This window comes from Galleria mellonella, unplaced genomic scaffold, assembly GCF_026898425.1.
Source record: "Galleria mellonella isolate WM207_F2 unplaced genomic scaffold, CSIRO_AGI_GalMel_v1 utg515, whole genome shotgun sequence".
Classification (NCBI taxonomy): Eukaryota; Metazoa; Arthropoda; class Insecta; order Lepidoptera; family Pyralidae; genus Galleria; species Galleria mellonella.
The window spans coordinates 1,757,918-2,046,275 of record NW_026442107.1 but is presented as its reverse complement, the minus strand read 5'-3'; the positions used below and the strand labels follow the sequence as shown (position 1 = coordinate 2,046,275).

The 288,358-nt window shown below is 32.7% G+C and overlaps 5 protein-coding genes and 1 long non-coding RNA gene across 10 annotated transcripts in view; 3 read left to right on the top strand and 3 right to left on the bottom strand.

Moving 5' to 3' along the window:
* The window catches only part of LOC113522919 (probable E3 ubiquitin-protein ligase HERC2), a 62,768-nt gene extending 5,303 nt beyond the window's left edge, over positions 1–57,465 (top strand). The window contains exons 7-89 of one of the 2 annotated variants that reach the window (XM_052898639.1): positions 1–18; positions 360–480; positions 1,109–1,277; positions 1,714–1,924; positions 2,446–2,594; positions 2,867–3,026; positions 3,441–3,538; positions 3,626–3,781; positions 3,896–4,001; positions 4,084–4,189; positions 4,843–5,062; positions 5,566–5,710; positions 5,841–5,923; positions 6,111–6,184; positions 6,370–6,512; positions 7,018–7,214; positions 7,545–7,761; positions 8,200–8,437; positions 9,219–9,389; positions 9,861–10,052; positions 10,490–10,652; positions 10,990–11,108; positions 11,732–11,904; positions 12,364–12,950; positions 13,028–13,152; positions 13,231–13,598; positions 13,687–13,853; positions 13,930–14,069; positions 14,810–14,993; positions 15,606–15,833; positions 16,294–16,412; positions 16,768–16,954; positions 17,345–17,496; positions 18,138–18,231; positions 19,071–19,222; positions 19,753–19,894; positions 20,593–20,718; positions 21,723–21,884; positions 22,371–22,472; positions 23,098–23,199; positions 23,939–24,171; positions 24,713–24,781; positions 25,113–25,284; positions 27,464–27,559; positions 28,012–28,166; positions 28,694–28,939; positions 29,425–29,544; positions 29,622–29,723; positions 29,945–30,100; positions 30,510–30,671; positions 30,867–31,097; positions 31,844–31,967; positions 32,053–32,171; positions 32,510–32,665; positions 33,444–33,678; positions 34,641–34,780; positions 35,276–35,428; positions 35,795–35,914; positions 37,322–37,457; positions 38,079–38,231; positions 39,055–39,222; positions 39,763–39,860; positions 40,082–40,238; positions 41,125–41,342; positions 41,912–42,201; positions 42,861–43,081; positions 43,803–43,897; positions 44,078–44,184; positions 44,902–45,079; positions 45,634–45,757; positions 46,118–46,247; positions 46,320–46,426; positions 46,916–47,043; positions 47,421–47,576; positions 47,873–47,995; positions 48,505–48,715; positions 49,395–49,589; positions 50,257–50,429; positions 50,603–50,733; positions 51,296–51,459; positions 51,754–51,908; positions 52,540–52,652; positions 53,882–57,465. The exon at positions 1–18 is cut by the window's left edge and continues 111 nt beyond it. In XM_052898639.1, the coding sequence (XP_052754599.1) occupies positions 1–18; positions 360–480; positions 1,109–1,277; positions 1,714–1,924; positions 2,446–2,594; positions 2,867–3,026; positions 3,441–3,538; positions 3,626–3,781; positions 3,896–4,001; positions 4,084–4,189; positions 4,843–5,062; positions 5,566–5,710; positions 5,841–5,923; positions 6,111–6,184; positions 6,370–6,512; positions 7,018–7,214; positions 7,545–7,761; positions 8,200–8,437; positions 9,219–9,389; positions 9,861–10,052; positions 10,490–10,652; positions 10,990–11,108; positions 11,732–11,904; positions 12,364–12,950; positions 13,028–13,152; positions 13,231–13,598; positions 13,687–13,853; positions 13,930–14,069; positions 14,810–14,993; positions 15,606–15,833; positions 16,294–16,412; positions 16,768–16,954; positions 17,345–17,496; positions 18,138–18,231; positions 19,071–19,222; positions 19,753–19,894; positions 20,593–20,718; positions 21,723–21,884; positions 22,371–22,472; positions 23,098–23,199; positions 23,939–24,171; positions 24,713–24,781; positions 25,113–25,284; positions 27,464–27,559; positions 28,012–28,166; positions 28,694–28,939; positions 29,425–29,544; positions 29,622–29,723; positions 29,945–30,100; positions 30,510–30,671; positions 30,867–31,097; positions 31,844–31,967; positions 32,053–32,171; positions 32,510–32,665; positions 33,444–33,678; positions 34,641–34,780; positions 35,276–35,428; positions 35,795–35,914; positions 37,322–37,457; positions 38,079–38,231; positions 39,055–39,222; positions 39,763–39,860; positions 40,082–40,238; positions 41,125–41,342; positions 41,912–42,201; positions 42,861–43,081; positions 43,803–43,897; positions 44,078–44,184; positions 44,902–45,079; positions 45,634–45,757; positions 46,118–46,247; positions 46,320–46,426; positions 46,916–47,043; positions 47,421–47,576; positions 47,873–47,995; positions 48,505–48,715; positions 49,395–49,589; positions 50,257–50,429; positions 50,603–50,733; positions 51,296–51,459; positions 51,754–51,908; positions 52,540–52,652; positions 53,882–54,092 (13,297 nt within the window). In that variant the 3' untranslated portion in view covers positions 54,093–57,465. Of the gene's footprint in view, positions 19–359; positions 481–1,108; positions 1,278–1,713; positions 1,925–2,445; positions 2,595–2,866; positions 3,027–3,440; positions 3,539–3,625; positions 3,782–3,895; positions 4,002–4,083; positions 4,190–4,842; positions 5,063–5,565; positions 5,711–5,840; positions 5,924–6,110; positions 6,185–6,369; positions 6,513–7,017; positions 7,215–7,544; positions 7,762–8,199; positions 8,438–9,218; positions 9,390–9,860; positions 10,053–10,489; positions 10,653–10,989; positions 11,109–11,731; positions 11,905–12,363; positions 12,951–13,027; positions 13,153–13,230; positions 13,599–13,686; positions 13,854–13,929; positions 14,070–14,809; positions 14,994–15,605; positions 15,834–16,293; positions 16,413–16,767; positions 16,955–17,344; positions 17,497–18,137; positions 18,232–19,070; positions 19,223–19,752; positions 19,895–20,592; positions 20,719–21,722; positions 21,885–22,370; positions 22,473–23,097; positions 23,209–23,938; positions 24,172–24,712; positions 24,782–25,112; positions 25,285–27,463; positions 27,560–28,011; positions 28,167–28,693; positions 28,940–29,424; positions 29,545–29,621; positions 29,724–29,944; positions 30,101–30,509; positions 30,672–30,866; positions 31,098–31,843; positions 31,968–32,052; positions 32,172–32,509; positions 32,666–33,443; positions 33,679–34,640; positions 34,781–35,275; positions 35,429–35,794; positions 35,915–37,321; positions 37,458–38,078; positions 38,232–39,054; positions 39,223–39,762; positions 39,861–40,081; positions 40,239–41,124; positions 41,343–41,911; positions 42,202–42,860; positions 43,082–43,802; positions 43,898–44,077; positions 44,185–44,901; positions 45,080–45,633; positions 45,758–46,117; positions 46,248–46,319; positions 46,427–46,915; positions 47,044–47,420; positions 47,577–47,872; positions 47,996–48,504; positions 48,716–49,394; positions 49,590–50,256; positions 50,430–50,602; positions 50,734–51,295; positions 51,460–51,753; positions 51,909–52,539; positions 52,653–53,881 lie in introns of both variants that reach the window. The other variant, XM_052898638.1, reaches the window with a different exon arrangement.
* Positions 57,466–61,864: 4,399 nt separating this feature from the next.
* Positions 61,865–73,940, bottom strand: LOC113522550 (leucine-rich repeat-containing protein 57). Of its 2 annotated transcripts, none has more exons than XM_026908275.3 (4): positions 73,595–73,940; positions 64,211–64,354; positions 63,519–63,686; positions 61,865–62,879 (listed from the first exon to the last, which is right to left on the bottom strand). In XM_026908275.3, the coding sequence occupies exons 1-4, from the start codon at positions 73,755–73,757 to the stop codon at positions 62,713–62,715; spliced, it is 642 nt and encodes a 213-aa protein (XP_026764076.1). In that variant the 5' UTR covers positions 73,758–73,940; the 3' UTR covers positions 61,865–62,712. The 2 variants fall into 2 exon arrangements, with proteins under 2 accessions (XP_026764076.1, XP_026764077.1); XM_026908276.3 differs by lacking the exon at positions 73,595–73,940 and adding an exon at positions 65,307–65,621.
* Positions 73,941–79,219: 5,279 nt separating this feature from the next.
* LOC113522866 (PDZ domain-containing protein 8) lies at positions 79,220–107,134 on the bottom strand. 3 transcript variants are annotated; one of them, XM_031914093.2, is made up of 15 exons: positions 106,899–107,134; positions 99,789–99,959; positions 97,827–98,009; positions 97,049–97,241; positions 96,278–96,488; positions 95,734–95,899; positions 95,181–95,381; positions 94,727–94,957; positions 93,253–93,890; positions 92,195–92,420; positions 91,626–91,734; positions 85,382–85,489; positions 82,188–82,311; positions 80,898–81,106; positions 79,220–79,401 (listed from the first exon to the last, which is right to left on the bottom strand). In XM_031914093.2, the coding sequence occupies exons 2-14, from the start codon at positions 99,939–99,941 to the stop codon at positions 80,938–80,940; spliced, it is 2,712 nt and encodes a 903-aa protein (XP_031769953.2). In that variant the 5' UTR covers positions 99,942–99,959; positions 106,899–107,134; the 3' UTR covers positions 79,220–79,401; positions 80,898–80,937. The 3 variants fall into 3 exon arrangements, 2 of the variants coding, with proteins under 2 accessions (XP_031769953.2, XP_026764509.2); XM_026908708.3 differs by having other exon boundaries at positions 80,898–81,090; XR_004224215.2 differs by lacking the exons at positions 79,220–79,401; positions 80,898–81,106 and adding an exon at positions 84,870–84,966.
* Positions 107,135–110,832: 3,698 nt separating this feature from the next.
* LOC113523096 (phosphoglycerate kinase) lies at positions 110,833–119,353 on the bottom strand. Its single transcript, XM_026908975.3, has 10 exons — positions 119,193–119,353; positions 118,900–119,103; positions 118,546–118,772; positions 118,184–118,301; positions 117,430–117,568; positions 116,754–116,888; positions 116,189–116,310; positions 114,342–114,442; positions 112,423–112,521; positions 110,833–111,153 (listed from the first exon to the last, which is right to left on the bottom strand). The coding sequence occupies exons 1-10, from the start codon at positions 119,252–119,254 to the stop codon at positions 111,113–111,115; spliced, it is 1,248 nt and encodes a 415-aa protein (XP_026764776.1). The 5' UTR covers positions 119,255–119,353; the 3' UTR covers positions 110,833–111,112.
* A 434-nt stretch (positions 119,354–119,787) lies between these two features.
* On the top strand, positions 119,788–131,285 carry LOC113522917 (WD repeat-containing protein 5). Its single transcript, XM_052898645.1, has 8 exons — positions 119,788–120,157; positions 120,274–120,370; positions 122,678–122,823; positions 126,862–127,006; positions 127,101–127,203; positions 127,668–127,899; positions 129,246–129,446; positions 130,969–131,285. The coding sequence occupies exons 1-7, from the start codon at positions 120,029–120,031 to the stop codon at positions 129,432–129,434; spliced, it is 1,041 nt and encodes a 346-aa protein (XP_052754605.1). The 5' UTR covers positions 119,788–120,028; the 3' UTR covers positions 129,435–129,446; positions 130,969–131,285.
* A 21,764-nt stretch (positions 131,286–153,049) lies between these two features.
* Positions 153,050–286,492, top strand: LOC128201493 (uncharacterized). Its single transcript, XR_008253261.1, has 3 exons — positions 153,050–153,262; positions 201,752–201,930; positions 286,311–286,492. It is a non-coding gene; the product is annotated as an uncharacterized LOC128201493 (long non-coding RNA).
* Positions 286,493–288,358: the final 1,866 nt, after the last annotated feature.

Below are 288,358 nucleotides of genomic sequence, written 5' to 3'. Positions count from 1 at the left end.
CACAGAGATATACCTAAAGTAAGTTATTTTTTTTTTTCTACTGAGATGGGGAATCAAACTAGTTAAAAGTGAAAATAAGCAAAAATACTAACCCTTCGCTACTTTTTATAGTTTTAGATTGAGCCATGCACAGATATACTTGAAAAATTTGCTCTTTAATTTATGTCTCTTGTGTCACCTTTGTAAGGTGTCATATTTGCATTTCGCAATGTCAATTCTAAGTATATATGTATTGTATTTCTTGTATAAGAAATAATATATGTATTTTATACAGGAATAAAACCACTATCTTAAATTTTGACAATAACTAATACTATGTATACCCTTTATATTGTTAATATTTAATAAATATTTTACAGAGAACTAAATCTGCCAAGTGGCGATGGATTGATGGAAGTTAAAAAAGCTGGCATTGCCTTATTATGCCATTTAGATAGGCTAGGAGCTCCGCTGTTGCCACCGTTAAAGGGATTTGTCACTGTAAGTACTTAAGTATATTGCACATATCAATAAACAATATAAAAAAAATATATATATTTTTAAAGTCAGGTATTTAATTTATAATAAAATTATATATGGGATCCTACATATCTCATGAGGTAATAATGAGGGGATAAGATTATTAGAAATGGGGTCTAATTTTCTCATTACTAGCAATACATCCTATTAGGTTGACCTCCAGACGGTTCCCCCTGGAAACTATCGTGGTTAATTCTTGTGGAATTTGTGACAATAGGCCAACTGAACTGCTTCATCCTCACCTAACATCCCTCAATGGTGCCCTGCCAGCATATACCGTTAGCACAGGTGAAGTTACCATTTCATTGTCATCTATTAAAAAAAATAAGATAATAATTAATACAATTAATTTTAAATTTTGTTTGTTGTTATAGATGTATTGAACATGATACTCGATTTCCACAAGCATATTTAAAAATTACTCCCTAATTAGTTTTAAAGTTTCACAGTTATAGTTTATTGTATTTATATTCACTAGTTTTTAGAGTCGGCATAAATAAATCATTTAATTCGGATTATGTGTTCTGGTCTCATGGTTTACCTACCGTTTTTAGCTTATTAGAAATATATTTTTTTTTATATATTTTAGTGCACAGAATCAGCACAAGATGTGGTCTCGGTAGCCTCAGGACCGTTACAATTAGGAACTTTAAGAATTCAGCAGATTGCTTGTGCTGAAAAATTAGCATTATTATTGACACACGATGGTGCGGTGTACACCCTACCGTATGATACCATGACACCACAACTTATTCCAGGTAACAAAGATGAAAGTAATGAATAAAATATTTATTCAAGTAGTATTATTAAATAGGTATATAGGTGTTTATGTTTTGTCATTTGTTCATTTACATGTATAAAATGTACACCAAATGTATAGTTGGCACTTGTGACCTGTTTACACTTTGCTGAGTATTAAGTACAGGTATGAAATGGTTAATTATCAGGTTTTTTATGTTGTAGTTGTAAGTAGAAAATGAGATCTAATCAAAAAAAAAAAAAGATTATAGTTAGTAAAGCTAAGCTGCAGTACTATGAAGAGAGGGTTACTAAACAACCAAAATATACTGGGCTTCTATTCTGTTAACTTCACACTGGTTTTTATAACTTAACAGCGTGACCATTTATATATTGATCTCGTAGCTGCACTCAACTAAATGTAAACAAACTATTTAACAAGTTATTATATGATAGGTTTGGAAAGTAAAACGATAACCCAAGTGTCGTGCCACTCAACGGGGCGGCATTACCTGTGCTGCTCGTCGTGTGGGGCGGCGTGGTCGTGGGGCGCGGGCGAGGACGGCCGCCTCGGGCACGGGGACACCGCGCCCCGCGACGCGCCCGCGCCCCTGCACCACCTCGCGCACCACGAGGTCGTGCGTGTCGCCGCCGGGCCCGCCTGCAGGTCAGTGCTCGCGAATCGTCACTCCGACACACATGTAACGTTTGCCCCTGGTACATTGTTGGTGGTAAGATGGCAATACGAGGCCTTCGTCTTGGATATGGGCACATCGCATCCTAGCTTCTACTGCCATCTTGCGTAGTAAGAAATGGTGCAGATAGTTATAAAAATAAGATACCGCTTATTGATTTTAGAGACACCTTACATCTAATTCATAATGTACCTACATATACTTACACCTATCCAACAGTATGTAGTCGTCAATATAGTTTATATCCCAATATCTAAATAAAAGAGTTTTATCTTATTAATATTACAAACTCAAGACTTTATTAAGATATTTGGGCGTTTGTTATACAGTCATGTTTATACATATGAATGGATTAGCATTACATTTTGTTCACAAATGCGTAAATATCGTCGATTCAAATATAGGATATATTCTATCCTAATACATACACATTTCATCGCACTTAGCGAGTAAAGTATTCAGTGAAAGCTAGTAACAGAATATGCTTTTCCAGCGCCGTACTAACGTCCCGCGGCGCTCTGTACACGTGGGGGCGGGGCGCGCAGGGCCGGCTCGGGCACGGCACGCTCGAGAGCTGCCTCACGCCGCAGCCGGTCTCGTTCAGCGCGCACAACATCGAGCGGGTCGTCGACGTCGCGCTAGGTACTCGACGCTAATAAATTATAATTAATATTAAACTAGAACTTCTAATTATTCTTTTTTAGCATTCTTACCGTGTGGTCCTGACTTAGAATAGCCCATCCCTTTCTTTTCCGTGAATGTCGTAAGAGACGACTAAGGGAAGGCGAGGGATGGGCAGCAGCGTCCCTCTTAAAACATCTCTAAAACCTAACTGCTGTTACCAACTGCCAAGTGTGGCAACTACTGGCAAAACTCTATGTTATATTATATAATTACTATTTGAACTCGTACAGGGTGGGGAGAAGGACAAACGCTTTGTTGCACGTTGGAGGGAGCAGTGCACGTATTCGGGGACAGCGAGGCAGGGGCACCGCGTGCTCTCACCTCCCTCTCTGTACTGAGGGTCACGCGCGTCTACACTGGCGAGCATTGGCACGCTGTACTCACTGATGGGTGAGTTACGTATTATAACATTCAAACAGACAAGGTTCGCAGAACATCCCCTTTATCGAGGTTTGAGTCCAACGTTCATTTTTTAATTGTCTTAGATACACAATGAGACTCCACTTGTGGATGAATTGATGATTTACAATAAATTTTCTTTTCTTGTATCAAAATTTTTATCTTTTAAGGATAAAAATTAATACTTCCAAATATTTATGGGTTATAATTAATGGAATATTAACTTGATAACTGTAAGTACCATGTTAATATGAGAGGCTAAAACCTTGCTGTATAACGACCAAGGTTTCTCTGGTATCAAATAAAAAATGTTCACTTTCACTGTTACAACATTCTCTTATAAAAAATGTTTATAATTTAGATTTCTCTCTGTATAAACGAAATAATATATAATTTCTGTTACAGTGGTCAAGTGTATACATGGGGCAAAGGCGATGGCTATAGACTTGGTCATGGGAATTTAGAAACGATTAAAGTGCCTAAATTGTTGGAGACTCTTCAAGGTAACTATAGTCTTTAACAACTACTAATTTAAGTATTGAAATTTGTGACATAACACAATATTAATAAGATTCAAAATAATATTGTAGATATTCGGATAGTGGATCTATCGCTGGGTGCGTCGCATGGTATAGCGTTGTCGTCAGAGGGAGCGCTATTCGCGTGGGGCACGCACGAACGTGCTCAAATATCCCGTCCAGTGCCACAATTACTACAAGTGCTTAATCCTTCATTTAAAGCGAACGGTAATTTGATTATTTTTTATTACATTTTTTTTGTATTATTATTGAATGAAGAAATCATTATGTGAAGCAATATGTTAGTAAATATATGGTTTAGATAAAAAAAATATGTTCTAGGTGTCTCAAGTGGGCCGACACAAGTCATTGTTTGGAGTCAAGAGAGTCCTAGGGATTTACCATCTTCCATGCCATTTGTTATAGATATATCAGATAGTACTTTTAAGTAAGTGAATCTCGTATTAATACTATGCAGTTATATTTTTTATTTATTAAAATTTGTGACTTATAAAATTTATATTTTTCAGGTTATTAGAAAGACTTTTAAGGATAGTTGTGGAACAAAGCAACTCGGCTTCCATAAAAGAGAATGAATGTCTAGCTATATCAAGTTTAAATTTGCTGAGGCTTCAGGTAAATAAGTTTTTTTGTATTTAATTCATTAAGTTGTTATTTTTTTAACATTGTTGAAGTTCAATATTTACATAGTGAATTAGTGTTATTTAGTTTCGTCACTTTTAGTTAATGTAAATACAATTTTAAAAACTAACCTTTCTAGTTTTCACTGCTATAATAGGAATTTTACTACCTCTCACTATTTTAAAATATGTACAGTAGAAAAATATGTATATGCCCTCGATTGTAATCTGTAATGGGGTATTCAGAGGGTTTTATGGAGAATTTAATCAGTGCAACTTATAGCGGCTTTTCATAATTGAAATAAATACTTATGAAATAAATTTAAATATTTAACATCTCAAAAGTAAATTTCACTTAAGGTAGAAAGTGGTCTCATTAAATCTTACGCGGGTGGAACACTTCACGTACATGAGGATAACGGGCACAAATAAAAAAAACAAGTAATAATGGACGCCATCAAAGGAATAATGAATGTGAAACACGCCGAAGGGCTAGGCGTTTACCGCGTCCCTAGCGAATGTATAATAATTTAAGGCGCACCCTTCTTGTCCCGCGCATCTCGAACCATCATTTGCTACATCTAGCGTCTGGCTTGTTATGCAATTATAGGGCGTTCTTTAGGTGGCACTTATATTATATATCCGTAGGTGCACGCGTGGCAGTGTTCACGCGGGAACGTATCGGTGGACGAGGCGGAGGTGAGCTCGTGGTGCGGGGGCGTGCACGCGGCCCTCGTGTCGCTGGTGGAAGGCCGCGCGGGGCCCGCAGCCGCCGCCGCCGCTCGTCGCGCTCTCGCCGCCGCCTGGCCCATACTGCTGCCCACGCCGCACGTGCGGGCACAACATCTCATAGCTCTGTTGCCGCAGGGTGAGTATATTATAAATTCTACAATCGAAAAAAACAAAAGAAAATTTAAGTTACAGTTATTAATGCTGCTATTAATCACGTGAGGAAGGCGCCCGTTGTTGTCAAGAATTTCTAGATCCAACTTTGTTGCACATTGCCTGTGACATGGCTTCTTGGACAATAACTTAATGTGCATTCCAAAACATGAAGAAACTGATAAGAACTTTTGTATATCCAATTGTAAAATTTTGTACTTTAAACTGGGATTAATTCTTGAGACACTGATCACAGTCAAACATCCCGGCTCCGAGCCAAATAAGCTGTCACCACTATTTAATATTTAAAAACAACACCATTTAAATTTCATAAGATAATAATAAAAATATAAAATTATTATGGAAATTTTACTCATTCTCATACAACAGTGAATGACATCAATAGCTTCATTTATTGACTGTGCAACTCTTGAAATCGTTTAGCGATGCAATCTTCATACATTAACTTCGCGTAACATTTTCTTACAGGTTCATCGCCAGCCAGTGCAGGAGCTAGATTTATGACCGAATTATTAGTGTGGTCGTTACTTGGAGGCGGTGGGCTAAGAGATGCTCTAAAAAATGCTCTGCAAGTTAACTCCTCTGATGCCTACAATCATTTGCAGCTTGACGTGTGAGTTATTACCTTCTTTATTTTTATCAAATTGAAAAGTCATTTAAAATAAAAAACTTTCATTCATGAACTGTCTTTAACTACATTTTTGATGTTTTAAAAATATATTCCTTATTGTTTTTGTTTATAGAAACTATGATCAGGTGGATATAGTAACTGGTCAATGTGTTCCTCAAACAATGTCAACTGGTGAAAACGGGGAGACTGTACCAGGTATGAAAATTACCCAGTTTTTTTTTTCATAATGTTTGTTTGTACCGTTGTCATATTACACAGAGTCATCTAGTCGCAAACTATGCAGAAATTGTATTACGGGCAATAGTATGACTCATACCTATATTTAAATACATGAAAACCCAATATTTGTTTTAAAATAAAAATATAATTCTTTTTATTTCAGGATGCACAGAAGAGTATCAAATTAATAATGCTACAACTTCAGATAAGGGAGCATCTGTTCCTCTTATGCATCTGGTAAGTCATATTATGGGTGATATTAAATCTTTAAAAATAAGGATAGATAAATCAGGTAACTTTTTTTGATAGTATAATATAATTTGAACAGGTAGTGAGTGTTGGAAAATTTAAAAAGAATGTATCTAAAATAGCATAAATAGTATCTCATTGTTAGTGAAATAATTATACTTTTTTTTTCTTAGGTTAAACATTTGATTCGAAATACTAGTTGCCAGACTCAAATGCACATAAGTTGTATAATAAACGGTGATACAAGCAAGACCGACGATCCAAAAGGACACGACACTGTCAGCCCTAGCTGCGATCTTCTTATTCGCTTCCAAAGGTAATCTCTCTCTCTGGGTCTCTTATGAGTTACAGTTGAAATGAATATACTTAAAATGTTACAGCAATTTATTTTTGTAATTTTTTAATTTCTTATTACATGAAACATTTAGTCTTTTTTGATATAATTTGAAACGACAACCTATTTGATGATAAATAATAACTGTCATGAACAGCGCACCATGATCATTACAGCATACTTTATGTTTTCTATGGTGTTCTTTCCGAGTTGCAATTTTCGGGGATTTCATTACCATGTCCCAAGTCCCATGTAGCCACAATTGCTTGGTGGCGAGATGGTGTGTGTCATGTTATAAAATATATATTTATTTCTTATAAATTTGTAATGTATATGAAGTCGTATTCTACCGTGGTTGTGAAATATTCGTGTATTAATAAATTAATTTATTTAAAACTCTTTATAAATTAAAGATATGATAATAGAGATAAAACGTTCATAAGTAATTGATTAATGTTATTTTGAACTTTATTTGCTCTTGTGGTAGGTTGCTTTTTTGTGAGGCGATGTGGTACCGCGGTGGTCGGAGTACTCGCGGAGGCGTGCGGGCACTCATCACTCAGTACACGGCGTTGCTCGCGGATCACGTGCACTCCACCCTTGCGTGCTTCACACGAGCAGTACACAGAGCGAACAATGAGCAGCTAACAGCGCTGTGTGACCTCATAGCTGCTGATATTGTTGGTGAGTATGATCATAAGTTACTTTTTATGAAGAGAAATCATACTACATGGGGACTTCCATCATGTAGCAATTGGCGCTACTCGCCAACTACGTATTGCACAAACGTTTTATTCTCGACAAATAGCAAATCTATCGGTAGAATCTTTTTGATTAGCGCTCGCATAAGAAACAACAAGTCTCTGGACGGCACCATCTTATTCTATTTAATGGACTCACTAATAATAACAAATCAATCAATAGGTTTGTTGGTCATTTATCTAGAAGACTTGGAATTCTAGTTCCAGAACTAAATAATTTATGTTATTATGTGACATCTACATCTTTTTTTAGGGCGAGTAATCAGCGAGTTAAACGCCTGGGTTAATGCTTGTGCTAGTCGTTCGCCCGGCGCGTTGGCAGATTCTACTAGTTCTCTAGTGAAAATGGCCCGTGCTTGTGACGAAGCCGCGCGATGTCTTCCTTCCGCTGCCAAATTAGATGCTGATTTGTTAGGATGGCCTGGGCTGGTATCAAAGAGACATCAGTTGAATAGTAGTGTTATACGCAAGTGAGTATTATTTTATATATTATAAAATATTTTCAAAAGTCAGATTGCTAGTTACATTTATTCCTGTGGGCTCATATATACATATATGCTTTACGACATCATCGTATTAGCCGTTAAATGTTCACAGCTGAACATAGGCTCTGTCTACTGGGGGCAGTTTTGCCAGTAGTTGCTATGCTTGGCATGTGGGTTAGTGACTAGGCATGCTAATGTTTTAAGAGGGATGCTGCTGCTCATCCCTCGACCATTAAGTTCCCTCTTTCTACATCCACGGGAAAAGAAAGGGTGGCCTATTCTACACCGGGACCATAGGACCATTAATACCATGCCTCTTTATAAATAAAATTCTTATAAAAACACAACTTTGTAACTTTCCTGAAATAATTTAGAAAAAATAGACAAAAATCGCTTTTATAATAATAAATGCAATATTTATAGATGCGATCTCCAAAATCACACAAAAGAGGGCGGTTCTTGGATCGTAGTGAGCGGATACGTGTACGACGTGGAGAACTTTGAATGTGAAAGCGCTAGTACCGTGGAAGTGGTACGCAAGATGCGCGGCTGCGACGCGACCGCAGCGCTCAGTGTGGAGCCGCACGCCGCTTACCTCTCGCGGCTCACAGATAAATGCGTCGGCTTGTATGCTGATCAAATCTACACGCATAAATGTCATGTGAGTATATTATAGTAATTGTTTCATCTTAGTTATATATGATTTATTTATAGACTCCTTTACTTACAGTAATGTGTTTGTTATTAATGCATTCAATTAGGTCAATCATACTATGCCATCTTATATGCCAGTGAGTTAATATTAAAAAAAAAACACTTGGTCTAGTATACCGGTTTGAATGGATGATGCTAATAGCCGAATTTTATATAATAGGGCAAGAGGTTGGCGTTGTTTTACGCACTATCTAGATTTACAATCATGTCAGTTCTGACTGTTATTAAAATGTGGGCTAATTATTATTATTTAACACTAGGGAGAGAATTTGTTATTATTATTATATCAGCCAGCCTTTCCACTATCAGTATAGGCCATGGATCAATTTTTTCAATACTGCTGAAGTTTTTAACAAATCTTATTTATTAGACAAACAGTATTTTAACAATTTTCTGCAATATGTTGTACCTATTATATAGAAAAAGTTCCTGAGTGGCGTCCTCGTATTGGCAAACGCAGTGTAGGCAACCACCCCCCACTAGATGAAATGGCGACCTCAAATACTTTGTAGGAAGTCAGTGGTTGTAGATGGCTCAGGACCGTTCCTTATGGCCGTCTATGGGGGAGGCTTATGTCCAGCAGTGGACAGATAACGGCTGATATGATGATGATGATTGTATCTATTTATTCTATTTCCACTTATACTACTACACATAATAATATGTTTACTAAATATTGTGTTTCTAATTGTTCAAATATGTTGTTACGTACATATTTTTTGTTTTAGGAGAGTACATCGAGTCTCCGTGCTTACCACATACTGTCATCGAGTGCATTCAACTTGGCGGTGGGTCTGACTCAGTGCGGATCGAGACTAGCTCGCTCGCTGCCTGTGCAACAAGCGGAGCGAGACGCATCACCTTACGCTGCTGCCGTATTTCTCAGGGGCGGTTTACAAGTAATTATTAATCTATTTCTGCAATACATTCTACAATGTGGTTGGTAGATATTAACACTACTTATGGACCCTATTGGGCACAGCAAGTAGAAGAGAGGACTACCTTTTTGGTTTTAGAAATAGTTAAAGAGATTATATAATATAATTTAATTTTAGTAATAAAATAAAATAATATAATGTAAGGCAGAAGTGCTTGCCGCTCTAAAGTCGTTTAATCACCTTTAATGTTTTATTACATGAGTACTATAGCCTTACAGATTCATTTATTTTAAAATTTTTGTGTCAGGCTTTCTTAAACTCTTCTATTTGTTTGGATACTGATTACTCAATCATGCTAAATAATAAATGACGGACCAGACTATAATGAAATTAAATTTATTTATTTACCCAATGCATATATATACATAATCACAACAAACGAAGGCATTAGTAGATTTAAAAGTATCTATAATTTACAATATTTCACAATAGGTGTCACAACTAGCGAATCCGTTCGAGGAGGAGAAAGCAGAAGCTCGTAGTGGTTCGTCCACGGGTGGGAATAGTCCTGCAAGTGACGCGCCACCCATGCGGAATACGCGTCCGCCGCCTAAATTCAGCGTTACTACTACACATGCACGCGCAGATGCGTTGCTGTACGCGCTCGCGGAACCGAAACTACACGTAAGACGAACGTCATGTGATTTAATTGAAAAAAATATGTTAATATAATGTAAAGAGGTATGATGATTATAACCTGAGTTAATTTAATGTACTCTACATATAAATTAAATGAAAACAAAAATGATTTGGATTCCACAAATCTTATCTCGCGATTACAGATGTTGTTTTTTTTTTTTTTTTTAATACAGTAAAATTATCATTATTACGAAAAACACTATGATTTTTTGCACAGAATTTGAGCTTACATATTTTATCTTAGTAATATCTATTAAGCTACCATGTTTATAAATATTTTGTATTAATCTTTACATATTAAAAAAAATACTTTTATCTAACCACTTAATATAATATTTTAATAGAGGTATCGTTTAATATAATAAAATTATCAATATTTTGTCATATATTGTAAAGTGCGAAATTATTTCTTTTATTTACAGGACCCTTTAGCATTACACCTATGGTGGGCATGTGAGAGACGCGAAGGCTGCGCCCCCCATTTTCCCCCAGAACATCCATTAGAAGAGTTGAGGCGAGCTATGCTTGCTGCTTTATTGTTCCACGCCGGGTTAAAAGAGCACGCTTTGGCCACTGCTACCGCGGGTATGTCTGTCTTTTGTACCTATAAAATTTGATATAGAATTAAAAAATATTTGGCGAAAGTACCATCTGTGCAAAAGTAAAGGGAAAAAGCCTTCCTTGACAAAATAGCAACTGGATATGATATGCACAAGATAAAACGAGACGATAATGTTCGGCGTCTTATTCTTTCTAATACGTCAGTTGTCGAAAATGTATCTACTGATGCAGTCGTTGACTACATCTCTATTGCACCGATATTTATATCAATGTCCATAGTTTTGAGAAATTCAAAGTATAGAATTTAAAGTACTTAAAGCCCAAGTATTATATAAATTTTGTTTTATTTTTATAAATGCAGAAATGGAAAAGGGAGAAGTTAAATTGTCGCCAGCCATGTCGGAGATCGTGAAGGCAGTACAGCAAAGCAAATGGACTCTTATGAGGACAAGGCAACAGTTATCACGTGGATATAAGGAGGTAAGACTTTTGTGTTATTTTCATTAAAATAGTCTTACAAAATGTTTAATATTTATTTATTTAACTTTTTGTAGTCCATTTCCTAAGTAACAAATTTGATAATTTAATTAAATTTATTTTACTTTTAGTAACTTTGTTTTATTCATTTGAAATAAGATGTAAGAAAATGTTTATTCACAATCTCCAATTATTAATTTGTCAATGCATGTATCAAAGCAAAGAATGCTCTTTTTTTTATTTATAAATAACTTTTTGCCAGTTATTTTGTACATATGGTTTTAGAAGATTTCTAATGAGGTACAGTTCCAGTACTAGATGATGTATCAAAATAAATAATACATCAGATTTTAAATTAGCCCTTCAAGAACACAAATGGGGTAACCGCAATTTATAATAGTTGTGTGATTCTGTAACAAACATATAGATAGGCATACAGACGAATATAAAATAATTCATATTTTTGGCCTCTGTTGGTCTTATTAAGAGTCCTCATATTATTTTTCTTAAATATTTTCCATGTACAACCATTTTCTAGTTACAATTTTATTATAATAATAAGATTTATCACTTCAATCGTTAGATTAAATCCGTCTTTAAATGAGTATTTGATATTTGGCTGCTAGGTCTGTGCTGCACCGCTAGAGCGCGCGCGGTTTCTTCTGCATGAAGTTCGCGCAGCTGTTTCACCCGCAGTCGCTGCGCTGAGGAAACGTCCACCTTCGCACAGACCTCCCACTGCTAAAAAAATCTTCCAGAAGGTCATGCGTGCTGCGAAGACACCAAGTTTTAATAAATGGTAAGGTCACTAATGAAATGTTGGAGCATAGACGACCAAGTTGGGTATTGGTTTCCTTTTCAAAGAATTAACTAGGCCATTTTCTAGCCTTTTGGAAGCCTAAGTTTGCTGGTCTAAAGCCACTTCCACGGAAGGGGGGGGGGGCAATGTTAGTAATGGGATTTAAAAGCCCCCATTACTAGCAGTATACTCTATTAGGTGATTTCCTCATGGTTCCCGCTGGAAATAATTTTTGTTAATTCATGATGAATTCATCGCGATGAGCAACTGGCCTGCTTCCATCCTCACTTATCGTCGTACACTGGTGTCATGCTAGCGTATACCAATAACGCAGAGTTGCCATTCCATTTTTGAAAATAAAAAAAAAATATCTACTTCCACAATTGATGTAGTTTATCTATATAGTAGGATCTTATACAAAAATAATGTCTATAAATATAATGTTGAATTTCTTTACAGTTTTGAAACTACCAAAGATTTAAGAAATAGACAAAACAGTTTAAGCAAAAGCATGTTGAAAGCGACAGGTAGTCTATTACAAGGCGATGCTTTGTTGATAAAGTCCTCTATTGCTAATGCATCAACCAAAACTCCAGAGGAGGTCACTCCAAGTATTATAGTCGAAACATCGAAAGGTCACTTGATAGAAAGTACGGGAGATGTTAAGGAATTATCGAATCAACAAACTAAATCAAAATTTAAAATAAAAGACAAACTTCTTGAAAAGGACATGAAAAATGCATCAAATTACGACGACATGCGCAATGAAGGACGCAGCGATTATAAACTTGCTGAGAAAGACGATGTATTAGATAAAGACAATGATGATAAAACGCCCACAAATGAAATGTCAATGAGTTCGATAAATGACATGACTGATAATTCGGTTCTGAAAGAATCTATGGAAAGCGAGAAACAAGTAATGTTGCTCGCTGATGATCTCAAAAATGATCTCATTATGGCTAATGAAGAAAAAGATGATGATAATTCTGAGAGAAATAAGTTTGTTAATGCTTGGGTCTCTAGACTCGCTTGTGAAGAAAAAGGTAAATTTTAACCTTGATGATACAATTCTGATGTTCTTGTTATATTGTGAAACTACTACTCATATGTTGTTTTACAGATTTATATTGGATGCTCGAAGAAGTGACTCCAGAGCAGCAAAGTCTGACTACCGCCGTTATCGACTTTGTTATGACTGAAAACCCGTGCGACATTGATATTCTTAGAAGGGCTTTATATTGTCAGGTAATTTTGTACTGCCGTCAAAATCAGCAGTACATTTTACAATATTATTATTATATTTATATCATTGTTGATTTTCAGGTGCAAAGAGCAGAGATGAGAAGAAATGGATACAATATGATAAATGCTATTTTACATTCATCACAGACCATGTCTGAGAGTGTGAAGTATGCTGCTCTAGCTGGTTTACTCGGAGCATCATTTGCAGATTCAGTTCCTCAAATACCTCTCAAACCTACTATATCGTTGACGCCGCCACTTACAGGCATTGAATCAGTGATACCATATTCTAAGTACATGGTACTTTTGGAAAGATCGAAATTAATGGACTTTATTCTCATAGAATTAAAAGCGAGAGTATTGGAAGGCGAACAGACGCAGCCGCTACCACTAAAGATGAGTGCTAATTATGGGGCACATGCCTTGTTAAATCGACCTTCTAGGGCGCGGTCAGTTGTATATCCATAAATATATTAAATTGTTGATGTAACCGTATTTCTTTGAAGTTCATAGTTATGAGTGTCATTCTTCTTTTAGATTCCTAATAACGCTGTTATCGTTACTCATTGAAGGGTGTCAAGGACCAGAACTGGAACAGCTCATAAACGGCGGAGCCCTAAGCTCATGTTTGACATTATTAAAACAAATTGGTGGTGATACATCACAACATGCATCTTTAATTTGTAATGGGCTTAAATCAAAATGTAAGTAAAATTTACTTAATTAATTTGAATCTTATGTATCAGAATTAGAGGTCAGTTTTAATTATTTATTTTTCAGCGGATTGTATAATTATCTATGAAGATGAACGTTTGGGTGCACGGGCCCGAGGCGCTTCCCTCTCAGGGCCTGAACTTGCATCATTAATGAAAATTGGAACACGTGTGGTTCGTGGCAAAGACTGGAAATGGGGTGATCAAGTAAGTATTTTGTATTTCGGTAAGAAATGTGATGAATAATGAAAAAGACAATTAAGTCTTTTATGATTGTTATGAAATTGTTCTAACTTTACATAAAAGAGAAAATGTATTTACAGGAAATACTTTTCATAATATATATATATATATATATATATATATATATATATATATATATATATATATATATATATATATATATATATATATATATATATATATATATATATATATATATATATATTGTGAAATAATAAATATTATTCTAGTTGCTTTTTAATTATTTTACTTCTATCTGTCTATCTGTCTATCTACCTAAAGACTACCTACTACTGCTAAAGAAGATAAGTGACATTGTACAATAATGACGATTATATCCTTTACGCATATAATCATCATCATCATCATCCTCATCATAATATCAGCCCTTATTTGCCCACTGCTGAACATACGCGTTCCCCTATAAAGAGAGGTTTTCCCAATAGTTGCCACGTGTGTCATGCGGGTGGCACCGGCAGATAGACTTTAGTAATGTCTTAAGAGGGACGCTGCTGCCCATCTCTCGACCATTAAGTTCCCTTAGTCACCTCTTACGACACCCACAGGAAAGGAAGGGATGTTCCATTCTATGCCGGGACCACAAGGCAGGCATATTATGCATATAATAGTTCCCGGTAATTTTCTATACCTTTGGATTAATATTCTCTATCAATGATTAAAAAGTACTTCTTATTATTATAAAGGACGGAGTGCCGGGCGGAGAAGGTCGTGTGATTGGAGAACTCGGCGAAGACGGGTGGGTGCGGGTAGCGTGGGACGCTGGCGGAACGAACTCGTATCGTATGGGCAAGGAGGGCAAGTACGACCTGAAACTCGCTCGTTCACCGTCCCCACCGCCGTCGGTAGACGAGACTGTGCATGGAACTGGTGAGTTTGTTGATGGTAATTTTGTATATTTATTATGTAAAACTACTTTGTACTCATACTATACTGATATCTTCAAAATTACTTATAAAATATAATTCAAAATAACTTTAACTTAATCAAGTCTTAACTAGGGCTTAAATCCTTACTATCGCTGTAAACGCGAAAGTCAGTTTGTTTCTTGTCTTTTGTTGTTTTAAGAACTAATCGTAATGAAAATTGGTATTTGGGATGGAAATTTAGGCTACTTTTTTTTATCTCCGCCATTCATATATAACGTAACAAACTTTTTACTCCATATAAAAATATTTATACATAAAATATTGATACAAAATCGCAATCACAGAAGTCCGTTTTATCGTTAATAGCAATCTCTTACACATCTTAATATAAAGCATTAATTCAATAATAGTAATAGTATAATAATGCCCTGGTCACACGAATTCGCGGGTAAAAACTAAATAAATTTTACCTCTTATGTTTGTAGTTTTCTTTTGTAACGTACTTTTGAGCTAATTTTAATGTATGCATTTATTATAACCGTGTCAAGTACCTAAATGCGATATGGTCACATCACAATAGATATGGCTCCTTACACTCCCAATCGCATTGCAGTGGACAACAGTATCGAGTGGTGGCCAGTGAGCGAAGTGCGCGCGGCATGTACGTGTGCAGTACGCGCGCTGTGCGTGGGCGCGGGCGCGGTGGGAGGCGCGGCTGCGGTGGCGCGTCGCAACGTCGCTGCGCTGCAGCGGCGGCTACTCACGCTTGCGCATGCGCACGCTGCACCCCCGCCGACGGCATTCGCCGCGCAGCACCACACTGCGCTCGCCTTAGTTAGAGGTATCGATATTAACAAAGAACTTGAACATACAAATGTGATATAAAGATTATAAATGCCTAATCTTTACAGCGCAACGCCTTTAGAAAAAAAAATAACAATAATCCGTTGTTATCTTAATATATAAAAATATTCGTTTCCGCGAATATTGGAAACCGCTAAACGGTAGGGGGTAAAACAACCTTTGCCAAGTCAAGTAGTAAATTATAAAGATATAGGCTCTTATGTTTCTGGGTCTACTATGGAATGTCATACGAAACAGATATATTGTAATTTATCTATGATAAAGAAGACGTCGACGTCCACTGGGAATGGTAACACACTCGTTTGACATAAGTTCCCAATTATTAAATATTCATTGCAAATACATCATTTCAGTAATATAAATTTACAAAATCTATTTATTGAAATAAATTATCATCCTATTTGCTTTACTAATTTATCATTATTATTCTATTTCAGCAAGTGCCCAGAGTCCAGAGATGAGAATATCGTTGTGCACTGACTCGTGGTTTGAACTGTGCTACAGTATTATTTCGGCCACAGACAAACCTATTTCACAGGATTTAATATATCTACAAGTGAGTTTAATGGTTTTTAATGAATATCCCAGCCATATTATTTGGATTTGTAGAGATTGAGGTTTTGATATATTCAACACTTGTTACTTTTTGTGGACATTAAGTAAAAGAAATTAGTTTCGATTATCCTGATAGATTCGTATTTTACCTTATCAGAGAATTAATGCTATGATAGCGTATAATTACACTTCTTATGTTGAATTATCTATGCTAACTTGAGTTTGACAGATTGAAAAACCTAATCAAATTGAGTCTTACGCTAATGATATAAGATTTAATTTCATTAGGAGGATGTATTTCTTTGTTCATTATCTACTAATTGTTCTTATTCAAATTCAGGATATAATACTTTCAGATTCAGTCACTATGGTTACTTCGACGAGTATTAGTGGAACATAATGGGCCTAATGAATGGCGGCGCACAGTAGGGGCGCAATTACTAGCATTAATCGGACGACTGTGGTTAGAGACGCACGCATCTGACCCGGCGTTGCGGCCTAATCATAACGCTGTCGCTGCTGGCGCTGATGAGGAAGAAATCGGTATGTTATATTATAATTTTTTTTCAGCTTTTGTTTGCTACTGGACATAGACCTGAATGAAATGAACGTTAGGACGGTGTATTGTTTTGTTTGGTTTATAATATACAGTTTATAATTTTTATTAATATAAGTGAGATGTGCAAGTTGGAGCCACGAAGTATTCTTCTTTGTTTCGAGGACAACTAATGAGGCATTTTTTGACCATATTGACCTAAATTCACTGACTCTTTGCAAAATATTAATTAAGATCATTTGGTCTAATGGAGTTCATCCTACATATACAATATTTAATAATTTATTTTACATAATTTATACTTCAAATTTATTTTGGTCCTACATACCATGATTTTTTTTCATGCGTACTGTACGGTGTATTAATTTTCCTTACAGACAACAGATGGCGTGCGCCCGCGACCGCCAGCTACACGGGCTCGACGTGCGCAGCGCTGGTGCATTTAGTGCGACAGCTGCACGCAGCGCCGCAGTGGCACACTCCGCTTACTGCGCTGCTACTTGACAAACTGCATTTGGCGGCACAAATGGTGTGTGAGGCTAAAGACGTGCCAGTACTAATAATATGTAACAAAACCAAATAGATAATTACTATGAACCTTAAAATAATAATTTGTTATAAAAATAGAATTCACTGTTTGTGTTGTAATAAGCTTATCATTGGACCTTAGGTCATGCTTTCATAGTTCTTCGTAATGATTATACAGGTGAAATCGATGTTGTTGGCTATATTTTTAATTTTACAAAATTAAATATATACCCATACAATAGAGTGTACATGTTAAGACAGACATTTCATGCATCAAATATTATTGACAAATAATTTTGAGTATTTCTTACTAAGTCAGCATCTGAACGCGCCGTGTTGCCGTGTTGATATAGGAACTTTAGGGGTTTTTGGCTTCGTTAGTAGAATATTCCCTTAAAAGGACACCAGTGATTTGAGCCTGTATATATTTTTTGTATATTTTATCACTGTTGATACACTTAAGATATGTGATTTGTATCAAACCTATTTTTGCTGTCAGTATACCTTTTAATAATCAATCAAAAAATATTGAAAATTGTTCCATTGTTTTTAAAAAATAATAAATTATTTCGTATACTTCTGTATAAACCTATGAATAAGGGTATAAATGCTCTTAATTATCAGATTTATTTTGTTTGATAGGTAACAAGTGATTGGCATTGGTGGCCACACGCCAGTCAAGATTTGACATCAACCATCAAACCTGCACCGCCCACGCTCGACACATGTTTGATTGGTATGCCAACTTGAATTTGATTAATATTATAAGATCAAGTATGTTAAGTCTCAGATCTAAACTGATAAATGCCACAATTACCTCAGTTGGAGCTACTTGTGTAGAAAACAGGCACATTACCTACCTACGATGTCCATAAGAGGTGGCTGTTTTCTGCATAAGTAGCTTCAATTAACATTAACATTATAAATTTTTTCACTTATTGTGATATTGAAAAAGCTACCATTTCATAGAAAATCCCCTCTGGTATTAAACTCTTATAAAAATACCAACTGCTATGCTTTTTTTTTATCAATAAGTCATTTTTGACGTAAACAAACGTCAAAAATGACTTATTGATAAAGTAGAAACGTGTAAGAATCTCAAGTTGACATTTTATCGACATGCAAGTAATTTCTCATGGTCTACACACAAAGGACATTTTTCCATAGATAAAATTTGCTTAGTTTGCTTTGTTTTTCTCAGCTTTAAAGTCTTAAGTAGTTCTTTTAAGTTTTAAGTAAGTAAATTTGGGTCTGGTTAAAATAAAACACCAAATTTTACTTCCTTCAGTGCACACGAATTGTTCAATTACACGGCTTATATAAAGGAAAATATTATTTACATATATATTGTCTTCGCAGGCCACCTTTAGGGCGAAAAAATACTCGTAAATGTATTTGCAGCGTCTGTTTCAATTCATTGACTTTATTATCTAACTTTAAATGACAAACATACTGACGGTATACCTTGCAAGTGAAAACAATCGCTTATAAACATGAATATCTCCATAGACATCACCCTTCATGCGGCGCTAAGATGTGATCAAGATGTAGCATGGTAGTTTGATTTATTTTCAGCGGGGGTATTGGGAGTGGTCGGTGGCGTAGAGTGGCGTATAAGGCTCGGTCAGCGAGTGACCGCAGGCTCGCCGCCACGGTGCGCTATCGTCACACAGCTGTCGCCTAGAGCAAAGATCACGCTGGTGCACGACGATAACACCGCTACTAAGGTATTTATTATTGAAATAATAATTGCTCAGAACATAACGTTTTATTATTGTATTATATAAGTCTATGATTATATTTTCCGCCTCATTACTTAAAGTTTGCATTATGTTTATGTACGATCATTTAAATTTTAACACTATGTACACATCACAATATCGCCTCTTCTTTCCCCCATTTATATTACCAATGTGTTTGTATTATTTAATAGGAAAGAAAGGTTCTTGTGTGGCGACCTCGTACAGGCAAGCGCAGTACAGGACAAGCCTTCGACTAGATCAAGTGATTAGCTCAAATACGTTGTATTTAGTCAGGATGCAGATGACTCAGGACTGTTCTTATGGTAGCCTATGTTCGCCAGTGGACGGATAACGTCTGATATGATGATATTTCTTTCCAATTATAATTTGTTTCACTGGAGTTCAGTACAAAGCAAAAACGACAATATCATAGACAGTTTTATAAGTAGTTGGACAGTAGGTTCTTTTTTTTTTTAAAGCTAACAACAGGATATAGTAATGTTTTATATTTGTAGACTGAATTAAGTGGAATACAAAGTGCCGAGCCAGAGCGGTTAAGCCAACCGCTGGGCGGAGGAGAGAGTGCGTTGCGTGTGTGTGCGTCGCTGCTCGGCGCTGGCCCACAGGCTTCGCCAATGCATCCACATCACTTACCTGGTATATTTTAAATCGCAAATGCATAATTTATTATGTATAATTTTTAATCTTTTTGTACGTTAATACCATAGTGACGTGTATATGTTATACTATATTATATGTATGCTTATACAAATAATCTAAGTAAAGATAATAATTCGTTTAATATTTTAAATCTATACTTATAATAAATCTGTAGAGAGGTCAATTCTGCACATGAAATATATTTCCAAAATAATTATCAGGGGATGATTAGTAATCGATATTGATGCCAAAAATGCAATCAGTAAAATTTTTGTCTGTCTGTCTGTATGTTCGTTATAGAATCAAAAACTACTCGACGAATTTTAACTAAACTTGGTACAATTATTTACTTTTCATCACGCTACGATCAATAGGAGCATGAGCAGTGAAGGGAAATGTTGGGAAAACGGGAGAAGTTACTCCATTTTTAAGCTTCCGTCGCGTGTGCAGCCTTAATGGCCACCTTTTAAAATGTAAAAATGCCCACCCGTGCGAAGCCGGGACGGGCCGCTAGTTCTAAAATAAATTAAATGTTTTTTTTTTTATTTTGGTCATTACTTGTATTGTATAGTCACAATTTTAGTATCTTATTTAAAATCTTTTTTCGACCTCGCCTTTTCCTATTACTCGGGATCAGTAAGTTATTTAAAATAGAAATAAATATAAAAAATATTTATTTATTATTTCAATTTTAGCCGAAATAGACGTGTACGGCCTTAGAAAACAGCAAATGGAATTACTGACTCTGTGTGCTGTGCGTGGACTGTTGACTACACGCACACGACTTCGGAAAGTATTGATGCAACCTCCTGATAATGCTAGTAAGTAATTACGACAATTCATAACGTATAAACATTTCTTTTCAAGTCTAAATCAACATTACATTATAAGAAGAAGAAATGTCGTAAAACATGTTTATGTATTAGTGTAGTGTATCATAATTTCGCCACTGTGCCCTAACAGTGGTGAAATTGTGATTATGAAAATATTAGTTGTATCTTTCACATACAGTTTTCAGCATTAAGCAACTTATACCAAAGGGAGAATTTGTACAAAAGTCGTTTGCTTGGGTACCTCTGTACCATTCGTGTTTCAACCGTAAAGCAGTTATGTTTGCATGGCTGTGTTTCGGTTTGAAGGGTGGGATATGACATGAATTTACAGGGTACAGAGGAATGACACCTGAGTCCTCAAGAAGCCATTCTAAGTTATATAAAAAAAAAAAAATACAAAACCACAGGTAATGAAGCCTGCATATTAGATAGGAAATCTTTCGTCTTGTTCTTCTTTTTCGAGTTGTACATCCTAACCATATTTACCATTAACCATATTTTTATTCTTATATTGGTCTTGCACGTTTTTGGACTAAATCCTAACTAATTTAAATATGAAAATATCTTAGTTCCTATCTTCTTTCTTTTAGGTACGAAAACGCCAATCGGTCATTACCATAGACAAGGGTAGAAATCCAAAGAGCGGTGAAAGCTACTTTTTACGTTGTATGAATATATCTTTGAAGATAGTAGTAAATTACTGCGACATTTTAAATAAAATTTGAATAACAAAGTATGAAACTGAAACCCCTAATAGGATAGTTAGGCATTTGTTAAGTCTTACCTTTGTGGCGAACATAATAATTAGCATGCCTACATTTCGCCTAGCATATTTTAGACAGGGCCCATCTTAGTTTAGAGTTTACAGAGTTTTTTAATGTTTTCCACCATTGGGGAGGTAATTGGAAGTATTTAAACTTCACACACACAGACCAGATTCGAACTCGATCCTTTCCGTATGAAAACCTGTATGCTTCAAAATAATATTGCAGGTACCTTAGAAAGAGGCACCAGTCTAGGGACTGAGGGCACTTTATTGAAGCGCTTACTAGCACTAGCGACGCGGCCGAGTCCGTTAGCCGCTTCACACACGCCGCGAGAGCTCACAGCCGCTGCATTAACTATAGTACAACAGCTGGCAGCGCATGTTAATGGTATGTAAGATTTTTTAATAGTATTTTTTTGCTAAAAAAATGTTATATACTATACTAGCTTTTACTCACAAATTCGTCCACGTGACCGGGATACGTTTACTGACCGGGTTAAAAAGTAGCCTATATCCTTCTCCATCAAATATAGTACGTATATACAAAATTTCATAGTAATCGGTTAAGCCGTTAGGGCATTATAAGATAACAAACAAACGAACAAACAAACTCACTGTTACATTTATAATTATGTAAGGATTATTATTACAAGTAACCCGCCCCGGCTTATATTTATACGAGTGAAATTTATAAAAAATTGTTCATACAAGCTTCTGTAAAAATCTTTAAATGACAGTTAAACACGTATCAAGATCTGTTGAATAGTTTAGAGAGAGTTGATAAAGAAATAAGCATGCGTTTTCGGATTAAACTAATCTGTTTAAAGATATTTTTCAAGTTTAGCTAACATTCACACAATACTAAATATTTTAGGTGAGGAGAAAGACCATGAGTCCCCGCCTGATTTGCCCATCATAGATAAGAGTAATGTTATGCAGTTATCAATGGGCCCTTCCACTAGTACTGCGTCGTTGTGTAAGTAGAAAAATTATGCAATTTATATACTTGTCCATGTATGTCCATGGTACTGCTCATGTCTATAGGCGACGGTTACCACTTTCCATCAGGTGGGCTGTCAGCTTGTTTGCCATTCTAAGTTGTATAAAAAAAAAAAAACTTGTATACTCTTTAGTGCCGTGTGGCCCCGATATAGAATAAGCCACCCCTTCCTTTCCCGTAGGTGTCGTAAGTGGCGACTAAGGGAACTTAATAACTGAGGGATGAGAAGCAGCGTCCCTCTTAAAACATCGTCAAAGCCTAACTGCGTTTACCAACTAGCATGCCAAGCGTGGCAACTACTGTCAAAATCTCCCTTACAATAGAGGCCTATGTCCAGCAGTGGACAGTTAATAGCTAATATAATATAGTAAAAAATACTCCTTAATGTTCGTTATAAAAACATGCTTATGTAATTTGCAGTACTTCAGTTTTATTGGATCCATAGTTACAGTATTGCTATACCACTTAATTATCAAAAAAAAAAATATATATATATATATATATATATATATATATATATATATATATATAAGAAAATAATAAATATATTTAAGACAGACAAAATTTTATATCAGTATCATGTTCTTATAACATATTGCAGCTCGTAAAGATCTCAATACCTGGGCGAACTCGTCGCAAGTACAACAAGTTATTGAAATGGGATTCTCCCGACACGCGGTATACGCAGCGATTCAAGCCTTAGGTAACAATTGTTCGTATACAAAATGCATATTAGCATTTTTTTTTTATTCTTATATTGATCTAAATAGTGTTTTCAATTAATAGTTAATATTTTAAATAAGTAATAAAAGTAATGGTTTAGGTTTTTTTTTCAAAGGAAACACTCATTTACATGAGAAAATACATAGTTTACTTATGTAGATATAGCATAGAAGTTAAGACTAAATTTAATCTATATGGGTGATGGATGAGATGGCTTGTTATTTGAGAAGTACCCAAAGTTGAAAGAAAGCAGCAGAAAGCAGGAAGCTTTAGCTTAAGAAGCATTAGCTATTTTCAAATTCCCATATTTTCTATATAAGAGGCTGGCTGTCCGGGAGGGCCTAGATAAGTGATAATTTTTTCCATTTTTAAATACATTCACCCTACTGCAATCAATGGAAAGAATGAGACAGCATTAGGGTCATCATTGTTGACATAACAAAATTTAACTTTTACAAAATAATCTTAATTTTACTTTGCTAGCAAGAAGAATCGTATATAGAAATAAAGTGATTTGCCTTATGTATTTGCCAGTGAATATTATATATCAGATTTTGGAATCACTTCCAATTTATAAAATATTACCTTTTTTGCTTATACCTATATGTAACGAAACAGAATATTCTATATTAGACAGAGATTGAACTCTCCAAAGCATAAACTACGAATATTTTTATTCTATATTAATTTTCGCTAATAAAAATATGTTTTTTTTTTAGGTGGCACTAGTTTGCCTTCAGTAGAATCACTAGTTGCATATTTACTGGAGCTTCCCCAGCAAGGCATGGACGATACAGTATTTGAAGTGAAGCCTCACACGTCCAAAGTCGAGAAGAAGCAAACGCCGTACCGCTGGCGTAGTTGTTTTGCCTCGGAAGATGAGTACGCTCAGTATGTATCGGACGTTATCACGCCAGGGATGACTGTACGATGTTGCAAGGCGTTCGAAAGTGTAAGTCCCTGTTTTTATTCTTATTTATTAACTGAACCATAAGCCAATTTTAAAGCGCAAAAAAGTCAGGATGAATTAAACTTATTGTTTATTTCATTTTATCTTTATTTTGTCTCCCAGCAATTATTACACTGATAAGATTTTTAATTAAGATTACTGTCTATTTATACATAGTGTACAATAATTTTAAGAGGAACACAGCATGCTAATTAACAAATAAACAATAATATAATACTTACTCTTGAGGTATTTAACATAGGTATAGTTTTTAAATTCAATAAATCATTGCTTCACATAAATTTTAGCTATCTAAATAACTGCAATGCTTTCCTATAGAAATTTCTTCCATATCGAAGAGCCTCTACACAATTTGTAAACAAATCTATTAATATAATCGTTATCGCTAACCATATATATATATAACGAGATAAAATGAGATGGCGACATCCAGTGTCTTATTTATTTCCATGTGATCGCTCACAGTCTTGGGGGCCAAATCTTATTAATTTAAATATTATTGATAACTTTTACTAATTTTCAGGTGGCATTAGGTGATGTGGGTCAAGTGCAAAAAGTGGAACGAGATATAAAACAAAACGTCTTTCTTCATGTAAGAAAAAAATATTACATTGATCCATTAATTTACTTGTTTACATATGTATTTTTTTAAATAATACTTGTTTGTTTGTGCAGTAAAGTCATAAATTATAGGATACAGAGTTCTTAAGAATGAGTATAATAGCTGACATACCCCATAAAAGGGATTTCGTCCAGCCAATCTTTGAATGTTTGATAGAAATTGTAAATCATTGGGGATAAAAAATAATAGTTAATTAAAAATAAAAATAATAAAATAGACTCTACAGCATGAGTTCAATAATGGACATTGGACTATAATATATCAAAACGGTACCTAACACTTCGAATGTGTTATTATTTAGGTGGAATGGCGCGGCTTGGGTCGTGTATTCGGTGTGCGCGCAGTACACGCGGAAGTAGTATCGGGCGGGCCGCCATTCGCGCCCGGGGACAGGGTGCGTGTGCGCGCCGCCGTTACACAGCCGCGGTACAAGTGGGGCTGTATCGACCACTCCAGTGTCGGTACTGTTACTGGTATGTTTAGTACACATGCACTTGACATTCTCCTCTGCACATTTATCTTTTACTTTTATCGTTTCTAGTACAGATAAGTAGAACTATCTCATATGAGAGTACAGTAGCGAAAGTACATAGCTATAAGCTGTAAATAATAGTTTTAAGTCTTGGTTAGACCGGCGCTAGATTAGTAGGTGGGTAAATTTTAAAGCAAATAAACACGGAAAGCAAAATCGAACATTCTTACTTTTTATTACTACAATGGTCAATTTTCGTTAAAAATCGAAAGCTGATTAACCGACTTGCAGCCCTTATTAACTTGTAACTGCAAATCCTCTAAAAAGGGACCTACCAGGTCGCATTGCAATGATGGAGGCCTTGGATCTTCATATATTTAGACTTAACAAAAACAAAGCTGCTGAAATCCTAAATTCCTCACTGACGCAATTAGAGTAAGAGATTTTTTTTTTTATATATAAAACAGTAGTTAAAATCAAATGTAGTCTATGCAATAAAACGGGATATTCCGAATCAGAATATTCATTTAAATGTCCATTTATCCAGTATCGTACAAACCGTCTCGAATTTCAAGCTTCGACATCGCAACCACAACAGTTCCCAAACTTATTACAAATATTCGAAAACTAGGGGCATTGTATTTCAGACTGCCGTAAAAGAAAACTCAATAACGAAAGATATAAAATTCATTATAATCAAGCAACGCATCATAATTCATATGAGTCATCGTCGTCTTCGGTACCGTCATTAATTCCCTACTGAGTATTGTGCGAATATAATAACGAGTTTCATAGTAATTTAATAGTAATTTAAACATGGTAGTCGGATTGCGAATCCGTAAAGAATTTCATCTTTTGAGGAAATATTTATATTTGTCTTTAGGCTTCATGCAAGATTTGCTTAGTTCTAAATCAAATAAAAATATTTTTCACCAAAATTAACTTAACCTCATCTCTCAAAGAACTCTTTGGGAGATAAGGTTGAGCACTAAATTACCAGATATAATATAATATAGACATATTTTAACCGCCAAAAGATCTGTAAAAATATTCAGTCATTCAAAAATAAATCAAAACCTTCACGTATCAAGCCTATCACATACAACACTAGCGACATGGTATATGTTCGATGCCATCTTAAGCAAAATAATGCCTTATCGCTAGTGTGGTAAGGTCCATTGAAGGTTATTAAAATAAACGGAAATCATATAGACATGTTACTTGTAGGACGTAAACACGTACGCCATCATTACGATAAAATCAAACTTGCAGCAGACCATACCTTATAGGTTTATAGACATAGGTTCATATTTTATTGCAAATCAGCGTTCTTGCCAAGTAGGTGTTAGTATGTCACACCTGTCGTAGGAATTCTGGGAATATATTTTTATAAAAATAAGCGTTCATGAATAATGATTGGAATGTTATTACTTGCATAGATATAAGTCACATACAATCTAATTTAGATAGGGCAGAATTTTTGTTCGAAAAAATAAACGATATACTGCAATGCATTTGTATCATAAAAATTATAAACAATAGGTTTAAGCTCATTCTCAGTATTATTTAATGAGCATTTGAATAATGTAAATAAATTTTTCTTAGTATTTTCCCTCACTGATAATAAATCTAATAAACGTTTTAAAAGAGGCTCAATATTAAACATATATTTCGACATTTTGGATGAAGAAGACACAGTTAATTTTTTTAATGCTATCAATAATGTACAGTTAAATAAAAAATAATAGGCCCATCTTATCTAACGATAGTTCAAATCATATTTTACTTTTCTTATTTTTCCATTTTTCAGATTTTATTTGTTGTTGTTTTATTGTGAAATGCATTAAGTAATATAAATAATAAAACTACTTACAAGTACACCCTACGTTATGGTCAACACCGTCGACGTCAATACATTTCTTCATTATATAATTAACAGAAAAAAGAATTGAATTACCGACGCGAACAGTCGTGTTTTCTATTTGTAATTATTTTAAATCAATAGAAGGGTTTATTAAAATTTAGTTTTTTTTTTAAATCGAATGTACCAATTTTTATTTGACTACCCTCAATCATTAAAGCGAGATTGCAATTGTCATCACGTCAGTATCATTATTCAATTATCACAATTATAGTAATTCTACAATTATAAATAATTTTGTAACATTTGCTTTTTTTAGGTATATCTGCAAATGGTCGTGATTTAACAGTCGACTTTCCACAACAACCAGGCTGGACTGGACAAGTCAACGAAATGGAGCTAGTGACAGATCAATGTTAGTATTGATTCATTTAAGAAGTGTGTTAATGTAAGTAGCAGTTAAACATATTGGCCTCATATTCTGATTGTTATGAGATCAATCTCCGCACAATAGAAACATTTGTATCAATGAGAATCTATTTATTTGTCCTAATAATTACTATGTATCATAAGGTCGCCTGGAAGAGATCGCTATTTAGCAATAAGGCCGCCTATTGTTACCTCTTTATATTGTTTTTACTTAATTAAGTGTTAATTTTTTTTGTGTACATATTGTTAATCTTTTTAATCTGTATCATTCTTTTAAGGGAACCATACGAGTATAAGATTTTCATTCATTCATTCAATATGTAAAATTACATATTTAACTATATCTACCAATTGTTTATTACTCATAGTACTACCTTTGCTTAGTTTGTGACTAGATGGCGCTGTGTGATATGTCCAATGGTATTTATTATATTGCAGCGGAATGGGGAGAGAGCGCTGGTGGCACGACTGTTGGATGGCGGGGAGCGGTGCGTGCTGTCCGCGTGTCGTCCTGCCGCCCGGGGGCTGGAGCGAGGCGACTATTAGACTCTCAACCACATACCTACTGGCAAAGTTCTAGCGGTAATGGACAGGTGAGTTATATGAAAATTGTTATATTACAAACTTCAATCTGGAGAGAACTTTTATCAAAGTTCAGTTGAAGGTCAAATAGTAAGTTTTATATATGTTGTATGTTGGTCTCGGTTTAGGTAGATAAGTCTATAAAAATGATTAATTCTTACATAGTTCAGAATTAAATATTTTAAAAATATGTTTAGTTATTACATCGAATGCCAAAAGCGTGCAACGTATATTAATTAGGAAATGCTTAGTAGATTTTCTTTATAATAAAGTATTTATGAGACAGGCATTCAAATTGATAAAATTTAAAGGTAAATATAACAGTTAGATCAATACACGCTAACGCACGTAAATTTTAAAACAATTGTCAAACCATACCATTTTTATCATCACTTACTTATCTCAATGTTATTGAATTGAATTTGTAGAGTAACTCCAACTAAATGTTATTGATAAAATTTTAAAGTTGTTATTAACTTTGAAAAATTACTCTATCTAGATGTTGTTGATCTACATAGAGTAAATGTTTATGGTACAGCACTGGATTCGCGTGGAAATGCGGTACGGCGTGCGAATCCGGCGGCTGGGGCTGGGCGTGGCGGGTGGCGGTCACGGCGCGGCTGCGCTGGCGGTGCGGGCGGGCGGCTCGTTCGACGACGCTGCGCTCGCGCCGCTGGCCGCCGTGCCGTGCACGCCGCCGCCGCCGCCGCCGCCCGCGACCACTTCGCGCGACCGCCCCCCCGCACACCTCGCCCAGATACAGCTGCTCGCTGATTGTAAGCAGGTCAGTGACGCTCCAGTGATCGTCTTCCAAAGTGTGAACGCCACCATCGTTATCACATATAACGGTAGGTAGCGTAGGTATAGTTGCTTGCGAATTGTAAGCAAACCAATGGGGTTCACTGCATCCGACGATGCTGCACGCCATCATGCTAACGCAACCTCCTTACCGCAGACTCTCTTATTGTTAGATCAGTTGTATTCAAACTATGAAAACTAATTATACAAGTATGTGAATATTTTAGTTCTTAATAATAAAAACCTCCCCCGCAATCTAGTCAACGTAGGCGTCGACTAGGTTGTAACTCATTCTATATACGACTTACAACGTTATTCATATAACGTTAACTACGTAATACGTATGTCGATGTTTTCGTAAATATATAACGGAAACTATCAACTCACACGTGTATAGGACATAAAATGTACAATATGTGTCATATATATAACAATTTTTTATTTTAATTTTTGTATAATTTTCTCTTACAGTTCTATCCATGCATAGAAATCGGCATTAAGCAGAATCGTAGCGTCAACGCTGATTGTCGCGTGCACGGCCTATACATAACGGGTTTCAGGCCTAACCCTCTATATAATGACGTTTTATTGGTAAGTTCTATTCATTTATATCAAAACATATTTATGATATATATTTTCATGTTATTGAATGAATAATCTTGTTGCAGGGTATGAATTTTGTTGCCGAAGATTGGATGGAAAAGGACAATTCAACAGGCGCCGTATCGGCTGATAACAATCCACCTTCTCTACCGAGCGAATGTCCGAAGGTAAAATAAATAATAATTTGGGGGCAGATATTAAGCTGTTAAAAAAAAAAAAAGAAAAATTTGATAATGTGATGTTCATATTATCGATTTTTTCTGTGTTGATACTGGCTGTTTTCCGCAAAGTACCCATGTAGTAAGATGCGTTTAGCCATTTAAGTATTAACATACAATCAAAATCTTTACTAGTATTGGTAGGATAAATAAAATATATTTTATTGCAGGTATTTGTGTGGGGCTTGAACGATAAAGATCAACTCGGTGGGGTGAAAGGTTCCAAAGTGAAAGTGCCAGTATTTTCACCCAGTCTAAGCGCGTTACGGCCGGTCCACATTGCTGGTGGTTCAAAAACTCTCTTCATTGTATCTCATGATGGAAAGGTAAGATATAATTACTTTAAATACTAAAATATATTTGTATATAAATTATTAAATAGTACATAAAGTTCTATTCCCAGGTATATTTAAAACAAATACGACTGCTGTATAGTCTTATCAAGATTGTATACTTAATAAATAAAAATAATATACATAAATAAGTGAACTAAAGTATGATACACTACGCTAACCCCAATCTATACAATAAAAGCAATACTAGATCAAATTAATGATGATCTAGTAATAGCATCATAGCAGAAAACTAGTGTTTTCTCCAGCAGGGCACTACTATACTGAGTTATGGCCTTTTTGTTTTAATACGGCGACTCACACAGACATATTTTTTTCTGTTTTTATGTTTTCTGTTGTTACATGTGTGTGACTAGAGCTTGTTAATCGCTTGTTTTTATAGTTGTACGCTTGTGGAGAAGGCACGAATGGCCGCCTGGGACTGGGGCACAGTAACAACGTGTCGACACCTCGAGCGAACCCGTACCTGTCGCACGTACTAGTGCGTCGCGTCGCCGTTCACTCGGGGGGGAAACACGCGCTCGCACTCACTGCCGATGGAAAGGTATGAACTATCTATACACTTTATTATCTACCTTTTTAATGCATACTTTATGAATTGCATTTCTTATTTAATAAAATTTTTAACTATGGTTTAAAAAATATCTATTATTCAATGTTACGAAGAAGTTCAATACTATTGTTACTATAAATTGATGAAGTAGCTTTAATGAAATGTGACCTTTTTTTGTTTTAAAAGGTTTATTCCTGGGGTGAAGGTGAAGATGGTAAGTTGGGTCACGGCAACCGTATCACACTGGAAGTGCCGCGGCTCATCGAAACGTTGTCTGGAGAGCGTGTGGTCGGCATCGCCTGTGGCTCCGCTCACAGCGCTTGCGTCACCGCCCGCGGCCACCTGTATACGTGGGGCATGGGCGAGTACGGAAGACTCGGCCATGGTGACGATATGACGCAGCTGGTACCCAAAATGGTAAGGAAAACATTTTCTTGTCATATATTTCTTTTCATCTTTACTTCACTACATTTTTTATATAAATTAAAATAAACGATCAGAAGACCGTAAAATAGTTGTGTTTGCATGGCTCTGTTTCGGTTTGAAGGGTGGGATATGGCGTAAATTTACAGAGTACAGAGGAATAACACCTGAGTCCTCAGGAATGGCAACGCATGGGGTTGAACAGTAAACTTATCATAAGTGAAACAGTATACTCTGGTATGTCCATGGTACTGCTCATGTCTATAGGCGACGGTTACCACTTTCCATCAGGTGGGCCATCAGCTTATGTGCCATTTTAAGTTGTATAAGAAAAAAAAAAGACCCAATGCCATTATAAAGATCTTCATGCGTCCATTCTTCAGAAATAATGTATACCTCTATACTCTATACATACATACATATATATATATATATGTCTATCTATTACGCCTGTTTTCCATTAGGGTAGGCAGGAACAATGAAACAAACTCTTGATATCTATACAGGCAAACAACTTTTATTCAAAATGTACCTCTTATATATAATACAATAATTAATTTATATATCATTCTACATTTAATAGTATATTTTACAAGAAAAATAAAATGAGTCTGCATGCAAAGAGTTACTTTATTCATACCTAATAAACTATGATTAGGTACTACATACTAATGTGGAATATGGTTTTTGAATATAGAGAAAAAATAGCTCACCGACTATAATTTTATATACACTTTTAGGTGGAAGCACTGGCCAGTTTCCGCGTAGTACAAGTGGCGTGCGGGTCGCGCGATGCCCAAACCTTAGCGTTGACTGCCTGTGGCAAGGTCTTCTCATGGGGAGATGGCGATTTTGGTAAATTAGGTAAAACATGCACAAGAGGCATTATTGTATTTTAATATATACAATACGTTGGTCATTACTTAATATGAGTTAATGTGTTATGTAGGTCGCGGTGGTTCAGATGGTTGTGCAGTTCCAATGAACATTGAAAGACTCAATACGCTTGGAGTAGTCCAAGTTGAGTGCGGCGCTCAATTCAGTTTAGCTTTAACTAGGGACGGCGAGGTGAGTATATTTCTGTATAATATTTTTGTTAAATATTTAAGATCGTTATTTTTTAACTTAATTTCTAGATTTATTGAATTTTTGAAGTAGTCGACTTATAGTGTATATTTTATTTAAACTCTTTAATTGACGTGTGAAATATTTTATAAAGTAAGAATATTTTGGTAAAAGTTGAAATATAATTGAAAATACTAATAAATAAATTGTTAGTATTTTCAATGCAATACTTTAATAATATTTATGACGGGTTTTCTCAAATTTAAATATTGTCTGTTTGAAGTTATTTATTTAGAGGAATCTCGGAGCCACTATATTAACTTGTACGTCGCTGATAATAGGTATGGACATGGGGTAAAGGCGATTATTTCCGGTTGGGGCATGGGTGCGATGCCCACGTGCGACGGCCTACTTTGGTGGAGGCATTGCGAGGCCGTCGCGTCGTGCATGTGGCTGTTGGAGCCCTGCACTGCCTTGCCGTTACTGCTGATCACCAGGTACACTGCAACAAGCAAAGCTTTTTTTAAATTTACTGTCCAAAACGTACCCTAAGACTATTAAGACAATTTAACGTGAATTCTCAAAACAGGTTACTGAGCTTTATTTCATATTATGCATTCAAGGTATAGACTCCTTATTAATAATATTATAAATGTGTAGGTGAGTTTGTTTATTACCTTCTAACATCATCATAATTGGTTATGAAACTTGGTATACATGTATTAATTGGGATGAAGAAGTATATTAGGTTAGAAAAAAGTAGCTTACTTTATATCCCGGTTTGTAAATATGTATATCTCGGTCATACGAGCGAAGTCGCGGGTAAAAGCTAGTATATAAATATTTATATAAGTATTTTTTTAAGATAGGTGGTGATTCATAAAAAATGCTAAACTTTACCACCCCTTCCTTTCCATAGGTGTCGTAAGGGTGACTGAGGAAATTTAATGGTCGAAGAATGGGCAGCAGTATCCCTCTTAAAATATCACTAAAGTCTAACTACTATTATCGACTCTCCTTTCAAGTGGCGACTATTTGTAAAATCTCTCAAGGGAGAGGCCTGTGTTCAGCAGTGGACAATTAATGGCTGATATTTGTAGATAGTGCTAAATATAGCTATTAATACTATTGTTAGACTACTATTTAATTAAGACAAAAGGTTTCGTCCTTTTTAATTTTTTTATGTTTATGTTATATATAGATAGACAAATTAAAATATAGAATTAACTGAAATTAATTAATAAAAAATTGGAAAATAAAACGCTTAATTGTTAGGTGTGGGCATGGGGCGACAATGATCACGGGCAGCAAGGCAACGGCACCACGTGTGTGAACCGACGGCCGGCACTCGTAGCCGGTGTGGAAGGCGTACAGCGTGCGGCCGCCGGGTCATCGCATTCAGCCGCCTGGTCGCTGCGGCCCGGTGCCTTACAAGCTGATACACAGGCACCTCACATAGCGCCATTGGCATTCCCCACGCTCAAGGATCCACTAGGAGCTCAAAGTTTAGGTGAGTTAAAACAAGGTAACAACACGACTAGTATATATCTAGCGAGAATTACACTTAGAGTGGAGGATATAACAAACCTCAATAGCGAGCAGCCTGTAAAAGAAGGTAACGGTAACATAACGTCCAAACGTGCAACAGGTGGCGCTTGATAGCTGCGGTTCAGTGCATTGTACACGGATTGCATATGGGTAGTAGGATATGCATTCTTCTCACATTTCTTCATTTGTTTTTCAATCTTAATTTTTAGCTGTCACATGTTCATACTATTGCTAAAAAAATGTTATGTAATGTTACATAACATTTGTTGGTCAATAATTAAGTTAACGTACTGGAAACAATAAATCAAGTTGTTACATATACAGTCTTGCAAAATATTGCTAAAGTAGATTTGACCAAGTTCATTAAATGATTTGTTTTTATATTAATATGTGATCGGTGTTCAAAATGTTGTGATTCACCAAAAATCCGGCAAATTCACCAAAATTTAAAAGGCCGACAGCACACCTGCAATGCCGCTGATGTTGTGGGTGATCATGGGCAGCGGCAGTCACTTACCATCAGCTGAGCCGCATGCTCGTTTGCCCCCTGTGTTGTAAAAAAAATACAACTATTTACTTTTTTCCACTTACATAAAAATGTAGGAGCTTCTCAATTCAATTATATTTTTTATGTTTGTTACATCCGAACTGCGTCGTATATAAATAGATTTCGAATTTTTTTTTGTCTGAATAGAAATACTTTCAGATTGATCAGATAAATCGGACTTCTATTTCCGTACTTAATCCTTCATTTAGGTCGTTGTACGTGTATTAAAATCGATTCAGCAGTTTAGTTTTTAAATCAAAATACTCGTAACTGTATCGCCACGATGGCGGCTGTTTTCAGTTTCAATTCAGTGGCTTTTTTTTGTGCAATTAAATCTATTTGCCAAGTCATTTAACAAACCCACAATTTTTTTATAGGGTTGTATTCTGAAGAAACGGTGGTAGAAGAGCCTCAAGGGCCACGACCATCTTTAGCGGCTGCTGCTCTAGCACTGGAACCTCCGGTGGCTGTGCAGCATGCGTTGTCACTTATATTACTAGCATTACACATCACTCAGGTTAGTGGAAATAATAATAATAAAAAAAATATAAGATTACACTTTGTTTCTTAGTAGTTAATATAATGTTGCTATTCATCGTATCTAATAATTTCAGTGCCATAAATCACTCTTTTCAAATAATCAACGAGACTAGTTTTTAGTCTTCTTTTAATAAGTTTCTAACTTAATTTACATATTACTCATAAGGAGAATATTATGCGAGTTAAAATTGGACTTAGCCAAGAAGGAACATATGTACTTAATTGTTTTTAATTGTACTGGATTATGCGTCTGTATTTTTTATTACAACTTCCGTGTGATATTGAAACAAGGATTCCTTAGTGCTCTTATTAGAGCACTAAGAAATCCTTGCCTATTGCCGATTCGCAATTAAGAGTACACACAAATTGACTAATTAAAAGAATGCTAATGTCATATTACAGAGAATTAACCGTGACCGATAGCAAGACTTAATGTGCTATTATGATTATGATATGTGCGTGCGTCTGACAGGCTCGCAGCCTGCTAGTGGAAGCATTGCGAGCACACGAAGCGTGCTCGAGCACGGCGCCGGTGTCTGTGGGCGTGGACACTGAGGACGAAGACGCCGAGGCCGACGCTCGTACCGGGGGCGGCGAGGCACCCGCTGATAGAGCCACGTTGCCGGTAATCATTCAGAACAAAGCATCTCTTCATAGAGATTAATTAATAGTTTGATTCAAGTGAAAAGTAATGTTGAGATACTAATTTGACGAAAAACGAAATTGAGTCGAACATAAAAATTCACTCAAAAGAGTTTTAATAAAAAATAAATAATTTGTTCAGTCTATTTGTTGATTGAACTACTTGGAATACTGTGTCCACAAGGACAATTAAATATTTCATTTCCATTTTCCATAATGATTTTTTGTTTTATTTATTATTATAATTATGAGCTTTTTGATGCCTTGTTCTACATCAGGATTTTATATTAAGTATAATAAAAAAGACAAGGTAAAAGAGATGGCCAGTCTATTAAAGAAATGTATACAGAGTGGTGCGAGCAGTCCTCTCAGCGGTTCAGTATCGTCGCGGCACTCGGCAGTGATGTCGTCGAGCGCGGTGTCCGTGGCGGCCGCTACCATGACCGTGCAACAAGCGGAGGCACCTAAAGTGAGCCCTCATAAACACGATATTATTTCGGAATAAGGAGGACCCCTTATTCATAAAAACAAAAACATCATAAATCTATTGTAGCTTTTTTTTAAGTGTGTTGTCTTTTTATTTCGCATAAAATTTTGAAATATATGGTAGATAAAATAATAGTTTTCTTTTTTATTATAATTTCTAGCTTCATAGGGAATATCTGAATGTTATTATAGGTTTGTGGTATCAACACGTCAGATGCAGTCTTTACCCACAGATATAGGCGTTGTAACTGCCAGGTTGACTAAATATTATATAAAGGCATACCGCCCAGAATTCGTTGCCTCAGGTTGCAATTCTGACCATATTCCACCAACAAATGTAAAAAGTCTTCTATTTTATTGCAATATATACAATTGGGTAACTACTTAACTTCCCTAAGATGATAAAATTTGTTGAGTGGCCATGGCCAGATCGCCAGATATCCTAAATAAAACTAAAGAGGATCTCGAGAGACATGTTATTTGAAACCAGAGGACTAATAAAGGCTGTGTAGTTTTATACCATATCCCCTTTGTTTTTAAACAGTTTTTAAAATGGTTTCTTCATTTCGTGACACAATAACCTTTAATTTTACAAATAGGTTAATTTACATAAAGTTTACATACCATACCTGTTCCGTCCTTAATTTGACTGTTTTATCTACTGTTTCATTCCTTGATACTCTTATATGTGATAGTATCCATTGAAGTTTTACGGTTATATTTCCTTATAAGATACATACCAGCTTTAGGACCTCATAGGTTATCGGCATAACTCGGGTACCCGAGACACACCAAGCCAAGTTATAGAGATCGCTCCTTGAATCGCTCAGTATTAAATATTTTTTTTTTATATTTTAGATGACAGCATATGAGTGCTATGGAAATTGCTTTAATTTCTTGCTCCTTCTGACATGAAACCATCGGAATCATCTTCCAAATAAGAATCCGTTCTTACTTTCTTTTTCTAGAGACTTTAGTTCTTCTTCTTCTTCATTTATTCTTTTATGAGTAATATTATTACTTTACAAAATATTTCTGGGATAAATAAATATTTTGGAGAATTTCTCTTTCGAAATATTTTTAACCACCACTAACATGGTGCATACCACAACACACTACATAATTATTACTACACTATATTCTCTTAATGTTAAAATAACTTTTATAACTATGTAATTTAACCAACTACAACTAAGCAGGTTACAAAATATTTAATAATTAGCAAAACCAAGTTGCGTCAGTACACTGCAAATTCTTGATAAGTACATATAATAGTTAAAATAGGTTCCTAGATAGATTGTTTTTTTGTAACTTAAATATTTTTTTCGTGAATTTTTGTTACTGTAAAGCAATGCGTAACCTTAGTTCATTTTTTAATTTTTTTCGGCAGATGGCCTTGGATGATTTTACGTCTCAACTAGGCGAGTCAGATGCGAGAGCATTGGTGGATTTACTTAAATTAGCCGCAGCTGGACGGATACCAGATGCAAATAATGCTGTGAAGATTATCACCGACGTGTTGATGGGTATGCCATTAATACTCATTAAGTCAGTATTTTTTTTTCTTCAATAGATAGATAAGAAAACACCTGTTTCCTGTTTGCTTGTTCGCCAAAGGCTATATTTTGCAACTTTGCTCGCGTACATTTGAATATTTATTATTATTATTATGATAAAAACCAGATTATGAACTTTTTCATTTTAAATTTTTCTATTTTCGAACCCTGCGCTGCTTATGAGATTATTCACAAAATCTTGTAATATCAATCAGGGCTATTATTTTAATTCGTAATTGTATAGACTAAATTTTATAACAGTAAAAATAGTATTTTTTATTTGCCGTGTGGTTCTGGCATAGAGTGGGCCACCCCTATTCTTCCCGTGGGTATCGTAAAAGGCGGTTTAGGATACTTAATGGTCAAAGATAGGACAGCAGCATCAATTTTAAAACATCACCAAAGCCTAAATGCGATTGCCAACCCACCTGCCAAGCGTGGCAACTACTGACAAAACCTCCCAGTAGAGGGAGACCTATGTTCATCAGTCGACAGTTAACGGCTGATATAATAATAATAAAAGTTTATTTGTTGCATAATATGTTTGTATAGATAAGAATCCATACTAAGAGCAACTGTATTTTGACCCAGCGTTATGCGCAAGTAAACCAGCCGTGGCGGATATGGTAGTGGAGGTATGCGTCTGTGAGCTGGAGGAGGCCGCGGCGGGGGGAGGTCGCGCTCCCCCACAACCCGTCACTGTGGACAGCCCGCACCCGTATGCTGACGATACTGATATATCAGGTAGGATTTTAAATCGTCTAGAAAAGAGTTTTGTTGATAAAAAATATATTCTATATTTATATTTACATACATATAATATAAATGTATGTATAAACGTAGCTGATGTGAGTATTGTATACATGTTATTTATATATTAATATTGTTTTCTTTCTGTTTGTTTGCTCACCACTTTGCACCGTCAATTACATATTCTGTTAGGCCTGTCTACGGCCGACTGGTAGATAACGTCATATAGTGTCAAGTACACAATTTACATTTACCAGAGAGAGACTTTGTACAAAAGTCGATTGCTTGGGTACCTCTGCCCATTCATGATTCAACCGTGAAGCAGTTGTGTTTGCATGGCTGTGTTTCGGTTTGAAGGGTGGGATATGGCGTGAATTTACTGGGTACAGAGGAATAACACCTGAGTCCTCAGGAATGGCAACGCATGGTGGGTATCACGGGCGAAACAGTATACTCTGTTATGTCCATGGTACTTGCTCATGTCTATAGACGACGGTTACCACTTTCCATCAGGTGGGCCCTCAGCTTGTTTGCCATTCTAAGTTGCATAAAAAAAAATGTATTCTTATATATGTATTCTTTGATATTTTACAATCTGGTTGCAAAAATTCGTAATACAAATTAAATGTAATATTATTCACAATGACAAATAATTTATATGAATTTGAATTGTCTTCTGTAATTTGTAATTGCAATATTTCGACAAAGTACAGTTTGATCACGTGATAAGTTGTGATTTTTTTAAATGTATTTTGTAATTATTGCAATTAGCCTGTAATTATCCTAATTGATATCATAAAATAATTTCACATTGTAGGGGTTGTGAAAATTCCCGGCGCGTCGTCACTTCGTGTGACGTTCGAGCAGGGCTGCTCAACAGAGCGTCGCAACGACCCTCTCACCATATCGGACAGTACGGGCCGCGTGCTAGCCACGCGGTCAGGACGCGAGCCTGCCGATTGGGCGCAGGAAATTATCGTACAAGGTATCATCAATTACTACTCGTTTTTTCAACCGACTTCAAAAAAGGAGGAGTTCTCAATTTGGTTTTGGATTTGTTCTCAATTTGGAGAATTGTTATTTTTTATCCGAGTAGTTTAGTTTAGCAGTATATATATATATATATATATATATATATATATATATATATATATATATATTAGAATTTTATCAAAATAAAAGTAGTAAACTACTGAATAAAAGTATTAAAAAAACAAAGGGAGATTGTGAGTGTCTTTAATGTAATGAGTTTCATTTCATGTACTTTCAATCCAGTTTTTTTCTAGTGTAATTTACTAAGAATATTTTAACAATGTTTATTTCTTCAATTACATGAACAGTTTCGTAGGTACATTATTCGTGTATTATTTTTTTATTTGAATCGGTAATCTGCTATATAATTACTAGTTATTATTCTATGTTTTTCATTATTTTGACCTACTTTAAACCTACAGTTTTCGAATGCTTGTCTAAATATTATTATTGTTGTAAAAGTAATTAATGAATAAACACTCTTATTTTATAGGTGATGAACTACGATGGAGATTTACAAGTGATAGCTCCGTCAACGGCTGGGGTTGGAGATTCACAGCGCATCCTGTTTTACTATCCCATTCTGTAGCTGTGAGTTCTACCTTTTGTATATATGAAGTATACCAAATGCACGAAGCAAATGTCTATAAAAATATATGAATAATTTGAAAAAGGAACTGAAAATATTTTTTTCAATGTATTCCACTCAATCAAATAAATAAAAAAAAAAAATAAGATAGAAAAATTCGAATTAATTAGGAAAGTATTTTTTAGGCTTTCTTTAAATCTTGTAATTGGTCTTTTTTTTACAGGATAGCGGTTCAGATCGCTACGTGCTGTCATGTCCTTCAGTCGAACTAGCGTGGCGTTTGTTGGATGGACCGTTACTGGCAGCTATATCAAACGACCATCAATTAGCGCCGCGACTAGCTCAGGCTCTCGCTATATGTGCCCAGATGCCCACGCTGTGTGAGTGTTAATATTATTTAATTTATCCAACGAGAGTGATAATCGAGCATATAGTCTCCCTTACAGTAAGCAGCTATATACAGCTTTTTTTATATAGAATATTTTTCGCAATAAATAATTCATTTGTATCAAATTCTACCAAACTTCTCTATCCTTTTTGTTTTACTAATGTATATATACTTAAAAAAATAATCATGATTAATGCAATATTTAAGACGAAGGTTGTTAGTGATGACTTGTGGAACCGAAATATGGTCCTACATGATTGCCCATATGCAAAAGTTTCAAATTACGCAGCGAGTAATAGTAACCGACATAGCCCGAAGGATAAGCAAACCGAAATGGCAATAGGCTGGTCACATAGCTCGAAGAAACGACAACCAATGGGCAGGAAAGGTTCTTAAGTGGTGACCCCGTACGGGCAAACGCAGTGTAGGATCCCCCCTCCATTAGATGGAGTGACGACCTCAAATGCATTGCTGGAGTCAGTGGATGCAGGCGTCTCAGGACCGTACCTTATTGCAGTCTATGGGGAGGCCTATGTCCAGCAGTAAAAAAATAATGGCTAAGATGATGATGATGAATGTAAGAGTTAGCCCGTATTGACTTCATGTAAACTTTGGGTTGGATAGGATTCTTAGTAATGTATACGGTCAACCATTGCGCGGTGCGCCCTGGAAACTTTCTTAATTCCTAGTGAATTCAACACGATAAGTTAAGTAATCTGTTGATTGTCATACAATTATCATCTCATAAAAAACTATTAGTATGTTCATTCTATGATGTTCTATTCTATAACTAGGCAACAATTATCACTTTACTTCCAGTGAGCTGTCAGCATGTTAGCTTTTCCAGGTTCTATAAAAAGCTATTGTGTTGCACGCAGCGTGGCGTGGACGCGTGTGGTGCGTGCGACGGCTGCGCGGCGTGGTGTGCGGCGCGGCGGGGGTGGCGGGGGTGGTGGGGGTGGCGGGCGCGGCGGAGGCGGGCACGGCCGCGCCGCCCGCGCTGCAGCAGCTGCCCGCGCTGCTGCACGCGCAGTACGACCACGAGGAGCCCGCCCTGCGCACCGGCACGCATCTCATGCACACGCACTATCTCAAGGTAACGTCGCTGTTCCGACCTCATCTGTTGTTGTAGTTTTGGGGCTTGTATTAGTTCTCTTAAATCTAAGGTACGAATTTATGAATGAGTACAAAGCCCGTTTTTAGGATGGCAGTGGACAAAATTAAGGTCCCCAATCTATCAAATAAGAGGGAGTTTGCCGTTCTCATCAATACTTGTGAAAACTTTTAGCACAAATTGGTATATGTATATATATGAATGAATATAGAGACAGTATGTGTCATGTATACGATTAATTGTATAGAAAACTTATTTTCTACTCTTAACGGTAACATGTATGTGAATGTATATCGACAATAATGCCTTTCTTTTTCGAATGATCGTATATAATTTACAAACAGAAAGAGAGAGAGAAGGAAGAAAGGATGATAATTGACAAGACGTACTGAACATTAAAACTTGTTAATAAAGTGCCAGTCAGATGCAGGTGGACCGTTCCTTAAGGCAGTCTATGGGGGAGGCCTATGTCCAGAAGTGGACGCATAATGCCTAAAATGATGATGATAATGATGAATAAAGTGCCATTGTTTAATAATAATATCGTACAGGAACTGGCGTGGCTCGCATGCGGTCTACGTATAGACACGCGCGTGTGCAACGGCCCGGATGCGGCTCGCTGGGCGTGGTTTAAGCGCTACTGCCTGTGTATGCGGACGGCTGATGCCCTTATACGTCGCGTACCAATGCCTATACCGTTCTTGGCGGATGTACGTAAACGTCTCGCGGACCTCGGCGTCTATAACGTAGAAGAGAACAGCACAGACGCACAGTACCCTTGGGAGGACAATACGAAATTCACTCGGCAGCATGACGAACAGTTGCTACATTGGGTTAATAAGTAAGTATGGTCTAGTGATGTTAATATTTAGTAAAAAAGAAATGATATTTTTGCAGTGTAATTTTATGATGAAAAAAACTAATAGGTAAAGTAGGGTTTGTTGATTAATAAATGGTAATAAATGCTAATAATGCGTCTCTTAAAACGTCTCCAAGGCCTAACTGAAATTGCCAACTCACCTGCCAAGCGACAACTGGCAAAACCTCCCCAATAGAGGGAGGCCTATGTTCAGCAGTGGACAATTAACGGCTGATATGTAGCGATCATAATAATTCAGACACATTTTTGGACAAAAACAACTATTATAATTTTGGGTAAAAAGTATAAATTATTGAAATAAAATGCCATATAATCATTTCTATAAACATTTTACATAGATGAAGAAACATGTATTTATAATAATACTATTAAATGATAATAAGACTATTATTCTCCAGTTGCTGTTGTTATCGTAACACTCAATAAATCTGGGATCATGGAGCTCTGCCGTTTTCCGAGTTAATTTGATTTCTTAACTGTATTTTTCGTCTTCTAATACTGGTTTTAGATATATTCAAATTCTTAAAGAATCTTGTTTCAATTTTAATAATTGTTTGTTATGAAATTCATTTGTAAAGTAGCCGGAGGGTGTGTGTTTTCTAAATAACATCTCTGATCAGGCGTCCAGAAGACTGGTCCGGGTGGTGGAGCGGCGGGTCGCGGGGCTGCGCGGTGTACGGCTGGGGTCACAACCACCGCGGGCAGCTGGGCGGCGTCGAGGGCGCCAAGGTCCGCACGCCCATGCCCTGCCATGCACTCGCCGCGCTTAATCCTGTGCAGCTGGTCGGCGGCGAGCAGACGCTATTTGCCGTCACGCCCGACGGCAAGGTCTATGCCACCGGTGAGTTCCAATTTCTTTTACATAAAGTGGCAAACAAACTGACTGATCACCTGATGAAAAATGGCAACGGTAGCCTATAAATACCTATAAACATAACACAATACACTATAATGTACATTATATTTTTCATGCGTTGCCATTCCTGAGGAATTAAATTACAGAGTACAAAAACGCAACACTATGCGTTTTTGTACTCTGTAATTTCACTGCCATAAGTGGGATATGGCCTAGTCTTTGCCGGGATCCACACGGCGAAATAGTTTTCTTTCTCATGGGTGTCATAAGAGGCGACTAATGATCTTTGGAGGGATGAGTAGCAATGTCTCTCTTAAAACATCACCAAAAGCCCAATTGCGGTTGCCAACCCGCCTGCCAAGTAAGGCAGTATTGGGCATTCCATTATCACCCATTGGAAAAATATGGGATATAGCAGTGAATTATATTAGGAATTGAAACATAGTCATGCAAGCATAACTACTTGATGACAAAAACACGGTAAGTCAGAAGCACCAATGCTCTATTATGGACAGAAATATGCGACTATTGGAATCAGAGTCATCCTCGTAATAGACTTATTGCACTATCGTTTAAATAGTGTGTCACAAAATACGAATTGATCACCGGTAAAGATCTCTATACATTTTTATTTTAGTACTTTTTATCTATAATTTTGTTACTATTTTATCAACTTATTTGCATTGTATTTTACTTTTTTTTACAGGTTATGGAGCAGGTGGTCGTCTAGGCATTGGCGGTATCGATTCTGTCTCTCAGCCTACTTTATTGGCGTCGATTCAGCACGTCTTCATAACTAAGGTACTATAGTAATTGAATAGATATAAAAAAAATAAAGTTTTGTTTTGTAAAGCTACATGTTTATTATTAATAAAATAATTATTTTAAGGCAAATCAGGAATTTTGTGAGAAAAACAGATTGTATTAGGTAATTGAAGTTTTTTCAAATATCAGGGTAATTATATGTAATTCTTTTTCTAGGTTGCTTGTAATTCAGGAGGTAAACATTGCTTAGCGTTGTCGTCCGATGGAGACGTGTACAGTTGGGGTGAAGGCGAAGACGGGAAATTGGGACACGGCAACAGAGTGTAAGTATGCTTTGAAATATATTGTAATTCCTTTTTTTTTTTTTAATTGAAATGTAATTTTTCTTGTATTCATCAATAATAATTTACGCTAAGCAATATTAATTAATCATACTATAGATTGTTTTAATAACTGTTAACAGACAAGAAAAAAGTTTTTTTTTTTTACATCCGGCTCGAAGGATCGGATTTTTTTTCATTTATTTACTGTCTAGATCCCACTATAAAAGTTATCTAGACATTTGTTGTATATAATGAAATTTATTTAAATAGTAAAAATAATATTATTCGTTGGTTGACGGTCCTTCATAATAATTCCTCCATCATTCATAGTGTTTTATTGTTATTCAATTGATGCATTGATTTAGTTAAACCAATAAATTAAACCGTGCACCTGATGCTCTAAATTAAAGTAGCAACTTACACATGAAATGTGTGGTATAAGACCGTGTACACACTCGAAACAAATATTTGGCTAATAATACAAATATTTGTCGCCATATTTCAATCAAAATCGAGGCGCCTTGTGTAACACTCCTCCGTTACAATTTTATATATTTTTTACATCTATCGATAATTTAATCTATTCGCAAAGGATCATGGATCATAAAAATATACTGTGATTGTGTCATGTTGTAAGTAAACTTAGATATAGAGGCAAAACCCTAATTTTAATCAGTAATTAACAAATGAAGCATTAGATCGTTTGTTGTTACACAGGAGTTACGACCGGCCGAAACTCATAACCGCACTGTCTGGCCTGGAGGTAGTAGCCATAGCGTGTGGAGGCGCTCACTCGGCATGTCTAACGGCTCGTGGGCGTATCTACACGTGGGGCAAGGGACGGTATGGGCGTTTAGGTCACGGTGACTCGGAAGACCAACTTGTGCCAAAGCTGGTAAGAAATAGTAAACAGGAAAGAATAAGTTTATTGACTAAAAATATGAGACTGATATAGCAGCCCTATAATAGGCTGTCAATAGTACTTGTTATTAGGGATGGTTAATGTCGGTATTGTTTCGATATCTATGTATTGGGTTTCTCTGGACACTGATGGCGGGAAAAGGGTCGTCATCCACTTCGATATCGCCTATACCGGTCGGATATCTATATTAATTTGCAGTAATTTGCTAAATTTCAATATTAATATTAAATAACCGATTTTTAATACATTCGTTTATTAGACCAATATATAGATATTGTAACTACAAAATATATATATTTTGCTATGTATTTTCTAACTCTATTGTTATGATCACTTTTTCAAATATACTAGAATCTGATATGGTAGAGGGTGAGCCCATCACCATCTCTCAAAGAAAATTAAATAAAACTCAAATAATAAATGAAAATAAACAAGTAAATTTTCAAATATAAATATAATTGGTAAAAACGGTATGTGCATTTTACAGTCCTCGGAACTATATTATATCTATATTTTATAATTTTCAGGTGGAAGCGTTAGCGTTATATCGCGTTATAGATGTCGCGTGTGGCTCTGGCGATGCTCAAACCCTTTGTATCACCGACGATGACAATGTTTGGTCTTGGGGAGACGGTGACTACGGGAAACTTGGTAAAGTTATTCTCATTTCACTAATATAATGAAATTGTAATTAGACAATGTCTTCATGAAACATATTTATTTGAGAAAAAGAATATGTGGGGTCTTAATAAATCTCATAGATGCAAAGAAACAATAGTTTTAAGAAATTACGTTTGCCTGTATGTTTGTTCCAAAATCACGCAAAAACTAATGTACAGTATTGGATGCTGTTTTTACAGTCGCATTTCTGAAGGTGTAACTTGAAGTGATGTGTTTTATTTATAGGTCATCTAGAACTGTTCTACTTTTATTACTTTTCCTACTTTTGAAATCCACGCATGTAAAGGGTAAAAAGATAGTGAATAAAAACATATTTTTATGTTATTTTAGGCCGCGGTGGATCAGAAGGCTGCAAGGTTCCAATGCGCATAGATTGTCTAAAAGGACTAAGAGTCATAAAGGTTGAGTGTGGATCACAATTTTCCGTCGCTTTATGTCAGTGTGGAAGTGTTTACACTTGGTATGTAATTTTTTTTTTTTATTTATTAAAATATAATATGCAAGTACTTATAGACTGTTTGGTTTATTTTAGGGGCAAAGGCGATTATCACAGATTGGGCCATGGTAGCTATGAACACGTTAGACGTCCAATGCGCGTTACCGGAATGCAGGGCAAGATGATTGTATCTATTGCTACAGGTAACAAAATAAATTCAATGTTGCCACTGAACCACTGGATACTCAAAAGAAATTAATTGAATTACCTTACCTAAATATGATAATAATGGTTTCTATAGTACCCGCGTATGGTTTACATTTAGGTTGCCACATAATTTGTCTATTCCATTCATTTCTCTGTACATTACATCCAAGGATTACATATTCATAAAATTATAATAAATATTATGGAGTCCAAAGATTGCTTCTGTTTTTAAAATAACTTCTAAAATGTCAAACCTCTCATAAACCTATTTTAGCTATTGTACCGTTTTTCTGCTAAATTAATAAATCAGTGTAATAGTCAAAATAGTTTAATTTTTTAAAAAATAAAAGGGGGGGTCTTTATGTCATATTTACAGTTATATTCAATAGTGCTATTATTTTTTTTTCTGATAAATTGCTAGGTTCTTCTTAATAAGTGTAATAAAAGCAATAGTAGTTTTACATTTTAGTAAATGTTTCATGTAGGCAGCTTGCACTGCGTGGCATGCACAGACAACGGCGAGGTGTACACGTGGGGCGACAACGACGAGGGGCAGCTCGGGGACGGCACCACGCTCGCCGCGCAGAGGCCCCGCTTGCTTATGGCGTTACAGGTGACCGGACCATCGTTATAGTTGTCAATGACCTGTATTTTTTTTTTACTTGAAATGTGTAATAAACAATTTTAAGATGTATTGTTAGCTCTTAAATATCTCTCAGTTATATGAATTTAGTGCAACATCGAGTTGCCGATCTCCTATCGACGGTAGATCAGCGCCTGATGCCACCTTACAGTCATTACACGCGAGCGTTCCGTGGCATTGCATCGACGTAATAGACGATCTTCCGCGTAGTGTAACCGAGCATAGTAAATTGTATGCAATACATCATTAAGTATTTGTTTCGTTGCGGATGATCGGCAACCAAAAATCGGTCTAATATGGCGCTAGGCTTAACAAACTAATAGGTTTATGTAATGCGTTCGTGTCAGGGCAAACGCGTGACGCGCGTGGCTTGCGGTAGTGCGCACACGGTGGCGCTGTGTGTGGAGGCGCCGCGTGCTCCCCGGCCGCCGCCTGCGCCGCCGCTCGAGTGCCACCTGCTGCGCGATCTGGCTGCGCAGCCGCATCTGCTGTGCAACCGGCTGGTGAGTACAGCACCTGGCTTGACCCAGCAGCCATGCTGTACTGCAGTCTACATTTATACACCTATCTAGTTGTCCTCTCCAAAATATTTATTTTGCATCAACTACTAGTAATTAATTATATTTGATATGTGACGTAACTATTCTAGCTTGTCCTGTCTCTTGAGTTCGTTTTAAAAATCTAATGTGTTCCACCCATATTAAAACTTTAGAACCATTGTCTAAGTCAAAATTTAAAAAACAATGTTCGCTGAAAAGTAACTTTAGTCAATTATTGTATTATTTAAATTTTGTTACAGGTGTTACTCCATCAATTTTCGGAACTAGTTTGTCCCAATCTGCCGCTGTTGATTTTGGATGGCCCATTAGATCAACTGAGAACTTTGCTATTTTATAGCGTCAAAGAAGCAGCGTTTAGGAAGGTGAGAAAGCATTAGATTATAGCAGCTTTTTCGTTTTCTCATTAACATATTCCAATAGTAGGTGCAAAAAAAATAAAATAGAAAGGAAGTGACAAACTATATAACTAAGAAAGTTCAGACTGAAATAACAATGCAAGAATGTAGACATACTGGTTCGAGAATATAATCAGCCAGTCAGAATATAGAAGAAATTATTTATTTAGAACATCCCACTCTTAAGATGTTGACATAACAAGATCCAATTAGTCGATGTAACTCCATTTCAGAAATCATCAACAGGAATTTTTCCTGCGTATGCTCAGGCTGTGGAATGAGTTCCCTGCTGAGGTTTTTCCTACAAACTACAGTATGGGTTTCTTCAAAAAGGGTATATTAAGGTTTCTTCAGAGTCGGCAACGCGCACGTGATACCCCTAGTGTCAATAGGTGACCGTTTACCATCAAACGGGCTGTATGATTGTTTGCCACTTTTATAATATAAAAAAAATTATATTGTTTAATTGTGGGCAGGCAATAATGGCGACGATGGTCCGCGAGCGGCAGCACGGGCCTGTAGTGGAGTTGTCGCGTGTGGCGGCTCGACGGGCGCGGCGGGGAGGCACAGGGCTTGCAGGCCCGGCCGGCATGCGCTCTGTGTTCGGGCAGATGGTCGCAAGACTACCTGCACTCACGCAAGACGCTCTCGCACTGCCGCATCGAGTCTGGAAAGTCAAGTTTGTTGGTGAGTGAGTCAAACTACGATTCGCTGAATCTAAATGACATACAAAAGTCGATTGCTTGGGTACCTCTGTCCCATTCGTGTTTCAAACGTGAAGCAGTTGTGTTTGCATGGCTGTGTTTCGGTTTGAAGGGTGGGATATGCGAAACAACAGAGGAATAACACCTGAGTCCTCAGGAATGGCAACGATCATGGGCGAAACAGTCGTTATGTCCATATATGTCTATAGGCGACGGTTACCACTTTCCATCAGATGGGCCGTCAGCGTGTTTGCCATTCTAAGTTGTATAAAAAAAAAGATGATTGCGTAACTAATTGCTAAGTGTAGGATTCGCATATATCGTGCCGTGTGTGAAAGATACCTTCTGACGATGATGATTCATAAATAAAAAAGAAGCTATTCACGATTATACAGGCCACGCTTATGCTACCCATTCGAACTGGAAGAACAAAGTTGTTAGTGAGCGTCTTACACAGACGACAATGGCGGTGATAGCCCGCTAGCGCGGAACAAGTCTGCTATGTTAGTAATCGTGAATAATGCACAAAACGTGTTCTCGGCAACTAAGGACTTAGCTTTTTTAAAAGTGTTATTTTTTCAAAATAGAATCTTTAGGATACAATGTGTAAGTGGAAGAAAGAAAGTGATTTCTATTGTATTCTTTGTTGTTGACATAAACAGGTGAAAGCGTGGATGACTGCGGTGGTGGATACAGCGAGAGTATAGCGGAGATGTGCGAGGAACTGCAGAATGGGTCCTTACCGCTGCTGATGGCGACACCCAACGGTCGCGGCGACGCGGGCGCATCGCGCGACGCCTTCTTGCTCAATCCCACCGCTAATACACCGTTGCACCTTAATTGCTTCCGTTTCCTCGGTGAGACTGATACTGAACCGTATTTACTATATATGTACTACTACTACTATATATATGTATATGTATATATGTGTACTATATATGTATATATATGTGTGTATATATGTGTACTATATACGGTTAATAATGTTGTGTTATTACATTTTATAACGACTTTGATTAAAAAGGGTAGGTTTTCAATACCGACAGGCATGAAATTTCGAATTGCATATTTAAGATGGATTCTAGGATCCCATTCAAGAATTATCTTATGCCTATTTTTACCTTTGGGCAAAGCCATTTAAGAGTACATTTATCTCTAAGTAAAAATAATAAATCTAAATATGCTATTGTGTCTATTTTATATGTTTGTTACATAATTACCTCGCTTATCCTGTATTGATTTTTGATAATTATTTTTGTTATCAATGGGGTTTGATTCCGTGTTAGTCTCATAGGTCATAGTGTTTTAGATAAATATAAATAGGCTGTTTATTAACTCGTGAGACCCATCACTGATCTGATTATTACCAGATGGGGTCAAAGTAAATCGCGGGACCCTTTAAAGGATACTAATATTGTTCCTTTAAAAAATATTAATTTTATTACATTAAAAGATGTTGGTTTTCTTTTAGTACAGAAATATTACCAGTAAATTTCTAATAATGCAATGGTTATGTTTTGCTAGGCGTACTAATGGGAATTGCAATTCGAACCGGCTCGCCACTATCACTCTCATTGGCCGAAGGAGTGTGGCGGCAGTTGGCGGGGCAACCGCTTCGTCCGCAAGACTTAGCCGAAGTTGACAAGGACTTCTTGCCAGCTCTACTCTGTATTAGAGACATGACGCCTAATAATAAGGTAATTATTTTTTAGAACTTATCACAATACATCAATATATTTTTCTCTCTTGCGAACAAAAATGCAGCAAAACTTGTGTCGACATTAATAATTTGACAATTTTACGTCAAGTCATCACAGGGTAGATCAAGTCACTAAAATAACATATCAAAATTTGTATTACAAATTTACAGGAGCTACAAAATCTGGAATTGCCGTTTTCGATTCCATCGGCAGCGGGCCACGAGGTGCCACTCTCTACGAGGCATAAACGTGTTACGCCTGAAAATAAGGATGAATACGTGCAGTTGGCACTGCATTACAGGTATATTTTTTGCTGTTTTTTACATGTATACTTTATCTAAAAGGGATTTCAATATTACAGTTTCAAGTTAAAACAAATTACATTTTAATTAATTCATCCATAAGTCACTAGTTCAAATCCGGCTCGATGGACCATATGGTAAGGATTTTCAATGAGTAGACTTTTATATGTCAATTACTAGACGTATTATATATAGGTTTAGCCCGACAATGAATACAATAATAAAAATGAACCGCGTGCTCTCTTGATGGCGCTGACGTAAGTAAGCTGTTTAACCCTTCTTTGCATACTGCTGGAAATTTCCATCATAACATTGAATACCTAAAACTTATATAAAAGACCAAGTTCACTTTAAGTTGATTGTGTCTGGATAATTCTTTAATGTCCATTGCAGAAAAAAAAACATAGCTGTAAAATTTATTGTTTTAACTATTTTTCCTTTAATTTTAAACATGAATTATATCACTTTCATTATATGACTTTGATTTCACCAATAAAAAAAATCATGCAAAGAAGGGTTAATAAGTTGACAAGTCATAAATAAAGTACAATATTGCGGCAGACTGCACGAGTTCGACGAGCAGGTGCGGGCGGTACGTGACGGCATGTCGCGCGTGGTGCCGGCGCCGCTGCTGGCGCTGTTCCTGGCGGCCGAGCTCGAGACGCTCGTCTGCGGCTCGCCCGACATACCCGTGCACGCGCTACGCGCCTCCGCCACATATAAAGGTGCCATGTCATTCATCTTTGCCACACTCCAACAACGTCAAATGTTAACGAACTAACCCTCGACACGTGACATTTCAACTGTTGAATGAACGCTATTTAAAATTGTCTATCATCTATTTATCTTATCTATCTTGTAACCAATATAACTGTAAGTTTTATTATGTTGTTACTGTGTGAGAGAAATTACTTTATTTAGTATATAGACAAGTTTTTCTTAGTTTGGTATCGGTCTTCATGAAATTTCCGACAAATGTTGTTCTTTATTGAGTTTTGAAAATATATTCCCTTATTCAGGCATAGAGCCAAACGCGCCATTAGTCCAATGGTTCTGGGAGGTGATGGAAGAGTTGTCGGGCAGCGAGCGAGCACTGTTTCTGCGCTTCGTGTGGGGACGGACGCGGCTCCCGCGAGCGCCGCAGGACCCTAGGCAGAGGGACTTTGTACTGCAGGTCAGTGCCGAAACGGACCCTTAGGTTAAGGTTATACTAAGACGAGACAGACTATTTTCAACCAGCTTCAAAAAGAAGGAGGTTCTCTATTGAGTTGTATATTTGGTTTTTTTTATGTTTGTTATCTCATAACTCTATTACTTCACCGATTTGGAAAATGCTTTTTTATTTGAAAGGATGACAGATTGATTTCAAAGAAATTTCATTAAAAGCGGTTCAGTAGTTTAGTTTTTAAATCAAAGTAACTGGTTTTGCCACAATTGAAATCGGTTTTTTCTTGTGTAATACAATCTTATTATGCTTAACTAATGGAAAATGTTTCTTAAGGAGTTATTACATTAATTTTGAAATTTTACTGCTCGTCTGTAGGTCGATGTTGCAAGGTAACATGTAGACACAATCTCGATTTTACTCATACATCCAAATTTTTGTTCCTATATTATATCTGCTCTACAGACTATATTTTTTTTACAACAATAAAATATAATATAGTCCCTATCTGTGGTTATAGAATTACGCTATTTCACGTTACAGTGTATGCTTATACCAAGGTATCAATAAATAATTGATCCAGTTTCTTGTTAAAAGTGTATTTAAAAGTACTTGAATTATACAGAAATGGCTTTTACAGGTTCTCGACAAATATCACCCTCCAGATCACTTCCTCCCAGAGAGTTACACATGTTTCTTCTTGCTGAAGATGCCGAGATATTCATGCAAAGCTGTTTTACGAGAGAAACTAAGGTAAATAGAACAAAAAATTATAAAAGCGAATAAATTCAATATTTACAATGTCCGTCCAAATTTGAATAATTATAATTATATCTTTATACAACATTTAAGATAAGACAGCATAATACAATTATTTTGAGGCAAACATATCCTTAATAATGGTTTTGAAACTGGCTATCGATGGCATTTTATAATCTGTATGCAAGGTTTACTACTATACTACTGAGTTTCATTCACAAAATGATAATTATATATTAATCCTTTCTAATATTACAAATATGAAAGTATGTTGTTTGTTTGTTACATCTTAGCATTTTAACAGCTAAACCAATTATGAAATTTGGTATAAATGTACTATGTGGGATGGGGAAGGCTACTTTTTATCCCGATCACGCAAACGAAGTCTCGGGTGAAAGCTTGTATATAATAATTCCGTGTCACCATATTAGTAATAAAATAGATTAACCAATTTTGATGAAATTTTCTGTTTATTTTATATTTATAAGTGTTTGCTTGCTCCAAATTAGATATAATAGAATAGGATAGTTTTTAACTCGATAACAGAATATGGATCGGTATGTAACGACGGAGGCAAAACAAGGTCAGCTAGTCTGTTTACAAAAAAATAATAATAAAAATTACAATTGCTGAGGACTTATAATTAACATTATACTGACGCATATAAACACAAACTTGTACCTTCCCATTAATAATTTGCATGCCTCAGATTGTAAAGCGAATATTTGTACCTTATAATTAGAATAAGATTGGTAAAACCAATCTTTTGGCAATTTTTTTTTTTATTTAACTCTTTATTGCACCATAAATAAAAATATATATATGTATCTAAACAAAAATTACCACTGATTATTTAATTAGAATTACGAGTACTTTGTTTAATTCTGCTAGCATTATTATGCGTGTGACAGCCAACATTTTTTTTAAATAAATTTTAAAACATAGAGAATTTTAAAATGTGAAGAAAATCAAAGTCGGAGATTGAGGGCTAATATGGGGGAGGTGTGGAACTTCTAATAGTAATAGTGATGGTCAGTATTCGAGTATTGGCTGTCACACACATACAGAATAGGCAGCAGAATTAAACAAAATGATACTAATCAAATAACCAGTGATATGGACTTTTGCCAGATAACACTAGATGTAAAATATTTAAAAAAAACATTTGTATTTTATAGACTGTTTAAAGATTAATATTTATTTATTTTTATTATCATTGTTAGGTACGCCATACACTTTTGCAAAAGCATAGATACAGATGAGTACGCGCGTGTCGCGCTGAGCGCAGCCGAGCGCGTGTCTTCCGAGGAGTCAGATTCGGAGGGCGACGCCGCCCCCGCTGCCGCTGCCGCGACCGCTTCCGCTTCCGCCCCCGCGACCGCCATACACACACCGCCACTATACTCGCTCACTCGGGCTCCCACATGGTTGTAGACTTACATTATACCTTATATATTATATTACGTATATGTATACACATTTTTATAATGTTTAATGGCGTGTACAGATGAGGGACTTTTGTCCGTGTAGGGCATAATTCTTCTTTGTAATTGGTGGGAACTTCCCCACACGTATGCATTAAGTGATCAGTGCAATTCTGTGTTTAATTTTGACGGATAATAAGTATGACGAGGTTTGTTCCTCAACTTTGTAGGGCTTATGGTAACAGTATTATTGAATTCGTGTTAAAAGGCGAAGATGGTAGGTATAAAAATTACTTTTTTTTTTCGATAATTATACAGTTTCACTGACAATTTGTTAGAATTATTATGTATCCATATCAATAGTTATTTGAATACTCTCTTATTATTGCTATACTCATGATGAATATCTGTTAATTGTAATCACATTTATATTAAAGTTTAAAATTAAATATTGTAGAGATACTGTTGATTCTTTTGTCAAAGTATCTATATAACTTTCTTATATTGTTGCAATATAAGTTGACGTTATATAAAGGCATTTCGCAGCTCGAATTTCAATGTAGCATTCCATCCATAGATAGTTAACTGCGTGAAAGCTTCGCTGGATGTTTTAACTTTTTATACATAATGTTTTTGGACTAATAAGTAAATAATACAACGAGGCACACTGCCAACATTCCATTGATGTTGTGATGTATAATGTTGAATCTGTTGATAACCCCAACATTATTTTATTTACATGTGGTAACATTGTTTCTCTTTTATACTTTCGTGTCAATTATCATCATCGTCATATCAGCCGTTATCTATCCACTGCTGAACATAAGACTCCATAAACTGCCATAAGGTACGGTCCTGCATCTACTGACTCTCTGCAATGCATTTGAGGTTGTCACTCCATCTTATAACATTCTTCCCCATCAGTTGTCGGTTCTTTGAATTTTGTGACCAGCCCATTGCCACTTCGCGTCAATACTATCTGTTAATCTAATCTGTAAACCAGTATTCTTCTATATTATTTTTTCCCCTTTCATTACTCGAAGAACTGAATTTTAGCGTCAACTTCATTTTTTAACATTACTTTCAATTTTCAACAGACTTCAAAAAGAAAATGATTCTCAATTCGTTTGTATTATTTTTTTTTTATATTTGTTACCTAATACCTAATTACTCAGTCAGTTATAAACCAGTTTAAAAAATTCTTTTTATCTGAAAGGATATACTTACAGATTGGTCCCATAAACATTTTATCGAAATAGGTTGAGTAATTTAGTTACGAAATAAAAATAATTGGTGTTGCCATAAATGAAGTAGGTTTTTTTTTGTGCTACACAATCTTAATTATCTGAAGAAAATACGGTTATGTATTTTAAATTGCCTCATTTTTATAGCCACTTTTGTCATTATGTCAGAGTATGTATGTAAAAGAAAGTAGGTTTGTTGGACTGTATTTATGGCGTTGTTGGTAAAAAAAATAGGTCGACATTTATTCAGTATTCACAAGAATCACAAGTACACAAGAGGAGCACAGTGTTGCTACATGTAGAAATAAAATTCACGTAATATTACATTCACATTACGTATATATTGTTGGTGTTACCAGCAGACACTTGATATGTTCCAAAAAAGACTCCGTGTAGTTTATTGCTATACATAATTTAATTCTTTTAGACTTAGATTAATCGTATATCTAGATAGCTGCGGAATTGCTTATGATCACTATTAGTAATTGCAATTATTTCTATGGGGCGACAAAAAATATATAGTGGCTCCATTTTTGACATATTAATATTATGAATAATTTAAACAATTCTGGTCATTTTATTTTTAATTTGATATCGAAATAGATTGGAGCTTGAAACAACTGTGATCTATTGAAATTGATGAACGGAATGGTAAAGATTTAGATAGGTATTATAGTGAAAGGTGCATTTTACAAAACGCATTGAAAAGCTAGTCAAGTTGATGTTGCGATGTCGATAATATAGCTGCTATAGTTGGACTCATATGAAGTCGGTTGTTCTTTATTTGTTTTTAGTAAACAATCCTAATGTTTTTCTAATGAAATAACTAATATAATAAACAAATTATTAGGATAAAAATAAGTCTGTGTTAAATTTTTTATTTATCTATTTGTCATTTATTTAAATTATATCTTCGAGAATACATGCCAAGATTATCTATCAAATAAAGATAAGAACTAGTTTAAAAATTTATGTTTTTATCAATATTTATATATAATTATTTATTTTGTAAATTCTATGCTTGTGTTAAATCCTTGACCATCTCTATAGGATAGAATGTAAACTGAAGGACGGTAAAAGCATTAATTTTTTAACAGTGGTTAAATAGGACGATTATATTATTTTGCCGATATGATAAATGGCAGGTAAAATATGTGAATTTTAATTAAACATTTTTCATTTTTCGTCGGTGATAAACGTTATGCCGTGTACGAAAATGGGTTATTATAGTATAAAGCTCTCAAAATTTATTCTTGAGTATAAAATTGTATTTGGTAAATTCTATAATATCGCGCTTAATTGAGTCAAGTCCAGCTTCATCTGTAGTGGTTTCATTTTATTATTACTATCTCATATGATGGACAGCGAGTAGACCAATGACTCATTTATATTATTATCATCGATATTTACACGTTCGAAATTAAAAGTTTTATTACAGTATTATTTTAATACATATTTGTCATCCGATATGTATATTATTTTTGAATATCACGTGGTAGATCTCGCTTTGCTAATAATTTTATAATTTTTTTGGTGCTAGTGCTTCACTATTAGTAGGTATAAATTTTGTACGAGAAAAATAGTATTAAAGCACGATATAGTAAACATCAACGTATATACTCGTTAATGTGAAGTTCATAAATATCTATTAGACAGGTCAGAGATACTAACTATTCCATGTATACATATTTATGAACTTGGCTTCACTATAATTATAGTAAGAAATTAGCTTCCATTTTTTACGCAAAATTCGATACGTATCCAATGAAAACTATTCTTACACCAAAGAGTAATTTTGTTAAGAAAAGAACAACTATTTTCTTAAGACTCTTGTCTTATCAATCAATGATCTGACTATCTTAGGGTCAGCTTAAACTGGCAGAGTGCCGATGAAGGGTCATGGTTACGACCATTTGAAAGATGACTAGGTTTATGGTATACGACTGAAATTGATAGGATAAAATAGCGACTCCCGAAGGTACGAAATCGCACTCCATGGTACTTAGTGTATCTGACGCTTTGTCCGTGTCAGCTGACTCTTGTAGGTACTATATATACCTATTTAATATATATGATCTGTTTACTGCAGCATTATTTATTTTCTACATGCATAATTGTAATAAATATTTATTTCAATGATATGTTTGTTTTACTTCAATCTTTACCTGTAAGATACGATAGTATTATAAATACTAAATTGCAAGTAGTCGATGTCTGTAAATGCAAAATATTGAAAAAAAATTATATGAGGAATTTTAATAAAACTGTGTTTGTACTGACATCACGCAATTAAATGGGGTGTTTAGTTATATTCTTGAAGATTCTATTATATATTTTATCTTGACACACCATCCATCAAGAAGCGGTGTGTTTCATTAGTTTTCTTTCTTCTAAAATCCACACATAGGAGGCAAAAAGCTAGTGAAATAATAAGGGTGGAAATCATGTAAAAAAATAATTGACTCTACTATAAGAGTCTGCTTATAAGCAATAGTATATAACAAATACAAATTTGATTGTTTTGATTTGTAACCAATTTATTGTTTCTGTGATAATTACCATAAATTGGGTTCCTTTTAAATTTTTTTATTGAATGTATACTACACCGGTAATATTTTACTATTGATATTAAGGACATTTTAATCATCACATTTTAATTGATATTTATGTAAATCATGTGATAGTGGAAATGCAGCTTACTGGCCATGTTCAGTAAAGCTGTAAGGTAACTAACTTGCTGTAGCTAACAATAGTCAGATTACAAAAAAAAAACATTGAAAATAGTGTGAAAAATAAATCATATTGGTAATTTGGTATACAAAAGTTTCACAGAAAATTAAGAACACAGAATAAAAAAAAATATTTATTTTACAATGAAAAAAAAAATACTATAAAATAACTAAATTACTTATTTTGTTGAAAAGATGTCAGGGTCGTTTTATCGACAAATGAAGATAATTTATCAATTCAACTTTAATGGTATTCTGGATTTGCTGTCTAGTTCTTTTTTGTCTTTAGTGTGCATGTGCCATTTATTGACACTATAGTGAATTTTGTAGGTGGAAATAGATCATTAGTAAGTTCTTTATAGTGGTGACCTTTCTAGAAAATGTATTGTTAACAAGTGACACTTTTTGTTTTATAACAAATTATAACTAATATTAAAACATAATAAAACTTTCAAATGATTTTAATATTCACTAAATGTACATTGCATGAAAGGAATTATGGGAATAAAATAAAAATAACACAACAGTTCATATTAACATTATTCAATTTAGTTCTTAGATTTGGGTTTCAATGTTAAGTATAATATCACTACACCAAAGAAAGCATATGTCGCCTTGGCCGTCTGAAAAGAAATAATAATATATTCTTATTTTAAAAAATTACACCTAAGTTTAGAAAACCACAACAAGCTACCAATGCACTATATTGTATTAAACAAAATATCAACTATCATGATCCATTTAAAGTATTAAGTATATTTCCTTTTACTATGATTATTACTATTAAGATTTGATTTTAAAGCTCTCGTGTACACATGGATGTATGTAGCTTTATCATCCATCTAGATAAAATCAGTCAGTGTTAGGCTTTTTTATGTCTTGTTAGGCATACATAGGTTTTATATCTATTATCCCGTATCACACACACCTCACAATTTGCATGTCACATGCAGCATACAGTGTGGCAAGCAGTGGGAAGGCCTTGAGTCTTGGAACTCAAAAATATGGCTTCTAAACATGTGTTTTATTACATAGTTTTGTTAATATTCTTTTTTTCTTAGTGTCCAGTCTTGGGACCCAAAAGTATAGCTTTTTTCAATGGGTAAATCCAAAAACTGTATATCAATAGGGAAATATCTACCTATGTCAAGTATGTTTACATATTGGTTTATGAGTAAGTATACGTATATTTGAATACTGAAAGACCTATAAACCTTAAGAAAGTTATTATTGCACTGTAGAAATACTCAGAACAGTGATGTAATTTTATTTTTCACATAACCTTCTAAGTAAGATAACTTATTAAATATCTATTATAAACATTACTATTTAATGCATATTTTTCTGAACTTACGTTAGCTCTGCCTCTGTTAGTGGCGCTGTTGAAGTACTTGGACAGTCCCTTGAACTGGGATTCATCAACAGAATCTCCTCCGGCCATTCTGAAATTTTTTTAGCAAAGAAATGTAATTTAAGGTAAAATTATTTAAACCATTTAGTACACTTGAAGATGTTATTAAAATTTTGAGGAATATTAAAAAATTTTGTGTCTATTACCTGAAAAATTATTTTATTATGTAATTTATGAAGTACAGCAAAAACCAGAGTAAAGAACAGCAAAGTACTTTTTAAAAGCTATGTTGCCAACTCTATATTTGGTATTTGAGCTACACCAAACAATTAAAAGAGGGGCTAAATTAATTAATAGTTAAGAATTATTTTCAACCAAAGAAAGTAGATATTCTGTTATTTATACGAGAAGTTTTTAGTTTTCATATGTTATACGAGATTTATTCGCAATTCAGTACGTGATTTTTATATTTCATTTAAATCGAATGTATTTGCGTATTTCACTCGTAATAATTCTCTTGTAAAAAACTCGTAGTTTATTATGACGTATTACTGACTAGGATTTATTAATTGATATCCATCCATAATTGATATCATATTTACATGGATAGACATTAATTTATCTACATCTTCATGAATTTAAATGCAAAATTGAATTAACGTTCTTGCCAAAAAAGTGCGAAAAAATCTTTTGAAACATTATTATGGTATGTAACTATTACAGAGTGAGAATATTGCTATTTTTGATGACTATGGTAGCTTTTATTGATTTGTATTGATGACATAATTTTTAAAATAACAAATAGTATACTGAGGATTAAAGGCTGAATCCGTATACGTTGGATAATATAAAATGAAAAAGTGCTAATAAGTTATCAAATGAGTAAGTTGGCAACATAAGGAATACGTAGATAAAAAAAAAAGTAAAAGGACAGCTATCAAGCACAGATTAGATTATACTGTCAAGTAGCGTTTAGTTTCAATAAAAGAGTATGAAAGTAACTACATACATTTATTACAAATTTTGTTACTACATACCATAAAAACATCCGTTTGTATTATTTCGTCTTCTTTTTACCAGATTTGAAAAATTTATAATATACATAATATGTAGCTACCAGAGCCACAGTTACTTTAGCTGTCTACAAAAAAAAATAAAAATAATATTTATAGCTACAATCACGTATACATAATAAACAAGTAGGACTTTGTCGTAGTAACATTGAATTTATTTCTATAAAGGGCAATAGTGTTTAATTATGTTTAAGAGATTGTTAGTACTAGGGATGCTAGTGTTCATCGGGAGTAATATATTCTTTTAGTTAGACCTCTGCGCAGTTTCCCTTAGAAACCCAGTATATATTGATAGCGCAGGCGGGGTTGCCATATCATTTCCCTTAGAAACCATAGTGGTTTATGATGACTTCGTTATGATGAGCCAACTGACTTGACTTCAATTTCATCCATTAGCCCTCATCGATACCCCGCCAGAATTTTTTTTTATACAACTTAGAATGGCAAACAAGCTGACGACCCACCTGATGGAAAATGGTAACCGTCGTCTATAGATATGAACAGTACCATGGACATAACAGAGTATACTGTTTCGCCCATGATACCCCTTATGCGTTACCATTCCTGAGGACTCAGGTGTTATTCCTTTGTACCCTGTAAATTCACGCTATATCCCATCCTTCAAACCGAAACATAGCCATGCAAATACAACTGCTTCACGGTAGAAACACGAATGGGACAGAGGTACCCAAGCAATCGACTTTTGTACAAAGTTTCCCTCTGGTATCGAGAGTGCAGGTTACAGTTCCATTATCATTGTAATAAAACAAATTGTAGTCTGCCATTCTACTTAAGAGATTAAACGTATAATTTCTCGCAATGTTAAAAAAAAATAACTCATTAGAATTAGAATTTTTGTAATTCAATGAAGGTTAGCATTGAAACTTACATTGGCTCGTCCTCTATTTGTTTGACTGTTAAAATATCGGCTAAGACCTTTAAGATTAGGATCATCATCTACTCCGTGACCCGCCATTATATAAATTTCATAGTACCATGTATTTATAAAGATTGAATGGACTATCCAAAAAACATAGTTTCCTTTCAAATTCAACATGACAGTTAAAGGAATTATTATCGTGTTTTTGAAATCGAAGCAGATTTTTACTTGTATATTAAACTATTAAAAAGGTTGGAGTGAAGGTGTAAAGGGCAGACAAGTAAGTATAATATATAGAGAAGTAATTACCATTCTTAATCTATGGTATAATGTATAAGAATGTATACTAATAGTTGTTTTCGCGATTTCGTTCGCGTAGAATCTCATAACATTCGTTATTGATTAATTATAGTTTTATATTCAGAAATTTTGCTTAGATATGTCTTGTTCATAATGATTTATGATTTAAGGAGTGACGGGTTGATGGTTGAGTCAAAATGCAAAGAACTTTTTTGATGTTTTTAATTAGGTACTTAGCTAAAATAAATTTTAGTTTCTAAAACACATCACAAAGACTTATTTTCTAGATACACATTTGAAACATGTTGGTGTAAAAGTGATTTACAGCATCAGTCATTACGTCTTTGGGCAATAGTAGTAATCAGTTCATCACATAGCACCATGTGCTGAATTCTGAAATAGTTAATATAGAAAAAGCTAAAAATATTTTTGCAGAAATGCAATCTCATTATTGCAGATATTGCTAAAACATATTATCTTAGGGTATTGCCCAGATGTTACCTTAATTAAAAATTATACTAACAATATTTTTTTTTTCTATTTGGAATTATTAATAAACATTGCACTTAATTAAATGATGGACTAGTATATAATAGTATTCAAAACAATGAGATACATCAACATAATACCGATCCAAACATTTTATATATCAAAAATATATTCATATTCAAAATGATCATCATAGAATTTTGTCAAATAATTGTTAAATACACAAATAATGCCACAAAATTATATTTCATATTATTTTGATGTGGCATAATGTTTCCCTATCCTAATTAAGTACGCGAAATATTTTGAGCACATTTGTTAATAAATTCATTCTCAAGTCTCCAACCATGACAATAATCATCATAGACTTGTATACACAAAACATCAAATTCACTAAAATATCATGTTGATATTGTCCCCTTTTCACAGAGATAAATCACAGCTGAGTTAGGGCCAGCTTTTCGTAATCAATTAGCTTTGCACCATCCCCTTTTAGCAGTAGGCCTTGCATTTTCCAATTACCAATTCCTGGCCCGAATGCATGAGTCTATAGAGAACAATTATCTAAATTAAGAGGTCTTCTTCCCAGTCCTCTTTCTCTCTCTCTGAGACAGTGACTGAAGGTCGCGTCAGCTGCTTCAGTTCATCGTGTGTCCGTGGAGGGATTGGATTGTCACTGAGATCCACATATTCAAGGGCTCGAGATCTGGCTAATCTGTCGACATCCACTTCTGTAAAAATAATAAAAATTACAATTGTATAAACATGTTTGCTTGAATGTTTACTTTTTTCACAAATATAAAAACCCACTAAAAAATATTAAATATGTTCACAAGTGTGAACTCTTGTGATTCTTATATATCTAGTATTCATATGGAGTACTATCATCAATGAACATAATTTCATAGTATTCATTGATGATAATAATTATATATGTTCAATTTCAATTTGTTCTTATTTCCCCTAGCTAATCCAAATATATATTGACAGCCCTTCTGTTTGTTAACAGAATTAAATAAGATGTCTTATGGCCAATTCTGCACTCATGACTTCATTATCATTATTTTAGCTATTTATTATCTACAGAATTTCGGACTCCTCCATAAAATGTCATAAGAAGTAATCCTGAGCTATTTGATTTCCCAGTAATTTGAGCAATATTTGACGACATAGTCCCAACTTGTGGAAGGTTACCCTACATTGCATTTGATTGTACAGGATTGCCATTAGAAAATTTTCTTCTCAATCTGTTCTTTAGGCTATGTGATTAGACTATTGTCATTTTAATTGTAGATTAACAATAATATTAAAATTTTTATAAGTTAATAAATTACCTTGTAAAAAATATTAAATAACAACAAATTAAGTACCAATAATTTGATTGTGATGAGCAAGAAGTGTATGCAGACTGGGGCACTGGGATGCAATGCTTGGTAGAGCCACAAAGGTGTTGTGTGAGATATCCAGCCGTTGTAAGCAAGCCAGGGTACACAGCTCGTCAGGTAGCTTGGCCATTTGATTGTTTGACAGGTTTAATTCTGAAATTAGTGGAGTATTTATATATAAAATATTATAAAAAAATTTGAACTACAATAATAAAAGGGGTATACAAAATACACCAGTAGTTTGCCCCTCAATTTATTTTATTAGATATCAAATATTGATTTCATTCTTTTTTTCAATTTATTAAAAAAATTAGAATATCACATCTGTTGTATTTAAAAATCCTGAGAGTTGATAAGTCATTTTGTTATTAAAATAGTTGCATACAAGTACTTTAGAGAAAGCATGTAAATGATAACTTTCCAGCAAGCAGTAGTTTGTTTACTTTTTGTTGGGATTTTATGCATAATAATAAACATGTATACTTAAACCATTTAAAAAATTAAATATCTAAAAAAATATTTAAGTCATTATTATCTTTTAAGGTAAATTCTTATTACATAACAAAGTGATAAAGCATTCTAATATTTAAAACAGGTTTATAGGAAATTTTAGTTTTTATAAATAAGAGGCTAAATATATAAGTACACTAAAAATTATTTGAACTTAGAATATTTACCTGTGATTAAACTAAATTTGACAGCGAATTTGGGTGGTATCTTTGTTATAACATTCCCACTGAGATCGCAGGTTTTGAGTTCTGTGTGTCGCATGAGGTGGTATACTGCATCAGGTACTTGCATGAGCTGGCATTCCGACAAGTCTGGAAATTATACAAACTTAAATAAATAAACTGTTTTATTTTTTTAATCTTTATATCACAACAAAAATTTTTACAAGTAGCAAATTTAATGCCATATGACATTCTGTACCAGCTAACCATTAGGTAAAAGTAGAAAGTATATAAAGGCTGATTTTAGGGTTACCTGAAATTAAACACTTTTATTGAAACTGACTTACAGAAACTTATAGAATTGTATTACCTTAATAATACCAGAGGGAGACTTTGTACAAAAATCAATTGCTTGGGTACCTCTGCCCCATTCATGTTTTAACCGTAAAGCAGTTGTGTTTGCATGGCTGTGTTTCGGTTTGAAGAGTGGGATATAGTGTGAATTTACTGGGTACGGAGGAATAACACCTTAGTCCTCAGGAATGGCAACAAATGGGGGGTATCATGGACGAAACAGTATACTCTATTATGTCCATGGTACTGCTCATGTCTATAGGCGACGGTTACCACGTTCCATCAGGTGGGCCGTCAGCTTGTTTGCCATTCTAACTTGAATAAAAAAAAAACCTTAATAATATTGTACATTTTACTCTAGGTCTCTTAAAAAAAATGTATTATTATTTTTATATAAATTGAGAAATTAAATCAGCTGATAGAAAGTAGACATATACATCATCATGAATTTCACAGAGTACATTAAATTTTAATATTATTCCTAGTTTTTGAGTTTTTTAGTTAGTAGCTATTATTTATTATTTCTAATCGTTATTGTAACTGCAAATAGGTGATAAATAATTAACGAAATAGGCGTAATAAAAAGTAATCTACACATATAACACATATTTTGTAAGTAGTGATAGAAACGATGTTCACAAAAAGCTCTATATATAAATCTTATTTACAGATTAGTAAATGAAAATGCATTGATGGATGTAAAAGTAGGTTCTTATATATAAAAGACTATGGAATAAATTATTCATACCCAGCACTTGAGTTTCCTGGGCTTCTTCACACCTTAATACTACTCTTGTCACGGCTAAAGCCATAATTCGTATGTCTTGGTCTAACGCAAGTTAAAAACTACACGTTGAAGATCCTAGTTATTTATAAATCATGCGAAAGTTTGCGCACAACGAAGTCTATTTATAAAATAGATTTAGGACTTAGGACTTACATGTAAGATTATAAACGATTTTAATAAAAAAAGAATGACTGACTAATATTTAAGTTTGATCTTATAAGAATGTAAGATGTCTAGCATGATGAATGTAATTAATAATCGGTAACATTAGTTTTAATATCATTTTAAATAACATTCATATTATTAAAAAAAATAAAAATAACTAATAGATGACACAACCCATACCAAAATCGAATTGACTGATAGCTTGATTGACATTCCTAATCTGTCAGTTGTGTTGACTGATAATTTTCCTTTACATTATTGACAGCATGTGATATTTTCCTTTCGTTTATCTATTTTTATTTTTGTCTATAAAGCTAACTAAATACTTACTGATTTTACATACAGCGACAGTTGAATATTTTTTTTTCAATTATTCTCTGTACGTTATAGTATGCGATTGACAGATCTTTGAGGCGGAATCTTTTGGTTTATATTCTTTCAGCTATACTCCTTAATGTAAACGTTTTAAAACAGTCTTCCATCTTCAGCAATTTCTAAAATTACATCTACTGGAATGGGCGACTTGTCAAGATCAGTTTTAGCCTTTTTTTCAAATCAAATCAAATCAAATCATTTATTTCTTCCTTCCTTCTGGCCTGCCTAGCCGGACACCGTTAAGAAATGTACTCAGGCCACCTCAGTAAGCAATTGTTATAATCTGGTGGACTACCAATCCCATTGCTAGCAATATACCTTGCCAGGGGAAAGGGATTGTTAGCAATGGAGTTTGACAGCTCCATTGCCAGCAATTTGCCCTATTAGGTCGACCTCCACGTGGTTGGCCCTGGAAACCATCGTGAACAATTCTTGTTGAATTCGTCATAATGGGCTAACTGACCTACTTCATCTTCATCTATCATCCTTCACTGTTGCCCGCCGGTGTATACCGACAGCGCGGGCGGGGTTACCATTTCATTATCACCCATTAAAAAAAATACTTTGACAGGTCGACCTCCACGTGGTCCCCCGTGGAAACTATCGTACTGAATTCCAGGTGTACTCATCACGATGGGCTAATTGACCTGCCTTTTCATTCTCACCTATAAACCTTCACTGGTGCTTCACCAGCGTATGTCATTAGCACAGGCGGGGCTACATTATTATCTATTGCCAGTTACATTGATAACAACATACCCTAACAGGTCGACTATCACGTGGAAACCATCGTGTTGGATTCCAAGCGTATTCCTCAGGATGGGCTAACTGACCTATCTTTTCATTTTCACCTATCATCCCTTACTGCTAGTGAACACCGTTAGCGCAAGCGGGGCTACCGCCCCATTGTCATCCATAAAAAAAATCTATTGCATGCAATGAATGATACGAATGAATTGAATGCAATGATTGAATTGAATTCAATGACTGTTATCAGGATCAGGTTTAGTCAACCTGGTACCGGGCACTGTCAAAAATTGTACTCAGGGAACCTCAGTAAAAGGGGAAGGAGGGGTGTCAGGAATTACCTGTTTTTGAGTCATAACAAATTTTCCAGGAGAACGGCGTATGGTAGTACCTAATGATCGATTATAACTCTCTAGTGACGGAAAATACTATTCATAACTTAATTCAACATACAGTAGTAGGCTCGTTTTCTCTTAAATTTGAATAAGCACCTGTTATGTTTGACGAAATGCATGTAAGTTGAGTGTAACGGTTACTTCATCACAATGGAAAAAGTTAATAACTGATATGCTCATATTTAATCAGTACCTTCGTTTTCATAAGTTTATGTAACTATCTAATTACTTAGCAATTAAATTGAAATTCTTTGGACATAGTTTTTTTGGTCTGTGATTTAAATATACATAATCCTACTAAACACACAAACATATGGTTTAAGTTTTTTGTAAGGAAGTATATTTACGGCGAGCAGTGACCTCAGTCTGGCGGTTCAACTGCATAAGGAATAAATTGTTCTGTAAAGGTCAACGTGTGTGTATATGTCGATGCTAGTTTGTGATTGTGCACGTGCCTCGTGATGTTCTAAATTGGTTCTTCAATACAGACTATGCGTAACGGCGCAGTATCTACAAGCGTCAGCCGCACGCACTAGATTGGTAGCTTATTTCTTCCGCATGGCAATCTTGTATCTACTCGGTAATTCGTCTTCCGGAACTTTAAAAGGATTATCAAGGAAAATTTAAAAAGAGAATATATACAAATACAAATAATAAATCCGTCTTATAGTACAATTATTATATTACGTGACGCTATTTTAAAAACGTGCAACTAACTTCCTTATCAAACATTTTTTTAAGCAGACATTTTACGTACTCTCTTAACAATTTTATGCAAAGAATACTTAAATGAAAAATGTCATAATTTTTTTGGGGACGAATAATAAAACATGAAAAAAAAATTGTAACAACTCTAAATGGGAAATGGGTACTTAGTTTAAATATATTAAATACTGGCCAAATAGCTAAGGTTGTTTTCATGAACATTATTGAATTTCAATTAACAAATGAGTGGCATGCAATAGAAATCGTCTTTTGAATCGAGCACGTTTCAATAACTGCGCAAAAGATTTTCCTTTCAAAACACGAGTCTAATATTAGGAATTGCGACTCAGTTCGGCGGCCGCGCAGCTGATTTTCCGGGAATGGACTTTATTTTTAGTTAGGATAATGAAGGTTGAAAAAGTTTTTATATTTACATGTTTCTCGGCCGCAAAGAAAGCGAACAAAGTTTTCTTTATCCAACGAGAGAATGTTGACACCAAATTTACATTTATCCTTTGTCTATAATGATTTATCATTGCACTTCCTACATAGATATTGTTAGATATAGAGCTCTCAGACCTATTTACAAACAATTCTCTTCTCCTGGATTTTTTTAAATGGAATTATAAAAGTGATTTTAATTGCGGGATACCAATATGTGAAGATAGGTAAAAATTAAGTAAAGCCAGTTGTGCAATCATGATAATTCTCTAAAACTTTATCAAGATGGTTTTCAGAGAGAACCGTGTGGAGGTCGTCCTAGCAGAGTATATTAGCAGCAATGGGGCAATAGTCTCCGTTACTAACATACCCTTTCCCCTTTCTTTTGGAGTTGGATGTAGGTTACCGAATCTTTAGATCTCGACATTTATACTCTATTGTGTTGCTACTATAATCTAAGGTTTTTATCTACTTAAAGTTTATTGATAAAAAATAAATAAGAATATGATAATACTCAAATATGTTGAAATGAAACGGGCGGGGTTATTTTGTTAGTGAATTAATTAAGGTACGTTTAAATTAATCTGCGTAACAAAGGCCAAACACTTCCAGGTTGAGCCGACCTCGGTTTGTTTCACAACTTTTACGCTATATCTTCGTTTACGAAAGGCGAACGCAAGAGAGCACTCATTTAAGTATACTAGTTGCGTAAATCAAGCATATTTCGCGTAATTATTCTTCTAATATGTGACAAAATATTATTCAACTTAATAAACTTAACATAAGGTTCATAATCCAGATGATAGCAGTCACTTTGGTAATCTTGTGGTTTCCTGACTATGTCCTCGGAGTAACAAGGTGGTTATCGATGACAAAAAGCCTCAATAGAAAGTTGTTACGTGCAATTGTTAGAATTATGAGAAAACAACGTACAAGTACTTATTATGGAAGAGAAATAGAGTGATATAATATGCAGCTATCGTAGATGCCATACGAAGTGTAGGTATGGCAACTAGTTGAAGAAAGAAAGAATGAAAACATTTATTGCCAACAATAAAAAAAAATCTTATTAACAATAGAAAACAAACTCCAAATGTGTTACTGCCAAATTGCAACTAATAAGTTGTACACAAGAATATTTTATTAATTGCTTGCTAGCATTTATGAATTATTGCAAGCTAGCAGTCTTCCAGCTATTAATGTAACATATGATCTATCTGTAAATTAAATTTCATGGATTTTAACACGCCTAAACATCTATTCGAACTCTTACTTTCGAATTTATAATATTAGCAGGATGATATAGAATTTTGTATTCGGAAATCGATATGAATCATAATAATTCAGATCATATCGACGAAATGGACATCTAAAGATACAGATTTAATATTGCAAGTCATATTCAAGTTTCAATAGTGGCAGAGAGAAATATGAAGAAATCACGAGATCATAACTCACGTAACTCCGGCTTGTTGCAACTAATGATATGTTATAATCCGTTTCAATAAAATAACCGTGAACAAGAAACTGGGCTGTTCACGACGTGTTTAAGTAATAGGTAATTGGGAAATGATTCGAGCTTCTTTCATAGTGACATACTTCTGCGGTAGACAGTTACGTATCTTACTTTATTTATTAAAATCTATGTTGATCTGTGATAATACTACTAACCGAACTGGTTTTAAATAGGTAATAACTCGAAATCTTACACTTATAAAAAAAAATGATAATATTAAATTAACGACCTTGATAGTATAGCTGTTTAACACACTGTTTCATCCTAAGACAGTAGCGAATTTATTATTAAAAAAAAAATAGAATCTTTTTGCGTAAATATTCTTATTTATTTATTTTTAATTATTTTTGTGTCTTCCTCAATATTTTTAAGTATAGAAAAAGTTATTTTTTTTCTGTATACCTAACCCATACGCCTGTAAAAATAATTAATAATTATCATTGCAAAGTGAAGAAATTAAATATTTATTATGTTTAAAATGTTGTGTAATTATTGTTTAACAGTGAGTGAGTGAGATGTTTACGGGATCGCGGCGAAGCATGAATTAAGGTCGAAATCAACAATACGAGAATGAACAAGGATGTTAAAACACTTTTACTTATGAATCGCCTTCAATGTTAGAAATAGATAGTACCTTACCTAGGTACTCGTCCACTTATATAAATCGACTTAAATGATAAAATACATATAAAATATTTTATTTCATGACAAAATAGATTTAAATTGTGACAATTAGTATGGGATGAAAATGAGATTAAATTTATAAGAAAAATCAAAGTTGGTGCATAATTCAATATTCGTATTAAGGTTTCTTAAAGGTCGGCAATGCGTGTGTGACGTTCGTGGTGTTACAGGCGTCCGTAGGCTATGGTAACCCATTTACCATCAGACGGGCCATATGCTTGTTTGCCACCATAGATGTATAAAAAAAATAATTGTATTCATGTAAGTTATTCGCAGAATAAGAATAGTTCGACAATTTTGCTTTAGAACAAAAGATAATTTGAAGCTGGTTTTTTGCACCTCCTCTTAGGAGGTCAAGTTCTACATTATTACATGTTCCTCAATGAATATACTTTGGGAAAAATGTTGAGTTTCACAATTTGAGTGTTACTTTAAAAGAACACTGATGGTTTAGATTAATTAGTAAGAAATGATAATAAAGTAATAAAGTGTTGAATTGAGTACAATAACATGGCTGTGAGTTGAGTTTCGTGATAAATAATTAAAATAATCATAAAAAAACCGAGTATTTTCATTCAGTAGTTATCAAGATTACAGCGCACACACTGATATAACTAATACCATTATAAGTAAATTATCTACATATACGTACCATATTTAATATCTTTTTATTAATTTGCATAAGAAATCAATACAATTTATTATCTAATCGCCCATTATTTTTATCTTTATTGCGTTATAATAAATAATTAAACCTTACTAAACCGTAATAGCAATTGATCAACATTTAGGTACGACCGATCCGAATCCGGTCAGTTTCATTTTGATTTAGAATGTTTTAGGAGGTTTACATACAATAAAAGAGACTGTTGTGTTTCTTGAAATCACACGGCCTTACTACAAAGAATATTTAAAACACTGTTTATTTAAACAGTGTCTAATAAATTTCTGTTTAAGAGTTTATTGTTTAATGATTATTATTTGTAATTTCATATATCAAAATTTATTATAAAATTTATTGCTTTAAATACCTTTTATTTTTAATAATATAGACTTTCTTTTGTTTCGGACATAAATACATGTTATACACGTTTTTATAGTAAGATATCTAAACATGTATCGAACACGTGTCTGTTATATTTTTATTTTTTTATGTACTACATAAAAAATTAGAGACGGTTAGAGTCGACTCTACAAGAGTTTCATGTGAGGAAAGATGATATGAGCGAGTTAAATAAATGGGCATAGTGTTAGTTTATAATCAAACTAGCAATGCGGTCCGGCTTCGCACGACTACATAGAATTGTTGAAAATAATATAGGTGCAGTTCAATGTTATACGATTTTTTAAAGTGTATTGAGTAGTTTTCGAGTTTATTCATTACTGTTTTATTGATCTTTGTATTATAACAACAAGTGGACAAATACGATACTCGAGTTGATCACATTTTTTTTTTAATTCATTACGAATAATTCCATTAAATTGAACTATATTTTCTGTTTGTTCATTTTTGTTTACAAAATAACAACGACGCACAAAACAAACACATGTTTTTAAATAAGAATAGATAAGATTATTTGTGTGTTATTAATTACGTAGTTATATACAAATACGACATTGAAACACGGAAGATGTACTTAGTATTATATGAGCCATATGGTGTTAAGTCCGCCATAAATATTACACATTAGATACCTATTTTATTGTCGAATTAATCATTCTATGCCTAAATATAATAATATATATCAGTTTGAACATAGACTTCCTTCATTGACTGCAATAAGGAACGGTCCTAAGCTACCTGCATTTACTGACTCTCTACAATGCATTTGAGGTCGTATATATAATAGGTAAAGTTATACGACAATTTTCCTACAGATTCGATTCCTTATCTCTCTTATCTATTTCTACATAAAATAATTACTGGGATGAAAGTACTGAGAGTGCATTGAACTTTTTAAAATAATTATTTTTAGATAACCAGAACGAGGCTAGTAGGACTTGGTGTAAGCACAGAATATAATACTCGTATCTGTTATACGGTTATCAGTATGATTTACCTTTATTCATTTGTTTTCTTTATTTTGATCATTAATTCATTTTTTTAATGTCATTGATGCATGTTTGTAATTATTACTACTTTTATATTTCACATTACACAATCTTAATGTCTTTTATATTCAACGAAAAAAAAAACGCCTTTAGTTGTCGCCAAACCAGTTCTTGATTTAAAAACTACACTGAACCATTCTGTAAAAAATCTATGAGGCTATAGGATCTATGTAAGCTTATCCCTTCAGAGAAAAAAGAATTTCTCAAATCTGTTTTTAACGGACGGTAATAAATATAAAAAATTATAACCGAATTGAGAATCACCTTCTTTTGTTAGTTGAAAATAGAGATTATAAAAAAGTCTAAGATTATTTATTTCTTAGTATGTTAGATATTTATAGTAGATAGATATCGCCGTGTGGTCCTGACATATAATGGGCCATCCCTTTTTTTTTCTGTCATTGTCGTAAGAGGCGATTAAGAGAACTTAATGGTTGAGGGATGAACAGTAGTGTCCTTCTTAAAACATCACCAAAGGTTAATTGCGATTGCCAATCCATTTACCAAGCATGGCAGCTACTGGCGAACCTTCTCTTATGGGGGAGGCCTATGTTCAGTAGTGGACAGTTAACGATTGATATGATGATGATGATGATGATGATGATGTTAGATATTATTTGTCTTGTTCCATTCTGATGGATGAAACTAGAACTAATAGCAAAGTTAACTAATGAGATTTTTTTTTAATTATTAAAACAAAATGTTATGAATTTACCAAATAAGTATGTAAGTGTGTTTGTTAACCGTAATACATTATACTCTTTGTTGAAAAATGAATACGGTAATAGTACAGTTATGTGACATAAAATTATAGTCAAGATGTTACACAATAGATATTTTCCCAACTCATATTCCGCATATTGCGGCAAGGAGCCGGTGACAGGTCGTTAAACTTAGAAAAAAAAATTAACTTATAACTTATGGAATTAATAAAATATTTTAAAGTAAATTGTAAGAACGCATTTATGAAGATTATTAGAATTAATTAGACTTCAAAAATTACAATACAGTTCTTTTATAGAAAAACTGTTAAAAATATCACCTGTCATCTGTACCAAGCCTCAAAGTACAGAATAATTGAACTAACGGAAGTAATATAAATTACGTACCAAGTTGACTGTTTTCTTGTGCATCTTCGCATCTTCCTACAACCCTGATTATCGCGCGTCCTGCTAATCTAGCACATATCATCATGGCTGGTGCCCTTGGATCCGGCTCCTCGGCCTCGGCAGGCAGGCGTGCGCCTCCATCGTACTCCGTCGGGGGTCTCATCACTGCACTTGAATATCACCAACAGTCACTGCACACTCCTTGAGGTCACGGTAAGGTCGTTTCACGACAATGAAAGTCTTTCACAATTTGAAAGAATCGCGTATATTTCAATAGCTCATCTACCACCGCTCCGAAACGCAAACCGCCTAGGTACACGGTGGCACTTTGTTAAATTCGAGCGCCGCGTTCGCGACCAGCCTTTATATCGTTGCCAAAACAAAGAAGCGTGGTGCAGAGGGAGACGGCAACAACAACAAATGCCCGTCTCTTTCGCACTGTCTGCCTGCTGCGCAGTTGACGCACGCGGGGTCGTGAAAACGCGGAAAATATGGGGACGCGGCCAACAGCGACAGATCCTGTGACAAAGGGCTGTTTCGTTTTCAAATAAACAATAAATCCGATCTCGTATTCATTAGACCGTGTTGTCACGTTTTCAATAAGGGCATTGAATTGTTATCTTTCGCTTTGTTTATGGATAAAAATCGGTTCAATCAATCATTGTTGGTCAGTTCAATGTGAAAGGATGGGCTGGGGGCCGTATACAATTTTACAGCCTAATTCACAACGCGTTATCACGGTGGACGCATATATTGCAATTTATTGCGGACGTACTCGATGCGCACTCGATTGCGATAATTCAAAAATGTTTTCGTTACGAACGCACATAAATAAAAATGTGTAACTTTCTCTGTTTATCGTAAACAATAAACAACAATAGTGGAAGTTTATCAGATATCTGATACTTATAACACTATGGAGTCATATCAACTTGCCTATTATTTGTTGTCATACTTTAATTTATGGTGTTTAATTTAAATCTTTTAATACATTATGTATATTAACAGAGATTTAAAAGAGTAACTGTTGAGTTTTTTGCGGGCTATAACAGAAAACAACTTTCTGAACCTTGCAGTAGATTTAAAAAAAAATAATGATTTAAAAGTGCTTGTAAACAAGTTTATTTCATATTAGTAAAATTTTTAAATTATGATCTTTTAAAATTGCATAATTTTCCTTGAGTTAGTCGCTGTTTATTCTAACTTCGTGACCAGCGAAAGTTTCAAGTTTCTTACACAGAGTAAATTATCTACGCTAAAGTTCAAGGTCGTTTTCGGTAATAAGATTAGGAACTTTATGCGAATCATGTTTGCCATTCTAAGTAGTATAAAAAAAAATAACTTAGATATTTATTTATCTTAGACTAAACATTTTTATCTAGGAAGCTTATGTAAAATAATTTCATGGTTTAATAAAAAAAAAAATACGATTAAATGATAAACTTTTTCAGGTACGAGGATAGCAATCGATAATACGGTTCTCCCAATATTATGCCAAGTTGTTATCGCATGGACGTAGTATAACGTAGGGCCATCGTAACGCATAAACCCTTGCAACATCAGAGCAAACAGCATCTGTGTTATGCAATGTATGTAGGAATTTCACAATTTTATTGCCATAAATTCATTTTTCAAAGCAGAGTCAATCAATAGTGTAGGGTGTTTACTATGAAATAAAATTCCGTATTTTCGGACTCAATTTCGTGTTTTTGTTCATAGCGAAATCGGCCCAGAAAGTGGTTCTTGTCTACATAATTTCATAATGTTTTGTGTGATAGGTTCATATACGCCTAAACAGGAACATTTCAGTTGACATCGCACGTATTTATGGATGATATGAGTACGTTCATTGGTCTCAGGAATTAGATATTTATTGGCTAATAATACGTGCACGTAATTGCGTCAACGAAACTTTGACGTTCGCATGTCGTTCCGTTCAACGTTCAATGCACCGTCCCGCGTTCGCCAAACTAAGACGCAGAATTTCATATGTCCCAACCTTGAAAATTTGCCAAAGTTATTCCTATGTTTTGTGCTCCGATTAATATCTATTTATTTTAGTACGGGAATAAACAAGGAAGAAATTAAATGTTGAGCGTTTTACAAACTTTTCCATGTTTTCTTTCGATTATTTAATTAAACGCAGTTCTAATAAAAATGTGGCGAGTCGAACAAATAGCGTATTAGAGAGTTGTTTTTAATATAATATTTGAAATTTGTAAATGATGGATATTGTACGTCTCAACCCTAATTCCTTATAGAGAGAGCGCGCCTTATCCAGTGCGCATTGTATTTTACATATCTTTCTTACTACCGTTCTCTTTAGTTTTTACGTTTATAAAAATGGTCACTCACTTTTTACTTCTTTTATAGAGTCATCTATCTAATCATGGTAGCAGTTAAAGATAAAAGTAAGTCTGAGCACCCTTCGTTTGTTTATGTAAGCAGCTCGTTTCGGAACTTTCCTTGCGACCCTCGAATATGTGTTCTATTGCTACTTTAAAATATATACGATAAGTAAATAATAAATAGATATCCCACTGTCAAGTACGTGTAGAAATATATAAGAGCAGTACGAGTGTTGGTCAAGCGCTTGGTGTAGTTGTGCAGTATTTTTGTAAAATTAAAGTTCTATAATTAATAATAAAAAAAAACAATTAACTATTGTAAGTATTGTTCTATATTATTAGTATAAGTTCTTTAGAACTGAAAATAAACCCTTAAAAAATTTTAAGAGGCATGTCTTAGGTATTTTGTTATAATACTCGTAAGTATAGGATAAGGGACAAGGTAAATAAAAGCCTATGATAACAATTAGTATCAGGCAGATTTCTTTATATAATAGGTAAATTTTATCTGTCTCTATCTTGTGAATATACATTTTTTTTTATTATTAGCGTCATTCGAAAGTGGAACGTCTATTAGTGATAACATTACTTAATTTTATACAGAGACCTCGTGTCTGTGTCGATAGTTCTCGTGACCTCGTTTTATGAACGTTATTTTAAGTCGTAAAATATTATAAATAGAAAATCATTATATTCTCAAATAATTTATTTATATTACATACATGTAAAAGGTGGGTTAATAATTAAGGATTTGGAAATAAGTGTAAATATTTATATTAAAATGATTTAAACTAGTTAATACTAACATGTTTTATCACAATTATTTTATCACATCGCGGGTTTGCCCGTGTGAGTCAGTATCCTTTATGTTAAATTAGGATATAATGTATTCGTGTTTTATTCAGATCTTTTCAGCCGTTTAAGCATGATTGAGTAACAAACATCTAAACATCTTCAAAAATTTATGATTACCTGATAAGAATCGAATCCGAAACGTTACAGAGCAATAACATTAATTTTATGAAAATATTCTTCCTATGTAGACTTTATCGTCATCAATATTTCAGCCGTTAAATTGTCAATCGCTGATGAATAAGTCTCTTACAGACTGTTATAAGTAGAAGTCCCAACTTTAAAACAATCTTTTATAATTAAGATTGTGTTTTGAAAAAAAAAAAAAACCGATTTCTATTGTGGCAAAATCAGTTATTTTGATTTAAAAAATAAACTATTGAATCGATTTTGACAAAATTTCTATGAGACCAATCTGTATATCTTTTGAAACAAAAAGGCATTCTCCAAATCGCTTTATAAGTAACAGAGTTATGAGGTAACAAACATAAAAAAAAATACAAGCGAATTGAGAACCTTTGAATAAGAAGATCGATTCTTTTTGAAGTCGGTTGAAAATATGAAATCATTTTAGAAACTTATTTGTCATTATAAATCATTAGAATTTCTTTTTTAAATAACTATGAAACGCGGTTGTTATGTGATATTAAGTTTTTTTACAATTTTCGTACAATAAATTATCGATTTATTGTTTCATTAATCACACGCAATGTCAAACATGATTATAAAAATGTAATCGGCACATTTACAAAACAGCGTGGCCACGTCGCACGCGTTATGTGACGCACCAAATTTTCCACGGTGCGCGCGCGAGTACGACCGCTGACATTTCGCAGAAGTTTTTTCACTTTGAGGTCGATCCTTTGTGCTATTTCAGGAAAATCTGGACACGAGCCAGTTTCTCTCGGAACGGACTTTCGACGCAATTCGCATACGCCTCGTTTCTTGATCCCTGAACTTTAGCACATTAAAATGTACCGTTCTTCTCGGTATTAAAATCGAAAGTCGTATGCAATTTCCTGTTTATATTGCTGTTTGAGTTCTCGCACGAGATTTTTCTTTGTTTAGTTATTATTTAGATGAGAGTATTGCCACCTTGCTGCTTATAGCTACTTATACTGAGAAAATACTGTTTCAATGATATTTTGGCAAACATTTTCAGGTACTGAGTTTCACTTTCAACGTTGAAATTTATAAGGAAAAATAAGATATTAAAAGGCCATGGGTAATCTATTGCATTTAATGAATTATTTCCTCACAATAAAATTTATGACTAATATTTTTTTAAACCCGAACAGTTCTGTATTGATGTGGATGTATTGTTTTTCGATGGTTACAAATATAATGGTTCCCATTCTCCTTGCTGTATTGGCATGCATTGGCAAGGCACAGGTGACCAGTGAAGAATAATATAATAGATGACGATGAAATTAGGTCTTTTGATCCATCATCAAGAATTTACAAGGAATAATGGTACACGATAGTTCCAGGAGTACCGCATGAAGGTTTTTACTAATAACAACTCCCTCCACTGATTGTATTACAAGCAATAGCGATATTTGTGTTATAGTGATCTTTCGAGTAATTAACAAATAGGACTCAAGATTGCACAGTTGTCTGTGTAATCACACCTTAAAGAAAACTACGCAAATAACAGACAAATCCTTAGCGATCGTAGATGTTTACGAGAGGACATTGAATTTTCGCTGTTTGGATTTTAAAATGTTTGTGTAATATCTATTATTGTCTAGATAGAGTCATTTACTAGTCAGCAGCAGTAAAGTTTGACGAACAAATGTAAGTTAGCTGTTACACGCGGTTATAAATGCGTCAATCTGTTTCAGTTAATCGACTTAGTTCATTGATTGGATGTACTGGAAAAAAAGTATTATCATGATATCATTATCAAAGAAATATATCGACACCTACGGGAAAGGAAGGGGCGGCTTATTCTATACCGGGATCACACGGCAGAGAATAGGCCGCCGGCCGGCATAGAATATTACACATTGAAACCCAGAGAAAGGAACCAAACGACTTCAGGAAACAGTCGAAATTAGAAAATTGTAGAACTTTTTATGAGAAGTATAAAAATTATTTTGATATTTAGGAATACGAAATTATATAATTTTAGCATTCGAGAGCTTGATTTTATGGGATTTCAATACACGTACTGCTATTTCCCCTCGGTTCGAGTAGTCGGAAGATGACATTTTTTTCTTAAATATGTCCTTGGAGAAAGTTGTTTAATTTTATGTTTTAGTATAAAACATTTACACATTACTGAGTTTCAAATTAATATACTTATACCATTCATTACGAAGTTTAGATTTATAAATTTTGGAGAGATAGGAATAAACGTAGAATACAAAAATAATAATTAGATCATTGAATGAAGACAGGATAAAAAAAAAAAACGCTATGGTCACAAAGAACAATAATTTATTGGTATCAAGTGGGCGCCGGTTCGGCGCGCTGCTGGGCTAGTTGCGCCGCGGCGCAGCAGTGCAACATCAGGGCGGTGAGCGCGCACGCCCGACCTTCACCGCTGTCTTCGCCTGCACCACCCGCGTCATCCGCTGACAACTCCTCGCGGACTGCTTGAAGCTGAAACCAATATATATCTTGTGAGGGGGAGAGAATTCTTAGTAATACGGGACTCAAAGGAAGACCTGAACGAGCCAATTAACTGACTCCAATGATTTAATATATAATTAAAATGGAATAGTGATCCCGTTTGCGCTATCGGTATACGCTGATAGAGTATCCGTAAATGATAATAGATGAAGTTAGATCAGTTAGGCCACTATCATAACGAATTCACCAGGAATGATAAATGATACATGATCGTTTCCAGAGGTGTCGATCCCATTATTAATAATTGCTATTTCTACTAAGGATCACCGATGGGAGAAGGAATTGTTATTAAGGGGGATTAGCAACTTCACTGCTATATATCAGGTTGACCTTGCTTGACCTTGAAAAAGAGATTGAAAGTTTGTATGTACATATTAATAAAAATAAGACATCGTACACTTTACATCCCATTAAAAAAACACAGATCTTGTACACTTTGCTGGGATTGTATTTACGTCGTGACTTTCATTGGCTACCGTCACCTATTGGTAACTTTTTATTAATAGTTTCGATATATTTTAGCATATATGGTAGTTTATATATAAGCGTTCAATCGAATTACATAGGTAACTTTTTATTAATAGAACAGGGACATGTAAGTTATACTCGTATGTAGCTATGTCCAATTATTATTAATTATCCTATCACAATGTTGTATATTGTTTATTTAGTATCATAGGCATATTTAAAGCAGGACCGGATGGCCCGTGCCCACCCTAGAGTTGTCTGATGGTCATCCCCACGATGCGAGCGGAGTTTTTAGCTATGTGAAAAGCCCCTGGAAAATAATTTTAAATACTCCAATGGTATTTATAAATTTGAATTAGGAACTGGAAAATATACTTTATTTATATGTAGGTAAGTATGTTCAATTATTATTATTTACATTGGCACAATATTGTACATTGCTTATTGAGTATTTGTCTCCCATATTTTGATTGGTTTATGTTAATATGATTCTGTGGTGCATTGAACTTATAACGCATTAAATTGTATTGGTTATTCATGTTGGCAACCATCATAATGAATAAATGGCTTGATTGTGTCTTTTCTTCTTTGAAAATTTGTTACGCATCAACGGGTATGTTAGAGATTCAAATGAATTTGGTTTACACAAATTTAGGAGTATGTACGATGGGTAACATAGCATTCAAATTGTAAAAAATTGCTCTTTGTATATAATAGAAGGCAATGGAGAATAGGCTTTATGTATGTAGGTACTGAGTATTCTATATAATTTATATTAAATAACTGTACACATTGGCTGGTTTTATTCCGTACGCTTTGTAATCTCGGTATTATTAAAGTATTAATCATTTTTCTTAAAGCATGTCCATATCATAAACCGTTAATTTAAGTTTTCAATTAAAATGTTTTCGAATTTTTAAATTGTATTTTTTTTGTTTTTATGCGATTTGAAAAAGAAGAAGGTTTTAAAATTGCCGATATTTTTTGTTTATACTTACCATTTCATGTATCTGATGGGCGGAGAGCCTGGATGCCAGCTCAGGCGCGGAGTCCCTGGCCGCTGCCAGCAGCGCGTCCGGCGGCAGAGCGCTGCGTAGTGCCGGCTGCAGCATCGCGCTCACGCCGCCCTTCTGCAGCCATGTTACGCCGCATCCGCCGAACGGGTTGCCTACCGCCTCCAGAGACTGCTTCCTTTGCGTTACAAGGACTGTTCGTGACAAATGTTGTCGTCTCTTTCTTAGACAGTACCGGCCTTAGGTAAGTCGGGCGCGGTCGATTGGTGCCCAGGGGTGCCAATTAACAATAAGGCTAGATTTAGACTATAATGTCAGTCTCGGTTTTTTCTCAGTAAACCTCAGTTTGGTAAATAGAAACACTTCGCTATTTATCGTGACTAGAAGTGATCTGGATTGTTAGAGATAGTATGAATACGCGCATTGTTTCTTACGTGATAATATTTTACCAGACCAAGATCGGTGATCGAGAACGAACTGTGATTATATTGTAGTAGTATGAATTTAGTTTACAGAGTTGCATCAAATGCGACATTGGTATTTTTGGTTTAACCGTTAGAAGATATTGTCCCAATCGATAGAACAGTGTAACGGTAGCATTATCGGATTGCTTGGCACTCCTGGTAACCTTTGTTTTACATTGTCGGTTCGCCGTCAAAAACATTGGGCCGCCAGGTATAGGCTAAGGCCGGCCCTGTTTTCCGAAGTAAGGTTTATTACATGATGTTTGTCTAGTTTATGTTTATGCGTACGTAGTCGGATTTTACATTTATATAAAGTCCATATAGATTAAAAATAATATATAAATTTATTGTTACATCCCATCTATACCTATAGTGGTTGACTGATTATCAAATAGGTTGTGTTTGTTGTCCAAAGTGTTAATTATCTAAAGACAGGGTTTCAGCTTTAATTTATAACGACTTAAAATAAAAAAAAATAACTACAATGATTGAGTGAGTGATTGATATGAACATAAGCTTATAATAGGAAATCCAAAAAAACTAACTTCTATCACGACAAAATCCAACTAATGAGTCAACCATATTTATTGTAAATAAAACCATTAAAATTGGTGCAGTGTTGGTGAATATATTACATAACATTACTGCTACCGATTTTCAAAACTTTGTAATTTGATGGTAAAAAATATTAGAAAATTTCAGCCGCGATATAAAGAACAAATATATAATTTAAAACGTTTTTTATCCTTTGTTTCCGGCAGTACTATAAATATTGTGAGAGTTCTTTAAATGATCAAGCTGTGTGAGATACCTGGGCGTGTGACTGGGTGACGGTGGTAGGGAACGTGAAGAGGAGCAGGTCTTCGGCGCCGACAGTGAGTGCGCTGAGCCTGCTCGCCGCAATCCAGCAACCAGCGCGCTCATCGCTCCACCACCTTCGCAAAATCATTATCCTTGTAGCTAGTGAGTGCTGAATTTTGAGGGACTTTGTACGAAAATTATCTATATATGCGGATACTTTAGTGTTTCCATCACTAAGCACACAGAATATTTTGTGAACTTCACGATGCTTTATGTATATAGGCTACAGTTACCATTTTTCATCAGCTGAGCCGTCAGATTGTTTATCATTTTATGCTTGAGTGTTTCCGTTTGATGGGTAAGTAGTTCGATGGCGTACAACTAAGTCTTCAAGAATGCCAGGGCATCAGGATACTATGATGATCAGAGTTTATTTTAAGATATTTATGTTACAAGATATTTAACATATTTTAACTGATAAGTCATAAGTTTCTTTGTCATTCTAAATTGTATAAGCAATACTGTAAATACCAACATAAATGCTGAAGCAGAAGCCGGAATGGTTATTGTCCAGAGTATATATTTCATACGATTGGACTAAGGTCTTTTATACTATGGGGGTCTAAAATGGTAATTCATAATAGAATCCTAAGATAATTCACGTAATATAATGTACTAAAAACATATATTACAGTTAAATGAAAACCTCATTTAATTGTGATACGTTTTTAATAAATTACGCAGTATAAGATGTTTAGCAGGAGTTAATAATAAGTACCTTCTGTAAGTAATTTGGCGTATTAGCATTAGTATCAAGAGACTCCATTTTCTATCTATGACAGAATATTTTTACAGATTGTTATAAAAAAAACTGTTCATTAAATTAGGATTTTATCAAGAATCACCAAAGTATCCATTTTGGACTTCCTGATAATGTCAGAAATCATACAACATTTTCGGAAGGTCGGGATAGGATCACGCTGCACAGAAATTTCTAATTGGGCCTAAAGAAGAACTAAAAATTGTTAATAAGTAATGCAAAATTTTACACAAACCGCGCGGTTGTAGAATTGGTTTTAGCTATGAAAGGCGAGAAAAATGTTTCGATGCTTCTTCCTTAGGATAACTTAGTAAATTTCATAAATAATATTATTACTACTTTTCGAAATGTTACAACTTGTATATTTCGACATAATAAGCAAAATTACAAATTGAGAAGTTACGCATATTGGATAGCTCTTGGAATGCAAGTAACAGATACATTATGTTGCACTGTTTCTGAAATGTCTACTTAAATTAGGTGCAATTCTTGCTAATAGAGTTAACCAGAGCGTTAAAGGACAAGTCATAAGCATAATTAACTAACAAGGAACTTAAACTTGGCAATTAATTAAGCAAGTTTATGAGGTGGAGAACAGTTAATTTCGTCAATTTGGTCCACAGAGTATTTTCTCTTTCAAACTGTGATTGAGTAATAACTCAGAACTTTTGACTTATATGAGTAATCATAGCAACACACAATTTCTATGGAAGTTGATTTCAATTTTAAAATATTCAATAGAAGAATTCAACTGCAGATTAAATAGTTCGGTCAATTGATTTCCAAACGTGTTGTGGGTAATATAAAATTAGGTGGTACATTATTTACGAGGTTTGTCCGGAAAGTACGTATAAAAGTTTTTTAAAAATTTTATTTTACAATTATTCAGGTAAATCAATTTTATCCCCTTCAAAGTACTCCCCCTGTGACATAATGCACTTGTGCCAACGCCGTTTCCACTGTGAGAAGGCTCCTTGAAAGTCCTCTGGTTGTAGGTTTCTCAGCTGCCCCGTCGTAGCTTTTTTTATCTCATTTATGTCCCCCAAATGCCGCCCCCGAAGTACCAATTTGGTTTTTGGGAACAAGAAGAAGTCACACGGGGCCAAATCCGGCGAATAGGGGGGGTGTTCGGTCACCGTAATGGAATTTTTACTCAAAAACTCACGGACAACAAGAGAGGTGTGGGCAGGGGCATTGTCGTGGTGAAGAATCCAACGCCCCTCTCGCGCCAATTCTGGACGAACTCGTGCCACACGAGCTTTGAGGCGTCTGAGCACAACGTAGAATTTTCCATCAACTGTCTGGCCTGGAGGGACGAATTCTTGATGGACAATCCCCCGAACATCGAAAAAAACAATCAACATTGTCTCGGCCCTCTCTGAATCTTTTTAGCCACTTGTGGACGGTTGGTTCCTTCACAGCATCATCCCCATAAACTGTTCTGAGATCGGCAAAAATTTCACGGCCATTCATGCCGAGTTTCGAGAGAAACTTGATTACGACGCGCTGCTCTTCAACGGAAGCGGGCTCCATGCCGACGGGGTTTCGTTAAGAGGTAACTTCACAGATGGCGTGACAAGCCAGTTCTCACCGCACGGCGGTCAGACCAGAACTGAAGCATTGTTAGGGACATAAGGAAGGGGTCCTGCGCTTACCTGGCCTCCCCACTCCTCTTTCTCGCATTCCAGAACACTTTTATACGAACTTTCCGGACAGACCTCGTATAACATATCACATTGATTGGCCAAGGATAAGACAAAGTTTCTAACACAAACAAAAGGGAACATGACGACAAAAGATGAATAAGCTACACATTAATGAGGATTTTCTGGAAACTTCTGGAAAATAATTTAAACAATATTGAACATGTACCGTGACAAACTTGAATATAACTATGTGTGTAGTTGACGGGAGTGTCCGATGTTAATAACGAGGTACCGTATCCTTCGTCAGCTTTCGTACAATTCGTCTGTGTGTACAAAGAAAAGAAAAAAGGAATAATTTATTTTTTTATTCTAGAAAATAAATCAGAATATTTCCAGTTTGTTCTCAAAAAAGATTTTAAAATATTTGTTTCACAAATATGTATCTACCGATTATACGAATATTTGAAATAATAAGGTTCAAAATGTTGCTTTTTTAAATATCTCAGTTCTATTTTACCATAGATAAACAATATTATATCAATAGTATTGTAATTATGCAATATTTTTTTCTTAAATCACCAAAATAGTGGAATTCATAACAGTTATAATTAAAAATAAATAAACAATAAACAAATACTAAATAATCTTTATGATCTGTATCATTCATTGAAAGGAACAATAAAGAGATTCCATTCATTCATTCAAATACTTATTGCACTAGTCCTGATGTTTACATACCTTCTTCGTGGACATCCAAAGAGTCTTTTCTCTCAGGTTCATCATCGGAATCTGCATCAGCAGCGTCTGGTTCCGTCATTATGACCTCTGGCGGTGGACAGTTAAGCCCTGACGAAGACAAACATGGGAATAAGAATTATATAAATTTTGTGACGATGATGAGATTTTTCTAAGATAAGTAATTTAGACAACCTTGGTGGTTTAACAATTTAACACACCGCCTCACCTATCGATGGTCGTGAGTTCCATCGGCGTTGGTGGAATGTTTTCTATATATAATAAGTAGAATTAAAAAAAAAGTAAATGACTTGGTTTCCCTGAAAACATATGATTGTGTTCGGTAATGACCGTAGTCATGAGGCATATATCATGCGTCATTATTTTCGTGGACTGATGCCATGAAGGAACTGATATGTTTTTTATTATTATAAGCTTACTAATTACTGCGGTTACAGGAGTGCGTGCGTTTTTGCATATAATATCTTGGTTATCTTATTATCATCGTCATCATATCAGCCTTTAACTGTCCATTGCTGGACATAAGCCCCCCTCCCCCCTATTTTGATAGTAGATCCTACTCTTGGCAGACGCATTGGCAACCGCAGTTAGGCTTTGGAGATGTTTTAAAAGGGACGCTGCTGTCCACCCCTCGCTCTCCCTTAGTCACCTCTTACGACATTCAAGGGAAAGGAAGGGGTGACGTACTCTATGCCGGAACCATAAGACTTTTTTGTTATCATAGCTTCAATTAATTATACCATCAATTACTATTATTCTATTTTACCAGAGGGAAACTTTGTATAAATGTCGTCTGCTCTTGGGTACCGCTGTCCCATTCATGTTTTTGCCGTGAAGCAGTTGTATTGTAGAGACTGGCTGTGTTTCGGTTTGAAGGATGGGGTATGGCAATGAAATTACGGGATATATTATTTAACTAGAGGCATAATATTTTAGTCCTCAGGAATGGCAATACATGAAAAGTATCATGGGTTACATAATATACTCTTTTATGTTCATGTCTGTAGGCGACGGTTACCAATTTCCATAAAGTAGACCGTCAGTCTATTTGACATTCTAAGTTGCATAAAAAATATGAAAATAAGAGGTACTCGTATGTGTACTCGTGGACGGTAAAATTGACTGCGCTATTGGTTTACGCTGGTGAGGTACAAGTAAATGATGACAAGTAATTGACAACTAATCGTTATATTCTGTTTGAATAAAATTTAATAAAAAGGTCGAGGTTTTTCCAAGAGACTACAGCATGGGGTCTTCAAAATAGGAGTGAAGAGGTTTCTTCAGGGTCGGTAAGGCGGGCGTAATGCCCTTGGTATTATTGATAATCGTTTACTATTAGGTTGACCTTTAAATAATAACAAATGCAACGTTTCATTACATGAATTGATTTTTTTATTTGTGCTACTGTTTTTGACAATAGCAGACTCGTTTGTGGTCGGATCAGTTTTTTTTTGTCAGAAAATGACATCAATATATTCTTGCATGGCGCGAGCATATGAGTTAGAATTACTTAAAGATGTAATTATGTGCATACCGCTGACTAACACGAAGTGGAACATTTTGCCTTCCGCGTGTACTGGCAACCGGTGGTCACGCAACAACCTCTAAAATGTGCTGGATAGGAATGTTTTATACGTAACTTTATTGTGCACTTGAGAATTGTAACATATAAAGAATATTGTTTTAATGTGTTTTGTAAAACTAGTTTACTTACTTAATTATATTTTTTATTGTATTACGGATGTGACGTGAAATATAGTATATGATATCTTATATGTATATGGACTGTGAAATATGATAGGTATAAAAAAGTGAGTCCGGAAATGACCGTTGATAGAGATTTGTAGTAGAACGCATATTGCGTCGATCCCAAAAAAAAAAGAAAACAGGCAAGGCAATGATGATAATGCCTTTGGCATCTTTATGTATTTATTTGAATTTTCTAATTGTCATTGTGTATGTTTTTGTTCTTGGTGCAATAAATAATTAAATAATAATAACAATGATCATGATGGCATGTACAATAATATCTTACATATAAATATGTATAAGATATCTATTACATGACGTTAACTAGCAGCAAGTATTGGATGTTTAAAATCATTGGTATGATCAATTTAAAACGAACAACAAGTAACTTCAAGGTGAAATTGAAATTCTTAGCCATATGTAAAAGTAAAAACCTACCCATGCTATAGAATATATTAGTACAAAATTTACGTAAATCAAAAATTCAAAAGCAACTAAACATCTTGAGTCTCCCATACAAATCAACAGCTGATCGTGTGTGTTACTATGTGAGGCTCAAGTTTTTTTTGTCATTTTCCGACCCATGTTTCTATGGTGAAAATATTCAGTTTTGCTGGTAGAATACACCCTTCACAGGTTGTTAATAACTTCGTTCCCGTGGGTGTCGTAAGAGGCAACTAACGAAACTTAATGGTCGTGGGATGGGCAGCAGCTAAATTGCTTAAAAACATTAATTATTTTATAATTAATTAGTTCTTACAAAATCTAAAGCTTAACTGCGTTTGCTAATCCGTCTGCCAAAAGTGGCAACCACTGGCAAGATTCCCTTTATGGGGAAGGAGGGTCATGGGGTTTGTAGTGAGCTGATATAATAAAAAAATTATGTAATCATTTGTAAGTGTTAATCCAACACATGTTTTAGCTTTGTTTCAAATTTTATTTAAATCTGTATAGCCATTTCTTGTATAGATAGATTTACAATGTTAATATAATTATTAATTTTAATTCTAATCAAATTAATAGTAATATTAATAGCATTAGAATTTTAGTCATAGGGTACCTACAATAAAATAAACTCATTGACTAATAAATTTATTAGTTTTCGTAGTAGGTACAGAATTAACAAAAGTTGGGAGTAGAGTATATATTTAAAATTTGATTTAACATCCATTAATTTGAATTTACATCAAATAATTTAATGCTAGGAGTGTTCTAAGTCAGTTCTGGTAGGTGAAAACAAGATTGAATAATAGGATGACAAAACATACAGCGAGGAATAATGCAGACACCGGGATAGGCTAGACCTCTCCTGGATCGGTTACGGGGAGACAAAAGTCTATGGAACCGGTTTTCAAAATTATGGATTGTTAAAATGAATGAAATTAGATATGTGTGTACGTAATGGACACTTTTGGCGCTTGGTCGTCTTTACTTGCTTAGTCTGCAAAGGATCTGGTGTGAAGATAAAGCGTAGACATGTAGTCTATATAAAACAAACATAACAATTTTTTTTTTCTAAATAAACTAACCAAACAAATATAAACTTAGTTTCTTGCTAGTTCCTTTCAGATAAATGTGATTACTGAACTGGGACAATATTAACAGTAAAGTAAGTAAAAAGTATTCTATATGAAATATCCAATTTGACTTCTTGATAGAAAGAATATAGGAATAAATATTTTTGGTTTCTGTTTCCAGGTATGTATTTTCAGTTGGACCTTATGGTTCCATGTAGAGCCATTCAGAACGTTTAAGTTATAGCTATATCTCGAGGTTTTGTCAGAAATTCTTCGTGAATTAAGATAAAAAATATTCTAGGCATGATCTAGGATATGATATATCTCTATTTTAAAGTTTATATTAAACATTCAGTAGTCAAAGCTACAATATTTCCAGTTAAATTATTAGTAGAATTTGATTACGTAGTTTAAAACGTTGCCAACAAATTATGATTTTTTTCAAAAAGCTAAGGATGAATTAGCAAAATCTTAAAGACTTTTTTTTTAAATCTATAAATTTGGTACCCACCTAGTAGTTAACATACGAATACGAACTACAGGCCAGTAACCTTCTGGTCGTTAACCGCTTCTGTTACGGACAAAGATATTTGGCGCGATTTCAAACAGATAAAAAATATATAAATGCGTAAATTTCCTTCCTTTGGAAGGTTAAATTATATCCCAAATAAGCAAATGTGGGTGTAATTTCTATTATTATTGTCTGGTATTGTTCTTTAATTAAAAAAAATATATTAAGCTCTAATTAAATAATAAGGTCGGATTAAGCCAGAAAATGCGAATTTCGAATTGTTAATCGCTTAAGTAGGTTCCACAGGATGTCTGCCTTTAATTGATAAAGTCTCCTTCTGTATATTCTTTTAATTTACTCCTTTTAATATATGAGCGTGTAATATTAAATACAGTGCGTTTTATTTATTTGCACTAAGTAGTTTTTTTTTATATAGATGTTTGGATAAAGAGTTATGATTAGTATTCTTAAGGTTGGTTGGTCTCTGGTAGAGACTTTTATAGAATCTAATTACCGTTTTAATATTCAGCACTATTGGCACTACCGTGTTATTTATTTAAATCAAAACGGTTTATTTTGTAATTGTATTATATCAATGTTTCATGTAGGTATACAACTATTTTGTGCGCAACTTTATTAAGTGTTTGTTATTATGTTTTTTACTTTACTTTAAAATATTTTTTAAATAAAAAAATATTTTTGTAGTTACAAGCATTTTAAGCGATTGTAATAAAAAATATAGTTACGTATTTTATTAAGATAAATTTAAGTTTCTTAAAATCGAATCGAGTTAAATTTGTATAAATTCGATTTGAGAAAACAAACAGAACAATGTATACCAGCAGGAATATTTTACGCACACAAACATATATATATATAAATATGTAATTGTCTGTTATTCTACTCTATGGTACTTACTTACTTGTTTAGATCTGTATAACATTTCCACACAATAAGGATTTCTACTTCCGTTTAACCCAAATATGGATAAAACGGAATTTCTTTGCTTCAACCTCGGCTCAATCTTTACGTCAACATTAACAAGTTGTCGAGAGTTTGGATTTATTACGATTACTTAGTTATACTAGTCGGCAATAATATAGGTTTTGCACTCGTAAGACTAATTTCCTTATTATTATAAGATTTCATATAATTATCAAAGTAAATACTACATTATGACATACAAAAAAAATAACCAACAATTTTTATTTAAAACCTAATTTAATGGAATTATTATTATAAATAAATATTAGCAAAATCTGTTAATCCATTTCCAAAGCTATTGACATACTTATTATGTCTATAAAATGTCTTGTCCCGAGTTTGAAGGACTTAAAAAAAACGCTTTATGCGAATCGTAATAAGGTTTATTTCATATAACTCATTCGAATTCAGTAAGCTAAAATCAACAAAAGGTATAATTTTATTGGAGGGTTATACGAAATAAATGAAATTATATAAAGAATGGATTTTAACCCCATTGTTTCAAAGTTCTATTTTATTTGCCTCAAGAGATAATATTTTTCTTACGTACCTACTTATCATCCACCGAGGACATAAACGACACATTTCTCTCATTAATGAAAGTCTTTTTTTTTTTAGTTTTATTATATGTAAAAAATAGAATGACCAAGGAAATGGAATAAACGTCAACTGAGGAATATTTGGCAATAGGAATATGTGGGCAGGTCGACTTTGAAAAAACTACTTAATAGTTCTTCAATCTTTCGTCGGGGTTTTCGTTGATAACTGCTTTTTGCAGACTAAGCATACATTTAATTTTTATGTTATAAACTAGAGGTAGGTTACTCAGAGCCTAATGTCACAGAATATGTAATAACTGTATACTGAAGTTAGTATTGTACTCGTATAATACAATTTAAAAATCTATTGATACAGTTTTAGTTTTTATCAAAATCGGCCTTATTTATATTGGATATAATTATATAGAACTTGTAGGTGTAGCTCCTTATTACTTTTACCTTTAAATCTCCACGTAGTCCCATGTAGTGGAAAATAACCGAATTGTGATTATATTTATCTATCTATTTTTACATCAAGTTTCTTGTGGGGCAGAAAGAACCGAGTGTTAATAAACAAATCTCTTGCTTCCTGTACTTTTATGACTCATATCATGCATGGACAACACTTTCGGAGATTTTTGGTTCTTTTTTAAAGTAAACTTCAAAAAAATACTTTCTGGTTAATTTTTTACCATGGGCTAATATACTTCACCAGGATAAACAAATAGTGTAAAGAGGGCTACCATATAATACTATTTTTATGTATTAAAAATATTCTCGTGATACAGTAGAAAGCGTTCTGAAAATCTTCAGGCGTTTAGTATTACTATTACTCGTGTGAGAATATTGCCCTCTAGTGCTAAAAATTTCTAATACGTCTTCATCGCAGGTATTTAGTGATAAACGGGTAATAAACAAAATGTTACCTTGATCTTGTTTTGGTACACATGGAGAAGACTCTTGACATTTTGCGACGCATTTCTTGTGGCAGCATAGACCACAGTTGCGACATTGCATTGCATCTTTCAGCCATATCTATAAGATATTTTATTTCCTTTAGAAATTGTTTATTTATTCGTTTATCGTTTGTTTATATAGCCAGTGGTGTAATATCTGGCTCGAAGGACTTGAATATTTCTAAATACAAGATAAAGTATTATACTGTACTAATTGTACCAAGTAATATTTTTTAATTATAATAATAAAAATACCAGAAATAGGCTATTTTGTTTCTATCGACTCATGCATATATTTTTTAGTCTAATTTTTAGGTAGTTTTCATAGAAACCTTTAGACTAATGCAACATTAGGTTGATTGACCAGAGACCGATCTTGAGTCATATATAAAATAGACAATAAATATGTATTTCGAATCGATAGCGTCAATTGCCAAATTAGCGTTAAAACATCAAATTTAAACAGATCTTAATTACCATTAGTGAGATCTATTCCATTTATTTCAATGTATCAGAAAAATTAAAAATATAAAATTTACCTTTTTGTTACAGAAATCGCATTGCGTCGATCGATGGAAATGCGTGCGTACAAAGTCGTGAGTCGCACGAGTCGGTTTCGGCGGTCGCGGCAGTGCTGGTTCACGAGCAGTGGTGCGACTTGAGGACCGATTGCCACCAACGCCTTCCCATTCCCACCAGACCAGAGCGTCGCCAAAGCATAAACATGGCTCAAATCCCGGATGTGATGACAATTTGTGGCTTTTGCTAAAGTAAAATAACATAATTAATTAGAGCAAAATACTTTTGTTACCCAGGTACTAAGTTCATTAGCAATATAGTTTATTTAGTACAAATATCCTGTTATTAGTAAATAGAAATCTAACTCCGCGTACGCTGCACCACTGCAGGGAGGAAGTATGAAATTAGGTCAATTGTCTTATAGGAATTCATAGATGTCTTGGTTGGGGTTTGGGATAAGGAAGTAAATTTGTCATTTACCTTTTTACTTATTTTTTTATGCAACTTAGAATAGCAAATAAGCTGACGGTCCATTTGATGGAAAGTCGTAATCGTCGCCTGTAGACATAAGCAATACTATGGATATAAGATTGTTTCGCCCATGATAATAATTAAATAGTGTTCCACAACAAAATCGACTCCAATTTTTTTTTATGCAACTTATAATACAATGTTAAACAAGCTAATGGCCCACTTGATGGAAAGTGGTAACCGTCACTTATAAACTATATATACGAGTATACTGTTTCGTCCATGATATTCCCCCATGCGTTGCCATTCCTAAGGACTAAGTTGTTATGCCTCTGTATCCTGTAAATTTACTGCCATATTCCACCCTTCAAATCGAAATACAGCTACGCAAACAACTGCTTCACGTTTGAAATATCAATGGGATAGAGGTACCCAAGCAAACGGCTTTTGTACTAAGTCTCCCTCTGGTAGTATTATTTAGTAAAATTCAGTCTTAAATCTGGGAATGTAAATTGTTTTATCCATACGAGTAGACGTACAGAATAATCAATATGAATTAACCAATAAAGTAAATAAAAGATATTTGAATTTTTAAGTAGTTCAATACCTAAATTTGATATCGACATCTGGCGGCAGAAACTGATATCTCTTCATATGATGAGGTACAGTGGAATCTTGGCATTCAGCTAATAGAGCCGATAAAGGTATATTCAAATATCCTAATAGCACTTCGTCTTTCTCTCCAGGCACAGTTGCCCAAACATTTATATTCAAATACTTGTGATTCTCGTTCAACTTGAAATCAGTCTCTTCATCAAAAGGTATTATGGGCTTCAACTGTATACTTTTGGTCCAATACATTTGACAGATTTCTACGTGTTCGCTTTGCCTTGGTCCTCCAGTTTCAAATATTTGCTCTTCCTCGTCCAGTATTTCGGATTTTTCAGGGACTTTACACTCTGAGGAGTCGGTTCGGATGATTGGTATTTCTGGATGTTTGACAGTTTTGTTTATGGTAGTGGCTTGACGTAGTGGTGTACTGGCGCCTGATGCGGGTGGTGTACTGCCTGCGGAGCTATCGGAAGACTTGTTTTCGACTGAGCATCTTCGTTTCCGTAGTCCAAAGTTACTAGGCCCCATTGGTTCGGATGTCTTTGAAGGTTGCCTTGTTAGTTCACTTTTCTGCTTTGATTGGGTTTCCGTTTCAGTTTGTGGTTCAGCTACTTTCGAGGGTGATTCTGTTTCCTAATGTTAAAAAAAAATACAAATATAATTTGCTGATATATTTGGATATAAATGATGTAAATGATATTCACATTTATATCTCATGAACATCATCCAAATTCATGAATAGCATTCATATTTGTTTTAAATATTTGAATGGCCGAAATTTTCACTAATATTGTTCTAGTTATTTGTTGTTGACTAGCAAGATCACTTGATAAATCTTATTTGTTCAGCAATTTAGGCATGAAAATTTTAAGATCAGACCTATTTTTTAAATATGCTTATAACTATAATTCCTAATAGAGTAATCATTTGCACACGTATTTATATAATTAAAAACTGGTCAAGTACGAGTCGGATTCGCACAACGAACGTTCCATACGAAATCATCAATTTTTTTTGTGAAATAACTACAAATTTTTGGTTTCTGAGTTTTTCCTTTACTTGTGCTACATGACATTGCTTATTGCCAAATTTCATGATTCTAGGTCAACGGGACGTACCCTATAGGTTTTGATTTCCTTTGCGAATGTCAAAATATGCGATATAAATGGAACATAAACGGCTGCATCTTTTAATTGCGTCGATTTAGAAGCTTGATTTTTTTACTCCTTTTAAGTGATTGCAGATCTGAGTATATGTAATTAGATCTGCAATCACTTAATACATAGTAATTTCAACTTGATACCTCCATACGTTTCTAAGAAAAAGGGTCTTGACAGACGAACTTACGGACGACGATATGATCCTATAAGGGTTCCGTTTTTTCCTTTTGCGGTACGGAACTCTAAGCAGCGGTATACGGTAGTAGTTGGTCAACGAGTACTGTTAATGCTAATCTAAAAAGCGCTTACTTGCAAGTTAGTTCTTGAAGTGGCTGCCCTCATGCCCTGAAGGCGGACTCCCTCCATAACTTCGGAGACGCGGCGGAAGGTAAAGTTTGTGCGCATGCGGCGTGGTTCATTGGATGCAGCAGTTATGTTGGCTGAAGTTCCGCTCGCTGTGAGAGCATCTTCACGACGTGCACCACGACGCACGCGCACAGTCACCGCTCGACGATCCACACATTTTAATAATTTGCCGACCTGTAAAAAAATGTGATACAAATATTTACATACAGACAAAATTTTGAAAAAAAATTGGTTTGACTTCTATTAGCCTTCTATCGTACTAAGAGCCCTAATATATATTTTTTTAAATATCTCTCATGTACACATATCGTCTGGTTACAGTTTTATCATATTAGCAAGATATATGGACTTATTTATAAACATACTCGTATGTAACAAAATAATGCAAGGAACTCACTTGGGCTACGTTATTCACTGGTTTATTATCTATAGCCAAAACGACGTCGTCTCTCCTCAAGTCAGCGCGGTAGGCAGGAGACATGGGTACCACAGTATCTACCAAGACCACTCCTACTCCTTGACAACACACCAGCCCAAGGGGGCCGGCTACTGCTGGTAACACTATGTCCAAGACTAAGACGCCACGCCGAAGGGATACCTGAAACAAAATTAAAGGAAATACTTTAAGATTTGACATCCTTTAGTATAATTCAAATACGCTTGGCGAAATTTGGTTATGTTAACTATGTTAACTGCTACGTCCACTAGAATGGCAATAATCGACAAATTACGTCTGGCAAATTCGCACATTATGAATTTCTCCTAGTAATGCATGGTGGCTAGTGTATACTGGCTGTAAGAGGCATCTAAGAGGAGAAAGATTAACATACCAGTTCAATAAAAAAATAAAAACAAAAAAATTTTTAAGCTACTAATCTACCGATAATAGTAGATTAATATCCTAATCTAGTTGTGATTATGATGATTGGTAACTCAAAATAGAAACCTACCCAACCATGCGAATCGACAGCTAAAGCTGCTCGTACAGTTCCATTTGCTCCTGACCATTGTAAACGTGTAATTTCTACTAGTCGCACAGTCAATCGTCCCTGAGGTGTAGGACCTTCGTCCCCCTCAGCACTTCCCGGTTCTGACTTGGGGAAGAATGGCTTGTATCTGAAATGATAAAACAATGCTTTAAAATGGAGTAGTGGAAATTGATAGCACTTTGATATATCTATATTTTTTTAAATTTGTTTGTTATTGGCTTTGAATTTTTAAACTATAAAAAACTACAGTACTTATATGAACCTTGGAATGGCAAAGAAGCTGTCTATCGGTCTTCTTGATAGAAAAAGGTAATTTTTTTAATTGCCTATAGATATGAATAGAATCAGGGACGCTACAGAGAATACTGTCATTCCTGAGGACTAAGGTATTATGCATCCGTACTTTGCCATTTTCTTTACATATGCCACCCTTTAAACTGAAAGAATATACACAGTCATGCGCACACAGCTGTTTCACAACAGAAATATGAGTGGGTGTTCTTACCGTATCTTGTAGTTAGGTAGTGTATGCCTCTGGGCGATAGCTCGTCTGATATGTGCAGCGACCAATGAAGCTAGCCTAGGTTTGAGCTGTCTGCCTTGGAAGCGACCACGTACTCGCAATTCTAGTTTAGGTTGCGTTTCGAATGCCAGAGCCCAGTGTGTGTATGGAGTACGTCTGAACATAATTCTCACGTTCCCACTTATGCTTTCCACTAAAATAAAAAAGTATGTATATTTAGTTAGTATTTTCTGCGACTAAGTTTATGCTTTCATCCCTGGAAATTTTACTGCTAAATCCCATCCTGCAAACCTAAAATACCCAAACAGTCGTTTGGCGGTAAAATACGATATATGACATCGCAATAAGGATTTTTCTATTAAAGGAATTAAGTTTTTTTATGCAATTTAGAATGGCAAATAAGCTGACGACCCATCTGATGAAAAGTGGTAACCGTCGCCTGTAGATATGAGCAGTACCATGGACATAACAGAGTATACTATTTCGCCCTTGATGTATTTCCTCTGTATTCTGTAAATTCACAAGTGAATTACGGCCAAAAGAAAAGGTCTTGAATGGATACTATTTATTCCTATAAAGCTTTAAGGTGCCCCAAGCTCCTGCTTAGGGCGCCTTTCGTCTTTATAGATCGATCGATGACATTAAAAAGATAGCCTGAAATGGATTCGAAAGGATAAGGATTGGGAAAGGTTTATGTCTAACAGTGGATAGATATAGGTTGAATTGATAAAGTAAACAATAATTATTACCTACCTGTAATAGAAATATTTGCTATTTTCCCCAACAACATAACTGCATCTACATCAATCTTGAAGTTCCCGTCATAGGCAAGGTCGAAGTTTAAGTCGAGTGAGCGTAGCCTTGCACCATCGTCTTCCAGTTCACCACTAAGTAGACGTAGGTTCGTAATAGTTGGAAACTCTGTACCAACTTCTAGGGAGCGGAGCTGGTGTAAAAAAATGTCAGATAAGAATTAATTAATTACATAATTATATCATTTACCCGACTGTCAAAAAGAGAGTTATGCATTTGACAATCAAACATTAAGTAATAATTAAAATTAAAAGATACTATCTAAGTAATCACTAAAGGATTAAGTAAATTAGTTTTATTGTTGGTATCGTTTAGCAACACTTTGTTTCGTCTTCTATAAAATCAGTTTGATAATTTTTACAGTAAGTTAGAAAGCAAGCAATACCGATAAAATATTCATTTCACTTTGTTTTGTAAATTACAAAGATAAGGCATTTGTAAATAGTATAATGAGCTAGGGTAACTTTATTTCTGAAATAGATCTCCTCCAAGTAGTCGAATACCGTGATAACGGTGTCGTAAGATGCGAGTAAAGAAACATAATGGTTGAGGAATGGGCAGCAGTGTCTCTCTTAAAACATCACCAAAGCCTAACTGCAGTTGCCAACCCGCTTACCAAGCGTGGCAACTACTGGCAAAACCCTCCAATAGGGGTAGGCCTATGTTCAGCAGTGGACAGTTAAAGGCTAATATGATTATGATAACGATAGTGACTTACTGTTAAGGATTCAAAGATCTTCCCCGAGGATGTTTTGGCGAGGAGCTCCGCCAATTCAGTGGCCATACGCCGTCTCAACCAGCGTGTGTCTGCCGTACTCTGCTGGAAGATGAACTGGAGCATTGCGTTCAGAGCGCCCTCTGGAGTACAACCCGCTCCTCGGGTCAACTCGTTCAGTATCTCCTGAGGTAAGAGGATCAAAAGTTTAACTCGCATAAATAATATACATTTTGTTTTGTGAGAAGGTTAAAAAATAAATATAAAATGATACAGATAAATATTTTTTATTACTTTTTATGTTAGGTGGGGATTCCATAAGCAGCGCCAAAGCAGAGTCTTAAATAGAAATTAAAAGTTTCCGCGAATGGAATTGAATATTTTTTTCCAAAGAACAAGGATCGAAAGCAACAAAGTATTACTGGTTATTAAAACCTAGTTTAGAAATTTATTAACGAAATATTCACAACCTTCCACACTGATTTGGCATCTGGTCGCCCATTGTTATTATGGGAAGATAATAATTTTGATTTCATTGGTATGTGGTTAACGCGACAAGTCCCTCTTAAAACATCACTAAAAGCTTAACTGCGGTTGCCAAACCGCTTGCCATGCGTGGCAACTATTGGCAAAACTCGCCTTATGGGGAAGGTTGTTCAGCAGCAGACAGTTAATGGTTGATACGATAATGATAAGACTGCGACATTTTTAGTAGAAAAAAAATCTAAAAGTGGAACGTTATAACGGGTTTTAAAAACGTTGAGGTCATAATAACACAGCCTTTCCAAATGTTAACTTGTCCCCTGTGTTGGATTTTATCCTATATATATATATATATATATATATATATATATATATATATATATATATATATATATATATATATATATATATATATATATAAATGGTAGCTATAAATAAAACGACCTTTGAATAAAAAAATACGGCATAAACGTCAGTTAATGTTACGGACATAGTTATTTACGTATATTAAAGGGAGGCCTTATTAAAGGGCTGTAAAATCAGGTCAAGCCCCGGAACCAAACCTTATGACGGACGTTTGCTAAAATTATCTAAATTCTTCTTCCTACAAATATTATATGTGAAATAACAAAGTTTGTTAAGATGTTTGGATGTTTGTTTATTTATTATTCAATCACACTCAAAAGGTTGAACGAATTTGAAAGAAATTTGGTATACGGGGTAATATCCTAAGTTAATGCATAGGATAATTTATATGCCGGTTCACGTGGGCAAAGCCACGGAAAATAGCTGGCAAACTAATAAAAGAAGAATATAACGGAAATTTGAAGAAAGATATAATGAATATAGATAGATACTCATTACTGTTTCCTCTATAAAATTACAATATGAAACTTATTATAAATACAAACAATTATAAGAAAATATCGAGAGCGATCTCTTCCAGGCAATCTTATATAGATTACTAGGTTTTTTTTAATGGATTATAATGGAATGGTAACCCTACCCGCGTTATCGGTATACATCGGCGAGGCACTAGTGAAGGATGATAGATGAGGCGAAGTAAGTCAGTTAGCCCATCGTGACGAATTCAACAAGAATTGTTCACGATGGTTTTCATGGGGCACCACGTGGAGGTTGACCTAATAAGGCATATTGCTAGCAATGGGGCTGTCAAACTCCAATACTAACAATCCCCTTCCCCCCTGATTACTAGGTTGTACACACTTTGCCACTTATTCCTTTTCTGTGTGCAGCGTCCATCTTAAAACATCACCTAAAGTCTAACTGCGGTTGACAATCCGTTTGCCAAGCATGGCAATTATTATCATAACCCAGCTTGCGAGGGAGGCCTACGTTCAGTAGTGGATATTTAACGGCTGGTATGGTGATAATGATGATGAAATTTGAATATTAAAAAGCAGCTAAATTAAGCATTGATATGCTTAATTTAGCTGCTTGATATGCCGTAGTAGAACTTACAGGTGGTAAAGTGACTGGCAGGCAATAATGCTCCTCCACAGACGATTTCTTCTCGAATGGACGCACGAAATATAAGAGGAGTAGCAGTGGCACCGCCAGCGCGGACAGCGCGCCGAACAGCGCCGCCAACACCAACCATGTCCAGTCTGGCATTGTTTCTAGCTTGATTAACTGGCGATATGTTAATCATATTAGTCACATTTATTATAAATTTTATATTATATAATGTACAGTTAGCACCAAAAGTTGATGAACATGTGTAGATTTTAAAATCTCTTAAATATCGCCGCTTACACAAGACGGTCAACAAGATTAGCATAAAATTCGGTAAACACAATAAAACACACAAATCAATTAAATATATATGATGAATTATAGTGTATAAAGGTTTTAAAAATATTAATGTGTTCGTCACCTTTGATGCCGACTGTATTTTGCCGTTAGTGATATTGGTTAGAATTACTCTTGATAACGTATGTCGATAAATACACGATGTATGTATACTGAAAAAGCAATAGGTGGCTGTACTTGGATTCAAGAGAAGATAGAGTTATTCCGAGGTGCACCTATGGTGGTACATCGTTGCTCTAAGCAAACTAGGAGGCAAGGGAGATAATAAAATAACTAATCGTTCTATAAAAAAACTCTTAATACAAATTGCAAGACGAGATGCTATGACGTAAGGCGCCGTACACACACAGAATCACGCAACTACGCACACGCGCACGCACACACACAGGTACACACACACCAAGTATAACGAGAAATTCCTTAACAAAATTTGTTTGTATTACACCAGAGTTTCATAAAAATATTATTATATTTGGTGAAGATATTTTATAGTTAAAAAAATACATACAAAATGAAAATCTTTATCATATTTTAGAAATCATTTGAAAAATGTTGAACTTTATATATCTGACAGCTTTTTATATTTTATTTACCATTTTTGAAATAGTTACATTCTGTATTTATCTTTTGTTTTTACATATCACTTGTAACACTGTGCTCTGAGTAAATGCACGTTTTAAAAACGTTTTTTTATTATTAAAAGAACTCGTAACCGGCTTGCTTGTAGCTATGTATAGTTAGATGAATATATGAAATAAGCGGAAGACATCTTTATGAATCAGAGAATTTGGCGTTTTATTGTTTCTACTTACCCCAATCACCTCAATGGTAGGCAGGCGTGACGAATTACACGGCGTTGCCGAAACTGTTGGTATGCTTCAATTCCCGTGAGAATTTCGAGGAAGTTCCTCTAATGGATATATAAACCCCGTATCTTCAAAGTTTTGCAGTTCATTAATAGATTAGACAGGGCATTCATCTTTACATTGTATATTAAGCTTCCTACCGCTTTGGGAGTTATTGTGATTGGTATTAATTTTTATTTACTATTTTTGGAACTACTTATTTGACATGTTTTTTTTTTACCTGTGACTATATTGATTGACCGGATTAGTCTCTCTTGTATGTCTATATCAAACTATATGATGATTATTCGAGCTGTTAAGGCGATAAAAGGTAATCAAACAAATGTATTTCTACTATTTTTATATAATAGCAATCCAGCTTCGTACTGACAGACAGATATTAAATGAATATTAGCTTTAAAATGCAAATTTTGTTACTTTGGGTTTCGTTATTGTAATATTCTTAGGTGTTTCTTATTTTTAGAAAATACATATTGCCTATGTCACTGATGCTGATAATGTAGCTTTCTATAGGTGAAAGAATTTAAAATCGGTTGAACTGCTTCTGAATTTATTTAATATATATATATATATACAAACAAATATAGTACTTATGTGACTATAAAATATCAAATTTAAAATAGTAATCTAGTAATGCTAATATTTAGCTAATATTTGCTAGTAGAACAGAAGCAAGTTAAAACAAATATAATTATCATTTCTATAGGACATAGGGTGTGTATTCGTAAGTTATTTCAATGTAAATGACGAGCCGCGTATCTACTGAAGCGTACAAACTCTGCAGATCGATCATAATCGGTGACGGTAGGTTCTATTTTACATGTGTAGGTTTGTCAGTGACATAAATAATATCTTTGTTATAAGAATAACTAGATAGATAGATACTCTTTATTGTTTTCTCTGAAAAATTATAATAGTAAGTTTATTATAGATACAAATAATTACAAGAAATGATCACAATGAAAAAACAGTGGACGATGTATCGCTAAAAGCGATTTCTTTTAAGCAACATTTGTATGCATAGTTTGATTGGAGGCACGATGGAAATTCTGTCATTTTTCAATGCAAATACATAGAGAGGTAGTATATGCAATAATGAATATATATATATATATATCTCTAACTAGATACAGAGATACCCAATTCTTTATTTAAAATATGAATCTCCCTGACATCATACCTCATTGGTCATTGGGGTTACTATAGAGGTACATTTACACCTCAATAAATGGTTCGTTACCCATGCAGTCATGCAAGGCATTCCTTCACTGTGAGGATATATGCGTGGTCAATTAGACAATTAGTCTGTCATGGTCAGCAGTCTTGAAGAGTCTAAAATATCTTTATTTATTTCCTGACCTAGTATCTACCATAATCTATGTGAAAAGTATTTTTTTTATTAAAGTAGATTAAAAATGTTTTCCTAGAGACTACATTATAAGATTTTTAAAGGGTGTTCTAAGATTTCTTCAAGGTTGGTAATACACATGTAACATCAGGCACTGTCAGTAACAGTTTTCATCAGACGCTTTCGGTCACTGTTCTTCTATGTTACGCGAGTACTGAAATGACTTTCACACTTCTTTACTTCTTTTTGCAATTTAAAGGGTTTCCACCCGAGTTGGTTTAGTTTTAATTTTGTGATGATTGTAGTTACCATTTTTCTTTCATATACATACTTCTTACTATCATAGTATAAGAAATTGCAACTATTGTAGTATATGAAACGCAATGTTATAGGTAACATAAGTGAGTTCATTCCTATACTTCCAACAGGTGTAAAAATAGATATGTGATAGCTACTAGCTTATTTGGAATGATTGTCACGTTTTGTATTGCTCTTATAAGATTGAGCGGGAGACATGTCACCCCTCGTAACTCCAACGCGAACACGCGTCAACCGATGCGGTCGTAACCTCAGCCCCCAATAAACGCACCAAAATTCGAATAAGCTGTGTGCGAATAGGGATTTGGCCTCAAACAATTTTCTTTAGTTTCCATCAACGACATGAAGTGCCGAGAAGAGAAACGGTAAAGTGTTTGATTTTTATTTGTGTCGAGTTAGGTTAACATCATTGTACACTAACACACACACAGTAGAATAGTTTCACAAAGATAGACGCATGTTATTTGACTGATGATGAAGTTACCACAGTCTGTAACATGAAAGCCTTGATTAAAGGCCTATATAAAACATTAGTATGCCATTAAGCAAAGGAAGTAAGTATTGGTGCTGTGTAGTATCAACGTAGCATATCACGTAATTTCGTGATTTATGTAGTTATCTAATGCGATAAGGTTTACCGCATTCAAACACTTTTTAGTTGCTGTTTATACGAATCAGTTTACGAGCAATAATCACAATGGTTTAGTCACGGAAGTGCACTACTATGTCGAAAATTGTAACCCTTGTAATATTGCCGCATAGCACACGTACGTTTATAATCACGATGACCACACAATCAAAGATTAATAAAATCATTAACGGATAACACAATTAGATAATATCATTTTTAAAAAATAAATATTTTTTTATATTTCCGAATAATTATCGAATACCTATTTAACTATTAATTGTGTTTTAATGAAGAATCATTGGTTTCAAATTTGCACAAAAAATCTACAAATATTGCCGATGATCGATTGAAATACCAAATCAAATTTTGATGTACAGGTTTCAAAGCTACGGATATGAGTAACTCAGATATTCGTAAACTACTATGTATTGTATATAGGTATATTTTTTTGATATTATGTAACATTTGTATGTTAAAAAGTTCATTATATAATGTTAAATATATTTAGGATATTAAAAATAAAACCAAGAAATAAAGCGGTCATGGTTAGTGTGTTTGTTATTCTAAGGTAAAGGTAGTTAATCTTTAAATGTATATTTTTCTCCCTTTTAAAATAGATATTAGAAAAAAATTTAAAGTATACGAGAAAACAGGTTGGAAATAAAGTCGAGAATGTAAAACTAACAAGATAATACAAAAGTAACATAACAATAAGGCTGTTATACAAAACTGGGGCGGGATGAATAAAAACTGAAATGCATCGTCTTTTGTTCAAGACACAGAAAGAGCAACAGTAATGAATCATTATTAACATTATGAAAGTACTGGCAGGTTAGATAACGCCTATGTACTTTAGCTTTGTTCAATCTATGTATATCTCTTATGTACTTGTAAGTAGTTAATTATATTGTAATGTAGCATTTATGACATTTTTACGGAATCTTTAGGAAATTATTTACTATTGGAATATAACTACATATTTACTAAAAAAGATCAAAGCCACAAAGTATATTGAAGCCAAGTTACCGTGTTAAAATAAGTGCTATTGAGTTAAAATATATTTTACCGCCGTTTGGTAGTACTAGAACCGGAACAGCAAAAATCGAAGTAGATTGTATGATAAAATACAATGAAAAAGAACTGAAAATTGTTACATCTATACATATAATAAAACTGTAGAATCGAATGTCTGCAAATAGAAAAAGAGAACGCTGAAAACTGAGTCAAGGGGATGTTAGAAGTGAAATAGAACACATCCAGATTTTTTGTTTCTCTGTCTGTCTGTTTGTACGGGCTAATCTCCAAAATTGTTGGACCGATTTAAATGAAACTTTGCATGGTGGTACCTTACATCCCCGGTCAACATTTTAGATACTTTTAATCACGGAAAATTAAAGTTTCCGTGGGATATTTAAAAAACTATAGTAACTTATACAGTTAACTTATGTAGTATATACAACTTAAGTCATTTTGACCAAAGGTAAAGAGTGAGAATGCCACGTCATTTGTTAATTTTGGTCCAGTATTCCCAGACATAATAAATAGATAGGTAGATACATCGATACATACTAAATAGGAATAACAAATACCATGCGGACAAAGCCGCGGACAGCAGCAATTTTTATATTTCAATAAAGATAATTCGTAGTTAGAATGAATAAATAAAATATAATTACCTATTATGATCAAATGATGAAAAATCGTGTTTTATTTGAAGGAGGAGTTGAAAGTCTCCGGAACAGGTCTGCATGCATGAGAAGAGTTATAAAAGTGTAGGAAGTAAAAGATATACGTAGGGATAGCTCTTTTACACTGGGATTCTATCTGTTTAGTCCATAAAGGATTTAGGGTAAAAATAGATATATGTATAATCATTTAGTTATTGTATATGTAATTATTAAAATAAAATGTAGCTACCACCTAATATACTATGTGGTAAGAGATTCAAACTTATAGAAGTGAAAACAAAAAATCATGATAATAATTTGTAAATACGATTACTATAGGTATTTTTTCTTATTTCATTAATGACAGAAATATTCTATATACACATTTTTATATATACAAATATATATGTCACGTCTGTCTTGAATTGAGGTAGGCAGAAACATGCAGCAACAAATGGATGGATTTTCCTACTTAAATAAATTAAAAATTGAGGACAGAAGGGGAAAAATGTTGGGACACTTGCTACGACACGACGAACTTATGAACATTATAATAGAAGGTAAGATAGAAGGAAGGAGGGGAAGAGGGAGACCGAGACATAGTTACATCAGGCAGATCAAGGAAGGAGTTGGTGTCGTGTCGTATCAAGAGGTGAAGAGACTCGCTTAAAATCGTAGTGAGTGGCAAGAGCTCCACCGACAAGAGCGCAGCTCTTAAATAGAATAGATAGAAATAAATTAATATCTTGTAATTTCTCTACATTTACTAAGTTATTCAAATAAGCTCGCCGGTTACGAGCACTTTTAATTTTGCCCTTTTTCAGCACGTCTTTTAGTTGATTGACATAATGCTAATTTACGGCGGCCGAACATCTCTATTTGTTAGTGTTCGATAAATCTCTTTCGCAATTGCCATAAATGATCAAACCAACGCAACGTCCCGTTTTGAATCATACATACACACGTACATACCTGTCACGCCTGTCTCACATTAGGGTAGGCAGAAACAATGGGTCGACTGGAAGAGATCTCTGTCAGAGATAAGTCCACCCTTGTAATTTACAAGTGCAATAAAGAATATACATATTATTCTTTATTCTTTAAACAATGGAACGCCAAATGCTTCGATTCAAACAAACCTCTTTCGCTTGTTCCACGTTCATCAATCTTTTCATACACGCTTACCGGTTACGGGTACTCTTAATTTGGCCCTTTTTCAGCACGTCGTCTATTTGGTCGACATACGTCCATCTAGGGCGGTCCCTACCGACATCTCCATTCATTGTTGCTCGATAAATCTCTTTCGTAATTCTTCTTTCATCCATTCTCTCCAAATGGCTAAACCAACGCAACATTCCGTTTTGAATTTTGTCTCTAAATTACGCTAGTTATCACTTATTTAATGTAACACCATATTAATTGTTCAAAACATTTTTAGTGAGTGAATTACAAATCATAGGTACTTAAATACCGCCATTATGCATGCACAATTTTGTTCCTAAAGTAATTTTAATTATATTAAATATTTTTTCTGTATGTATTAATTTTCAACTTTTATAAGGAAAGTGTTCTCAATTTAGTCGTATTTTTTTAAATGTGATTACTTCGACAGCTTCGGAATTGATTCCATGTTTATTAATTTTATCTAGATATAAGAAATATATAAACTATGTGGATTTCGTTATAGAATATCTCAATAGAATATACCGAATTCCACATAATTTTTATGAAATTATACTCCCGAAATAAAGAACGTGTCGTGCGGCTTGTGGATTTTTTCTATTTCAATATATGTTCCTTGAGAAAAATTTTACTTTAATGAAAGGTATTTCAAATTGTCACACCATTTACGACTAATTCTGTATTAGATATATATTGTACTAAATAAAACAACATCATAAACCGTAAGCATACAGTAACGTCACTCACCTGCTTACAGATATAATAATATCTAAAAACAACGATTATTTACTAGACATAATCGTTATACACAACAACAATTGACATTGAACCATTAACTTCTTAACAAATCTAAAATTAGTTCTACTTTGACTATTGGGGGCTGTTTAGGTAACATTAAAAGTCATTTTTAGACGCACGCCGGATCACCGGCGGCCGTGCGCGTACTTTACATCACTAGCATTTTGTGCCTTTATTATTTTGATAAAGCTCCCTCGGAGGGTTGTGGGCATGCGCCACCCTTCGCCAATTGGACCAAAGTTCATGCTCGGTATCGAAAAGGTCTTACGAGTGTTCGGTGATAAAGAACAGCTGTCTTTTGTTCCCGACAATAATTCGCCAATCTTAATGATCATCTAGAATTTACTCTACTCCGACTCTATCATTACCAGTAAGATTTGTAACTTACTCCACAGGTTGTTATTATATTATATCTGGCAGGAAATAAGTGTACAGTTTTTTTTTTGGAAATTGGCACGAATATTCGACGAAGACGCTTGCGCGGAGGGCCGATCGATAGTTCCTATATATTTAGTCCCATCTATAGTTACAGGTGTTCGGTTCTGATCATGTTTTACTAGTAAAAATTCTAGTTAATTTCAAATGCGTAAAGATCAAAATGCAATGACAATACTCCTGTACAGAATTCAGATTCATTCATGAACGTTGAACAAATTGTTTACTGAAGAGGAAATGTCAATAAAGGTCAAATTGGTTTCGTCTTATATATTACAACAACTTATACAGCTATATACACTTAATTGATATGGGTAAAGTACCTCAGGGGAAACTTATTTATTATAAATAGAGCAAAAGTGTGACAAGGCGTAGGCACTTTTCTTTATTTAGAGAGATTGGATTTATTTATACTAGAATATATTAAAGGGAACATATAATTAAAATTTTAAATAGAGAACTATTTATATTCTTTTCACAACTTCATCTATTTATCGACATCTTCATATGACATTTCATACCAATACAAATTAGTTCCCAAGTACCTTTTTTATACAGTGATCACCTCGTAAGATAAGTACTGTTACTGAGATATGAAACAATATCCATATCTCAGTATTCTTACTCATATTATAAATGTAAAAGAGAATTTGTTTATTTATTTGTTATCTTATAGCACCTTAACAGCTTAATCAATCACTATGAAATTTGGATTACTCGTTCTATACGGGACGGAGAATAGAGGCTACGTTTTATCTCGGTCAGTAAACACATTCTGGGTATAGCTAGTATCAATGTATTTAGTATGAATCTTAATAATATAATAAAATTCTAACTAGACGATGACGACGAAAGATGACTATGTCTCTGCCTATCCTAATAATGACACCCATAACAAATATGTACATATAAAAATGTGAAAATATATGTAAATAAAAAAAACTTGAAAATTTTTGTTTTTTGGGTCTGTCTGTATGTTCCTGTATCACGTAAAAACAACCTCACCAAATTAAATAAGGTTTTCACAGTTATACTCCTGTGTTCCAATTTCAAATCTGATGTTATGTTTTATCTAAACACACCATCTAGAAATAAAAGTTAGTAATAAGTATGGCGATAAATTTGTTCGATAAGCTGGCGATCCAGTTGGAACTTGTAATTACTGTGAGCGCATGCGACGGTAGAAAGTGATAGAGGCATAAGAATAAATAATTCTATAATCTTTATTTTTATGGTACAGAATACACCATCACATTTAATATTAATTATAATGTTTTTTTTTTCTTTTTTTTTTATACAAGTTAGAATGTCAAACAAGCTGACGGCCCACCTGATGGAAAGTGGTTACCGTCGCCTATAGACATGAGCAGTACCATGGACATAACAGAGTATACTTTATCGCCCATGAATGATACCCCCCATGCGTTGCCATTCCTGAGGACTCGGGATAAATAAATACCTACTTAAATATTAAAAAATCTCCAAGTTTGAAGACGAAGAAATTTAACCAGTGCGTGTTGTCAGTGATGATCTATTGAACCGAAACATGGTCCTACACGATTGCTCGTATGGAAAGTAAAAAAAAGTATGCTATGGAGAGGGCTATACTCGAATTTTCTTTGCGTGACAGAATTTGAAATGAGGAAATCCGCAAAAGAATCAAAGTGCATATTGTCCGAAGGATAAGTAAGCTTAAGTGGCAATGGGCTGGTCACAAAGCTCGAAGAACCGACAGACGATGAAAAAGAAAGGTTCTTGATTGGTGAGTTCGGATGTCCGTTTTGCTAGTTGCCGGCTATTGTAGCGGGCGTATCTTTTGGAACAAGCTGTAGAATATAATGGCCAGCATTTATTTCCTTACCTTGGCTAAGATCAATTAGAGCGGGGTTCTCTATATGTTAGATGCGTAAATACTTGGCGTCTACCAATAGATGTTCTCGGAATGTATGGAGCGCACTGTATCTGTTCCAGTGCATTACCTTGAAGGACGGAGAAGGTGGAACTAGAAAGTTTCTGTTCGTAATCATCGTTGCTATTTTTATATCCTTGTTTCGATGACCTAAGATCCTAAGTAATAAAATAAATAGTCATTTTACGCACGTTTGAACTAACGTAGTACGCCCTTTCTCATTACTTACCCGAATGTTATTATATTTTCAATGACGGGACTTCACAGCTTTCGCCCTTGTAAAACGACATCGTTAAACGTTTTTTATATTATATTTTCCTTATTACATTTTTATAGTCATTTTATGAAGATATAAGGGTGTAGGCTCTCACTTTATTACTCACTTCAAAGGCATATTAATTTAGTTTCAATATTGGTGAATTTTTCCATTTATTTCTACTTAAAAACCTATTTCCAATTAATTATTATATCAAATATGTTTATCCTGCGAGGTTAATGTCCTAATCATGGTTAATTCCTATTTAGTTCAATATGATGTACAGACTGATGTTAATCCTTTCCGCCAGTCTAAACCAATAGCGGAGGCGAAGTAGCAATTTCAATTTCATGCATTTAAAAATGCGCCTAGTGAATTACCATAACGATGTAGTAAATAGCTTTAGTTTGTGCAAGTTTGTTGCAGTTCTTGAAAGGCATGGACTTTCTAGATTGTGGCCATTTATTATTCAATTTACACCTATTATACTTATACTAGCTGACTCGGCAAACGTTGTTTTACCATATACCACATTTCCATGTTTCGAGAATTATACATGAAAATTTATCCTACTACAATTATTATATTCGATTGCCATTTTACAAGCCTATTGTGGCATATAAAAATCGCGATTAAAAAACAGGGGTTGGTCGTAAAAGCGTGAAAATTTGAATTTGTATTTTTCAATGCTAAATTATAATAAAATAAAAATTTAAAAATTTACAAAATAAATAAAAAAAAAAATTTAGGGGCGGGTCACCCTTATCATCGAGGGGTATGAAAAATAGATGTTGGCCGATTCTCAGACCTACCCAATATGCACAGAAAATTTCATAAAAATCGGTAAAGCAGTTTCGGAGGAGTTTGGTAAAAAACACCGCGACACGAGAATTTTATATATTAGATATAGATAATTAATTAAAAATAAGAATCATAAGCTTGTTTTGTAGCATCACATATTTCTGCGGCTTTAATTGTAGGAATACGAATCATCATCACCATCTCAGCCATTATCGTACAAACTGTTATAAAGAACGGCCCTGAGTCACCTTCATCCACTTGACTCCTTGCAATGCATTTAAGGTCATCATTTTGTGGGCGTCATGTTACATTGCGTTTGCCCGTACTAGGTTGCCACTCAAGAACCTTCCTTCCCCATCGTTTGTGAGTGAACTATGTGACCAGCTCGTTGCCGCTTCAGCGTGCTTATCCTTCTAGCTATGTCGACGACTTTGGTTCTTTTGCGAATATCCTCATTTCATCATAAGTGAGAACAAATGAAAGATGGTTTACTAAGTATATTTAATTTTCTATAACACATAAAATAACGATTATTGTATAATATAACCGACGTATATTTAAAAATAATCTTATAAATAATCACAAGACATTTCATAAACAACCACTACATACATACATTTTTTTATGCCCAAATATACATTTTAAACTGTTTTTACAAATGGTAAAAATTGCATCAGGTTTTATTATGGCTTAAATACGTTATTATGCTTATGAAAAAATAATTATTATTTATTCCATTCGATATTTTTTGCATTTCTTAATTTATGCGTCGGAGAGAGCAGCCACGCCGGGCAGCACTTTACCTGAAAATAGAAAGATTTGCATAAAAACTGTTGCATACAATATAAATGGAAATTTATATGAAGAGTGGAACACTTAGTTGGATACTGTTATATAATATATATATAACATTATGTTATTAATTATCAGTTGTTTAATACATGCCACGTAATCTTGTAACAAGATATATTGAAAATACGATTTATATTTATTGATTAGAGACGACAAAATACTATATATAATTAAAACTGTGTTTCATAAAAAAACTTCTTTAATTGTGGCAAAACCAATAAATATTTTGCATTAAAAACTAAACCAATGAACAAATTTTGAAAAAAATTCAGGTTGTCTTTTGTAATCACATAATTAAGCATTTTTTTTAAATCGAACTTCGGTAATTGTTCAGTCAATAGAGAATTCACACAGTAAACATGTGTAGTTTAGGTGATACATTATGTTATTATGAATCACCGAAAGTGGCCGTTTTCAACCTAAAATCGGCCAATAAATTAATGGATTGATCTTGAAGATATATCGCATTGACCAAGACGGCCTGCAATGATTTATCTTCTGTTAAACACGTGTTTAATATACGTGTAATATAGACATGTGTACTTAATTTAGTACAAAATAAACACTCTACTACTAAATAAGGGGAAATCAAAATCGTTAGTATATACATATAATAAAGAACATGTCGAATAAACAATATTTTGAGCCTTCGATAGAACGTGGTGCATCTAGTTGTTAAGTTAGTAAGAGAGAGTTAAATTGTTTTTGTTATTTTCGAATTTCCCCCATATCTCAAAGGCCATTTTGGATTAGTACACCAGTTGTCTGTATGGGTATTTGTATCATCCGTGTTTCTGGAGTTAAGTAGCTATGCAATGGTAATGTATCGGTTTGAAGGGCAGTGATAAGGCAGTGAAATAATAAATTAGAGTCATATCGTCATATGAACTGTTAATTCCCGCTGTTGAACATACGCTACTGCCCATCCGTCCACCATAAGCTTCCTTAGTTGTCTTTTACGGCACCCACGAAAAAGGAAGAGGTGGCCTATTATATGTATGTCGGGACGTATACGGCTATAACACCATATTCCTTAGGAATCGTAACACATGAGTGGTACTATTGGCATCACAATGTTTTCTGTGACGTTCATGGCGCTGTTCATGTCTATAGGCGACGGTTGCCACTTTTCACTAAGTGGGCTGTCAGTCTGTTTGCAATTGTTTGTGTTATAAAAGGAAAGTACAATTTAAGTGTGAACACGCGAAAACAACACTCACCTTCAAGAAGTTCAAGTGATGCTCCGCCACCGGTGGAGACGTGTGAAACCTTGTCCTCCGTGCCCCATTTGGCGCAGCAAGTAGCAGTGTCACCACCACCTACATACACATAAAAATAAGTACAACTGCTTATATGAGAGTTTAGACTTGTAGAGTCGAGGGCTCAGGGGGGAGGGGAGATTGTACTCTGTCATATCTATCTCCACGCCATCCCCCCATGGTTTTTTTTTAGTCACAATCGTCACGACGTCATAACTGACTCGAATTGCTCCTCATTGTATAATCTTTTATTAGTGTCCGGGCATTGTACACTATTAACATATGTGAGTGCACCACTCCATCTTCATCCAAATACTTGGATTCAAGAGTTTTTAGGTCGTCTTTGTTATACAATAAGGCCTTTGATCCAGCTTACCGGATGAAGGTATTATTGATCTTCTAAAGCACGAAGCAAGTGATACATTGTAAATGATTCAACAAATATGAATTTCAGAATTTAGAGATTTTTGCTTGAATTCGATCTTGGGAATTTCGGACCGCAGTCCAAAGCATTGTTCAAACGACCTGTCACCGCTGATTATATAGTTAAAACATTCAACATGTTTATAACTTTATACATTTTCTAATGAGATTTATCTATTATTATGTATTTTTAGTGCTACTTTGTACGTGTAGATTCCAGAAGTAGGAAAATTAATGAAGTAGGTCATTTATAGATGACTTATCGTGATAAAACATGTACATACTTGATTTTATTTTAGACCATCAGGAACACAACTATGAAAACTGTTTTAATTGAAAACGGAGGAAGGAGGGAGTTTTTGCATGATTTCAGAATAAACATATAGAGACAGAAAACATTTCTAATAATTATTATTTTGGCATTTATTGATCTTTAGTTACAATTTTATTATATTACTAAGATTTTTGTGCGTTCTCGAAAATTCGACGCTATTATAAGTGGTCCCAGTCACGGGTCAACACGTGGTCGCTTATCTTGCTCATAAAAAGTGCAAAGTTGACAATATATTATATTTAAAAAACGTTCCAACACACGGCGGATGCTTCATACAAAAATTGCGACACATGGCTGCTAGTACTATCACTATTAGATACAGCTGTCGCTTGTGTACGACTCTTGGATACTGGATATCGATCATGATGCGTTCGTTTTTCAAATTTTTTATCATATACGAGTCATGGCTGGACGTTACTTTGGTTCCAAATATATTTATTTGTCTTAGATGCATTGAGGATGACGTTGTGTAATAATAAAATCAATAAATGTTGTGGGACAACATACGCTCTAAACTATAATCCAAGTTGTTAGAGGAACTTGTAAACTGTTGATGGTGTAGTGAACATAATCCTTTTTAATATTCCAAATGTGAAATTGAATATGTTTGTTTGATAACTTGTAGCGCTTTAAAGGCTTTACCAGTTGCTATGAAATTTCGCATACACGTACTATATGAGATGGAGAAGGGTATAAGGTTACATTTTATTCCGCTCAGTAAACATATTCCGGTCACGCGCTTAAAAGTTAGTAGTCTATATGCTTAACCGTCTGTCCAATACGATATGCTTAACTATATGACTGCTTGCTCGCTTAAAAAATATCCCATCTAGGATATGGATTATTTGTTTACCAAATTTCATTCAAATTTATTCAATAACCGCTTAAATGTAATTTGAGTAAATATCTAAGTATCAACATACAAGGAGTAATAATCTAAAGATAAACGAAACAAACTATAGTTTGTATGTTTATAAACATTGCATTTTTATAATATCAGAGTAGGTTCACAACTAATCATTTAATATTATGCTTGTACTAGTGCATTTCAATGGAATTTTGAGTAGGTGTATTTTTCATTATCTAATTAATATAATCATATAATAATGTTCAATGTACTTACCAATAATAGTGACAGTTCCATTGGCGGTGGCTTTCACGACGCCCTCCATGAGGGCTCTGGTGCCACCCGCGAATTTCTCAAATTCGAACACGCCAGCAGGTCTAATAAACATAAAATAAGGCTTAAGATACATAACTACATTCAAGTAGGAGGAGAAGGGAATTGTTAGTAATGGGGCCTACAGGCCCCGTTGGTAGCAATATACCTTTTAGAAATCATAGTGATTAATTGTTTTTTTTTTTTATTTATTTATTCTTTATTGGCCAAATTATAGAGAAATGTTTGGTACAAAAGGTGGACTGGTGGACTTATAGCATTCTCTCTCATTCAACCTTTGGCAAAACAAAAATATAATTATGTGGCGAAAAAATTAAAACAATTTGGAAACGATAAACAGTTAATTTCTAGTGAATTTATGATTTCATTCTCACCTATTATTCTACAAATCATTAAGGAAGTCAACGTATTAAGGAAACGCAGGTGGGAGTACTATACCACTGACACCCAAAAAAAAAAACCTACTGATTATAAGCATACTCATATTATGCAATATTACGTCTTAACATATTAAATGACGCAATACTCAGTTCTAAACCATTATCGCACAAGCTAATGCTTTTGATAAATAACAGTATACTTAAAGAAAGAAAAAATATACTTAAGTATTGTTATGACATAGTAGAGTAAAATGTATGCAATTCTATGGATATTAATAGCATCTCCGCGACTTTATCGTAGATATCTACATATATTTATACGATATTTTTTGTACAATTTCAAACACAATGATAACTACGGTCTGTTTTTCTATACTCGGTACAATTAGTAAACAACAATATTCTGTTTTTATCGATTATAGTTTAAAAATAAAATAGACAAAAAATAATAATATATTATAACATACAATTAATATAAAAATCTTATCATTTTATTTTTGTTTTAACATTAATTTGATAATAATACAAGCCAAAATTGTTTACTAATTGGGCCAAGTTCCGTTATTAGATATGGTAGCGGGAGACTCGAAATAAAGGTGAAAAAAAAAAAAAGACTGGGGTTAGCAGATAAGAGTAGAAATGTAGGGGCTAAAAAAATGCTAACTTCGACGGGGGTGCATGCCTCATTCGCATAAGGGGACGGTGGCAGGAATTAGATGATCTTAAAATAGCGGGCGTCAAACGATAGGGGTATCGTTTGACGCTAACGACACATATTACATGAAAAGATGCGATTTTAGACAAATGCATACATATAAATAGTAAGTTTCTATATTTTAAAACTATGCAATTTGCATAATAAATAATTGTCATAATATTGAAGAGCACTCTATCCGATGACATTGGTGCTCTTTGCTAGTTTTGGTTTACTGGAAGAGAACTCTTTTAGAGTTAAGCTTACCTTTGGTTACTTATATCATATTTTTTATGTATTATTAGTGAAGAATAAAGTATAAATAAATAAATATAGGTATACAGATTTTAATTTTAATTTGATTCATTACAAAAAATATTAATACTAAGTTTTCTTTTCCTCTTGGTATTGCTTGTTATTAGTTATGTAGTGTTCGTATTCAGTTTTTAAGAACGATTGTTAAATTTGGTAATTAGCGGCTTGCTAGCAATATAACCTTGGGAAATTGTCATTATATATTATCTTGATGAAATCGCCATGATGGGCCTACTATCATATTTACCTATTACCACCCCACTGGTCAGCACATACCGACGGTGCAGACAGGGTTATTACTATATTTTCATAATTTTTTTCAATAGGCATATGTGGGTTATAAAGAATCTTTATGATATAATATTTTAGTTTAAAGAATTGAATAATTTTTTAAAACATACCCATTCCATACAATGACTTTAGCTCTCGCAATAGGCTCAGCAAACAGTTGTCTTGATTTTGGACCAACATCCAGTCCCATCCATCCATCAGGGATTCCACTTTCAACAGTGGCGGAGCCAACCTAAACAGTAGATATAATAGCATAATATGTTTTTATCAAATTCAAAAAGCTCTCAATTCAGTTGTATGTTGAACTTTGTCAGTTGTAAACTAATTATATTAAAAATATTTTTATCTGAAAGGATATACTTATAGATTGGTCCCATAGAAACTTCATCAAAAACGGCCCAGTTGTTCAGTTTTTAAAATCTATTTAGACTGGATTTGCTACAACTGAAACCAGTTTTTTTTGTGTAACACAATTTAATTGTTAAAATGTAAGTCAGATTTGTTCTTTAAGATTCAATAAAAAAAATGCTCTGTCATGGCTATACTATTTATAAGGTATAGAGTTTTAATAAGAAAGGTTTTTAAAAATCCACAAATTTTCTATGAATAAATTACTTTTAAATTAATATTGCTATATTATAAGACGTATAATTCTATGTTATTGTATTCAATTACCTGAGCATTCTCATCAAATTTATCAGCAGTAACAAAATCCACTGGAAGGTGAACCTTCACTTTGTTTTTGGCAGCCTTTTCCAAAAGTCTCACAACAATTTTAGCGCCTTCTGCATCATACAAAGAGTTGCCAATCTATGGAATAAATTTTTTAAATTAATATATTATTAAAATAATTATCCATTATCATGGCCAGCAGTGGGATATTTAATATGAGTCATAAAGTGGAAGTAATTTACATAAAACCAATAATAGCTATATTATAAATAAAATTATTAAGTACTTTTTATTTTTCAACAAAGACGAAAGCATTGAATGATACAATCAGCTATTGAGTTAGTATGTGAGACACAAAATTTTTTATCTATTTTTTTATTTGTATTTATGACATTTTTTTTTCTATTTATTTATTATAATGTGAGATACATGGTGTAACATATAAAATGCATAAGTACATGTTTCTATCAGTCAATGGATTATATTAAGCACACCATTTTATTTCATCATACATATATTACTTTAAATTTGTTATTTATGTTTATTATTGTTAATGAACTAAACTGTTCTATTATGTTCTACATTTTAGTTATATGTACTGTAATAATTGCATATAATTCTTAAATATACATGTATAATTTAGTGTAATTCAAACAGTTATTAAGAGATTAGTACTTACAGCCATGCCCTTGGTTTCCTTGAGGAATGTGTAAGCCATACCACCACCAATGATCATCTCATTAACTTTGTCCAACAAGTTTTCTATTAATAAAATTTTATCTGCCACCTTAGCACCACCAAGAATTGCAAGGAAAGGCCTACAAATGGAATATATCTTAACACCTAGTTATTTTAACAATCAGTTTTAATAAAGTTTAGTAAAAAGGTAAACAATTTTCATTGTGATTGTCATAGAACATTCTCTAAATGAAATTAATGACAAACCATAACATTCAATCAACAGTTTTTTTTTTATTAAGAATACTATTAAGAATCAGCAGACTGTTATATGGTTAGTCAATTAATTTTTTGTCAATTATTTTGTTTGTTTTGATTTATATTAAATTCTATTTAAACAGATATTACTTAGATATTATACAGTAAAGTTGTATTGAAATGGTACAAAAGAAATATCATTAATCAAATAAAATTAGAAACATCAAAGTAACTAGAATATGTGAAACACTGACAAAATTTATAACTCCCACGGTTTTTAAATTTTCAGTACTAACATAATTCATGATGATGAGCATAATTATAAAAATTATATTTCTTTTATAAAAAAGGATAAAATTAATGAGTTTTTAATCTGAATATGATATGCGAGTCCTAATATCACAATAAACTTAAAAATATAATGGAGATATAAAGAAATATAATATACAAATGAAAAATTATTTAAAAAGTTTCCAAAATTAGTGTTTAACATTTACCTTTCAGGTTCATGAAGGGCTTTGGCAAAGTACTGCAATTCTTTTTTTAGCAGGAATCCACTGGCTCTTTGGTCAAATCCTTCTCCCAACATAGAACTGTGTGCTCTGTGAGCAGTACCTATTTAACAATATTATACTGACCATTGCATATATATAGTATATAAACAACTTGCATAAAAGTATATATTAAATAAATTTTATTTTAATTGTATAAAAAAGTAAGAGGATTATTTTCTATATTTCTTTGTTAAGTTTTCATATCATAGTAACTTGGGATGATTTTAATTTATCCTATTCAATTATCATCATGAGTAACAGTAGTAGTAAATTATAAATAAACTTATTCTATAAACACTTCTCACCAAAAGCATCGTTAATGTAAACATCGCCAAGTTTTCTAAGGCTGGCTCTGAATTCTTTAACTTTTGCAGGGTCAGCTTTAATCTTTGACCCACTGCTATCAACTCCTTTGCCTTCTTCTTCAATATGAAAACGGAGATTCTCTAACAGAATGACTGATCCAACTGGAGGATCAGCACAGGCACCTTCTACTTCAGGTCCTACACAGCCTGGTAGGAAAGTTACATCTCTGAAAATTAAAACACACTATTAGAATTTTATTTATGGTATTTAATTTTTTTAAAGTGAACTATTACTTTATCCAAAAGAATCATATTAATATTTTAGGATTTTAACACACTGTTTTCATAATTTACCTGTTTAGCAATTTTTTCAGTTCATCAGCGACCGGCTTTAGGGTGTATTTAAGGTTGATTTGTCCGTCTGGTCGTCCAAGGTGAGACATAAGAACAAGAGATTTAGCACCTTTATCCAAGGCATATTTTACGGAGTCCAAAGCTGCGACTATACGTTGGTTATTTGTAATCACACCTTCTTTTAGCGGCACATTGAAGTCTGCTCTAAAATTTCACAGAAAATAAGTTTATTCTTTAGATCAAAAGTTCTTGGATAAAGTTATAAAACTAACATTATAAAAGCAAAAAAATACCTCATTAGTACTCTTTTGCCATTTAGATTAATAGCATCAATGCTGAGTTTGTTTAAAGCCATTTTCTTTTATATACAAAAAATATTTAATTTAAAACAAAAATAATTAATTGGAATCAGTCGTCGGCAATGAATTGAATTTGTCAAATTTAACCTTGCTTGGTATATAGGTCAAATATACTTGCCATTTGAAAAATATACAAAAATATCTTCATTTTCGAGCTAAAAATTGCAATTTTAAATATTTTCAATCAGATTTTCAAAATAAATAAAGAAAAAATAATAAGATTTCTGTGTAATATTTCTGAATCATTTTTGTTGTAATATTGAAAAAAATAGTATTAGATATATTCAATTAATCAATTTTTCCAAGTAATCATAATCACATTGATTATGATTATGTGAAAAACTTGATGTTCCAGTACAAATTATAAAAATAAAGATATAATATTTATATATAAAATAAAATGTAAGGTAGGTATTATTGCAAAACGAAATTATAAATTCGTTGTTAATGTACATTTAATTTATAAATTTCACTATGGCAATAGTTATAATTTTTGTATATTGGCTATTGAGTTCAGGAGGACGCGGGAGGGATTGTATTAATTTTATGTTGGCATAACTGATCGTCTTCGCGAAATATGCACGCATTGAGACGCCTGAATTTAGAATGTTCTTTGAATATCTATGTTGAAATTTATAGAAAAACGCGAGTGAACCACAATTTACGCGGATTATCTCCTCCAAACTATAACTTGAATTGTTGTTCTTTGTGTAATAGTGACTGTAGTGGGTGACGAACAAAGAAAAACGTAGTGCGTCTAAAGTTAAAACATGGTGCCGCTAGGACCGGGGCCAGGCCATCCTGCTGCACATCAAACGCACGGTGGACCTTCTACCAATCTTTCCGGCTCCAATTCCTTATCACAGAGTGCCCCACAATCGAATAAATCTTCAGTGGCGGTAATTTTCACCCTCCTGTTGATATTTCAGAGCTTTTCGGGCGGCACATGTTTATGTAACTAACTTTTTGTATTGAACACGTGCGATTTGGCGCTAATTTTGCAATTATTTTGCAGAAGCCGAATTATACATTGAAATTCACGCTCGCTGGGCACACGAAAGCAGTTTCATCCGTTAAATTCAGTCCCAATGGAGAATGGCTGGCTAGTTCGTGTAAGTACAAATTTGATACTGGTTCATTAATTCTGTTAGCATCCTACTTTTTCGTTATGTCGTCGTTATTTGCGAAATTTTCGTGCTGCAGTAAAAAAAACTTGACTCACCTATATGACATGATAAACTGATAATCTTGAGTAAAAATATTACAGATGGTGCAACTAATAGAAATATGCTAATTATTATGGTAGTATATACCTTATGTTAAAAGTCAGGGTTCAAAGTGGGTTTTTATTACTTTATTTGTTTGAAGATTACAATTAATTTGGATGTTTAAAAAATCAAAATGTGCTACTCTATTTTACTGCTTCAGATGATAAACATTTTACAATGCCCCAGTTTATAGATAAGTTTCATGAACTAATTAATGCATGGAGTTGAGCTAATTTGGGCCAAACAGACATTATAAGTTTGTTTTAGGTTTTACAAACAAGATTGTTCAAGGCTCATTATGATATTATCAGTTTTTTTATTTATAGCATTTATTTTTTATAGGATTTAAAGTTTAAGGCTTTTTGTCTGATAGTTTATATGATAACTTTATAAAGTTGGCTGATTATAATATTTTAAGATTCCATTTTTATAGATTGTTTAAAAATTATGAGTTAGATATAATTATGAAATTAACTGTTTTGTCATAGTTACAAAAAGTATTGTTATTTATATTAAAGTAAAATAAATATTTTATATTTGTGATTCTTTAAATTTACAATTCTTGGCAAAAAATGTGTCTACCTTCATTGTAATTGATATTACATATTATAAGAAAGTAGTATATTAAAAATGAGTGATAGTAATTAATGTGCAAATAATCATCTGTTTATAATAAATATCAAGTGAGGTGTCAGCTTGTTTCCCAATCTAAGTTTCATAAAAAAAAAAATGGTTACATTTGAATACAATTCTAATACATACGAGGTCTGTCCGGAAAGTTCGTATAAAAGTGTTCTGGAATGCGAGAAAGAGGAGTGGGGAGGCCAGGTAAGCGCAGGACCCCTTCCTTATGTCCCTAACAATGCTTCAGTTCTGGTCTGACCGCCGTGCGGTGCGAACTGGCTTGTCACGCCATCTGTGAAGTTACCTCTTAACGAAACCCCGTCGGCATGGAGCCCGCTTCCGTTGAAGAGCAGCGCGTCGTAATCAAGTTTCTCTCGAAACTCGGCAAGAATGGCCGTGAAAGCAAATAGTGGAAGACATCCGGGGAACCACGAACAAAAAAATCAAGAAAATCCCGCTCAAATGTCAAGACAATGTTGATTGTTTTTTTCGATGTTTGGGGGATTGTCCATCAAGAATTCGTCCCTCCAGGCCAGACAGTTGATGGAAAATTCTACGTCGATGTGCTCAGACGCCTCAAAGCTCGTGTGGCACGAGTTCGTCCAGAATTGGCGCGAGAGGGGCGTTGGATTCTTCACCACGACAATGCCCCTGCCCACACCTCTCTTGTTGTCCGTGAGTTTTTGAGTAAAAATTCCATTACGGTGACCGAACACCCCCTATTCGCCGGATTTGGCCCCGTGTGACTTCTTCTTGTTCCCAAAAACCAAATTGGTACTTCGGGGGCGGCATTTGGGGGACATAAATGAGATAAAAAAAGCTACGACGGGGCAGCTGAGAAACCTACAACCAGAGGACTTTCAAGGAGCCTTCTCACAGTGGAAACGGCGTTGGCACAAGTGCATTATGTCACAGGGGGAGTACTTTGAAGGGGATAAAATTGATTTACCTGAATTATTGTAAAATAAAATTTTTAAAAAACTTTTATACGTACTTTCCGGACAAACCTCGTACATACATGTCACATAACATTAACCTCTTATTTGACCATTTATGTGAGTATGTTGTATCTGTATAAACCAATCTTGTATATTTTTATCTATTTATATTCTTTTATATTAATCGAATTGTTGATGCTGTAATAAGTTTCCAAAAACTAATATAATATCATCATCATCATATCACCCTTTAACCATCCAATGCTGAACATGGGCAATGCATGGGGAGTATCATAGGCGAAACAGTATACTCTGTTATGTCCATGGTACTGCTCATGTCTATAGGCGACGGTTACCACTTTCCATCAGGTGGGCCGTCAGCTTGTTTGCCATTCTAAGTTGTATAAAAAAACAAAACAATTTAAAACATAAGTAATACTAAAACAATGCAAGTGTAATTTAAGTACTACATTAGTACTTAAATTATCAAATAAAGTACTGACGATATCATCAGATATTGACCATTTTAAAAACTAATACTTTTATTTTATGTACTAGCCTTTAATTATATATTTATTTTAATTTCCAGCTGCTGATAAACTTATTAAGGTGTGGGGTGCTTATGATGGTAAATTTGAAAAGACCATATCTGGACACAAAATGGGCATCAGTGATGTGGCCTGGTCCTCAGACAGTAGATTGATTGTCAGTGCTAGTGATGACAAAACTTTAAAGGTAATTTATTGAAATAACTTTTATACCTATTATTTTTTTTAATGTGTGGAAATGGAATCCTGCATGTTCTATTACTATATGCTGTTGGGGTACCAATGAGAGATAGTAGATGAGGATGAAAGCAGGTTAGATGATCCATTGTGACAAATTCAATGATAATTAACCACAATAATTTTTTGGGGAAATCAACCTGTGCTCAATTGCTATTAGTATACCCTATATTAACCCTTTCAGAACTGAATTATTTTTTTTCATCCGATGGATTTGGTAAATTCCATGTGTCTAAAGTATAATAAGGAGACTATAAAAAAAATAAATAAAAAAAAATTAGCTTTACATTTTTCGAGAAAATCTAGTTTTTCTTAATGTGCACAAATGTGGACTCCCGTCCTACATAGTAATAAGAATAAGGTATACGAAGTTGTTCTGAAATGAAATAATATTAATTTAAAAATATTTTTATTAAAAAATTATAAATGAATTAACGTAGTTAAATTTTTTCTTTGTGATAAAATAAACATTTATTAGTTTTTTGGCATAATCAGTTATTGGTACAAATATAAAAACACAGTAAGAACAATAATTAGGAAAAAAAAATCTTTATCTATGTGTGGAAAGCCAAGAAGCAATTCTTGTCTTTGGTTAGGTATAAATGAACTTTGCATTTTACACGGGATTTTTCCTTGCATCTCACCATTTTACACCTAGTCCCAGTTCCATCGTCATGTTTAGGGAAATGCCCAACACCGTCACGAGTTATTTCAGCTGCAGGACGAATCTCTCCTGGCCTTCTTGGTATAATTTGCATCGTTGAGCTACTACTGCTACTTGGTCGACCTCTTTTGGTGGTAGAACATTTATCTTGTAGCACCAAACTGTCAGCCAAGCGACGACGAAAGTAAAGTAAGTCCTTGCTTTTTAGGTGTGCCGTTACAAGTCGTTATCTATTTGGTATTCTTGATATGCCTGAAGAACTCCCACATCCGATGCATAAAATATCATACGCAGAGTAAATTTTTTTGATTCTATAAATGTTCTGTAATAGCTCATAAGTTGATCTAATAAATTAACGCCACCCATTGCATGATTATAGCGCTTTAAGACCTCAGGTCGCGCAACCTCAATATATCGCTTCTTTTTTTACACCATCTCTTTACTAAGTCCTTGTCACCTATACCAACAAAATTGGAAGCCAAATGGGTAATCTTATTGTCCAACCACTTTACATCAGTTACATCTCCGTCTCTGCTACATACTTCTTGAAAAAAACTCCTAGGCTTCTTATTTGTTACCTTGTCACTTAAAAACGGTGGTTTAACAAATCTGTTAACACGAGCTGTGCATGCGGCCATAATACCTTTTTGTTTTAGGATTTGTAGTAAATGTTATGATGAAAAATTATTGTCAAAGTAAAGCAGAGACGCCGTCATACAATTCGCTAGGTCCTTCATTGTCATCAAATTCAGGTGGAAAAAACTCCCTTTAGTTTTGGTAAATGACATCTGCGCTAATTCTAGCATTAGCTGCTAGATTCAATTTGCTCGACAAATTGAATCTCCATAATAATTATCTTCGTCATCAGATGATAATAATAAGTCAGAAAGATCTCCTTCATCTTATCATACTTGTAACGCCTCCAATGAGGACATATTGGTGTTTTTGCATCTGAAAATATAAGTAAACAATATCATAATTCATTTTATATATTTATCTTACAAAAATGATTAATAAAACGTTAAAAATATAAACAAAACATATTTTTGTAAAAAACCGTGAACAATGAGAAAAACTCAGTTAAATCCTGATGGGAACAATTGAGCACAAATATAAAAATCGAGATTACCAATATAAGGTAATAAAAAAATACACAAATATTACGTTACACATAACCCCAATAATATTAGATATTCGTTTATATTTTTTCCAGATGATTTCATGCACTAATTTAATTTTTTTTAAATAAAATATAAAGCTCACCTGTATAGTTCAAATCACGCACGGACACTAGTCGCAAATTGTCGAAAAACGCTAGAATATCCTAAAAAATGGCGTAAGTAGTATTAAATTGAGTAGTTTTTTAGTGAACAAACGAATACAACCCCTTTTCAATCGGAAAGCTTGAGAGTTTAATATTTATTTTTTAAATTATATCTTATGTCTACAATTGTGCACGCCAGTTCTGAAAGGGTTAATAGTAATGGGGCAATAGATGCTATTGCTAATGATCCGTATCCTCTGAATATTTCTATATAAAATAAATTGTGCATTTGATGTATTAATTTTGCATTGGGATTGGGATCATCTTTATCATCATCTTGATTTTCCTTATCATAATTTCTGTATTACTGCAATATACTATATCTAAACATAGTGACAAAGATATGGATGATGGATAGATATCCAGGACAGATTCTGGTTGTCTTACCTCATGCTTCTTGCATGAAAGCATCTCTTTTGTAGAATCATAATAAAATTCAAACCATATAATTGCCTGAGTTAAAAAGTCAATGGTGAGGACTTGTATAAACATACTAGCAGTTTAAATGGCAGGATAAAGATAAATAGAAATATAATGAACTTATTATACATATATGTGGATTTTTAATGTTTATAAATATTTAATTATGTAAAATTTTATATTGGAATAAAATACGAGTAAATGTCAATGTCAAAATGAGTGCCACTATGAATAATTTCAAATAAAATTTTCCCATGTTTCTCTTGCTCAGATAAGACTGTTTGCTATGATAATACTTTGTGATAAAAGCTTAAACAACTTGCATTCCTATAATTTCTAAAATGTTAAACATAATGTCTTTTTTAGTATTCATTATAAGTATTTTGAAGTATATACATATATATATATATATATATATATATATATATATATATATATATATATATATATATATATATATATATATATATAATGATAATGTATTTAGAATATAAAGTGTAATATGGAAAATAAATAAGCCATAGGTCAGTCAATAAAAGTGTTTATAGGCACATAAGTTTCTTATAAATATTTTTAGTAACTTTATGTAATTTTCCACTAACAGAATAACAACAACTGTATAGTGGATAAGGTAGATTTATAACAAAATAAAAGGAATAAGTAATGTACATGTGAACAACAGTTAACTTATAAAGGATGAATGATTTCTTTTGATTACATATGTTTAAGACATACTAATATTATAAATGTGGAAGTGAGTTTGTTTGTTAAATACCTGTTAGTGATTTAATGGTTCAACCAATTACTATGAAATTTGGTATACACATACTATATGCCATGGAGTAAGTTAAAGGCGACTTTTTATCTTGGTCTATGAACATATTCCTGTCACGCGGACGAAGTAAAAGTTAGTTGTCTATAATTTTGAAAAAAATGCCCATCTGCAATAACCTGTTTAGAATGTCCATGGTGCTATTTATGTTTTTAGGTGATGGTTATAACTTTATATAGGGTAGGCCATTAGCTTGTTATAAAAATGAGTATTTGTGTGCTAATAATTGCTTAATTTATACACGTTGTGATATGAGGGTAGCCACCTGTACTTTTACAATAGTGTATTCTATAAATAAGCAGGCTATAAACTTCACTGTAGTATGTATTTATTGTCTGTTGGCGAGGCCGCGCAGGTGCTCCTGTATCGGTTTAACGAACGCCGAACCATGTATGGAGCTATATATGATACGCGACCTGGTCGTAAAACTAACGTAACGTTACATGTTGTTTAGGGGCATATTAAATTATCTAAGAACCTTGATAGATCAATCCCATCAGTTCGTACTAATTTTACCTAATATATATATATATATATATATATATATATATATATATATATATATATATATATATATATATAGCCCAAATTTCCTAACGTTAAGCCACACCTTGCATTAGCTTGTTTGTTGTGTAAGTGTATGGGTACCATAAGTAATTTAAACTCATTGTAATTTATGTTCTACACTTTTGTTCAAGTATAAATAAATAAATGTTTTATTATTATTATATTTGATTTTCTCTTTCAGGTATGGGAATTAAGTTCTGGAAAATGTTTAAAGACACTAAAGGGTCATAGCAATTATGTGTTCTGTTGTAATTTCAATCCTCAAAGCAATCTTATTGTATCTGGCAGTTTTGATGAAAGTGTACGAATATGGGATGTAAGGACAGGTAAACATTTTGAAGATTTATGTTGAATTTTTTATGCGTAGGGTATTATTAAATAACGATGAACATATATATATTTTTTTTTTTACATTTACAGGAAAGTGTTTGAAGACTTTACCAGCACACTCAGACCCAGTATCGGCAGTTCACTTCAATAGAGATGGAAGTCTTATTGTATCCTCAAGTTATGATGGCTTATGGTAAGATACTATTTCTATAACTAATGTTTACGTAGCTGTGTAGGTCCCGACATAGAATAGACTACTCCTTCCTCTTCCGTGGGTGTGACAAAAGACGACTAAGGGAGTTTATGGTCGGGGGATGGGCAACAGTATGCCTCTTGAAACATCACCAAAAGGCAAACTGCGGTTGCCAACCCATTTGCCAAGAGTGGCAAAACCCCCCTTATGGGAGAGGCTATGTTCAATAGTGGACAGTTAATGGCAGATACATACATACAACGTTTATTTTACAAATAAACTATGTTGTAAACTATTATTGATTGCCTGACCTATTTTTTGATACTACATTATTAGAATCTAATTAATGTGAATAGATATTTCAAATACAATGTGATTTCGATTTGTTTCAGAGGTCAGCATCTTGATTCACACAATATATAGGATTATTAAAAAGTCCATAATGTTTTGTTATTTTTTTTTAGTCGAATCTGGGATACAGCATCCGGGCAATGTTTGAAGACACTAATAGATGACGACAATCCTCCAGTATCTTTTGTAAAGTTTTCACCGAATGGCAAATATATATTAGCTGCTACTCTAGACAACACATTAAAATTATGGGATTATAGCCGGGGCAAGTGCCTTAAGACCTACACTGGCCATAAAAACGAGAAATATTGTATTTTTGCTAACTTCAGTGTCACCGGTGGAAAGGTATGTTTGCTTTAATTCATAAATTTGCAATATACATGTGTTACCAGAATGTGGTAATTCTGTTTACGAGGTTTGATGATAGTGTCCATGAGATGGTGATACACACTAAATATAAACATTTTCTAGCTACACTTTACCAGAGAGAGGGAGGGAGACTTTGTACAGAAGTCAGTTTTAACCGTAAAGCAGTTGTGTTTGCGCGGCTGTCTTTCGGTTTGAATAGTGGGATATGGCGTGAATTTACAGGGTACAGAGGAATAACACCCGAGACCTTAGAAATGGCAACACATGGGAGGTATTATGGGCGAAACGGTATACTCTGTTGTCTATGGTACTGTTCATATCTATAGGCGACGATTACCACTTTCCCTCAGGTGGGCCGTCAGCTTGTTTGCCATTCTAAACTGTATAAAAAAAAAGCTACGCTTTTGATATTCAGTAAAGCATTGTATATTACCAGAGAATATCAAGATAATTTTGCCAAATTGTTTAAAAAAAAATACATTAAATATGTTCTTTTTTGGTCAAGAGTTACATAGGACAATGAATTGTGTAGGTATTACTGCGGCTGCGCCATAACCGTTGCCGTAACTTTTCCCTCCCGCAACCCGCGCACTTAGAGCTAACCAATGGATTTCAGGAGGGACTTTGTATCTATCCCTGTACTTTTATTTGGTAACTTGAAATGCAGAATCATATTTTTATATTGGCATCCATTCATCATATTTTGATATTACCACATGGATGCATAAATTAATATTTGATAGTCAAAAAGTCAGCTGATTACCATCTCTTTTATGTTTGAAATAAATTATGACTTAAATTTAGCTTAAACGTGTTGTTGTTAGGGATTAATTGTCTACTAAAATTATTTTGTCGCGGGCTGTATTAATATTGTACGTGGGCTGCAAGCAGCCCCCAGACCGCGTTATCCATGATTTATCCTTTATGGTAACATTTGATAGTCTTACATTTTTCTAAACATTGGAATCCAATTTATTTACTTATTTAACTCTTAATTGTAACAGAAACAAAAACATACAATGACAATTGAATAATTCAAGTGAAATATAGTAACATAAATACAAATTAAAATATATACATAAAGGTACAAAAGGCGGTTTATTGCTAAGGCAATCTCTTACAGACAATGTAGGGGATGAGCAAAATTATTTTAGTGATATAATAAAATCTGTATGGTATATTTTCCTAATATTTTTCTGTCATCTGCTATATAATATAAGGATTATTTACAATTAAAAATATTATGTATATATAATATGAGTATTGACATAGTATAGTGTATTTTTAACATCATTTCATAACACATTTTTTCTTGTTTGCAGTGGATAGTATCAGGTTCAGAAGACAATTTGGTCTACATATGGAATCTCCAGTCAAAAGAAATAGTACAACGGCTCTCAGGACATACGGATACTGTACTTTGCACTGCTTGCCACCCCACTGAAAACATTATAGCATCGGCCGCTCTGGAAAATGACAAAACTATCAAACTTTGGAAGAGTGATACTTAAAATTTAGCTTCGGTAAGTTTTATACTTAAACTTCATTACACAGTAGAGACAACCTATAGGTATCCATAAAAAAATATTTCTTAATGTTTGTTATGTTACATGCTATAAATGGGCAATAAATTCGGGAGTTTATTTTTCTCTATTAAATATGAATCAGCACTCGATCTCTTCTGCCTACCACAAAAGATATCTGATTTATGCAGAGATCCATCTGTCATCTATTATGATTCACTGATATCCCGACAGCGCAGGCGAAGTTACCATGCCAGTTTTAGTCGATTCATTTGCTTTTATTTTTTATTTCTTTTCGTCTACTTGATTTTAATAATCACAAATACTATTAGTTTTAATATATTTAAATTAACTAATTAGTACATAACATTAACCTGACCCATAGTTAATGATCGATTTATGAAATTTGTTGAGAAATGTCTTAATTATTGATTTAATTAATAGTTTCAACTTCACTTATCATTTGTTTATGACATTATATGATTCTTGCGGTTTGCAAGAACAAAAAGTTCATTCCGTTTATCCATACCTTCAATTTGAAAATAGAGTTGTTTATCGTGAGGGTTTACCATGAAATGAAATTGCGAATTTCCGGACTTAATTTTGTGTATTTGTTCATACCGAAATCGACCTTAACTTAGTAAAAAGAGTTTAACATTTCGTTCGTCATAAATCCTACTCCTATAAATGTCCAGAAGAACGATATTTTAACATTTTTAAATGATATGTATCATGTAATTTTAACATCAAATTTGTTTCGTTCGGTCCTAAAATTTCAGAAAATATTTCATGGTAGGGCTTTTGTTTCGTAAAAGAATTTTACGCTATATTTTGTCGTTATTAATAGTTAGTCTTTATTCGCGACTTGGTTCTCGTGACCAATATACTGATTGACCGGTATGAAAACTAGCCTTTGTCTTTGATCATTCCACATAGTAGTATAGTCAGTTTTAATTGCATATATTGATAAATAAATTTAATGTAAATTTGAATGTTTCGATACGTCATTAATTTCATTTAGAGTGTTTCTGTGATAATTTTTGCGAAATTTTATTACTATTTTAATTTTAATACTACTGTTCTTTTATTCATTAGGTATATTGATACAGACTACAGTCGAATCTCGATTATCCGAATCAAATATGATCAGGGATATTCCATATAATCGAAAATCCGGATAATCGTTTTTAAAGTCAATCAAATGATAATAACATTTTAATATTTATGTAAAAGATTTTACATAGTATATGTTATTTAAACAATACGATATAAAATATTACGAACTATAAAGATAATGGGCGTACATAAAATCTTTTTACTCAATACATATTACCATTTCTAAATCGGTAATTAAAGCCGTGAAGTTTAAGTCCGGATAATCGAATATTCGTATAATCGATCTTCGGATAACCGAGATTCTACTGTATAGTCGTTAAATACTTAATAAGTAATAAAAATAATTAAACTCTCTTTTATATTTGTAATATGTGTAAGGTAAGTGAAAGTAATTATTTGTTTACAGGCTTTCAAGCAGAAGCAGTGATCTGTACACGTGGCTTCATATTGCAAGCCCCTACGACACCAATTTGTGACAATTGTATAGATACCAGCTGTGGTATTGGACATTGAACGCTGAACATATTTTCGTTTCTAATCATTAATTGATCACAGTGAAATGTGTGGCATTTTCGGTTGTTATAATTATATACATATTTTTGTATCTGACGTATAAAATGATAAGTTATGAAATGTTTTAGCCATTATGTTTTAATTAAGATTGAGTTTAAGAATGTCGCTTAGTAATAATTTGTTGGATACGATTAAAAATTTAGTAGTTATCGTGTGTTTTTTAATGTATTTATCCTAAACTGGCGTTACGCCATTCAAATCAACGAGTCTTCTGAAATAAATATCAGAATGACAGCGAAATTCGAATCATTTGCGTGCTTTGGAAAAGTAAATGGGGAAATAGACGTGGATAGCGACTTAATAATATTTAGAGACGAAGTGGATGGCTTCTTTCTAATTAAGCTACTTTGTCTGTTTTAGGGCCATTGATTATATAGCACTATTGCTACTTATAATAGAACAATATTCAGAGCAGAATTAGGCATGGTACACATGTTTGCAATAAAACTACCTCCGTAAAATAAGGGTATGAAAATTGCACAAATTCCTTTAAAATATATCTAAATAAGATATTTTTAAATAAACTGTAGGCACTGAGTAAAATATCGTAATAAAAATATTTGAAATTATAACGACAATTAGACAAAACGACACTTAAAAATGAATGAAGAAAATAGTCACGATGAACGGTTGGCTTGACATTTCGACCAAGGTAGATATAGTTGCTAATATTCTACTGAATTATGTCATATTTTGCGAAATTCCATATCGGTTATTTGATTAGAATTATTTTTGTTGCACTCAAACTGGCAGTATGAGTGCCAAACGGCTAACATTAGGCTTCTAATTAAATTATTATAAATTATCTAGCTCATGTCTATAGGCGACGGTTACCACTTTCCGTCAGGTGGGCCGTCAGCTTGTTTGCCATTCTAAGTTGTATAAAAAAATCTCGTTTGGATGTAAACGCGTGTCGCAACATGTGCGTGGACCAAATGGCAGTCAGAAATTGATGACAGAAATGGAAGGTTGTAGGACTTCTGGTAGGTTGGCAATCGCACACATACTAATGGTAGCGGAATTGAACAAAACAATTGTAATCAAATATCGGATATATAATTGCGTAACATAGTCGCAAAAAAAAAAAAAAGTTAAACGAGAACTATAATCTGAACTGTGAACTATTTAAAATGGTTTACTTTAGATACAGACGAGTTTAAAATTTCAAAATAAAATATTTTTTTTAATCGACTTCTAAAAGAAGTAGGTTTACAATTGGGTTGTATTTTTTTAATTAATGCACAAATCCGTTAGTTATAAACCAATTTGAAAAATTCTTTTTTATCTGAAAGAATATACTTACATATTCTTTCCCTTCCCATAGTTTTTTATTAAAATCTGGTTTTGTAGTTCTGAAATCAAAATAACTTTTTTTTTACAATGAAGTTGGTTTCTCTTCGTGGAATACAAACTTAATGTATTTTTATATATATGTTTTGGTATCGTCTATTCTTTAAATAAATGTGACGTCTATGGCTAAGTAGGTACCTACACCAATAGAATTTAACGATATCGCAGTGCACAGCAGGGACTTAATGTAATAAATCTTACATACTGTTCTCATTAGGGTAAAGTGAAAAAAAATCAGGTCAGTACAACGCCTTTGGGAATAATGTTGGATATCGAACCTCCTCAAGGAACTAACAAAGTTCCATACGAGAATTAAATTGATATACCTACAGTACAGTACCTAATTATAAGAGGTTTTAAAATTAGTAAAAAAATTTAGTAACATGTGTTTTTTGTCGATATAACAGTGCATAGATTAAACATATATTTGGTTTTACTTTTTGCCAACTTATTCATAAAATCGTTAAACCTTTCAAAAATCTAATTTAGCTATTAAACTATTTTGTCTTTTACACTAAGTTATTTGGATTTTCTAGCTACACTTTTAGTATATTAAGTTCCGAATTTAAAAAAAAAGTAACAATACAGTGTAATAATTAAAATAGGTTTGTAGGTTTTATTTTTTTATAAATAAGGGTTAGACTGTTTTATTTTTAAATTGCTAATTTGGATAAATAAAAAAAAATATCGCACTGAGAATGTGTACTTTTTTTACACATAGGTTCTTATCACGTGCTATCTGCGGTATCTGCTTAAGGTATCACATTGTAGTCTTGTGTAAACATTTATACCTTGTCTAACTATCCTGTTTAAAATAATAACTTGAACAAGTAATACAATTGCTACGTTCGATCTACGATATTGTAACTCCATAGCTATTAGAAAAATATTACAATGAGAATCGACTTTTTTTAATGAAATATGTTTAACCTTAAATTATATGAATATATTGTTTATATTTCTCCGTCTACATGGATCCTTTCCATGCTTCTAAGTCGTGTGGTCCCGATAAAGAATGGGTTCCCATGGGTGTCTTCAGGGAAAGGGACTAAGTAAATTTAAAGATCGAGGGGTGGACAACTGCGTTTCTCTTAAAACATCACCACAATTAAAAAAAAAAACATCATAAGTATAATTGCACTTGTCGATTTGCCTGCTAAGAAACTACTGGTAAAACCGTTTAAGGTGGAGGCCTGTTTTTTTTTTAATGGGTGATAATGGAATGGTAACCCCACCCGCGCTATCGGTATACACCGGCGGGGCACCAGTGAAGGATGATAGGTGAGGATGGAGTAGGTCAGTTAGCCCATCGTGACGAATTCAACAAGAATTGTTCACGACGGTTTCCAGGGGGAACCACGTGGAGGTCGACCTAATAGGGCATATTGCTAGCAATTGGGCTGTCAAATTTCATTACTTACAATCCCTTTCCCCCCAAGAGGTATGTTTAGGAATGGATTGTTAACAGCTGATATGAATGAATGGATTCTTTCAAGGAATTTATTGGATCTGCTATCACATATGGTAATCAACAAGTTGTTCCTGTTCATGTGTCTAATATAATATGATGTAGTATTTATTGAATAAATGATAATGGAATAGTAGTTCCGCCTGCGCTATCGATATACGCTGGCGGGGCACCAGTGAGTGATGACAGGTGAGGATGAAAGTAAGGCAGTTGACCTATCGCGACAAATTCAACAAGAATTCACCACGATGGTTTTCAGCGGTAACCGTGTGGAGGTCGACCTGATAGGGTATATTGCTAGCAGTGGGGCGGTTTGACCCCATTACGAACGATCCCTTGATGGTGTAGTACGTACTAGAAGTTTCAATTAAAGAACCTATATACCATTAGTCGACCCGGTATACGTTGTTTTATCTGTTACCGCCATCTATCGTGCCCATGTTTTTGTCAGGACAAAAAAATACATTTAAGTTAAATAATTCACATTAAAAAATTTCATTAAAATCAGTTTTACGGTGTCAGAAATAAGTGTGAAGGAACATCGTGACATGATTTTTATATACTGACATACACAATTCTTAACAATACGTGAGTGCGCCTATATGGTTCATAATAAAGTATTCAGTAAATCCTATTATTCTAGATATTTATTATACGTTCATATCACGTAAAATTTGGCGTTCCTTTTTCGCCGCCGGTTCCCAGGGGTGGGCGACGAGTGGATGATTGTTCAAACAGCGTATCATTTTTATTATACCTACTGAAGGTACACGTAGCATTGTTCTGTCGTTCTATTAGTTGGCAACGGAAATACGGATGAAGTCCCAATGGTTCATAAAAAACTTCTTTTCCTTCGTTTTATGTATTATTGCTATTGTGTAAGTATACTCATTATATGATATCTATCTAGTTTATTAATTATTTATTAATTTAAATCGGATATAGGTTTGATAATTTACGTGGCGTAGCGGTTTAATACACTGATTTATTTTCGAAAGGTTGCTGGTTCGATCCTGGCGCAGTGCAAATATTTCATGCCTATGTGTTTGGGTTTGCTGGTTTGCGTGTTTGTTGTTGTCTAGTACTTACAATACAGGATACCTAAAACATTCACGGACACTGAACAGCCTATTAACTGGTGGCATGAAAGTAGTTCATTTCAAGAGTTGAATTAAAAAAAAATTTCGAAACGGACATTCCACGTGATACTGCCACCGTCAGATTTTTCATAAATCTACAAAGATTTCGGCAATATATACTAATATGCAATTAATTTTTGTTATACTCGAAGATGGCAAGTATACAGCCTGTCTGATGGTAAACGGTCCCTGTAGTCTATGAACGCTTATAACACCAGGGATTTCACGGGCACGTTACCCTGAAGGTATCATAACACACCCTTCTTGAAGAATACGTAACCGTTTACAATCAAACGGAATGTGTATTTGTTTGTCAATTTTATGGTATAGAAAAAAATCAATTTCTGGCATCAGCCCTTGATAGTTTTCTTACGTAAATTAAGTATCTCGGAGCTTCTTTATTGTCTGTTAAATTATTACTTTTATTTTCTGAAGTTACTTAAGTACTTTTATATTTCATATATCTAATAGTATGGGTATATTTATAGCTGCTTCATGAAAAATATTTTCTAATATTGCGTTTAATGCCAGAAGCTGAAGTTAGAGAAGGTTCGATATAATAAAAGCTTTAAAGATCAATATTTTATATCATTCTGAAGTTCGCGGAACAACATCAAAACTTCCCCACAGCTCTTTCGCTGTATTGAATTTAACGAGTTTCAGACTTGTTAAGATAAATATAGCTTTAAGTGTTAGTAAATATGTACATATATATGCATTTTAATAAATACACATAGAATGATATTATGTTTCTTCCTTTATTTTTGATGCCACTAAACTATTAATGTAACTAAGGTAATGACTTACCTAATTTCTAAGAAAGTTTTTATTGTTAATAAATAATTTATTTGTAAGTAATGGAAAACATTGATAATAACTCTATGCTTTTACACAATTAAGGTATAAATTCGATATACAAATTACAATATTTAATGAGAAGCCTATAATTAAAACAGCTGATTCTATCATTTCCACGAAATATAGCTAACAAACTTAAAAATCATTGAAAACCGTTCATGTATTGGGTGCTATGACGCATAGATACTCGTAATATAATAAATGTCTATAAGTTTAACCATTTTTTTAATTAGTTGATATATAGGTTATATATTATTATTTTTTTAATAAAATTGGGGGCAAATGAACTTGCCGCTCACCTGGTGGTAAGTGTTTACTGCCGCCCATAGACACTCGCAACATCAGAAAAATTCATAACATTAGAAAAATCCCAATTCTACGGTTATTTATGTGAAGATACGAAATAACGTTTTAGATTGGATCTAACCTAAATACCGTTGTGGACAGTAGTAGATATATTGATAAAAATACGTTGGAATTTCTTTCACTGACTGGATCCCAGTATTGTGGGTATGGACATGAAAGAGTCTTGGATAATACCGGATATCATTCCTGTGGACACAATTTCGTTTTTAGTTGGATTATCTGACTGTGCACCGTGATCCTCTATTGTGCTAGCCAACTAAACTATTCTATGGCCAATTCTTCTGAAATTAGTTGTTATCTGTAACAATAAAACCTTCTTATTTCTTAATTAAAAGATTTAAAAAGAAAGCTGAATAGTCCAGTATCAATGTTGTTAGTCATATTATTATTTATTTATTATTTTTGAGAGAAGCTTACGGCTATAATAACTTATTTATTAGGGGGGAAAGATTGTTAGTAATGGAGACTAAAAATCCCATTACTAGCAATATACCTAACCAGGTCGACCCCCACGCGGTTCCCTCTGGAAACTATCATGATTAATTCCTGATGAATTCATCATGATAGACTAACTGGCCTGTTTTCATTCTCATCGATCACCCGTCACTGGTGCTTCGCCAGCGTATCCCGTTAGCGCAGGCGGAGTTACCAATCCATTTACATCCAACAAAAAAAAAACTTATTTATTAATTATAGGTACATGACAACAATAAGCTAATTAAAAACTACCACATATAATTAACGAAATTTTCATTACTTACAGTCTAGATAATTAATAAATGTGAAAACACAAACTAAACGAATATTAAGAAATTTTGTTTAACAAGGATGGACAATCGATCAGACCCCTGGCAAATTCATCATTAAAATCGCATCGGCTATTCTTCTTCTGCAGAATATACGTAATAAGTGCAAGCGTTTACGACACTTGATGTAGACACAAAATGAAATTTTAAAATAGCGAGTAAATTATGTGGTATACATATGACTAATTATATTTTCTTTCATTATACTGAACCACCATTATAATAAAGTTAAAAATTAGACGTTTTATGTATCATTTAGTTATAATAAAACCAGAATTTCCATATCAAAAACTAAAATGAATTTATTATTATTTAATATTTTCTATATTTATTATTGATTCAGTTTCTTTGCAAATCTTAAAATTTTACAGATTAAATATAGATTCCAAAATACTGGCGAAAGATTTTAGCCTGCAGCGTCATTTGATAAGACTATTGAAAAACATTCAGAAATGCTTATGCGATTTGTTTATATTTATTTGTTAGCTTTTATCTGACAACTAAAACATCGACTTTTAGTAGGCCGTTATAGTTAATCATTTTTTAATTTCCGCTCGTAGCAATCTGAACTCAAAATTATTATTGCATCTAAAGTTATTTGTGTCAATATTTATATACAAGCATGAAACTATTCAATATTTGGATAGTTCAATCGTTGTGCCCGAACAAATCGTTCTCGTAGATCGAGAACTTACTGCCTAATTTTTTTGGCAGTTCCGAAATAACGACAAATTTATTTTATTTTCAATAAATTTTTTTCTTGTATCTTTTTTTTGTCGCAATTCACCGCAAGTAGTATGTTCAATCTATGTAACTAACTGTTAAGACAATTGTTGTTTTTCTTTAAATATTTAAAAATATACTTAAGTTAAATTACAGTTATTAATACAAACAAATAAAGAAAAAAAATTCAAATCACAGTAATCTCGAAACAACAAACAATGAATTAGGTATTTATTTCTAATTTAACAAAATTAACTAAGCTTATATATAAACACAATGTATAGTTAAAAACATAATATATAGTTTTATATATTATGTTTTTAGTTTAACCCTTAACGATAGGTTAAACTTATGATTTTATGTGGTATAGCTGGTTATATATAAGTAAAACATAACAAAATAGTGTTTATGATTATTAATGGATGAGAAGTTAATTTATTTAGACACATTTTTATATTAACGCTGTGTGTCGTAGGAGGCGCTAAGGCAACTTACTGGTTGAGGGTTGGGTAGCAGCGTCCCTTTTAAAACAACACCGAAGACTAACTACAATTGTCAACCCGCCATCCAAGCGTGGCAACTACTGGCAAATCTCCCCTTATGGGAAGGCCTATGTTCAGCAGTCCACGGCTAAGTTAATGAATAATAAAATAATAATAATAATTTTTATATGTAACGCATTTTTCTGTCTATTCATATTTATCTAACGTAGTTCATTTTCTAATTTTCCTAAGCATTTTATTTGTATTGTTAATATTATACCTAAGAGTTCGTTAGTAAATTGATACGGCAACAGATTTGATCTTAAATTTTATTTTTACATTCCATTAATGTTTTACTTCCATTTAACGAGTGGTATATCGTTCAAGCTTAGTTTTAAGTTACGGAAATGAGTTTGTATATAAAAAACTAATACGGATTATAAACATCAGTAATTTATGAACGAAACTTATAATAATAGTACTGAAACATAACATTATATTTATGACTTCATACTTACGTTGTTTTATACATAAGTATACCTTATGCATTGCAGTAGGTACCTGCTAGAGCAAGTGGACGAAGCAAGAGATGAATCTAAGGATAGATGCTTTGAGATTTAGGTCTCTCAGCCTAACCCGCAAAAAAGGTTTAAATATAAAATAAGTTATATAGATAAATTTAGCAATCTCCTTTTCTCTGGAACGTAGACAGATAATTGGATTTTAATTACATCAAAGTGAAGACAAAACTGAATTTATCTTTTTTATAAATTTAGTTGGTCACATTGGTCACTTCGGGAAATATCAAATTCGCATACTTTATAGTTACATAGATTTCATAATTCAATATGATTTATGTAGATCTGTGAGGTTATTCTTGAAATAAATTCCAACAGATCGATATTGTAATTGAAACGTTTCACACTTTCGATATGCAATACTAGAAACATAATGATTCCATCTCAGGTTAAAGTATTTCCTATGCAATTATTAGTTCGATTATTGACTTGTTTCTTTTCTAAACGTGCGTACAATACAAATTCCACTAGGAAGAAATGAAGGGCGCATGTTTCGTAGCATATTCGGTACACGAGAATGGATTACATTTTATAATGTAATATTACAAAGAATGCTCAATATTTTCTCGAGTCTTACGTAAGTACTGTCATACCACCTTAATATTTTTAATATCATTCTTTTGAAATTAATTTCCTTTATACGCAAAAACCACTGAAATAAAAATAAGTAAATAGAACAAAAGCTTTCTTGTTTTCTTGGAATACAACTTGACTTTGATTATTATTAGAATATAAAATAGACAGATATTTACAATTAAAGTACGAAAACGAATATGACTTTCTTTTTTTTTACTTTTATTGTTATTAAAGTTAACTCGATGAAATCTTTTCAAGAGATAAGTCATTCCGTTTCATAGCAAGTACTTTGTAATATTTTTTTCTTTATAACTTGTATTTTTTTCTGTTCTAAATATAAAAGAAAAAGTAAAACTTATACAAACTAACAAACTTTATTAATTTCGCTCACTATTGATGGGGAATTCACTCTCACACGCTAAAACCTAAATGGTCGCGTACAGTGCGATTTCAGAGGAGATTTGTCCTGTCGTGATCGTGAAGATTTTTTCAGGGTCGGCAATGCGTAAGTAACACCCCTAGTGTAGTAGACGTCCATAGGTTCTAGTGACCGTTTATTATCGTCTGATGGTACTTTGTTTGCCACTTTCGTGATATAAAAATTACTAATATTTTTAACATTGATCGAAAATATCTATATCGTATTGGTTTCCGTAGGAACTAAAGTACATCTACCACATAAATTATCTGCGGTCTTTATTCATTTGCTATCGACAGGCAACAGTACTTATTAGCTTTTAAGCTGAAATGATACTATAACGGTCTTATAAAAGTTGTTTTTTTTCTTGTAATGTGATGAAAATGATATAATACTTTGTCAGGGCATCAGGAGATAATAATAAGTGAGGATGAAGTCATGTCTGTGGGTCATCACGACAAATGCACCAAGCATTGACCACTATCATTTTCAGAGAGGATCAGGCAGAGATAAAAAATGGAAGAAAAAACGACAAAAATTTTTAGGCACCAAGTCTAGGCACTAAGTAATACATCAGCATCCAGCCATCAAATTAATCATACTTCTTTAAGAAAAAGTGTTCAGTTCCATTAATAGAACAGGTTTTCCTCTTAAAGGATGCCAATGATTTCGATTTTACCTTGTATATGATGAAATATTCAGCTATTTTCCTGTAATTAAAACGTACCAAATGAAGTAATTCGTGTACATCGTAGCATCCACAAATAGGGATGATGAATATTAATCCAACCCAATCCCGTTTCATTTCCCGTTCATCATAATTAAAACGTGTTGCTTCCCAAGTTAAAATTAATACTTTTTATTGCCTCAACTTTCAGGAAGATAAACATAATGGAAGATATTCCCAAGATCTGTAATAAACTGATAGAATAATTTCTTTTTTCAAACCCTCGTGTAATCATAGACGGGGTGAAATTAAAGTCGGTGGAGAAAAGTCGAAAAGTACCGTTAGGTATTAATAAAAAAGGTAAGAAAATTATTAATATAAATCAGATAATTAAAATTCATTATTTATTAATAGGGTAATATTTATTATTATTATTTGTTTATTTATAGGAACAGCAACAGCATATTGCATTATAACACACACATATAGTAAACATTAAATACAATATTAATGCACATGCCTTTTATAGTTATTCACATCATTTGCTTTAACATAATTATACAGTATGAAATGAAATAAACAATTTTAAGTAAATAAATAATACTAGAATACTAATATTTATCTATGCTTAATAATATCGACATTATTTAATTTTGGAAACAATTTGAAAGAGAACTCTTTTATAATCATTAATATCTGCTTATAATTGCCGATGGTATTGTTTGTCGTTAACCAGTTCCTTCAATTATACTCGTATCCGTATTGTTTTATGATTTACTTCTAGTAATAGAACCGAACAGACTGAAAAATGTAGATTGTAGCGGGTACTACCCTTAATTGGGAGGAAGGGATTCATAGTCATGCGGACTACTAGTCCCAATGCTAGCAATATACTTTGTTAGGTTGACCTCCACGTGGTCCTCCTGGAAACCATCGTACTGGATTCCAGACGTATTCATCACGATGGGCTAACTGATCTGTCTTTTCATTCTCACCTATCATCCCTCATTGGTGCACCGTCACCATTTACCGTTAGCGCAGGAGAGATTACCATCTCATTATCATCCATTAAAAAAAAAAACTATCCTTAATTACGAGTATCCTTTTGATTCTGACCCACTGTAAAGTATAGGTAGTTCCCACCTGTGGTCTGAATAATATTTCTCTGGCATCTTCTTTCTTCGGTAAAATCATAGATTAGGAATAGTATCTACCCAGGTACGTCAGTGACGACATTAATAAAAGCAAAAAGAGGCTTGAATTATTTTTTTATGCGTATCTATGTGAGTTTCATCACTCCTAATAAATAAGTTTCGATATATGTGCGAGTAATTTATCTATGTAGGAATTATACGATTTGATGATAAATATCCAGGGCCGTAGCTAGACCCATGTTTAAGGTAGGGTAATTAACTGATTTCGAAAAAGCGAATCTGTCTAATTTTCTTGGGGCCTTTCATTTTAAGATAGGCCATTGGGCCTTTTAAGGTAGGGACCCTCAATGCCTTTCCCCCCCAGCTAAAATAAATGTACAAGATATTTTCCAAAAAAGATAAAAATTTATATCTATAGTCGAGTTTCATGGTCTTTAGTTTTAAAGTTTAACTAAAAGAAAAAAAGTATTGTTAATAATTGAATAGCGATAGCGGCATTACAATACAAAAAATAAAAAAAAAAAAAGAATTGTGCGGCTTTAGATCGACCTGGAAACTGGAAAACACATTTTTCTGTATTCCCGCCAGCACAAACGAACAGTGAAGACGGAGTTACCATTACATTTTCGTTCATTAAAAAAGTCATAATAAATTTAAAAATAAAATGTTCGAGTTATAAATAAATATATAGGTACAATTTCATATTACTATTATTCTACCTGGCGCTTGAGGGTGCGTGTGTTTGGTTATTATTCATAAACTTATGCAAGGTGTAACGGAAAAGGTATATGGGTGCTTTTATAATTTATCGGAGCACGGCACGGCACGGTACGATTTTATCGTCATGATAAAATCACACTAATACAATAAAATTATAACTGGCCAATATTTGTATGTGGGAGATATTTAAGAAAAATGAGCAAGACAAAATCCTTCATATCATTTTTATATAAATATCTCCTATTAGTAATATGGTATATGCGTAGTATTTAGGATGGGGAAGGATCTAGGCTACATTTTACCATATTTCGTGCAATAATATATCTCGAACACGCAGTTCAAGTCGTGGGTAAAAGCTAATAGAACTAGCTTTTAACTACGATAAAAACAGGGGATGTCTTTCTCCATCCCATATAGTATGTGTAAATATAACAAATATCATAGTGATTGGTTAAGCCGTTAAGGCACTAAGAGGTAACAAATTCACTTTCACATTTATAACATAAGTAAGAATATACAGACATCGTTTATTTACAATTATATTATATGTATATAGACTGTACACTCTGTGGCATCAACAAAGAATAAATTAACTATTTACTTCGGCTGTGCACTTCGACCGCATTTCTGTTCAGATGGATTGTGTACGACAGGAGCTCTAGATGTTTTCTGTTAGTGCTTGGAAGACATCTCGACATTTTTCAATTAAATTACGTTCGTAAGTTTTATTCTAGTTTTAGTTATTATACCTTATTATATTAGGTAGTACTGATGATTATATTTTTAAGTATTTATAAAGTTCAGACCAGTTAAATAATGCTTAAATGCATTCTGGAAATTTTAAGATCAAATACTACATTTAAATCTTTGAATTATATAAATTCATGTTTCATATGAATATGATCGATAATTGCTTCGTACTATGGAAGGCATTTAGTATCAGGTCAACTTCTACGCAGTTCCGCCTGGAAACCATCGTGGTTAATTATTGTAGAATTCGTCACTGACCTGCTTTCATCCTCATCTATTATCCTCTACTGGCGCCCGCTAGCATATGTACTCGTAGGTATACCGATAGCGCAAGCGGGGTTACCATTCCATTATCATACATTAAAAAGAAAAAAGAATTTACATATTTTAATGATGTTGCATATTTTTATTTGAATTTTAGTCTAATATAAATATTAACACTTATATCATATAATCTTTATTGCACATATCAATATTTATTTACCTGTTGTAACTACCATTTGTTCCAGAAAAACTTTATTATGGACTTTAAATTGACTGTCGAATTGAGACAAATTTCCACAGCCGTAAAATTGGGCATAAAACCGTAAAATGCCAATTTGTGGCACATAACTGTAAATAGACTAGGTCGAAGAGACACTCATATATTGTACTTTCCTTTGTGAATATGGCAAAATGTACCTTTCATTCCTTCAGACCCTTCACACAGATTGGTAGGATTGTCACAAATTTATTTGAATTTAACAAGTAATTTTACGATATAAAGCTATTCAAGCGACACACGTACGAGGGAGAGAGATGTACGCTCTTATTGCGGTGTCTGTTGCTTGCAAGCCCTGAGTGATTTACTCGTAGCTCTTAAAAGAAGCGAGCCCTCAACGCGCCGACCTAGTTTCTACAGGAGTATCGGTTCTATTCGAATATTTATTCTTATGGTAGGGGACCGGGGTAACGAGGTTCGAGTACCACCAATAGCAGTAGTACGTACGGGTATACTCGTAGTGCATGCTTTATTGGGTGAACGCTGGAAAACTGCGACTGCCGAGCTTGCACTGCAGGCAGTAAATGTTCTGAGTGCTTGGTTTTATATTCTGCAAAGGAAATCCAATTTATGTTTATAATATTCGTTTGTGGAACATATTTGTGATTTAAAATCTTAGTTACCAACTACAGGAATTGCATTTGAAGTTATATACTTATACTATAATTAGAGTAAGCTAAGTTTGGTTTAATACACTGACTTTTAATGACTACATGTTTGATTTCTGTACATTTACTACATACACATTTATATATGAATATATAAATATACTTCATGAGAAGTATATCTGAGTGTATTGACTTCGACATTTATTACGACCTATATCAGTTTATCTATGACTAATTTAAGACTAGACGTTCAGTCTTATTTAGGTATTTGTTCTATGTTATTGAACATATTGCTATCTTGTGTATTCGGTAGCTATTTTTTTATTATAATTAGCAATTTTTTTCATTTTATTAAATACATCTCAGTTAGAATTCGGTAATGGTCGGTAAAGCTTCAGAAAAAAAAATACTAGATATTTTATTAATTTTGCGTCAAAACTTCATATAAATTACTGTTATGTCAAAACGGTCGAGAGATTATGACTTCACTTGTATCGTGGGTTCTTATTTTGATTGTTTATTTTATTTGAATACATACAAAACGCATCTTAAATACTTGTCATTAATTTCTAAATAAGTTATGTAATTAACTAAAAATTATTTAGTAATTGTAACTAAAGTTTAAAGTTGATTAAAGTATAGAAATAATTAATTTTAAAACATTTAGATAATTTTTTTCGAAGTAAGTATAATACTTACTTCGAGCCGATGGCCATATTTGAGTTATATTTTATTCTTATTACGTTGGATGTTATCTAGTTGGTGTTTGGATATTGTTCAAGAAGTATGAGTGATCAATTAACACGGGGACACAGCTCAGGACACTCAGGCTCAAGGCAATTTATAAAAGTTCATTTTCATAACTAGGCCAACGAAGAATCTTATTCGACGCGATGGGCTTATTCGCTATGGTTAAATTGAAGATTGTCTTAATAGAGATTAGTATAGTTTTGTTAGTATTCGTAGGTAAATATTGATAACGCACTTCTACAGTTGTAATCTTAAAGCCTAAAATCATACATATAAGAATTTTTTTCTCACACTTTTTAGAGTAAATTACTTTTTAAGGGATTATCATTGGCTTAGGCTAATTGGTATTCGGAAGTCAGATTATCTTAGGTAAATAGTACCCAGCCAGATAGAGGTATATCTTATCCCTGAAGAAAGCTTATGGAGATCTAATAGTGCATTTTACTGTTCGGACTATGTTAGTCCTGATAGTGGTATTTCATGAGGTCGAAGTTAAGATTTAATTCAAAACTAGTTGGCAAGACAGGTTTAGGCATAGTCTTGATAGTGTCTTGACAGTAAAAAAGGTCACTAGGGATAAAGAACTTCCGCTGTTCTGGCAAAAGTTCTTATTTCAAATTAATTGCGACTCTTTATAGTAATATCGTTCTTGGCATCACTTTGAACTTCTGTGTCCCTTAGTGTAATCTGATTGCGTCCCTTCTGGTACTGCCTATAGGTGTCACCTATACTTCTATAGGAGCTCGTATTTCTAGTGCGTCATTTCAGTGGGATCGCTGAGCTGGCGTCGCAGATGATTTTGAAAACAAATTGTTTGGATTACCTGGGAAGAGTTTAATGGAATAGAAATTATTTGAACTTCAAACAGAACAGATCTCTTTCTGAAGAATTGCCCCCTCAACAAAAAAGGTATAATTAATTAATTAATTATTTGCTTATATACATCTCATTGATATCCAGTTACATTTCCGATACCATACTTGTATTTAAATTTTGAGTCGTTGTTTGTGCAACTTAGAATGGCAAACAAGCTGACGTTCCATCTGATAGAAAGTGCTAATCGTCGCCTATAGACAAGAATAATAGCATGAACATAACGAAGTATACTGTGTTGCCCATGACACTCTTCATGCGTTGCAAATCCTGCAAATTGGACAAAGTGTAATCTCTCTGTACCCTGTAATTTTATTGCCATATCCCACTCTTCAAATCGAAATACAGCCATCCAAACACAACTGCTTCAGTGTAGAAACATTAATGGGACAGAGGTACCTAAGCAGATAACTTTTGTACAAAGTCTCCTTCTGGTAAAACAATATGTAACACGTGTAATATAAGTAACGTTAAGAGAACTGAAGTAACTTGTTGAATGCTCCAAGGCTAAGGAGAGATACAATAATCTAATAACGATACGATGTATTCATGAAAGCCCGCTTAGCTAATAATTGGTTTGTGTGTCGTAACTAAGGGTTTCATTAAATCAATAGGATGGAACAAGCAGGTATATGATTATAATCCGATGGCTTAGTGTTGCGTCCGTGAATTCAGAGAGGAAGAGTCGGTTGGTCGGTTTGTGTTAGTCGACAGTAATTGAATGTGATAGGATTATTCTAAGCAAATGGGAATTTGGTTTCAATTAATATTATAAGTCTACTTACATTTTACAATACACTAGCTGTTTCATGCAGTTTCGACCGCGGAAATTTATCACGTTCTTTAACAGGATATTAGGATTTAAATAAATATTTTTATATTACAATCATGGAAGCTGGGTCTTCACAAGTTGCTATTTTAACTTTTGAAAATAAATTTAGTTCGCACGAGTATGAAGGTAGTCCTTCTGGTTTCAATTGTTTCTAGGCGAAAATAATTGTAAATAATATATAAGTAAGAATGTAATTGTAATAATTGTAAAATAAATGATGATGAGTAATTAGGCAGTGTTTCTAACAGATTATGTTTTCTACTAGCTATTACCGGATTTTAATGGAATTTTACTTGGTATAGTCGGACCATATCCTGGATTATTTATTTAGTCATTGGTACTTGTATATGTACAAGCGGACATAATGCTAAAAGCATTCTCTCGCAGCCAACCTTAGGGAAGTGTTCGAAAACTCGAATGCTATACTAGTAATAATTGATGATTACTACAAACGGAACATTTTATTCCAATTTACGCAGAAAAAGTCATGGAATACAACCAGTATTTTTACATTTCTGTTTTGTTTCTCGGTTGATAAGTAAGACGTGATACAAACTTGAGATAGGAATCCGATCGAACGACTTTTAAACTTCAACGACATTTGAAAGATTTATTTTTAAGAGAATTGGGCTACAGGGCTTATAAAAAAACTCATGTTCTATTACAGAAGCCTTTAATGTAAAAGTGATAATATATTATATGTCTTTGGCACGTTACGTTAGTATATCATGTTACTATTTAAAATTTAACGTAATTTGCACTTTGCAATTAATGTATTTATAGAATACGATACGATATTAAATTATTATAATACTTGTGGATATAATATTATCTTACTAATGTGTATATTAAAACAATAAAATTGTAACTGAACTGTGACTGTATATGGGAGATAAAATATTCGGGGACTTAATAAGATGCCAAAATTATATTTTTTTTTATCAATTTTGTTTGTCTATTTATTTGTACGTTTGTTCCGGCATCACGCAAAAACTACTGCATCAAATTAGATGCGGCTTTCAATGTTCGTGTAGAATTAACTTAACTTTTGGTGTATGTTTTATCTTGATATGCCGTCTAGAAGGAGTCTACTTCGTTTACGTTTTAATTAGTTTTCTTATAACCGAAACCACGCTTACGAAGCAGCGGGCAAAAAGCTAGTACAAAATAAAAGATTTAAAAAAATAATCAACTTTAATCTTAATAAAATCAGCGAATTTTTCCTTAAATAAAATAAATATTAATCATTTCACACAAAAAAGGAAAATACAGTCTAATTCAAATCTTCCACCTTTTAAAGTAATTTAAAAATGATAATTATTTTTCATAATGGAGGAATTAAGGAAACGGTTCATACCCAGCTAGGTAGAACATTGACCTCTACAGAGCAAGAGGTGCGGGTTCAAACCCCGCTTTATCAAATTGAATTTGTGTTACCTCGCTCACCATCCGCCATTTTTGTGGCATGAACCTTTTTTAATAGCAATAGGTAGGTATTCCACAACTCAACAACTCCACTCTTTTTACTTTCAAGTTTCCCGCAGCGTGGAACGCGATCGTGATTTGAATTTAATTCAGAATATTAAATCCGTCATATTCTACGGTTCCGTAACTTAAAAAAAATAAAGTATATTTTATGCTTTGTGCATTGGATAGTTAAGGAATTTTAAAAGAAAATTAAGTAGCAACATATGTCATTAGTATATAATAGTTGTTTAATGCATTATTCAAATATCATATCAGAATTTTACTGTCCACTGCTGGACATAAGCCTCTTGGTGGGTGATATACCTGTCATCATCATCATCATATCAGCTCTTAACCGTCAACTGCTGAACATAAGTCTCCCTCTTGGGGAGTTTTGCCAGTAGTTGCTATACTTGGCAGTCGGATTAGCAACCGCAGTTAGGCTTTAGAGATGTTTTAAGAGGGACGCTGCTGCCCATCCCTCGTTGCCCTTAGTCGCTTTTTACGACTCCTACGGGAAAGGAAAGGGTGGCCTATTTTATGCCAGTACCACACAGCCATATACCAATAGGTGTCTATTTTTATCAGTGAAAGTGTGAAAAGATATTGTTTACCTAATCATGTTTAAATGGGTATGATTTTTAAATTTTAGTACATATATTTTTTTTATACAACTTAAAATGGCAAACAAGCTGATGACCCACCTGATGAAAAGTGGTAACCGTCACTTATAGACATGAGCAATATCATGGACATTACAAAGTATACTGTTTCGCCCATGTGTTGCCATTCCTGAGGACTCAGGTGTTATTCCTCTGTACCCTGTAAATTCACGACATATCCCACCCTTCAAACCGAAACACAGCTATGCAAACACAATAGATGTGTCAAAGTTTTTATTTTGATTCACACATGCAAAATTGAGGGTTACTTAATATATTTTTTAATATTATTAACCTTTCAAAACGGGATACCATAAGACCAAGTTTGATATATAACGAGAATAAATGGGACATAGGTAAATATGTACCTGTAGCTTAGAGCAGAATGGATTTCGTAATTTGCTAGCTATATCCCGCAGCTATACCCTAGTAAATCAATAAGTACATAAAATATTAAAAGTGCTAAGTTACGGTATAACCTACAAATGTACAAAATTTCTTTCAAAATTCGTTCAGAAGTTCTTGCATGAAAGAGAAACAAACATCCATCTATCCTTACAGACTTTTGGATTTAGAATATTATTAGGATAATTCCTAATGGATTATTAAGATAAGCAGTTTTAGAAATAGAGAAGCTATGTATTATAACAATTACTGTATTACCGTGCGTTTTTCAAGGCACTTTCTTCCACGCACAACCACGCTTTGGAATCAACTTTCAGCAGCAGTATTTCCGAACCGATACGACATCGTAACCTTCAAGAAAATTTTTAAAAGGTATTCCTTTTTTAAAAGGTTGGCAGCATACCTGTAATGCCTCTGGTGTTGCCGGTGCATATAGGCGGCGGTAGTCACTTTCCATCGGGTGAGCCGCATGCTCGTTTTCCCACTATAGCATACGTGTAATATTTAAATCATAAGAAAAAATAATATTACGCCAAAGTTAAAATTTGTTTTCACAAACAATTTCTACAGTTCTGCATGTCATTGCGACGCCTACCGTGACGCCGGCAAAGATTACTACGCGACGCGTACCTAACACGTTTAGAAACTTTTTTATTATTTCGGGACCAATTTTTTTTCAGTGAAAGACTATGAATCAATTTTGACTCAAGTTTTTTATCTACATTCAGTGAAAGACTGTGAGACAAGTACATTCCCTGTTGTGAATGAAATTCTATTATTTGTAGTAAGGAGACATTTATTTATCTGCACAGCAGCGTACGATTTTGAACTTTGTTTTTCTCGGCATTATATTTAGTCTGACTCTTGAGTTTTTCTTTGTTTGCAAGAAGGGAGCTGGTAAATATTGTTCAATCAACTAGCAAGTAGTACACGTAGATAATATAAATCAAGAGGGAGGGATTGTTACTAATGGGGAGATTAATTACTTATTGATAGCAATTTACTCTATTGGGTCGACCTTGTTTTTTACAACACAGAGGGCAAACGAGCATTCGGCTTACTTGATGGTAAGTGACTACCGTCGCCGATGAGCACTCGAAACATCAGAAGCATTGTAGATGTACTTCCGGTCTTTCAAAAAGGAGTATGGTATTTTCTTGAAGGTTATGATGTCGTATCGGTTCGGAAATACTGCTGCTGAAAGTTGATTCTAAAGCTTGGTTGTGCGTGGAAGAATGTGCTTTGAAAGACGCATGATAGACGACCGCCACTCATCCAGATGGTGGGAATGGAACTTTAGTTAGACATATACGCGGTCTATCTGAAAACCATTATAGTTATATTCTTAATGAATTCCTCAATAACCTGACTTCATCCTAATCGCTTCATCCTCTACTGATGCCACGTCATTGTACATTGTTATTAATATAGGCGAGTGCACCACTCCATCTTCATCCACAAAAGAAAAAAAATATAAATTAAGCGAAGGTAAAGGGATTGTTAGTAACGGGGTATAATAGCCCTATTGCTCACAATATCATCAATAGATACATACAATCAAGTGGACCTACACGTGGTTTCCTCTGAAAACCATTATGGTTAATTCTAGTCGAATTCGTAATGATGAGCGAAGTGATCTGCATTCATCTTCACTTATCATCTTTCATTGTTGTCCCACTAGTCTATACTGATATCATAGACAAGTTCCTATTTCATTTTCACCTAAAAAAAAATTAAAATGAGCTTAACCATTGTCTGTAGACATGAATATTCGTTTATGATATGGCAGTGCATGAAGAACTACATCTGAAGATGTGTTTGTTATGTCATAGATGTACTGTTTACACTTTAAAACTGACATACACGCCACTATTCATGGGAGAAATAGACGGTTGTTTCCAAAGCGCAGTTTCTAAAATCACAGTTCACTTGTAAATTTATATATTATTGTAAAATTATATATTATACTATTTTAATATGTTTAAATAAATTCCTGATAGCACTAATTAAAATTAATCAATATTTAAAAGGCGATAAAATTTTACCAATTTCAACAGGGGTTGTTAAGTTTAATTTAATTATAGCAGAAATACGCCTGAGACAACTTTTAAATTTCAAGCTAAGACAACTTCCCGGTACAATCAATTTACATTACGTTTATATAAACTTTGGAAATCAATAACGTGAGATAACAAACTTTCTCTCCGTGTTTCAAGGAAAAATCATTCTTGTTTCGTAGACATATTCAATGTTGACGATTTCTCAAGAATTTCCATTTTGGTAACAACTAGATACGAGTACGTACACGGCTACAACAAAGATAAGGTTTTATACCAACACAATATAAAAATATTATATATTTTTTTTATATTTAAAAACAATACAATATTTTTATATTGTAGTGGTATGTTACGACATTAAAGTGGTAGGTTGTATTATATAAAATTTGATAAAACATAACATTTTTGTAGCTATATAAAACCATATCTGTATTATTAAAAAAAAACTTTACAATATTAAGGTAAGTAAGTTCGATAGTAGTGACAGTATTTATTTACTTACTTCAGTATTATTTTAGACTAGTTGTATCTCGCGGTTTTGGTCTGGTGAATTAGTACATAAAATATTCTAAGTTAGAATATAACCTACGAAATTTCATTCAATTTCATTCAGTACTTTTTGCGAAATTTTATCCTTGGAAAGTTTCGCATTTATAATATTAATAAAAATTTATAGGACATGAATAAGTTTTCTATCAAATTAAAAACATAAAAGTACTAGAATGATGTGATCCCAGAACTATTTACAAAATTGAGTTAAAAAAGAATTTAGATAAATTTTTCTCAATAATCTAAATCGAAAATTGAATCAGAAAAAAACAGCAATGGGTGTTGGAGACTGAGTTACAAAATTTAGATAAGCGAGGAGCGTGCATATAAAATTATAGCATTTTTTTTTTCCGTATAGATCCTATTGACACAATTCCACATGCATAATAGAGTAATGATTAAAATAAAATCACAGCTTTCAGATGATTCATTAACCACTTTTCGTTAATTCTTTTCGGCAGAAATTCATCAATCACAAACTTAATCCTGACAGATTTGCACTCGATGCGGTTCCTCACCTGGGACCTCAGAGCTGATTATTTTTATTCAATATTATTATCTTGAATTTATAAATATAGCAACAAATGAAACAATGTAATATAATTTACATTCGTAATAAGCAGTAATAATATAATTATAGTAAATTATGTATCTATTACATAAAAATTTAAATTTTTAATCTGTCTTAAAAAATTTAAACACAAGTTTTAATTATTTATAGATCTCAATTGGCAAGAAAAAAAAATTGAATAACAGAAATATACGTTTTTATAAGCCATTTATATTATTTTAGTTTATAAATCCTTTATAATTATGATATTATTTTGATAACTGGGTTTGAAACCTTTCTTGTAGTTAAGACCATCATTGTTTCATCGAAACAACTGATTAGTATTTTGCAAGTGTCCAAAACTCGAAATAATATAATTATCAATATTATATTCAGCGTCATTATCAACATTCAATGTTCAATTTTCCAGCATTCACGTTTCGATGATCACATATACTTTGACATGGCGTTGCAATAATTGAAGCTTTAAAACACAGGTATATGCTAAAGGCGCGAGTGGGCGCGGGTGCCTCCAGTCCAGTGAGCTACGCGATACATCACGGCTTGGACGCTCCATAGATAGGTTTGATTGTCAGACCGCGAAATTTAAAAAGAAGTGATTCTGGCTGGTTGTGATTATTATTTTAGGAATGTATATATATTTTAGAACATAGGAATGAGAGTCACTTAAATAAATATGTTTAAATCGTGAAGTGTATCTGGTTGTGAAAAGTTTTTTTATCAGATTATTATTTGGATTTTGAATAAAATTTTGGTAAGTTTATTTTACAAATTTTAGTGAACGATGGAAATATTTTTTTTAATAAAACAAAGTATTGGAGATAATTGTGTATGTTTCTTTGCCAAATTAAAAAAAAAATCGGTGTCTTTGCTAGAGATTTTCAGAAGACTTATCAGTGTTAAAAATTTCCAATATAAAAAGTTCTGTGTTATTTGACACGGGACTTTTTATACTGGATTTTTTTTGGAAAAAGTATGATTGATAAATAAAACACCTATTTTACTACAAAGAGTTTCGAAACTGACTGAAAGATCCTGAGACTACGATGATAACGTTTCTTTGTGTTTTCATTTCAAAATCTTGGTAATAGTTATTGGAGTAGGTATTAGTTTACGAGAGGGACCTCAAAAAGTTGAACAGTAAATGGTCGTTTATAATTCTAACTTCGCTTAAGTATTTTTTTGGTTTTCATGTTTTGATCATATCTATGATTAAGTCTGAGGGCTGACCTCATCAACATGGCCACATAGCATTTTATTGTAGAATCCTCTCGATTAGCCATGAGCAGAAATAGATGGAGATACATTGCAAGGATAAGGTCCTTGCAATGTATTTGCAAAGAAGAGTTTCATCGATAATCCACTAGAATCATAAAAACCACGACCACTCTGTTAAGACTGTATGAGTGAAGAGAGAGAGATGATTAAGTCGTGTGGATCGCTTGAAATAATCAGTAAGTTTAAACAATTGCCTTAAATAATATTTAATAGAGTTTAAGCAGAAATAGATATTTTATTAATTTTATTACTCACTTTTAAAATGTCAAATTTTAATTTAAGTACTTATGTGAATTACAACGACGCAATATCAGTTTTTTAGACCTTCTCAATTTAGCTTTGGTTCATTATCTGTTTTTATATTAATTATTATTTATTTATTATTTAACTTCAAATTATGTAAATGTATGGTTCGCCGTGTGGTCCCAGCATAGAATGGGCTATCCCTTCTTTTCCCATGGGTGTTGTAAAAGGCGACTAAGGAAACCTAATGGCCGAGAGATGGGTAGCAGCGTCCTTCTTAGAACATCTTTGAAAGTCTAATTACAGTTGCCAACCCGCCTGTCAAGCGAGGTAACTACTAGAAAAACCTCTCTTATGGGAGAGGCCTATGTTATGCAATGGACAGTTAACGGCAGATGGGATTTGCAATTCTTTAGTTTAAACGTTTCTGTATTACAGCGAACTTTCTGATTCTAATATAATATTCACTTTTCATGGCACATAATAATGCTATTCACAAGCAAATTTTTACTTGAGTTTTCAGATAAATGTTTTCAGTAAATTCATATGTTATTTAAATTCCATGTTTTATCCTTTTAATTGGACGCAAAATTATTTTGTCACTCTATTTAATATCCTAGTCTTTAATTAATCTGATTTCACAATAGTTTTCAGTTCGTTATTATCTACCTTAATCTCTGAATCATCTATGAAGCTCGTTGTTAACAAAAAAAAAAATATAAATTATACCTACATTTATTTCCATTAATTAAATGTTTTAAAATGAATTTTTATTTTTCATATACACAAATATAACGACATCAAAGACAAAATAAACAGCGGCAAATAAATTACCTGAGTAGATATTAACTTTGGTACTGTGGCGGTTACCACAATATAAGAAAGATTTTTTTAAAGCAGTGCAACCAAATGTAAATTTATTATATTTCTTATTTGAGTTTACAATTCTAAATGGCAAATATATATCTGGTACTAAACTTCAAACTAATCTGTAATATTGGAATATATTGAAATATAACAATTTCGTAGGTTTCCAATATTACATTCACGTTTAATAAATAACAAAGTGTATTGGAAAAGTTATTGTGTACAATAATTATTTACTTCTACCAATTCATTTCGTCATTTGGAGCTACGAGGATAAAAGCACATATGCGACCTGAAATTTCGTATAGGCGTACCTAGTATTTATGAAAAAGTTGCGTAAAGCCTCAGAAATTGCAAAAAAAAAAAAAATACTCTTATTCTTCACAATTCTAAATACTTCGTATATCACAATCATTGATTGCTCCTGCTTTGTATCCCTAGATTTGGTCGTTTGGTTTCTTATAATTAATATAAATGGACAAAAGTTTCAAATAAAAGGATTAGACTAGGCAATTGATGTAATTATGTGGTATTTAATATTATTATTTTTCCTATTTCTGGGTATTCAAGTTCAAGATATCCTGTGTGACGGATAAATAGACAATGATAAATAGACAATATCTGGGTCATTATGTAGACATGTAGAAATATTTAATACTATTGCTTTTACTCGCGACTTTGTCCGCGTGATCGGGGTATTTACTGACCGTGATAAAAAGTAACCTATATGTTTTCCAAATCCAATATATTACGTGTATATCAGATGGGTTAAGTCGCAATAAAGTAAAAAACAAACAACCTCATTTTCATATTTATAATATGTATTAGTAAGAATTATAGTGAATCTATGTATCTACTCGTAAGTACCGCCCATATTTGTGTGTTTTTTTAACAGAGATACTGATTTATCTTCGGTTACTTAAGATATGGGGCCAGAGATATGCTGAAGAAGCTTAGTGTAGGTAGACTTAACAGTTAGTATAGAATTAGGTTCTTTTGCTAGTACGAATTAGAACAAAAATAGAGATTCTATATATTAACACATATATGTAATACCAGAAGAAAACTTTGTATAAAAGTCGTTTGCTAGGATACCTCTGTCCCATTCGTGTTTCAACCGTGAAGCATCCGTGTTTCAACCGTGTTTGCATGACTGTGTTTCGATTTGAAGGGTGGGATATGGCAGTGAATTTACAGGGTACAGAGGCATAACACCTTAGTCCTCAGGAATGGCAACGCATGGGTGGTATCATGGACGAAACAGTATATTATGTTATGCCCATGGTATTATTGGTCATGTCTATAGGCGATAGTTACCACTTTTTATCACTTTGCCATTCTAAGTTGCATAAAAAAGAAACTGTATATAATACCTACCATGTATGCCAGGATGTCTGTAAGAGATTGTTTTTAGCGATAAGACCTCTTATTGTATATGCACATTCTGTACAAACATTCCCATTTTATATCTTTTTTGTGCGCAATAAAGAGTTTATTAGAATTATTATTAATTTAAAATATAGTCAAATTTATTTAACCATATAAACGTTTCTAACATAAATCTCTGTCACTCAAACTTTTACAATTATAGTATTAGTTAGTATTACCACTATACATAGAAGGTATGAAATTGTTTCATTACAAAAACTTTTAAATAAAGTGTAACGTTACGGAGGGCCCGACGGACCGACATACCTTACCATAATCCGTGCCACTAAAGGTGGTCAGGAATGTTTTGGTCACCTATACAGCAATGTCACAATATTCTGGACTTAACCGTAGCCTAGGGCCCTAATTTACTAAATGTCAAAGTTATTTTTATGGGAACACTTGAGCAATGTTGAATGAGCTAATTTCGTGCAGCCGTTTAAACATCTTTTTTTAGCCTAGTGTCGAAAAAATAGGACCTTCATATGCCCTTATTGCGTTAAAAATGACAGTATCACCCTAAATAATGTTTACCTAATAAAATTATGAGTCGATTCTTCAAACATAATTCAGTTAGTTCGTCTATGACTTTAAATAGATGTCATTCTTAAATTTTTTATGACCATAATTCTAAACTGACAAGTTTATTTACAAATGCTTTCAAAGCTTGCAATTAAAGAATTACTTTTTAGAGTTACAGACGTCTCGTACTATCTGGGAATAATTGTTTGTATTTCATATAAAATATGTATTTTGAATACGCGCGGAGCGTGCTAGATAGTAATTTATTCTTCTTGTTCAGGTATCAGGTAAAGGACATTAGATGCAAGAGCTGAAGAGAAAAGAGAATTACAGAGCTAACAAAAACTTAAAGAAACTGACACCACCTTATTTATTAAAATTAGTCACATATTTTAAGCTGTAGATCTCCTAAAGATCTGTAAAGATTCATACCAATAATTGAAAAACATTATTCTCCTTTTTAGCAGTTGGGAAAAAACCGTTAACAATGTTATTAAGTCGCGAGTATTAGTACTAACTGATCTGACTTTATCCTCGCTTATTATCTTTCATCGGTACCCTGCTAGCGTATTACATATCGGTGTACGCTGAGCAATGCCATTGAGATTTTATGGATAATATATCATCAAACATCCAAAAAGTCTGAAGACATTTCACAGCTGGGATTCATGTTATTTAACGATTTATCCTTTAACTGAGATTTCCGTAAGAATGCACCAGCAGCCTCAAAGGCTTATTTTAAATTATATTTTAAACCGAAAATAATGAGATTAACTTACGTTCTACAGATTCTGAGAAATTCATAATTTCCTCTTAAGTACTTCGTTAATGTACTTAATATTGGGGCTCATTTTATTCATTCTTTATTCAATTTGGAAGGAAATTTTATAATTATAAGCCATAATAATAATTAACACAATAAATCATTTATTGGAAAAATTGTTCAGATTCATGAAATGATTATTGGGTTTTGTGATCTTTTTCCGACTAACACAGTATAGGGGCAAATTGTAAAAATTAGCATACTATTGAAGCAATGTTCTATTAAGAAAGTGAACATTTTTCATGAAATAAATTGAGTTATAAACGAGTACCTTTAAGAGTACGAGTAGCTTTATAGCTAGACTCACCGTGCTGATCTGGGAGTTTAAAAATTGTTATATTTTTCGACATTTTTTTAGTCATACTCTATGACCAAAAATATTCAGTTTCAATGATAAAATGACAATAATTTTATTTTATTAATATAGTATTTATTATAAAGTAACGATTCGCCTTATGGTTCTGTCATAGAATGGACCCCCTTCCTTTCCTGTGGGTGTCGCAAGAGACAACTAAGGGAACTTAGTAGTCGAAGGATGGGCATCAGCGTCTCTCTTAAAACATCACCAAAGTTATTAACTTTAGCTTTTTTATTATTTTACTTATTAGCTACTAACTGCATTTACCAACCCTGTTGCCAAGCGTGACAATACTGATATTACTGACAAAACTCTTCAATAGGAGGAGGCCTATGTTCAGCGCAGGGGAGAGTTATCAGCTGATATGACGATACGTTGAATTTAACGGCTTCAACATATTAGAATGATATTTATTAGGTATCTAAAAATTATGAATAAAAATTGTGGATTTTCAGATAAAAGATACCATTAAAAACGTTCCATTACATATCACATGGTATTTCGCAAGTCTGGTGTAGGCACAAGGAAATCCAAGGGAAATCCATTAGACCAGTAACACGCTGAATCTTTGTTTCCTGCTGTTACTTACGTTTAATATGAAGTGAGAGGAAAAGAAAATGTAAGTAAGGTATTACTTATATATAACATACTAGAAATTTCCGGGGTTTATATTAGAAACGACGTCAATATATTGTTACTTTGTCTACTTTGATTCTCGGTTGAGCGAATTTAGGTAACCAAATTTTATGAACTGCTTCGTGTGTGGGTGCTCTGGGATGTGCTCCCATACGTTCGTTGTTTAGTATCTCATAACATTCCATCCTATATCCTGTCCTATAAGTATTCTAGCTCAAGCATTAGGCGATTTGAATAATTGTGTAAACATTTGCGTATTTAAGTATAATTTTTAAGAGGGAGGAGGAGTTTGGATCTTTAAAAAAGGCGTATATATATTCGAAGATATCTTTGGAAAGCTTCGCTTGCATTCTGGTATGGGTACCAAACAATTCTGGAGTGGGCGCGGCCTCCCTGACGTCTTCTTAAATACGTCTATGTGACACTTATTATTTTGTCTACAGGCTTAGTGTGTTGAATGCAATAAATAAATTGAGGAAAATTATTTATTACGATTTATAAAATAAAATAGAAATTAAGATGCTAATTGCCATGTACCTTGCACCTGCGTCTCTTTTAAAACATCATCAAAGTCTAACTGCGTTTGCCAACCCGCCTGCCAAGCGTGGCAACTATTAGTAAAGCTCCCCTTATGAGGGAGTCTATGTTCAGCAATGGACAGTTACCGGCTGATACAACAAGATGCTAATGGGTAATTAATTTGGGTAATAAGTGAGTGAGTTAAAAATTATTCTGTCTGTTAATCTAGGATGTGGTGTCTATGTGGGTGTCAAATTTCATTTAAATACGTTCAATATACAAAGTGCAACATCAACACAAACTTTCTCATTTATAATATTAGTAAGATGAATGCTAAAGTTTATTTGGAATAGAATAGTACCTTTATATTCAGACGTACATATATGCTTACATATGAATAGTACGTTGTGTAAACGACACATGTGGGTATTACTAAGGGCCCATTACACTATTCTCCTAACATTATGTGAATGTTCTTAAAGATGGTCGTAAAGGGCAACTAGTGCGTTGGCATCATTATAACATGAATCTTGAATACATGATTGTAGGAAAATAATCGCCAATAATCTACGGTAAGCTTTTTTTTTCAGACGAGGCGCGTTTTTTTATATACCGGTCTAGAAATAAGTAAAACACACTAATAATTGTAATTTTTAACTATTGTACTATATGTAATTTCAACCGTTAACTGTCCACTGCTGGACATAAGACTTCCTCATAAGTGGAGTTTTGCCAGTAGTTGCCACGTTTGGCAGGCGGATTGGTAACCGCAGTTAGTATTTTAGAGATGTTTCAAGAGGGACGCTGCTGTCTAACCTTTGGCCTCCCTTAGTCACTTACGATAGCCACGGGAATGGACGTGTTGGCCCATTCTATGTGGGGGGACACACGGCGATTTTTTGTTTGTTACCTTATAACTCCGTCAGTTCTAAATCGATTTGGATTTTTTTTGTCAGAAAGGATATACTTACAGTTTGGTCCTATAGAATTTTCTATCAAAATCGGTTCAGTACTTTAGTTTTTAAATCAAAATAACCAATTTTGTCACAATTGATGTCTGTTTTTTGTGGGACTAAATTCCTAATTATATTATAATGTAGTCAATATTAGAATAGAATTCGGTTGGGTTTTACTAATTAATTCCATTTTGAGACTTAAACTGAATACCTACAAGTAATGTCTTGTTTTTAATTCAACGTAAAAAAAAGTTTTGTTGCTCCAAGTATCAGTCATGTAGTCTGCATTTTGATGAAGCAAAAGTCGAAATTTATAATTGGAACGGCCTGTTTAATTGAAACTTTTTGAAGAACTAATTCTTATTCAAAAAGCCACTCGACTCTTGGGAACGAAAAATGTTGGAAAATCCGACAGTGACATAGCAATTATCGTGATGCGGGAATCTACATAAATACAGTTACTTTCGGTAAGTGATATTGCTTTTCTGCCGAAACAAATTTTGATTTGCATAAGTGATGTTGTGATATTATTGAGGGTTTTATAATAAATTCTTAATATAGAGAATAGATTTTTGATGTTAATTATATACGTATTACGAATACGTTGATAATGAGTTATATTTTCCATGTGAACGTAATTTCTAAGGAAAACTGACATGGGTGGAGATATATTCACATTATATTTTTAGACAGCGATTGACTCACAAACGAGTGTTTTAAAAATTCATAAAATAAGAATATTTATATACTTGAAAACCAATTGAAGACGTGAATGAATGACTGTGATATGGCATTTTTGGATTTTCTCTATTGTATGCATGGATGGAGATGTTATGCACATATTAAGAACTATAAGTTGTAACCCAGTGTAGTATGCACATAGCATCTCCTAACACCTCCATCTATTCATCATCTTCATCATATTAGTCGTTATCTATCCAATGATGAACTAAGTCTCCTCCTGTGGGTGGCTTTGCCAATAGTTGCCACGCTTGACAGACGGTTTGGGAATCACAGTTAGGTTTAGGTGATGTTTTAAGAGGGCCGGTGCTGCACATCCCTCAACCAGTCAAGCACGACACCCACGGGAAAGTAAGGGGTAGCTTATTCTTTCGTAATTCCGTTCATAAATAGCGAAAAATCAAAAATGTTACAAAATATTTTCATCTATTCATGTTTTTGTCGATATTAAATATCTAGATGTAGATTGGTGAAGTTATAGCGATGGGTAAAATACAAAAAATTTAGAAGAATTGAAAACTTCTTTTTGTAGGTTCATAAAAAGCTATTTTTAATATTAATAAAATTAGTGTGATATTAACACCAAAGAAAAATACTTTCGACTACAAAAGAACCATTGCAGTCATTTTAAAATTCACAATAATATTAGTGTAATACTAGAATAGTGTAGCAATGTATTACATTATTGAGAAATTAAGCTGTCATTGTTTAATTATTTAGGTATTTGTTTAATATTTCCTTTAATATAACAATTCTCTTAAAATAGGTTCAATTGTGCAGCGAAAATGTTACGTATATGGTAATCGAGTCGAGAAAACTGACAGATGCTGACAAGACATTTAGGCGCTCGGTTGAAGCGAAAACATCATCTTACAATTTGAGTGAGCAATGGTTAACCTTAACTGAGCAAATGCCAGAACGAATTATATTTAAATAAATTGTAATGCGAATTTGTACTTTGCACTACGTGTCATGGTTTTTAAAAAAAAAATCACTTTTTCTAATAGAACACTCTCTTAGAAGGATGATAATTACCTATTTAAATACCAGGGTTACCAGTTATAATTTTTACCGTATCGTACACGTCATCAGGCGGTAATGTTGTTTAATAAATTACCAGTCCAGTTGAAAATTGTACATAATGTAATAAATAAATAATCTCAATTCTTTTAAAATTAAACTACTACCTTTTATTTTAAAAATGTCATTACTCCGTTAATGATTTTTGTTCTAGTGATTAATGTAAATACTACAATGAAAAATAAATTGGTATATACATTATTGGTGAACACGACATTGTTAATTGTAAAATATATTTATTAATTTAATGTTTTTTTTTTTGTGAAATTCTACATAATGTCTTAATGAATGTACATAGTCTTTTTGAATAAATGACTAATGACTCGTAAAGGACATATAATAAATGTCACGTTATGGAAATGAAGACGAGTACAATAGGATGATAATTACGTACAACCTGTTTGTGATGTGTATACTCTGTCTATGAAATCATAGAGTATACACATACACTATACTGTCTATAATGTAAATGTTAACTAGTAAATTATTATTGTGAAATAGGAATTTACATTAGTTCATAAAAACGTAAATATATAGGTACTAAGGCTTTACAAATAAACATAGACTAATTTTTTTTATGCAACTTAGAATGGCAAACAAACTGACGACCCACTTGATGGAAAGTGATAACTGTCGCCTATAGACATGAGCAGTACCAAGGAACAGAGTATGCTGTTTCGCCCATGATACCTCCCATGCGTTACCATTCCTGAGGACTCAAGTGTTATACCTCTATAACCTGTAAATTTATTACCATATTCCACCCTTCAAACTGAAACACAGTCATGCAAACACAACTGCTTCACGATAGAAACACAAATGGGACAGAGGTGCCCAAGCAAACGACTTTTAAACAAAGTCTCCTTCTGGTGAGTAGTGGTAATTAACCGCGTTGTTACAATCCACAGTAAGCCTTTTTGAAAATGCTTTTTTCAAACTTTTTTTGAAAATTTTGAAAATTTGAAACTGTAATGTTGTATTTGCTGATATGACATACTTTTTTGTCCTATAAATATATATACTAGAATTCTCGTAATAAAAATTTAAACAGAGTGCAAGTAGAATATTTTGGACCTATTTATAGGATAAATATAGAAATTGACATGCAACATCTATACATATGCTGTGACATCTAAATTCTAATTTCTGGATGCATGAAACCATAGACGTAGTAAAACGTTCTTATCATGAAACCATAGCATGATATTAATTCACTGATATTATCTAAAAGCACAAATAATGTACTTAAAACTATATTAAACTATTATAAAAAAATATAATTTTTAGTAATAGTTTAATATAGTAGATAGTTAATATAGATATTTATATCTAGTACTAAAACTAATTGAAACGTCTTGGTTGTATGTGAGGTGTGTGTGAAACAAAACTTTCTTTGCCTTTTACTCCTAAAAACAAAAATGTTACTTTTCCTTACCTATAAGCTCAGATGAAGTAGGAAAGATTTAAAGTTGTATATATATCATTAAGACTTCCAATGACTAAATAAATATCAACTGTTGTAATAGGTTTGATAGATTTTTGTGATAAAACTATGGTAACATTTCATTTCATTTCATTTATTTATTCAATAACAATCATACAATTGTGTTTGAAATAAGTTACAATATTTTATAAATTAAAAATTAAAGAAATAAACAATAAGGTCAATTAAAAAATAATACAAAAAATAAAAAACAAAATGATAGCTTACAATAGATAGTAGATAAATTACTTGACATAACAAAGTTAAATTGGTAATTACTTGTAATTTTATTTGCAATTATTAAATTTTAGACTTTCGCGTTGCATGGTTTATAGTTTAGAAGAAAGAATTTCTGTCAGTACTATGATGAAGTCACATAATATATAGAAATACCTGTGATTGAAGTTTGTATTTTTAGAAAAATATATTCTCAAATGCCTAAATATCTACCTATGAAATATTTTATTTCTTCCTTTATGACTTTTACTATAATTGTAGAGTTATAAATAACAAAATCATTATATATAATGTGCTTGCAATTTGAACGAAACCTGGTATACAAATGGACTTTAATTATATTGTATATTAACATAATCGGTAGGGCAAATCGCTTGAGGGGTGCTATGAACAGCGGAGTATACGAGTGGTTTGATGTTCACTCAATTCAAATCTCTAGGCGACGGGTTAACACTTTCAGGTGAGTTTGTTAGTCAGTTTTGAATTTTTCTTCGTGAAAATATGGCTACATATAAAAATTTTATTTTTTATGGTTTTGTGTCAAAACAATACGAAGGAGCTCTCATGATGCAACTTTGTCTGTCCGGCCGTTGTAATACTTAAATCTTGGCTACTACTAATGAATGACATCGATTTGAGAATTGGGATATTACCTATATTTTTTATTGATTTTAATTTTTATCATTTAATTATTATTTTAATAATGTTTAATTATAGAAATGGTTATTCTATGTGCTTGATGAATTTATATAATAAAACCATATAAATAAATCTTATAATGTTATAATAATATTTAGTGTCTATACTGCCAAAAAAAAGTTGATATATTAATATAGAAATTTTTTGAAACAAAAAATCAAAAAGGCAAAAACCTTTGAGTTTTTATTTTAACTCAACAATGAAATAACTATAGGACCTTAAAAATTTATTGTTGTTTTTCGATTCATATTTCTTTGGTGATAATAATTAATTTTGCTGGTAGAACACTGCCTTCAAAGAATGCTTTCGATTTCACCTTGTATATAATAAAAAATAGCCCTATTTTTTTGAATAAATAAGTTCAGACAATAGGTGTTACTTGTACTTATTTGAAAGCCACTAATGTAAAAGAACTCGATAAGTGTATATAAAGGTCTTATGTACGATTTCGTCGGTGTTTAAATTTAATTCGCACTTGACCAGCTTTGTGAATCTACAGGTGGATCAATAGATTTTGCTCTGAATCAATCCACAGGTGGATGTGCAGATTACTTAGATAGTGCTATAAGATAAACTTGACCAAGTAATGGCCTGAGCATAAGCGTGACTGGGAGTATTTTCAAGTAGAAAATTTTTCTCTTTATGTTACGACGTCGTTTGACCAATCTCTTTAGTTTTATGAAAGATAATTCTTAGCGTATATTATAGGTATTTTCGGTGGTATTGAAATACTAAAAATTTAATTTTGTAGTCTGTTTCAATAGAACTTAAAAAATATAAACAAACGAATAATTGACTTATAGTTAATCTGCTGATATCCAATAGTGGTACAGATAAGAAATAAATAGATCGATGTTTCGATTTGTTACTGATTTCTTTTGGAAAGCGTTTCAGTGATTATTTCAATAAAATTTAGTTATATTTTCATTAAGTTTTGTGGAACAGACAGATGTTGTAGATGTTTCGTAAAAGTTCATTAACCTAAATGGTCGCGTACAGTAAGGTTTCAGAGGAGTCCCCTTCCACGAACGCTCAGGCTGTATGTAGAATGAGCTCTCTGCCGCAGTTTTCTCTAGAGATTACAGTATGGGGTTCTTCAAAAAGGGTGTATTAAGGTTTCTTAAGGGTCGGCACCGCGCACGTAACATTTCTAGTGTCGCAGGCGTTCATAGGCTACGGTAACCGTTTACCATCAGTCGCATTGTACGCTTGTTTGACACCTTGGTGGTATAAAAAAAAGTATACGACAATACATGGCTTGGTACATAAAGGAAAATTTTGTCTGCGGACTAAATGTCCATCGTTTCAGCAGCGCTGAAAAGATTGCAACTATCAGTAGGTACTTAGATGTGATTTTTATTTATCACGCACGTCTGCCCGTGAAAAATGATGAACTCCTAGGGTTGTCAACTGTAAAATTACTTACCATGTTTTCACTGGTACAGTTTCTTTTTACGATGGAATCTTAGTGGTGTAGTGATTTAATATACCATCTAATCTAGTGGTCCGTCTTCTTGTAATATAAATACATATAATAAACAAATATACAAATGTAGGTATATAACGTTTGTATTAATAAGTACCTATGTTTGTTAGTATTAGTTTGAGTATTTTTTTTTATACAACTTAGAATGGCAAACAAGCTGACGGCCCACCTGATGGAAAGTGGTAACCGTCGCCTATAGACATGAGCAGTACCATGGACATAACAAAGTATACTGTTTCGCCCATGATACCCCCCCATGCGTTGCCATTCCTGAGGACTCAGGTGTTATTCCTCTGTACCCAGTAAAGTCACGCCTTTTACATACATTTTCTGTATATATTAGATATATACAGCGATTATATGACAAGTATCGATTTGGTTTATACAAAAACATAGCAAAAAAAATTTTTAAAAACAAACTATATATTCAGAACCTTATTTATTACTTCTATTTGGTTTTAATTTCATTATTTATCAATATAAAGAGGTAGATTTTAGAGGGATGTAGGCAACCCTACAAGAAGGATGTTACAATCAGTTTTCGTTTTGTAAATTCCATTTGTAGACACAAGCTTGTGTGCGAGTCAAGGGAATACACTAGGGTTATTTTGGATTTTGACTGTATTGTAATTGCAAAACGTTTATGCAAACGTGAGAGTTATATACTGTATAAGTACGTTTATATTTATATAACTGAGCTACTTACTGATAAAAACACATTTAGACTACTTTCAAATCGTATTTTTTTATTATATACAAGTTATTAATTTGCATAGATAAAAATACCTAATGGAAAATGTAATGAAATAATAAATAAAAGAATAAAACGTAGTTTTTCTCCTATTATTGTACATAAGTTATAGTCTCCTTACAGGTATTGTTGTAGCTTTTGAATAACATTTTGTATTGTAAAAATAGACCAGTTTTTGCAAACAAGAGCCACATCTTCCATTATCAAAAAATTAATATAGCACCAACAAAAGGGTAAACCTTATCCAATCGAGTTAAAACCAGTTATTTTGATTTAAAGACAAATTTAAAACTAATGAATTTACAAAAATAAATAACTCTAAATGGGTTTATAAATAATGGAGTTATGAGAGCTTCTTTTTTTTTAAGTTGATTATGAAATTTGGCCTTACTTTCGTATATTGTAAAAAGTATTATTAATTGTAATTAACTATAAATAAAAATAAATATAATAATTAAAAATAAATATAAGTAATTGTACCAAATTAATTGAGAATTGGTGCTGTAATCGCGTATTTAAAAAAAAAGTACAGTTGAATAATTTTCTTTTGTAAATGGCTTAAAAACCGTTCCACATTTTTGTTGGAAACTTATGCCACATCCGCATGTAACCAAAATACACTTTACTTGTGTACCGAATGCAGTATTCATGAAAAACAATAGAACCTTTCAATTGACTCCCCACAAAATACGTCAATGTACCGTTTTTACCCTCTTGTAAAATTTAGTTACGGGAAATGGAGCCAACCGGCAACCCATATGTACTTTTACGTGGGCGCGTATGTTACGGAACTCAAATTGAGACATAGTTTAGTTTAAAAGCCCAGCTCACGTTTCTAAAACATTGGTCGGCCCTGAGGAATAGATATAGCACAAGTATACTATCATAATAGTGTAACGTAAATAAAAAATATTGCATTTTTGATATAACCTTAGTGTTTATAATGTACTGGTAGCTTTTATAATCATACTGCTTAAACATTTTTAAATTTCTTTTTTTTATAATTTTGTTTTTACTTTAAAATAAATACCCTGACAGAAACACTTACTTTAACAATACTTTAATACGCATTTCATTGCTTGTAATCTTTGCCCGTAAAGAGTAGGATATTAGGTACATCCTACTTTTTACGGGCAAAGAATTGTTATCGGAAAGTTTATTACGGTACGCTATCAGACGATTTGATATAGTTTTTATTTTTAATTTTTTTATGCTATTGAGAACGCTAAACAAGCTGACGGCCCACCTAATGGAAAGTGGTAACCGTCATCTATAGATACACGGCAAAAACACGAATGGGACATAGTATTTTGTTTCGAACACACACATACTGTTGTACACTGGTGTATTTTGTGCTTACTTTTTTATTATTTAATACATGCTAACGATGAGAAGAATTATTGACATAATTTATTTAAAAGTTGTCAAAATTATTGATATTAAATTTAAATTTCAACAATAAGATATATATTGGATGGAATTAAAGTCTGAAACTGAACAATTTCCTCAAAGAAAGATGGATCAAAAAACAACAGAAAAATTAAAATCTGGTTACTTCTAATTAACATTCTTTGAGACTTTTTTATTCTTTCTTTATTTACAGATTTGGTTACTTTTTATGTCGTTTTTCTTTTAATCAGCTTACTCGTATTTGGGATAAATATTTTATTATAACACCTAACAACGGTAGGTATGGGGGATTGTTAGTAATGGTAACCATCAATGGTTCCATCAAGAACGCAACTGAGGAAATCGCATTAAATTTGGTTTTTGTGTGATACTAATATATATAAATAACAATATACAGGTAGACAATATTTATAAAAACAATATTGTTTTGTATCTTATAGCTCTTATTAAGATTTCTCATATCAACTTTTCTTAAATATCTCCCATATGTACATCGTCTAGTCACAATTTTGTTATAATACATTAGTATAGTATAATGTTATGTTCAAGTGAGATAATAATAATTAAGACGATTAAGTTGAGAAAAAAGTCAGACATAACAAAATATTGTGATTAACGTCAACTCGGCAAGGCGTCTCCCCTTAATAATGTCTAATGGTGATTGACGGAGCAAAAGTGGTATCAATCGAAGTTTTCCTATTAAGTGCCGACAATAATAAATGGTAAATGGCCGCCACGCCCTGTTAACAGCCCGATATGGTGATGCTACTGTCACCCCTGATAAAGGGTAGACGACAATAGATATTCCCTTATTTTTCTGTCGCATACAATTTGACAGAGATAGCATTATCATTTCAGTACTATTGGTTTGATTGATTATAGTCTTTCTCTCGTTTACTCATCATTGAGGATCGTAATCACATGAGGATGTCATTCTCGACATCATTGTTATCCAAGTCGTGCGGTCTTCAGCCAGCAATATACACTTTTGAGTATCCTTTTAAATGATTACTACGAGATAAAATTAATAGTGTTATAAGAAAAAATAGATTCCTTTTGTTAAATTTATTTAAAAAAAACAATTTGTCTATTCATATATATAATTGTTTTTCATTTAAGAGTTTCCTCTTGTCAGTGCAACAAATTTATGAATCTTATTTCAGCCAGCTTTATTCCAAACCATATCCTTGACCTCCCTATACGACATGACGTCTAGTGTTTCTTTTATCTATATAATATATAAATTGAAACACAACAAAATATAGGATACACAATATATAGGATACATTATATACTAATTCACGTGGGCACAATCGCAGGATACGGTTTTTATAAAAAAATTAAGGAAGTAACAGTACGTGCCGCAAGTGATGGAATTTTACCAAATTGGCTAGGAGGTACAGGGATTGATGCAATGTTGTATGCAAACAAAAACTTGTTGATTAAGGATTATAGGTGTGTGGGATAAGGGTACGATTGGCCCTTTAACCTGCAATGCAAAGGTGTAACAGCACGAACTTACCGTTTATTTAGGGAGATTGGGTGGTTACTCTAGTAAAGCGACATATCCTTTTTGGTCTTTTTCTACTAAAATCAATTTAATATACCCTTAGGGTTGCAGACGTCTACAGACTACAGTGACAGTTTGCCATCAGACGGACTGTGCTTATTTGCCACTTTCGTGGTATAAAAAAAAAAATAAACACCAATGGGCACACGGGCGTCTAAACTTGACAGAACTGGACGATTTTTGCACATATTTAAATATATGTCACGTCTGAAGCCAAAGTATTGCCACGTTTTGCCACATTATATCTATAATTCTAAAGCATAAATCGTAACATTTACCTACCGTGCTATATAGTGCTGAAGGCACCATTATAAATATCTATGTGGTACGGATTCATTTGACCTTGTTGGTGTAGTGGTTTAACACAGTGACTCACCTTATTGTTGTGGGTTAACATAGTCACTCACCTGATGGTTGTGGGTTCAGTCGCCTATGTTAATAGCTTTTACAAATAGATTTTGCATTATTTCATCAAGAAAGACTTTCTTCCGCAAAGAAAAAATGGTAGCTTGAACCATTACAAAAGTTTATACTGTTCATATATAAACTCTATTAAATAAAAAAATAATTATGAAAATATGATCACATATAAAATTGTGTTTTACAAAAAACCGACCTTAATTGTGGCAAAACTAGTTATTTTGATTTAGAAACTATAGTACTGAAATGATTTTAATAAAATTTGTAAGCATCTTTTCAGAAAAATGTCTTAGTCAGTGTTTAATCGAGAGTGTTGTAAGGTACCACACATAAAAAAAAACCGAATTGAGACTCTTCTTTTTTGAAGTCCATTGAATATACAGATGAACTAAATACCTCCTTTTTTTTAAATTCTCAGAAGTGAAATTCACGCTTTTTTCCATATAAGTAGTCTCTGCTATCTTGAAGGGAAAAGGCTACAATATTTCCACTTCTGTCTATCTTATCACTTCTACTTCAAAGCAATAAAAAATAATCACCCCAAACTCGCCTACTACGAGCTTACAACGGAAAAGACCGAAGCGACTAATGGGTTTTGTTTCAAGGATTTCGAGATTAATTGCATTCCCATGTCTAATCCTCAGAAACGTGTTTTCCATACAATGTTGTTCGACCTGAAGCATAGATTTAAACTTAATCAAAACTGTGCGATGTCACGCATGTCAAAGGTCAAATTCACAAAAGAGAAATGGCTGTTGAAAAACCCGTGTTAGGCAGTGGAATAATAAAGGAAATCTTTTGAATAGAAAAAAGAAAATTTAAGATTTTTTCCTACAAAAATAAAAGGTTTTGTTTGTAACACATTCAGTAGGTATGGAACCAACACAGGAGTATATTCTGTTACTTAAACAAATAATTATTTCAATAATTATTTGTTTAACAGCACACAAAAAAACTTCCTTCCCCGTGGGTGTCGTAAGAGGTGACTAAGGGAACTTAATGTTCGAGGAATTGGAAGCAGCGTTTCATTTAAAACATTACCAAAAGCTAACTGCGGTTGACAATCCGTCTTCCAAGTTAGGCAACTACTAGCAAAATCTAGCTATGTTCAGCAATTAACAGCTGATATGTTGGTGACACAGAAAAAATACAGTAGAATAGAAAGCCTTACATTTTGAAGTCAGTTCATCGCATCATAATTGTAACTCATCCGTCTTTCTCTGCTAAATACAGGTTTCCCTCGTATTTCCCCACAAAATACGGATACGTGCTTCTTATATATATATATATATATATATATATATATATATATATATATATATATTGTGTTATTATTGAGGTTGTAATTCCATCATGAGTAATTTCCACAAAATTTAAAGCTTGAAGTAAAAAGAAACATTATGTCGATAAAATTTATATGATGATGCGTAATGTAAAGAAATACTCGTACTACTTACTTGAATTCACTTATGATATAAATATTTATTCATTACTGACGTAATGTTTGATGACACTGATGATATATATTTGACTTTGCTTACTTAATATAAAGTGAATAAATAATGTGAAGCTACATTCTATCACGCAATCTCAAGTCGCAACAAGTCAAATCAGTAACTCGATTCTCATATAAACAAATCGTTGAATTGAAGAAGTTGGCTTATCAAAGTCTAAAGTTTGTTTGTACGTAGGTATTACTTGCTAACTGAAAAACAATAAATGTTTCCGGATTTATTTATCTGCAGTACGTTTTGATTTGGGTATAAAAAAATCTATATTATAAGACATGTGATATTCTGAAATTTTTATCTTTTAACGTTTAAATCTTTTGATTCTAAGATATTTTAAAAGAGTTACTTCTAGTCTTGTATCTTTGATGACAAATCTTATAACCATACATAAAATTATAGAGGTATGTCCAGATAGAATCTAGTGCTAGTCTGCGGTTTCCATGTATTCTAAAAGGACAAAGGCGTGAGAATATATTTATTTGTAGGATTGTAAATAACTATAATATTCATTTCACCTAACATTCTTCAATCATCGGGCGGTTATTATAAGAAACTTTCCATCCGGTTTAACCTACTCGTCGGTCTCTACTACGGTAAAACATGGAACTTGGCACATTGTTATTAGGCAACTATACTCGTAGATATTTAAAGATACAGTAAGTATATTATCAAAACAAAAAGTTTCGTGGAAATGACTGCGAAAGGACAGATTTCCACTTCGGTAAACATATTCAACTCACGTGTGAAGATATTTCCTCATTATTTGGTTCATAGGGTACCTGGTAAGTAGTTTTTTATGCGTCATATAAAGTTATACTCGTATGTTGGCGCTTGCCAAGTAAAATGCGTTACTTTTATTCTAATTTCCATTTTATATGATTTTGTGAATTTAACAACTAATAAAAGCACAAAACATATATAATACTAGATTTCCCATGGCTTGACCTTGACTTATTTGGTTAAGTCGGGAATTTAAGATATCCTTTTGTATGATTATTTATGTTATACTCTTTTAATGAAAAATTGGTTAAGTACTTTGTAGGTTCGAATATGAAGAAAATAATTGTATAAGTTTAAAGTTAATAAAATAAGTTTAAACCATTTCGTGTACTAAACTGGGGCGAGTCTCTAGTATGTCTATGTATATGTGTAGTACAGTTGTACTACAAGTATATTTATTTGTTTATATGCATTTGTATATTCACGTATCGATATTCACGTATCATCATCATCATTATTTCAGTCATTATTCGTCCATTGGTGAACATAAGCCTTCCCGCTATGCATTTATACATTCACGTATCGATATAAGGTTATAATAAAAAAAGTACACAGGACGACTTTCCCTATATATGTATTGTACGTATCATCATCATCATTATTTCAGTCATTATTCATCCACTGCTGAACATAAGCCTTCCCGCTATGCATTTGTACATTCATGTATCGATATTAGGTTATAATAAAAAAGTACATAGGACAACTTTCCCTATATATGTATTGTACGTATCATCATCATCATTATTTCAGTCATTATTCGTCCACTGCTGAACATAAGCCTTCCCCATAAGGGCAGTTTTACCAGTAGTTGCCACGCCTGACAGGCGGGTTGGCAACCGCAGTTAGACTTTTAAAGACGTTTTAAGAGGGACGCTGCTACCCATTGCACGTATATCTTATTATTAACAAAAGGAGACTTTGTACAAAAGTCGTTTGCTTGGGTACCTCTTTCCCATTCGTGTTTCAACCATAAAGTAGTTGTATTTGCATGGATGTGTTTCGGTTTGAAGGGTGGGAATGGCGTGAATTTACAAGGTACAGAGGAATAACATCTGAGTCCTCAGGAATAGCAACGCATAGGGGGAATCATGGATGAAACAGTATACTCTGTTATGTCCATGGTACTGCTCATGTGTATAGGCGACGGTTACCACTTTCCATCAGGTGGGCCGTCAGCTTGTTTGCCATTCTAAGTTGTATAAAAATACCTAAGTTTAAATTACACCTCTTATCTGTACACGCTCGAGTACATTTTATTCGTATGTAAATTTTAATTGAAATAAAGCAAATCAAACGAATTATCAAATTACAACACCGTGGTATTCACGAAGTTCCTAGCTTAGCCCTTATCAGTGTTGTCGGGTTCAATTTTGCGACCCGAAACCGCTTAATTGGGTTTTGTTCACGCGATCGCTGTTTGATTGTTTTTGAGAGAAAAACACGATACTTTTTTCAATTCACATATTCGTAGTGTCGGTACGAACGAATGTACCTATTAATACCTATTAATTAAAAAATATTATGTAATAATACACATTTTTTTTCAATTAATGATGATGGATGGTGTATTCGCCTACATTAATAATTAACAATGGAATACTAGTGAAAGATACAATGAATAGAATGAAATCAGTTCAAATGTATAGTAGGATGTCAGTGGATGTAGGTAGCTCAGGATCGTTCCTCTGTGTAGGAGGCCTATATTCAGCAGTGGACAAATAACGGCCGATATGATGATGATGATGTACACCTATGTTTGTCATTTTGTAGGCTGGACTCAAGACTTCATTTTATAGACTAAGACAAAAGAAGCCTATATGAAAGGCATCTACATACATTGCCAAATATTACTAGTTTGCTAAATGTCATTTAATTGAATGTCAATTAATTATTTGTAGTCGTCTCTACTTTTTGACTGATGGAATGGGTCTCCATTCAAAAAGAGGAAGCGGAAAGTCCATATTGCTGGACTGTTACGGGATTAAATTCCTTGGTAATTTATGCTCTCCCCATAACGTAAATATGGCGTGCTCGCTTTTGCCCCTTGTGGCATTGGCCTGCGAGTCTGCAGCTGGCGTCAAACAAGATCATAAAATTTGATGTGACATAACGTTTATAAATACTCATCTATATTAATGAAATAATCTTCTGCCCCCTGGGTGCCATAAGAGGCGACTAAAAGAACAGCCAAGGAATAGACAGCAGCGTCCTTCTTGAAACATCACTAAAGTCTAACTGTAGTTGCCAACCCACCTACCAAGCGCGGCGATTACTGACAAAACCTTTCTTATGGATGAGTGCTTATGTTCAATAATGAACAGTAAGCTGCTTTTACAGAGTTTATTTTTTTATATTATATATATTATTATTAAAATTTGAAATACATTTCTGGAAATAAATTATTTATTTCCAGATTTTTTTTTATTTCTGGAGGGAAAAATGCAAGTCTATTCCTCTATCAAATTTAAATTCAATGTATTTAAATGTATTCATTCATTGAAGCGAGATTGAATAACAAAACTCTAAATATTTATTTCGAAATTCCATATTTATAATATAATAGAATAATACGATTGTCAGTTTATAAAATTTACCTATAAGTATGTAAATATTTCCATTAAAAATTACCGAATTGGGTTTATTAAATCGTGTTTAGAGTGAGTGTGTTTTTGTTTGGGAATCCTCTCGAACACAATAATGGGACCAAACTTTCTAACAAAAACACCTAAATATGTTTGTTGAGATGAATGGTAATACCCGCGACCCGTGTGTTCGCGTCCACGGCCGCCGCAACGTACGGCTAAACAGCGTGTTTTGGTTATTGTTCACATTTATTTTGTTACATTTGCTCGCTTGATTTGCTTTTACATAGAATGGAATTATCAGTAGAGCAGTTTTTTAAGGAAGCTTTCTGCTAATAAAAGATTTTTTAAAGGAACAAGGATGTGTATTTTTTATGCAACTTAGAATGGCAAAAAAGCTGATGGCCCACCTGATGAAAAGTGGTAACCGCCATCTATAGTCATAAGCAGTACCATGGACATAACAGAGTATACTGTTTCGCCCATGATACCCCCTATGCGTTGCTATTCCTGAGGACTCAGGTGTTATTCTTCTGTACCCTGTAAATTTACTGCCATATCCCACCTTTCAAATCGGCACACAGCTCTGCGAACACAACTGCTTTACACTACAAAAATGAATGGGACAGAAGTACCCAAGCAAACGACTTTTGTACAAAGTCTCCCTCTGGTAATATGTGTTAAAAAATAGAGCTTCCTATTATTGAATGGTGCGTCTAATTTATTACTAGTCGAATATTATCAGTAGAATTCCACAGATATATATCAAGTTAGTACGGGAGAATTTAGTGTATTTTTTTTATCGTTTTCCAATCCACGTTCATTTGAGAAAAATGTTTAGTGTCACTGGTTAAACACACCTTAAAAAGGATTTTCATTTAATATGTATATGTCCTAATTAATATGATACACAGGAAAGATTGGACTTTTTGTTTGTTTACTCAAAAACTACGTAACTGATTTTATAATTTTTGACCTATAGTAAGCTACATTATCAGCTAGTAACGTAGCCTATGTAATGTATGTTATTTTATATTTACCTGTATGACGTTGTGGTCTTGTATGTGTGTGTATAATCTTTTGTTCTTTGAATTTATTAAATTATTTTACTTTGTAATATATCTTCTCTATTGAAATATACCTATTTTACAATGATATAGTCTAATAAATCCATGGTCACGGCATTATGCTGAACAGAGATCTGCTTGATTAACATTTTTTGTTATAATTCTTAGTCATAATTATTACTAGTAATTGTATATTATCAAATAAATATATGTTCTTTATTTTTTTTTTCTGTAGAGTATTTATAAGTAAAAAATTAAAACACTGCATTATCACCGTGATATAAGGCATGGAGAGAATGTAAAGAAACTCCGAACTATCAGTGGATAGCGCTAATGATCGTGGGGCGGTACACGCAACGAGTAGATTATATCTCCCCCTTCTGGGGTGCAATTTCCGTCCGATAGTTCAGATAGCTGGCTTTCACCTTTGCTGGAAATATACATATTCTGGATGCCACGAGCGCTTCTGCGTGATATTTCGTATCGAGTTATTCGATGTGCGAGAATTATTGCTCGCAACAAGAAATTTCTTGTACGACAAAGATGACGGGGATTTATACATACTTGTAATAATTAATAAATGACTTTCATCATAACCGATTAATTATATAGAGAAGAGGCAATTTCATTGAAATGATATGTAATTAATGTTTCAAAATTTACAAAAGTTAGCACAGCAAACGACGTAAGCGAACAAGTGCTGGAAAGGTCGAGCTTTTGATGTAGTACTTTACATTTAATATAACTTTACAATTTTTGAAGACTATACGGCGTAGGCATACGCCTACGAATATACGTTGGTGGTTCTATTCCTACTTTAAGACATAGATCTATAACAGAGATACTACCTAATCTATAACCTACTTAATGTCATCATACTATAAATTATGTTACGTAATTTAGTAATTATGTATTGAACACTTTATTAATAGTGTTTCTTATTTATGACTAATAATCCACCTCGGCTTTGCGCGGGTAGATAAAATTTTAGAAATTTATTTATAATTTCTTTTCTATTGCGTTTTCTATGCTGGGGCCATATGGCTGTAATTTAAAATATATCTGTTAGGCCAACATATAGGTATTATACTAAAATATATAGATATTGGCCATATGGTCCCGGCATAGAATAGGCCACCCCTTTCTTTCTTGTAGGTGTCGTAAGAGAACTTAATGATCGGGAGATAGGCAGCAGCGTCCCTCTTAAATTATTTCTAAAAGCCTAATTGCTCTTGCCAACCCGCCTGTCAAGCGTGGCAACTACTAGTAAAACTCCCCTTATATGGAAGTCTTATGTTGAGGAGTGTACTTTTAGTAAGTTAGTTTTACGCAGAATTTACCACGGGGCTTGCTTGTTTTAATGGAGGCGGAATAAAATATAGTGTTATTTCTGCGTATAAATTTAATTTTTACCTGGAATATCCAATTACCTACGAGCACTTAATTATGCTGTCGCTGGTGAAGTAGTTTTCCCGATTGATTTTAATCTACGCTAAAAGTTTCTATATGGCGCTTTTGGAATGCTTCCCATAAAATTGTAATCAAAGCAAAATTTTAAAATAATATTAAGGAGTCATTCAATTGGTGTCCTATTTTAAGTTTGTATTGAGTTAGCCTAGAAACTTTTAGCACTAAAGGGCGGTTAGTAGTAATATTTGTAAACTAAAAAACAAAGTTTTTTCCTGTTGTATTTTATTTTTTTATTGTGTAAAGTTTTTGTCTAAACCTCATTTTAAACTATTAATTCTCTAAATTCAACATTTACACAGTTAACGGATTTGAATGAAATTTGGTACACAGACAATAATATGATGGGGTTGGATGTAAAATGATTTTTATTTTTTTATCTTAATTCATGAACTTGAAGACGAAGTTGACAGCTACTTCGTGTATAAAATATATTTCATATAGATATTTAGTGTTTTGATACTGGCTATTAAATTATATTTAAAAAAAAAAGTGTTGCTCGTGGAAGTTATTACAAAAAAAATATTCTCTATTTAAATAAGTGTTAATTTATTTAATAAAACTACTAATAATTTCAAGCGTTCACAGAATAAGGCCGTTTGTACTCAAGAAATATCTATACAATATCTGAGTATTGAAATGCGAAGGAATAGCCATTCGAGTTGTTAGTTTGAAGCATATCATTATTTTTATTCAATGTTACTGAATTTTTTTACAAACAAGTTTGTAATTAATATGTATTGTTTAGTGGCTTCCAGAAGAAGTGCGTTTTTAATAGTTACTTAAGTCATATTTTAACTGTAAGACTTACTGAACTTATGTGTATCATCAATTAGTCATTAACTGTTTACTGCTAAACATAGGCCTCCCCCATAAGGGGCTTTGCCAGTAGTTGCAACACTTGGAGGCGGGTTGGCAACCGCAGTTAGGCTTTGGTAATGTTTTAAGAGGGCCGCTGCTGTCCATCCCTCGACCATTTAATTGTCTTAGTCACCTCTTATGACACCCACGGGAAAGGAAGGGGTGAGGAAGGGGGGATCATACAATTGTATATTATAATATATATGTTAATAAATAAATGAATAAATATTAGTTGAGAATGCTCAATTATTTGATTAATGATTGGATTGTGATTATTGTTCTCTTCCAGTAAATACAATGGAAAAGAATAAAAGTAAAAACTAAACGGAAAAGAAAAGTCTTAGTTACCAACAAGAAGTATGTAACGTACGAATCATAATCCTTAATATTGCAAGTGTGAAACTTTGTTTGTTTATTTATCAACTTTTGGTGTTTTAATGTCTGAACCAATCGTCACGGAATTTGGCACACATTTCCTATTCGGATGTAGAAGGACATAGGCTATTTTTTATTCAGGTCAATCAATATATTCAGGTCACGCGAAAAAAGACGCGAGTGAAGACTAGTTGTATACAAATTAAAAATCTATTATCCTTACTAATATTATAAATGTGAAAGTGAGTTTGTTTGTTACTTTAAAATGCTTTAACGGCTTAACTAATCATGATGAAATTTGGTATACACATATTATATGGGACGGAGAAGAATATAGGCTTATTTTTATCCCGTTTAGTAAGCATCATCTTGTCGCAAAGACGAAGTCGCGGGTAAAAGCTAGAACTAAATATATCAATATTAAAATCGATGTAACAAATTATTACATTATGGAGTTAATCTCGTAAATTCCTTTATTTTCAATTTGATTAATTCATGGCTTATATTTAATATTATACACACATTACTTAAGTGACCAAAAGCACTTTACCAATAACCTTTCGGACGTTAATGGACGTTATTCAGAGAAGCCTTGTCAATGTTTCCGTGAATTTAAATGTTTTTGATGAAAGTAGCGAAGATAAATTTATTTAGTAACAATTAAATTAAGATTAAATTTTCAAAGGGAATAAGTGAGTTAGTAAAATTTTGACTGTTATGTAGGTATATATATATATATATATATATATATATATATATATATATATATATATATATATATATATATATATATATATATATATGTATATATGTATTGTGTAATTTAGTTAGTTATCTACATGTGTTACGATAATTATTGCGATTAATGAAATATGCCTTTTCCAAAAAAAAAAAACATTCGGTTAATATATTGTATAAATTTATCAAACTGCACATCAGATCATTGGCGATAAATACAGTCTTTGGAAAATACGTATTATTATTTGGATGTGATATTAACAGTTCATAATTTTTGTTACAAATATGTTTTCGTATATGTATTTTAGTATAAGCGAGAGGTAATATACAAGGCGTAGTGAAAAGTACCTGTAAAATAATCCGAAGTCCAGCAATAGTTATATACTGGTAAAGTTTTCCAAGAACGATGATTCAACATTCTTGAACTATACGAATCATTATTAGTATTTGACCTTTGCTAAGGAGAGTTTTTCAATTTTATTTATAAATGGATGGGGAATGATGGTACTCGAGTGGCGGCCTTGTACAAGCAAACATATTGTAGATCAACTTGACATAAGATGGAGCAATAAGCTCAAAAATGTTGCAGGGAGACAATGGATACAGGTAACAATATGGAATTATGGCACTCTATGTGAGAGGCCTATGTTCAAAAGCGAACAATTCATAATTGAAATACTGGTGGTGCGAAGTTATTCATATATATATTTTCTTTTTATTTGTTTATTATTAATTTACAATGCAGTAATTTAGTTATCAGTATGCTAGAAAGCTGGCTGCTTTTTACACGTATTGGTTCGCCTTTCACATAATTTATTTACAAAACACAATGTGCGATCATAATTGAAGGTTAAGCTCAAGTACAATATTAATAAATACAAAAAGGTAGTAAGACGTTTAAAAATAGGTAGATAATTCATTGGTAAAATTACAGTATTTCTAAGTGGCGCATCTCATCGAGCCCGCTGTCCACTCGCACAAATGACGCAAGGTGCGTTCTAATACTCATACATGTAAAAAACAAAAAAAAAAAAACTATTAATTGTTATAATATTCTGTAGATATTGAATGTAAGAGTTATAATCTATTAAATTAATTCCCTGACACATACAGAATTGGTAGTGTACAGTACAGCTTTTCTCAAGAGCGAAGTCGAAGTTGGGGAAACAATATTTGTGGAATGGCTACAGAATTAATTTTACGATGTCGGCATCACCGTGTCAAATTTTGAGGCGAGATATTTCACAAAGCTGTAATGTCATAGTTTACGTGTAATTTAACTTTATATTATATTCAAATCTCTATTATAAAATAGTGTATGTATAGTTCTATTAAATATTTCTTTAATTTTATTTTTAGGACATTACTTTTTAAAAGACCGACAGTATACCTGCTATGCCTTTAGTGTTGCGGGTACTCATGGCGGTCATTTACCATCAGGTGAGCCTCATGCTCGTTTGCCCCCTGTGTTATTAAAAAAGGAAAAACAAAAAAATTACAATAGACAAATAAAAAATCTTGTTATTTTTATTTATTTTTTTCTTGGAATACTTTGTAAATAAACTTAACATGCCCATTTTTATAAATGATAGGTACTACCTTCATATAAAATGTATAGATGTAATGAAAATATGATTGTGTTATTAGATTGACTATTATATTATAGTATATTTTTACTTTAGTCTAATGGCCGAGGGATGAGCAGCAGCGTATCTTTTTAAATATTACCAAAGCCTAGCTACGGTTGCCTAACCGCCTGCTAAGCGAGGCAACTACAGGCCAAATTCTCCTTATGGGCGAGTAATTTATGGCTGATAATAAATGTCTTTTTAACTGATTAATTTCAATAAAAAACCATGTCGTGATGGTTTATTAAATGTATCAAATATAACAAAACAAATTATAAATAATTATAAGTTATTACATCTTTTTAGATATGTATATTTTTCGGAAGTTTGGAAAAACATCTACAATCCTTTTTTGTTCGTTTTATAGAAAGTAGAGGTGAAAACAGTAACGTGCCAGAACGCAATCAATCAAGCCACGTTGAATCATGGTGAAAGTGGCTGAACCCGAGTGTTATGGTACATTAGATTGCCTCCCCTGTATTACGAACGCAATTGATACTGAAAGATTATGGAATCGTAAAATTTCGTTTTTTCGAGGAAAAGTTTACTACGTCTTTATAAGTGAGAAAATATGTATACTACTTCAACAGGTTTATAAAAAAATATTGACTCATTTAATTTTGTAGATTAAATCAAAATGCGATATAAAAGTAAACTTAATACCGTATGTTAGGAGTCAATCTTTGCGAAGAACAATAAATTAGATAGATAGATATATCGTTTATTTGTTTATTACTAATCACACATAACAAGTTCATAAGAATAGATAATACATAAAACAACATAAGATTTATAAAATTGTGTTATTATGTGTGATCTGCAGCAATACAAAAAGGTCGAAGCTCAGCGTGGAACATTGTTCAAGGAACAAAACACTGATTTTCAGCTTTAACCCATTTGAGGGTACGTGAAAATAATAATTAAAATAAATATAAAATAAAAAGAGCAATATTTATTAGTAATGTGATACTTGTTTAGTAAAAAGATAAAAAGAGACAAAATTTGTTTTTATATATAGGTTGTCAATTATATTATTTATTTATTTATTACATGTATGTGAATCAAGGCGGACTTAATGCTAAAAGCATTCTTTCCCACTCAAACTTTAGGGAAGTGTAAGAATACTCGAATGCGGTACTAATAATAATTGCTTATTATATTAATTACTTTTAAAAATATTTATAAGTTGACTATATCGGATATGGGAAGGGAACATAATAATAAAATGTTATGTTTGGCGCTTAGATAATTACTTACACTAGATTAATTATATACAGTATCATTAGCTTTTACTTGCGACTTCGGTCGCGTTACCGATATATGTTTACAATTGTAACATTAGTAAGGATAATCATATTAGTCTTTACCCACGACTTCGTCAGTGCAACCGGGGTGAGTTAATTGACCTAAATAAAATGTAACCTCATATCTTTCTCCATCTCAAAATGCCAAATTTTGTTATGATTGATTAATCTGTTAAAACGCCAAATGGTATCATATAAACAAAGTCATTTTACACTTATCTATAATAAATAAAAATCAATTGCCGAATGGGTGTAATCGCATCATTTCAATACGGGTGCCTAATTGGCTTATTACAACAACAACAAAATGTGTTGTGTATGTAATCCTTACAAGATTTGCACGAAAGGAAATGTTGGAATAATTGTACAGAACAATGGAAAATTTCGGTTACAAAAAGAAAGATTTGATCTCATTTTCTTCACTATTATTAGTGTTACTACTGTATCAATTTTTTTTTATACCACCGAGGTGGCACACAAGCATACGGCTTACCTGATGATAAGCGGTTACCGTAGCTCATCAACGCCTGCAATACAAAACGCCCGCGTTGCCGACTTTGAAGAAATCTTTTGACTCCTTTTCTGATGAACCCTATGCTGTAGTCTCTTAGAAAAACCTCGACAGGGAGTTCATTTCATAACCTAAGCGTTCGTGGGAGAAAGTATCTTTGAAACCGCGTTGTACGTGATATGCATATAGTTTGATTGTTGTACTGTGTATCTAGTAAGATAGTTGTGAACGTTTTCAAATATATAATACATATATGTCCCTAGGGGTGTAATTTAATCTCAGTGCGTCATATCTGTCTTAACAATGTCTAAATTAATAGATACTAAGTAATTGTTTAATAATCTTGGCATTGTTCTTTTAAATTAATAATTTCCATTGCTATTTTAGTCGAGACGGAAACAGAATGTCTATTTCTGTCATAATTGTACAAATATAATTATTAATGTGCAAAATCGTATCAGTAATTGGAGACAGTGAAGCTTCAGAACTGTTTGATACGAGTATATATTATAATAACCAATAAATATCAAATTCGAGCGAAATTATACCACAAATATCAAGTTTCAAATATAAAGTGAAATTTCCTTCTCGTATTGCGTTTTGTATTAACACGATATTGATAAAGATGTTACAAATATATATTGAAATTATTTTGATAAAATAGGATTAGGTATATTTGAAAAGGTCAAGGAAGGAAAATTTAAGATTTCTTTCTTTGGAAGTCTATAAAAACTTTTACATATAATTAAGTTTGTTCTTATTTTTAAACCAACTTTAAAAGGAGAACGTCTACAATTTGACGCCATGTTTGTACGTAGGTTTGTCAGGTAGGATAAATTCACTAATTATGAAGGGCAACGCTCACGTGACGCCCCAAGTGTTGAAAGCATAGACTTAGAATAACGTACTACTTAGGTTGTAGGCGTCCATAGGTTATAGTAACTGTTTACCATCAGAAGGGTTGTATGCTTGTTGGCCACCTTCGTGGTAAAAAAAAATTGTGAACTGAATTTGATGATATACTTTTTGCAATAGATAGAGTTTATTCCGTTTATTCGTACTGGTCACATGTGAAATATATCAACAAAAAAATATAGAATTCAAAAACAATGTCTTTTTTTACTATTTAAGTCATTAAACATAAATATGGTCCTTAAATTTGTAAACTTTATCTTTGTAAAGATGATAGTTGGAAAAGTCATTAAATATTAAAACATCCACTTTTATAAAAGTATCAAATTAGATTGTTATTCCATTCTTTCAGTAGATACTATTATTAAATCTTTTGATAAAGTAACTTAAAGGGTCAATCTGATATAGAACATTGTTTCGACACGATATGAGCACAAATCAATCAGATTTGGACGAGATGGGGTTCAACAATGGAACATCAGAGAAAGCCATTTTCTATTTAGCAACAGGGTCATTGGAAACCCCCAATGTCCTTCCGAAGGTATTATTTTTGGCGCGAGCGCGAACGGGACGCAGGGCTGAGCTGAGGTACCTACTCAGTGTGGGACGCGACCTGTTGAAGTAAGGTTGCCAAGTGCGGGTGCGGGCAGACCTTCCCGCGCGGGACATTTGACTATGGAACGTTAATTTGAATTTGTATTTGGAACAAAGTGCAGGATTTTTTTTTGTGACCAGTTGGATATTTTTGTGTATTTCTAGTGCGGAGACAACGTATTTTGGATTTTTTTTGGTGAATGTATGTATATATAAAATATTAATCAATTAATTGATTGGAATGTTTTTTTTTTTTTTAATTTCTGGAATGTATTTGAAATAGAAATACTCGTTAGCATTTAAGATATTTATTTATTACTTATCCTGCGATTTCGTCTGTGTGAATCAGTATGTAATTTAATATATATATGTATTTTACATATTAAGTTAGCATATAATTTATCCGCTACCAAATTCCATTCAAATGCGTTCAATAGTTGTTGCGTGAAAGAGTAACAAACATCCACCCATCCTCACAAACTTTGGCGTGTATAATAGTTGTAGGATTAGTAAGTAATTTATGGATATATTATATATATATATATATTATAACCCTCGTTATGAAAGAGACCTATGTTCGGAGGTGGCAGTTGACGGCTGATATAATAATTATAAATTTATGGATATTTGGGACTAAAAAATGTTCGGCCTGTTTTTTTTTTTTGTAAAATTACTATATTTGCTATTTTATTAGAAGGCAAAGAGTTTATTAAGCATTACTGCCATGTTTGTAGATTAGTTGGACACTTAATGAGTTTAGAATTTTAGTCGCAAAAAGTAGCAAAGTTAATAAGAGATCAATAACAGTACACCATATCGTTGCGAAAAGAATGAATAAATTCGGCTCAGAATGGGCGAAGATATCTTGTGTATGTTATACATTAAATACTAATATTTTTATCAAGTACATTTTTAATTCAGATTTATTATTGAATTTTATGGATGTGCGTCGTGGACACTAACTCAGAAAGAAATAATGGATAAACTTAGAGCCTCTGAAATGTGGTGTTGGAGAATGATGGAGAAAATTAGCTGGAGAGATCGAATTAGTAATGAGGTCTTGCTTAGGGTTAAGGAAAAAAGACAAATTATAAGAATTATCGTATCAAGAGGTGAAGAGACACGCAGAAAATAGTAGTTAGTGGCGAGAGGTCCACCGCCAAGAGCGCAGCTCTTAAATAGCATAGATAGATAGATAGATTATTAAATAATTTAAGATTGTGTTCGACAAAAAAAAAAATACGAGTTTTAATTTGGACAAACCCAGTTATTTTGATTTCAATTTTAATTTTTATGGGGTCAATCTGTAAGTATATTCTTTGAGATAAAAAATAATTTTTCAAAACGGTTCATAACTCACGGAGTTATGAGGTAACAAACATAAAAAAGAATAGAATCGAATTGAGAACCTCTTTCTCTTAGAAGTTTTTATGAACACTGTTAAATATTTTTTTATACGTGTAATGTAGCTTACCATAATATTGATGATGTCAGAGACACTTGGAAGTACATTAAACAGAAATGTTTACTATCATAATAAATATTTACCGAATACACCAATTTTAAGAATTTGTACTTCAAAAACGTTCCTAATTCGAATATATGTATATTTTTTTAAGCGACTTTCAAATTCAAATTATGTTTATTCAAATAGACTTGTTTACACGCTCTTTTAAATTACTGTTTACATTGTGTATTTGTTTAAATGAAGTATTTCTAAAATAAAATGGTCATTTAAAAAGACTTGAAAGAAAGAGGTTTTCCACGTGTCTAAATATTTATTTTTTTGTGAATATTTTAACGTTTATATTTCTAAACAGATTTTCACAACTTATTTTTCAATCGATTGGATTTATATCCAGGTATGGATCTTATTTTATTTTGTGATGATTGAAGCTGAAGTTTTTGACTGCGTGTAACTATGTGTTCAGTATTGAAGTTACTTTTTTTTTGTGGAGCAAAATGAGTTACTATTTTTTAGTCGGAAAATTGTCTTTGTGTTTTTCCTCTTGTTAATCTTTAAACATTTTCATATCTTTACTGTTTATTTATTTCATAGTTTTTTTATTTACTTGCCATATTTTAAGTGTATGTATAATCAATTGAAGTTTAGCTGCTTACATTTTAGTTTTGTTTTTTATAGTTCTATACAGCTCTATTCTTAAATCTAATACTAATATAGATCCAATCTATTGCCAATGACAATTTTGTACTGCACTCCTGAAACGACAATAAGGAATTAGGTTAGAATTGGGATAGATTTGTAATAGTTTGTACTGGAAAGTTACACTAATATGTGTCTATCAACATCACATTTACCAGAGGGAGACTTTGTACAAAAGTCGATTGCTTGAGAACCTCTGTCCCATTCGTGTTTCTACCGTGAAGCAGTTGTGTTTGCATGGCTGTGTTTTGGTTTGAAGGGTGGGATATGGCGTGAATTTACAGGGTACAGAGGAATAACGTCTGAGTCCTCAGGAATGGCAACGCATGGGGGGTATCGTGGGCGAAACAGTATACTCTGTTATGTCCATGGTACTGCTCATGTCTATAGGCGACGGTTACCACTTTCTATCAGGTGGGTCGTCAGCTTGTTTGCCATTCTAAGTTGTATAAAAAAATCACAATGTAAAGCCAGTATGCCGCTAGTATTGCATTTCGAGAGTACGAAATGTCTCAATTCCAATATCAATCTATTGAAATGTATTTCAAGAGTAAGCTCACATTCCTAAATTATTCAACATTTAAGTAAAATATTTTACACATCAATTAATTTTTAATTGTTATTTAAACTGTAAATGTTAAATAACATAAATATGGGCCTTAAATCTGTAAATATTTTTACGCCGTACATTCCATTATTGTTGTCTTGTGGGCCGAATTTTAAGGAACCAATTAAGAAGCTTAACTTAAGGGAGTCAATTGAAATTCCTTTGATTGGCAGTTACGCTTAACGGTCTTAGGTATTGTGAGGTATTTGCGTGTAAAATTCTTGTTTGTAAATGCTAAATAATAGTAAATTATAATGATGATGTTAGAGACCAAAGATAAGAGGAATTTATAAAAAAACAAAGTTTAGTATTCGTAAAGATTTGTTTTTTTTTAAATAAAGAATTTGCATGGCTGTGTTTCGGTTTGAAGGGTGAGATATGGCAGTAAATTTATAGGGTACAGAGGAATAATACCTGAGTCCACAGGAATGACAACGCATGGGGGGTATCATGATTGAAACAGTATACTCTGTTGTATTTATGGTACTACTCATGTCTATAGGTGACGGTTACCACTTTCCATCAGGTGGACTGTCAACTTGTTTGCTATTCTAAGTTGCAAAACAAAAAAAACTACTTTACACTGTGTTTATATTTTGGGTATTGTAGTATCATACAGCGTGTTGTAGTATGTCGCCGTGTGGTCCCGGCATAGAATAGACCATCCCTTCCTTTCCCGTGGGTGTTTTACGAGGGGACTAAGAAAGGGTGAAGAATGGGTAGCAGCGTCCTTTTTAAAACATCTCCAATGTTTTTTTTAATGGATGATAATGGAATGGCATCCCCGCCTGCGCTAATGGTATACGCTGGCGAGGCACCAGTGAGAATACACTTGGAATTCAGCCCGATGGTTTCGGGAGGGGGGGGGGGAACTACGTGGAAGTCCCCCCTTCTATGTGAACAGTAAAAGTTTGATGTGATGATGATGAATATACCGCAGGTGACAGCTGATATTTTGACAAATTTTACTTACTTTACAAGAAGTAGGTATATTGAGTGACATTTAGGAATCGAAGTCAATATAAATTATAATTAGGTAACTCTATTACTAGTAGCAATTATTTTATTATTTATTTATAAAGAGATAGTTGATACTTTATTACGATAAAATTGCATATGAAATGAAGCTACGTTTTATTAATCTTTTTTAGTGATATAGGATGAAGGAAGTACACTTGATTTTTTTCATATTCTTATTTTAACAAATTATATTTTATTTTAAAAAAAGCTAAAATAGCTGGCTGAACAGCTACCTAATATCTTCTGTAATTGTACTAAACAAATGTAGTACCTATTTAACTACTGTCTATTACATAATAGACAGTAGGTTGTTGTAATGTTTCAGAAGTAATTAACGAACTTGTACTAAGTTAGTTGGAAGTAAATAAATAAACAAATACATTTGCTATGTAAAAAACTGACTCCAATTTAAAATACATACATACACTAATGAACAACGAGTTGTTGCTTGAATAATTTTTTATACGCAAAATATTTGAATTGTCTAGAATGTGGAATTTCGCATTTACAAGAAGATATTGCTTTCTAACAAGCAGTTTTTTGCTTTAGAAATAAAGTCTTTGCGAAGTTAATATGAGATCAACACGGGAATAAATCCTACAGATTGCATGATTATATATTTCACATTTTTTGTATGATATGAATTGCGTAACATTACTCCCAAAAAATCTAACGATTTAAGAACTTCGTTTTTTGATAATCACTTGAAAATAATAAATGGTGACTAACTAAACCATACCATCTCAGTAATGTTCCACTGCCGGGCATAGGTTTTTCTTTTTTTCAAAAAAAGTAAATATTAGCTAATTATTACCATGTCGGGTAGGTAACTTAGTGTAGGATTTATAATATGCGTTCTTAGATTATATAGATATAACATCGAGCCTCAAAAACGGGTCAACTTTTTGTCAGCTAATTGTCAAATTAGTTGACTCGTTTTTTTTTATCAGTATTCTATATATTTACGCATGTATCTTGACTTATTATTTAATAAATAAAATGAGTGTTTACGCATTAAAAAGATGCAGAATTCATAAGACAAAATAAATATAGAAGTTGTAAAGGAATCATTCATAACTATTTATCATGCAAAATTGAATGGAAAAATTTACTTGTTTTTCTTGAAGCATTTCTATGGAGACTATCTATATAAGCTAAGTATGCATCATGCAATTACACCAATCACTTGATCCTCAAGCTAGGATATCTTTATTTAGATATATTGTAAAAAACCAGGCAAGGAACATCTGGGAGCACCACTTAGAATACCCAGATCTATTAGTATTAATTTATTTCGTGTTATTTTTCTTTTGCAGTAGTATATTGTTCTGAGTTCCCCTACTTGCCTTTACGACATCACTGGAATAACAAACAGTGGTGACAAATTGTATTTTTACTCTGTCACTACATGGCTATGACACTTTAGTAGAAGCTGTAATGTATATTTTTTTATACAACTTGGAATGGACAACAAGCTCACAGCTTCCTTGATAGATGACGGAATAGTTTTTGTTTATTTCTGCATTTCCTAAAGGTTGGCTACTACGTACCATATTTTATTAGTCAATAAAATTTAAATGTGATACCCAACACTAATAGAAGTGAATACCATCACAGAATATACGGTATATCATAATTGAGAAATGAGATGCCATCTGTCTGTACCCTGTAGTAAACTGTTGTACTTCTACATTTTAAGTCATGCAATCTAAACTGCTTCCCAACAGAATCAAGAGAGCGTAGGACTGAGGTATTAATGCAGATGAGTTTTGTACTTACTCATAAAGGCCTCCAATGCTGCATACCTATTAGGTATTATTATAAATTTGAAACTTTATGAAATGCAGTTTTGATGATTGATTTTAGTATAAATAAAATATAGTTGTTATGCACAAATAAAGAAATAGTAGTTTCGTATATGTACTTGTGTAAAACGTGTTTTGTATAACTCTTCTATACATGGTGTAGGTATAAAAAGCTGTCAGTATTTCTATTTCCTTTGTATCAAAAATACATCTTTATTCGTAATCATATTGGTGTGTATAACGCGTATTAATGATGCTCTTTCATGCAGTTCAAAATGTATTTCTGATGTGCAGATGCACTGGTTTTTAGCCTTTTTTGAGACACTACTACTATACGTTGTTTTTATGTTTCTCGTTTTTAAGTGACTTTATAACGTAGGATTTATTTTTAAAAATTCTTTTACCTATAGAAAGCTACATTATCATCGAGTAACATAACATTGGTTTGTTTGATAATAAAGAGTTATCGTAGTATATTACAAAGATCTGCATTATTCAGAGGTATTGCTTGTGTATTTTAGATTCTAAAGAAAACGTTTATGTCTAAATAACTACATGATACAAAAAGACAAAAGCAATATAGTGTGGCGATGTAGTAAGAATAGACTATAATTCGAGCTATTAATTTACTAGGCGCCTGTCCAGAAACAAACAATCATTTGGCAATTTGCTATTAATAAATTGCTAAATGTCTAATCGTAAGTATAAGTACGTATATAAAGCAAATTTATTGTTAAGCCTTTAGTGTAACTGGCCTCTGACAACTTACTCCCTTTTAGATGAGAACCCTTGGTAAATATATAATTTCATTAACTTACCTACAGAGGGCTCGATGTATCAAATATTGACATTATACTATTGATATGGGTCACGATGAGTAACATTACAAATGTTGCCCTTTTCTCTTAAATGTTACATTATTATGTTCAGTTACTGGGAACATCCTAAATTTATTATTTACCATTGCTGTTTTGTATTGCGATACATCCGCTGTAATATATTGGCCCATAATAGTGCTTTTATATATGTTAGTGGAGGTTAGTGGATATCTTTATTTAATTTATAAAATTGTAAACCATAGTTTGTATTATTAAGATAGCTCGCGGCATATTTGTGTTTATCGTGCATCAAAATTAATACGTAGTGATGAATATTCAAATTAAGAATAAAGTTTTTATTCCTTTAACGTTTTAAACATTTTACGGGCATTATGGTAATTTATTATTGAACAAGTTAATTTTCATAAAAATCGGGTTTGTAGTTTTAACGTGTTATTTTGAAAAATAAGTAGACAATGATTAAAAAGAAGTACTACAATTAAAGTACAAAGGTGGTAACTTTTTTTTACTTCTACATTTATTATCTATGTACGTATAATATATATATATATATATATATATATATATATATATATATATATATAGACAATTGTAAAATAAATAATAAGACTACAGTTAAGTTTCACAACATTATTAAATTTTTTGATATTTTTATATATCATAGAAGATACTACTTTTTATCTATGTATTAATAGTAGGAAATAGCTTAGATAGAGGTACTCATCTATGCTGTTCAATAATCTGGAAACATTAATATGATCTCGTCTCTAGAAGAATGTGACACGAACACGATGTCTTGAATACCTATACCTTCGTTATAAGTGAAAAAGTAAAATGTGGAAAATATTCTTTAGGTTTTATTTTGACATAAATTTTTTTTTGTTTAAATTCGTAATTTAAATTTAAAACAAATTATCAACAAAAAATTCCAAATTAAATATTTAGTTTATTTATATTGCAAAAAATTTTTTCTGAATGCTTTATTATTTATTTTTATATAATATTTCAGAGAAAGAGTACATACAATGAATATTTTAGTACATGGAATAATATAATAAATGTAAAGAAACACCATTAATCATGTATTTTTAAGTAAATTTTATTTAATATTGATAAAAAGTAACTAAATTGTAATTTTATCAATTTTCAATATTCTTCACCGCATAATTATATTTTTGTTTTTTGTTGATGAAAATGCTATTTAATATTAAATCCGCCTCTTGTACTAAACTAAACAACGAAAAAAAAAATATGGTCAATAAAGGATAAATAAGTAAAAAGATATTCTAAGTACAAAAATTTATTTATTATTACAACCTAGTTATCGTTCACTGTTGAACATAAGTCACTCTCATATATGGCCGTAAAGCAGTTGTGTTTGCATGGCTGTCTTTCTGTTTGAAGGGTGGGGTATGGCGTGAATTTACAGGGTACAGAGGAATAACACCTGAGTCCTCAGGAATGGCAACGCATGGGGGGTATCATGGGCGAAACAGTATACTCTGTTATGTCCATGGTACTACTCATGTCTATAGGCGACGGTTACCACTTTCCATCAGGTGGGTCGTCAGCTTGTTTGCCATTCTAAGTTGTATAAAAAAAATGGCCACAAGTTGTGATCCTGCGCTATTTGCAACCAGTGACTCCTTGTCCTGTGTTAATTATGGTTGAACTGTATGAGTTAAATTTGCCCTATTTAAGTATTACTTAAGTACTGTATTGGCTGTTATTGAAATCGTTAAGTACATGTAAAATTAATAATTTACTCATGCTATAGAATATCATCATCATTATTATATTAGCCCTCAACATAGGCATGTTCAGCAGTTGCCAGCAACGGAGTTATCCCCTAGTAGATTTGCTAGTTTCAAACGTCCAACGTCGCCAAATTCCAAGATGTTAATTTTTTTAAATTTTTCCATACTAGTTCAATAACTGAATGCTCTGTGTTAGTAGGATAACTAAACATTTTTTATCGTTTTTCGACCTACATTTCTTTGGTAAGCGCAGTAGTAACAGCTATGTTGGTAGAACACTCCATTCAATCTATTCAAAGGATGCTAACGATTTTTATTTTACCCCGTACATAAGTGTATAGATAGGCACTTAATGTATTACACCGTGAAAGTACATTTCATAAACACAACACCACAAGCACTTTGTCGATAAGTACAGCTTATCAGCCGATAAATACCCATGTTATAATCTTGGATTATTAATGTACTGCGTCAAACTGATTTCGCGTTGAACAATTTGTATTGGCTGGCATGTGCCAACGAAACGATAAACTAGCGGTTGGCTGCAACTTCTCTTGTTTTTACTATGGACTTTTTCGGTCATATATTTATTTAAAGGTTGTTCGAATCCATTTGACACTTAAAATCATGTCATTTTAACTTTCAACTATCTCCCTAGTGATAAAAAGTCGCCAATAGACCAGATTAATCAGAATGATGTCGGGAACTAATTTATATATTTAAGTTTCAGAAACAAACAAGCTTGGCGTTAGTCGATCGCTGAGTTCTAATTCTAAATGTATAATTTAAATAAACACAGAAGTTAGTCCATCGTGTACTGCCTTTTAAATATATACCTACAGTGAATTAAACTGCCACCTGAACAAATAAACATTATGTTAACTGATTTGAAAAGAGTAATTTGTTTTAGTTTCCTTTCGGTAGATAACAACAGCCTTTTGAAACTATAGTACTTATTTTGTGATAAAAATAAATTTTAAAAGAAGTGTATTAACAAATCCGTTTGAATACAAAAATTACGGAGTTGTTTTGAGTCTTATAGAGAAAAAGCAGCCTACAAGTATAAACATCACGATTTAGTACACGATTTGTAGAGTTGTTCTGAAGTATGGGTTAAAATAAATGTCGCATCCACGGAGATCTATCTAAAGTATGGACTTTAAGTGTTAATTTTTGGTTCTAAAATAAGATTGAAGGGATTATTTTAAAGCCAAAAATTGACACTGGCTAGATATCAGCTCGAACTACTCCCATAAAATTTATATCGAAAAAAGTTTATTGCAGCAGTGGTTTGCTATTAAAATATAGTTTTCGTAAAAGGACAAAGTAGTTTATTTTTATGTTACTTAGAAAGGCAAACAAGCTGACGGCTCAGCTGTAGGTAGGAAGTTAGTAAGCGTCACTTATAAGTATGAATAACTCCATGGACATTATAGAATATAGTGTAGCTTGCTTACCATTTTAAACTAAAATACATAAAAAAATTAAGTTACTCGTATTACTATTTTTAAATCTAATATTCATTTTTTTTTTAACAATCTCTAAATACATGTATATTATGCACAATACACCTTTTTGGTTTCTTTTATTTTATATATTAAAAATAAGTTTTGAACTTGAATTGTCATATTTTGTTTGTTCACTTTTTTTATATATTTTATAATTATACTACCTTCAACTGTTTCAACCGCGAAGCAGTTGCGTTTGCATGGCTGTGTTTCGGTTTAAAGGGTGGGATATGGCGTGAATTTACTGGGTACAGAGGAATAACACTTGAGTCCTCAGGAATGGCAACGCATGGGGGTATCATGGGCGAAACAGTATAGTCTGTTATGTCCATGGTACTGCTCACGTCTATAGGCGACGGTTACCACTTTCCATCAGGTGGGCCGTCAGCTTGTTTGCCATTCTAAGTTGTATAAAAAAAAACTTTCCAAAAGACGCTTACACATGTCCACATTTTTTAAAACTTATAAATAAAAGAAACCAAACAGTGTGTCGTGTAGACACGTATTACGGGAATTTTATGAACTCACTATGTTTGTCGTTTTCAACAATTGTTTCGACTTCATCCGGAAGTCTTCTTCAGGGGGCGTACAGCGCTTTGCATCACAGCGTCTCGTCTCGCACTGCGGGTTTAAAATTCCCGTTATACGTATAGACTTAGTTACTCGTGTTGTTTTTCTTTGTGTAGATTGTTGAGTTTCTACTAATTAACATATCAATAGGAAAGCTGTGTAGGATTGATATAAAGAGAAAATTCTCGCTCGTGAGTCAAGTCGTTATATTTGTAATAGGTTTTAATAATAAATTATGGCTTCGACTTTAAATATATTACTAGTTCCACTGATATATAAAAATTGTAACTAGACAATGTCTGCATGTGCATGTCAATAAAACCAAGATTTAGCTAAATACATATAATATCGCTAATATGAATAATCAATTAAACTTCAAGTAATAAGTAGAAACATTGTGGGTGTACAGTAGACACATGTACCTACATTATCCTATTTTTTAATTTTTTGTATATGGTAAATGTAAAGAAAATGGATCATTTAATATAACCAATACAAACACTTTTAACAGATGGACGTACTGTTTAGTTTAGGAAATTTAAAATACATATATGGTCATTTTTAAATTTTTAATTCATGTTATTAATTTTTAATACATACTCGCACTTTTTATATTCTAAGTTTTAATTGGTAAGTCAATGAGTACCTTTTTAAATTCTTCTCTGTAAAATAATAATACCAATATAATGGAATCTAATAAATAAAATCCAAAGTAATGCACGTATATTAATGTTATGCCCTTTGGGAAATGAGGGCCCTTATCAGGTTCAAGTAAGCAGTATTATTGACAAGTGTATTCAGACTAATGAGTTGGTTTATTTTACGTGACATGCTCTATTATTATAGGAATTAGGTAAAAAGTTTTTTTTTGACAATTATTATTATTATTTATAATAAAATTGGAAAGAAGTAAAAAAATCTAGTTTATGGTTATTAAACATTTTATTTCTGTGTTATTATTTGTTTGTGTTAGATTTCTCTTAAAGTTAGACTAATTTTGATAATATATTGTCACAGTATATTAATATAAACATTTATCATCGTCATCATATCAGCCGTTATCTATTGACTGCTGAATTTAGGCCTCCCCCATAAATTGCCATAAGGACTCCCTGCAATGCATTTGAGGTTATCACTACATTTAGTGGGGGGTCGTACTACACTATGTTATATACGCTATATAAAATTTTAAGAAAATATCCCCAAACGAGATTAAAAAAAAATTTTTTTAAAGCTTTCTATTGTTAAGTACATAGTATCAAGTAGAGTACGAGTACTTAAAAGTAGATAGTGTAAGAAATAAAATCATATAAAAATACATACGAGTACATACATACATATCTGTCACGCCTGTCTCCCATTAGGGTAGGCAGAAACAATGGAACGCCAAATGCTTAAATGACCATATAAAAATGGTCTATAAAATTAACATGTACATAGTATACGTAACGAAGTTACAAATACAACTGCGGAAATATAAAGTAATAGTGGTAATAGATTGTATTTCAACGCAATAAAATTTGTGGCGATGGAGTCTACAATAAAAGCTAAAGCGCAACGATGGATTTAATATACGTCGCCGAGATAAAAAAGCTTTGATCGAGCGATACACTGTTCATTCCTGTCTACATATTCATAAGATAAAGAAATTTAAGTCTGGCTGTTAGCAGAATGTAACATTGTATTATATATTTTTTTATTCACTAGACAAAAAATAAATAAATGAACGAATGAATGAAAATTTATTTTAATTATACATAAACAACACTTACTCCCTTATTCATAAAAAAAAAACATCAAACCTCTCATTAATTAGTTTTAGCTATTGAACAGTTTTGTTTCTTTCTTTTATACTAAACTCCCAATTTGAAACAAAGTAACAAAACAGGGTAATAGTTAAAATAGGTTTGTAGTAGGTTTTAGTTTTTATGAATAAGTGGGTTAAGCTACAAGTAATAACAATTTAATATAACATAGTAAAAAGTTTAGAAATATAATTAAACAAAGTCTAGTTGAATGTCAGTTAGTGTCATGGAAATAAAAAAGGATGCCAATTCAGCTTAAAGTTTCTGCTGAAAACGCAACGCCGATTTTCAATTAGCATCTTATTACTTTGTCCGGTCTAACAAATTCAAAAATTAAAATTTTGGGTACCATAATATAATAAGGTATGTGTTACCTTATTATATTATGGTACATACACAAAACACTAGATAAGCAACGAAAAAAGTACAATATTGTTTCTATATCTTTTTTATCTGTAGTAATAGCATAGTATCTATAAGTAATAGTAATATAATAATACTTGTACTTCAGAGTATAACTCAAAGTAAAACTAACAATTTAAGTATGCTGATTATAAAATCTTTTGGAAAAACTTTTCTAAATTTATTTGTTTTGTTTATGCTATTCCTCTATTGAAAAACTAATTACAGTTATTAAGAGCCTTCATACAGTAGGTAGTTCTCAATTCGCTAACATTTTTTGTGTAAAATATTACCTACGGCCCCATCCCAGTCCGTCTCGACTCATCCTAATTTACCCGTCCTTTATAATTAAAACGGCTATTTACGAAAAAAGAGAAATCGTTTCTGAACCATAGACTTTTTTATGAATGAAGATGAAGTAGTAAACTCGCCTGCGCCTAACTTATATCCTAGTATACAGCAGGATACCGATAATGAAGCCAGGTCAGTTAATCCATTGTGGTGGATTTTCTAGGAATTAACTACGACAGTTTTCAGGGTGATAGTGTAAAGGTCGACTTGACTATAGTGATGGGTATAATAATAAATTTAGCCGTGTAGTCCCTGCATAGAATTTGCCACTCCTTCCTTTCCCGTGGATGTTACATAAGACGACTAAGGAAACTAAATGGTCGAGGGAAGCGCAGCAGCGTCTCTCTTAAAACATCACCAAAAACCTAATTGCGGTTGCCAACTCGCCTGCCAAGCGTGGCAACTACTGGCAAAACCCCTCAAGAGGAGGCCTATGTTCAGCAGTGGACAGTTAATAGTTGATATGATGATGATGATGATAAATAAAGAAACTAGAAAAACCCAGAAACTAGGGGAGGATAATTTTCTTTCCTAAATATATTATTAGGTATTTACATTTCATATTACAAACATCTACGGGTATTTTGTTTTTGATGGGTGAAAATGGTATGGTAACCCCGCCTGCGCTAACGGGATACCCTGGCGGAGCACCAATAAAGAGTGATAGATGAGGATGAAAACAGGCCAGTTAGCCCATCATGATGAATTTATCAGAAATTAACCATGATAGTTTCCAGGGGAACTGCGAGGAGGCCAACCTGGTTGGGTATATTGCTAACAATGGGATTCTCAGTCTCCATTACTAACAATCCCTTTGCTCTCTATCTGTGGGTATTTATACCTAGCTTACATATTAGAAATCAAATAAACACTTATAAAGCAAATAATATTGGCTTTAGTACCATAATATCAATAAAGTTATGTACGTTTTATATAAATCGTTTTCCAATTTGAATGTGTTTGGAAACGTTCCGTCATTTCGGTGTTCATTACTCAAGGGAGGAACCATGGATAGGGAGTAATTTTATATTATTGAGATTACTTTTAAGTGTTTTTTTTTTTTTAATGTGCTTTTGCAGTAAGATCTGTTTTAATAGAGGTAGAACTTATTAGACAGTATAATACAATTGGCTTTTTATCTACCATGGAATGAAAAACAAGCTGACGGCCCACCTGCTGGAAGTGAAACATTTAAATTATTTTGCAAAATTTGAGTTAATTTCTCAAAAATCATGTTTGTTTAGGTTTTTTTATGCAACTTAGAATGGCAAACAAGCTAACGTCCCACCTGATGGAAAGTGGTAAAAGTCGCCTATAGACATGAGCAGTACCATGGACATAACAAAGTATACTGTTTCGTCCATGATATCCCATGCCATTCCTGCCCATGCGTTTCCATTCCTTAGAAGTTAGGCATTGTGTCTCTGTACTCTGTAAAATCACTGTCATATCTCACCCTTCAAACCGAAACACAGTCATGCAAACACGACTGTTTTACGGTAGAAACACGAATGGGACAGAGGTGCCCAAGCAAACGACTTTTGTACAAAGTCTCCCTCTGGTATGTTCGTTTAAGTATATTAATTTTACGCAGTTCTATAGAGTCTACTTTATTTCGTAAAAGTATATACTTGTAATTATAGGTAATACTTCATTTTGGTAGCTCGTTGCCCATACCTACTGAAGAGAAAGGTTATAATAACGGACAATTTATGACTGTCATATTGTGAGGTGCTCTGGTAAATAGACTTTTATACTTATAACACTTATTTACGATTATATTATTTTTATGCCTGCGTAATTTAATGTTGAGATAGTATCTTTCTCATTTAGTAATACTATCTATATATTCTATTATATTTACAACTCCTAAGTGACGTCATTTTCATCTTAAAACGACTAAAAATTCTTGGAAGTTTTTTAGAGTCTTATAACTTTTGCAATTAGGAATTACTACTTTATATTATTCTAGATAGCATGGTAATGTTTGTAACTCTAAAAAGACGTCATCATTATTTTTCATTTAAGCTGTTAACTGTCCACTGTTGAACATAAGCCTTCTCCATAAAGGGAGCCAGTAGTTGCCACGCTCGGCAGGTGGATTAGCAACAGGAGTTGGGCTTTAAGAGATGTTTTAAGAGGGATGCTGCTGCCCATCCCTTTACCGTTAAGTTCTCTTAGCCGTCTCCTACGATACCCACAGGAAAGGAAGGGGTGGCCTATTCTATACTGGGACTATAAGGCCAAAAAAGACATCATTGCGCAGATATTTTAATGTTATCATGAAAAAATGACGCTTATTTACAATCACATATCTTTTACATTTAATTAAACATTTATGTAAATAGGTATAAATTAAGTAATATATTACGCATGTTTGAGTAAGTGATAATACTATTCTATATTTAAAAGATAGCATTGCAATAGCTGAGATTAAAAAAAATATTTTATCACTTTAGAGCTGCGGCCTTAAAATTATTAAACGATGATATTTTTTGAAAGTCACAAGAGTTTTAATGAGCTTCAGTCTTCATAATCGGATTCTGATTCAAATATTTAATTCAGATTGGATTTAAAATGAAAACAAACTTTATGACGTTGCATTGCTCTTTTATAAAATTTCTGTGGCTACCTATCAGTTCTATCACCGAACCAATCCATTGTCACCATAATATTGCATTGTCATCCGACTTTTATGCATACTGACAACGGCAAGTTTCTGAAAAATGGATAATAAATGAACCGGAAAGACGTATGAGATGACATAAACAAAGCAAGTAGAATTAAATCTTCAAATAACAAGTGCATTTGACTACGCAAAGGAAAACGGATTGCCAATCGTAACAAAATTACTACGGGTCTGTCAAGGGATTACACCCTTTTTTTATGGTTTACATGGTTTACACCATATGGGGTAAAAAATATCAGGATCAGTCCATAATCGGCGATGTAACATAGTTATAAAAAGGAACACAGACGAATAAGAATTTTAATTCTATTAATATTATAAATGAGAAAGTTTGTAACGATGGATGAATGGATGGATGGATGAACTACTAAACAAGTTTTAATGAAATTTGGTACACGAGTAGATTGTATTCTAACTGAACATACAGAATACTTTATATGTATACTGATTTATGCAGGTGAAGCCGCGGAAAATAGTATTATAAATGTAAAAATTTGCAACGACAGATGGATGGATATTTGTTACTCCTTCATGTATCGCTAGCCATCGGCAAGGAATCCATCCTCACACCTTAGAACTAGAATAGACGCGTACAGTGCGATTTCAAAGAAGCTTTCTCCCGCGAACAACCTAAGTGTTCGTGTGGTTTTTTTTTAATAGATGATAATGAAATGGTAACTCCGTCTGCGCTATCAATATACATTGGCAGGGTACCAGTGATGGATGATAGATGAGCATAAAAGCAGATCAGTTAGCCCATCGTGACGAATGCAAGAAGTATTAATCATAATGGTTTCCAGGAAAAACCGCGTGGAGGTCGACCTGACAGGGCTTGCTTGCAATGGAGCCATTAATCCACATTACTAACAATTCCTTTCCCCCCGAACACTCAGGTTAAATGATCTTCCTGCCAAAGCTTTCCCTAGAGCATGGGGTTCTTCAAAAAGGGCTTATTAAAGTTTCTTAAAAATCTCTGGTGTTACAGGCGTCCATAGGCTACGGTAACCTAGTTTACCATCAGACGGGTCGTATGCTTTTTGCCGCCATAGTTGTATAAAAAAATGTAAAATTCAAATCGGATTTCAATGAAATTTGGTACACTGGTAGGTTATATACTAACTTGGCACATAGGTCAATTTATATAACTGATTTATAGTAATGAATAAGAACTTCCTCCTTTTGGAAGCCATTTAAAAAAATAACTACCATTCTTCAATTAGGCGAGATCGGATTTCCCTCCTTAAATGAAATGTAACTAATCTTTAATGCTAATGACGTCTAATTGATCAAGAATTCTCTGACAGTTCAATTTATTTCCCTTTGCAATTCTTCGGCATTATCTTTTGTTGGATCTTTGTTGTTGTTTTCATTGTTTATAGTTCGGTTACTATATATAGAACTGTTCCCGTCTCTAAAGTAATTAATAACAATGAATCTATTTAAACAAGGCCAGCGTCGGTTCAATTCCATCAATTTGTAATAATTACATTACATTCTATTTGAAAATGGGTTCCAGTGTCTAAAATGGGATAATGATAGGTTAAAACGGAATAAATAACTTGACTCAATTAATCAAAACAATGACAACAAATAATAATATTGTATAAATATACATAAAGATATTAATTTAACGTTAGTTATTAGAGTTGTAGAAAATCTATTATATCTATTAAATGTAAAAACAACAAAAGATACGCGAATAAAACTCCAGAAAATAGCTGTTAATATCTACAGTATACAGGTACTATAAAATATTATCAAAAATGTATAAAATATTTAAATAGAAAAACTATCAATATATTCGTCCACTTCATTCAACAGTCCTCTACAAGTCATTGCTACAAAAATGTACATAATAACCGTTTAAAATATTTCTGTATTTGTTACAGGTGCAGTGCAGTGAAATAAATGTGCCCAGTGTGATGGAAAGTGCATTGTGCGTGAGTGTGGTGACGTGGTGAGGTGGCTGTGCCGCGAGGTAGTGAGGCCGGCCGCGGGCGCAGTCATGCCGCTAAGTTGACGGCTGTGGCCGGCCGCGCCTCACGCCGCTCAACCACTCGCGACACAGGTTAGTAACACTGAAACAAAACGTAATAAATTATATCATTGAAATTTATGTTTAATGATTAAACGTAGTAACAAAAATATCAACTAAAAAATATATCAATTTGAGAAAATATATTAGCCGGGATGAATCACAACATTCTGCAAGTTTTTGTCAACGTTTCTTGGTCACTGTTTCTTAGTCAGCACATTACATTACATTAGAATATTGTTTAGCCAGCTATAAGAAATTTGATTTTTAAAAGTAATATTTTATATCTAAACCTACATCATATAATTAAGAAAATATATAACTCGCTATAGTGTTGTCTATTCATTCAACGGTTTTTAAAATATTTCGTAATGGAAAGTGCATCATGAGTAAGTATAGTGGTGTAGTGAGATGCAGTGTCGCGGGGGAGTGAGGCTGGCCTGGGCGCAGTCATGCCGCTAAATTAATGGCTGTGGTCAGCCATGCCTCACGACACTCAACTACCTGCGACAAAGGTCGGTGATCAGAATACTAGAAAGAAATTATTTAAATCATAATCAAATAGATATTACGTACTATATTGAACGTATATAGTATAATATATTAGATGGAATGAACCTACCTGGATACGATAAAGCCATAAAAACTGGATATTTATGTTTCACTAATATTTTGTAAACATTTTTTGGTTACTATATTATATACCAGAATATCATTCAGCCAACTAAAGAAAAAGAAACTAAAAAGTAATATGTTATCTCTGAAATACATTAAAAAGGTTAAGAATAGACATTCATAGAAACTGATAGACTTTGTTAATTCATTCTAAGGTTTTTAAAACGAGATGTAATAAAGAGGGTATTGTGCGGTTATATGGTGTTGTGAGGTGGTTGTATCGCGAGGGAGTAAGGCCGATCTTATTTACTCAACTACTCAAAAAGAAATCAGAATATTAAAACAAAATGTACGTAACTGTATGTAAATTTATGTTAATTTGAACATTTATATGTTCTACAAACAAATTATTTTTGGAGAACAGATAGATGGAATGAACATAAATGAATGTAACAAAGTCAACTGTAAAATTTTTATTTTTTTCAATATGTTTTTATCATCGTATTACTCCATTATGGTCCTGCTTGAGATTTATTTTCGTATATACTGACTGAACTCAGGCTTCGTAGCGATATTTCTGAAACATCTCCATTCATGATGATTGATTGGGTCATCGCCAATAAAGAGATAAACATACTTCACATTTATAATATTAGTAGAGATTCTGTAGCTTTTTAAGTCACTATATTTTTTTGATTCATTAAAAAAGCGATTGCAATTTTGACAATAAGAATTACTAAAATCGTTACACAATTGGTGAATATACAACTAACATAATATAATAAAAAAAAAAAATATGCAGTCGAACTTAGAATTTCACTCTTTTTGAAGACAGTTAGTTTATGGAAATCACATGGGAATGGATCTTATTTTATTAAGTTTTCTATTCGACAGTCGCTACCCTTTGACCCACAGCGTTGGAACGATTGATGTGTTTACATTTGATGGTCTGTGAGTCAATAGCAATTCCATGTTGTGTCAACATATCGCAGTGTATCGAGCCCGAGACTGTTTTAATATTTGGAGTGGACTTATGTTTAATATTAATAATAAGTATCTTACGTCGATATGCTTGCTTAACAAATTACAATGTAATGTAATATACAATGTACAAATTATACTGTTCTAATTAAACAGGAAGAGTAATCAGTAAAACACTATCTTTATATAATTAAAAAAACAATCGAATACAGGAAGGATAAATTCATCATCAATGACATATAAATCTAATATATAAAATTCTCGTGTCGCGGTGTTTGTTACCAAACTCCTCCGAAACGGCTTTACCGATATTTATGAAATTTTGTGTGCATATTGGGTAGGTCTGAGAATCGGCCAACATCTATTTTTCATACCCCTCAATGATAAGGGTGACCTACCCCTAATTTTTTTTATTATTTTAATTTTTTTTTATTTTAATTTTATTGATTTAGCATTGAAAAATACATACAAATTCAAATTTTCACGCTTTTACGATCAACCCCTGTTTTTTAATCGCGATTTTTATATAGCAATAGGCTTGCAAGATGGCAATCGAATATAATAATTGTAGTAGGATAAATTTTCATGTATAATTCTCGAAATAACGTATACAGTAAAACAACGTTTGCCGAGTCAGCTAGTAGGTATATAAATTTCTCTTCGGAGCGCAGTTTTAAATTAAAATAATTTCATTATTACTGAATATTTGATCATTTATTGGCATGTTTTATTGCGATTAAAAACGCTATTGTTTATGTTAAAAACAAAATTATAATTTATGAAGTAAATAAAAAAAAATTAAATGACAATTTTGCACTGATTTTCTCATTCGGATAAGAAATGTCTTAAATCCAATATGGTAAAACGTAACTCTTGCGAGAGACATATTTTGAATGGGATTACATGTTACGTGACTACTGTGGATAGTATGACGAAGTGGAATAGAGGCACGCTCTCTCTTCTCGGGGGCTCTTCACGATAGCACGATCCGCTGATTTTGCATTCGACTTGTGAGTTATAAAGTTGTTGAAAACAGAAATGCACGCTCCCTTATGAATTGTATACGAAATAATACAAAATATGCCTTGCTCATTATTTAGCATTAGTTTGTATTGCATGTTTGTAGTCGAATATTCTATTATGTATATGTATCAATGTAACATAATTTTATTAAAATAAAATGATTCTAATCTCTTCTAATATTTTAAACCCTTTATTCATACAGACGACAAACTTCTCATAAACATATTTTAGATATTTAACTGTTTTGTCTCTTTCTTTTGTGTTAAATTCTCAGGTTGAATGAAAGCTATTAGTTAGTTTTTACCTAATGGTTAGCTGGTAGAGAATGTCATATGGCATTAAGCTCGCCACTTGTATAAAGTTTTATTGTACAATAAAGAATAAAAAAAAAAATAAAGTGACAAAACAAGTTACTTTTTATGAATAAGGGGGTAAACATGAAAGTGACTTAGTTACTTCTTGACACATTAACGACTCAACAATTAATTTTGGTAATTACAGTATTTGGTTACTAGATTATTTTTATCATAATTAATTAATATCATCCTAGTAGGGAGGAAAGGGATTGTTAGTAATGGAGACTGAGAATCCCATTGCTAGCAATATACCTAACCAGGTCGACCTCCTCGCGGTCCTCCCTGGAAACTATCATGGTTAATTTCTGATGAATTCATCATGATGGTCTAACTGGCTTGTTTTCATTCTTATCTATCACCCTTCACTGGTGCTCCGCCAGAGTATCCCGTTAGCGCAGGCGGGGTTACTATAACATTTTCACCCATCAAAAAAAAATCACCTAGTCATGTGGATGAAGTTAAGTTATAAATGTCTGAAACGTACCGATAATTTCTGCAAAATCAACAAAATTTCCCCAAAGAATACATATAGCAATATATGGTAGTTACATTACTTAATTTAATATTGTTATCATTTAATTAGCTTTTGGCCCGCTATTCGTACGTATAGATTGCGGAAATAGGAAAATTAAGAAAATAACGTCTAGATGATGTATCGAGACAAAATATACATTAGGTTTTAAGGTAGACCTCCAAGAATACAACTTTGAGAACCGTATTCAATTTAATGCAGTAAGTTTTGGGTAATGCCGGAACAAACATATATACATACAGATTGACAGATATACCATACTTATAAAAAGTATTGTTTTGATACCTATTGCTGTTATTAAGGACCCTTATATATTTTTTTAAAATCTTGCATGCACAGATATCGTCTAGTTATAATTTTATTATTTATTTAAGACTTTATCGATAAAAAGCTTCATACACACACATATGTATATGTATATGTATATATGTATATATATATATATATATATATATATATATATATATATATATATACAGGTTTTATTTCTTCTAGCCAGCTCTATTTCAGGCCATATCTTTGACCTACACATTTGACCTTTGACGACATAACATCTAGTGTTTCCTTTATCCTAATTTTATTATATTAGTTATTAATATCGCACAGCTCCTTCTGGCCCCAAGTAAGCAGAGCCTTTACTGTGAGTAGTAAATAATTGATTGCTTTTTAATAAATGTATAGATGTAAATAAACAAACAATATGAACATTTGAATTTGCAATAATAGAAACATTTTATATTAATTTGTGTAGAAAATTCGTAATTTTATATACATATAGCTGTCAACAGTTATTGATTTTTGTTTATAGTGACCGTATCTATCTACGGAAACGGTCTTTTATGGCTACATACTGATTCGAAAGTTTCTGAAGAAATTCATACTTCACCAAAAGCAATTATAACTTGTTTAATAAATAATATTTATTGGGTTATGTCAATTAGTAACTCAGATTACATCTGTCTGTAAACTTTCGTTTGTATTTTAAAAAGTCAATTTGTATATATAAATAATATTCAAATAATTATTTATTCAGTCAAGTTATTCGGTACTGAATATTAACTACTAACCGAGGTTTTCCCAAGAGACTACAGCATGGGGTTCTTCAAAAGGGGGGTAAAGAGGTTTCTTCAGGGTCAGCAACGCACGCGTAATACCTCTGGTATTGCAGGTGTTCATAGGCATAACGACTTACCATCAGGTGGGCCGTATGCTTGTTTGTCACCTTAGTGGTATAAAAAAAATCTTAAATACGTTAAAATTTCAACCTTTCCACAGTTTGATTTAATGGGATCGTACCTACATCTCTTTACTATTAGGTTTGACTACATTAACTACTACAATGCAAGATTACTAATGCAAGACTAGTATTTAATTTTTTAATATAAATATATTCTATATATAATTGATTCATCAAAAAAGAATATTAAGGTTTCTTCAGGGTCGACAACGCGCGCATGACACCCCTATTGTTGCAGGCGTTCGTTGGCTACAGTGACCATTTACCATCAGACGAGCTTTATGCTTGTTTGCCGCCTTTGTCGTATAAAAAAACTTTATCTACTGTAATTTATAATTACATCTATTATAATTATTATTGAAATAGGGATTTTTTCAGGCAAAAAATCCTGTGACACTGCGACCTTTCCATGATTTTTTGTGCTCGCCCTTTTTTTAAAGTTCGCTGTTAATTCTTATTAGTGTTAGGAATTTTAAGATCTTTTTTGTAGCGATTTTTTTATACAACTTAGAATGGACTTAGAACTTAGAACTAAGCTGACGGCCCACCTGATGGAAAGTGGTAACCGTCGCCTATAGACATGAGCAGTACCATGGACATAACAGACTATACTGTTTCGCCTATGATACCCCCCATACGTTGCCATTCCTGAGGACTCAGGTGTTATTCCTCTGTACCCAATAAATTCACGCCATATCCCATCCTTCAAACTAAAACACAGCCATGCAAACACAACTGCTTTACAGTTGAAACAACAATGGGACAGAGGTACCCAAGCAATCGAGTTTTGTACAAAGTCTCCCTCTGGTGTATGTGTTTGGTGGGTGTGTTTTTTATCTTCTCAGAATATAAAGTGTGTTTTTTCAAAGAAGGTACATCGTTCATGTATGAGTGGGCTACAGCCACAAATTAAGCGTTGCGGCATTTCTTCCTCACTGTGACAAAATCTACAGACACTTTTTGGGCTTGTTTAGTTTGCAAGATGCAGTGAAAGCCCTTGTTAATACACGCATATCATTTATATTCAAAAGAATTAATTTCTTAGAGTAATTTTTCGAAACCCCCTTAATCAGCTATTATTTGCTGCTTTTAAGGTTTCAAGTTTGAGATGTCTCAGCTTTAGGCTTCGAGATATGCTACAATAATTACATCTACCTATATTGAGTCTACCAGCACATATGAGATAAATAGCTTAAACACTCGCATCAATGCCTTTAAGTAATGATTTTACAACTGAATGCAAAGGTATGCAGTGGTTATTTCCTATGGCCTTACAATGTAGACCAAATAGAAGCAACAATTGGTTTCAAACATACTGGCGCATACAATACATAGTAACTATGTGTAAATAAATGCCCTATTGAAACTACATGAAAGCATTTAGTATGCTCGAAACTGATTAAGCGTTGGCTGTTAAAGTAGCATTAATCAAAGTACAAATACGTTAACATTAGATGTATGATGTTGAGTTACATATAATGTTAGTATGTTTAGATTCGATAATAGCATAAAAGTGAGCTTAGTGATAAATGTGATAACAAAATTTAGATTTTCACTATCAAATGTAAGTATTATTTTCATTTAAAGTATATCAAATGAAAAATATAAAATAAAAGTAAATTAAAACATTTGTGTTTTCCAAAGTACCGACTTCAATTGTGGTAAAATTAGTAATTTTTATTTAAGTACTAAATGACTGAATTGATATGCATAAAATTTCTATGGAACCAGTCTGAAAGTTTTTACTTTTAGATAAGAAAGGAATTTCCAAATTCGATTTATAAATGAAAGAATTGAGAGGAAGTAAATAAAAAAAAAAATACAACCGAATTAAGAATCTCCTTATTTTTGTAGTCCGGAGATAAAGTTAGTACCTTTACTTGTAAATAATAATAATAATATAATCTTTTAATATAATTCTATTAGTTGTAATGTAAATCAATATATGAACGCTCGTTACTCGAGTGCTTTAGGTATATAATTTTTACACTCTGTTAATAATGTATGTAATAGATAATATACATATGTAGATTACCATAATCATCATGTTAGCCGTTATCCGTACACTGCTGAATATAGGCTTCCTCAATAGACTGCCACAATGGTCTAGAGCCGCCTGCATCCATATACACACAGCATATAGTAGCCTCACCAATGCTTATTATTATTGTGGTATGCCACGAATATATTAATGTTGGCAACACTGTATTGATGTACTTTTGATGTTGATATATAACCTTTTTTGTGAATACTTGTACCGACGGCAATAAAATTATATATTAAGGATTGTTCAATAATAGAAGAAGTATTAAGTGTATTTCTTATTTGCGAATACCACAGTTATTAACATGTGATGCACAGGGATGAGGAGTATGTATTAAGAAAGATATTATGAATCAGGATGGCTATAAGGGTAGAGAAGGACCTAAAAAATCATGGATGAACTATGTGAAAGATGATATCGCCAGAATGGGAGTGAATGCGGAAATGACTGTGAATAGGGAAGAATAAATGAGAAACACATATTACACGGGGGGAAAGAGATTGTTAGTAATAGAGACCAAAAATCCCATTGCTAGCAATATACCTAACCAGGTCGACCTCCACGCGGTTCCCCCTGGAAACTAACATGATAAATTCATCATGATAGGCTAACTGGCCTGTTTTCATTCTCATCTATCACCCTTCACTGGTGCTCTGCCAGCGTATCCCGTTAGCACAGGCGGATTTACCAATCCATTTTCATCCAACAAAAAAGAAAAACACATATTACGCCGACCCCAAATAAATAACTGGGATGAGGGTAGGGAGATGATACTGCAGTATTGTTAGTACTTATTGAAATTTTTATTAATATTATATGTAAATATGAAAATGAGTTTGATACTTTTTGGCGCCTAAATGGCTCAATAAATATTCAAGAAATTTATTTTAGCTGTTAACTGTTCACTGCTGAACATAAGTCTTCCTCATGAAGTTTTGCTAGTAGTTGCCACACTTAGCAGGCAGGTTAGCAACCGCAGTTAAGCTTTTAGAGATGTTTTAACAGGGACGCTACTGCCTATGCCTTTACCATTAAGTTCCCTTTGTCACTTCTCCCAACACCACAGGAAAGGTAGGGGTGGCCTATTCTATGCCGGGACCACACGGCCTCTACTAATATTCCTATTGTTTATTCCGGTCGATTAATATATGACGGTAATGCGGATATAGTTGCGAGTAAAAGTGCTATTAAACAAAATATATTTAGTTAAAAAAAAAGTTGGCACACTTTACAAAAAGATAACAAACACATCAATTTCTGAACAGAGACTGTGGGGTGATAATTTAATACTACAATATTATAAGTTGTTCACCACGTCGCGTTGTCGGCGTACCGGGATTGGATTAGGTGCAAACTTCTGATATAATGGCGGTGGATTCTCTTACGGTTAATAATACAAAGTTATTTGAATTCCTAACTTAGTTTTGTAATTATGTAAAGTTATTCACAGAATAATCTTCTATTTATACATGTACGAAATACTTTATAACGAAATTATATATGTATACAAGGCGGTTGTCATATTATTGTATAGGTATTCTAATATACTCGTATATTATATAGTAGGCCCCGGAATAGAGACTGCTTTTATATAAGTCACAAGTCTGACCCCATATGAAGTAATATTCTCACTTGTGGTCGAGAGCTCCTGGATGCCAGCTTAGTTCTTTTGATTGGGTCCAGAGGCGTGCTACGAGAATTGTCAACGATCCCAAGTTGACAGAGGTATCGAGCCCCTTAATTTAATGCGAGACTCTTTTTCTCTTTGAATCTTCTACCGCTTGTATAATGAATTGTGTTTCGAATTCATCTATCAGTAGGGAATCCATGTTCATATCTTAGAACCAGAATTATCACGCACGGTACGGTTTCAGAGAAGCTTCTTCCTCTACTCAGGTTGTGGTATAATCTTCCTGTCGAGGCTTTTCCTAAAGACAACAGCATGGGGTTGTTAAAAAAAGACGTATTAAGGTTTTTTAAGGGTCGGCAACGCGCGCGTGACATACCTGGTGTTATGTATGTGTATGGTCATAGACTACGGTAATCTCGTTTACCATCATACGGGAAATATGCTTGTTCGCCACCACAGTAGTATAAAAAAAGTATACAGGGCGAAATCGTTTCCATCTCGTACATCTGGGTTGTGCAATGCGCTCCCTTCTACTGTTTTCCCTTTACAATATACTATAATGTGGAGCATTTCAAAAAATGTGTTTACGCACAAACAATTCTTCTCGTATTACAAATGTTCATGGGCGACGACAGCCGCTTGTCATTAGGTGGGACGTCTGCTCGTTTTCTTACCTAACAATTAAAAAATCGAAATTATTTGTATCCTTTATCTTTGTAGCAGTGAATTTTGTAATTTTTTTTAAGGAATATGAATTACAAAATGACTAGATATTTTTTTAAGTTAATCATTACTAATATTATATATAAATTAAACGATCGAAGGAATGAGCAGCAGCGTCCCTCTTAAAATATCACCAAAGACCAACTGCGCCTGCTAAGTATGGCAACTAACGGCAAAGTCCTCCATAGGAAGAGGCCTATATTTAGCAGTGGACAGTTAACGGCTGATGTGATCATATGAGGAATATTATAAATACGAAAACGAGTTCATTTGTTATTTATTTCTCGGCGTCTTAATAACTCAACAAATTATTATAAAATTTGGTAAACTATTTGAGATAGAGAAGGACAAAGGTTATTAAATTCGTTCATGCGAACAAAGTTGGGATCGTAGTTAGTTAAATAACTATGCTATTTGTTTAATTGATGTATTCTATATAGATATACCTACACCAATTCTACGAATATTTATTTATTGATAATATGTTCGCATGTCTTTGGTAGACCTTACAGATTTACTAATGCACCCACCAAAAACCATAGAACATTCATAATACATTAAGAGAAAAATTAATATAATTATATTATATAATACATAAACACTAACATTGCAATTCTACATATTTTTTTATAAATATGTAACGTATAGTCTTATAAGAATCCATCCATGTTCTTTGCTAAAACACTTGTGGTTACACTCAATATGTGCACGTCCGTTGACCGTCTCCGGCGACCTAAGCCGTCACTAGTGATGTCCAGTGTTCCATTTTCGTGAAATATTAGATTATTCAACAGATTATCGAATTTTTCGAGCCTTCCCATCGGGATTCTTTCTGCCTTAAAGATATAAATCCTATTTCTTCTAAGCAAAAATGAGCTTTTATCGCTAAAGAGGTGGCCACATTTTATATTTCATTTCGTAAGACCTTCCGGTTCTATACTGATCTGCAATAAGTTTGGTTTTGTTTATTATTCATGCTGTTATTTTTATTTTATTATATTTTGATGTCAGCTAGTGTAGATAAGTACGATTAAATTTAATTACAAAGTTTAGGTATGTAACTTAAAATGGCAAAAAAGTGTCAGTCTACCTGATGGAAAGACGTAATCGTTACCTATCTTTCTAACCCCAAGCGGATTATGCATAGGACATCAACAACAACAAAAATATTGGATAAAAAAGTGGAAATAAATAAATATTTTTTTTCTCTCTCTCGTGTGTCTCGAGTACAGTTTACCCGTCTACTACCAATGTCTGTCATTAAAACCTGGCATTTTAATTACAGACTTTTTTAGTACTTGGGTAAACTGTGTGGTAAAAAATTTGTTTGTGTTATATATATAAAAATATTGTACATAACAAATTAATGTATTTTCAATCGATTTCAAGGTTATAAATTCGATTATAGTTTTTTTTTTTATTTTTATTCACTCAGAAGTCTGCCATTTATACATCGATTTGGATTTTTATCTAAAAGTATATATTTTCAGATCGGTCAATACTTTGGTCGAAATTATATAAAAACCGGTTTCGTAATTTAGTTTTTAAATCAAAATTTCTAGTTTTACATTATTTGAAGGCGACGATTTTTTTTTAAACAAGTATATTATGCATTACGATCTACAATTCTTTTATCTATTTGAAATGAATTAATCGTTATCAATTGGACAGCACTAGCCATTACGATCAGTTGACGCCGTGCTACAATAGCTACCTATCACATTGTGCCCGGTCCACTGACTTGTAATGTAGTTATTCATCCGAATTCATAGTGTTCGATTGCCGGAAACAATAATTTTGTTAGATACAACAGATATTTATTGCAAATTGTCAAACACCAATCATTATCAGGATATACCTAAATATATTTATGTTAAAATTAAATGTTATTGTATCAAAAACAAAATCGTTTTAAATATTCATTATTAAATATTTTATTTAAATTATTAACAAATATATCAAAAATAGATTATTGACTAATCTTTTGATAAATATAAAACCTATTTTAATTTTTTATTTTACTTTATTAGGGAAACATACAATTCCTAATAAATAAATAATAAATATAGAATAACATGTATCACACAATAAACTTATACATTAAATAAACGAGACCAGATAATTAATATGAAAAAAGACGTAATATTACAAAAAGAAAAATGTAACAATAACAATTTTAAAAATGATTTTCACTTTTTTCATTATGCAGACTTTGCTAAATCTAAAAGCTGAAAACTACAAATTGCACAAGAAAAATCCTTTGTTTTAGACAAAATATGAAATTTTACAAATTAAATTAAATTCAGTTCAGATCTTTAGTCATGTAAACCAAACAGACAGACGCAGATAGAGTTTTATTTACAATGAAAATAAACATATTCACTATTATAATTCCTAATGGTGTAATCATAGGTATTTGTTTTATATTTCTGTTTATCTTACATTGAAAATATTGCATTTACAAGTCTTGTTTAATTGTTTATGATATCAACATATTTATTTGATGAGTCTGTATAAAAACATTTTTAAAAATAAATTTTAAGACTAGATGTTGTAACCCAGGGTTATAATTTTTGTCAAGACGAATCAAATGAACCCAAACACGGTGGATTTATCTTGCGTAGTTCATGACTATGGCTTCCTTCCATCTTCAACATCAGACTAGTTCCATAGTATCAATAATTGATTTTGTGTAATGCCATAGACATTGTTGTGTGTGCCCAGTATAGAATGGGCCACCTCTTCCTTTCCCGTGGGTGTCGTAAGTGAGGGATGGGCAGCAGCGTTCACCTTTGACATCCCTAAAAGCCTAATTGCGGTTGCCAACCCGCCTGCCAAGCGTGGCTACTACTGGAAAAACTCTTCTTATGGAGAAAGTATATGTTCAACAGTGGACAGTTAACGGCTGAAATAACAATAATAATATTTGCCACAAAATTTACATAAATATGTTAGATTTCAGCAGTATGGGACGCCAGCTACTACTTGGTTAATAGATTGCAAATTTTGAATGGAAAGATATACTAAAGTTAAATGAAAACTTGTAAAAAGCATTAGTACGCTTATAATAATCGTTAAATAAGTCGCAGACAGAAATATTAATTGAAAAATAGCGAAATCTTGAAACTTTACTTAAATTTTGTGAAATTATTTAAGGTCCAATTAAAACTCATTACACTTAGAGATCTCGTAAGTCGCTAACTCGAATTGGAAACACTGCTTTTAACAAGTTAACTAAAAGCGATACGACAATTATTTGAAAATCTCTAACATTTATTACTTAAAAACTTTAACGATAAACTTTATTTTATTAACAAATTAAAAAATTTGCTTTTATTTTGCCTAGAAGTATTGTTTAGGTATTTATAGCATAATTGTCTTAATATCTACAAAAAATATTAAAATACCAAAACAAACTGTGACAAATCCTGATAATATTTTTTTTTTTTAAATCACGAAGGTGGCATACAAGTATACAGCCCGCTTGATATATAAAAAAACCTGTGGCACGAGGTTGTTCATTAACTCAACCGATTAGAATGAATTTTAAAGAAGATTAAAAAATTTGTCTTGTTTTGCTCTATTAGTGCGGTTAGTGCGTGTCCAAAAAAATTAAAAGCCCTACTGGAAAAGAAGACAAAAAAAATATTTCGGAAATCATCGAGGTCACGAGATGTTGATAAAAGATAACATTGAAATGTTGTCTAATATCAAACCGCATTTCGTAAAATCTAAATTTAAAGAGGAACGTTCTTTGATAAGTTTATCAGTGATCAAACGAATCAACTCGCACTCAAATTTTGTAGATCTAGAAACTAAAAATTAGAACACAAAAAAAAAACACACACACACACATACACATTCATTCATAATATTTACGAGTAAGTCTTATCTTCAACTGACTTCAAGAAGAAGGAAGTTCTCAATTCGATTATATTTTTTTATATTTGTTACTTCATAACTCGGTCAGTTCTAAACCGATTTAGGATTTTTTTATTTAAAAGGATATACTTAGTAGTTTAGTTCATGTAGAGTTTAGTGTACTTCAGTTTTAAGATTAATATAACTGGATTTGTCACAATTGAAGTCTATTTCTTTTGTGGAACATTACAATTTTTATTTATTATAATTTACAAGTGCAAAAAAATATTTAATTATTACGTAGTGGACATTTACTTAACTTATTTATCCTCCGAAAATACTCGCAGAAAAATTAAAAACGTTCGTACTCAGTCAGTTTGAAAATAGGCCCACAAATCATACTTGAAATGAAAGGTTTTATGAATCTATTACGTTTAAAGCTTCATCAAGATGGCGCTCTAGTACTTACATAAATAAAGGATTTCATTACTTTAGGTACTAGTCTATTTGAATGTAAATATATATTTTATTTATTCTTTAGTAAATTGAAGTATAAATTGTGAAGTACTAATTGTAGTATATTCAAAGATGGACCCATTACTACACTTTAAACTTCCAGTCAAATTTTAAGATAAATAACACAACAGATAAATAAATAAACATCGAGTTAATTTGAGTATACTTATAATTAATATTACTAATTTAGAAAGACTTAAGGTCAAAATAACATAAAAATATAGTTTTTATTTTAAATAAAAAAAAAATTTCTTAAACCTTTTTATATATCTCCTACACATATCAGAACCTCTAGACAAGGCGCAAAAGAATTCATCGACGGAATCGACATCGCTAGCGAGTTCATGAGTTGGAGTGAGACATCCGACATTGCTATCTCATTTTATCCGTAGACTCACTAGCGATGTCGATTCCATCGATGAATTCGCTTGTCACTTGTCTAGAGGGTCAGTATAGACATCGTTTAGTTTTATTGTGTATACTAGTGACCTACTTTGGTTTCACATGATATTATTGAAAATCAAATACAGTCTATGTTTCTTGCTGATAATGTAGCTTCCAAATTTCAAATTTTTTTTTTAATGATAATGGAATGGTAACCCCGCCTGGCTTCTCTCACTGGCCGGGCACCAGTGAGAGATGATAGGTGAGCATGATAAAGCAGGTCAATTAGCCCATCGTGATGAATTCACTTGAAATTCAGCACGATGGTTTCCAGGGGGGACCACGTGGAGGTTGACCTTTTTGGCCATATTGCTAACAATGAGACTGGTAGTGCGCATTATAAATAACCCCCTCCCCCCAATTGCAAATATTAACAATACAATTTTTCCTCTTTATATTTAGTATAAGTTTAAAAAAGACATTTTTAATGCTTCACTTAATCTTGCATCAAGCATTGCACGTTGCATTATACTCGTAGTAGCTACACCTATAGTCATTGTCGTTCGGGGAGTGCATTATAATCCACCGCCTGTAACATTATCCGTTCCATATATAAGAACATACATTAATGTTCCCTATTATTGTAGATAAGTCTGTCTGAAAATTTGGAAAAAGCGCTGTATACCTTAAAATATGGGTCGAATAATGTGGTCTAATCAACCCAAATTCCTTGCATGAAAGCTCTTGATGCCTTTGCTATTACAACTATTTGAGGTAAATATGTTAATTTATGTATTAATATGTTAATTTACTAGAAGTATACCCAGATCTCTTATAGTGCTCACTTCACTTAAAGTTTCACCATAGAAAAGGCAATATTATATTTCACTAATTAGATAGAGCGATTATAGTATTACTATTACTACTTGTGTATGGGATAGTTTTTGCTATTATGGGGTACTCAAAAGTACTATCAAAATCTACAGGTAATAAAATCAGCAAATGTTACTAAATTTGTATTCACTGATCTAGCCTTGACAAAACCATGCTGAAAGGTGATTAATGGTTTTATGAAATTTTGAATCAATGGACATATCAAGGATTCGAAAACCTTGTTGTAACACCTGGACACCAAAGTTAACAAATGGATTACTTTTGTTTTCCATTGTGAGCCCCATTTTTAGTGATAAGTTAAATATGCCTTATTAGGTCGACCATCAGAACCTGCACCCTGACATCCAATCTTCAACCTAGAAAACCATCGAAAATGAACAAAGTTCTTGATGGCAATGAATTCGTCACAATGGGCTAACTGATCTACTTCATCCTCACCTATTATCCTTCACTGGTGCCCCGCCGGCCCGCCGGTGTATACCCATAGCGCGGGTGGGGGTTACCATTCCATTATCATTCATTAAAAAAAATCAAAAGAGTTACATAGTATTTGTTGTTATCTTCATCATCATATCAGCCTTTAATTGCTCACTGATGAAGATAAGCTCCTTTTGGAGGAGTTTGCCAGTAGTTACCATGCTTGGCAGGCAGATTGGCAACCGCAGTTAGGCTTTAAAGGTGTTTTAAGAGGGATGTTGCTGCCCATCCTTCGCCCTCTCTTAGTCACCTTCTACGACATCCTCGGGAAAGGAAGAGGTGACCTGTCCTACGCCGAGACTATTTGTTGTTAAGATTTATAAAATTATAGATAGGTCAAACACCCCTGTTTTACCTTACCCTCGTATAATATTCTCTTAAATATCTCTTATATATAAAGTTATAATATTATTAGATATAGCCGTAGATATGAGTAAATTGCTTATTCTATTCACTTGAGTAAATACGTACGAAAAATACCTCCAATGGTTGAAACTAACTGTGAAAAATAAACTCTATTTTTATTTACATATAACTGATGTGATGCGCCTAACTGTCTATACTGTCTGTTTTGTTAGGCATTTCCTTAAATTTATATAAGAAAATTAATTTTATATAGCATGGTAGCTTGACCTTATAAAGGTTTTTTAGCATAAAGGTTAGAGATACTTATTGTGAATCAATATGTAATGTATATGTATCTTACACTTGCATCTGTATATTTTTGTTGAATAAATTATTATTATTAAAAGAAGTCGTATATGACCAATACAACATTCAAAATGAATATATTTAAATGTTAAATTCATTATTATATATTATTCAATAAAATAAATAATATCTACTGCTGATGGCAATAATTAAAAATCATGCAGGACTAATAATTATGAGTCTTACATAATTATAATTTACGTAAAATTATGAATAAATATTCAAATTATCAACATCTGCGCTTATAAACAAATAGGTGATAAGCAACCATACGCTCCTACATTCCAATTTTGGGATATCCAAATATAATATATATATATATATATATATATATATATATATATATATATATATATATATATATATATATATATATATATATATATATATATATATATATATATATATATATATATATATGTTCCACACTGTTTAAACTTTGTTCTTTCAATTCTCGTACATTTAAATAATATACTTACATATTAAATATTATGAGAAACCGTAAACACTTCACATTTTTATACAAACAAAAGAAAATCAAAAAGTTCTTTTCAAGCCTTCTTGGGGTCGTACCCACCGGTATTTCTTTGTTGTTGCAAGAATTTTCAAGCTGTTTCAAAAAGAAGGTATTTCTCAATTTAAAAAATAACTACCAAAAGACGGGGACGATATTTTTGCGACTATATTACACCATCAAGTAGCTAATTCTTGGCTTATATTCACAATAATTCTGCTATTGATAGAATTTACTCCCGTGTTGCTTTTATTTCCTTATTATTAGTATTTTGTGATTGCTTTCACGAATGATGTCACCTTTTTGCGGAACAAAATGTACTTGTACATTACATTTTTATTATCTTTGAACATCGTTCATATATAATGCTAAACAAAGAATATCTTGAAACGCAATATTAAAATATTATGGCCCGTAAAGTAACATAATATCAAATAACAATTACTGCCATATTTGTTAATTTACAGCTAATTAAAAGGCATATTCATTACAGTAATGAAAATCTCATAATATCGTATTGTATCCATTGTGTATGTAGGCTGCGTGTTACATTGCTTTCCTCATAAGATAGATAAGGAGAATATTGAATAGGGCGGATCGTTGGAACACGTAGTCGTTTATTAAATCTCCCTTCCAGTTGACTTGGTAGGGGGCGCTTGGCAACACTCCAAGCACCTGTTGCCTGGGTATTCCCTCCCCTTCTCCCTTTCTTACACCCATTCAGCACCCGTTCAGTCTGCGAGACTAATTTGGAGCTTTATAATTCGAAGTGAACCAGAACTATTAAGTCTAGACTTCAATGCATCATACATCGGTGCTGACTGTAGGACTTCTGTTCTACTTAAGTTTAGAGAAGTTATGTATTACAATACTGTATTATGGATCTAATAGCGTATGTTACTTTTACTTTTAAGATTATATATGAAAATTAAACATAATAAATCTATCATTATATTATAAATGATAAAAGTAAGTTGGTATATTCTAATATATAAGTTTGATTTCTTTCTAAGAACACTTTTAACATCGTGATTATTTGCAGTCTAAATTAAATTTTCTGATATTTGGTTTTTGATCTTATATATCATTAGTGACGTTCAGAATACAATTTTAATCGAATAACGCATTTTACTTTTTTCTTTTTACCTTATACATATAGAATAGCAAATTAATATGAGATGTAAATTCTATCGATTACAAACAAAATTACAAAGATCGATTTAAAGTCTTTAAAATGAGTCTTTAGAGTGAGATTTAAACTATTTTACGCTGATAAATTTGTATTAAAAACTTAACTGCGCTTCTAGTGGATAGTTTTAAAAAGTCATATTCCATGCAAACTCATCGACGTAAGCGCATTTGTGAATTAAATTTTTATATAACTTACAGTAATTGCTGTGTATAGACCATACAAAAGTGAATAAAGGATTTCGTGCCCTTTTGTCAATGACCTGGTTATGTACAGACATCGTGGTATTACGTCTGTCTTCGTGTATTGTTCTCACGACACTGATATTGACACTTCTAGTGAATGTACCGTCATATACATTTGAGACACTGTAGGTATACTTGATACAAATCATTCGACATTGGTATCTTTATATTGCGATATTTTATGGAAATGTTTGAAAAGAGAAATGCACTTTAACGTATCTCCATAGAAATTGACATAACTTCAATACAAAATCAAAGTAAATTAAACTACTGCTAAAGAATATTCAATGGTGTACTTATCTATATATACATATATATATCTTATGTATGCATATTATCCCTGAAGAATGGCTCGATGATAATGAGGAGTTGCGTTCTATTTAAGCACTGCGTAATGAATCTGTGAAACGCTTCATAACTAAATTTGATTGAAGGCATTTGAATTTAGAACGCGTAGATAATATAAATAATAAGTGTATTTTACTATAAACAATTTTTTGCTTCGCAAGTGAAATAGCGAGTTTAATCGTGTTAAATTTAAGAATGGATCATACGTGAACAAATTTTTTGAATAGCAAAAAGTATTTTCAAAGTTGTTTAAGAATTGGTGAAGTAATCATGCAACCTAGTTGCTAAAAATACAGACGTATTGACCTTCTTTTTTTGGAAGTCGCTTCAAAAGTACGGAGGATTGAAAAAAATGAGATATTTTTAACGAATTTAATGCGGATAGGAACAAGATTGCTGTAAATAAGAATGTCTTGTAATATTATATACATACAAGTAATTTACATAATATATACAAGTAATTTATTAATGACTTGCATTTTCTATAAATTGGGATGTGTGTGTCATCTCTCTATATTCGTGCTTATTTCCTTTATGTCTACGTGCACAACCTACGTATGAATATAATAATCCATTTTGTTTCCAAAAAACGATGCAAACGTACAGTTAGTTGTTTTGAGATATTCATCAGTGTGTGTTCTCAATAAAAGGCAATGTTCGTACAGTGACATGACGTGACGTATATTGGGTTTACTCGTTCGGATGACTGCTAACCTTCGTGTATTTATAGTGTAATTGCTTAAGGCTCTGTAGAGTATTATTTCGGTTTAATATCTCATCAATCAATCTCCATATATTATGCTAATATATAATAGCTATTATAAATAAATTAATTATTTGAATTAAACATGATGCATTGCAATAACGTTTTAAGAATGACAAATATAAAAATTAATAACTTTGCATTACCAATTTATCAAAATTGATCATAAAAATTATTGTGAAGAAAATACTTGTATTGTTTTCATGATGATTTCGTAACTTTTCATGACAATTTCATTACTTGCATCAATTTTGCGTGAATGTAGTTTTCAGAATTTGAAAATTAGTATCAGTGTTGACATTGTCGTGGAAAGGAAAAGCATTCACTTTTTGTCTTTTCTTTCATTTTATAAATTTTATGGAAATTTACATATTAATATATCAATGCATATATTTACTGTGTATTTAGACATGTGTTATATATACGAGTTTGCCATGGCGCAAATAGTCTGAATTTCTCAGTTTAACAATGGAAAAATGGTTACTATGACAAATTTACACTGTATCAGAAATTTTCAATTTGATTATCACCGCGACAATATTATATCCATTGACAATGATGACGGACATTGAAAACCTTTTGTCTCCCTGAAAGTTAATTCTCTTAACGCTATATATATATATATATATATATATATATATATATATATATATATATATATATTTATATATATATATATATATATATATATATATATATATATATATATATATATAAAGTAAATAATGGTTTCTAAATTTGATTTAATTAATTATGTTGAACCTCATAATAAAATTTGAAAGCAACTCTTTCATTGAAAATTTAATCAAAATCGCAGTATTATATTAGCCAAAAATGATATGAAGGTTCTACATATTAAATACAACCTAACATGATAACAATAATGTCAAAATTAGCATACATCTGACGCTAAAATGTACTGAAGAGCATTAGATAAGAGTCTTTATATATGCAAATACGCAAACATAATTATACTTACTTGGATGTAAGTAATTCCTCTCATATATGTTTTTTTTACAAAAGCTTTATATGAACTCGAAATATAGTTTACATAAAATTTAGTTAAATAGAAATCATTTGTTTATTCATCAACTGACTTCAAAAAAGGAGGACGTTGTATTTTTTTAATGATTATATTTTAACATTACATCTCCATTTTCCGTGTAATAAACAGAAATGATTTGCTTCTTGTTTCACGGAATGTAACATCCAACTTACTACTACTAAACTACTTCTTTGTTTAAAACATATTTAAAAATTTATTTCTGTTCACAAATATCTCTGACTATCGCTTTATGTCAACAGTCGTGAATATGTTTATTATTAAAACATGCTATCCTCAATTTCATTATCATCATCTCAGCCATTATCTGTCCACTGCTGTGCGTAGGTCTCCCGTATAGACTGCCACAAGGAACGGTCCTGAGCCACCCGCATCCACTGACTCCCCGCAATGCACTTCTCAATCTTTTCGCAATGTATCCTTAATTTGACTACTATCAAATAATCACTTTATATTTAAGTTCATCACAACAATATCAGTCGACAAATTACTCTGACTATACTCTTAGGGACTAAAGTCGTGCGCATTTTTATATATTTTATTATAATCGAATTAATATTGACTACCACGGCTAAAACTCGGGGATACAAAATGTTACATGTAATTATTCTATCCATTAGGTATACGACGTCTCCATATCATTACAATACCATGTGTAGGTACCCCACAAGCCAATTGATTACGTACAACATAATCCCACCGTCTCGTACAAATTAAATTATGGTTACGAGACGTTCCCTTTGTGACAAAGGGTTGAATAGTCTACAGGACATGTTATTTTTATTCGTTACATTATTTCGGTATTAACTTCCGTCTCAATTTTATTACTTGTTTTTTACAATGAACTAGGTAATATAATTAATTTTTTTATTAATTAGGTAGATAAGATGAAATAAATTGATATATTGAAGAAGTAACTATTCGAGTATCTGTGCACTTCCCAAAGTTTGGATGGTAGAGAACGTAGTTAGTATTAATCCCGTCTTTTACATCACGTTTTTTAGTTAGTAAAGTTTAAATCAATAAATAGATTTATAAAAATGATTAAAGAGGCAAGTATGTACAAGTACATATAGGTATATGTTTCTGGTACAAAAACATGTAGGTAGATCTTTTATCTTGATTATTATATCTTGTGTAGTATTTCGACGGTTGTTTTTTAAAATTATGCTAACTACAAAATTATCGCTCATTGATTACCAGAGGGAGACTTTGTACAAAAGTCGATTGCTTGGGTACTTCTGTCCCATTCGTGTTTCTACCATGAAGCAGTTGTGTTTGCATGGCTGTGTTTTGGTTTGAAGGATGGGATATGGCGTGAATTTACTGGGTACAGAGGAATAACACCTGAGTCCTCAGGAATGGCAACGCATGGGGGGTATCATGGGCGAAGTAGTATACTCTGTTATGTCCATGGTACTGCTCATGTCTATAGGCGACGGTTACCATTTTCCATCAGGTGGGCCGTTAGCTTGTTTGCCATTCTAAGTTCAAAGTCGGGCAGCTCGAATTGTTGACGTTCGGCGTCTTACTGTCCGGCTCGACCCACTAAAACTGCGTAGAGATGTTGCATCTCTGTGCATATTCTACCGAATTTATCATGGGGAGTGCTCTGAAGAATTGTTTGGATTGATACCTGCTGCAGATTTTCACCATCGTACAACCCGCCATAAACTAAAATTTCATCCCAACCATCTGGACGAGTGGCGGTCCTCCACCGTGGTTTTTCAAGGCACTTTCTCCCACGCACAACCACTCTTTGGAATCAACTTCCAGCAGCAGTATTTCCGAACCGATACGACAACATAACCTTCAAGAAAAGAGCATATTCCTTTTTAAAAGGCCGGCAGCACACCTGCAATGCCGTAGGTGTTGTGGGTGACCATGGGCGGCGGTAGTCACTTACCATCAGGTGAGCCGCATGCTCGTTTGCCCCCTGTGTTGTAAAAAAAAAAAAAGTTGTATAAAAAAAATTCTAAAAAGATTGTACAATAAAATGACGGCAAATAGTAGTACAACGGCCCACTAGGTACCAAGTGGTTATTACGGAAAATCTCTGTAAGTATTGTGTCACCCATGACTGCCTTATGCCATTGCGACTTCCGAATGGATACGTAAGTGTAATGCCCCAATAGGCACAAGGGATTGTGTCGCGTATCTTTCTTTTCAGAGTAAATTGCTGGTTCTTGTCAGAAATAAATAAGATGTTGGTTACACTGATAGTCACAGGAATATTATTTACCTACTCTAGCAAATATTTTATGATTATAGGTTTAGTCATTTAGCACTGTATATTGAAAAAGTAAGTCAAAAACATATTTTATTTGCTTTGATCTCTGATACAAACGAAATTAAAAATTCAATAATTGCAACACATCAAACAAAAAGTTTCATTGTTGAGTTTCGTTTTACCACATTGCCGTTGTTGAACGTAACATGTACATACAGTTAATATATATGATGCAGTAAATGTGAAAATTAATGATAATATTTTTCTAACAATAAAATACTTATTAAATTGATTTTATTATATTTTTTCCGATTTTAATTAGCAACTTTCTCATTTTTTATAATGCTGTACAATGGCTGAACCCAAAATAAAAGAATACCTTCCTAATATGAAAAAAATGAAAGAATTTCAAATAATAAATAAATGTAGTATCTAGTCATAGATATGATAATTATTACAATTACATTGTCAACTTTATACGAAACGGTAGGCCTATATGTTAGCTTATATTCGTAAGTTTTAAATCCAATTTACGTACAACAACTTACCTACATAAAGTTCGTTTCCATGCGTAGGTACTTATATGTTTCTCAAAGCGGCTCGAGACTTCTCTTTGAGCCGTTAATTCGATGGTTCCCCAGCGAGTTCAGTATAATCTAACTGAGGAACTTTTAATTCATTTATACATTTTATAAGAGTTAAAAAGTGCTTCGTTAATTAGTTAGGCTAGCCTATTATGACACACTATGACTGCTGTTTCTTTGAGTTTAAATCGTATATAATAAGTATCACTATAACTGATGTTACTTGGACAAACTGCTAATTTTGGTGGTAGAATAGTTTTCAAACTCCAAAGAAAACTAAGGCCTTTATAAAACTTCAAAGAGAAGGAAAATATGGATAATTATAATTAAATTAACTTTCCTCTAACATAAAGTGAAAGCGAAAATAAGTGAAACCATAAAAATGTCAAATGAAGCTTCACTGCTTGGCAACACTATAATATGAGGATGGGGACCTATTGTAAAAGCTGTATAGGTAAGTATATATTTTCATATAGTAGAACAGGTTCAATGCCTATTGTAGTTTTCGCTGTTTGCAACGAGATTCTATTATATAAAATATTCCTGACGTAGGCCTCGCTAGTTCAGTCGTTTCATTTTATATTAAAGTTTTCACATTTATTTTGTTTCGAGTGTCGACGTAGGATTTTTTACCAATTCATATGCAAGTTTGGTATTGCATGCAGACAGGCAGAAAAAAAAACTTGACGTTTGAAAACTTACAACAAAATGAAACACGTTTGAGTTTTCAGGCAGTTTATTTATTTAACCGTATGGAATGAATACATCAGTCGTTCTATTGCTTAATATTAATACAGCAATGGTTTTTATCTTCTATCAAGGGATTTATTTATTAGTATATGTATGTGTATAAGGCTGAGTTAATGCTAAAAGCATTCTCTCCAAGTCAACGTTAAGGAAGTGTTAAGTGTTTCGAATACTCGAATGCGGTACTAATTGATATACATTCGTACTAACATTTACATATATTAACTAATAAATATATATAAATATACTTGCACATATATAATATGCATATATACATTGCTATATTATACACTACATAGTATAAAACAAAGTAGCTTCCCGTCTGTCTGTCTGCCCCTATGTATGCTTAGATCTTTAAAAGTACACAACGGATTTTGATGCAATTTTTTTAGTAGATACAGTGTTTCAAAAGGAAGATTTATATGTCTAATATATGCATAATATAGTAGAGAAACACTGATAATTTTAGAGATTTCTAATGGAATGTGATGTAATGTGCACCTGTGCAAAGCCGGGTCGGGTCGCTAGTACTTTAATAATAATACGCTTCGTTATTTTTCCAGGCCAGTTATGTTAATCTTGTACAATTAAGGAAATATTTACTATTAAGGCACCATGTGTAAAACCACAAATTGCTTCAGTCATGGCAATAATGGAATCAATACGGAATTATCTACCTAAACCCTATTAATTACAAACTGAATGTTCAAATCGATAAAATTTTGGCAAAGGTCACTCTCTATCATCTACTCATCATTATTATCACCAGAGGGAGACTTTGTACAAAAGTCGATTGTTTGGGTACCTCTATCCCATTCGTGTTTCTACCCTGAAGCAGTTGTGTTTGCATGGCTGTATTTCGGTTTGAAGGTTGGGATATGGCGTGAATTTACAGGGTACAGAGGAATAACATTTGAGTCCTCAGGATTGGCAACGCATGGGGGTATCTTGAGCTACCTGCATCCACTGACGCACTGCAATGCATTTGTGGTCGTCACTCTGTCTGATGGGGAGGAAGGGTCGTCCAACACTGTGTTTACTGTGTGTACAGGGTCGCCACTTGAGAACCTTAGATTTATTTAGAATAGATGTATTTTAGATGTGAAAGTGTGGCGTAGTTTTTCGAACGCCGCTCATCTGAGTTGTATTCGTCAGTTGACCTCTCGGTCGAAGTTGAACTTACCTAGTCGTACAAGTTGTCCCAGGTATACATACTCGTCGATAACTCTAAGCGGAACGTATTGCGTTATATTCACACAAAAAGAAATTGAAGTAAACTGAGAATTTTGGAAGTCACTTAAAAATGATTGATCGCAAACAAAACATCGTCAATATAAGTACATGAGTAACAAGTTATATAATAAAATAAATATGTTATTAACAATATATCCACTTTCTTTACGTGATTGCAAAATAAAATTGATTAATTGGCTTCTGAATATGATGATGTCGAGTTGAAAGTTCACACACACACATGCTCGCACAAGCACACATACACACACACACACACACTCGTCCATTAATCTCCTGTGTTATTGTTATTTAAATTTTGTAATGTTATGGAAGTTAAAAATCGACAAAATATTTATTTTTATTTATTTTTATTTTACGTTATTTCTGGGAAGTATATATAACGTCCATTAGAATGGTTATTATTTATTAGAAATATTATTCTGTTTATATAAGTAGTAGAATGGTTTTTGAAAATTTTCTGTTTTTTAGCCGGCCAACAACCATATTGATTAGGTATGATGAATTTTTCAATGTTTCAAATTGAATATGGTTTAACGTATACGCTACTGATAACGTTAAAAAATATAAGAGAGCCGACCAACAGCCAAGTTGATTATGATTAATTTTTCAATGTATCATATTGAATATAAGAGAAAAAGAATATAAGAGAGCTACTATTTTTCAAGCAATTTAAAAAGGAGGTTTACAAGTCGATTGAATGTTTTGCTTTATATTTGATACCCCATAACTCCATCAATCGTAAATTGATATGAATAATTCTTTTTTTTTATCTTAAATGCTTACAGATCGCATAGAAATTTTATGAAAATCGGTTCAACAGTTTAATTTTTAATTTAAAATAACTGATTTTACCACAATGGAAGTCAGATTTTTTTGTGCGTTCCACAAACTTAATTTTTTATTAAGGGTTATTTTATTATTATTTTATTAATATTATACTTTGTTAATATTATACTTACATATTATTAGTTACATTATTTTTTATTAATATTACATTTGACAATAGACGGTGCAAAGAAGTGTAAAAAATTTGTTGTAAAAATTGAATTACAATAGTACTTGAAATAATATAGTAACTTCTATTAATTAGACTATTTAATATTAATATAGTGTAAATATAAATATGGATATAAGTTCATTTAATTCAAAATTGAGATAATAATAGTTTGTTATAGTACACGCAAACGAAGTATCATAACTAGTTATTAATAAACGTTTCTAAATTACATTCCAATTTCACTTAAGAGAGGTCGAACGATAAAAGGAGTTCGGTTCGCCGTCAAAAGCTTTGTTACATCGACACGGCGGCTGACGGGCGACCTGTTCACCTGTTGCCCGACAGATCCCACCTCCCCACACCCCACGTGACAAAATTATGATCTTGTATACATGGTAGGTGTTGTAATGTATATTTAAGTTGCTATTCTAAATGAGGTTATTTGATAAAATTAATAGTTTTAGACGATTTTCAAGGAGTTCCTCAAATTGGCTGTTTGTTTTTTAGTGGCTAAATTATTCAAATTAGCGATGCGAATATTCATTTTTAAATCGATAGGGTTTCCGATATAAAACATAATAACATTATGTGCTTGTATATGATAAGTATTATAGTGAATATTCAAGTTGGTATTCTAAACGAGGTTATTAAATAAAACGGTATTTTAAGAGTCTTATAAAAAGTCAGACTTATTTGCGACTTCCAAAGAGTTTTTCAATTTAGCTGTATATTTTTCGTGTATTAAGTTATGGAATTATATTTTTTGCATTCGTTAGGGTTCCTGACAACATATGTAACTAAATTATGAGCTTGTATATGGTGTGTATTCTATTAAATAAATAAGTGGGTATTTTAAATTTTATATAATAATAATGCACGATTGAAATATTTTTTTTTATAGATAGATAGTATAGTGTTGTTTAAAAAAATAGTAATAAGTTTTGGTTAATTTATTATTAGATACCCATCAAAAATATCTACTGGCTATTAATAATTACCAAATTACAATCGTTATTTACAAGAAAAAAAAGCTGAACTTTCTTTTTACAAATTAGTCGACGATTCGTTAATGAAGCAAACCTTGGCTACTAATTCGCCCTGTCGCTTTTAAAGTAATATAGCACCTCTTTTATTTAACTTATTTTCTTTTGACCTCGGCTTTTTCCTAATTTTTTTTTCTGGTGGCGTACAAAAGTATGTAATATGTACTATAAATAATAATATAGTGTGAAAATTTAAATAATTGTAACTTGATTACTATTAAAAATGTAGTGAAACTAAGATGGGTACTAATCTATCTAAATATATAAAAGAGCATGCTAACTGACTGACTGACAAAAACATCAATGCATATCTGAAATCGATGAATCTAGTATCTTGAAATTTTGCAGATAGGTTCTTTCAAAAGAACGAGGTCTGTATTCGTCTGAATTTGTTTAATAATGTTCTGAATCGATTTTTTTTGTAATATATAGAGTTTACTTGTGTTGGTTCCTATTAATTTTGTGACTTATAATATTGTCATTTTCTTTAATAGTAAAAACTACATAGGTACACTTGTAAATCTATATACATACAGCCCGACTTCGTAAGTGTAGATTGAATTTTCAAAAATGATAAATAGCCTACTGATAACTATTTGGTGGAAATATTTTGAAAAGTAGTTTTTGTGTTTACCTATTGAGTAAACTACATAAGAAACACTCATCCATAAATGATCCTTCACTGGATGTACCCCGCCTATCATAGAAAGTAAGGCAGTATATAAATTCCATTATCACCATTAACATTAAAAAAAAATAAAATTAAGAAATGTTTAAAATTAAGTAAAATCGAACCAAGGTCAAACGTTACTTAAAATCCACAATTAAACCATGCGGGATCAATTAGAACATGAAATAATATTTATAAATATTATAACGTAACAATTCCAGCTGGTATTTATCACAACAAACACTTTTTAATTGATTAATAGTTGTCTATTTCTTAAACGATTGGCTAAATATATAATGTGTAGATTTTTATTCGTCTGAATTTTTTAATTAGATTATTATAGTCTGAATTGTTTTACCATATACATTTCTCTAGTACTATACATAAAAATTTATCGTACTACAATTATTATATTCGATCGCCTATTTATAAAAATCGCGATTAAAAAATATAAATTTTGTCATTTTTTTGCATGCTAAATAATAATAAATAAAAACAAAAAATTTTGTTAAAAAAATTAAAAAAAAAATTTTGTGGTTGGTAATCATTGAGAAATATGAAAAATAGATGTTGGCCGATTCTCAGAATTTTCACAACATTTCATAAAAATCGGTGAATTGGAATTGGTAACAAACACCATGACACGAGAATTTTATATATTAGATATAATTAGAAGATTATACATTTTAAAATCAAGACCTGTAAACTGTTTTGTTAATACGTCCTAAATTCCAAGAAATAAAATTAAGCAGACGTCATTTTATTAGCGCGAACATTTCGTTTACATTTTATTTTTTTTATATTTAAAGACATTGAGTTTTATTCAAAATTTTCTACAGATGGAAATTCTTAATTCAACTGTTGGTATATATTTATTTAATTTTGCCATATTTTCGCTGTGAACCAATTTTCCTTATTATTTTTTAAATCAAAAGGTTTATTTAATTTGTCAACTTTAAAGTTGATTTGTTTTCTTGGAAAACAAATATCACTTATTTTTATAATTTTATTAGGATATTTCATTTATTATTAAATTCCAAGATATAAATGCGCATTTTTATTGTTTTTTTTTTTATATTACTAGGGTGGCAAACAAGCAGAATCAGGTAATAATGCTTAAAAAAGCTTACAACTGACTGTTTTCAGTATTAAAACATAAAAGTTTACGGCTCAATCAAGTAAGTTCATTTTGGCTCAGTACATATTGAGTGTGGATGCTTTATACGTGTCCGATTTATTTGTAGAGAAAGCATCGTGGCCTATTGATACTACAGAGCTCCAAAGGATACGAGTTTCAATCTGGCTAACAGCGAAAATTTTATGTTTAATTAATCCGAGAGATGGCAGTAAGCTCGTCAGACGCCATGTTAAATTTAAATATCGGCGAAATATGGACGTAATATTGAGGGCTACGATAATCACAATGACAGCAGTCGACGAATGCCTTTGACTACCCCAACTGGAATTGAGAAATTGAATAAGGATTCTGAATTAGGGCGTAATTTTTATTCGTCATTTTTTCCCTGCCGATTCAATATTTGTTTATTGTAAACGAGTTAGAAGCATTTTTAAGAGCGTTCATAACGAATTTTGGCAACGGCGCATTTACCTGTCAATTTTCATAAACAATTGAACATTGTTCAATATTTCTGTTTAATTACATAAAATGTGCTCTGCTAGTGAACTAAAACGTTAATCACAGAATTGCACATAGATCAGAAAAGTTTACGTTGCACATAAATTTACCATTAAAAATGTTACACTTAATTCATATTTTGTTTTGACATTTTTTATATAAATTTTTGTGTGAGCTCGCGCACATGCATACATACGTGCGTGCACACATGCGTGCTTGCGTACGTACGTGCTTACATGCGTGCGCGTGTGATCAATTTTGTACATTGCTGTTGTATTTTTTTAGCCTAACTTTAGTTTTATATTAAAGTTTTTGTTTTCTTTGTTTCTTATTTTAACTCCTTCGAATGTTCTGAAGTAATCAAATGGAATCCGACCGTTCAATCCATTTCTTTTAATTAAAAAATCGTAGAGACGAGATAATTTGATGGAAATTCTCCACAAGTCCCGGTGAGAGCTGTCGGTTACCATGGCGAGGGACCTGTTGATAGGACTCCCCGCCGCCGCCGTGAACCGTACCATCGATCCGTTTTCTATTTACTCACAAAGGAGCTTATTGAAGTTATTTAAGGACAATCAGGAATATTTAAATACAACTGTAGACAATAAATTCTGAGGGTATTTACCGAAAACTGATTAAGAAGAGATCTGTTTATGATTCGTCTCAATTAACGTTTGAAATAATGTCGGAATCGATATCCATATTCTAAGCAACTTCATTAAGATGAAGATTGAGAATCTTCATCTTAATGACTGTGCTTTTGACAATAGAGAATATTTAGGGTACACAGTCATAAACTAAACATTAACACTGAAAATAGAGTGTAAATAAATAAAATGGTAATAATTACTAACCATCCGGTGATGTTTGTAGTCAAATGTATTTTAGAAATTAAAAAAATTTAACAAATTTTTTTCTGAGTAACTAACTATTGCTTAGTCGGCATTTAATTATAAATTTATGTATAATAAAGTATATAAAACATTGTAATTCAATTTTTTATATACTTTTTTTTAAAATACTTATTTTTGTTTAAACATAAACAGATGTCACACACGCTTTCGTAGAAAAAACATCTTAACATGTATTTAAAACCCGTGTAACTCAAATTTGACATGTAGCTTTTTAATTACGGAGCTCTAGTTTAGTTTTGTAATAACTTATTAATTTTCAAAATTTTTTGAATTCGTTTTAAATCTGTTCTAAAAGGTCTATACAAAAAAAAAAAAATGGTGGCAAATGGATTAAGGATGATAAGGACAATATAAGAAGTGGGTGCAAATTTTTTTTGTGTTAAATGTATATGCAAATTACTCGTATTTTATGAGTTATATTCATTCATTTATTCATTCATTCACCATTTTAGTTCCCTATCACTATTTAAATAATTAATACAAAATAAGTAAATCGTTTCATTTATTTGACAAATAACTTCGACGGTTTGTCTGATACTTTGATAAGCTTCGTTATGAACATTCTTAGGACCCGACAAACTACATTGATAATGTGTACCAAACGCGAAAGCTACATATGTACTCGTATTTATATGTGCCTAATAGTAGTGAATGCTTTCACCCACCCTTGTTCTCCATAATGTTATGTCCTGTGAGGGTTATTTGATCCATCACGCGTTTTACGAGCTGTTTAGTGTTTACTTCAGCACAGACTATAAAACTTATAAGAGTGCCTTTACGATTCAACAGTACGAATAACTAAATGCGACGCCAAGTGATTTAAGAAAAATGCTATGCCTGTTTTTACTTTTTTTTCATACAATGACGACCTACCCCTCCTCTACTGGGTATCTACTGCTTTAACTTAAATGGATATAATAATATTTAGGACGATGATTTTGTCAAATATGAATATATTTTTGAGGATATTTATAAAAGACCCCGTTTATCCTATTTGTATATGATGACAAAGATCTATATAAGGGATGATAAGGACAAAGTCAGTTCAGATCAACTGAACTGACTCTATTGTGACCAATTCATCAAAAATGAAACACGATGGTATCTAAGAGGAACAGCATGTGTATTGACTTTATAGGGTAGGTTATATATATATATATATATATATATATATATATATATATATATATATATATATATATATATATATATATATATATATATATATATATATATATATATATATATATATATATATATATATATATATATATATATATATATATATATATATATATATATATATATTGAGCAACTAGTCCTTTTTACTAATGGTCCCCTTCCTCGAAGACAGTGCTATATGCCCATCACTATAATTTTTAAAATTTAATAACAATATGCAGAAAGTTTGCTTAAATCGGGACTCGGTTCTAAAAATAAGAACTCATCGCATATTAGTATGATCAAGAAATAATGAAAGATTAATAATACAAATAATATTTACAATGAGACAAAATTTATTCATAGAAAACGTCAAACGACAAGGTAAGGTAAAATGTTATTAAAACTAATAATTTCAAGTCAGCAGAAATATTTGTAGTCATTATTTAGAAATTATATTTTTATCTCGAACACACGAACGAAGTTGCGGGTACATTAGTATTTTTATATTTTATATTATTTATATTTTATTATTATAAGTATATATACTTATAAGCAATACATACATTTAATAAAACGTTAAATCAGTAAACAAATAAAATCTCAAAATAGCAATAAATCTAATTTACATAGGCCGTTCATTCCCGTGGGTGTCATAAGAGGCGACTAAAGGAGGCTGAGGGATGGGCAGCATCGTCTCTCTTAAAACATCTCGAAAGCTTAATTGTGGTTGCCAATCTGTCTGCCCAGTGCGGTAAATACTGGCAAAACCCTCCAAGGGGGAGGGTTGTGATGCAGTGTTGATATGATGATTTCATCATACCAACATTATATGGCTTTGTATGATGATATATATATATATATATATATATATATATATATATATATATATATATATATATATATATATATATATATATATATATATATATATATATATATATATATATATATATATATATATATTATATTTGCATTACTAACAGCACGCAAATCACAACAGACACAGATATACATAAAAAGTGAGATAAGAGAAATGCATAAGAAAAAAAAAACAAAATCCAAAGATTTTTTCCTTTTGTGCGTATACCATAACAACACAAAATAGAACTCGGTTTATTGCTTTGCCGTCAAAAGAGAAATACACTGATATTCTTATATATTATATAACATAATGTTGTGAAGTGAGTATAAAGGAACTATTTTGAAGCTGTTTATTATTATTTATACCATTAGAAGTCATGGCCTATTAAGTGAATAACACTGATTCGCATCTTGGCTACATACACTCAGTATCTTAATCTGAGTGTGTAATCATTTTAGATGGATAATAAAGAGCTCATAGTTATTGAGAGCTTGTGCTCGTAAACGCGGATTGGTTTTGTGACCCTCCTAGCGAGCTTTATGGGACACTTGGCAATTTGAGGCTGTTTGGCTGTGTGTATATAACGCTATTCCTGTGTCTTATGTATATGATATAGGAGATTTATATATTTGATGTGTTAATATGCTGTAGCATATTTTTTAATGAAAGTATAGTAGGTAGAATGGCATTCCAGTTTATGCTAAATATACATCACATTTAATGGGGCACCAATAAAAAATTAAATGATTAAGATGAACTTAGGTCAAGTTCCGTCGTAGTAAACTTATTGTGAATAAACTAAGATGGTTTCCAGAGAAAACAGGTTTAGGTTGATATCATGGCGTATATTGCTAGCAATAGTAACTAGAATAACAATTACTAATAATCCCTTCTCTTCAATATGCTGTTATTTTCGTGCTATTTTGATCTACCATCACATTACAACATTACACTGACGCCAGGTAATTGAGTACTAGCTAAAAGTATCAACAATTAATGGGAATAAAGCATGAAAGAAGAATGCTTTTGATCGGCACTCAATAACCGAACTACCGATGGGATGGTTCAGAACAGTTCTCTATAGTGGTCTCTGGGGAGTCTTATATTTAGCCTGTGGAGAGTGAATAGATAGAATTATGAGGATGATAATTAGAATATTAATAAATAATATGATGTTTTATCAAAATAAATAAAAATAAATAATACACTTTTGGGAAAGGGTATATAGTACCTTATTGAATAGAAAGTAGTAACAATCAACATGCTTGTTCTAGATTATACTGTAATGTTAATGATACTGTTTGGGTATACTGCTTCAGCACTTCACATTTCTCTTATTTATATAAACCATATGTCATACTTTTTTTATGATTCCTTCGCATATATATATACGATATATGCAAACGAATGAATTCATGCATAGCTAATGGCTAAGGTGCTCATAATGTCGTCCTTCTTGAAAATATTGCCAATTTGGACGAGAGGTTTTACTTTTTTTTATGTAATATTGAATAATAAACAAGCTCACGGTGCACTTGATGGAAAGTGGTAACCATCTTCTATAGACTATATAGATTAATATAATTGATTTATTTCCTGCATGACATAGTTATATGAAACTATATAAGTACGACATACAAAATTTCATGTTGATAAAAATATAACTTTGATATAACACACACACACTCACACACACACACACACACACACACACACATATATATATATATATATATATATATATATATATATATATATATATATATATATATATATATATATATATATATATATATATATATACATCAATAAGAAGTATAATATAAATTTAGTTTTTTTGTATCGAGTCGTTGGGCCTCTTATCATTATGTTTATTATGTCATGTGAATCAGATTTAAGCCACGATTACAGTTGACGAATACTTCTTATTAACATCAATAGTGACATATTCTCTTTTTATAAGAAATTTTCAAAGAAAATGTTTTGTTAGAACCGAAATACCAAGTAATTTTTAGATGACAATTTTTAGACTAGCTTTTACTCATGTCTTCGTCAGCGTAATTTGGATATGCTCACTGGCCAGGATAAAAAGTAGCTTATAATCTTTTTCATTCCATATGTATATCAAAATTTAATGGTTCTTGGTTAAGTGGTTAATATGCTATAAGGCAACAAACAAACATATTTTCCTGTTTATAATATCAGTAAGGATTATTAATATTATATATTGTTTCTACCTACCCCAATGAGAAACAGACTTGACATATAGGTGTGTGTGTATATATAGTTTTTTTTTATTTAACAAAGGAACTTTTATTAAAGTATTAACATTATAGAACTTATTGTATAAGGAACAAGTGACTGTTTCTTCAAATTACAATATTTTCTTTATAAATGATTTTATAAAGAAAAAAATAGAACAAATCTATTTGAAAAGTTTCTTATATAAATTGCCGCCAAAGACATTACAAGCCTAATTCTAAAATAAACAGTGGAGATACGCTCCGAATCGCCAAATCCGATTACAGGAGATCTTTTTAATCAAATTGCGTCAACAAGAGCTTTCTCAGTTCTTTTTTTTTAATTTTTAGATCCATACGTAAACGAATTAGGGTGACAGGCTCTGTAGACCCAATTATATATGGAAATGAATGAACATTAACCAATCTATATATCTCTTTTATATGCTTTTATATTGGTATTGGTATTTATAGTTTTCAAATTATTTAAAATTTATTTAATGGTCGAGGAATGGGTAGCAGCGTCCCTCGTAAAACATCACCTAACTGCGGTTGCCAGTTCGTTTACCAAGCGTGGCATCTACTGGCAAAACCCTCCTTTAGGAGGAGGCCTATGTTCAGCAGTAAACAGAGAACGCCTGATATAATAATAAAAAAATATATACACCTAGAGGCTTTGGTAAATAAAGAAATACATAATGAAAGAAATATTGAAGAGGAAGATGACGAGACAGGAATATAATTTAGAAGTGAAAAATAGGGGAATATGGCGCCGAGGGAGACTTATAATGACATATCATGATCACAGAGATCTTATCTAAGGGAAAGGAAAATGCATATAATACTACGGTCTGCTTATCTCCCAAGGGGCTATTGGCAAGTATATTATAGTGAAAAAAAAAAAAACATTTTATTACATTGGAGTAACCTTGATATCTATCTATTGCTTTTTATGGTACTTTTTATGTCAATGACAATGATAAATTGTAGTTACTTCTGTTATATTATTAATAGATGTTTTATGAAAATGAATTAATTTCGATCGCTGTAATCATTGCCTAGTACCGAAGTATATCGAGTTGTCCTCGTATGAGAACGTAAATTTTTCTTATGCAACTTAGAATGGTACACAAGTTGACTGCTCACCTGATGAAAAGTAGTAACCGTCGCTTATAGACATGAGCAGTACCATGGGCGAAACAGAGTATACTGTTTCGCCCATGATACCCCCATGCATTGCCATTCCTGAGGATTCAGGTGTTATTTCTCTGTACCCTGTAAATTTACTGCCATATCTCACCCTTCTAATCGAAACACAGCCATACAAACACAACTGCTTCACGGTTGAAACACAAATGGGACAGAGGTGCTCAAGCAAACCACTTTTGTACAATGTCCCCCTCTGGTATAAAAATTACGAACAATAGTCATTACCCTGCATGTACTTGCAAGTAATTTAAAAATAATAAACAGAAATATAAACCGTCTAAACTGTGTGCCTTTTATTTGGGTAAAATTTACGGAGAGAAAGAATGATAGGGATAAAGACAACATGGAGACCTACAATGGACAGGAATAAATATAGGATATCCTTTAATAGCATTTAACATCATACTTAACCTGAAGTGTGACAACGTTGCAATTATCTGTCAATTATAATAATAATTGAACAGTATTCAATGTTTCGGATTGATTATTTAAAAAGTGAACTAAAACGTTAATCATAAAATGTGTTACATATAAATCTATCACTAAAAGCTTTGCGTCTATTTGATTTTTTCTTTGAAAATTTTCAAATACATTTTAGCTATCAAAATCAAAATTTTTGATGACAGCTTTGTAAGAATATTGTTACATGACGTTAACGTTTTAGTTTGCTAGCAGAGAAAATTGTTTATTTTTTTTTTAAATTAACAAAATAATACGACTTTGCCACACTACAATAAGATAAACTTATATTACAACTTAATGTTACTTTTCATCATAGATTAATAATAATTGATTTGCTCAAAAACACAAAAAAAAAAATACAGATGCTAGTAATAATACGTTTTGAACATGCGTGTTTTGTCAAAACAGTGGCATGCAAATTTTAGCTACAATATTGTCAGTACACAATTGACATTAATTAATTAATAATGATAGTAATTTAATTATAAAATAATAAATAAAATTGAGTATTCTGCAGTTAGTTGCTATTTTAGGAAGTCTTTAACATTGTAAAACTCTTCTTTGCTTAATGATTCATATAACTTTCTTTTGAAATTTTTATATATTCCATTTTCAACCTATTTGGAATTTTGTTATATTAATAATAGTATTTATGAATTTCCAATAAAACTGGTGTCAGAATAATTTACAAAGTAGACACATTTTTAAACGATGTATTGTCGTATAGCTACATTTATGGATCATAAGTAGATGTCGTAACTGCACATACTTATTAATTGTTGGAACTAAGCGGACTCAAAAAACGTACATGAAATTTATTTGTAAGCTGGAGCATTTTTGGCCACTATCATTTACTAGTTTAGTACCCTTAGATTGCATTCAACGTTTTTGTAAAATACATAGTTTGCTACTTGACTGAATCTATTGACATTGTGTAGAAACTTTATATCTCTTTGTATTTTTAATTTTATTATAAATTGTATATTCTGAGATATTATTAGAAATGGTACCAGCTGTTGGATTTCATCCTCGTATAAACTAATCACAAACTAAAGTTCAATCCGCCATTGTACGTATTCCCACGCATTTCCTTTTTGTATGATCACACTATAGAACTAAATCCTAGCAGTAATATAGAATAGATATGACATTAAAATCTCAGAAAAGCAAATTTTCTATATGGACAGTCGCAGTCACTTATCATCCAGTAAGCTGCATTCTAGTTATCGTTTAAAAAATAAAACGTCCTAAAACTGTAGAAGACTGATAAAATAGCTAATAATAGATGCTATTATAGAAAGGATTTGGTACAAAAGAATGTTTTCTATAAATAAATTACTTTTTCAACATCACAGCTAGTCGTTAATGGAACCCTTAGTTTTCACATAGATCTCTGTTGACATCTAGTATAGCGTGAGTGGATACATTACCTAAGGTATATATTTAAGGGCAACACAACACTATAATCACAAAGTCATAAACCTCAGCCATCTGTAATTTGTTTACAAATTAAACCCTTGTTTGGGTCGCTGTTACATTAAGCCGTTTTATTGCGAGCATTACAAAGAGTTTACTAAATTAATGATAATTGCTAACATTACGTATTAAATACAATAGGGCTAGTGAGAAACTAGCAAAGTGCAATTAGTTCTCAGTTATATATTATCACGGCATAAAACAGTTTAATATTAGGTACGTAATACGATTGTCACTTTAAAATAAATAATTTAGTACTATTACAATAATATCGTGTGATTTTTATCTCAAACGACTTTATAAAGATATTTATACCATTCCATTTTCAAACGAATGAATATGGAATGGTAACCCCGCTTGCGCTATTGGCATACGTTGGTAGGATATCAGGTAATGGGTAAAGTAAGGTCATACATAGGTCACCAGAAATTAACCACTATGGTCTTCCTGGGTCTGCTTGAGATCGACCTGATAGGATGTTTTGCTAACGTTTTCTTTCCCCTAAATAGGTAACTTTAGATAGATGCCGAAAATGCATGTATTTTTGTTTTATTGACTGCAGCTGTTGGTACTATGTTGGTATTCTATTCTATTGGCTAAATATGTTGGTATTACGCCTTCTTGCATTCTAATTATATGATGTGTCGTATATAAGTACATACTTTGTACTACGTGAATATTTGAACATGTTGTGTCATTACAAATCTTTATGGGCTTTTTGACACTCGAAACAATAAAAGTGTAGTCGTAAAACAGCGAGATCCGGATAGCCGGTTGTCATGACGACACGAGGTCCAAATACAAAGCGACAAAATATTTTTCTCTGAATTCTACTATGCTGTCTGTCGCTGATTGATATGGATACAGTATCTGTATTACAGAAAACATGTACATACATGAATCAGAGCCGAAATATATGAATAAAGTTTTAGGTTTTTTTTCAATGCTTTATTTTGATAAAGTGTGAAGTCTAGACTTCGCGAAGTCGAACAAAGCTAACCCTGGCCACTGATTACGTATATTGCGATTAGTTTGCGATAGCTAAACATTGATCGATAATTATTGCAATTTTCATTTTTTAAAAAGATTACATGAAAGCGATTAGCGAGTAGATAAATATTAAATAAAACTGTAGGGAGTCAGTAGATGCAGGTGGCTCAGGACCGTTTTTAATGACAGTCTATGGAGGAGGCATATGTCCAGCAGTGGACGGATAATGGCTGAAATGCTGATGATGATGATGAGCAAATAAATGTTATGCTGCCGCTGCAAAACTGTTTAGAAACTAAAATCACTATTATGAATATGATTTACAGCTGGCAGTGCAGTTTGTCAGAGGAATATACATCTAGTCCATCTAGGTTAGAAGGCAATCATGTTACGTAATACTATTATTTTAAAAATTACACGAAGTCACCGTGCAATCTTCTTTAATTACTAATATTTTATAGTCAGTCTACAGGGTATAATCGAAGCTTTTTTTATAGGAAGTTACACCATTGAAACTGTAAAAAATTGAGCACTTGCCACGACAAGCTCTTATGTTAGTTTAAAAGGATCAACATTTTTATCAGTTTTGCGTGGTTCCTCATCAGATAAAGTATCATAGCTTAAGCACTATGTGATTAATGTGTAGGTATTATGTGTTATTTATTATCATTCTCTTGAAATAATGTTCAGTTTCCCTACTCGTAGAATACTCTCTTGAAAGGATGCTAATGATATCGATTTCTCCCTGTATATATAAAATGCGTAAAAACAGTCAACAGTGGCTGTTTTAGTGGTATCCCTATCCCACAAATCTCTTTCATAGGGCGTTTTTATAATTTACCGTAGTATGGCACGATATCGTAAGATTTTATCATCACTACATAATAGGAAAGTTAAATGTAATTATTCAATTGCATGGAAATCAAAAGTTGATTTTCCACAACGATATAGTGAATACACGGATATAACTATATATAAGCATATATTGCCGTATAGTCCCGGCATAGAATGGGCCACCGCTTCCTTTGCCGTGGGTGTGGTAATAGGCGACTAAGGGAACTTTATGATCGAGGGATGGGCAGCAGCGTCCCTTTTGAAACATCACCAAAATCTAACTGCGGTTGCTATTCCGCCTGCTGAGCATGGCAACTAGTAACAAAACTATGTGGGAGGTCTATGTTTAGCATGATATAAACATCTCATGTTCTATGCTAGAAGTAGACTTTATGAGATAAGTCCTCTGCATGGACACCTGTCCCTGTATTTTTGTCGTAAAGCTGTGATATAGCTGTTTTAGTTTGAAGGGTGTGTTATGTATTGAAATTACAGGTATGGAGGTATAACATCACCATTATCATCATCATCATATCAGCCACCAGCAGGCAGTACTTGCCATGTTTTGCAGGTGGGTTGGCAACCACAGATAAACTTTGGTTATATTTTAAGAGGGATGTTGCTGCCCATTCCGCTATCATTAAGTCTCCTTAGTCGCCTCTTACGACATCCTCTCTTATAAAACCATAGTCCTTAAGAATGTACCATGAGAGTCACAGTGTATTCTGGGATGTTCATAGTGTTCATGATATCTATAGATAACGGTTACTGATTTCCATCAAGCAAGTCATCAGTTTATTAAACTTGCAAATATTTTGTTCTCTTATAACATGGTAAAATTTATAGTTACGTATATAAATATGTAAGCATCTAACAATAGCCTTATATTGTTTTTGTTTATTTGTTGTAGCGGTTGTGGATACAATTATTCTTGGTAATAAAACAAGATATATACGCGTGTGGTGTCGTCGATAACGACTCAAGCCAGATGAAGCTCGAAGCTCCATTTTCGTAAGATAGACCGTTCGAATATTGTTGAATTTGAGAAGCATACATAGTTGAAGTCTTATAAATATAATGAATGTTTAAGTATGTTAATATATTTTTGAATAGTAGTATTTTGAATGGAGAGATATGCTAGTTTTTAATCCAGCCCATTCCTTGAACCTTGAAGAATCTTGGTTACTGGACAAAGTCTCGGTTAAAAGGTAATATGAGCATAAATCTATTTCATTTTAGATTCTTAAATTTATTAAAAATTGAAGAATTATTAAAAAAGTTTATTAAAAATTGCGCAAAATGTACCCAACATTTTGCGCAATTTTTAATAAACTTTTTTCTTTGCGAAATTTTGGAGAAATGAAAATGTTTTGCTGACTTTCTATTATGAAATTTGGATATTTTTTCAGACATTTGGGTAATTGTTCTGATATTTGTAAACTTTATAGAGGTATATAAATGTAAAATAAATGCAAATGAAAACAAAATAGATGGAATAAGAGGAGCAGAGGATAAAATAAGCTGAAAGTAGAAAGGGATGAGTAGTGTTTTTCCCTTTTTCTCTGAAATTTTTTTGGGCTTAACATAGTGAAAAACGATACAAATTTGTGATTGGGTACAAGTACTGGAAATCGTATCACTTAGAGAGAAAAATATTTAAAGTTATTACATTTTATTACATATTACGAGAATTTTATTATTTTGTATTAAGAAAATTCTCGTCTGGCAACCCTGTTTGTTTTGTATTTCGTGAGACACGTATAGCTGTCGTCCGGTAAGCCACGTCAGGGGCCTTCCTGTACAACACAAACGGCCTAGAAACTCTTGTCATCAGAGGGTGACACATTCATATTAATAGGAGCAGTATTTGTGAGATTGTAGGTTTTGTTTTACAAATCAAATATAATTTATTATGAAACATGTTGTTGCTATTAATGGAAGTCCATTTTTAATTTTGCCATCCAATTCAACAAGAAGATTCGGCCGAGAAGAATTGTCACGAAACTCGACTGTATTTGTTTGTTTGTTTTATTGCTTTTCAGAGAGGTTTATGGAGTTTCACGATTATATTGAAAGTTACTGCGCAAAGTCTCCACTTCCGACGCTAAGTGAAGGATCAAGGGGAAAGGTTGACAGGCACAAAGATAAACGTGTTTTGTGTACACATCAAACACCAAAGTCCGAGGATGTCTTATCAGTGAACGGGTGGAATGAAAATCAATTTGAAGGAAACTTATCACATGCAATCACTTTAATTGATGAACTACGACTATTACAAGTTACAAGTGAATACATATAAATGTCCAAATATGAAGATATAGCTAAAGTATGTATATAATCAATAAATACAAGAGTTAATACAAAACAACTTTCAATTTTAAGATTTTCATAAGTACAAAGATATCAACATGTATCCCATGTTCATATTTTATATATATAGTTATATTTATATACGTATAGTTTTACCTGTGTAAATAGTACTAATTAGGAAGTCAAACTTAGTTATTTATCATTAATAGAGGAGTTTTAATGGGTAAAGATCGAATAGTAACTCCCCCTGACCTAAACGTGGTTTACTTTTGAAACCGTCGTGATTGATTTTTCGTCACGATGGGCTAATTGATCTGTTTTTATCCTCACCTATCATCTCTCACAGGTACCTTACAGGCATATACCGATAGCGCAGGTGGGGCTACCATTCCATTTTCACCCATTAAAGAAACCCGTTTATCAACGTGAAAAATATCATGGCAACACTCTTTATGACTTATATTATGGTGTAAGCTCCGGCGATACAAATATCCAATGTCGAACGACACGCAAACTATGTAATGCTGTATAATCGTTATCGCATTCATATTATGTATGTTGAGTGACACACACTTCACAAAAGATAACGCAATACAATGATATTGATACCGTGTACGTACTTGAATTACTTTACGAGAGAGAGAAAGAGAAAAGGAATATTGCCATCCCTTTTCAAACGCATCCATAAATATTTTTCTACAGACAATAAATCTTAAAATTTTTTGTTGTTAGGCACATAATAAGGAGGTAGAAAGTTTCAACAGTCTGGGAACCCATGTTGCGAAGTTTTTTTTTTTTTTTGTGTAAAGAAAAACATCTAACAAACTTAGTATAAATTTTATCCAAGCTATTTTCAGATTTGTTCCATGAATGTCTTAAAAATTACTGTTTTGAGTTTGAGCATCTTATTAGGATATATTTTTGTTGTAATTGTATAGGAATACTAATCTGATTCGATTATTAATATAATAAAGGATTATCTTACATTCACTTGTTAGTCTCTGCTTAATGTGTTACATTGTAAATGTGCATTTTGATTTATACAAGCGACTGCTTTAAATTTTTATATATACGCTTTAAAATGATGTATCAAAATCGCTCGCGTGTATAAAAATAATAATAGGCAGTCATAATTCAATTCACGAAAATTAAAGTTTTATAAGTCGGAGTATTGAATTGTGTTTTATAATTTATTTATTTTTTCTTAATTGACCACATTACAAAAAAAAAATTTGGTACAAAAGGCGGATTTAATGAAAGCAGTGAAAAATATTGAAAATTGTTGTGCGATAAGACGTATTGTTATTTATACGAATTGTATAATTTATAAAGCGAAGTACATTAATAATTTCACTGTACTTTTGTATACGTCTTCGCGATATTATCGCAAATTTTGTCATCGATTTTATTTATTATTATTTTTTTAATGGGAAGGTCACTTACGTGATTGTTTAATTTATTGTTATTTTTAAAACTTATGTTCTTTTTTTAATGATATCTATATATACATATGTATATTAGTTGTTTCATTTGTTCTTCTAATACAGTTATTTTTTTGTTATAATAATATTTATGTATGTATATATTTATTTAATATATTATATGTATCTATATTACTATAATTATATGTTTATAATATATAAATATATTAAGTATTACTTTTTATATTTTTTAATTCAATATTGCATTGTCTTCTTATTTCTCGATTTGCCCAATGTTTGACTGGTTCGGTGGCCGTTCGGTGTTAAGTCCGCCATATGTACATAGTTTCACTGTGCATTAAAAATTAAATCAATAAATATTAAAATGTGCGTTCTGAATTCTATGAACTAACGCACATTTAAATATAATATTCCCAATACATACATATATTCACATATATTTCTACTTCATTGAAGTCGTGTTTTGTGAAACAAAATTTTAAATTACAAATTCTTAAGAAAGTTTTAATAATTTTCCTTTCTTAATGTTTTTACCTAAATTTCTATTCATTGTAAGTAAATTCTTTTCCTATTTTAACGTATTTATACTTTAACGTCCTTGGAATGTAAAGGTTTTCTTCAAAGAAAGCTCTATAGTTGTTTAACTAAAAGGATTTTTCTTGTTCAAATTAGCGAATTGTATAATTAATATGTATACTAATTTCAACACCATCATAATATGGTGTTAAATTTATTGATAATAATAAAATATTATTATAAAAAGGATAATCTATTAGCAGTAACAATGAAAATAATAAAGAGACGTAGATACTTACATCCGGAGGGGTCCTATTTTTTATTACCGTTTACTTTTGAGACTAAGAGTCCATGGGACTTAAATTCATAGCATTTTTATAGGACGAATGTAGCGCGCCTCATTGCGGCTACCAGCGAGTCAAAAGTTGGTACCAACTTTACGCAAAAAATAAGTGCCTATAGCAATCCAGACAGGATTTTTTTTATTGGTGATGATGGAATGGTAGCCCCGCTTGCGCTGTTGACATACAAATATCGCCAGGATACTAGTGAGGGATGACCAGTGAGAATGAAAGCAGGTCAGTTAGTTCATCGTAAAGAATTTTGTGAGCATTAACCACGATGATTTCCAGGGGGAACAGCATGATCAACCTGATAGGATATATTACCAGCAATGGGGCTGTAAAACCCTATTATTAACAATCCCTTTCCTCCTCAATCCAGAGAGGTTATGCTGCCAGTGTTTTGGTTAGACTGCCTCGGTGTAGCGCGTTAGAAGATTTTTTGTCGTTAACTGTTAATATATAGATACTATGTATATAGTTAAATAATAATAGATTCCGAAACGAGGATATCCGCAAAAGAAATAAAGTATCCAATATAATCCGAAGATTAACCAAGATGAAGTGGCAATGGGCTGATAAAGAAAGGTTCTTGAGTGGCAACCTCGTAAGGGCAAACGCAGTGTAGGACGACCCCCACTAGATGGAGTGACGACTGCAAATGCATTATAGTGGGTACAGGTGGCTCAGGACCGTTCCTTATGGCAGTCTATGGGGGAGGCCTATATCCAGCAGTAGACGGATAATGGCTGAAGTGCTGATGATGATAGTTAAATAAAATTATTACGTGTGAACGACGACAATTAACTGCAAACAAGAATAGTATAACAAAATTGTGGATGTGGATTTAAAATCTGGTATTATGATTTATCTTGGTATGCCATCCAAAAGAGGTCGTATTTTATTGGTTGTTCCACTTTTAAAATACCCGTGTACGAAGTAGCGAATGCGAAGCTAGTACGCAGTAAATCTACAAGCACAATGTAATAATGCACTAAAAGCAAATAAAAGTAAGTTATACAGGTACGTAAAAAGGAAACAAACGAGATTATCTTCGGGCATTTCCATCATAATCCACGTCATGAATATGAAAGATCTTTTAAAAGGCAAAGCCTGCCTCTTGTATCGTTTGACGCATCAGAAAAATGAGTTGCCTCCAATGTTTCATCTAGGTTGGGTACCATTTACTACTTGTGAACAAAAGAGAACATGTTGCTTTATTATGAATGGTTTAAGGTTCATTTTTCAATGCCATATTTGGTTTCAAAGTTCTACAGAGCAACAGGTTGACTAAATGTGGTTGCTCCCAGGACCTATTACATTGTAATATATAAACGTACTCTCAGCAGATTTTATTATAGATCGTTGTTTTAATAATGATGTGATAAATAAAAAATACTAAAATGTAATTTTGAACTTTCACATTATTGACACATACTATTGGGAATTAACGCGATACGATTGCAAATAAATCGTATCTAGCCGTGTGGTCCCGGCATAGAATAGGCCACCCATTCCTTTTCTGTGCGTGTCGTAAGAGGCGACTAAAAGAACTTAATGGTAAATGGATAGACAGCAGCGTCTCTCTTAAAATATCTCTAGTCGGTTTTGCGTTAAATCTGCGGTTGTCAACCACCAGCCAAGCGTTGCAATTAATGGCAAAACACCCCTTATGGGGAGGACCTATGTTCAGAAGTTATTATGCTTGGCAGGCGGGTTGGCAACAGCAGATCGGCTTTGGTGGTGTTTTAGTATACCATATCCTGAATAAACCCATTTTTTTTAATCTCAATCTATCCTATCTACTTAATCTAATATTAGGTACTCTGATTTAGTCTTGTACGTCTAATACACCATAGCACCTATTTCTTATACTTACTAGCATCCTGGTGGTCTAACAGGTCTTAACATGATTTATTTACAATAAGCCAACTAATCGGCTTTTATCCTCACCTATCATCCCTCACTGGTGCTCTGCTAGCGTATACAGATAGCGCAAAATTCAGAAGTATGTCTGTTTGTATTGGTCTGTATGTTTTCTATGTATTGACAACTGTATATATTTAAATATTTTTGTAAATATATATGTACTTAATATTTATATCAACAAATATAAAACAATATTATATATATATATATATATATATATATATATATATATATATATATATATAATGGACAGCAACGTCCCTCTTAAAACATTTCTAAAAGTCTAACTGCGGTTGGCAACGCGCCAGCCAGCCGTAGCAACTACTGTCAAAACTTCCTTTACGGGAAAGGCTTATGTTCAGTGGACAGTTAATGGCTGAAATAATAAAAAATAAAATATTGTATTTTAATTATTCATGTCGGCTTTACACATGCATTAAATTCTGGGTTATTGGGCAACTCTGAAATTAATATGCGAATAAAAATTAATAATTATAATATAAATAAAATTATTTTTGGACCTATTTCACCTAACTATTATAATAAGCTCTATACGTGTTTGTGTTGTATTAAAGTACAATATTATTTCTGAATTATTTATACAGAATTCCGCAAAATACAAATACAAAACACAAATTAGTCCGCCACGAGTGAAGTTATCCAATTATAAAATATTCCGCTATTTTGTCAGCTTCGACAGTTAATTTACCCCTGAGCTTCTCTAACGTCATCATATAATTTTTTATGTAAATTTTTCTTTTATCATCAACAACTTTAGCGTTAGTCTCGTGTTAATATTTATCTTATACTAACCTCCTGCCCCGGCTTCGCCCAGGTATAGATAAATGTATTAATAAAGAATATGAAACCAAATCTTTCCTATGTTACTTCTGCCTCACTCGCTTACTTTTTATACGAGGAATTTTTTAACTTCTATTTTTCATATTTCAATACGAGTTCTCAAACATATTTTTTCATACAAATCATGACCTGACAATTATAAATACAACAAAAAATAAAAATAGCCAATAACGGTTGCACGTTTTAAAGTAATGCGTTTGCATATATTTAGCAATTGATTTTTATTTATATAGATTTACGTAATGAATCTTGATGGAGATCTTTTTTAAATGTACATTTTAATAATTGATAACTAATCTGCTAACTGCAGACAGTTCACAACTTTGTCTGCATGAATAAGATAAAAGGTAAAATATCCAGATAATTATAGTCTATTTTTGTACCTAATTTTATTGAAATCATTCCAATGTGAATTAGTTAACAAATAACCAAGCACCACTACAAACTGTTATTTAGTATGTCATATAGTATTTTTTTAAGTATTAGTATGATTAATCTTAAATAGTTGTTTATTGTGTTACAAAATATTAATTTTGAGTAATGGATTCATCTTTTTATTTACTAGCTTAATAAATATGACCTCCGTCTAAGCTAGTATGTTCAAGAACTATCTCTAACATCAAGGAGAGCAACACTCATCCTAATCCCTTGTTCCCTGAAGAAAACTTGTAGTTTTCGAGTCAATAGTAAACGGAATTATCCTCAGGAATGATAACGTGTGAAATGTACCACGGGCGTCAGAGAATGACTCGAATGACGTATGTTGCTTTTCATGTAAGTGTATGAGAGTGATTACTGTTCATTAGGTAGGCCGTCAGACTGTTTTCAAATTGAGGTTGATTAAAAAAAGGCTGTGCTTTTCTTTCAGGTGAATTAAATCCATGTACCAAATCTTTAAAAAAAATCCCAAAATAATCCCCATTTACGTATGTTACGCCGATGGATCTAAAGAAAGGGACGACTGAAGAAAAGATGGATGGACTGTGTGAAGGATGATAATTATGCGTAAAAGGAGAGTGATCCCGGGTATGACGGCTGATAGGGATCGGGGAGGGAAACATACTGCACGAACCACACATATTTATAAAGACAAGGCAATGGAGCGATATTTACGAGTATAACGTTTACTATCCAAAAATTTGGTCATGTTCCTAGCTTCATAAAAAATGTAAGTTAGTGAGTTGGTTACTCATCAAGCGGCTTCATCAAGATAATGACTATAGTTATGGATGGTATACAATGCTATCATCATCATCATATCAGCATTTATTTGCTCACTACTGAACATAGGCCTTCCCCATAGACTGCCATAAAGAATGGTTCTGAGCCACACGATTTTTTGCAATGCATTTGAGGTCGTCACTCCATTTAGTGGGGGTTGCCCTACATTGCGTTTGTTATACTATAATATGCTATACAAAGGTATATTCTAATAATAGTTATAAAATTAAAAAAAAAATATTTTCAAGGTTAATTCGAAATCTAAAAATGATTTTACTTAATATTATCCAATTGATAGATGGAAATAAAAAGGCAGGTTAGCCCATCGTAATGAAGAATACACCTGGAATTCAGCACGATGGTTTCCAGGGGATCCACGTGGAGGTCGACCTGGCAGGGTATATTGTTAGTAATGGAACTGGTAGCAAGCATTACTAACAATCCTTTCTCTCCCAACTTTTTAGTTATAACTAACTATAGTTTTATATACATTTTATTACTCATTTGTAACCAATACACTAGTTTTAGTAGCTATACGGAGGTTTATTCCACAAGCCGCTGCTTGAGAGCGAACAGTCACAGAAGTCAACATTTGAGACATTGTCGCTCGCGTGCTCTCTTACGACTTTGAGAATAGTATGTTTTATTTATACGTATTCAGGTATTGCCCTATGAGATGAACGCTTTGCATTTATATTGGCAAAGTTCACGCCCTGACGTGTGACAGACATGTGTACACAACGTACATTGTACGGGGATATTGCATTGGACGCGCTAACTTGATTTTTTCAATTTCCTGCATGAATAGTGTGGATTAGAATGCAAATTAAAAGTATAAGAAAAATACATAGATTAAGCATTAAAAATATAATCGTTCTATCAATAATTCATTCCTTTAGTTGTCAGAGAGTAACTTTGTACAAAAGTCGTTTACGTTAGTAGTAGTTTTTGTCACGAAATAGTAATGTAATTGTCTAAATCACTTTACGCTTAAAGCGAGAGAGAGAGAGAGAGAGAGAGAGAGAGTGGCTGTATCAATGGTCGCATTCTAATTTATTACTAAATTAAAAACTTAAAAAAAAAACTAAATTTACAGCAAACATCGCGCAATTTTCAGTTACCACATTTGTTCGTTGTTATAGCGAAAGATTGTTCGTCATATAGAGTGGTACTGAAGTAGAATATTGATGAATACAAATATAGTTTACATAAAATGTTATGTTATTCAAGATCATACACAACAATATAAAACTAAACCGACGTTTGCTTTTGTTTGGCGGAGAGTAAAACACGCTGATAGATGGTAGCAACTGCTGTAAGTACTTCTGGTCTTACATGATGAATACTCTGCTCCTAATTATTTAGAGTGCTCTTTTATATAACTCTTAAGAGCACGTGTTAATATTAAGGAAAACATAACGATCTTAGTTTCAGTGCGCGAAGGCATAACATTCTATTTCTTAGGAATAACAACGTATGACAGGTACCATAGGCTTAACCTTACGTTATAAAGTAATAAATTAGTAATGTTAAAGAGAAAAAATAATAATTTAGAGCGAGATAGGAAAATAAGATCAGGGCCGTGCCTGACGGGCGTTCATTGCGTGCACCGCACGCAGGCGGCCGAAATTAAGAGGCGGCCAAATCGTTACAAGTTGTTTACTGGGCAAAAATACAATCGGTTTGTTTTCATTAAGATACGAAGTTTGATGCCCTGTGTATAATAATAAACATTAAAAATTAAAGTAGTTTTTTTTAATGTTATCCTGGGGGCGGCCATACAGACTGGCACGCAGGCGGCCATATACCCAGGCACGGCCCTGAATAAGATATTCACCTACGAACGAACAAAATATATTCTTATTATTTTTAAATTTTAAAGGGTAAATTTACTCGGATAATTAAGCAACATTACTTACATTAAACTCATATGAAATTAAATCAAAATTTATAAACAACTGCATAATGTTATTAAATGACTTGGAAAGCCGAAATGACATTATTTTGATATAGATCCTTGATCACTTAAACATTCATGGAAATAAAACAGCGGACAAATTAGCAAAGGTAAGGGCAAAGAATGGCCAACTAGAACCAGAATCTTATGTGGCATTCCTCAAAGCTTAAAGCTCACCTCAAACTTGAAAGCTTAGAAGTAGCAAATAATAGACGACTCTTGTTGCCACGATTAAATCACTCAAAAGCCCTGATTAAGGTGGTTTCAGAAAACTAATTGTTTCTTTTGATTACTCAAAAGAATGTGTGTATTACACACATATTATTCAAGGACTTTTATACAGGGACTCTCATTGGACACTGCAAATTAAACAAGCATATGATCCAACTGGGTTTATGCCCAAAAAGTGTTTGTAAATTTTGTCATAATGAAAAAGAAACGCCGCAGCACTTAAGTTGTGGCTATAGCCTAGTACAGGCTAGTACATACATAAACGTTATATTTCTTTTGAAAAATACTCTTTATATACTGAGGAGACAAAAAACATCGCTACAAAAAACATCTTAAAATTCCTATTATTCATATCATATATAGGAAGTAATAACAAACTTTAAAAAAGGGCGAGCACAAAAGACCATGAAAAGATCGCAGTTTCAAAGGTTTTACTGCCTTGAAAAAACTCGTCTTTCAATAGTAATACATTTTGTCCAAATGAATCAACATATCCCGGTCACAGACGAAGTCGCGGTCTAGTTGAAAATGATTAGAATAAAAATCCATTAAAAATATAATTAAAAAAAAATTGGTGTAGTAAGTAAAGGGCATTCTATATAAGATTTAGATAAATAGTTTCCTCCTAATTTGGTACGTACAAGGAAACTTCTTACGAATGGAGCTTTAATAATGGAAACAACCACTACGTGTTGCTTCTGTACAGTCAACAGATAAAGTTATTTGATGCGAACAATTTATTTCTATTACGGCTTGAAACGGCCGTAATGGAAACACGAGTGGTGCGGGGTATAAATAATTATCGTTTCGGCGGGAGCATTCGACGGATACTAGGTAAGTTTATTGTTCAATTAACCGGATTAAATGGAGCTATTGGATACATATGTTTTGGAGGATGTTTTATTACCTTAAAGTTCTGATTAGGGGTTTTCTGAGCTTAACAATGAAGAAAGATTTTAAGGGAACTTTTGTATGTTTATTTGTCACCATATAGTCATTTATATAGTAAACATGTTATCTTTAGTTACATGTATAATGATAGATTTTTATATGGGTAATGTTGGAATGGTAACTCTACCTGCACTATCGGTAATACCGGCAGTACACTAGTGAGGGATGATAGATGACGATAAGGCAGGCTATTTGGTCCATCGTCATGAATTCAATAAGAATTATTTATACAGCAGTGAACAGCGTGGAGACCGACCTACGTATATTTCCTAGCATTTAAGCAGAGTCCATTACTAATAATCCGTTCCCCTCGCTTGTATGTACAATAGTATGGATATTGTGATTGTAGGACTCTAATACAGGAATTAAATATAGGACTACCTTTTAGAATACTAGATATTCACTCTTTGGTCACAAGAAGTAAAAGTAGTAGTTCATATTTATCTTACTTCCTATTTACCTTTAAACGGTTGAACGGATATGAATGAAATTTGGTACGTACATAGTTTATACTATAATTTAACGTATGTATAGTTATATGGGAGAAGTCGCTGAAAATAACTAGTATATAATATAGTAAAGAATAAGTAAACTACCTACATTATTATACTACAGTTAAAGTAACTGATATTGATGATAAGAGTTACGGTTCCATGGATGTTCCGTGGTGCTATTCACATCTGTAGACGATGGTTACTGCTTTCCTATTATCAAAAAAATAACATCTAAATTTATTCCCTTTATTTATCATATATTTATTTATTTTAATCTTTATTCCAACAAAAATATAAGAATATACAATGACAATTGGAAAATTCAAGTGAAATATAGTAGCATAAAGTAAAATTAAAATATATACATAAATGTTAAAAAAGGCGTTCTTATCGCTAGGGCAATTTCTTACAGAGAACGTTTGGTTAAAGAAGAAGAGATAGAAGTGGATTGGATTTTATGACAATTATAGTTTATAATTTTATCCATTCTTATAGTGATAAAGGACAAAGATAACATATTGCATTTTGTGGTCGATTGTACAACAGAAAAATTGTTTCATGTCATCTTTGTAGCTATATATCTATATCTAAGTTGTTATCCGTAATTTGTTCGCATACAATTTATAACGCATAAACATGGTCGATACTACTTGGATAAAGTATAGAGGAGTGTGCTTCTTTGGTTACTTTGATAAGAACCGGACTCCGTGGATAGAGGAGAAAAGTGTGTTAATAACTTAGACTGGTGGTCCCATTGATAGCACAGAACTCGATCTCATAGGGTACGTACGCTGTTTCCTCTAGAAGCATTGTGATAAACTCTTGTTGAATTCGTCACGATGGACGAAGTGATTTGCTTTCATTCTAACTTATCATCCCTTGCTACTCCGATGTCTGAAAGAGAGATAAGCCCGCCGATTGTTGCCTCTTTATGTTGCTTCTATGTAGTTAAGTTTATGTAACAAAAACATGTCTATTGATAAATTTATTTGTTTCTAGTCTAGCCAGCTGAACCAGATATTCTATAATGATATCTTACGTCATAATCCAAGATGTTTTCACCTCCTTGTCATCACATGTTTACGCCGCGAGCTAGCGTGTGTAAAGCAAAGTGACGTCCTACTTTTGCGTGTTGTAAACACTGAAAGCCACCCTTTAAGTATGTCATGTCAAAGAGATTGAGATAAAATAAATATTAGGGAAATATTATGGTAATACGAATACATGACAACAAGGGCAGCGGGCATATATTTTACATCTATCAACTTATATTTCACACTTAGGAATAAGAAGAATCATTCTCTGTATTTATTTTTCAATATAGTTTGAAGTACATTTTTTTCAGTGATTTTCAAAACAAATTTCTTAATTTATCTGTATTTTTTTTCCTATGTAAATATCATCTTAATTTTATAATTTTATGATGTCATTGTTCATATAAAATGCGGAGCAAATTCTAATTAGATTATGTAAGAGATAAAATATATTTTTATCTCTATACATTGACATGTCAACACCAGAACACTTATATTTAGACACTTAATTCTGTATGGAGCTAGAAATTAGTTAACTACTCAATTATACTGTATATATATTCTTTATTGCACTAAAACATACAGTAACAACAATAAGTTAATAACAATGTTAGCAAAGGTGAACATATCTCTAAAAGAGATCTCTTCCAGTCAACCTAACACAGTGGCATAGGAAGTAGTGAGTGGGCAGTAAAGTATTGTAACTTATATTGTAAAAAAGTAATAATAATAATATATAGATGTATTCATAATTAATTAAGAAATGATAATGCACTACGTCTACATTTTATTTTCTGTCTATAGCTTTGCTTACCTAATGTAAACAAACCATCAATCACTAGTGCATCTCTAAGCCACAACAAGGACCTGAAAAGCATTTATAATTGACCACAAGAAAATTTTATGATTTCCTAGAATCCGTTTTCTGCCCTTAAGGGAATTATTAAAACCTTTTCCTACTGAATGTTTATAGCATATTATAATTTTTTTTTTAAATTAGACTTCTATGAAATATTTTTTAATAATTCTCTTTTTTGATATACTGTTAATTTATAATAAATGCTGTTAAAAGTTAAGTTTCTTTATTTATCAGTCAAGTTGATTTTTTTAGTTATATAATGTTGCAAAGTCTTACGCGGCGCCTTTTGTAGTGTACTAATTGTTACCTAAAAATGTACAGGATAGATTTCCGCTAAAATATAATGTACACATTCCATTTTAGAGCGTTACGAACGTGTCAATCTCTTCGCACATTCAATGACGATATTATAAGTCTTTGTTTACTGTAAATAAGGAAAATATAGAAAACTAGCTATATTCTACCCGGAAAATATTGTTTAACTGCCATCTACCAAGCCAATTTTTTCTTATTGGTATAAAATCTTTCTTATCTTTCAAGTTAGAATAAATAATACACATATATAGAAATAAAATAGGTTAAGCGATTTCGGAGCTTAGCTTGAACGAACATCGTGATATGAGATTTTTATATATTATTATTACATTAGCTGTTAACTATCAATTTCTGAATATAGGCCTCCCTCATAAGGGGATGTTGCTGTAGTTGCCATGCATGGTAGGTGAGTTAGCAACCACAAATAGGCTTTGCTGATGTTTTAAAAAGGACGCTGCTGCCCATCCTTCTACTATTAAATTCTTTTAGTCGCCTCTTGCGACACCCACGGTGCAGAAAGAGGTAGCTCATTCTATACCGCAACCACATGACAGTTTTTTTTTTACATATGTAGATAAATAAAAGTAGAATCTTTGCTTTAAGTTCTAGAACCTGAAGGAATCAATTTTTTGAAACGAATACATAAGAGAGATGCACTCTCACATTTAATATAATATCTGGAAAATGGATGTTAAACGAATCGCATCCAGTTCGCATATCATCTGTTCACTTCCATTGTGCAGACAACAGGGTCTCACGATATTGACACCAGCACGATAATACGAACATGTATTGTTTACACGAGAGACATCTGCAACGTTACATCTGTACACGAATAAAGGATCATTCAGAACTGGAAATGACAATCTATGTTGTCTTCTCAAACATATGCTGCGGCAATTCATGCTGGATATGAAATTTCAATAGAACGATATTAATTTGTTTATTAAGAACTGTAAATTATAATAAATCGTAAGATGTTCATTATATGATATGTTAGAGTACAATAACAAATTCAAATTACGATTAGTTTTTCTATTTATCTTCACTTATTAGCATGTTTCAAATCTTGCAAGGTAATTTTGAATGAGTACCTATTATTTGCATACAAATATAAATCAGATGTCGTTACAATTTGTATCTATTCTTTATAAGAATATGATCTGTAACTGTACTGTCTTGTCCTTCAGATATCGAAAGAAGCGACTAAGTAACATAGTACAATAGAATAATATTTCAATGCGCGGAGAGAGCATTGTTAGATTGGAGTTTAGCCATTCCATTGCTAGCATAGAACACTCTTTTTTAATGGTTTAGTATGGAATAGTAACCTCGCCTGCGCTATCGGTATACGCTGGCGAGGTACAAATAAAAGGCGATGAGTGAGGTTGATAGCAAGTCAGTTAGTCCATAGTCACGAATTCCATAAAAAATATGTTATATATATTATGTTATGTAAATTAAAAATGTGGATTCCAGGGGGAATTCCATGGAAGTTGACCCAATAGGGTATATTGCTAGCAATGGAATTGTTAGACCCCATTTCTAACAATTCTTTTCTCTCTCTCATTTTATATAAATGTAAAATTATATAATATAAAACATAATATTATTCTGTTTCTATTAAGACCCCTCGTATATAATTACTACTGCTATTTTGTACAGATATTGTCTAGTTACAATTTTTCTCGTATTATATTAGTAAGTTAAGATAAAGATACAATTAATCGCTTGCCTGGTACCTGTTATAAGACTGTGGCAGGCCACTTATCTTCCCAGCCAACTTCGCTTCTCGTAGACTGTTCTAGTCTCTTGTATCGCTAGCAATAAAGTGCTGAGTTTCGCAGCGTCTAAATCTTGAATATATTCATAATTTTTTTTACTCTAAAAACAATATTTACCTAAATATTTGTAGTTTTTTGTTGAAAATAATAATTGTCTATTTATTAGTATTTATAGCTATTTACTTAAATAAAAAAATTAATATATGATAAAAAACATATACGCATTATTCAGATTTTTAAACTACGTTAAATAACTTCAATATTCCTTTAGTAATGTGCGCGTGGAATTCAATTCATGTCACTGTTTTTCTTATACAATATTCTCTATTATTCTACACAGAATGTTAAATATTGATAACGACTTTTATAGCATTCTTTTTATAGAGAAAGTATGTTTGGTTTGTCTACAATAAAGTAATAACAATGATTTCTGTAACTGTATTTGCTTTATAAAACTGTACTAAGCGTATTTCGTGTTTTTGCTCACTTGATTTAGAGTAAAAATTGTTGTCTGTTAATTTGAGATATACTCTACGTGTTTCCTAAATTTAATTCTAATTCGTACACCCATTTAAGCATGTCTGAATAATAAATAACTTTCATAATTTCATAACTTATATTAGTATGATTTCCTCAGAGATCCAAATCTATATCTAGATTTTCCTTCATAACAATCAAAAGTTTGCCCGTTAAAAATAATTATGGCAAATTATTATTATCCTATCCTTGAACACTATTTATTGCAAAAAAAATTAAAAACCATTCATGAAGAGATCGGAACGAAATAAATACCTACAATAGTTAATTTCAAACTTTCGCGTTGTTTACTTATATTTTAAATACACTATCGTGGTCCTGTCGTAACCACGACGTGGTGCAATCCACGTTGAAACATCAGCAATAAATGAGCAGGTATGTTACTTGCATGATTGCAAAAGTTTTCATTGTATTGAGTCCAAACAATTTCCTACAAAAATTTTTCATCGTATTAAGTCCCCATATTGTATTTAAAATATGAGATACACATACATAAATATAGAGAAAAAGAGAGAAAGATACACACACAAATAAACGCAAAATGAGAACCTCCTCCTTTTGGACGTCATTTAAAAGGCCAGACAATGTCAAACTTTGGCACAACAAGAATGCTGCGGTCACAGCTGTGAATTTTGGGTTCAAACTTCTGCAACGTCTATTATGAACTGGGTTCTAAATTAATTATTTGTTTACAATTATACCTTTCAGAAGTATGTTCGGAAGTTCATATGATGTTAACTTTATATACAATTATTATATGTTATGATATTAATGTTACAATAAAACATTGCCTGGGAGACTATATAAAAGGCAGTTTTGTCAAGTTAAAAGACATTAAACACAACAGAGCTTTTACCAAAAGGAGACGTTATACAAAAATCGTCTGCTGGATTCTTTTATCTGAATTGTGTTTTTACCATTAAGCTATACTTAGAAGAATATAGGAGTGATGTTTAGTTTATATATGTATGACGAAATTTTTATGAATTTATTACATTTGTTGTTTCCGACAAATGTAATTTTTGTAATTTGTAATCAATTCCCAAATAGGGTTGACGTCAGGCAAGTGGCCGGGTGTAAAACTTTAAACCAAATTATTTTGTAACATGGATAAAAAACATATTACACCGATCTCAAATAATAATTGGGATAAGAGCAGGATGATGATGATGTTATTTCCGACAATTGTTTCTATTTCATGAGGGAGTCTTCTTTAGTTATCATATGTACAGGTACCGTTAAAAAGTAAATAAAAGATTTAAATTTATTTTTCGTCTGTTATCACTTTCTATCAAGTGGGCCGAGAACTTTATATTTTAAGTTATCTAATAAAATAACTCTTTTCTAATTTACGGTAGCATGGTACACGTGGCACAATTTTATTTAGAGAGCAAAATGTATGCAATTGTATAGAGATGCTTTTAAATTTCGTTATGTTACGAACGTATACGGTATCACGATATTATGGACGTGCAGGAAAATTTCATAAAAGTGTCATTATACATTAATATATTTGCATACATTTTGCTCTTCTATTATATTGTGACGGTAAAATTGTATTATGCCATGCCTGCGGTGTGTATTTCGGCACAGAATAGTCCACCCCTTCCTTTCCCGTGAGTATCGTAAGAGACTACTAAAGGAACTTAATTGTCGAGGTATAGGCATCAGCGTCCCTGTTAAATAATAAATCTCTAAAAGCCTAACTACGTTTGCTAACTCGCTTTCCAAGCGTGACAACTATTAGAAAACTATATATGCTAATAATTGATAGAGTTGTTACAAGCGGATGTGTTCACAACAAACTTAGTGAAGTTGTTGGATCAAATACAATTAGATGGAACGATAAATGTCAAAATACGTCCCAAAAAATGTTTAAATATCTAATCTCTTGTCAAGAAGTATGGACATCTGAAAGTATAATATTGATAATATAATAAGTATGAGTATACATAAACAAAGGAGGAAAATCACTAATTAATAGATTTGTACAATTTTAAAAGCGCAATAGTTTGAATAAATGTTATATTACTTTTGTAGAAACATTTATCATAGAATAGAAATAATTTTTAAATAAAAATAAACCTAAAAAATAGAAACATTTATCATACAATAAAAATAGCCTTTATATAAAAATAAATGTAAAAAAATACTCTTAATATATATTTTTTCATAATTGTACCACTAAGTTTGGAATACATTAATTTAATTGTTACAAATAGCATAAATAAAGAATTTTATAAATAAATGCAATATTTTTTTAATAATAATAGAACGGATACAGATTCAATATACTCGTAAGCAGTACTTACGCTTTTTTTCTTAATGGATGATAATGGAATGGTAACACCGCCTGCACTATCGGTATACAATGATAGGGCACCAGTGAAAGATGACAGGTGAGGATGAAGCAGGTCAGTTAGCCTATCGTGACAAATTCAACAACAAATCAATCATGATGGTTTCCAGGGGGAACCAGGGGAGGTCAACCTGATAGGGTTTATTGCTAGAAATGAAGTTGCTAATCTCCATTAGTAACAATCCCTTCTCCCCTCGTACTTACCCTTTCATGGGTGACGAATGAACCAGGTTGCGTGTTCAACCATATAACAGGGTATCCAACGGCCCGGGCTATTAACATTTGTAGGGAGATACTCTAACTAGTTGTTTATGATTTTGTAAATTATAGTAGATGTCCGATTAACTTTATATCATTTATTTGTTATGTAGTTTTAGTAAGTTAATAAAGGTCGGTCTTAAACTTTATACAACATGAAGTTTCTCTAAGAAAGTCCATAATGTGAGTTCGCTAGTTCGAGTGATTTGTTCCTGACAAGAAATATGGGCTTTTCTTCAGTCACTGAACAAGGATTTTACGTTTCTATAAAACTTTATAATGTTTAGTTATATTTTATACCAGTTTTATAAAACAATAGATAATGTGGGGGGAGGGGGAGTGGACTCTTAGTAACGAGGGCTTACAGCCCTTAATTGCTGGCAATATGTCCTGCCAAGTCGATCTCCACGCGGTTCCCAAAAACAACCTCGTTCTCAAAAGCACGTATAAAATAATAGTAAACAGAACTAATAATAATGTCTGTTTTTTTTATACCTCTGAGGTGGCAAACAAGCATACGGCCCACCTGATGGTAAGCGGTTACCGTAGCCTATGAACGCCTGTAATACCAGAGGTATTACGCGCGCGGTGCCGACCCTGAAGAAACCTCTTTACCCCCCTTTTGAAGAACCCCATGCTGTAGTCTCTTGGGAAAACCTCGGCAGGGAGCTTATTTCATAATCTGAGTGTTCGTGGGAGAAAGCATCTCTGAAACCGCGTTGTACGCGACCATTTAGGCTGTAAGGTATGAGGGTGAACTCCCTGTCGATGGCGAGTCGTACGATGATAGAAAGTCGCCGTAGGCATCATATTGAATAATTCCTCTGAGCACAATCCGTTGTATAAGCGGAATTTATGCGGAACATTTAAATTTTCATTGATCTAGATTTATTGCAAAAATAATAATTGAAAAATTCTTCCCTGTTCTCCATATATAGTCTGTCAAGCAAAAAATGTGAATTATCAGCACACTTTTTGAGAAATTATTAAAAAATACTTCAAGAACGAACGTATATTATGCAGTACGGTTTTTTTAAATAATGTAAGGAAATTCTAATCACAATAATATTTATTTATGTAATATATTGTAAGTACTTCAATGTATGTATGGCATTTATATAATTATTTGCATATGCTTTTTTTTAACACCAGCGTTTTTTTATTAGTTATACTTCTTGCGTTGAAAATACCGAATTTTTCTTCTCTCCTCTTCCCAAAGGTTATCTAGAAAAGATTGCTTTAGCGATAATACCGCCTTTTGTATTACATAAGTGTAATATTTTTATTTATTATATATATTAATAAATAAATAACTAAGATAGTTATTATCATGAGGTGTATGTATTTTATAGTAAGTTTAATTAATATAATTAATAGCAATGTAAAATAAAATCCAATTTACAGATTATATTAACAGATTATATTATGTACAAAACCTTTGGTTTTTGTTACAATAATATTTCTCGACAAATTACGTTAGCCACAGCTTCATCTCCGTGTAAAATACCGGTATATTATTTGAATTTAACTCAGAGTGGCGAGCTTATCCGAGATAATCTTTCTGATTTATTTAATAAAACTCTGTTAGTAGATGATGAGATAATAAACAAACAAAAAGGAAGATGACAAAGAGATTAATATTATTATTAATTTAGAATCAATACAAGAGTAAAACTTTTAAAAAGAATTATCAAAACCTATTTAGAATTTGCTAAAATATCTAAAGCCTGTGGTCCAGACATAGAATGGGTCAGCCTTTCCTTTTCTGTGGGTATTGTAAGAGGTATCTAAGGGAAGTTAACGATCGAGGGATGGGCAGCAGCGTGTCTCTTAAAATATAAACTGCGGTGCCAACTGGCCTGCAAAGCGTAGCAACAACTGGTAAAATCCCCCCAATAGGGAGGTCTATGTTCAGTAAATGACAGTTAACGGTTGTTATGATGATGATGAAAATGATGATGAAACTATCTAAAGTATATTATATCATTTGGAAATTATACCTACTTTTAAAGTAAACCTTTGAAAAAGTAGATCAAACATAACGGAAAGAGACCATTGTTGTAAGCGTTCAATTCCATTTATTGACATCTCAAAACTAAGTAATAAAACGCCTACTCTAATGGACTCCTGCATTTACAGAGTAATTATTTGTATCGGCTATCCCAATACCTTCATTCTACTCAGACGGGCTTTGATCTTTTACTATTACTTATTTTATGCTTTGATGTAGATGTATTTAAAAGTTACATTTAAATTACACTTAAGGATATACCAGAAAACTGTATTAATCTGTTGATCACGCACAAAATCTGTAAATAAATACACACGTATCTTAATTAGATAATTTATTACCATATTATAATTTAAAGTTTTAACAATAGAATGGTCAAAAGGATTTACTGTTTACTTTTTTAATTTATAAATGCATTCAATTATTTCTGTTGATTATTGTTGTTATATACTTAAGATATGAGTCTTAAGAATGACCTCTGTTTTTATATTTCATATGCCATTCATTAGATATTGGATATACTAGGATTTGCTTCAATAACTGATTTTCAACTTATTTTACGTCCATTTGTTTATTTATTATCCTATAAATCCACAGATAAATATTCTAGTTTAAATAAAAGAACGTCGGGTAACCTTCGTATTTTACTCTATACGTTTCATATGTACAAAGACGCAAAAGAAAAGAAGGATACTTGAGGCGTTCGAAATTTGGATATGGAAGAGAATAGAAAGGATAAGCTATACAGAAAAAGTAACGAATGAGGAAGCTTTGAAAAAGTTTAATGAGTAAAGAACATTAATAAAAATAATAGAGAATGGAATAGGCAAAATGCTGGGCCATCTTATACGACATGACGATTTTTTAACATAGTAGAATGGAAAATAGAAACCAAAAGAGGAAGAGGAAGATCTAGGAATAACTATGTGAGACAGATAAAGGAAACATTAGGTGACATGTCGTATAGGGAGGAAAAAGATATGGCCTGAGATAGATTTGACTGATAAAAAATGCATTAATTAGTTGCACCAACAAGAACCCTTAAATGAGAGAAAAGAACCTGAATTGAAAAATAAATTATATAAACACATTATATATACATATTGATTTCGTTATTTATATTTTGGTACCATAATTTTCTTGGAAAATCTTAGACACGACGTTTTTCAGAAGAAAATCAATAGGGCTCGAAATAAATTTCACGGATTGTGATTCTTTTACAAATTAATTATTCGCTCGTAGCAAGCCCCAGATGGCGAGACATGATAAACTCATTTTCAACAACTGTACTAGATACGATATTTTATTGTTAAAAAGAAATTGAAGTTTCTTTTTTAATCTAGCAATCAAATTTACCTTATATTGATTAACAAACATCTAAACAGAAAGTCGAAATCAAAATTAAAGAACAAACATCCAATTTTTTTAAAAGTTGATATTTTTCTATTGTGAGTAGTACTTGGAAGATATTTATTTTTATAATAAAATTATTTATCACTCATAGTATATTACAAAAAGCATATATCTATATACCTACAATATATAATAAAATATTGGACAATGTCTGCACATAGAAAACTGTTTTAAAGTAAAACTGATATTTGAGTTTTATCTTACTAATATATTCTTGGCCGTGTGGTCCCGGTATACAATAGACCACCCCTTCCTTTCCCGTGGGTATCTTTAGAGGTGACTAAGGAAATTTAATGGTAGAAGAATGGGTCGCAGCGTCCCTCTTTACACATCTCTAAAAGTCTAACGGCGGATATCAATTCGTCTGCCAAGCGTGGCAAAACTCTCCTTATGGGGAAGGCTTGTGTTCAGCAAGGAATGGGTAATGGTTGAAATGATAATAAATGACGAATTTATTCTTTATAAAAGCAATACAAGTAACATTAATTATTTTTGAAATCTGTCTATCTTTCTGTATGATCTGACACCACGCAGAAACTTTTATACTAAATCGGATGTAATTTCTACAGTTTTTGAAGGTTGCACCTGAAATATGGTGTATGTATCATTAATTTCTTTTAAAATATATGCATACGATGTCGCAAGCAAAAGTTAGTTCTTGATAAAATATAATGACAATAAATTCTATCTACTACCTAATTTAAATCCGTCGGTAGCTCGGATATTGAAATAGGATTTATTAAAACCATTTCATTGACAAAATTGACAAACGAGACCACCAATAATACGAAGACTCGCGCCTTTTTAATTATGATACAAAAATAAACTAAAATTATATTAAGAATAAAATAATTTAAGAATAGAAGAATCTATTCATTAATTAATCGTAATAAAAGTACATTAAAATGATATTAATATTCCTGTTAATAAATAATTAAAAAAATAATAATAATAAGTAAAGTAAAAAATATGAAAATGCGGTTTATGAAATGGCCTGAATTTGAATTGGTTTATGAGGGCGGGATACGTACCTGTGGTGAGTGACAGGAGAGGATGAAGTCAAGTCATGTGACGTATCGTGATGAATTCATCTAGAACTAAATATCATCGTTTTTAGAGTAGACCGTGGAAAAGATGATTTTATTATATATATTTATATATATTTTATAGTTTATATATTATTATATATATAGTATATTGCTAGTAATGGACCACTACTACTACTAAGTATTAGTAAAGGAATTGTTTTTTATTTATATATTTTTTTATTATTGAAGGGTCCTGCGATTGATCACGATCTAACCTGATGGATAGCGATCACGTGGTCTAAGGTGGAGCTTGCGGGAGTGGTGTTTGTGGGACACCCGCCTGACTTTGTACGGTTTTTTTTATATAATATAAAGAATGTTACAAAAAACCCGAGAAAAGCCGGGCGGGTCGTTAGTATAGCGTTAAAGGTAAACACAAAATAATTGCGGGCCAGTGAGCAGTATTAGATACTTAATTAAAGTAGCCTATCTAACCTTTTCTGAATAATTAATTTACAAGAGTAATTGAAAATTATTTGATACAGCCGCCCAACCCGTGTTTGTTGATCGATTTACACTGAACCCCGTAATCGTACCTCGACCTGATCGTTGGATTTAAAACACTAAGAGGTAAAATAACTCACGGTTACGTTTGTTACGAGTATTACATTAGTAGAGATCTCTATCTAGTGTGAAACAAAAGTTATATCAATTTTTATTTATACCACTCTACGTATATATTTAGAATTTTCATAAATATATATGTAGGTGGTCCAATGTGTATTAAAATAAATGAACCGGTCTGCATAGATTTCACGACAATCCAACTTTGATATGAATAAGAGTATTTTGTTTATCAACATATCACAGGTGTCATTTGTATTTCACCTTTCAGCCTTTTGTTGACATTTCAATAAGGCTTCCACGTTGTAATATTCGATACAAAGTTACAGGTAACTATTATCATATAGTTTCAAAGCAATTTTCTATAAATTTGTACGATAAAATAGTTATTTCACGTTTTCCATATAAAAACTTCATGCAGTGCGCGCTCTCTGTCTAAATATCTGATTTTTTTTTTTTATACCACTGAGGTGGCAAACAAGCATACGGCCCACCTGATGGTAAGCGGTTACCGTAGCCTATGAACGCCTGCAATACCAGAGGTATTACGCGCGCGTTGCCGACCCTGAAGAAACCTCTTTACCCCCTTTTGAAGAACCTCATCCTGTAGTCTCTTGGAAAAACCTCGGCAGGGAGCTCATTCCATAACCTGAGTGTTCGTGGGAGAAAACATCTTTAAAACCGCGCAGTACGCGACCATTGAGGCTGTAGGACATAAAGATAAACTCCCTATCAATAGCGAGCCGTACGATGATAGAAAGTGGCCGCAAGCATCATACTGAATATTACCTCTGAGTACAATCCGTTGTACAAGCGGTAAAACACGCAAAGTGAGGCAAAATCTCTCCTAAGACTTAAAGGTTCGATACCGCTTGCAAGCCTGGGATCATCGACAATATAAATATAAATAGGATAAAAAATATTATAATACATAATTTTTGTATTGAACCATCATATCAGCCTTTAACAGTCCACTGCTAAACATAAGTCTCCCCCTTAGGGGGTTTGCCAGTAGTTGCCATGCTTGGCAGGCGGATTAGTAACCGTAGTTAGGCTTTAGAGATGTTTTAAGAGGGATGCTGCTGCTCATCCCACGCTCTCCCTTAGTTGCCCCTTACAACATCCACAGGAAAGGAAGGGGTGTCCCATTCTATGCCATTATATTCAAATATTTATTTGTGGTACAAAAAAAATTACAATCTCTTTCTCTTCTGTAATAATCCTTTCATAAATATCATATCTTAATTAATAAAATAATATAAAGAATCAACAAAATAATTTAGTATGCACGCGAGTGAGGATTTGTGAATATCACACGTTCGCTTTTTTTTATTGCACTTGCTTTTCAGATGTTGAAAAACCAATGAAATAATCCCCTTCTGAATGGCATATCAAGCTAAAAGATTTTTTTTTTACAACACAGGGGGCAAACGAGCATGCAGCTCACCTGATGGTAAGTGACTACCGCCGCCTATGGTCACCCACAACACCTACGGCATTGCAGGTGTGCTGCTGGCCATTTAAAAAGGAATATGCTCTTTTCTTGAAGGTTATGTTGTCGTATCGGTTCGGAAATACTGCTGCTGGAAGTTGATTCCAAAGAGTGGTTGTGCGTGGGAGAAAGTGCCTTGAAAAACGCATGGTGGAGGACCGCCACTTGTCCAGATGGTTGGGATGAAATTTTAGTTTATGGCGGGTTGTACGATGGTGAAAATCTGCAGCAGGTATCAATCCGAACAATTCTTCAAGCTAAAAGATATACCAAATTTTAAGTTAAACCTTCTGGAATACAACTGTGAAAACTGCATTCAATTTGATGTAGTAGTTTTTGAGTGATGTCGAAACAAATATACCTAATGACAGATAAAAAATATAAAAAAATATTGTTTTAAAATTTATTAAGATTCCTCATATCAAGTACTCTTTTCTTTTAATATGTACCATGTACAGACATTGTCTAGTTACAATTTTATTTTATTAATAAAATAATATTCAATAACAAAGTCAACATTAACTCTCATTTATTGTGTATTTCTCAAATAAATAGGCAAGTTCGAAGAACCCTTTAGTATTATTCTATTATCTAGTATAGTATTATATTATCTGTAATATGTAGTAAGTACTTTGTGACCCTACAAAGTTTTAATTTATGTATTTATTACTCTAAAATGAAATCAAATGTTTTCAACTTCATAACGTAAATCAACATTGGAAACCAATTTCAACATCAATAAGGCTGAAAATTAATATCTTACTTATGAAGATTTCAATAAACATAAACAAATTGTCCAAACAAGATTTTATTTGTATATATATCTACAGTATATCTATATATAATGCGATAGGAACTTATTTTAAATTTAGCCGAGCCCGTGACTTGGTCTGTGTAATAATAACCATCATTAATAGCTTAATAAAATATTTCATACTTCGTCTAGAGATTTTTTTTTTATAAAAACGTCGTTTTTAATTTTTTTCTATAGACTTTTATACGATTTTTTTATCAGATTGTTAAAATTCGTATTTGAAGAGTATCAGAATTTTTCCAAATCAATTTATAACTGACGGAGTTACGAGGTAACAAACATAAACTCCTTCTTTTGAAGTCGGTTACAAATACTTATTATTAAGTTTAGTTTTATAGTATTTAAATGTCTAATACTTATTTATAGGATAAGTCCGCTATTGTATGTTATTTTTCTCATGTATTCAATGTAAACTATGTACAATATAGATTTACAACAACTTATGTATAAGAGTATGATCAAAATTCATAAAAGTTACACCGGCCTCGTTCGTCTATGCTGTACAGAATCTCGTGAAAGGGGTGTCCTACTTCCTAGCCAATGAGAGAACTACCGGGTAAGCTGTACTTGTAATTATGTACTCAAAGATCTTTCGCTATTGTTCTATCAAAATAAGACGATGTAAAAATAACTTTAGAATTGTTGATTTACCGTCGAACGCCCATTTCTAATAAAATACATTCTGCAATACGTTTTGTGTTTACGACCTGTGTTAGTGTAACGGTTTTCGTGGCATCTGTAGGTATAAATAAAATAATATTTTATTTGTATATATTTTATTTACATGCATCTATTAATATGAATATCGACACCTACTAAAGAAATATATACTTACCTACATGTATATTTATATAACGTCGCATTTCTTAAAAATGTGATGTTTTAACTATATTATTTATATGTATGGCTTGAAACAGCTTGTGAAAAACCATGAATGGCCATGCTTCGAGTCAGACATTTGGAAAGAATGTTGGATAAAGGGATGACAAAATAAGATGAAATGAAAGAACGCAAGTACCGGGAAAAACGTACAATAGAATCGATACTGAAGCAACATTCTCTGTCTTTAAAAGTAAAACTTCAATTAATTATTGTAGCTTATTCTAAAGTAAAAGAATTATTCTGATATATTATCAGTATCTATTTATACTGATTGTGCACGACGCACATTTTAGTTTCTTTTTTAATTTTATTTAAAACATGTTTTGTTTATAATTTGAAGTCTGTGTCAGTTCAGTTTTGTTTCATTCGCTTTTTTGCTCCGTTGGTTTGCACAACATCGTGTTTCCATACCAGCATACAGTCCTTTCGCCCATACTGATAAACTAAATTTTTAATACAATTGCATCAGGCATGCTTTACATTAAATTCTTGATGGTCCATACAATAACAGTTGTGCTAAATTATCAAATTGAAATTGTAATTTTTAGGATAAATTTATGGAATGGCATCTTAAAATCTATTTCATTGACAGATGTGAAGTTAGGGTCTCCTAAACCAACGTACAAGCAAATGGACCGGAAATAATTAAACCGAGTATAAGATAATCTGCTGATATCCACTAATATATAGTACAAATTTATTACTAATTTCATTTAGAGAAAGTTTCTGTGACAATTTTAATAAAACTTGGTTACCCTTACATTATGTTTATTATATTGAAACAGGCAATAGTTTTTTTTTTTATTTATAAAACTTACGAGTAGAATGATAAGCTGAATTTCCATACCCATGGTAAGTTTTTTTTGTTTAATAGCTAATTCGATATTTTTAAATAAATTTCTAATATCGCAACCATTTTAGAATATATCACACTATTCAATTTCATAGAATTAAGTATAAGAATATAATGGGTGTAGAAAATAGCTAAACAATTTCTTGATTTTAAATCACGAGTCATGAATGGGAAAGCTTATTGGAGCGTCAAATTATAATGGCTCGAAACTTCAAGGAGGAAGTCTTATTATCCGATAAACTTTGTTACATCAGCTAACATAAGTATATTTATGTTTATTTATATATAGGTTTACAGGTCTGTCATTTTCAAAATTTGTTGAATCACATCACGTGCCGAAATTTCAAAGCTTGAGATTGGGAGAGGTACTTTTATGAAACATAATAATACATAGCCCATAGTGGAACCCTTGTCAAAGCATCGCCCCGTAACTATTGCGACACCTCCTTGATCCTTTTCTACCTTACTCGAACGAATATCAATATAGTTGTTTGTTGTTTATTATAAATATTGTCACTGACTTCTCTTCGCATCATTATAACATGTTCGACGTTTCTACGTTCCCATAACAACAACTCATTATTGCCCCCCTACTGAGAATTTCTCCCCATTATTATCATATCATGTTGACACAGTATAAAATAACTCTCTATTATCATTTTGGCCAAGCGGTGTGGTATAAGATTGCATTTCGACTTTTTCATCCCCTTCATTCATATAGGGTGCTTTTTAACTTTGTCGTGGCCCATTTATAAAGGCCTAAAGTGCTAGAAAAAGTACTAGAAGATCAGAACCATATGAAAGGTTGACAAGACATTAAATAATATTATGTGATTTTATTATCTGTTGTCTTCACATTGTTAAATATTATATAATTTGTTACCTTAAAACAATTGCTGAAATTTAAGTTTATTTTATGTTGGAAGTTTAATAAAACGTTTCTTGATTGGGATGATTACAATAATATCTATATAGACTTGGTTGTTTGGTTACCTCCGCGCACTACTCCTTGGAAACCATTGTGGTTCATTTCTAATGACTTTGTCACGATGGGCCAACTGACCTGACTTTATTCTAATCTATTATCATTTATCCCTAGTCCCCATCCCTTAGTCGCCTTTTACGACGCCCACGGGGAAAAAAGGGGTGGCCTATTTTATGCCGGAACCACACAGACTACTCGACACTATATGGCAGGCATCGTTGCCATTCCATTTTAATCCTAATATAATAACATTGACTGGTTAAAAAAATACGGAACAAGACGCGAATACCTCATGTTAGAAACGCCATTGTTTATCTCGCTATAAAAGAAATATAATACTATAGGTATCTATCCGAATCGAAACTCCTCCCTAGTCTTTGTTACAGTTACATATTCTTTATTCGACGTTGAATGATCTAAACGTAACCTTTGGTACTCGTGTAATATATGTGAATGTGAATGTGAGAAAGACTCTGTTTTCCGCGCTTAGCCTCTCATTTCGGCCGTTGTGCGTATGAGTCGTGGCTAGTACAGCCAACCTAGCTCCGCCCAGAAGCGCAGAAGCTTCCTGGGTTCTTCACAGGCCTCACGGAGCGACCTCACCGTTCCGAGGATTTCTAAACGTTGATGGGCCACAGCCTCACATTCCAGGATTACGTGAGCAGCCGTTTCTTCAGCGTCGAAACAGCCTCGACATAGAGGGTTGTCTGTGGCTCCTATTGTGTATAAATGTTTGTTTAATGGACAATGGCACGTTATTGTCCCTATCATTATTTTGGGGTTTTTTCTATCTAGATGTAATAAACGTTTTGATAGTCGTTGATTCAACGTAGGTACGGCCAATTTTGATCGTCTGCAATCAGTAGCCTGTATCCATCTTTGGTTTTGTATGTCAGCGGATCTTTGACGAATCCACATTCGAAATTGCGAGAACGGAAGAGGAAGAAGTGAATACGGGCCTACCACCCTCGTTCCTGAGCCTCTTCTAGCCAGTTCGTCTGCGGCATCGTAACCATAAGATCCACTGTTCCCTCTTATCCATTGGAGGATAACTCGGTTATTGGAAGATATCCTATCCAGTGAATGGTGGCATTCAATTATCAATTTGTTGTTTGTCTTGTTGTTTCGTAATGTTTTTAGTACTGCTGCGCTGTCAGATAAGAATCTAATGCTAAAACCATTTATGCTTATGTACAGCTTATGTACAGCTGCAGCAGCCTCGGTTATTGCAACACATTCGCATTGGAATATTGAGCTGTCGTGTAATATAATAATAAATTAAAAAAATAGAAAGTGTCCCACCTTACTTAATATAATAAAAATGTTACTAGACGAAGTTTTAATAAATACAGCAGAAGCCGAAATAATATATTTCAAAATTTTATCTATTTATCTTTTCGTTTGTCTGTGTGTTTGTTCCGACATCTCGTAAGAATTACTGCACTAAATTATACAGATGCGCGAACACAATTTTTAAAAATAAAGGTCTAATTTAAAATCTAATGTATATTATATCGTGATACGTCATCTAGTAGTATATTTCATTGGTTTACTTTTATCTGAAATTCACGCGTACGAAGAAACGGGCAGAGAACTAGTATTTTATATTAATATTTTATTAGGAAAGCTATTATTATTCCCTTTATACTGTACATTTGTGGCAATTTTTTACCGAGTTAAGTAAAGACTATATTTCAGTTGAGATAAAACAATAAATTTAGTTAATAATATAGTTAGAGGCGAATAAAGAATTGACCTATTGGACATATTTATCTCGGGCGTTATAGGACAGAGGCTCGACACAAAAATATCGGGATATCCAACGACGCAATTTAACTAGAGTTGGTTAATATACAGCAATATCTATATATTTTAGTTACAACATTTATATACTGGCACAACAACAAATATGTTAAATGCCTCATCATCATCATTTCAGCCGTTAACTGTTCACTGCAGAACATAAGCCTTCCTCATAATCCTAAGGAGTTTTACCAGTTGTTGCCATGTTTCGCAAGTAGATTGGCAGCCGCAGTTAGATCACCAAAGGGAGACTTTGTACAAAAGTCGATTGCTTGGGTACCTCTGTTCCATTCGTGTTTCAACCGTAAAGCAGTTGTGTTTACATGGCTGTGTTTCGGTTTGAAGGGTGGGATATGGCGTGAATTTACTGGGTACGGAGGAATAACACCTGAGTCCTCAAGAATGGCAACGCATGGGAGGTATCATGTGCGAAACAGTATACTCTGTTATGTCCATGGTACTGCTCATGCTTATGCTCAGGTGACGGTTACCACTTTCCATCAAGTGGGCCGTCAGCTTGTTTGCCATTCTAAGTTGTATAAAAAAAAAAGATTTTTAGAGATCTTTTAAGAGAGACGCTGCTGCCCATTCTTCTATTATTAAGTTCCCTTAGCCGCCTCTTACGACACCGACTGGAAAGGAAGGGGTGGTCTATTCTATGCCGAGACCATATGAACAAAATATTAAATGTCTGTTATCCAATATTTAATGTGAAGGTGAAAAATTCGATAGAAGCATATATAGATATCTGACCTGAAAGGGCGATATCGGATTGGCTAATGACCTTTTTTCCGACACTATTGTCCAAAATAAAGAAAGATATGTAGACATTGGAGCGGTATCAATATTACCCAAGCCTAAATTTACTGTATTAGGTACATTTTGAGCATGAAATATTCGTATACATTCTTTAGCCATATATCGCGTAAGAATGCACACGACACGTAATTCGTCACTCGAGTCCGTGATTTCCATACGAAGCACAGTGTTATCGTTACACTGACATATTTATTTGGCCCCTGGAAAATTTGCATGGTGTAAGGTGAAGAACTAAAATATTTTCCCCATGAATTTCTGTCTTAGAGGCTCTATGAAGCAAAACGATGATTGACACAATCGTATGAACGCTGAAATTCAGACAGACTTTGCTTGTCAAATTAAAGTAATTTTACATATTATTCGCTATATAAAAATATGTTCAATATTTAAGCAAATTACAAAATTGCAAATAACCTGTAAAAAAAAAGTTTTCATACATTAGATTCATTTATACAGATTTATCTCCAAATAAACTTACATTATGAAACTAATTTTAGCATCCTGAAATTAATTCCATGAAATTACTTTTAATAGACTAGACCTCGTGAAACTAATATTGTGAAATAGCTGAACTAAGATTACACCTCGTCAGTATCAAATTATCTTCGTATATATCTTTTACAACGCGAATTTCATTAATTATAAATAATTTCACAATTCGAATTCTTTATTTTTATTAATTACTTTGGTATTGCCTGTTTTGTCGACGGCTAAAAATACTTTTCTGAAAATCAGTGGATACAAGAGCTCAAACAAAAATATTATTTGTAATATGGGGTAGGTCTATGTTGTATACTGTAGCATACTATCGAATGTAGAGTTTAATTATTTATTCATAGGAACAGAGTTAAAATAAAATAACTATCACACCTATTTCACACACTTAAAACATACATTTTATTCATATTTATTTTCTCAAATAATATGAAATTGTATTCTCAAACAAACCCGGAAAAAGAGGCATAGGATAAAGAGTCAATTTGGGAAGCGCATGAGAGGGAAGGAGAAACATCTTTATTGTATTTGCTGGATATAAATCGAACTCGCGTGATGGGAATTATTAATGGGACAAGATTGATAAATGCGGTCACTATATGCTAGGGCAAAGTGTTACTTAGCTGGAAGAGTATCCTACTCGTATGTTTCTCTCTAACTATTCCAATATTAATTAAATCAATCTTGCCAAAAATTTCGCCATAATCACACATAATTTTTTTTATAATAATGCTAAGTGTTTCCGCAGTTTGGTTCATGACCAAGTTATATTTATTGGGTGGGGTTAAAAATAATATATGTAATTTTTTATCCAAAAAACCTAGTATACATAATATGTTTTCGTGACGACTTGTTGCACCATTAAAGTATCAAGGGGTAATATAAATATACAAACTATCTTTTAGATTTAATATTAGTAAAGATACACATACATATTAGAAAGTACCGAAGTGGTTGTGTACTAATTTTGTTACGACATTGTTAATAGGGTTGTATAATGGTTTGCCAGTGTGGTTGCTGTATTATATCGTATGCATACTACATACACATATTGATAGGTATCTAGTGCGTTGCCAACCCTGAAGCTAAAGAGTTGTACGCTGTATTCAATATAAAAATTATAATCAAGTAAGTGGTGACATGATAGGTTGGGTAGAATTTTTATATGATACCTTGAGATCTTGACTTTAATGTATATTTTGATTTAAAAGTTTTATAACAAATATTCACAACAAAATGCGACTAATAATTTTTTTTTATGACTGATGTTAAGGTAGCATTTCTAACGATACTCTATTTATTGTTAAGGTTACATATTGCGTCGAAGATCCGAAAAATATTACCCTCAATTTTTCTTACCAAAAGAGGTTTTACTCTGTAACAAACTGTGTATTCGTCAACAAGTCGTAGGGTTGGCAACACTGACAATTTCTTGCTTTCACGTCGCCTAATGTGCGGTTTGGTTTCGGTTCACCTCTACCGTTCGATCCATAAATTGACTCGCATAGGCTCATTATTTTCTCGTGCTCAGTAAATTGGACCCTTTCACAACATCCATTCGGTATTACGATGGGACACGTATGTAGAATGTTTGTAGCGGTTGGGACACTGTGAAATTAATGTAATTATGATCCCATTTTAATTAGTTTGATAAATTGATGACATTGTTCGTGTAAAACAATATTAATATATACTGCTCTTAACTCGATTTGTAACAAGTAACAGGGTTAAAAAATATTTATATTATTCAGGTCAAAGAATATATATGGTATAAAAGAGAACACACAAGAAATTATAAAAGCTATTGCTTAATAATTATTCTGTATTGAAATATTTCAATAAAAACTCATCCATATGTAGAGATAAAATAAAATAGCTTTGATGATTATTGGATAATGTTCATAAATAAATACTTAGTCGATACCACGAAAACTGCATAATATTTAAAGATTGTGTTACTTCGAATAAAGAATATTTTCTAAAATATATTTTTATACAAAAATAAATACATTTTTAGTTATATAAATGTAAAATATTTCCAATATTTATTGTAAAAGATATATTAATAAACATTAAAAATGCGACAATACAATTCCATGGTATTTAAATATAAGTAGAAGTCGGAAAAATAAAATTTTGGATTATGTCCAAGTCGAGTCTTCAGATAATTATTAATATATAATTATTAAGCAAGTAATGCTCTTTCAATATCGTAAGATTGTTTTTTAAAATAGGCATTGTTTGCACTTGTTGGCACTCCGCACCTCTCTGCGAGTTCGGAGTGCATTCTGCATTCGCTTCTGCACACATTCAGTGAATTTGTTAAGATGATACGTTACGTACAAAAGTCGATTGCTTGGGTACCTCTGTCCCATTCGTGTTTCTACCGTGAAGCAGTTGTGTTTGCATGGCTATGTTTCGGTTTGAAGGGTAGGGTATGACAGTGAATTTACAGGGTACAGAGGAATAACATCTGAGTCCTCAGAAATGGCAACGCATGGGGGGTATCGTCAGCTCATAGGCGAAACACTATACTCTGTTATGTCCATGGTACTGCTCAGGTCTATAGGCGACGGTTACCATTTTCCATCAGATGGGCCGTCAGCTTGTTTGACATTCTAAGTTGTATAAAAAAAAAGATCTGCGAATTTAATTATTAAGTACCTATTTAATTAAAATTAAAAGAAGTTACTCTCTTATGGGAGAGGCTATGTTCAGCAGTAGACAGTTAACGGCAACAAATGGGTACGTATTGAAATTCGCAATGTTTATGCAGTTTCGAAATTAGTGTAATATTTATTATATCAATACTTCAGAAGCACTAAACTATAGGCGTTTTAAACTATTACATTTATTACGTACTCAAATTTCTACCTTTATTAGTGACTAAAACAGGCGTTAATATTAATCAAAACTTTCCATTAAATATGATTCGAGATTAGTCTATAAAATCCAATATTGAAATATCTCTTTGAGAGAGATTATAACGGTTACTTTAGTAAATTAATCTTTACATACATACTCGTATAAAGTTAAATTTCCTAAATGATTTATGAATGTATAGTAAAAATTATTAATCCTAATAAATTAAAATTTTGCACTTAAGGACCAGTAAGTGAACTAAGTATCTACTGACAAAGGTTTTTGATAAGAAGGTGAGAGATTAAATCAATTTACGATTTTGTTCTTAAAAAATACTCGTCAAAATTAGTAATCGATAAGCACGAATATAATTTTTTTGTATAAAAATGTATTTCGTCAAAAACTGTAATAAATAAAAATACTGTCAACCGTTAGTAGCCACTCATTTTTTAAATCGAAAGATTAATATTCATATACCAAATAAGAACTTGCTAAAAAAGCCTAAAATTCTTCATTTTTCGCTGAACGTTTCAGTAATTCGAAACTTTTATTGAAAGTTTTAGCGAAACTTAGATCTCGAAGGTTCTATGAGGTACTTTATTTTTTGCTTTTGCTATTTCTCTTTTTCAATTTACATCATATAGATTTTATCATTCTAGAATGCTGTTTATATACTTTCATACTTTCTTTTCAACCGACTTCAAAAAAAGGAGGTTGTCTCAATTCGGTTGTACTTTTTTTTTGTTAGTTATCTCATATTTAAATCAGTTATAAACAAATTTAGATTTTTTTTATCTGAAAAAATATACTGACAGATCAGTCTCATAGTTTAGTTCTGAAATCAAAATAATTGGTTTACATAACAATTAAAGATGTTTTTTTCTGTGGAACACAATTTAATTAATTTCAAATTATACTTATTGTTTTCGTGGTCAGCAAATAAAAATTTAATACCCATTTTTATGTAACTTTAAAGCATAAGTCCGCCTGCGTACATTTTTGCTATAACCTGATATCTATACTATAAGTGAATGTACAAAAGCATATAAATAAAAAATAAAATAATAACTTTACTGTGCCTATAAAATAATATACATTTATGTCAATAACACATTCTACTCGAGACAAAGCCTTAACAAAGTACAATACATTTAATAATACATCGCTCAACAGATACCTACGTTATATTGAAAGGCGAAGGTATCTATTGAGTGTAAGCACAAGTATTGAAAAGAGTATATATGAATCAGTGAACATAATATAAAGCTCAACAATAAGTTACATATTTCAATACAACTAAAGCTTGGTAGAAAATCTCGAGGTGCAATTAACTTCATGTAGCATGTAGCCTTGTGCCGTTGCTCATAAATTTTAAAACGAAAATGTACAAATGGAAAAATTGACATTATTATAACATAAATTTATTATTTTACGCATTAATTTACAATTTAACATTTAATTTACAAAAATGTAATAAATAAAAGAAAAACAAAAAACAAAACCTGTTACAATCTTCTTACGAGACATCTATGTAGGTTTAAATTTATTGTATTTATTTTATTATCTTAATATTAATAATAATCTTTTTTTTTTATAAATTCTGTTCCGTATTAGTTTTGTCTACATATTGAGTTTCTTATTTCAATATTTATTTCATTACATTCTCTTTCCTTCCCTCCTCCCACCCTGTCTCAATAAAGACATTGAAGAGGCAATCACATAAGTTGTACGTTTCCACTCATCATAGAGATCGTACTCCATTTTCAATTTCGATTTCTTTTTTATTTATTTATTTTTTTCAGCTAATAAGAAGTGGAAATGTATAGAAAATTTACTAAAAAGATTTTCCACTTTAACCTACCTAATACAAATTTAATAAATACATACGTCTGCTCTGTTTATGTTTCAATGACTATGTCGTTCCACATATTAGCACTTATGGATTCAATAGATATGGGATTCAATGACAGTAATACTTATGAACTAATTATCATTATTAGGAAAACACAGGAAATCAGAAATATAATCATTTAACAGTATTTTCTGTTATGTCTATGGTACTGCTCATGTTCATAGACGACGGTTACAACTTTCCATCAGGTGGGCCATCAGCTTGTTTGCCATTATAAGTCGGATAAAAAAAAATTGTACACATTAAATAGCTAAGACTCATGTCATTTGTATATTCATCTAAACCTATCCTTACTAATGTTTGTTTATCACCTCTTGGGGCCTTAACGGCTTAACCGATCCCCATAAATGTTGGTATGTAAGTATTACCTATATAGGATAAAGGCGGACATAGACTACTTTTAATCCCGGTCACGTTGATGAAGTCGAAAGCAACATTTGGTAGTAACATTAAAAAGAGGAAATATTGAATATTGTGTATGTTTTGTTCGTAATGAATAATTTCAAAAACTGTTTTATCGATTTTAAAAATTCTTTCACTTGTACCAAGCTACATTATCAACAGGTAAAATAGGGTGTACTTAATTTAAAAAAACCGTGCAAAGCTGGGGCGAGTCGCTAGTCGCTAATAAGGAGGTACTTCTTTTTTTTATTTGTTTACTCAATGATATCATTTAATGCAATTTTTAATAACATACTAAGAGCGTATTTTTATAGCATTCTCTTTCTATGTCGAATCATACGTCGTTTTATAAAAAAAATATTTAGTTATAGTTACAGTACTAGATACATACTTAGTACATCATTGTAAACGAGTCTTTGAGCAAAGACAATTCAGTTTTATTGGACAGCTTAGGTTATCACTCGACAACAGTAGCTTCAGCAGCAACCACAAAACGCTATTGAGTGCTGTGAGAATCGTCGTTCCCTGTATTACGTGTTACGTTTTTATAACTTCAATAATAGTATAGTTTTTATTTGTTCATACCTATAATATCTATTCATGTCATAATATGTATATCATTTTCCAATAAATAAATAAATAGAATAGGTGACCGTCCGCGGCATTCTTAGCCATTACAGGAATTTAAGGTGTTATGCTTCCTTATTGTGTTAAAAATTGGACTTTTTTTAATAACCAAATATATTTTATTACTCTAAATTCTTATAAAATCATTAAAGATGGACATAAAGAACCTTCTTTGAATGACGATTCTTTGTAAAGATAATTTAATAAAGCAAATAATATCGTAATGTACATACTTTACATCTAAGTACTATAAATGTTGATAACAAAAATGTAGCAAATAACATATATTTCAAAACTTGGAAATATATAATACATACATTATTTCTTTTATTTTTTATCTTGAAATACTCGAAAATCTCTTCAAAGTATTATGACCGCTTAAATTGTACCAGCATCTCTTTATACAAAATGTACAAACGTATACCACGCAAAAAAGATATATTTGAATTGAAGAATTCGATGTAAGCGGATGAACGCAACCAATGTGTATTGATATAGCTGATTTAGAAGCAGACTGATTAATTTTTCCAATATCTCGTAATTTGTAAATCCCTAGTAAAATAGGTTTCTCTTCCAGAAATAAGTACACGCAGTGAAACAGGTTTTTGTTGGAGTTTTAATATATAAAATATGTTTCATTACTCAATATTGCTGTTTAAACACTTAAAACTGATGTAATAGTTTTAAGAGTTGATTCAAGTCCAGTAAGTTAACAGATTCTATATGAAATATAAGCTTTTATTAAAAATATTGGAGCTTTTATATTCGTAAAAAATAATTTGTGACTATGTACGAGGAATTATATTTCATGTCTAGTAGATAAAAGACCTATTTAATATAAAAATTCAAGAATTATAATAAAATATTAGCCTATTCTATATTTTTATTAAAAAAAAAATTGTTAAAGAGATTTTTTCAGGGTCAGCAATGCGCGCGTAATGTCTCTAGTATTGCTAGATACACCAAGGATAAACAAGAAATTTTCATTAATCGAGATAAAACTAGCCTATAACTTACCTGTCATCTATTCAGTATATGCAAATGTAAAATTTTGTGACAATTGGTTAGGTCAAGACATAATAACCAAACGATAATTTTTAATTCAGTTAATCAATGTAGATACTTTTTATTAGTCTAAATACCGTAAACTAATTTATACCACAGCCCATATTCATTTACCATCAGGTAAACTGCACTTTCCACCACCACACTTTACTAGAGAGAGACTTTGTACAAAAGTCGTTTGCTTGGCCACCTCTATCCCATTCTTCTTTCTACTACGATGCAGTTGTGTTTGCATGTTTTTGTTTCAGTTTAACGGGTAGAATATGGCAGTGAATTTATATATTTATATATTTTTGGCGTAAATTTACTGGGTACAGAGGAATAACACCTGAGTCCTCAGGAATGGCAACGCATGGGAGGTATCATGGGCGAAACAGTATACTCTGTTATGTCCATGATACTGCTCATGTCTATAGGCGACGGTTACCACTTTTCATCAGGTGGGCCGTCAGCTTGTTTGCCATTGCTAAGTCGTATAAAAAAAAATATATTCTTTATTGCACTTAAACATACAGTAACAACAATAAGTTAATAATAATGTTAGCAAAGGCGAACTTATCTCTAAAAGAGATTCTTCCAGTCAACCTAACATAGTAGCATAAGAAGTAGTGGCCTTACAGGGGTGGAATTTACAGGGTACAGAGGAATAACACCTGAGTTCACAGGAATGACAACGCATGGGGTATATCATAAGCGAAACAGTATGTCTATGCTACTGCTCATGTCTATAGGCGATGGGTGCCATTTTCCATCAGGTGGGCCATCAGCTTGTTTGCCATTATAAGTTGCATAAAAAAAACATTCGTTCGTTGTTCTTTCACTTTAATAAAAACATGTACATGTCATTGTATAGGAATATACGGTAGGTTATATAAAGATACTATGTACAAATCAAATATATAAACAACTTTTAACTTGAATTGCTTACAATTAACATGTTCACTCTACCGTGAAGCATATCTCTTTGTAGTCGTAATCTGTGCCTTTTAAGACCGCAATATGCGGGCGACTTTTTAAAGTTCCCATGCTACAAAAGGGCCTCTTTTAATGGGGGTTAAGTGTTTGGTAAATAAAAGTTATATTATATATGAATACGAGTATGCGTACATGACTATTGTTCGCGTTTAATAAAATTTGTATAAACCATTCTGATACCTTTTAGACATTTCATGGTACCTTCTAGAACCATGGAACTCTATTGGTACACAATCTTTTTTTATCTATTTATAAATTATAGTAATTCATACAGCGGATAAACTTAACAATTTCCAGGCTTATCTGAACAATGTATTGGTGATGGAGGAAGACTGATAAACATACACAATTTGTGTGTGCGCGCACTCTACGTACACACGGTACGTATACGCGTATAGATATATTAGTTTGCGATATGTAAGTATTTGCAGAATCTATATGATTAATCATTAGTTAGTCCGCGAACATATATTTTGACCGAGGTAAAAAGTATATATATTGACTATGTTATTTTCCATGCCAAACTAAATACTACGTCTGTGTCAAATTTTATGATAACACCATAAGATTACAAACAAACAGATAGATAAACTCACTTTCATATTGATAATAATTTATTTTAAGTATTTTCACGCCGATTTAATTTTTTTTTCTAATAGCTTTAATATGAATGTAAGCGCAGTAACTTTATTTTTAGCGTCAAATTAAAGTGGAAAAACCACGACCCACTTTCATTGATTCGTCCTTCAAACAGTTTATCTGATTACAATAGGTCAGTCTAGGCTTCTTTGGTACAGTCCTGATAAACATCTGTACAAATCCAGCAAAACTTTATGATAGTATTGGATTCGGATTGATATCTGCTGCTGATTTTCACCACCGCCATAGACTTAAGTTTCATCCTAACCATCTGGACGAGTGGCGGTCTTCCACCGTGCGTTTTTCAAGGCAAAGTGCCTCGCCATTCCACGCACAACCACTCTTTGAAATCAACTTCCAATAGTAGTATTTCCGAACCGGTACAACATCATAACCTTTAAGAAAAGAGCATATTCCTTTTTAAAAAGCCGGCTGCACACTTGCAATGACTTTATTGTAGTGGGTGATTATGGGCGGCGGTAGTCACTTACCATCAGGTGAGTCGCATGCTCGTTTGTCCCCTGTGTTGTAAAAACAAAACTTACCCCAAGGAACATAATCAAAATCTTATCTTTTTAATTTTCCTATAAATCGTTTGGCCACAATCGATCTATGGTTACTGAAACAAATTATTTAATATTTAATTTAATGATGAGGTTCAATCATTAAGTTTTGTTTTGGTGCGACTAATGACCGCCTGTTGTTCCTAAAATTGAAAACGTTTACAAACATATTATGAAACAATAATTAAAATATTCCAGTCATGAATGCGAAACAAAAGATTGTGCTTAATTAAAATTACAATTCAGCGAATCACAAAACAACTGGTGACCAGCTGCCGTTGTTTAATATTACGATTTCAACATGTTGTTTGTTATTGTTGTCATTTTGAAGAGATCTATAATTTCTTAAATTATTTTATATGAATATTTAATTTGGCAGTAACTTTCCGCTGAAGAAACAAAGTGCATATATTGGGAAGGATAAGCATGCTGAAGTGGTAATAAGTTGGTCACATAGCTCGAATAACTGCCAATAGATGGGAAAGATTATTATTATAACTACTAGCTGACCCCGTAAACGTTGTTTTACCACTTATTGCGAAATATAAAAATCGCGCTTAAAAAACAGAGGTTGATCGTAAAAGGGTGAAAATTTAAAGATATATGTATTTTTCAATGCTAAATCATATTTAAATAAAAATAAAAAAAAATTGTCAAAGAAATAAAAAAAAAATTTTAGGGGTCACCCTCATCATTGAGGGGTATAAAAATAGATGTTGGCCAATTCTCAGACCTACCGAATATGTACACAAAATTTCATGAAAATCGGTTAAGCCGTTTCGGAGGAGTTTGGTAACAAACACTGTGACACGAGAATTTTATATATTAGATTATCCCATGTCTTAATTTAAGATATAACTTATCTGTGTACCAAATTTCATTCAAAACTATTCGTTTATGTGTAATTGAGTAACGATCATCTAAACATACAAACGTCTTTATAAACTATTGCATTTATAATATTAGTAGGATAAATAAATTCGATACACTTTGTACGTAAATTCTAAATCTTGGTTTCAAATTTTACATAAAGCACACTCCGTGCAGTGAGCACAAAATCAACAGGTAAGATTAACTACGTTCAATACTGAACTCGTAGAGATTCCGCTCGGACAGTTTTCTATTGCAAATTCAAACGGGAAGATCCAACTCTGAATAACGAACTACGAGCACAGGTGCAGATCGATATTAGGAGCAAATAAGTCTGAACTGGATGAGTAAACTGTACAAGTCATTTGCATATTGGTGAATATAAATTAATTTATTGAGCTCAAGAAAATTGAACGATTCTAACCCTTGATGATGTCAAGAAGGTAGATTAATAGACAGAAAATTAGAACTGGTATTTATTTCTGTGTGACATCTTTTTTTTAATGTATTTCATTTTTTTATTTAAATATCTTCCAGTACATAATATTAATATATACTGCATGTGTTATATTATAATTTTCTAATATTTTATATATTGATCGAACAAGGAAAAAATATGTAAAATGGCGCGAAATCAAAGAAGTTTTTAAAATAATAAACGTGTTCCAAATTCAAAATAATTAAAAACTTGCAAAAAGAAAAGTTTTTATGTAACAATATTTATGGTCAAATTAGTTATTTGAGTTCATCTCCATCTCTCATAATACCGTCTCCTTCTTTCTTCAAATTGAGTAAAAATATCATTAAAATCATTTAAATTAAATAAATATTGTTTTAATTAATCGTATCTACAGTTATAAATTGAATATTATAAGACCGGCAGCACACCTGCAATGCCGTAGGTGTTGTGGGTGACCATGGGCGGCGGTAGTCACTTACCATCAGGTGAGCCGCATGCACGTTTGCCCCCTGTGTTGTAAAAAAAAAAACCTTACATATAAAACGTTTATTACATATTACATTAAGAAGGATAAAACGCCATAAATATAGATAAAATTTATAATACCAATTAGATTTAAGATGCTTTTTATTTAAATTGACATGAACGGACGCGAGATGTAACTTATCTTAAATAGTTTCTAAAAATCATATAAAACCTTACTGTGAGATTTCAATAGTTATGAAGTTTAGTTCATTTTAATATGCTACAAATACTACGTACATTATTAATTCTGTCAGTGAATTCACTTACAGACTAATCAGCTAATTATGAAACTGCCCTTTCCAGACGATGCGCGGTCATTTTAATTAGCAAGCCGGTCAACCGGTCCTGATAAAATAACAGAACAATTTCACCCGATGAGGTGATTCCGTTTTCAATTTGAAAATGAGCCAACTTTCCCGTTTGTGTTTGCTTTCGCGAAATAATTAAGGTTACTAAATCGACAAGATAGAAAATTACGTTTCCTCTTTACATTTTTGGGATTTTTGTTTAGCTTAATATCTATATATATTATTTGAATGTTGATAACCAATTTGGTAGCAAGTATATTTTTCTCCACAAAAAGTAGTGATTTAATTTGTGAAAAAGTAAATAAAAATGAAATGTTGCATAGTATCAATGAAGTTCTAATAGTAAGTAAATCAAATATTTTCACTTTACAGAAAAACAAAAGAAAACAAAATTAAAAAATAAAAATTGTTTAGGTGATCTGCACTTTTAGTGATATTTAGGTGATACTTTAGGTGATCAATTCTTAAAAATCGTATTAAATTTAACATAAAAACTGCAAAAATTACTTACTTGTTATATAAACATTAGATAGTTGATACACATTAGATTGAAAATATTTGCATTTACAATACAGTATTGTGTGTTAAGATTCGTTTGAATTAAGCCGTTTTGTTTTTTGTTCAGCAAAGAAAAAAGCAACTCCAATTGTTACAACATTGATGTGGCATTAACAGGGCAGTAAGCTGTATCGATTACAAAAAAAGTAGTAATTATTATAGCTGTATGTAAATATTTTTATAATATATTATTACAAATAATTACCATTAAAACGCAACAGGAGAGAAAATTATTATCGATATTTAAAGAAAGCAATTATTTGTTATTATTAATAATCCATTCAGCTATTTAAGCTTCCATGTATCCAAATAAAATCTTTACAATTCTTAATATTTATATATGTATGTTTGTTACTTTGTCATTCTTAAAGTTTAAATATTTTCTTTTTTTTATTATTAGGGAGGCAAACGAGCAGACGGTTCACCTGATGGAAAGCGGCTACCGTCGCCCATGAACACTTGCCTTGACTTTTAAAAAATAAAGTTTAATAACAAAAATTGTTAGCATATGAACTAACTTAACACACTTATTTTATATATAGGTGGTCAAAACGCGGGAAATAGCTAGAAAAAATAAATAAATATTAACAATATTTTTTACCTTTTTCCAGAATGCTGGGCGGCGTGGGAGGGCGGCACGCGTCAGTGCGGCGGCGCGGCAGCTCGCCGGGCGTGCGCCGCGTGGCCGCCGCCGGCGAGTCGCCGCCGCCGTCGCCGCGGCCGATGCGCAGGCGCCGCGCAGCGCTCGCCGCCACCGACCATAAGACATGCGCCCTCATACATACGAGACTCAAATTGGGGGACATCATGTAAGTGCATGCTTTCTCATATTTGATCACAAATTATAGACTGAAAGTCAATTAATCCTATTAAAAAGTCTTCATTAATTAAAAAATCAGGTTTATTATTTAAGAGTATTCATAATAATAAGGATAAATCCTTGCTGAAGGGTGATAATGTCATAATTATCTGCCAATTAAAAAGAACTGTTTAATAAATATTAATGTTTCTATTTAATTATTTAAAAAAGTCTATTAGCGAACTAAAACGTTAATTATGCAGTAACATTCTTCTAAAATTGTCACTAAAAATTTTGATTTCAATGGAAAAAAAGTATTTGAAAAATTCTGAAGCTTTAAATGAAGTCGGTGCAAAGTTTACAGTGGTACATTTATGAGCAATCTATTCTTTCATTGATGTTTTAATTTGCTAGAAGAGCATTTTTTTAATAATCAATTAGAAATATTGAAAGTTATTCAATTATTTTTAAAAATTTACAGATAATTGACAATATCACATATCGCTATGCTAAAGTTTTGAACATCCTGTAGCGCTTGTCGCCACTGGGCATAGGACATGCGTCCACATACATAAAACTCAAATTGGAGAGACATTCACATGTGGTCAATAATTACGTACTTACCCTAGTTGGTCAGATCTATCTTAAAACGTCGGTTAATTTAAAAAACAGGTTTATAATTATTGAAGCATCGTGTAGCGCTCGCCGTCACTGGCCATAAAACATGTGCCCTAATACACACGAAGCTCACATTAGGGGGCCTCATGCGAATGCACATTTTCGCATATAGTTACAAATTTCATAACCGTTAGTTGATCAATCACAAAATCTTTAACAAATCCTGAGATATTTGTTAATTAAACATAGATTCTTTTGAATAAGAAAGTTTTCATTCTCTAATCAATCATTAAAATTGAATTATACGTATAGAGAGTAAATATGAAATGCACTATATACTTATATATATTTGCTAGAATATAAAGCAGATACATTTTTTGTACTCCATGCAAACTTTTAAGTTATTTAGAGACCAAACTCAGGGCGCCATCTGTAGGAAAATTCAAAAAACTTTCAGTTACGCTTACATGAATAGCGCTACGAAATAAAGAGTGCTACGCGTGTGGTGGCGCTACGAAACATCAAGTAAATAAAACAAAAAAGCCATCTATCGGCGCACTGCAGAAGCACTATCGTTTGGGTTGTTTCTTACCTACTTACTATATAACTTGTTCATGTAAATAAGCAGAATCACTTTCCCTTATTGAAGTTTTCGTTTATATACCAAAAGAGGGCAATACGTGTACTAATTTTCAACTTAATATTAAGAGACAAATAAAGTTTTAGACATAAATAATAAATATATTTATAAATTTAAAAATGATGGCAATTAATTATCATCATAATTAATGAAATTAATTATGGCATTCTAGGTATGTTTTATACTTATATAAAAATTGCTATATCATCTTATATTTGTAGAGAAATCAATATAAAGTAAATTATTACGTATTTAAATAAATTATTTAATGCTTTAATCATCATATATATTAGCATTTTTTGTTGTCACTGCTTAATCAAAATTCTGATTTAATCGAAACAAAGACTAAATTGTACAGCGCCGAAATAGTTCATTCCACTCGTACAGTTCCAAATCCAATCTCAATCTTCGCCTAGCAAAAATAGAAGAAGACCCTTGAATTCAATTTTCAAATAATGGTCGGTTGTCAAAGCCGACCGTTTGCGACGTTTGACTAGTGTAAATGGAACAGGCTTCGCTTCCTCCACGTGGCGAGATGCGATTATTGATTTCCGGCGCGGGAGCGAGACAGCGCCATACCACAATTTGTTGCACTAATTTCC

Bases quoted from the DNA above. Each gene is read 5' to 3' on its own strand.
- LOC113522866 (XM_026908708.3), bottom strand. From the start codon at position 99,941: ATGCCAGACTGGACATGGTTGGTGTTGGCGGCGCTGTTCGGCGCGCTG. The intron at 91,735-92,194 runs GTAAATTTTATA...AATATCTTATAG, and splicing joins GCGATTTCTGTAACAAAAAG to ATATGGCTGAAAGATGCAAT. The intron at 82,312-85,381 runs GTATGTAAACAT...GATTTTGCGAAG, and splicing joins TTTGGATGTCCACGAAGAAG to GTGGTGGAGCGATGAGCGCG.
- LOC113522550 (XM_026908275.3), bottom strand. From the start codon at position 73,757: ATGAGACCCCCGACGGAGTACGATGGAGGCGCACGCCTGCCTGCCGAG. The intron at 63,687-64,210 runs GTAAATATTCTA...CACTAATTTCAG, and splicing joins CAAATTTAGTTTAATCACAG to AATTAAACCTGTCAAACAAT. The intron at 62,880-63,518 runs GTACTTAATTTG...TTATTTTTACAG, and splicing joins TCATCACAATCAAATTATTG to AAGTGGATGTCGACAGATTA.
- LOC113523096 (XM_026908975.3), bottom strand. From the start codon at position 119,254: ATGGCTTTAAACAAACTCAGCATTGATGCTATTAATCTAAATGGCAAA. The intron at 118,302-118,545 runs GTGAGAAGTGTT...ATTGTTAAATAG, and splicing joins TTACATTAACGATGCTTTTG to GTACTGCTCACAGAGCACAC. The intron at 111,154-112,422 runs GTGAGTGTTGTT...TTCTATTTTCAG, and splicing joins ATCACTTGAACTTCTTGAAG to GTAAAGTGCTGCCCGGCGTG.
- LOC113522917 (XM_052898645.1), top strand. From the start codon at position 120,029: ATGGTGCCGCTAGGACCGGGGCCAGGCCATCCTGCTGCACATCAAACG. The intron at 127,007-127,100 runs GTAAACATTTTG...TTACATTTACAG, and splicing joins AATATGGGATGTAAGGACAG to GAAAGTGTTTGAAGACTTTA. The intron at 127,204-127,667 runs GTAAGATACTAT...ATTTTTTTTTAG, and splicing joins TCAAGTTATGATGGCTTATG to TCGAATCTGGGATACAGCAT.